Genomic DNA, 253,030 nt, shown 5'->3' on the forward strand with positions numbered 1-253,030 from the left:
CTAACACTCCTCACACCTCACCACAGCTCACCACACCTCACTATAACTCACCATACCACACCTCACCTCAGAACACCTCCCCACGCCTTACCACACCTTACACCCCCCTGGGAGAAGGCAGCCTGCATGCTGAGATGGCACTTGGAAGAGTGACTTCAGCAGCACTCAGGCAAGCCATGGCGTCAGCAGGCAGAAAGGAGTTGAAGCAATCACAGTAAACAGTAGTCAAATGTGGCACAAATTATGCGATTATAGAAAAGATGCAGGACAAAGTGTATACCAGAGGGAAGGACCAAAAAGCAGCATGCGTAAAACGAGAATGGAAGGGGAAAACAGAGAGACAAAGTGAATTTATTAAAAAAAACTCTGTCGTAGGATGAAGAATGCCCTGGAGCTAGTGGCAGGAAATGATGCTGTGAGTTTTTCTCTTAAGGCACCTACCTAAAAGGATAGAGGTAATGCAAGTATGCAATGACTTTAACAAGATCTACATCAAAAAAGTAATCCAAGAGGATAAAACAAGACACAAAGGACTTGAGACTTTAAGTAGTGGAGTCATATATCACAATTAGTTGGATATATTTCATTTAATAAATTGGTTACGATTCTTTCCATGTTATCTTTATTAAATTGTTTTAAAGTCTTCTTTTCCTTTTAAAATTCACCATTTCAGAACACTAACACAGTATTGTTTGATTCTGAAATTTCTGATTCCAGATGGATTCTCCCAACCCTCTGTACAGTCACCAATGTGGTTTCAGATGGAGAGCAGATATCTGAGCGCATCTACGTGTGCTTCTGTAAACCTGGGCAGAGAAAAGAAAGGAGCTGAGAGCTATTGCGTTAAACTCAGAATAGTGATGATTTACAATAGCATCTTCTTTTGTCAAATGGATATTTAGGGGAAAATCTATTTTGTGCTGCCAAACAATTTAGTAATTGAATTAGGAAACCGATTCCAAGTCATTGAGTTTTGATTCCACATTCTTTTCAGTTGATACTAGTTATAATTTTTAGAAGAGGAATCAAGATGAAGCGTGTGCTGTGACAGTCATCTCAGACTTTTAGAGATATATTACTTTAGAGATCTAGTCCCACCTTTTAAAGGAAGCTGAGAAGTGACTTCCCATGGTGGCAGGAGCAAGACCAGACCTGGGTCTCTTGATTTCCTTATATCAGTATTTGATAAATACTGTATAAATGGATCAGTATTTGATATAATGAAATCAGACTCTGAGACAGATTTGCATGCAGGAAATATATTGGGAAGTGCCCTGGGGGTCTATCCCTGTGGAGGAGTAGAGGAGATAGGGTTGGGCAGAAGGAGTGATGTAATTGCAACAAAGTTCAAGTGTTCCCACAGGGTGCTCTGGAGCTGAAAAGGCTCTTCTGAGTTGCCCTGCCTCAAGGCAAGGGCCTGGGGTCTCTAGTACTTCTTCCTAATCATGCAGTCATGGGATGCAGGCTGCTCTCAGTGGGGGAGCATGACCCTAGGGGGGACAGCAGTCTTTGGCTGAGGGCAATTCAAGAGGGACTTCCCTGCAGGCTTTGGGTCACGTCACTCCCAGTAGCTGGAGAAGTGAGAGCCACAGTGCTGCATAAGAACGTGTTACAGCCTCCACCACGATACCGAACACTAGCTTGATAATGGTGCGTTCACATATGTCCACTTGATTTCTCCCACTGGTTAACAAGACCCTTGTTGACAAATCCCTGATTTATATCAGGCTCAAAAGAAGCATAACATGTAGCATATTGCTAAAACGCTATCAAACTCAATAATATTTATTGACAGATAAAAATCAAAGAAATTAATTATAGTATTAACTGTGGTTCAAAGAAGGTAACTTATATAATGACATGTTTTTCCCTGGATTAAAGCTATATATTTTGAAACTAGGAATGTGGTTTATCACGTTAAGTGCATTAAAACATCTTTGCTTTTTGACTGGCTGTTAACCTACATGATTGGGGGGCAGAAAAAGCAATTAGAAACCAACATGGTATGTTAAGATAAAAGAACATGAGGTAAGCCCGCAGATACAACGTTGATGAAGGCCTCCCTGTTGTCCTAATTAATTGCACAGAAGCCAAAGCAGGAAAACCCTGCTAACTTCTAACTTAGCTCGATGTCCTTTTTCATTTGTGTCACCAAGGGGTACCAAGTGAATAAGTCAATATCCTTGCAGCACACACTTAAAAACGCTGAACTTTTTATCTCCCTAATAATTTCTTTTTTCGTTAAGAAATAGGATCAAAGAGAATCTTCATATTTAAAGCAAGATGAAGACAAAGTCAGAAGGCTGTAACACTAAAATGTAAGACATTGTATGTCACTTATTAAACATGTGGGTTTGTGTTGAATACAAACAGGTATTCTCATACTCTGTGCCTCTGTGCGTGTGCACAAAATAGCTTTGATCTACGGAGAAGATATCCCCAAGTTTTAACTAGTACTCCAAACAAGAAGCAACCTTCGAGAATAACAGTAACAACAGAAGAATCCAAACATCACAAATAGCATTGAGAACTGTAATGAAAGGCTTTTTGTGTCGCTAAAGCATCACTTGGCAGGTCCCGCTGCAGCTGTTAACGTTTGGGGAACATTCTAAAAGGGCAGATGCACCAAAGTGTGGCAGTGCCCCTTTTCCTGGGGGCAGGACATCTTGTCTCAGTTATGGGCCTAAAAGAGCCACCTAGAAGCTCTCACCAAGGGGGCGGCCTTGGCTGTCTCAGGGTTAGTGGTATGAAGCGAGAAGCTGTCTCTTATATTTGAATCACAACTTGTCAAAATGCAAAGAATCAACTAGTTGAAGCTTCAGCTGAGATTTAATTTTTAAGAATTTTATATATATATAGCAAAAAATAAATATATTTATTTGGATACATTAAGTCAGAGCTCAAGATAATTTTCATAGAATTTTATAATTTTTTGCTTTCATGAATAGTTTGCTAAACAATTAATGATGCAAAGAAAAGGCGGTGCCTGGTCTCCAGCGTGCCCTCCCAAGCAGCATCTGGGGTCGGGGAGTACACGATGACCTCGAGGGATCTTTGCTGGAATTCCAGAACCAGTGGAATTCCAGAACTGGAATACCATTGCTAGTGGGTGCTCTAGCAATGCCGAAATAAGGCAAATACCCTCACCCCATCTCCCCAAACCACCTTACCCTTGTAATGAGGTCTCATTCCACGTTTTCCTGTTTTCCTTTTCTCGAATGCGACATTCATGTGTCCAGATTGGGTTGCCTTCACTCTAGTCCCCAGTGTCTTTCCTTTATTAGCAGTGTGTCCATATAAAAACAGAACTATTTGTGATTTGTTATCTCACAGACAACAAGAAGTGATTATCTTGTCTACAAGGTATTATGGTGTTATATAGATGAACAGGGCATATCCGGATCCTGACCTTCGTCCCCAAAGAGAACCCTTTAAAAATAAACGAGAAACCTTTTTTGCAAGGGGACTGTTTATTTGGCTTTGACTACTCTGGAAATCTAGATCTCGACTCAAATATATGGCCCATCTTGGCCAGGTATGTATATATTATTAGATATATTAATATATTATAATTACATGTATATATTTTTTAAATTATTATTATTTTGAGGAAGATTAGCTTTGAGCTGACATCTGCTGCCAATCCTCCTCTTTTTTGCTAGGAAGACTGGCCCTGAGCTAACATCCATGCCCATCTTCCTCTGCTTTATATGTGGGACGCCGACCACAGCATGGCTTACCAAATGGTGCCATGTCCACACCCAGGATCCGAACCTGAAAACCCCTGGCCGCCGAAGCAGAATGTGTGAACTTAACCGCTGTGCCACTGGGCCGAGCCTAAAATTATTTTATAATTATGTTTTATTTATATATTTATACATATTTATATATATTTTATAATTATAATATATTATAATATATAACTTATATTCTGTATTAATGTATATTGATAAACATTAATATAATATATAATTATATAAATTATAATAATATAATTATATATTATTACTATATAGAGAGTAATAATTCCAGAGGGGTTTATTAAATTGAAACTTTATAAAAATCACAAACGATTTGTTGACAATGAAGTTACTCTCTGGAATTAGAACTATGTTGCATAGAAACATATAATTTGCTTTGTACTGTTTTTTCCCCAAAACAAATTAAAAGTTTTCTGATATCATTCTCCAGATCTTTCTAGTGAGTTCTTTTAAAATGGTTTAGAAAAGTCTTTTTGCTTTCCAAGCCTCAAATATGTAGTGAAAACCTTCTGGCTTTTTTTTGAGTGGAGGGTGAGAGCATCAATCAAGAGCATCTTAAATAGCCTCAAGCTGTGTTTGGACCAGACCACAGTTCTCTATAACAGACTCCTTCCTCTGCCTACCACAGTCTCAGGGACTTTTCCCATTCTCCACTTCTATTGTATTCTGGTTCTTGCTCTCTCCACCCCTTCGAATCTGATACCTCAGACTATCCCTTTCTCCCCAAGTTCACTATTGCCCAAGTCAGAGATTGTTTCCTTTTTCTGGTACCCCACTGCTAAGGGTCATAGTCCAATGTCCAAGTCCTAACCTCTGTACCCTAACCCAAGTCATACCGGATTCTCCACTTGAAAGAAAGGTATCCCCTTAAACTGTGTGTTAATGACCAGCATTTTACATGACTTTTGATAGTGTAAAGCAATGACTCAATATCTCATGGTGCTCTGGTCTGCGCAATTCTCAACTACTGTCCATAGCATTGAATCCTAGCCAATACTGTGAAATGGGTTTTCAAGAACCCTGAATGGGAGCATATGGACCACATCCCATCTAGCCAAAGGACCTCTGTATAGGGTCAAACAACATGTCATAAGTTTAGGACTAGAAGCTGCTCTCTCCCTATTCAGAGTTAGAGTTTTTCCAGTGTGTCCCAAAGAGCACTGGTTTCTTGCTCTTTTTGGCCTCTAGTCATTATAGTTGACTTCTTCAAGAGGGAGAGAAGTGTGTTTTATCTGCAAAGACCACTGTGTACACATGTGACAGGGTGCTAATTTATCCTGACCCAGCCCCCCCAACAGTCGTGATACCCACTGTTTCTTTGTATTTGTTTCTCTAGTCGTTTGGGGGATGCTGCTTAAATTCATCCAAGTCCACATTTACCCATCTACTATCCTCTATCCTCAGAATATTTACCTCATATTTGAAGAACATTTACATACCTTGACTTGTATCTGGTACATGTCCCTCCCCACAGGATTTGCGTACAATTCCATGTGCCACCTCATTCCATCCAAGCTATGGCTTCTGCTACTGCTGGTCTCCTACGTCCTCAGCACCGAGCTTCTGCACAGAAACTAGGACAAGAAGTCTGTTCTCTTAGTCCGCACTTAATGCTCATACTATCTAGCCTGTCCTTTGTTTTGTGCTAGGTTCTTGCTTCGCACCAACCGCCTTGAACTTGACCATCAAACTGTTTCTTGCTTCTGACATCTGACTGCACCCAGAACTTCATTCACCTTTGCTCTGTGCTCTACGGCCACGTTATACACTTAATGCTCTGGTTACGTACAATTACCTCTTTGCTTTGCATATGCCATTTCCTTTGCCTAGAATAATCCTTCTTTGACACTGCTTTCCTGGAGAATATGAGCATATACAAAATTTCCCTAATCGTCCCCCCCAACCCCTATTAAGTACTGACCTTTTGGGGCTATCTCTATACCTTGAAATTACTTCTATTGATTATCATAATATATAGACATTATTTATTTATATGTCTGTTTCTCCATTGTACTTGGATTTCTTTTTTTTTTTTTTAAAGATTTTATTATTCCTTTTACTCCCCAGAGCCCCCCAGTACATAGTTGTATATTTTTAGTTGTGGGTCCTTCTAGTTGTGGCATGTGGGACACCGCCTCAGCATGGCTTGATGAGCAGTGCCATGTCCGCGCCCAGGATCCGAACCGGCAAAACACTGGGCCAAAGAAGCCAAGTGCACGAACTTAACCACTCAGCCCTGGGGCTGGCCCCTGTACTTGGATTTCTTGACATCAGGGCCTTTGTCATTTTTGATCCTCAATTTCTAGCATAGTGCTTAGAACATAATAGGCCCTCATTCATTCATTCATTCATTCTTTTTTTATTATTGAGGTAACATTGGTTCATAATATTATATAAATTTCAGACGTACATCATTTATATTTCAGTTCTGAGTAGATTATATCATGTTCACTACCCAAAGACTAATTACCATCCATCACCATACACATGTGCCCAATCACCCCTTTCACTCTCCTCTCTCCCCGCTTCCCCTCTGGTAACCACCACTAATCTCTGTATCTGTATGTTTGTTTGTTGCTGTTATTTTTATCTTCTATTTATGAGTGAGATCATATGGCATTTTACTTTCTCTCTCTGACATATTTCACTTAGCAAACTACCCTGAAGCTCCATCCATGTTGTTGCAAACTGCAAGACTTCGTCTTTTTTTATGACTGAGTAGTATTCTATCGTGTATATATACCACATCTTCTTTATCCATTTGTCCCTTGACCGGCACTTCAGTTGTTTCCCAGTCTTGGCTATTGTGAATAATGCCACAATGAAAATACGGGTGCATCTATCTTTATGCATTTGTGTTTTCACGTTCTTTGGATAAATACCCATCAGTGGAATAGCTGGATCGTATGGTAGTTCTACTCTTAATTTTTTGAGGAACCTCCATGCTGTTTTCCATAGTGACTGCACGAGTTTGCATTCCCACCAGCAGTGTATGAGAGTTCCCTTTTCTCCACATCCTCTCCAGTACTTGTTATTTCTTGTCTTGTCAATTATAACCATTCTGGTTGGCGTGAGGTGATATCTCATTGTAGTTTTGCTTTGTATTTCCATAATAATTAGTGGTGTTGAACACCTTTTCATGTGCCTGTTGGCCATCTGTATATATTCTTTGGAAAAATGTCTGTTCTGATCTTTTGCCCATTTTTTAATTGGGTTAATTGTTTTTTTGTTGTTGAGATGCATGAATTCTTTATATATTTTGGATATTAACCCCTTATCAGATATATGGTTTGCAAATTTCTTCTCCCAATTGTTTAGTTGTCTTCTCATTTTGTTGATGGTTTCCCCTTTGCTGTTCAGAAGCTTTTTATTTTGATGTAGTCCCATTTGTTTATTTTTTCTGTTGTTTCCCTTGCCTAGTCAGACATCGTACTTGAAAATAAGCTGCCAAGACTGATGTCAAAGGGTCACTACCTAGTTTTCTTCTAGAATTTTTATGGTTTCAGGTCTTACATTCAAGTCTTTAATCCATTTTGAGTTAATTTTTGTGTATGGTGTAAGATAATGGTCTGCTTTCATTCTTTTGCATGTGGCTATCTGGTTTTCCCAACACCATTTATTGAAGAGATTCTCCTTTCTCTATTGCATGTTCTTGGCTCCCATGTCAGAAAATTAGCTGTCCACACATGTGTGGGTTTATTTCTGGGCTGTTCATTTTGTTTCACTGATCTGTGTTGCCTGTTTTTTGCCAGTACCATGCTGTTTTGATTACTATAGCTTTGTAGCATATTTTGAAATCAAAGAGTGTGATGTCTCCAGCTTTGTTCTTTTTTCTCAGGTTTTCTTTTGTCATTCAGGTCTTTTGTTGTTCCATATAAATTTTAGGATCCTTTGTTCTATTTCTGTGAAAAATGTTGTTGGAACTTTGATAGGGATTGCACTGAATCTGTAGACTGCTTTAGGAAGTATGCACATTTTAACTATGTTAATTCTTCCAATCCAAGAACACGAAATACGTTTACATTTCTTTGTGTCTTTTTCAATTTCTTTCAACAACGTTTTATAGTTTTGGGTGTACAGGTCTTTCACCTCTGTGGTTAAATTTACTCCCAGGTATTTTATGCTTCTTGCTGCAATTGTAAATGGGATTGTATTCTTAATTTATCTTTCTGCTACTTTGTTGTTAGTGTATAGAAATGCAACTGATTTTGGTATGTTGATTTTTGTATCCTGCAACTTTATCATATTCATTTACTATTTCTAAAAGTTTTTTGGTGGAATCTTTAGGATTTTCTATATATAAAATCATGCCATCTGCAAATAGTGACAGTTTCACTTCTTCCTTTCCAATTTGGATCCCTTTTATTTCTTTTTCTTGCCTGATTGCTCTGGCTAAGACTTCCAGTACTATGTTAAGTAAGAGTGGTGAAAATGGGCTTCCTTGTCTGGTTCCTGTTTTTAGAGGGATAGCTTTTGGTTTTTCTCCATTCAGAATGAGATTAGCTGTGGGTTTGTCATATATGGCCTTTATTATGTTGAGGTACTTTCCTTCTATATCCATTTTATTCAGAGGTTTTATCATAAATGGATGCTGCATCTTGTCAGATGCTTTCTCTGCATCTACTGAGATGATCATGTGATTTTTATTCTTCATTTTGTTAATGTGAGGTATCATGTTGATTGATTTGCAGATGTTGAACCATCCCTGCATCCCTGAAGTAAATCCCACTTGATTATGATGTATGATATTTTTAATGTATTGTTGTATTTCCATTTGCTACTGTTTTGTTGAGGATTTTTCCATCAATGTTCATCAGTGATATTGGCCTGTAATTTTCTTTTTTTGTGTTGTCCTTGTCTGGTGTTGGTATCAGGGTAATGTTGACTTCATAGAATGAGTTAGGAAGCTTCTTCTCCTCTTCACTTTTTTGGAAGATTTTGAGAAGGATAGGTATTAAGTCTTCTTTGAAGGCTTGGTAGAATTCACCAGGAAAGCCATCAGGTCCTGAACTTATTTTGGGGGAGGTTTTTGAATTCTGTTTTGATCTCCTTACTGGTGATTGATCTATTCAAATTCTCTATTTCTTCTTGATTCAATTTTGGAAGGTTATATGATTCTAAGAATTTATCTGTTTCTTCTAGATTATCCAATTTGTTTGTGTACACCTTTTTGTAGTGTTCTCTTATAATGTTTTGTATTTCTGGGGTGTCCATTGTAATTTCTCCTCTTTCATTTCTGATTTTCTTTATTTGAGCCACCTTTCTTTTTTTCTTGGTGAGTCTGTCTAAAGGTTTGTCAATTTTGTTTATCTTTTCAAAGAACCAGCTCTTAGTTTCACTGATTTTTTCTATTGTGTTTTTAGCCTCTATTTCATTTATTTCTGCTCTAATTTTTATTATTACCTTCTTTCTACTGACTTTGGGTTTCATTTGTTCGTCTTTTTCCAGTTCCATTAGGAACACTGTTAGATTGTTTATTTGAGATTTTTCTTGTTTGTTGAGGTAGGCTTGTATTGCTATAAACTTCCCTCTTTTTTTTTTTGAGGAAGATTAGCCCTGAGCTAACATCTGCTGCCAATCCTCCTCTTTTTGCTGAGGAAGCCTGGCCCTGAGCTAAAATCCGTGTCCATCTTCCGCTACTTTATATGTGGGACGCCTGCCACAGCATGGCTTGCCAAGTGGTGCCATGTCCACACCTGGGATCTGAACTGGCAAACCCTGGGCTACCAAAGCAGAACGTGCAAGCTTAACCACTGTGCCACCAGGCTGGCCCCTAAACTTTCCTCTTTGAACCACTTTTGTTGTATCCCATAAATTTTGGCAGGTTGTAGTTTCATTTTCATTTGTCTTCCAGGCATTTTTTGATTTCTCCTTTGATTTCTTTGTTGACCCAATAGTTGCTAAGTAGCATTTTGCTTAATCTCCACATATTTGTGGCTTTTCCAGTTTTCTTCCTATAGTCGATTCCTAGTTTCATACCACTGTAGTCAGAAAAGATACTTGATATTATTTCAGGCTTCTTAAATTTATTGAGACTTGTTTTGTGGCCTAATATGTGATTTATCCTGGAGAATGTTCCAGGTGCATTCAAAAAGAACGTGTATTCTGCAGTTTATGGATGGAATGTTCTCTATATATCTACTAAGTCCATCTGGTCTAATGTGTCATTTAAGGCCAATGTTTCCTTATTGATCTTCTGTTTGGATGATCTACCTATCGATGTAAGTCGAGCGTTAAGGCCCGCTACTATTATTGTGTCACTGTCTATTTCTCCTTTTATAATTGCTTTATATATTTAGGTGCTCCTATGTTGAGTGCATAGATATTTAAAGTGTTATATCCTCTTATTGGAATGTCCCCTTTATATTTATGTAGTGCCCTTCTTTCTTGTTACAGTTTTTATTTTAAAGTCTATTTTGTCTGATATAAGTATCTACCCCAACTTTCTTTTCTTTGTCATTTACATGGCGTATCTTTTTCCATCCCTTCACTTTCAGTTTGTGAGTGTCATCAGGTCTGAAGTGTGTCTCTTGTATGCAGCATATACATGGGTCTTGTTTTTTTTTTATCCAATCAGCCACCCTATGTCTTTTGATTGGAAAGTTTAGTCCATTGACATTTAAAGTACCTACTGATAAGTATGTACTTATTGCCTTTTTTTTTTTTACTTTTTTTCTGGGTGTTTTAGCAGTTCTTTTCTGTTCCTTTCTTCTTCTCTTGCTCTCTTCCCTTATGATTTGATGGCTTTCTTTAGTATTATGTTTGTGTTCCTTTCTCTTAATTTTTTTGTGTGTTTATTATAGGTTTCTGGTTTGTGATTAACTTGAGGTTCATCTATAATAATCTATATTCATTCATTCTATAGGCAAATATTAATTGGAGAACTGCTGTGTTCCTACTCTCATAGAGCATAGAGGAAAGTACAGGCAGCAATAGCTATTTGTTTTTGTTTTAAATCAAATTCTATTTCTTTTCATTTTGTGATCCACCATAAATCTTCAAAACATCCTTGTTGGAGTCTTCATTTGAGTTCTGTGGTTCTTGATTCCTGTGTTTGCTTTGACTTTTCTTTTTTTAAAAAATACCTCCAAATGGTCAGTGACAGGCATTTCCATGTGTACCTGAGCATGGTGATGTCTTATTTTATCTTAACTTTTGGTTTTTAGTTAGGAAAAATACTTTAAGTCATAATAATCTAGAATTTTTTAAAAATATTACATTTTTAAAATTAAAGAATGTTTAAGACTGAAGTATATAGTCATTTTTCCTGTGAATTTTGTTTTCACAGGAAATAAAAGTTTAAAGTTCTAAAAAACTTTAAAACTCTTTTAAAAAGTTGTTCTTGGCAGAGCTGGTTTAGAAGGTAGTCAGTGTGGTATGGTTTGTGGGCAAAGGGGCCTCTGGGTTCAAGTACAACTCAATGTGCCACACAACCTCCTTCTCGCCTTCCCCAGCCTTCAGCTTCACCAATCCACCTCTCTTGATCTTGGACCAAAAAGACAGCCACTGTGAAAATGCCTGGTTCCTGCGATGTAAAGGAATCTGGCCAAGTCGGTTTAGACTAGGATGATAACACCAAGAATTATTTTATCATAGTTGCTAATCGGGAGGCAAATGAGGCTGCCTGGGGCTGGGGGGTAGGTGGGGAGGGTTAACTGTAAATGGACATGAGGGATCTTGTCAAGCGTGATGGAAACAATTGAAAACTGATGTATGGTTATGGTTGCACAACTTGATAATTTACTAAAAAGAATCATTGGATTGTACACTTGAACTGGGTGAATCTTATGATATGTAAAATATACATCAATAAAGATATATTAAAAATCAAAGTGTAGAAAAGTGTATTTAATATGCTACCATTTAAATGAAAAAGCAGGAAACCATAAAGAAAGGCAAAGAGGCTGAACCTTAATGAAATGGTATGCAAAATAATTTTTTCCAATGAAAATAGTTACCTTTCTATATAGTTGGGTTTTCACACTTGTTCTATGCTTTAGTCTAGACTTACCATCGAAATGCCAAAAATATGGGCATGGGAGAGGGTTTGTCTAAGGGGAGGAGAGGCGAAGGCGTCTGTGCTGCTGTTCTCCCCTGGCCCTGCACGTCGAGGATTCAGGGGGTTGTCTCCCTCTCAACATGTCCTGAATTGCGCATAGAGCTGTGTGGCAGGCATCTTGATTTCATGTGTGACCCAGCTAAAACTCTATACGCCACATTGAACAGGAACGGGCAGGGATATGCTTGGGTATCAGGTGGGCGGCCTTCAGGTAGAAGGGCAGGCTGGAGGTGCAGGCCCTCAGTAAGGCTAGGCGCTGGGGGGTGAAATGTGCGTTTGTGCGGAGAGGGTATGGAAAAGAGGAACAGCTAGACCAGCAGAGTAGGGTGTGATTTTTGAAGAGGGAATGCACTAAAGTGTGTGTGTGTGTGTAAGAGACAGAGAGAGACATGAGAGAGGAACAGACAGACAGAGAGGGGTGCAGAGCATCCTCATCATCTCCAGACATCACTAGCTCATGGTTGCAAAGCAGCCTCATGTGCTCCATATCTTCTCCAAAAGTGTTCTGTGACTTTATTCTGAGGGGACACAGTCATATAAAAATGTATTAAGACAATGTCATTTGAGGAGCATGGCTGGCCACAGCAAACCCGGCTGGTCAAGGTGGCAGGGCACCACGTGCTCCTTGTTGACCTTCTCTCCTGGGATTTCTTCCTGGACTTTGGTGAACCAGGCCTAGAAGGCACATGGAGGGGAGTAGCAGATGGGTGAGTCTGGGGAAGAGATGTGATGGTTTAAGAATTTGTTTGATTATTATTTTGTGTTTATTTGATCATTATTATTTGTCAAGGTTGAAATTATCTTACATTTTTGTTTCATGGAGCCCAAACGCGTTCCCTTTTAAAAAGTAACCAGGAGAGGATTGGCAGCACTTACCTTACGTTTCTACTGGGCAGAGGCCCTGAGCACAGACCTGCTGGACTGCCTGGCCACTCATTCCAAGAGTCAGGGCTAAAACCATCCTCACTGAAAGTCGTTTTGTGGAAATGCCTTTTTTGTTCTCTAATCGAATGTATATGTTCACGTATTCTTTGGAAAAAATATGTTCACTATTACTTTGTAATCAAAGTTCACTATTACTTTGGGGAAAAAAAACCAGATTAGCCCCTCAGATATGGATTTTGGCCTTCTTATTGATACTTTGTTTTCAGCTGCTTCCATCTTGCTGAGGGATCAGCTCTCATTTCACATGGTGTTTTCCTTCCCATAAACTGCAGAAACGGACCTAAATCTACTATTGATTAAAAAAACAAAGTACTTTTTTCAGATTATGAACCTAAATGCAATATTTTAGTGGTAGGTGTGTGTAGTGAGTTGTATAGTATCCCCCCAAATTCATGTCCATCTGGAACCTGTCAATGTGACTTTATTCGGAAATAGGGTCTTTGCAGACGTAATTGGTTAAGATGAAGTCACACTGGATTAGGGTAGGCCTTAAATCCAACAACTGGTGTCTTTATAAGAAAAAGGAGAGGGAGATTCAGACACAAAGACACAGAAACACACACATGGGAAAAAAGGCCATAGGAAGACGGATGCAGAGGTTGGAGTGAGGTAGCTACAAGCCAAGGAGAGCCAAGGATTGCCACAACCACCAGAAGCCAGGAGAGTGGCATGGAACAGATTTTCCCTCAGAGGCTCCAGAAGAAGCCAACCTGCTGACGTCTTGATTTCAGACTTCTAGTCTCCAGAAACGTGAGAGAATAAATTACTTTTGTTTTAGGCTACCGGCTTGTGGTAATTGGTTACAGCAGCCACCGGAAACCGAAATAGCATGTATTCCATGCTTTTACTCCACAGCAGCACCGCCAACACGGCAGCCTGAGAGATTTTGTTAAAATGTAAAGCAGATCGTGCAGCTGCTCTGCTCAGAGTAGACGGCAGTCAATAGAATGGTCTACAAACTCTGCATGATCTGTACCACTTCCATCTCTCCCACCTCGCTTTATCTCTGCCTTGTCATACTGCCCTTCTTGGTGTTTTTCTCATGCACCACAGGCCCTTTGCCTTTCTGCCATTCCAGAATGTTCTTTTGCTGATATACCCATGGCTCTCTCCCTTATCTCTCTCAGGTCTTTACTCTACTGCCCCCTTCTTGCCCTGACCTCTCCATTGAAAAGCACTGCCTATTCCCTAGCCCCATTGCAGCCTTATTTTATTCCTTAACACTTATCACTGTCTAGTATATCATATATTTTACTTGCTTATTTCATTTATAATCTGTCTTCCCCAAGAGAGGATTGACTCTCTGAGGACACGGACTTTCGTCTGTTCAGTTTACTACTGTATCCCCAGCACATATGTGCCTGACACATAGTTGGTACTCAACAAATATCTGTTGAATGGGGTCATGCGTACATTGGTGTGCCGTTGTGCTTTCAGTTTATATATGAAAGTGCCTAATTTCTGAATACCTTGCATATGAGTAGCTGCCAAAGCTGACAGAACTTACATTATTGTTATTGATTCTGGACCTGCCCCTAAAGCTGGACATGTGGCAGCCAGGGCAGGGAGCACCTGGTGTTCCTGTGTCCATGCTTTGAAGCCTGAAACACTACGTCCACAGAATCCACATGGTTCTTGGAGGTTAGCGTCTTAGTCTGCTCTGGCTGCCATAACAAAATACCGTTGGCTGGTGGCGTATGCAACAGACACTTATTTTCTTACAGTTCTGGAGGCTGCAAGTCCAAGATCGGGGGCCGGCATGGTCACGTTCTGGTGAAAGCCTCTTCCTGGCTTGCAGATGGCTGCCTTCTCGCGGTGTCCTCACATGGCAGAGAGCGAGCTCTGGTGTCTTCCTCTTCCTATAAGCCAGTTCTATGGGATCAGGGCCCCACCCTGATGACCTCATTTAACCTTAATCACCTCTTCAAAGCCAAGACAGTCACGTGGGGGTAAGGGCTGCAATATAGGAATTTAGGGGGACACAATTCACTCCACAGCATCAGTGCAAATCCAGCAAGATGGGGCTAAGTAGGCTTTTATGAATAACGTTCCATAATCTTTTCTTTAACAAAAGTGGATACAGGATTCCAAATATTAAATTCTTTCAAGTAATGTAGACTATCTCTCATTCATATTTTGGCAACTGCCTGGATATAGAAATGTAGCTGATTGATAACGTGTAGACAGACCCTGTGTACACTTATTTAATTCCCACTGGGTATTTTGTGGTGAGTGGTTTGACGTGCAGTCTAGATTAGGTTAGGGTTATAAATAAATCTTGCTTCTCCTTTTATACTCAAAGACCACCTGCTCTTAAGTAGGTGTGTTGTTAACAAGGCTGATTTCAAAGGTTCAGTGTCTCCTGAGCTTCCCTCCCAGCATGACCCAGTCTGAATGCTTTCAGTAAATCACTGCGGATATCTCAGATATGTGTCACCTGTCACAGGGTGGCTGGACAAGAGGGTGCGGATGAATCACTGCCACTCATCCTCAATATTAGAACAACTTAAAGCACGTGCCATACAGACTGTGGGTAGAATGTATGAATTTCCTAATAATAATGAAAAGAAGAATGGACTTTGAGGTGGTGAAGCAGCTTTGCCTGATCAAGTACGTGATCTTGGGTAAATCATTTATCATCTTTGGGCCTTGGTTTTCTCAACTTAAAAATATAAGAATTGGGGCGAGTTCCTTCCAATTCTAACATTCTGAGACAATGCCTCCCCCGCCTTTTTTTCATCTGCTGACAATCCTCCTCTTTTTGCTGAGGAGGGCTGGCCCTGAAGTAACATCTGTGCCCATCTTCCTCCACTTTATTTGTGGGACTCCTGCCACAGCATGGCTTGATGAGCGGTGCCATGTCTGCACCCGGGATCTGAATTGGTGAACCCCAGGCCGCCAATAAGCGGGACGTGTGCACTTAATCGCTTCGCCACCCGACCGCCCTAACAATGCCCCTTTTATGAAACTTACAAATTAAAGGGAAAAGGAAAAGACCACTGGTCAACAAGAGACTGGATTATAAGGTGTTCATTTTGGAGAAAGAAGCAGATGGAGAGGTCTCATCAGGCCAGAATTGAGAGGACCATTTAGGCCGGCTCTGTTCCTCCTGTGCCTCCGGAAATCTCTCCACTAAGGATGCTGTAGGGGATGCCAGAGGCAGCAGAGTTTTACGTGCCTGCAGGGAGCAGCTGAGTGTCTGAAAACTGATAGAAATCAAAATAAAACTTCTTGGACTCCCTAGAGCCCTTTGAACACCATATACAAGTTTAACGAAGAAAGAAATATTTGCCTTCTGGGAAATCCCAGAGAACCTCCAGCAGCCTCCTGCAAGATCACATGGCCGTAGGGGACGTGCCTTGAGGATGTGGTCTGGGTTGGGCTCATCTACCGTCTCTAGGATCTTCCTCCTTTCATTTGGTGTGCTCTGGGGACAGCATGACAGCATGCCTCGGGTTGGAGTAGTGTGAACATATTTGCCACATTTTCATCCATCCCAGGGAATCAAAATTGAAAATAGTCACCTGAATATTGACTTTAATTTGTTTTTTCTTTAAAATGAAGTTTTAAATTTATTTTTTAATGTTAAAAAGGCCATGTTTAAGGCCACTGGTTCTCTGGCATGGTGACGTTAGTGGTTCTGAATCTAGCTGCATCTCAGAATTACCTGGGGTGGGAGGGGGATTTAAAATACCTATGCCCAGGTCCAACTTGCAGAGGTTCAGATTCGGTCACTTTGAGGTGGGGCTCAACATGTGTATATTGGCAACAGCTCTGCATGGTGGAAAACTATGGTAAAATGACACCACAGAGAGAGCCACAGTAGGAAGCTCACAGAGAACACAGAAGGGTCAACTCTATAAAAACTCAGCTTTTATTTGTGATTTATGTGGATATATCCTTATGGTATCCTGTCAATCTTCAACTGAAAAGTTGACGTAAAACAAAACTTGAGACATTTTTATAAGAAGTAAAACAAACTCCTAATTCTTCCAACTGAATGCAATTGTTTTCATTTTTCCATTTCATCTTCTAGTCCTCCACATGTTCATCTGTTTTTCCATATTTATAATCACAATGGAAATGCCATTTAAAAAATACTGTCTTTTAACTTAAGGTTTTTTGAAGATATTTTTGACATTTCTGCAGTTTCACGGTTCTGACTTTTAATCATCACATAACATGACATCATGTTGATGCACTATGCTTTTCTAAGTCACTTTCCTGTTGTAGAAACTCAGGTTGTTTCCAGGTTTTGGCTGTTTAAGATAGCTGTATAATAAAAATCATTGCGCGTCTAGATTTTTGCTTCTGTGGATTCATTCTTTTGGATCAGTTCCCGGGAGTAGGATTGCTAGGTCAAAGGGACAGAACGTCTGTTGACTCTTTCTCCATATTGCAAAGAATGCAATTTAAAAATATTATGAATACAGCTACCATATAATTCAGAAATTCTACTTCTGGGAATATATCCGAAGACAATGAAAACACTGTGTTGAAGAGATATCTGCACCCCCGTGTTTACTGCAGCATTATCTACAATAGCCAAGACATGGAAGCAACCTAAGTGTCCACTGACAGAGGAATGGATAAAGAAGTGTGGTGTATATATATATATATATATATACAAAAGAATATTATTAAGCCATAAAAAGAAAGAAATCCACCATTTGTGACAACATGGATGGACCTTCAGGGCATTATGCTAAGTGAAATATGTCAGGCAGAGACAAATACTGTATGAGCCCACTTATATGTCGAATCCAAAAAGACTCATAGAAAAAGAGGTCAGATTTTTGGTTACCAGAAACGGGATGGGGGGGGCGGATTGGATGAAGGTGGTCAAAAGGTACAATTTTCCAGTTATAATATAAATAAGCACTAGGGATGTAATGTATAACATGATGACTTATAGTTAATACTGCTGTATAGCGTATTTGAAAGTTGTTAAGAGAGTAAATCCTAAGAGTTCTCATCACAAGGAAAAAAGCATTTTTTTCTTTTCTTTTTCTTTTTTTTGTATCTGTATGCGATGATGTATCTATATGAGACGTTAACTAAACTTATTGTGGCAATCATTTCACAATATATGTAAGTAGTCATTACGCAGCACACCTTAAACTTACACACTGGTGTATGTCAATTATATCTCAGTAAAACTGAAAGAAAAAGATGTCAAAAAAGTAAATAAACATAAGATACTATGGATATATATATGTTTATAAGTAAAAAATGGGTCTTATCATAGTATCAGGCTCCCAAGTGCTGGATGCAGGCTGAGTTCGTGCCAACATAAGAAATCTTGGAGACATCTCTGTTTGAAGGCAAATACAGGCAGATATAACTTCTAACAAAGGTGTAGTCAGTTTTTGAACATACAAGTCAGTGGAAAAGATATGATTTCCATGGGACCTTTGGGGGATTCTCACAACTGTTTCATCTCAATCAAACAAGACTGTAAATTTACAGATTCATTTGGATAGTTATTCTCCACACTATAGATCAATGTATTCCTCATGGTTATTTTAAGAAAAGAGAAATAGCTACTTGCTTTTGTGTCATTTGGAATCCAAAACCAAATTACTTTCCTTGCTCATAGTAGGCTCTCAAATAGTTGTTGAATGAATGAATGTGTAATTGTTCTGTTCATTGCCTGTTTTTAATATTTGATATTTGACTCTGATGAAGTTAATAAAAAGGTACAAGATCTTTAGCTTTACAAATCAAATTAAGGAGAATTGAAAAACAAGAAATATCACTTTTAAGAATGAAAATACAATATTATAGTTCATGATCAGTTTACTAAAATTTTCTACTCCTCATTGCTTGATTTAACAATTCAAATATATAATAATTTATATAACATCAATCAAGTCAGTTTAACAACTGCCAAAAAATTTGGAGGATATCTTTCAATCCACTTAAATTTACATCTGTTTCCACAGCCCTCTGTGTGTTACATCATTGGCATTTTTCTCCTACATAGCTTGAACTGTAAACTGATGATGAAAATAGGCTTGCACTGGGCACCAGCTATCATTTCTTTGGGAATTTCGATTTTGGATTTGAGTAGTAATCAAAAATCTGTAATCAATTAAAAAATATAAACCCTTTCAGCTTTTTGAATTTTAAAATGTGCATATTTTTATAATCTCCTGCCTTAAGTCTCACACTCTGGGATCATGAATGCATATTTATTTATAAAGTAAAACGTAGGTTGTAAAGGTATCATCCTACAACACCTAAAGGATAAATAAGTTTTAGACAGAAAAGGGAGGCTTTGTAAAGCAGTGGACAAGACACTGGGAGACCAGGGTCTAATCTGCCTCCATCTTTCATGGCTGGCTCTGACTAGCCCTCTAGACCGCCTCTCTCGACCCACCAATTCACTTTCCCTTCTCCTCCCTTCTCCACCCTTCCGTGTGTATACTCAACTCTTTGGCTTTTATCACCATGCCATGCTTTTGCAAAATATTCTGCTCTTGCTCAAGCTATTCCTTCTACCTGGAATGCCCTTCACTCTCTGCTCTGTGTGGAAAATTGCTGACCACCTTTCACAACTAAGTTTAACTGTCACTTCTACAATTAACTCTTCCCTAACAGCCATCAAACTTTCCCCCTATCTTAGCTACACCGCCTAAACAAACAAACATGGACTAGTCACAGAAGCAAACGCACTCATTTCCTTCTCTAAGAGTACTAGGCACATTGATTCACTTATTCAAATGTATTATTGAATGCCTGTTGTAGATGCTGGGAAAACTGGTGAACAACAAAACCTTCTGAGGGCTTTTGGCCTAATGGGGACAAACAGACAATGAACCAAATAAGTAAATTTATTTATGTACTATATTTAAGGTGCTAAGTGTTTATGGAGGAAAAAGAGTGGGAGGTGTACTACGGAGTGCCTGGGGAGGGAGTGTGTGGATGAGGGATATGCTTACAAATTGAAATTGGGTAATCAGAGGAGAATTCAGTGGGAAGGCAACAGGTGAGCAAAGACTTGAAGGAAGTGAGGGAGTAAGCAATGAGTCTATCTGCTGAAGAGAGTTCCGGGTAGAGAGAATAGCAAGTGCAAAGACCCTGAAGTAGGAGCTTGCCAATAATATTGAGGAACAGCAAGGAACCCCATACAGATGTCTTACTGCCTACAAACATAGGCTGTTTGCCCACCAGACAACAGGGGCCAAATAAAAACTGGAATGCCAGGCTTACAGCAAGGAAAGGGTTTTTATTTTGGGTGATATCAGCTGGGAGATGAGAATGAACCCTCAAATTTGTCTCATTTCCTCCCATCTCCACGAAAGAGGGGAGGCGAGGGGTTTTAAAAGTTTGTCAGGAATGTGGCTGCTTATAGAGAGGTGGGGAGAGTCAGTGGTCTGAGCTTTCCTATCAGCCTGCATTTGGCCTTGGGATGCTGCTTGCTGGGAGGAAGAGGAGATAAGGAATCCAGGTGGTTGTCCTTGGCTGTTTGTCTTCACAGCAGATAGTGGATTTGGGAGCCAGGGAATAAGCAGAGAAAGAGTGCTTTGGTTTTAACCCCACATATGCTGGGTCTAATTTAGGGGAACTGATATCAGGGCCGGCATCAGATGGAACAGAGTGAGCAGAAAGAGCAGTATTAGAGAGTAGATCAGAAGGATAATAAAGTGGAGAGGGGGACCCAGATTTTATTGGATCGTGGAGGCCATTGTGAGGACATTGGCTTTTACTATTAGTGAAATGAGAAGCCGTTGGAGGATTTGATTAGAGAACTGACTTGACATGAGTTACAGTCTTAAAGCTTCCTTTGATTTATAGAATAAGGACTGTTGGAGGACAAGGCAATAAACCAGATGAGAGAAAATGGTGGCTTGGACCAGAATTGCAGACGGGGAGGTGGTAAGAAGTGTTCAGATTCTGGATATATGTTGAGGGTAGAGCCAATAGGATTTTGTGATGGATCAAATGAGAAAAAAAAACAAGTTGAAAATGACTTCAAGATGTTTGGCCTGAGCAACTGGAAAGACAAATTTGGTAATGAATTGAGATGATGAGGGTTGTGGAAGGAGCAGATTTGGAGGGAAGATTAGGAATTTGGTTTTGGATGTGTTGAGTTTGAGATGCTAATTAGCCTTTAAAGGAGAGATGTCAGGTTGTCAGTTGAGTGTATGAGTCTGGAGTTTGGGACTGACATCTGCTGGAGATAAAAATTTTGGAGTCATCAGCATACAATTGATATTTAAAGCCATGACACTGAATGAGATGTGAAGGGAGTGGTTGTAGAGAGAAAGCATAATAGGTCTGAGCCTGAGCCCCAGGGCTCTCCAGTGTTAAGTGGTTAAGCATATGGGTCTGTTAGAGCATGTTCACATTTCATTGTAATTGTTTATGCCTTTCTTACACTTCATTACACTGTCATTTCCTTGATGGAAAGGACTGGATCTTATCCACTTTTTAACAACTTTATCTGAGAGATAATTTACATACTATAACACACACCTGTTTTAAGTACACAGTTCAATGATTCTTAGTTCTTTCTCATTTTATATCTTCAGTGACAAGTGTATGGTAAGCACTTAATAAATGTTTTTAGAAAGAATCTTGAATTTTTAAGTGAATTAATAAATGAATGAATGCATGTCATCTTAGATCAGCCCTTTACATGTCTGGATATCACTTTTCGGTGTACAAAATGAGGGTGCTGACTAAGGATTTTTAATTCTCTTTCAACTTTGAAATTTAAATGTTTCAAATGTTTGTTCCAGGGGCAAGGAATAAATCTCAGTGAGCTGCTCAGGTTTCCCTGTCACTAGCTCTAATAACGGTATAATGGCATGAAATGTTTCAGGAAAGTTTTTACTCTGCTGAGAATTGGTTTTTACTTTGCTGGGTCAGGTTATAACTATTACAACTAAGAGTGCTGTATGAATGGAATACCTCACCACAAATCAGGCATAATAGGGCAGAAAACTTGGGATCCAGTATTATTTGGTTTATAATACAAACAGCTATTATGTACATATATATACAAACTAGCACAAAAAAATGGGTGAAATGTTAAGTGAAATCTAATTGTTACAGGGTTCCTGTATTTCAGTATTAGAGTTAATTCAACATTAACTCTGAGCAGATCATGATAAGTTAAAGATTGTAATCCCTGGGGCAATCACTAAAGAAATAATGCCCAGAGATATAGTGAAAAAGTCAATACAGGAATTAAAATAAAATGCTACAAATAATTGATTAACACAAAAGAAGGTAAGAAAGGAGGAACAGAGGGGGAAAAAGCAGATGAGACAAATAGGAAACAAACAGCAAAATGGTAGACCAAAATCCAATCAAATCAACAATTACATTAAATTTAAATTGACTAAGCACTCCAATCAAAAAGCAGAGACTGTCAGACTGTCAGACTGGATGAAAAAGCAAGACTCAATTATTTGCTGTCTGCAGGAGACACACTTTAAATATAGAGACGTAAATAGTGTAAAAATAGAAATATCAAAAAAGATATGTCTGACAAACTGTAAGCATAAGAAAGCTAGAATGACTATATTAATAAAAGATAAAATAGAATTCAAGAGAAGTTTGATAAGAGGCAGTGAGGGACATTTCATAATGACATATTAAACTCTGTTATGATGCATAATAATCATACATTCAGAGTTTCAAAATATATGAAGCAAAAACTGATAGAACTAAAGGAAGAAATGGACAAACGCATAAGCGTAGTTGGAGATTGTAATATACTTCTCTCGGTAATTAATAGAACAAACAGCCAAAAAATCAGTAAGGATCCAAAAGATCTGTGCAACGTTATCAACCACTATAACCTAATTGACATTTATAGAACAATACACTCAACAACTTCAGACTACACGTTCTTTTCAAGGATGTATGGAATGCTCACCAAGGCCATACTCAGGGCCATAAAATAAGTCTCACTAGATATCAAAAGACTAGAATCTTGCAAAGTACGTTATCTGACTACAATGAAATTAAATGAGAAATAATAACAGGGGCCAGCACTGTGGCCGAGTGGTTAAGTTTGCACGTTCTGCTTCAGTGGCCCAGGGTTTCACTGGTTCGGATCCTGGGCACGGATATAGCCACTGCTCATTAGGCCTTGTTGAGGCGGCATCCCACATGCCACAACTAGAAGGACTCACAACTATACAACTCCGTACTGGGGGGATTTGGGAAGAAAAAGCAGGAAAAAAAAAAGTAGAAATAACAACAGTAAGATAAATAGAAAAGCACCAAATACTTTGAAATTAAATAGCAAATATCTAAATGACCCACAAGTCAAAGCAGAAATCACAGAGGAAATAAAATATTTTGAACTGAATGATAATGAAACCATAACATATCAAAATTTGTTTTGCTAAAGCAGTACTTAGAGTGAAATTTATAGCTTTAAATGTCTATATTAGAAAAAGGGAAAAGGTCTAAAATTGATTATTTAAGTATTGATCTTAAGAAATCAGAAAAAGAAGAGCAAATTAAACTCAAAGTCAGCAGTTAGAAAAAAATAAGAAAGATAAGAGCAGAAATAAATGAAACAGAAACATAGAGAAACAGAGAATATTAATGAAAACAAAAGTTGGTTCTTTGAAAAGTTCAATAAAAAAAGAGAGATGGTACAAGTTACCAATATCAGGGAAAAAAGAGGAAACACAGCTAAACAGCCTACAGCATTAAAGGATAATAAGGAGATATTATAAACAACTTAGGTCAATAGATGGAATAGACAACTTCCTTGAAGGACAAAATTTACCAAACTGACATAAGAAGAGATAGAAAATCCAAATAATCTTAAAGCTACTAAAGAAATTGAATTAGCAATTTAAAACCTTGACACAAAGAAAACCCCAGTCCCAGATGGCTCTACTAGTGAATTCTATCAGTCATTTAAGGAAGAAATAATACAAAGCCTTCAAAAACTATTTCAGAAAACATAGAAGGAAGGAATAATTTCCAACTCATTACATGAAGCCAATATTAACCTGACACCAAAACCGGACATAGATGTTACAAGAAAGTAAAATTACAGACCAATTTTCCTCATGAGCATAGATGTAAAATTCCTAAACAAATTCCTGCAGATGAAATTCAACAAGATATAAAAAGGATAATACGTTATGAACAAGTGATGGTTTATTCCAGGAATGCAAAGGTGGTTAACATTTGAACGTTGATCGATGTAACTCACCATATCGAGAGTGAATTTTGATAAAATCTCTTTTGATAAAATAAACTTGGAATAGAAAGTAACTTTCTCAATTTAATACAGGACATCTACAAAACAAAACAAAACAATACAAAACAAATCTTAAGGCTAACATCATCCTTTATGTTGAAAGACTGAATACTTTTTCCCTAGATTTGGCAACACAGCAAGCTTGTCCATTCTCACCATTTCTATTCAATATTGTGCTAGAGATACTGGCAGGACAATAAAGGGGGAAAAAGGAAAGAGAGAAACAGAAGACACAGAAATTGAAAATGGAAAAATAAACCTGGCTTTATTCACAAATGAAATAATTATATTGATAGAAAATCCTGAAAATCAAGAAAAATGCTACCACAGCTCATAAGCGCCCAAGGTATAAAGTTAGTATAGAAAAGTCAATTGTATTTTGATACAATGAAATTAAAATTAGAAAACGAAATTAAAATTTTGTTTATAACATAAAAAATGTAATACTTCTGGCAAATTAAATATGTACAAAGCCTATACACTGAAAAGTACAAAACACTGCTAAGAGAATTTAAAGGTCTGAATAAATGGTGAAATATGCCATGTTCACAGATTAGAAGGCTTCATGTTGTTAAGATGTCATTTCTCCCCAAATTGATCTATAGATTCAATGCAATTCTAACCAAAATTCCAACAGGCTTTTTTGTAAAAATTGACAAGCTGATTATAAAAGAACCAAGAATAGACAAAATAATTTTGAAAAAAGAAAAAGTTGGAGAAATTACTGATTTACCTGATTTAAAGCCTTACTATAAAGCTAAAATAATCAAGACAGTGTGATTTCTCATAATCACAGACATGTAGACCAACAGAATAGAACAGAGTACAAAAATAGAGATATACATTCACAGTCAATTGATTTTCAACAATGGTACAAAAGTATTTCAATGAGAAAGTATAGTCTTTGAAAAAATGGTGCTGAAACAAGTAGAAATCTGGATAGAAAAAAATGAACCTCAACTCTCACCTCATACTATACACAAAAATAAATCAAAATGGGTCATAGACATAAATACAAAAGTTAAAACTTTAATAAAGCTTCTGGAAAAAAATAGGAGAAAATCTTTGCAACATCAGGGTATGTAAAAAAAAGATGTTTTGATAAGATACAAAAAGCACAATACATAAAAGAAAATGATAAATTAGATTTCACTAAAATAAAAAAATGAGCTCTTCTAACAAAAATATGAGGAATAAATAGTACAAAATAATAATATGAAAATGCAAGCCACTGATTAGAAGAATACATTTGTAACACGTATATCTTACAAAGGAATTGCATTCAGAATATATAAAGAACTTTTACAGCTCAATATTAAAAGGACAGCACAACTCAATTAAAAATAGACAAAAGATTTGAATAAACACCTCACACAAGGAGGGATAGGAAATGGCCAATAATCACATGAAAATTCATCAGGGAAATACAAATTAGTCATCAGGGAAATGCAAATTCAAATCACAATAAATAGTTTCACACCGACTAGAAAGACTAAAATTTAAAAGACTAGTATGATAGTTAATTTTATGTGTCAATTTGACTAGATCAGGGGATGCCCAGGTATTTGGTTACACATTATTTCTGAGTGTGTCTGTAAGGATATTTCCAGATGAGATTAGTATTTGAATTGATGGACTCTGTAAATTGCTCTCCTCAATGTGGGTGGGCATCATCTAATCCATTGAAGGTCTGAAAAGAACAAAAGTGGAAGACGGAGGAATTTCCCCCTTTTCTCTGCCTCATTGCTTCAGGATCTCATCATCTCTGACCCTTGGAGTGGGAATTACATCATAAGCTCCCTTGGTTCTCAGGCCTTAGGACTTGCTCTCCCACTTGCAGATGGCAGGTCATGGACTTAGTCTCCATAATCATATGAGCCAATTCCTTATATTAAATCTCCTTTTATATTTTATTTGTTCTGTTTCTCTGAAGAACCCTGACTAATACGACTGCCAAGCCCAATATTGAGTGAAGATATGAAGTGACTGGTAAATTTTTGCGTGTGTGTGACAAAGATTGGCCCTGAGCTAACATCTGTGCCAATCTTCCTCTATTTTGTATATGGGATGCCGCCACAGCATGGCTTGATAAGTAGGGTGTAGGTCTGTGCCTGGGATCCGAACCTGTGAATCCTAGGCTGCTGAAGCAGAGCACACAAACTTAACCACTGTGCCACCAGGCCAGCCCCAGTGACTGGTAATTTTTTATAAAATGAAATATGTACCTATCCTATGATCCATCAGTTCTACTCATAAGTATTTACCCAAGAAGAATGAAAATATATATTCACAAAAAACCATATACGAGGATGTTCATAGCAGTTTTATTCATAATGGTCAAAACGTGGAAATAGCTCAAATGTCTATCAGCAGAAGAATGGATAAATAAATTGTGATATGTCTTTATAATGAAATACTACTCAATAATAAAAAAGAACACTCTTCCAATATATGCAACAATGTGGATGAATCTCAAAGACATGTGGAGCGAAAGAAGCCAGATACAAAAAGTACAAACTGTATGAATCCATTTTTATGAAATTCTAGGAAAACAATCTATAGTGACAGAAAGCAGATTAGTGGTTGCCTGGGGATAGAGGTGGTGGGGGGTGGGGGGGGTTGGCAGCTGGGATCCAGCTAGTGTTGTGTCACTAATTAGCTGTGTGAGTTTGAGCTGGTCCCCCTCCCTGCTCTTTAGTTTCTTCAAAGGTAGTAGATAACCAAAGAAACCCAGGTCATTTGTGCTGGTTGATCTTCACAGTCCCTGCCAGCACTATATTCTTGGTCTCTTGTGCATCCAGACCCATGGAAGAGTAAAGGAAATGAGTTTGTTAGTGGTATTTTCATTGAATTCCTAAAAATTAGCATAATTGTCATGAAGTATTTTTGTCAGAGAAGGGAATAATTTAGCATAATTTTTTTATTGAAGTATAGTTGACATACAATATTATATTAGTTTCAGGTGTATAGCATAGTGATTCAACATTTATATACATTACAAAATGATCACCATGACAAGTCTAGTGACCACCTGTCACTATAGAAAGTTATTATAATATCATTCACAACATTCCCTATGCTGTATGTCACAGTCTTGTGACTTATTTTACAACTGGAGGTTTGTACTCAATCCCCTTCACCTATTTCATCCATTCCCCCACCTCCCATAAATTTTCTCTGGCAATGTCAGAGAGAATTATGAATTAATAGCAAAATGGGCCAGAAAATCGAAGAAAGAGATTTTACTGCAGGAGCAAGAGGCCTGTGATTTTGATAGGAAGTGCTGAGTAAAGGGTGTGGTAAGTAGCAGAAGGAAGTGAAAGTAAAGAAAGTAGAGAAAAGAAAAAAAGAATAAGCAGCACAACATCCGACAAAGTTCTCACCAACCAAATTACTTTCCTGATACAAATCAGGCAACTGTAAAAGTTATATCCACTTATTTTCTTAGTAAGGCATAGTTCATAAGCTATTATGCACTATTTATAACCATCAAATAGACCCCTAAAATGCAGTTAATAAGGGATCTCACTAGTCTCTTCTCTAAATGAACACATTGCCTGTTCCGCAACAACCTCCTGAGGAAGGTACTCTCCTAGCACTTATCCTCCCCACTTACAGATGGGGAAACTGAGAGGCATTTCATTATATTGCCTTTCTAAAAAACAAGACATTCTGAATTTGGAAGCACAGCTGGCCTCATGACTGGATAAGGGATCATGGGTCGGTAATACCTAACTTGCTCAAGTGTGGTGAGGATTTAATGTACCAATGTTTGTAAATCCCCAGCACATATTCAGTTCTCTATAATGGATAGTTATTACTTGAAGGAACAATTAATTTTAACTGTTAAAATTAGTAAAGTGTCAGGGGCTACCCCAATGGCATAGCAGTCAAGTTCATGTGCTCTGCTTCGGCAGCCCAGGGTTCACCAGTTTGGATCCCGGGCGTGGACATACGCACCACTTATCAAGCCATGCTGTAGCAGACATCCTACACATAAAAAACACGATGGGCACAGATGGTAGCTCAGGGCCAATCTTCCTCAGCAAAAACAGGATTGGCAGTAGACGTTAGTTCAGGGCTAATCTTCCTCAAAAAAAAAGAAAAAAGAAAAAAAAATTAGTAAAGTGTCTTGGAAGATGCAAGCTTAGGAAGAACCCGGTGGCAAGGCTATTGAAGACAAAGGAAAAAACTTCAACCAAGTTAATTGTGTATAGTGGAGGGCATATTCTGAGAATGTGAAACAAGGAGGTGGCATTAGGTTTGGGGATTGTAGAGATGAGGCCAGAAGGTTTGGTTGGGGCTACAATCTGTGCACATGCAACAGCAGGGAGACTTAAGCTTTGGTGTGTAGGGAGAGTGCTGGGGTTTGATGAGACCCTGTGAGGGTTGAGGAAAAGAACTCTAGTGACAGCGTGGAGCACGGGCTGAGGTGGGGGGCAGACATGTGACTGCAGAGAAAATCAAATGTCAGGACACAGTGATAGACTCAAGCAGGATATTAAGTGGGAGGGAGTGAGAGGGAGATGCTGGAGCTGAAACGTTCCTGAGATGTCAAGTCTAAGTCACACCTAGCTCAGTTGTGACTTGTGATCAAGCACTTCAATAAAAAGGACTAGGTTTGTATGGCAGGATGAGTTCAATTCAGGACGTGTTGAGTGTGAGATGTTTACAGAACATCCAGTTGGAAATATGGGCCTGGGGCTTAGGAAATGAGTCAGCTGGAGGCAGATGGAACATCACCCCCTTAAAAGATCACAGCCGAAATTGCCCAAGTGGATGAGATCATTGAGGAAGAACGTGTAGCATGAGACGAATACTATCAATATTAGTAACCATAACAAGAATCTTTCTTTGTGCTTGGGTGATCTTGGCTGATAGGGGAAAGAGCATCAAACAAAATTAAAACATCTGCGTGTAACTCCTGCCTGGGCTCTTACACATATTCTCTTGTTAATTCTTTCAAGAACATTGTGGGGTAGAAAAAAAGAGGAAGGAGAGGGAAATCCTTGTTAAGGTCCCTATTTTCAAGGTTTATGCAGAAGAGGAACTAGAAAAGGGAAGAAAGACCAAAGTTTTAAAAAGTTATATTAAACCTCCAACAGCCAACTTACCATCATCAGACAGAGATCTTGCCTCCAGTATTCCTGGAACCTAGATGAGGATCAGGATGCACACATCAAAAGATGTGGAACAACCTAGGAGGACATTTGGGAAGTGCCAAGTGCATGGGACAACAGGTGCTATTTAACCGTGGATTGGGCTGGAGTGAGCTGGTCCAGGAAGGCTCTGAGAGAAGACATGTGTGCTGGGTCTTGAAGGACAGCAGAGCTCAGAGGAGTGGAGGAGAGAGCAGGGGAACAATGCAGGGTCACGGGGCCCATGGCTTTAAAGGTCAAGCATTTTCTTTTAACTCATGTTTACAACTGAAGTATACCAGAAAGTCTACAAACTCATAATACTCACAGCCTGTCTCCATTTTAACTCTAAATTTTCTACCTACTCCGAATGCTACTGGAACATACTTATCTATTCATCAGGTTTGATAAAACAGTAGTGTTTGATCTTCCTTTTAAACGTCAGCACCTTTTAGCTTTTCTTTCAGTTTCTTGTTTATTTTAGTTCAACCTTTATTTACATACCTGTGATTTTTTTCAATGTTAACTCTCAATGTTAAATAGTGTGACATTCTGCACTATTGACATTACACCTAGAGACCTTTAAATAACAATTAATTTGCCATTACTTCCACATTAATGGTACCCGACCCCCAACTGGAGGAAGGTCATGTCCCAGAATGCAGTGGACATTCGCCTCTCCTTGGCTTCCCAGCACCCATTCACTCTCCTGTTCTTAAGAGCACTCTGAATTCCTTAGGAATTACTGGCTCCTTATTGTGACAGTCCCAGTGGGACTGTCGGTCGAGGAACCCTGCCTTCTTCTTGCCAAAGTAGTCATTAACCTAAGTTGGCCAATCATATTTTATTCCATGACAGTGCATCTTGAGCAAAGTAACTCCAGGACTGTTAAAAAAAAGGAATAGGATTTATTTCAACAGCGATTCTCTGAGGAGATCATTGATAACTTCCTACCACTTGGATAATCTGGAGCTGCCCTGGTCCTGCCCTCAGTGACCCTCATTCTTCAGGTCCCTTTTTGATTCTCTGAGCTCTTTCACATCTTTCTAATAAATTCTCCCTTAACTTAGAGTCAGTTTTATTGTTTAAAAAAAAAAAATAAACAAATAAACTCATTCGCCGACCCTGCTAGAAAATCCAATGTTTTCAATTGTCTGCCAAAGTTACCTCCACTGATGTGGGAAATGAGGAGTGATAAGGATGAGTAGGAAAGTATAATTAAGAGATATTGTGACAAATAATACTTTGTCTATTTTTCTTTCAGTAAATTGAATCACTGTCCACACAGTTGCTCACCGAAGAAACTGGAGACATGCTTGATGGTTCGAGTAGCACACACCAAGAGACTCCTGGGGGAGTCGGGTCCTCCTTCTATCTTGAGAGTGAGGTCTGTGTGTGAGTTTTTCTTAGCTCCCACATCAAGAGGTTGTCTCAGGCTGGCTGTGTCCAGTAGTGTGCTTGTAAATGTTTAACAACTGGCTCTCTGAAAAGAAGAAAAGAAAAAGTTCTGGTTTGTAGTATTCACTAATTTCTGAGGTATAATATCACCACCACAACCTGTGTGGCTACCAATGTTACATCACTGAAGGCCGAGTCGGGAAAAGACATGAACAATCAGCTCCCACATGTCCTAGCATATCGCAGGCAGTGTTTCTCATCAGAATAACACAGCTCCCCTCAAGGTGGGCCTGCTCTCCAAGATTCTCTCTTCAGAGGTCCAGTAACCTCTCCCTCCTCTTCTTGTCCTTTTGGGTGTAGGGTGAAAACAGCTCTACTGCTTCTAGCTCCGGGCACTTGCAGGATTCCTTCGTGGTCTCCCTACTCCTTGCACACACCTTTGTAAATTGTCCCTTTGTAAGAAAACAAACTATTCACAAACACACAATTTCTCAAATTATCCTAATTTGAAAGCCATCTTTTTCATACGGGCACGGTAGTAACCAGCCTCCAATGTGGCCCGTAATGAGCTCTGCCTCCTGATATACATGTCCTTGCGTAGTCCCCTCCCATATCATATCTGACTTGATCTGTGTGAGCAGTAGCATATGGCAGAAGTGATGGTGTGTCACTTCTGAGATTAGATCATAAAAAACACTACAGCTTCCTTCTTGGTCGCTTGCTCTCCCTCTCTCTCTCTGTTTGATCACTTACTCTGGGGGAAGCCAACCTCTGTGTCAAGCATCCCCCATGTGGTAAGGAACCGAGGCCTGCAAACAATCATGTGAGTGAGATTGAAAGCAGATCCTCGAGCCCAGGTCAAAACCTAGAGGACTGGAACACCTGCCAACAGCTTGATTGCAACCTCATGAGAGACTGCGCTAGAACCACCTAGGCAAGCTGCTCCCAGATTCTTGACGTTTAAAGACACTGTGTGAGATAATAAATATTTACTGTTTTAGGTAATTTGTTACACAGCAATAGGTAACTAATCAGGCACACTGACTAACGCACTCCCTCTCTCTTACCCTTCATATTTAGGCAATCACCTCCTAAGTATCTGTTTATTTTGCCCTTTCTCTACTGCCATCCTCCCAGTCCAAGTAGACTACTGCAATAGACTCCTAACTGACCTGCAATCAATGGAAATTTGTTGGTGACATTCTTCTTATGAAAGCCCTTTCCTGGCAAACTATAGTTCTTAGAATCAGGATAAAAATCTTTATATGGTTCACATGATCCTGACCCTCCTTACCTTCTCGTTTTGTCTTAGGCTACCCTCTCCTGCCCTCCATGTTTTAACCTCATTGGTCTACTTTCTATCCCTTCTATTCACCAAGGTTCTTCCCTGAATCAAGCATTTCAGGCAGGCAGCTTAAAACACTCCTTTCCTGCGAGCTTCTCCTACTTCCCAGTCAGCTCAAACCATCCTTTAAGTCTCAGCTTCAATGTCACCTTTGCAGAAAAGCCTTCTTTGTCCTCGACCAAGACTGGGGTAAGTCCACCATTATCTACCTTCATGGCAACCGTATTCAATATTCAACTAATATTTATTGGGTATCTAACACAGGCATTGTCTAGAAGTTTGGACTATATCAAAGAAAATCTTCTTCTGTTTGCTCATGGTGTGCATCACAATCTTAATTCAAATAAACTATTAACATCTATCTATTGCTAGATCATAAATGTCATGCAGACAGAGAGCATTTTCTGCCTTGTTTACCAATGCCTGGCTCAGAGTGGGTGCCCAATTAATACTTGTTGAAGAAATGAAATAAATGACTTTGGAGTCAGACAGACCTAAGTTTGAATGCTTGATCTACTACTTATAAATGGGGTGGCTTGGGCACAGTTTCACCATCTAGCAAATGTGAATAATGACAGTACCTACCTCATAGTGTTGATGTGAGGATTAAATCAGATGGTGCAATGTGCTCCGAACAGTGTCTGATACTTAGTAAGTGCTTATGCAAATGAAACATCTGATTATTAAAAATGATTCTTACATCACATTCATGTCACAGAGCTATCATGTGGAGACCGTCCGTTTATTGCAGTCTTCACTTTCCTAGTCATGCCTTCCTCTCTTCTTCCCCAGAATTATCATCAGGGTGTTGTTGCTCAGCTTAGCTAAATGTACTTGTTTCAGTTCCTTCAGGATTTCTCTTGAACTTGAACTGATGCAGCATTTTTTGTTTGCTATAAATTTCCCCAATTACAGGAAAAATTTTTAACATGCATTTACATTCGGGAAAAAAGGAAAATGATACATACCCTTCAGGAGGATTCTGTGTCAAGGAATTAGCAGTAATAAATACGAGTAGTTGTATGTCAAAGAGCATAGTAGATATAAATCAAAGTGAAAGAAAAATAGGAAGTCACATGGCCACAGCTTTTGGTTATCCTGAACAGGATTATTTATATCAAATCTTGGTGTGCATTTCTGTTGAAGGTACTAAATGCACAGGAGAAATAACTTCCAACATATGCATCAAACTGCCAATGGCTAGGGTAACATGCTCACTTCTAAAGCCTCGAGGTGAGATTGGGAATACCAATAATTATGGGAAGCACGAGCCTGGGGGTAGTAAAAGCCATCTGGGCAACCTATTTCACGGTTTAGAGTCCCTTCCTGGTAGTTTCCTCTTTAGGCAAGGGATCAAGCTTTATCCACCAAATCACTCCGGCCTTCACAACTAAGCCTAGGCTCCACCCAAAGTACATCCCTACTGCAGCTGCAAAATGCTTTTTTAGCAGCATCTGCCAGCCTTATGACTCCTGCTGCAGAACCCTGACAGCAGGACCTGTCACCCCTCAGAGATCTACCACCCCTGGCCCTCTAACACTGAAGGGCTTGGAAGCTTCTCTGGGACAGCTCATTCTCAATGTTTTCTCAGGACCAGGGAAGCTATACTACAAGTCTGACCAGTGACCAAAGAGACACTCAGAGGCCCCAGGAGTCTGCCTTTGTGTGATAAGAAGATGAGGAACAGCTCCATGTTCCCAAAACCCAGTGGTCTTGAAACCTCAGTGCCTGTGCTTATTCACCACTTAGACACATTTCCTCAACTATCAAAGACTACCTCTTTTTCTCCTGAGACCTAAAGCTTATCTTGGTCTGCCATGGCCACAAACCCTGTGCTTAGAAATTCTTCAGCAATTCAAGGACAGATCAAGTTCCAGAAAGGTAACCAGTCTCCCCTTACCCTAGAATTACAGGAGTTTCCCTCAATAATTCTGATCACTAAAATATTTTCACTGAAAAAGAGCATCAAGTCCTGAGTTCGTCTGTTTCCATGATTGATTCAGCCAGATATCTGGAGCTGGATATTCCTGTCCTGGAAGTCTTCTTTAAGCTAGAGAAAATCAGTATAAGATATAGCTGAAAGTCAAGAAGCATCTGAGAAGCTGGGCTACCAACAACAGATAGCTACTGACCTCCTGGGTAGCGCTGTGTTTGTTCCACATGGTCAAGGAGCAGGGAACCTTTTGCACCTTAGAGCATTTGCCTGAGACTGCCAGTAGTGCCCATCTTGAGAGCATTGAGAATCAGGGATGCTTTCCTCTCATCTCTGGGTGTGCTCACTTTCTTCATGAGAGATCAGCATCTTTAGCAGAAAGTGTGGTATTGGTTTTAGGCCTAGGTGTGGCTTAGTTTGATTACCAAAGCTGCTTTTTTGTTGTTTTTTTAAAGATTTGATTTTTCCTTTTTCTCCCCAAAGCCCCCTGGTACATAGTTGTATATTTTTAGTTGTGGGTCCTTCTAGTTGTGGCATGTAGGACGCTGACTCAGTGTGGCTTGACGAGCTGTACCACGTCAGCGCCCTGGATCCGAACCGGTGAAACCCTGGGCCGCTGAAGCAGAGCACATGAACTTAACCACTTGGCCACGGGTCTGGCCCCCAAAGGTGCTTTTTAATCAATTGCACAGCAGGATCTGGGTAGGAGTGCAAGGACTAGGTAGAATTATGGCTGAAATTAAATTTTCCTGTTGATTCCAACAAATAAAAGGAGCTATTGATTGGGGGTAGGACAATGTCAGTGTTCTCAGTCATAGTCCTAGTCAACACTTACTATTCAAATTAGAGTTTAACAGGTATAACAATAAGAATTGCAACAGAAAACAAATGGAACACTCAAATTAGGATAAGTTAGGAAGGTTTATAAGAGGCTAATTACAAACTTCCGGGCAGGGAACCATAAGGAAAAGAAAGAATCAATGTGATAGTAGTTGAGCAGTTACCACTCTTGGGCCTAAGGGGAAGAGAGGAGGGGAAATTATGGAGCTTGTAAGGAGAGAGAATCATGCATAACAGGTGCCTTGAGAGAGGAGCAATGAATGACCTTTGGACAAGGGTCACAGCCAGTCCAAGGCAACCTCTCCCTCTCTTCCCTCCTTTGGGTCTCCTGCCAGACTCCCTTTTGAGTAAACCCATCCCTAAGCCAAAGGCATAGATCCAGACAGGGCAGCCTCTGGGGCTGGGAGCAGAACGGAGAAGGGTGGAGAGGGAATCTGGAGGAGCCAACATAAGTTATCTGGCACCTTGGATTTCCGAAGCATAATAGGATCTCCTTCTCTTTATCCCTCTAATCAACTTATCCATGTCCATGTCTCTTCTTTTCCAGGTTGTTCTTAAACATGGCCATCACCCAAGGCTTCACCCTCAAAGGGCTCCCTTCAGAGTTCCTGCTCCCTTTCTCTTACCTATGGGTTTAACTCTCACCATTATGCATGATTCCTAGGAAGGTAGCCCTAGCTCTAACCTAATCCAACTGTCTGCTGGATAACTTGACCTATATGGCCATTGGTACTATAAAATCAACAGATCCCAGACCCAACCCATAATGTCCCACTACTGCAGCTCCAAAATGGCTCCTTCTCCTAACTTTTACTACTTCTGTTAATAGCACCAATTACTCAATATTGCAGGCTCAGTCATGCTTATCAATACCTTCCTTTTCCCCCCACCTCTATTGGTTGTAAAGTCCTATTCCTTATCCTTCCTGTGTGCTTTCCGGTGTGTGTCCAATCTCATGACTGGCCTAGTTATGGGCCTTTACTTTTTACCCTGACTGTAGTAATAGATTCCTAAATGTTACCTTAGCTCCAGTCCATTCTGTACATATTCCAATGGACAAATATTTAAGTTGGTGGCACCACGTTGCCTCATTGATAACTTTTGCCTCTGTCCTCCTTGAAATAAGACATTTGAGGGGAGGGAACAATCTGTAAGCAAGTCTTCCTAGAGCAGTGCTGTAGCAGCGCATAGAGCACACCCCCCTTGTTTTGCATATGACAACCTGAGGCCCAGAGAAACTGCTTGTCCATATGATCTGCCTCTAAAACCCAGTGCTCTAAAAAGCCTTTGATGACTCCCCCTTCCCTTTGTAGTTAGTAGAGCATCAGCTCTGCGGCTTGCCATTCTAGGCTATTTCCACAATGTGTTCCCAACCCCTCTTTTTAGGCCTTTATCCTGCAGCTACCCTATATATAGCCTCTTCTTTACCTAAAGTCAACATGCTGGAATACAATTTGTGATCATCCCCATTAGTGTTTTTGCACATACTTTCTCTTGCTTGAATTGGCCCTCTTTCCCCAAGTTCTACATGTTGAACATCTGCCCACCTTTCAGAGCATATGCCACAGCACTCTTCCTTCAGATCTTCTTTCACAAAGTCCTTTGCAAAACATTTCTGGATTTTCCCCAACCAAATATGGTCTTTCTCTCCTTTAAATCTCTAAAAAACGTTCAGCATTGTTATTTTGCTGGTCTTCCAAGTGCTTGTATTATCTTCCTCATGGTTTTTGTATACTTGTTTTAGTCCCTTATAATATTATAAGCTTCTTATAAGCATGGCCTATACCATCTTCTTCAATTTTATATTTCCTATAGTATTAATGCAGTGTATTTCACAAAAATATTTTTAATTCCATAAACTAATTTTAAATTAAATACTAGGCACACCTTCTGTCTCGTTGGATATCTTTCTGTTTAAATCCTCCCTCTGCTGCTCCCCAGCTGAAAGGCGCCAGGAAAGGTAGTTACTTTCTCTGAACCTTAGTGTGGATGGACAAGGTCTAAATTTTCAAACTTTTCTGTTAAGCTGAGTAACTCTTTTATCAAGAAAAATCTTACTCGGACACGCACTGGGGAAAACTGATGAAATTAGAGTCAAGAGTAGTTTGGTTGAAAATTGGGGAGGGAGATTTGAGGAACGAAATGTGAAAACCAGTGGACAAGGTGACCTTGAAAGTCTGTTCCACATCTAACTCTCCATTAACCACTTTATCAAAGAATATAGTGAGGTCTAGAAGATTCAAAGTAGTACTGACTGGTAGGGGTTTCTAAAATTCTAATTGATCAAAGACGTGAAAAATGAGAGGCAGATACCACTTCACACCCATCAGGACAGCTATCATAAAAAACAACAAACACAAATATTGGCAGGGATGTGGAGAAACTGGAATGCTTGAGCATTGCTGATGGGAATGAAAAATGGTGCAGCCACTGTGGGAAACGATACGGTGGTTCCTCAAAAAATGTAAAATACACTCCAGCAATTCCACTTATCCATATATACCCAAAAGAACTGAAAGTAGGAGCTTGATCAGTTATTTGTACAACCACACTCACAACAGCAAAAGCTCTATGTAGCCAAAAGACGGAACTCAAGTATCCATCAACAGATGAATGGATAAGAAAACTGTGGTATATACACACAATGGAATATTATTCAGCCTTAAAAAAGGAATGAAATTCTGATACATGCTACAACACGGATGAACCTTGAAGATATTAGGCTAAGTGAAATATGCCAGACACAAAGGATAAATATTGAATAATTCCATACTTCATACTTCTGTGAAGTACCTAGAACAGTCAAATTCACAGGTACAGAAAGTAGAATAGTGATTACCAAGGGCTGAGAGGAGGAAGTAATAGGGATTAATGTTTAATGAGTACAATATTTGAGATTGGGCTGATGAAAAATTTCTGGAGATAGGAGCAATAGTCGCACAGCGTTTAGAATGTACTTAATGTCACTGAATTGTACACTTAAAAATGGTTAAAATAGTACATTTTATGTTATGTATATTTTATCCTAGTAAAAAAAATTTAAAAAATAGAGACAGAAATAGAATACATTTATCAGTTTTGGAATTATTGGAGTATAGAGAAAATCTACATATTACATATGGCAACCAGAATGAATTTCAAGATATTTAATGATAAAGGAGTTCTCCACTTTCATACAGGGCATTTCTTTTTTTTTTTTTAAAGATTGGCATCTGAGCTAACATCCATTACCAATCGTTTTTTTTCCTTCTCCCCAAAGCCCCCCAGTACATAGTTGTATATGCCAGTTGCGCAATGTGGGACGCTGCCTCAGCATGGCTTGATGAGTGGTGCTAGGTCCGCACCCAGGATGTAAACTGGCGAAACCCCGAGCCGCCAAAGCTGGAGCACGTGAACTTAACCACTCAACCACGGGGCCAGCCCGTACAGGGAATTTCTTAAATGCTGGTCTCAGGCTAAAGTTCATACTCACCAGTGAAAGACCTGCACAGCCCCAAATCAATGGTCATTCAGTAGCTTTTAGGACCAGATAAATCATCCTTGTTCACTACGGTGGTCTCTGAAGTCTGTATCCAGTTCTAATTTTCCATAGAAGCCAGGAGACAACCTCAGGAACAAGGCTAAGGACTGTGACCAATGCCACCACACCATCATGCCTGCCTACGAAAGGCTCTAGGAGTCCAGAGTTAGCTCTGATAGCCTTGTGTCAAATCACAGAGGGGAACTCAGTCATGGGACCTCATACTGGGGCAGACTTCAGCAATTGTGGCCATAAAGTAAGGGAGTAATTTTGAGGTCACAACTTGGAGCCAAAGCTGCCACTTCCCAGGGAAAGTACAGATTGGGTCCATAGGTTTAGCCTGTCCTTTATACCTAAGCTATTTCTGAAAAAACTTACTGTTAGATAATTAACAGACTTTTCTATGATCTGCTATATATGAGTTTGGCTGTCCTAACACAAAACAATACTAAAGTGTAAGTTTAGGCAGTTCAAGGCCAATATGGCAGCTCTACAAATGGCAAGGACCGAGGCTTTTGCTATCTTATTGCTCTCCTCTTCTGGGTGTGGTCCTTGTCATCATGATCCAAGATGTCTAATTATATGCAGCAGCAAAATGGAGAAAAGAGGGTGGAAGACATGTTCTTTTCCTTTCAAGTTATAACCCCAAAGCTGCAAACATCACTCTGTTCCCATCCCAAGACCACAGAGCTCTCAGAGGCAAGGGAGATTGGGTGACAGAAGCAATTCTGAGTGTCCAGTTAAAATTCTGGGCTTCACTTACCGAAGGAAGAAGCCTGGCCCTCCCTGACCCGAGCACTCCGTCTACTCGGAATATTGGTGCTGGCCTCCACCCTCTCAAAGTGGGTGGATGCCCTGCATCTTGAGTATTGAGTGCAGTCAGCTTGCTCTGTCTTGGACTGATCTTGTGTGTGTAGGTCTGCCTTCCACACTTATATCCTCATGTGCTCATTGTTAGAATCACAGATTGGTTATGCTCTACAATTCTGTTACCACCTAAGCCTGTAGATCTGTCTTCATTCCTGAGCCTGACAGGACATAAAATGGCTCATTTCATTGCCACACAAGCTTCCCTGGAGATTAGTGGAATTAAGTTCAATTTTCACACTATGCTATGTATTTCACAATGAGCATGTATATTCCCGGGACATTAATTCAATAAGAAAATTATTATCCTCATTTAACCGTGAGGTAATAGAGGCTCAGAGATGTGAAGTAGCTTTCTCTAGGTAACTCAGTGGTGGAAGTGGGATAGCATAATTCCTTGTAGGAAAATTATTGTAACTACAAATCACTGCAATGTAAAGAAGGGTGTTTGAAGAGTTCAAGGAATCCATAGTAAAAAAAATAAACTACTTCTGGCTGGAGTGGTCACAGATTAGGGAGGGGATGGACCATGTGGGACAGGTAAGATTCTGATAGGTTTTGATATGGCTGGTGTATTAAGATTTTCCAGAGAACTTAACCAATAGGATTTGTGTGGAGAGAGAGAGAGACAGACAGATTGTTTTAAGAAATTGACACACATGATTATGGAGGCTGGCAAGTCTGAATTCTGCAGGACAGGCCGGCAGGCTTGAGAATCAGGGAAGAGTTGATGTTGTGGCTCAAGTTTGAAGGCAGTCTGAAGGCAGAATTCCTTCTTCAGTGAGGGACCTCAGTCCTTTTCTCTTAAGATCTTCAACTGATTAGATGAGGCCCACCCACATTATGTAGAGTAATCTGCTTTACTCAAAGTCTACTGATTCAAATGTTAATCTCATCTGAAAAATACCTTCACAGTGACATCAAGACTGATGCTTACCGAATATCTGGGTACTGTGCTAGCCAAGTTGACACATAAAGTTGATCATCACAGATAGGAAGAGGAGAGGCAGACTTGGATGAGCTTTGAATGCTAGATGAATGGTTTGACTTTATTAAATTATAAAATGTGTATAGGGGCCAGCCCAGAGGCATTGTGGTTAAGTTCGTGTGCTCAGCTTTGGTGGCCAGGGGTTCATGGGTTTGGATCCCAGGCATGGACCTACACACCACTCATCAAGCCATGCCATGGTGGCTTCCCACATGTGAAATAGAGGGAGACTGGCACACACGTTAGCTCAGGGACAATTTTCCTCACCAAAAATAAATAAATAAATAAAATTACATGTGTATAATAGCACCTAGGGCATAGTAGGCACTCAAATTGTAATTCCCTTTATCTGCAGGAAGATTTTCAAAGTTGTTGAGTAACTGAATAGCATGATCAAAGCAATACTTACAGAAGATGTTTTTGGTAGTAATGGTATAGTGTATTGAAAAGGAATGAGAGAAGGAGAAGGGATACGAGTTAGAAATCTATTGCCATGGATCATACATATGGGAATAGACTGATCACTTACTATGTTTCAGGTAAGAATACATGCTTCAGACACATTATCTCATTTAACTCATAACCACCCTATGAAGTAGGTACCAACTAACCAATGAAAAACTGAGACTTCCTCCCCATCCCACTCCAAATGAACTTGCCCGAGGTCTTATAACTAGTAAGGGGTTCAGATGGGATGCAAACCCAAGTCTATCTGATTCCAACCTATGCTGTCATAAACGAGGGTGGTGCAGTAGAAATAAAAAAGAGGGGGACAGATTCCAATAACATCATGGAATTGAAAGAATTTGGCAACTGATGAGATGTCCTAGTGACAGACAGAGACAAAGATAACTGCAAAAATATGAGTCTATATGGATTTTTAGCAGGAGAAAAGTGTGGACACTCAGGAAATATAGGGTAGTCCATATTAGAAGCTGGTTTTAGCAGAGTCAGATATGTTTGGATTCATTCAAGAAATATTTATTTAATGATGATTGTGTGCACAGCTTTGTTCTAGGCACTGGGGCTCCAACAGTGGACAAAACAGACTAACATCCCTGTCCCTACACTTTCCAGTGTGGAGAGACCAAAAATAAACAATAAGTAAGTAAATTGCACTTTATGTCAATGATAAGTGTTGTGGAGACAAATAAAATGAGAAAGGGCAATATGGAGCACTCAGCATGGTCAGAAAAGTCCTCGCTGAGAAGTCATTCAAGTAAAGACCTCAAGAATGGGAGGGAGTAGATCTCGCAGGTGTCTGGGGTATGCATTCCAGCCAGAGGGAACAACGAGAAGAGAGAAGGAGGAAAAGAAGAGAAAGAGATGAGGTCAGAGGCTCATTGCATAGACCTTATAGATTATTAAGAAATTTGGCTTTATTTTGAATGAAATGGGATGCCATCGGAGGGTTTTGTGCAGAGTTGTGTCAGGATGTGACTTTTTAAAGCACATTTTAAAAGCACTACTCTGCCTGCTGAGCTCAGAAGAGTGAAGTAGCGTAAGGATGGAAGAATCATGGAGACCAGTGAGCAGGCCACCACATCAATCCAGGAAGAGGTGTTGGCGGCTTGGACCAGGACAGAGGTGGAGAGAAGTGGTCAGAGTCTGGAGGCATTTTGAAAATAGATCAGATTTGTTGATCATTTCGATTGAGATGTAAGGGAGAAATGTGTGAATTTTAGGGTAGAATTTTTATATTTAAGTAGCAATATCTAATAGCTCTTGGAAATCTTAAGACTGAAGCACAAGGGAGGGGCCAATGCTGGAGACAGATTTGAGAAACATTCACAGTAGGGCCAGTAAGATGACTTTAAGAGTCTCTGAGAAGTGGATGTGTGTGCGTTAAGCAAGTGTATAATGGAGAATATTGAACGTTTACAGTGCGAAGGTTCAGTGGGTAGGAGGAGGAACCAAGAGAGACGGGGGAAGAGGATAGTTGCTGTCATCAATTCCAGTTCACCAGATTTTGTACTTGGTGACTCAATCTTTGAAAGAGAATGAATCAACATAGCACTATTACTATGGCTATTTTTGGAAGTTTCCTATTAATGGTGATATTACCCGATTCTATTTGTGATTAAAGCATTTGATCATTTGAATCATCACATAAAACATCTGACAGAACTTTGACTTGAAAAATTGGAAGGGCAGTTGGTATTCTTTACCTTCCTTTTGTTTCAGGTTGCTTAATTTGTACTTATGAAAAATGTGTTACATCCACCTGTGATGAGCTGTTCTACTCTTCCCACAGGCACTAACCTCATTCTTGTTTGGACTCAGCTTTTTTTTTTAATGTATAACACACTAGGATTAATTCAATGTTCACTTTTGGGCTTATAAATCCTTAATAGAAATAAAACTGACTTTCACTGGACTATAGTTAAAAATGAGAGTTACATAAGCAAGGCCCTCTGTGTGCAAACCACAAATCCAAGACTTAGCTGCAGAGTGAGCAGTCTCCTCTTTTACAGAACGAAGCATTTAACCATTCAGAATGTTCCAAGTCTGCACCAATAGGTTCAAGGTTTACAGACCCCATGGAAATACAAAGTGTTCCACGAGGGTCCTCCAACTTGACTGTCGTCTGAAATTGATTTTTCCTCGTGGTCTGGGCCAGTAATAATCTCTTCTTGGTTGCATCTCATCAACTATGATCAGTGCCCTGCAAACGCACGGTTATAATTTGGTCAGACCTCCTCTGCATCCCTTTACTCTGCAAAGTGTCCACCTTACAGTCTTCCTTTTTCACAGCCCACACAAATTTTCTTCAACCTGGGAAGACTTGCCGTTCCCACTCTTAACCTTCTCCTGCTGCTTTGTTGGAACACATTTAGTGACTGAGAGCATGCTTACATTCTGACTGTTCTCATCAAGAAATATTTTCTCACACATAATGGATTCCAGACTGAAGAATTTTAAATTTAGAAGCTTCAGGTTTCAAAAACATATTTGTACATCCTCTCACCAATTCTAATTAATGTAATAAAATGAAGGACTTGAGTGAACTTGCAATAGCAATAGCCAACATTGAGAGCTTGCCCTATTCTAAGAATTTTATATATTTTAACTTGTTTAATACTATACAACAAAATTCTATGAGGCAAAAATTACTAGTATTCCCATGTTACAGATGGGGCAACTGAGTCTTAGATCATTTAATTAAATGGCCAATGTCATACAGCCGGAAACTGGATTTGAACTCAAGCTGTGTGGCTCCACAGTCCACACAGAGCCCTTACACTCCTCTGCCTCTGACTTTTTCACAATGAACACTTCATTTACCTGAAATAGCTAGGTCCCTTGTGTTTCTCAAGGGTGACAGCACCCCTGGCATTTCGGTGGAATAATTCACGGTTGTGCTGGACTTGCAGGATGTTTCATATCCCTAGCTCCCAGTGCTGAAGGCCGGTAGCTCGCTGCCAGCCACCCCCTGCATCACTGAGAAATCAAAGGTGCCCTCATACATTTCCAGATGCTTCCCAACTAAATGTCTCCAGTTGAGAATCACCAGGGAAAAGTTTTCCTAAAAATAAATAAATACATAATTCTCTCTCTATATATCACAACTTTCCTAAAAGTCTCATAAAGTTTTAAATTTATAACTTTTTAAAACTTTTATAACTTTAAAAACAGCAACACAACTGATAGGTAAAGAAAAGGATCCGGTTACGAAAATTAGGTAATTTTTCAGATGTGTTTGTAATGTCCTTCTTTGTTATTTGTGAATAAACAATTTTGCGCTTAAAAGATCTTGGATAGTTTGACACTCATTATCAAGTAAGATAAACTCTACTGTTTAGCCACCTGCCTAGTAAATGCTTTTTCATAGTGCAAAGGTAAACTAGAATTCAGCCTGGGCCGAATCTCAAAGTCTTGCATCTGAAAGTCATGATTTTTTTCCTATGTTGATTTTTGGTTGTCAGACTTCAGACCATTAGGCAAATGCCTGTTGCCCTTTTACTGGAGCCAACCCTTCCTCAAGGAAATCATAACAAGTAAAAAGATTTACCAGAATAAAAATGAATTTGAGTTTTTAAAAATTTTCTAACCTCTTCTAGGTCCACTCTGCTAGACTTTGCCTAATTGGAGCTAAATCTCCAAGGTCATCACACAACTCAGCCACCTTCCAAGGCTGAAATGTGGACTTCAACTCCGTTTTTAAACGACTGCTCTCCCAGGGATGTTATAACAATGCTCTGAGCGATGTATGAGGAGGAATACACTTACTTAAGGAGGAAAAATGGTCAATCATACCATGTTTCCTGAAATAGACACACCTAGAAGTACCCTGCCCCGCACTTCTGGTTCACTTGTTAAAACAGCCTACTAATCTTAAACAAAATATTTTATAATCTTATGCAATATCTTAGGTGCTATCAACAACCAGGTAACAATGTTAGGTTTTCTTCTTACCCTCTGTTGCCTATTATCTATCTCTTCTGCAACATTTTGCCAGAGCTTAAACCACATAGTAGATGAGATAACTCGATGTCCCTGAGGACTTGAAATTTAGGCCTTTTATTATTAGAACTATTTAACGATGATGTAGAGATTTAAAATAAGAATTTCCCTTTGACAGCTGTGAAATGACAGACAAACCTGCATACTCTGGTATAGCACAGTGTTGAAATAACACTATAATTCAGACAAAAGGAAAGCAACTCACAAAAGATGCTTTAGTAGTTTCTTGACAGTCAATGTATTGAAACTTCCTTGAAATATTTTAATACCTGAGAAAATAAGACAGAACATACCTGAAAAAGTAGTTTATCTGTATTATGAGTACACATTTTTCTTTCATTTTTAAAATCTACCATGCCAAACATTTTTACTTACCGTTTCCTTTACTTGAGTAAGAGTTAGAGACCCTTCAGAGAAATAGGGCACTGCTAGCACTTTCCAGGCTCTTTTTGTGAAGGAATGTGGCAATCTTCTGCAACTGAAGGGAGCAAGCCATTGGATCTGAGTAGCTAATAGGTTTCAGAATGTTTATGAAAGGGAAAATGGTAGTCTTCAATGTAAAAAAGGGTTGATGGAGGCATTAGTGAGAAAAATGAAGCAGACTTTAAAGTAAAAATTTTTTATCTGCAAAAGATCCAATGGATTAAAGAGAGACATGCAATTTATTTCAGTTCTTTTCATATTGGCATTGTTATGCCTAAACAAATTCCCCTTCACAACTGAGCTTGACTTCCAGCAGTGAGAATGCTGCCAATGAAATGATAATATTGACACAAGCGTGACAGGTGAGAGCAGGATATGTGCTAAACTGAGGTTGGGGTAAGGGTGGTGGCATGGAGCTGGAAGAGGTGGAATTAGACTAAATGAAATAATTTAAAGAAAGTCAAAGACTTTCTATAAAACAGGCTTAACTATAGATGATGGGATAAATCTAAGCAAGAAAAAATTCAAAAGCAAAAAGCATGTACATGCTTCCTGGTGTAACTATGGTAGTTAAAAACTACACTTTGAAGATACATAGACACACGAATACATGTATAAAATTAACTGGATAACTGAGTCAAGTATTTTGGTAATTATAGAGGAAAAAAAGACAAATCTTGCAGTCAAGGGGAAGTTTGGGTTTGAACTTTATAAATTAGTTAAATTCATCATTTGATTATTCATTTCTTCATATTACATTGCTTGTAATGTCTTGGGTTGCATTTTGTAAAGTAAACCTGAACCAAAATTACATTTCACAAATCTGAAAATTAAAACCACGATACATCATTAACATCAAAGGTCACAAAATTCTTACATGAAGAACTTAGGGGCTAAGTCATATTCATGAGACAATTCCGTGTCTAGGGCATGCAGTAGAGGAACCAACACAGGCTGCAGAGTCCACTCTGCATTTGAATCAGAGCTTTGCAGTCCCTCTTCGGGACACTTAGTCTCTCGCTGTCTCCTCTCCATGTGATTCCTCTTACTGGAGTAGTAAGTACTCTGAGTCATCGTAAAGATTGAGAGATGAAAGTATTTGTAAAGCACTAAGCGTGATGATAGGCTTCTAAAATGGCTTGATTCCATTCCTTTTATTACACACACATACACACACACACACAACCCTCTCACATTTAGTTCATTTTAAAGAAAATATTTAGACAGAGGTTTTTTGTGTTTTTTTAAGGAAGATCAGCCCTGAGCTAACATCTACTGCTAATCCTCCTCTTTTTCTGAGGAAGACTGGCCCTGAGCTAACATCCATGCTCATCTTCCTCTACTTTATATGTGGGAGGCCTACCACAGCATGGCTTGCCAAGTGGTGCCATGTCCACACCTGGGATCTGAATCGGTGAACCCCAGGCCGCCAAAGTGGAATGTGCGAGCTTAACTGCTGTGCCACGGGCCAGCCCCATACTTTTGATTTTTGTACGCAAAAAATGGTTAATTTTCTTCTAAAACACGTTTGTCTTTGGTCTTCTTGTTGCTTCACAAAATCAAGTACTTTACATAAAACTTCTGGTATTGCCATGCTAACAATATAGCAAACTAGAAATTCTTGCAACTGAAATCAGAAACCCAACGATCCCTACAGATACATCTTTTGCAGGTCAAGATCTTTATTTAACAATATATGATCAATACAAATACTTGTGGTAATATTTTAATGATTCAACAGATGTTATTTTTTCAATATGTCACCAATTTGAACATGCTTTAGTTATGATAAATATATTTTTAATGATAATTAAATACAATAAACAAATATTTTCCAACTCATAAAATAGAGAAAAAAGTGATTTATATTTAAAATTTTTGAGACTACAGTGCACATTCATAAACTATTGACCATTGTCCAAAATGATAATCTAGTTAATCAAATGAGTTTTAAAAGTTGCCAGACCAATGTTTTAGTGCCAAATGAAAGTTTAGTAAAAATTTGTTTTTCTGCTAAAATTTATTATATCACTACATTGAATTCTTTACATGTGTAAAAATAGTTCTTCATAATTACTGTGGAAGAAATTTGGAGACATCACCACTAGTTTCATTTTCTTCTAACAAAATAAGAGCTACCAGTTTTTCAGCAGCCACTGGGTGCCAGGCACATGCTAGTTACCACACATCCATTCTTCCCAGTCTTGGCAACAGTCCTGCGGGAAGAGAGACTGCTGGTTGCTCTCCCAACATTGATTCTCTCCTTCTTCCTTTCTAACTGCCTTAGTTTTGTTGGAGGTGGTAATATGCCCAGCCAAAAAAACGACATTTCCCAGCCTCCCTTACAGATGAGAGTGGCCATGTGACACAGTTGGCCAATCAGATCTAAGAGAATTATTAGGAGTGGTTCCAGAAAATCTCTTTTTTAAGGAAGGACAGCTCAGCTGACGCTTTCTTTTCTCCTCCCCTTATTTCTATCAAAGCAAACCTACAATACTTGAGGTGAAATAGCTAGTTACCAGTTGACAAGGACACATTAAGATTGGCTGAACAAGAAAACAGAGAAGGCCTCATGCTTAATGACATTGTAACACTTAGAGTGGACAAATGAGGCCTGGACTGCCTACCACTGACATATGTGGAAATAACAACCCTTGTTTTTCAGGTTTCTTATTCATGGATGAATGCAACTCTCAACTGATTCACCCGCAAAGAAAACGTTGACCTTTCACAGTCAGTGTCTGAGAGGAGGCAACCCAGTCTGTAGAAAACAGAATAATTTGATACATAGGAATCAGAATCATTAATGATTGGATTTAAAAGTGCTTTTGAGATCCTTGGATTAGAATTCTTATATATCATGAGGAAGATACAATGTTAGGGGCTATTTAAACATTTCCCTTAATTTTATTTCAAAAAATTTTTACCTTGGGAACTTGTCTTTAACCCAGTCCTCAGTTTACCGATCTTTAATACAAAAGAACTGCACTAGATTATTTCTAAGATTCCTTAGAGAAAGAACTATTAAAATGCTGCACATATTGACCTCTAAGGAAACAACAACAACCTGGGCCTCAAATGCATAATTCCTGGTAATCTTGTGAATACTAGTGAGCCATAAATGTTCATAGTACAAAATTTAATACATAGAAGTCATACTATTCCTAAGACTTAGAGGAATCGTTTAAACAGACATGTAGTATTATACTCTGTATTGAGGTTTCACATAAAATGCTGAATGGAGTCACTAAGAGAACACGGACTCCAGTCTTGAATTTTGCTTTTCTAGACAGATTGTGCCTTTTTAGAAGAGCAAACAAACGTGCTACACAAGTACAATACAGAGGATAGTAAAAGCTTTCTTATCCAACACTAGGAGGTGATTAGTGGATTGAAAAAGTAAATTAAAGCAGAGAAATTAAAAAAATGATGCTCTACACCTTAAACTTTTAAACTTAAACTACAAATGCATTTCTTGTCAATCTTTTGAAATGCAAAATACTTGTAGACTTTTACTTTTTCTAGGCTTTTGCAGTTTTCCTGCTTACACCTAATCTGACAGCAATTTCCTTAGTGACTTTTGTTTCACATTCCATTGGTTCACATAATATTTAATTAATTAACATAATTACAATAACAAGTTCAACTGGTACAAAGGAGCTTGGGGAAAAGTCACAACTGACTCCACAAGCATGGAACTTGTACTGGGAGCAGAAGTTCACAATTATATTAAAGGGAATTAATTCTACTAGTTTTGAGCATATATCATTTTGTGGGCATGTTTTAAAGAGGGAATGAGGAGCATCAGTTAATCTGGCAAATTAAGTGGATGTCATGAGAGGTCCTATGCGCCCATCATCAACGATAGATATCGCATAATAAGATGTTAAGTTATTTTACTTGCTCTCTTAGAACATGGGTCTTTGGAGGCTAGTGAATTGATATTAAAATTATATTCTCGCTAACATCGTTAGAAGCTCTAACCCCTTTATCCTTTCCATTCTTGTTCTTATGAGCAAATTCCTCCCTTATAAGATATTTTGTTGATTGCTTCTCTGTCATTTTCCTCTGTGCCTGAGTCTCTGCCTTGTTTTCATGCCAGGTATCCTATAGTGCCTGCAGTCTTCACAGGGGTTGGAGCCCTTAGCATGCAGGTTTGTTAGAAGATTAAATGATCATGGGAAGCTCTAGCAGAGTGCTTGGCACAACTAGGCAATGAAATGTTTATTTTCTTCCCATTTCCTTGATGCCAATAACATTTGGTCTTTGCCTGTTACTTCCCATCACATTCCTGGCTCAGAGCTCTGAACGCTGCTTACAGGAATGCTTGTTGAAGCTCCTAGAGGTTGACCATGGCCCACCAGGATCTTTGCCCATTAAGAGCCCAGATGATCTGCTTGCTTGTGCACACTATCCCCCATTAGCCACAAAAGGGATTTTCCTTGAGCACTTAGCTTGGCCCTTGGTCTCACTGGTCAGCTTGGGCGACCATCCATTTCCTATAGCTCCTTCAGCATCCATCCTTGCCACCTCTGACTTTCTCTATAATAGATTTTGTCATTCAAAATATATTAAACATTTACTATACACTGGTGTATTAGTCAGGGTTCCCCAGAGAAACAGAACCAATAAAAACAGAACACAGAGGGGCTGGCCCCGTGGCCGAGTGGTTAAGTTCGCGCGCTCCGCTGCAGGCGGCCCAGTGTTTCGTTGGTTCGAATCCTGGGCGCGGACATGGCACTGCTCATCAGACCACGCTGAGGCAGTGTCTCACATGCCACAACTAGTAGGACCCACAACGAAGAATATACAACTATGTACCGGGGGGCTTTGGGGAGAAAAAGGAAAAAATAAAATCTTTAAAAAAAAAAAAACAGAACACAGAATATATATACATACAGCAACATGTACATATATAACAATATGCATATAACAATATGTGTGTATATATGTGTGTGTGTGTGTGTATACATATAGAGAGAGAGAGAGAAGAGGAGGGGGAGAGAGAGAGAGAGAGACTGATTATAAAAAATTCCCTCACACGATTATGAAGGCTGAGAAGTCCCAAGATCTGCAGTTGGCAAACTGGAGACCCAGGAGAGCTGATGACATAGTTCCAATCTGAAAGCTAACAGGCGCCAGACCCAAGAAGAGCCAGTGTTTCAGTTTGAGTCTGAAGCCAGGAAAAGATGGAAGTCCCAGCTCAACGCAGTCAGGCAGGAGGAGTTCCCTCTCACTGGTGGGAGGGTAAGGCTCTTTGTTCTATTCATGAGGCCTACCCACTTTGGGAAGGGCAATCTGCTTTATTCAGTCTAACCATTCAAAGGTTAATCTCATCCAAAAACACCCTCACAGACACACTCAGAATAATATTTGACCAAATATCTGGGTAACCATGGCCCAGCCAAGTTTAGACATAAAATTAACCATCACATTGCATCGTTCACGCTCTTGTCATTATTTTTGGTCTCAGAAGAAGAAGCCCCTTCTTTCACAACCCACCTACGCTCTTGACCTGTCCTTTTCTGCTCCTGAGACTGGCCATACCTCTCTCACACCTTCAGTCCTTCCCTGCTTTTTATCTACCTAAAAACATGTTTGGGTTTTCCTTCACCCTAAAATAAAGCCTCTCTTTGGTCCTTTGGGCTACCATCCCATCCTCTTTTTTAGTGCAAAAAGAGAAGTTTTTATTCTCTACTTTCAATCATTCACTAAAATCCCTGGTGACCTAATGTACCTTATTTCTTTTGTCTCTATATTCCACTAACAAGACCCTTATAAAAGTCAGCAATGGCTTTCTCAAGTCTAATGGCTTTGTTTGGTCTTCACTGTGTTTGATGTTTTAGTAACTTTTGAAAAAATGTATTCTCCTTTCTGAAATTCTATTTTCTCTTTGCTCTGGCAAGTCGAGTTCCTGACTGTCTATCTTCTTCTCTTGCTAATTTTTTGGTTTCTCTTTCTTGTCCTGTCCTCTTAGGTAAATGTTCCTCATGGCAGTTTGAACTTCTTTTTTGGTACTTATCAAATTCCATTCCACATTTTAGTTATTTCTATAGTCCACATTTACAAGGAAAACACCCAGCCCCACCATTTCTTATTCCTCTTCCATGCTTCATTTTTCTCCAGAGCACTTATCAATCTCTGATATAATATATAGTTTACATATTTATTGTCTATCTTCCCCACATGAGGGCAGGGATTTGGGACAGTTTGTTCACTAATGTATCTCCAACATCCAGAGCAGTAACCAGTGTTCAAATAATAGTTGCTAAATTATTACAAAAATTTACTTACAGGGCTGTTCAAAGCAAAATATCTGCAAATAAAACATAGTTATAAGAGGAAAATAAATAATGGGATTGAATATTATGCATTTATTAAAAGCCATATTTTAAAAATTATTTAATGAAAAATGCTCACATTATTTTAAGTGGAAAAAAAGGCAAGATAGAAAGAATATATAAAAAGACCCTAATTTTATTTAAAATATAAAGGAAGGTGTTATATACTAAAATGTTATCAGTGGCTATGTATGGATAGTGATTAAAAGTGATTTTTGTTTTTCTGTTATTTTTGCATTTTGTGAATTCTTGATGAATTCTTTTAAATAAAAAAAATTAAAGATAGAAGATTGTAAAGCTTTGAAGTAAAAACTGCATCCTCATCAGTTGCTTTATTTTATTCTGCTCTAGTCTGACTGAATTTCACTTCAATTAGAGATACTATTTGCACTTATCTTTTGGCACTGATTATATTCTGTTTATTATATATATATCTTTATTTCCTCTACTAGGCCCTACACTTCCTGAAGTAAGAAATCATGTCTTATTTATAATTTTCAGAGCCTCCAACACCTAACCTTACGTTTAATAACTGTTTGAAAGAAAAAGTATCTGAAATGTTGTACTAGCCAGGAATAATATATACAGTGTTAGTTGCTTAATGAAACCATCAAAGTTTTCCTTTGATGATCTGATACCCTTCATGACTGCCTCAAAAATACTCAAGCTTAAAGCTATATTAGAATGATGGCTATAGTACAAGCATTTTTAGGGTTTGGCTTACATCTCTGTTGCCTTTATTCACATATACTTTATTAGCTGTTGGTAAATTATACAAAAACTTTTGACTCTGGAGTAAATTTGGGCATGACAGATTTCAGGGACTGACACATTAAGTTAGTTACACTAGGCTGGTAAAACAAAGAGACCAGGGTACAAATGGATTCAAAACATATGGCTCAAACACGACAAGTTTATTTCTTGCTCTTAAGGGTGGGTGTTCTTGGTTGTCAGGCAGATTTCCTCCATACGTTGAGAGTCCCTGTGTCTTCCATTTTATGGCTTCCCAGGTTATACAGCATGCCCACGGTATGCAAATTGTATTTACTAATCTCTGCCTCCAGTAGTCAGATTGTAAGCTAAGTGAGGGCATAGAATTGCCAGATTCAGCAAATAAAAATATAGGATGCCCAGTTAAATATGAATTTCAGATAAACAATGCATAATTTTTTAGTCTAAGTATGTTCCATGTACTATTTGGTACATACTCATACTAAAAAATTATGCATTATCTGAAATTCCAACTTAATTGTGAGTCCTGTATTTTGTCTGGCATCTCTATAGGGTAGAGATTAGGTCTGTTTCGTGTAACACTGAATCCCAGGAATCTAAAACAGCACTTGTCAACTTTAAGATAAATAAATCTCTCAATAATATTTTTTTTGGGTTTTTTTTGAGGAAGATTAGTCTTGAGGTAACATCCGTGCCCACCTTCGTCTACTTTATATGGGGGATGCCTGCCACAGTATGGCTTGCCAAGCGGTGCACAGGTCCACAGCCAGGTTTCGAACTGGTGAACCCAGGGTCGCTGAAGCGGAAAGCGAACTTTAACCGCTGCTCCACTGGGCAGGCCCCATAGTATTTAACACATAATTGGTGTTGTGCTTCTCAGGGAGAACCTCTATCAGCAGAGAATACTTATTATTATTAGTTAGAATAATACTGCTATTAATAAGAATATGTATTAAATATCAGCAAAGAACACTTAATACTTATTGTTATGAATAAGAATACATATTAAGTATCAGCAAAGAATACCTACCAACAGATGACTAATATGTATCAGCATTTCAAACCACTATGTTTTACTAAACTTCAGTAAAGTAAATGGATAAAATCTATCTTTCCCTAGATATCTGCACAGCTCTGTCCCTCACTTCTTTCAGGTCTCCACTCAAATATCATTTTCTCAATGATATGTCCTCCATATCTAAAACTCCAACTCTCCTCCCTCTGCGACACTTCATTACCTTTCCCTGCTTTACTTTTCCCCCTTAGCACTTAGGGTGAACACGCCATATAATTTACTTATCTTGTTTATTCTCTACCTCTCCTACTAAAATGTAAACTTCACAAGGACAGGAATTTGCTTCCCTGTTTCATTCACTGCTAAATTCCCAGCTCCTGCACATGCTAGAGATTCAATAAATAACTGTTCAACATTTGCCCCATTGGTTCTTCTTAGAATTTATAGTTACCAGTAGTTTGATGATACTTACATGACACAAGATGGACTCAATCTCACAATATCATGCTTCTGCCTGCATCTACTCAGTTCACCAAGTCCTGTCAATTCTCTCACCTCAGTGTCTTTCATAACCCTCTCTTGACCTTCCCTGTTGCCACTTTCAGTGATTCCTATTTGTTCCCTGGACTAATACAGAAATTGCCTGATCAGTCTCCTTGCCCACTGTCTTCCCATTCTAATCCATCTTCCCAATTGTTACTGAAATTCTTCACAAAATGAGAATCTGATTATATCACTTCCTTACCCAAAATGTTTGTCTCCCTATCATCCAAAGATAAAATTCAAAATATCTTAGTTAGGCACATGAAACCCTTTATGATGTGGCCCAGCCTCAGCTCCTATCACTCTTCCACACACACGTTCCAACCCCATGTGATTTCTGTCTGCTCAACTATCATTTACTTTGTGAGACTAGCTGCTCTATCCTCAGTGGTCATGGAGCTCTTTGTATATTCTAATGACACATATTTTAAGAGCTACCAGCACTAAATGGTATTTTATCGATTCTAAGAGGTACATTTTTCTATTTTAACATCTCTAAAACTGGAATTCAGCTTGGAATAATGGCATCTTACAATCCTGTCACCAGAAGGCAGTTGTGATGTAGCTGTCATAGCCTGTACATGTGCAAACTTCATGGTTATTCCTGGTGGTATGACTAGACAAATGCAAACCCTAGGCATTTCAGGCAACCAACATTTAAAGAAAGGATATAAATCCTGGCTGTGGTCTGAAAACTTTCTAGTTGGATCAAGAAAGCACAGCATCAAAACTCATAGAAGTCAATGGTTTGAAGAAAATACCAAAGACAAAAGCAGAGTATTCTTTTAAAACATGTTATATTACTAATGCTCCTGGCTGGCAGAATTCAGTACTGTGAGGAAAAATTCTAATTGATTAAGAAAGTATTGTTGTAGTTTAACTAGGAGCATTTTTTTTCTTTCAGTGGTTCAAAAATAAGAGCATTTCTTGGAAACCATGGTGTCTTAGAATTGATGAAATATGGTGTGTTACTTCTCATTTTCAAAACAATCCTCTAAGACACATCTCATCATATCACGCCTGGGGTCTGCTGACTTATCATACTGTCAGAATTCTCATTATCTGTTTAGTGTATTTTCATTATCTGTTTGTCTTCTGTCTTTCCATTAGATTATAAACTCTCTATGGCCTACCATAGTGCCTGTGACATGGTAGGTGTGCAATTAATAGTAGTTGAAAGAATTACCCCAGTGTTCATGTTTTTTTGCTAGTGTTCTACTTTGCTAGTTTGCATGTTTTTGCAGTTTTCATGTTTTTGCCACTGTGATTCTAATTCTCAATTTGGATATGGCCATTTTCAGGACTGATCTTGACTTACCTGAGACTTTTTCTGAGCTTTTCTGTGAAATACTGCTCGTTCAAAAGGTCTAATTTCTTTATAATAGTAGTCTTTAATAGCATTTTTTTCTGAGGATTGACATTATATAATATTAGGATAACCAAAATTAAATTCCCTTATATACGTACTACTTGAATGCATTCTGCTGCATAGTTTCACACCTAATTTTTTATGCTTATTACTTCACGTTTTTTTTGATGTTCTCAACTTCTCAACATCATTGACTATTGTGATCTCAAAGAGTAAAGCAGAGCTGAGGAAATGGTAAGACAGCCATAAGAAACTTTGTTAGGTTACAAATGAACAACACTAGCTTCATCTGATTTATTCTGTTCAGATAGCACATGCAGATACCATAAGCCAAGTCACTGGCACATTATTTTTAAACCGTGTTGCTCTGCTTAATTGGTTTAAAATAATTTGAAAGGGCTCTGGTTGGCTCCTACAAATGAATCTAATCCATCAGTTCTTAATTCTGTTAGAATAGCTCCATTTAAACAATTTAGGCTATTGTTTAAGCCAGAGTCACCATTCTTTCAGAGGGTTTCCTATAATTTTTTCATTCCCTTTTAAATTGGCGGCATAGCATTTGGGCAGCATTCCTTTAAAAACAGCAGTAAAGGGCAGGTGGTTTTCTCCCACATACCTCTTCTGACCAATGCCTCCCAGAAGAATCTTCCCTAACCCCCTAGACTGCAACAAATCGGGTTCAGCACACACTACTCCTACTAGTTTTCCCTTGAGCACTGCAAGAGCTGTTTCTTGAGCTGAGTCTGATGAAATAGTTGGCTTGCATGTTTTAGAAAAATCAGCCTGAATATAACCAGAATCTTTCCAGAATCACATTCTAGAATCACACAGATCGAGTGAAGAAGAGATTCGTGTTTCACATTTCATGCTTACTCCAAGGCCTAAGCTCACTGAGGGGAACAGTGGGAATCTCCGGCACTATTTAGTTCTTTTTATTTTTTGTCAAATGTAGTTGAATCCAAGTAATTTAAATACACATATGAATCAAATTCACTGTTATCTATATTGGTGTCACATTTATAGTTTTTTTTCCTTTTAGTTTGCAGATTTGTTTTAGGAGTTCTTTTAAGAAACGTAGTAACTCTAAGAGTGTGTGAATTTTATTGAGTACTATTAGATGCTAGACACATACATTATTCTTATATTTTAAGCATATAGTTCTTAATTATTATTTATGATTCACTTGAAGAGCTTTTTTAAAAATGAGATGACCAGGACCCATCCCAACTCTATTGAATCACTTTCCTTTGGGTATGGGGATTTGGTACATTTATTATTAAGTATTATTATTATTATTTTGTTTTTGGTGAGGAATATTGGCCATGAGCTAAAATCTGTTGCCAATCTTTCCCTTTTTTTCCCTCTTCCCAAAGCCCCAGTACATAGTTGTATATCCTAGTTGTAAGTCATTCTAGTTACTCTATGTGGGATGCCGCCAAAGCATGACTTGATGAGTGGTGATAGGTCTGTGCTCTGGGCCACCAAAGTGGAGCGCACGAACTTAACCACTCAGCCATGGGGCCGGCTCCATGGTACACTTATTAAGTTCTGCGGGTGATACTGATGTGCATCTCCTGGCCCAGAACCACTGCTTTAAGCCATCATCAAACCAATAGATTAATTGTCAACCAGAGTCACTAACAATAACCTTGGCCTACTTCACAATTTTATCTAGGGACCACTGTCAATGCTTCCTAGTTTCTGATGGCCTCTTGATTTGCTCCCTATGTGTGTCCTGATTTCTTTCCTATTGTGCCTCAGGGCCTTGCCTTCCAGCACTTCTGGGCTTCTGAATTGGAAACTTGCCCTTTGATCTTAGGTGCCATCAGAAGCATAGGTTCTGGTTATATGCTCCGCGCTGGCTCATTGGACTTGGCTCTCCTGATCTTTGCATCTAATCCTGGCTCTCCTAGACCCTAGCATGACAATCTGCCAATTCCACTGATTCAGGGAAGAAAAATCCAGGATGGCTCCGTTGGAAACGATTTCAAATAACTGTAATAGGTAATATACGCTCATCTACTTCAGTAGTCTAGTTTGATTCCCTTCAAACACTGCTTTGTACTCAGCACCCCAACTAAAACTCTAATTTATACAGAAAAAAGTCCTTAGCCTGGAATAAAGACCCTGTACTGTCTAGACTTGATCTACTTTCCTGGATCTTACACTATTCTTTGTGCAGCTAGTGGACCAGCCCAGCTGAACTTCACTGTTCCCCAACAAGCACTGGCAATACTGTGCTTTCTTTCTTCACTACACTTTCAATGCCTAGGTCTTTTTCACCAGCAGTTTCCTCTTCCTTTACCCACATTTCCATATCCTACCAATCCTTTAAAGCAGTGTTTCTCACATCCGAATAATGTGAAAGAAATTCTTATGATTCTAGAGAATACATTTTTGGACAGGCAGGGGTCTATAGAACACAGTTTGAAAAGCACTCATATAGAAAACTGAAGATTCTATGAAAATCTCTTTCAGATGCAAATTACCAATTTGAAAGAAAAATTCTGTCGTTATAACTGGTAAAGGGATTTGTATATTGTCATCAAAATGACAAGAAACATCTTAAAGTATTAAAGAACTCTGAATCCTATCTCCAGGTCTAGGATCTCAGTTTGAGAAACACTGCTTTAACACACAGTTTAAACACACTGACCCTGGAAAATGTTCTTTCATCACCCTAGGGTAATAAATTTTTCTCTTTTCTGAACTATTTACTATCTAACCACTTTCTGCCTCGTAGTAGCTAATAATGTACGTGTAATATTTTTCTAGAAAAACCATAAGCTCTTCTAAGGCAGGGACCATATTTTAATCATTTTTTAACTCCACTGGTCCTCAGTAAATATTGGATGTAGGACCTGTATTTATCTTATTTCTAATCCAAATCTCTTAAAAACATCGCATTCTTCTATGGTACATACTCACAGAACAGCTTATTCCTGAAGTAGCCCTACTATAAATTAACAAAAAGTTCAGAGGTTGTCTTAAATAGGAAAAGTCCAAGTTACGAAGCAAGATTTTAAAAAAGTGCCACAAAGCAGGACTCTTCTGTGACAATGTTAAAAGGACCAATTTCTTTAAATGGTGAGTAGGCAAATAATTAAGGATTTCAGGATAAAGAATAGAAAAATCGAAATGCAAGGCCAGTAGAAGCCGTCCTATAAACACCCACATGGTCTTCTAAGGGTTCTATGTCCTTAATTCAACTTGCATCTCAGGCAATGTCTTCAGTTTTTCAACGAGTATATTTGAGGAAACTGTTTTCCTGGGACCTTTAGGAGAGGACTCACTACTTCCGGCACGATGACAGGGGCTTGTTTCCACAACCGAGGGTGTCTTCCCTCAGAGTACTTGGAACGACGCTGAGAGACGGCATATGGTGAAAGGAAAGAGCGCTGGCACGACAACGGGGAACCCGTCTGTGTCACCTGGGCAACCCGAAGTCAGCTTTTCCATTTAAAAATAGGAGTAATGGGTTATGATTTGCTAAGGTCCCTTTTAGCTCTGAAATTGATCTTATATGGCCCTGGGGAAACACGGCTCGAGAAAGGTATTTCTTCGGGTAACACCGGTTATTTTTCCCTGAGACGGGTAACAGCCTGTTTATGGATACTGGAGTCTTCCCCCAGGCCCTTTTAGGGCTGCGTTAGGAAAACGGTGGGTGTCCTTTCTCGTGGGTCCGCCATCGACAGGGCTCCTGGTCTGCTCCGGGCCCAGCCCTCACCCCTGGTCGCTCCCCCAAGGCCGAGCAAGACTGCGGGCAAGGTTTGCCCCTGGTCCCCACTCCCCAGCGGGAGCGGTGTGACCCGCGGAGATTAGTCCCTGGTCATAAACAACCTCTCACTTCCCCTCCCCCGCCCCGGGCCCGCCCGCGCTGGGGCCGGCCCTCCGCGGCCCGAGGAACCTCCTCCCGCGGCCGCAGGCTCGGAGCCCTCCTCGGGAGGGCGACCGAGGGCTTGCCTCCTTCTCCTAACTGGGTGTTTGATCTCTTTACTTATCTCCTCCTCACTCGCCCCCGGGGGAAGGGGTTGGCTACAGAGAAGTCGGAAGGGGAACCGAGGCCAGCCTCCATTTCCCTTCCCCCGACCCCTATCACCTCCAACAGCCAAGGCGAGGCCGGCGGCCCTGACGCGCAGACTCACAGGCGAGGCCACCCTGCGCGCGCCGACGCGGCCCCCGCCCCCAACCCGCGGTCCTTCCGCGCCCCGCCCCGCCCCGCCCCGCCCCTTCCCGGAGCCCGCCTCCGCGTCTGCCGGCCCGCCCGCTCGCCCCTCGCGCTCGCTCTCGCGCGCACCCGACGCCCCGCCTCCGCGCGTGCTCAATAACTGTTCCCGGAGCCGGCCTACAAGCTTCCCCCGCCCCTCAGCTGTTTGAATATGCTAATAAGAGGGTAGGGACTGGCCAATAGAATAGCGGGGCGGTACGTCACATGGCTCAAGGACGTGTCAGGAGGCGGAGCCTCTGCAGCCCCTGCCCGAGTTAAAACCGGAGTGTGAGAGAGAAAAGCGCTTCAGTAGCGAGAGGGGCTGAGAAAGTGGTGACACCGCCGGGGTGCGGAGGGAGTCCCTGAAACTTCTCCCAACAGCCCCAGGGCCAATCTCCCCTCAGCCCACTCCCCTCTTCGCCAGCTCCCAGGTCCCCACTCCCTGCACCGGGGGTGGGGTGGGGAGCCAGGCCCGTCTCCCGCTGGGACACACACAGGGGCCGGGAGCGGGGACGGGACCCCCGAGGCGGGGGGGGACGGACCGACAGACAGACGGCCGGGCGCCCACCCCAGCGGGCAGGCAGGCAGGAGGAGGCGGAGGCGGGGGTACGACGGGGAGGACTGGGTCTGGGGAGTTTCCTCTCAACTATCGGGGGAGAAACTCCCCGCAGCCAGAGGAAAGACCCAGACGGTGTTTTCCTCCCGGGGGCCGCGCTCCCCCGCCCCGCGTAGCGGCGGTCGCCGCCGCCGCCACCGGCGCCTCCACCTCTACCATCTCCTCTTTCTCCACCACCTCGGGCCCCGGTGTCCCCGGCCAGCACTATGCCCATCTTACTGTTCCTGATAGACACGTCTGCCTCTATGAACCAGCGCAGCCATCTGGGCACCACCTACCTGGACACGGCCAAAGGCGCGGTAGAGACCTTCATGAAGGTACCGACTGACCGAGCCCGGGCGGCGACCCCGGCCCGGCAGCCGCGGGCGGCAGGGGTGGGGGGAGGGAGGCCGGGGGCGGCGAGGCGGAGGTGTCGGGGACCTGACTGCGGGAGCTGCCGGGCTCGGGGACCCCCTCCCCCACCGCGCGGGCGGCGGGCGGGCGAGCGGGCGCTGCGAGCCGGGCTCGGCCCGGGCCCGGGCTCCGGCCCCGGGCGGTGTGCGGGGGCCGATCTGTGTGCGGGGGGCGGCGTGGAGGGGTGGCCGCTGCGTGTGCGGTACTGTGGGGGGCGGCGGGGCCGCCGGGCGCCCCTTCTCCGCCTCGTAACCTCGCCTCTGTGCTTCCCTCTCGCCCGCCCTGTTCCTCCTCCCGTCCCCCACCCGCTCTCCCGCAGCTCCGTGCCCGGGACCCTGCCAGCCGAGGAGACAGGTATATGCTGGTCACTTTCGAAGAGCCGCCCTATGCTATCAAGGTAACAGCCCTCGCCCTCCCCCTCCCTTCCCTTCCCTGTTCCTGCCTCGCTCGCCCTCCCCGCCCCCCCATTCACCCTTCATTATGCTCCCCTCCCCCACCCGCTGTGCTCCAGGCGCTGAGGTCTTTCCCCCTGCGGGCGCCCACCCCCTCCCCCCGCTCCGGAGCGTCCTGGCGCGGCGCAGAGTCGCCGGGCCACCGCCGTCCCCTCCCCAGCCCGGCCCGGCGGCGGCGGCGGCGGCGGCGGCGGCGCTGCGATCAACATGGCCGACATTTCCCCTCCGCGGCGTGAGCGGCAGCAATGAACTGTGGGGGATATTTATTCAAGTTCGCCCGAGTGACAGCCGGGCCCGGCCGCGCCGAGCCCCGGTTTGCATTAAAGGGGCATCGGCCCGGGGCTCGGCCGCGCTCGCCCGGGCTGGCGGGCCGGCGAGCGGGGTGGGGGGCTGCGGGGCCGGGTCTTCGGATCCGTCCCGAGAGGGCCGCGGGACAGCTCTGTGGGTTAACTTGCGAGGTCCTGCTCACTTCTGCTTTCCGCTAGTACCTTTGCATCCCCAGATTTTGGGTATTAGGTTAGGGAGTCAGTTTCCCAGGGAAGCTCTGAAGTATTAAGGCTGTTAGCTACCGAAAACTGTAGAGCCAGCAGATTTATTCTTGGCCACCTTTGGAAGAGAGTTTCCTCAGCAGTGATCCGGTATTGACACGTTAACCAAACCATACTGTAAAGTGAAGCAGCTGCTTGGTGAACGGCAGATTGTTAACGGCTGTCCGTGTATACAGGGCTTTAAAAGATGAAAAAAAAATTCTTACATTTTTCTTTTCAGGCCGGATGGAAAGAAAACCATGCAACGTTTATGAATGAACTGAAAAACCTTCAGGCTGAAGGACTTACGACTCTTGGCCAATCCCTAAGGACAGCTTTTGATTTATTAAATTTAAATAGATTAGTAACTGGCATAGACAACTATGGGCAGGTAGGTTGACTATTAAGGTGGAAAAACAGTTAACTTTTCTTTTTGGGGAAAAACACAGTCCGGCCCAAAAACTATATAACATGAAATACAAGTATAAAGCATTTCAGATTAAAACACAATGTGCACATAATACAAAAGTGAAACCCTGACCATACTGTATATGGTTTTATAGCCCTCACTTTTTACAGAGGTATTTGTATTCAGAATTAGAATCTGAATTCTTTGCTATAAAGTTGACATGAATTTGGTTTTAATCCCTTAAAGTTCACTCAGGACATAAAAGGGAAAACATCCTGTCTCACCATACACAGTTCCTCTGATATACTCACAGGCAGTTTTGCAACTATTGCAATGACTTGCAGACACTAGTTGATCAGTGGTCCTCATTTCTTTATTGGTATAGAATATGGAAATGCTAGAGGAAATTATTTGTTATGTCAGGGTTTAATTTAACCATATTGTGTAACTACTCTGAAAGGTGAGAAGGTTTTCATTGGAGTGCAATAACTGGCTGAGTACAGTAAGATTCCACAGCTTTATGAAGCATATACAATAAGCAACTATCCAGGAAGAATTCTGAATTCATTCCTGAATTAAATGGCAGGTCCAGAGTATAATACTTGCGTTTATTTATTGGAAGGTGAGACAAGAGCTTTAAATCAAATGATGGTTCACTGTAGAATAACGCAAGGTGGTCCGTTATAACTTTTTTTGAGATTGCTGACCTGGAAAATAAAAGATACTGAAGAGTGTGTAATGTTAACACATAACAAAGGAAGATTAAACCCAAAAAGTTCAATTTTTATGTTGTGCAAAGCACTATTACCACAGTGATATATTTAGGTATACGTTATGTTCTTTCCCCAAGTTGCATGAGCCACAATTTTCATGAGTTTCATGGAAATTCTTCCTGTGACTACAACTTTTGGTTGCTTTGTATGGCAAGAAACAGAATTGTTCCCTTGTTTTAGAAATGTTTATGCTTTACTCCTTGGGGGTAACTGTTCAGCGCCTAAACATCTTTGGAAATGGTTGAGTATAGTCCTATAGCATTTAAAGTATGCGTTGCAATTCAGAGTCACTTTGTTTCTATTTTTACGAAATTGCACTTCCATTAATTAAGTAAATGTGTGTTTTCTTACCATGTTATCCTTTTTATGTTTTCTCTCCGTGCTGCTTTATTTTGCAGTTCTTAGTAATTTGGGCAGATTTGCCGTAAACTTTTTCAGTTTGTTTCTGTAAAATAATGGATTTCTTTCCCTTTCATGTTCCTTTGCTATATATAATGCTATATAGTCTTTTATTGCTTAAGGTTTTGATGTAAACTTCTTTGAGTTCAAAGACAAATTTGAAACTTACTGTTATTTGGTTATCCTTATTTGGTTGTCAGGTGTTAGTGTATAGCAGAACTATTAATTTCCTGTTTTGTGCATCACATTTCATAAATGGGACAGGCATTTAGACACATTTACATTCTACCACCTATTAAAAATGTTTCTTAGGGTGCTTCCTTAGAAAAACTTATCGTCATGGAGAGGTTGAGGAAATTTGTAATTTAAACCTGTATCTTCATTTTCCCAGTTGCCATCTTCCACCAGAGAACACTTAAGTTCTTGTCTGTAGGGCTTACGGAAAATTTGAGGTTGAAGGTAGTCCTGCTGTGCTGTTACCACTTTGACGGAGAGAAGAGCCTAGAGATTAGGATGTTTGTGCATGTTAGGATTTGTTAATTCAACAAGGGAGAGGGGTAACACTTCTCAGTTATTTTGATGAATAAGCAAGGATGCAAGGAGTCATGTTAATGCTTCTGTCCTGAATTGGCACATAAAAATGACACTAGCATTAAAATAATTTAGGAAGTCACAATTTCCAAGTGAAAAATGAAAATGATTGAGTAAAGTGTTTAATTAGAAGAAAACATCTTTCCAGAAGATATTTTTCCTCGTAAGACTTTCTCTTGCTGATTTAAATGTTATACATTTTCCCTTCAAAAAAGGATAATTTATCAAGCATTTTGGTTGTCTCAAACTTTGAATACTAAATATGGTTCTTGTATTTTCTTCTTTGTAAAGGTACTTTGTATCTGTCTGTTTTCTGTGGAATACCTTTATTCTGTCACCTCAGTGTTTTCACATGAGTACTTCCCCTATCATGCTCTATATTAGGATCTGTGGAGCCCACAGTACTAAATACTTGTATATAATCTCGGTACATAGTTAAAGGAAATGAGAAAAGATGAGCTAGATGAAAGATCATATTAATTCAATAGAGCATCTAAAAACCTTTATATGGGTTTCTGAATAATTTTCTTAAATATCTTAATGTGGGTATATATATGTATGTATTTATATAGCTACTCTCACACCTGCTCCCCCTGACATACATGAACATATGTGATTTTCCGTAACCAATTCCAAGAGTATTTTTTTGTGAGGAAGATTCTCCCTGAGCTAACATCTGTTGCCAATCCTCCTCTTTTTTTTTGTTGAAGAAGATTACCCCTGAGCTAACATCTGTGCCAGTCTTCCTCTACTTTGTATGTGGGATGCCTCCACAGCATGGCTGATGAGTGGAGTAGGTCCGCACCTGGGATCCAAACCTGTGAACCCCGGGCTGCTGAAGCAGAGCTCGTGGAACATTAACCACTCGGCCATGGGGCCGGTCCCCCAAGGGTCTTTTTTTTTTAAGGTATGGTGTTTTTTTTTCTTTCTTTCTTTTTTTGGGGTGAGGAAGATTGGCCCTGAGTCAACATCTGTTGCCAATCTTCCTCTTTGTTTTTTTTCTCCCCAAAGTCCCAGGACATAGTTGTGTATCCTAGTTGTAAGTCATTCTAGTTCTTCTGTGTGGGATGCCGCCTCAGCATGGCCTGATGAGCAGTGCATAGGTCCATGCCCAGGATCTGAACTGGTGAACCCCGGGCCACTGAAGCAGTGTGTGCGAACTTAACCACTTGGCCATGGGGCTGGCCCCAGTATTTTTAAGACCTATATTGCATCTGTTAATTTGCTTAGCATGTTTACAAATAAATTATCTTTGAGATACTAGCTAGGATAGTAACAGAGTTTGCAGGGTATCAGTAAGGTTATAGTGGCTGAGAAAAAAGAATGAATCTTGATGAATGTTTTCCTCAAGCACTTTGAATATCCCACTAAAAAATTTCCACTTTGAATAGCCACTGAAAGACTCCTTGCCTGTGGACGCAATCCTTATAAATATTTTATTTTAATAATCAGTACCATTTGCTGATATTTCATTAAACAATGTGTAGCTTCTAATCAGTCTTTTCCTTAACAGGAGCACCTTATTAAAGTGCTTATCATTGCAGCTAAATTTGATACATGATTTTTCATGTGTGTTCACCAGAGTTTCAAATAATGCTGATCTTTTGAGAACCACTGAAAATCTGAACCAGCCTTAATATCTAGAGTGAGGACATGTATAAAGTTTTAGAGGTCTGATTAAAGTTTTATATGTAGATCAGTTTATTTTTCATATTGTTCCAAATTGTTCTGTTTTCTATCACTGTTTTCAGTGTTATCTTTTTTGATGTTGTTTGGTTCCGGTTAGGTTTAGCTGCTAAATATTAGTCCGGCCTGCAATTCATCATTTTTGTCACTGAACTAATTCCACACTCCTGCTAGCCAACATAATAGTACTGATTTGATTGTTCCAGGGCTGAGGATGGGACCTGTCCTACTACTGTGTGCCCTCCTTGACCAAGACAATCCTTGACAAATACCCTAAAAGGAGGTACAATATGTACTTAGTTTTTTGAGGATTTTCAGTGCCAAGTGTTTACCTCATTGAAAAATGGTGGCTTTTAGACAAGATCAAATTGAATGAATCTTAGGGGGAATAATTTTAACCAATTTTATTCTTCAGCATAAAGAACCATTGTGAACTTAGCAGATGATTCAGGTAGTTTTAATAATACTACTTTTTTCCCTTTACCCAAGCAGTACCCGTTTAGTACTCAGGTCATACAAAATACAGGTTTCTCTTTTAATGTTAGTAGGTGAAGTAATGAAAACTTAATTCCCATTTGGGTTTTTGGTTTCCCTTAGGCTCTCAACAAATATATTTACAATAGTTTGGTCTTACTGACCTATGGACATCTTTTCAAAAAGGGTGGTTATACTTGAACATAGTACTGTGCTGAATATGAACTTGAAACATAATGGTGAATGGTATTTTATAAATTTTTTAAGTCCCTGATGTTTTTTTTTCTAATTTTTAATTTGTGATGAAAAACACGTAACATCATATTTATCATTTTAACTATTTTTAAGTGTCCTTGAGTAGTGTTCAGCATATTCACATTGTTGTGCAGCCAGTTTCCAGAACTTTTTTATTGTTCAAAACTGAAACTCTATGCCCATTAAACAATAACTCATTTTCCCCTCCCCCACCCCCTGGTAACCACCGTTCTACTTTCTTTCTCTATGAATTTGACTACTTGAGAGATAGCTCATATAAGTGGAATCATAGAGTATTTGTCTTTTTGTGACTGGCTTATTTCACTTAACATAATGGCCTCAAGATCCATCTTGTAGAAGATTTCATTCCTTTTTAAGGCTGAATACTATTTCCTTGTATGTATATACCACATTTTGCTTATGCATTTGTCTGCCTATGGATACTTGGGTTGCTTCCATCTCTTGACTATTGTGAGGAATGCTGCTATGAACATGGTGTGCCTGTGTTTTGAGATCCTGCTTTCAATTCTTTTGGATATATACCTGAAGTGGAGTTGCTGGATCATGTGGTAATCCTATTTTTAAATTTTTGAGGAACGCCATATTTTCCCTAGCGGTTGCACTATTTTATATTCCCACTAACAGTGTGCAAGCATGCCAGTTTCTCCACATCCTCACTGACGCTTAACTATTTTCTGTTTTTCTGATACTGGCCATCCTAATGAGTATGAGATGATATCTCATTGGTTTATTTGCATTTACCCAATTATTATTTATGTTGAGCCTCTCGTCATATCCTGGTTGGCTATTTGTATATTGGCTTTGGAGAAATGTGTATTCAAGTCCTTTGCTTTTGTAAAATTGAGTTAAATTTCCTTTGAGTTCTGGATATTAACCCCTTATCAGATACGCGATTTACAAATATTTTCTCCCATTCCATGGGTTGCCTTTTCACTCTTTTGATTGTGTCCTTTGATGCACAAAAGTTTTAATTTTTGATGTATTCCAGTTTATCTTCCCAAGAAATCATTGCTGAATCCGACATTGAAGCTTTTCCCCTATATTTTCTTTTAGGAGTTTTAGGTCTTACTTACCTTTAAGTTATTAATCCATTTTGAGTTAATTTTTGTATCTAGTGTATGCTAAGGGTCCAGCTTCATTCTTTCGCATGGATAGCCACTGTTCCCAACACCGTTTGTTGAAGAAACTGTCCATTCCCCATTGAAAGGTTTTGTCTGGTCCCTGAACTTTTAAGCCTCCTAAAATTATTTTCAATAATTATTATTAGCAGATAGAAGATTCTACAGCTAAACTTGCTTAAATGTTTTTTTCTGCATCTTTATTGTGTGAAAGAACAGCACTGGCCAGGAATGTGAAAATTGGAATCTCAGTCCTGACCTTGACATTGAATTGCTGTGTAACATTGGGCAGTCATTTTACTGCCCTGTGCCTCCGCTTCTTCGTATTTTAAGTTGCCAATAATGAGCCATTGTACCCTTATTATAGAATCGATGAGAGGTTTAAATGGGATGGTGTATTAAAATGTACTTTAAAAATTAGGAAGTACCCAATAGACACGATGCATACTATTTTTCCTTAGTAGATTAGTTTATCTCTAGTTTTCTATTATTTTTCAGCTTTAAATTTGAAATTACAATTATAAAAACCTAGTGATATTTAAAACTGATTTTTATACATGCTTTGAAATCTACAAGTAGCATATTAAGTGTATATATTGCCTTGGGCTTTGTATTGCCTCCTGGTGAAACAGTGTGAAAAGTAAATACTATAGCTTGGCCAAAGTTGTGTTAATGGTAGTTGATAAACATGGGTTAAAGTACAAGGATGGTGTTTAAAAAAAAAATGTTAAATGAAAACTGGATATAAACAGTTAAGCAGACAAGTCAGAAAGTCATTCTTTCATGGGATATGTTAGAAAAGGAATCTTTATGAGACAAAAGCACATGCTTTAGGATTCTTTCAAATAGGGAGCTCCCCCTAGTGCATTTAAGATGAGATTTACACAAGTTTGATTTGCAAGGAAGCTTTGAGGAGCACATCTGTTGGGTAAATCAAGGGATAATTTAATTAGAATTTGAGCTCAAAGTAGCATAAAATGGATATGATTTATTTTCTATGGAGCATTAATTTTAAAGGCGGTAATTTAAATGAAAAATTTCAAGACCCAGGTTCTGTTTTCTTTGAAAACACTTGCTATGATTTTTCTTTATAATTTTACACTCTAAATTTCCATTTTCTGAAGGATCAAAAAACTACCCTGTTGTGATCTTTCAAAAGAAAATGAAAAAGAATGTCCTAAGGACATCATTGCATTCTTAATTGGAAATTATTGGAAAGAAAGCAAAGGACAAAAGGCAAAAATAATAAGTTCTACTTCAAAGAGAATTTTATTTTCCCCTCGTGAAAGAAAATGTCAATAATTATGTATTAAAGTATGCATAACTGAAAATTAAAAGGCCGGGAACAAATTAATATTTGAATGAAAGAATTCCATTTATTCAAGTATTTTGAACTGATTTAAGGTCATTTGTGGTCAGAATTAGCTAAAAGGATTGTTTAGCTATGTTCATGTCATGGATTTCTTCAGAGATTGTGCAGTATTTTATAACTTGAAATTTTCTTAAATATTTAAAATTATTTTTAGCCATCGTAATCCTTCACTCAAATTTATGATCTATGAATAAAATCATCTTGGTGGGCTTTCCTTCTTTGACTGATCAATTCTTACATATACCAGCCCTGTTTTCTTCCATTTTAAAAAAGTAATTTTCTTGTATAAACCAATTTTTGTTTAGTCTTATTATTAGTCTATTTAAGCGTGGTTGCCAGACCATAAACAAAATACTGAAGTGTTTTTGGTTTTATTTTAGTTTATCTTTATTCCTTGATCCTTTTTTTGCCCCCAACCTTTTTATTGAGGTATAACTTAAATACACAAATCCTAAGCGTGAAGCTTACTGAATTTTTATATACACTTTTGAAAAAAAGAATGGAACATTTGCATCTATTGAGAGAACTTTTCATTGGACTTTCCATAAGTATTTTATTATGATTATTGTTTCATGGGCTTTAGAATTGAAAGTGATGTTAGAAGTGTGCTCCATCTTCCTCATTTTATAGGTGAAGAAAGGAAGGCCCAGAAAAGTTAAAATCTTTCATTTCTTCACATTTATGAAATATTTTAAAAACTTGCAATTGGTTATGAAACAGTTATGCAGATTTTGTTAGAGATTTTTATATTATTTAAGAAGGAATTTTATGTAAAGTTATAATCAGTAGATCTGAGTCCTTTTTTGGGGGGGTATGTCTGTAGTTCTCTAATGTAATGTTCATTCTTTCCATTCCTCTGTGAAAACCAGACATTTCATTTTGTCAGTGTGTTACATTTAGCTTTTCTTGTAACATCCTATTAAAATACTGTTTGTTACATTCAGTTGGATTTCCTTCCCACTCCCTTGTTTGGAAAAAAATAAGAATATGAATGTGGAGGATAGTTGACAGGATTTTATACCCTTATTTTAAGACCTAGATGCTAATATGTGTATTTATTTAATGGTACTTTTTGATTTTGTATTTCATCGTTTAAATTTCTGATATGGTTAGTTAATATAGAGCTATAATTAGTCGACTTTTCCAGTGTAGTATGCCAGCCAGTATTAGAAGTATAACTTTTTACCTGGACAGTTTTCTAATTAGTTAACTATCCTGTTTCCTTTGATGTAAGGTAATTTTGAATATCTCTATTCGTTGCGTTTTAAGATTCAGAAAGATCTGATGGGCTCTGTGAATTCCCACTCCACCCATGAGTTGCTGGCAAGTCATGTAACCTCTCAGCCTCAGTTTCCCTATTAGGGAAATGAGATGAAAGGATCTATCTTGAGGATGGTGGTAAAGATTAAGTAATATACAACATACTTTATTATTGTAACACACCTGTTACCATTTTTGTGAATTTCCTTTTATTTGAATTTTAAAAATTGGAGTTGTTGGTACGTAGGGTATTTTATCCAGCTTTTTTCAGAACAAGCAGTGTGGTGATATGGAAAGAACTGCTTCGTTAGAACTGGCTGTGCCTGGCTCTGCCACTTTCCAGCTTATGTTGTATTGACAAGTACCTTCATGTCACTGAGCTTGAAATTTCTCATCCACAAAATGATGATAATACCAATCTTAAACATTTTAGTAAGGATTAGAAATAACGTTTGTTAATTATCCAGCTAAGTGTCTGCTTGCACACGGTTGGAACTGAGGCGATGATGATGATGATGATCATCCCCAATATTATGGTAAACCCTTAACAGGATAAAACCTTTCTAATCTGAAACCTTTGAGAAGAAACATAATAAAAATTGTTCGTAACCCAACATATGTCCATCACCAGAAGCTGGAATTAACTCTCCAGTAGTTCCAGCTAAAGTAAAATTTCCTGCCATGGTGAACATAAATGGTTTTTGGCTTTGGATTAAAGCTTATAGATTGCTCCAAAAATACTTTCCCCTTGGTGTTACAAAAGTCTTTTCCCCCAAATCTCTATTTCTTGTTCAAAAACAGTTTGATAACAATAAGTAGTTAAAAAAACAGACAAACTAGGTTTTGATTTTCAAAGCAAGAAACGTTTTAAGCTTCTTTGAGGAAATTTAGGTCGGAGTCCAATTCCAGGGCTTTGTAACAGTAAATTAAATTTAGAGTTTAAGTTGGTGATGGTTGGGATAGGGGTGGAGGGAGGATGTGCTTGTCCAGAAGAAAGGTCACATGTAAAATGTATGATCTGTTTATTGTTTGTAATGTAGATTTATGTGAAAAAAACATAATAGGATAAGCCTAGGAAGATTTTTTTTATGTGATGATATTTCTTTTTTAGGGCATATGTAATGTGAAATTTGCTTATTGGTATATTGAGAGGGAGTTGCACATAAAAAATATTTTAACTTAAAAATCTTATAACCAAAGGACAAATTTATATCACCCTAGTGATAGCTCATCAAAATTTATTCCAGACCCTAGGTACCCTTGCCTTTTTTTTTTTTAAAATCTGTGCCTTAAAAGGGTATGACATTTTTAATATTTTCCATCCATTATTTTTGCCCAGATAAGCTGTGGAACTTGTGGCAAAGGTCCTTGGAAGAATTATATCATCTAAAAAACTTTATTATAGAAAAGAAAATAGTTCTGAATGTGTGAGAAAAAGTAATTGTAGCATTAGCTACTAGGTAATACAATTTATAACTAGTGTTAAAGGAAAACTTTCCTTTTGTCAAAGCTGGTGAGCCTAGTTAGATATTAGGAAGCACGAACAAAGTCTTGAGGTTATTCTAGAGTTTAATACGGGAAGCATCCAAACAATTATTCTGAGAGGATTAAAAGTAATACAAGAATTGAAGATGAGTGAGTATGCAGTGTTCTCTGAAAGGTTAGGCTGCAAACCACAGCGGGTGACGTTACAGGGGCTCCATCCACGAGATAAATGAGAGGGTATAGTACTTTTGGATTATCAGGAATAAGCAAAACGGTGTCTTTGGGGCCTCTGGTAATGCCTGAGTTGTGTTGGTTCCTGATCATTTCTATACTTTGGCAGGTAATAACTAATATAAAATTTTGACTTTTGTTGTGCAATTTTGGTTGTCAATCCTATTTCTCAAACCAGGATAGTTAGAAAAACCATGAAATTGCCCCCAGAAAATTGGGCCTGAATCAGGTAATAGGAAGACTAAAAGGTCTGTATATCTAAATTTTATTGTTAATCCAGAGTGGATAATGTCTAATGCCAAACGAGATTATATTCAGTGTAAATCCTAATGTAAAAAAGAGTTATCTTGTTATGTTCTTAGAGCTTCCATTGGAGTGAGCTATAGCCACAATCTAAAACATGTAAAAATCTTGTGCAGTCATTCGTATGTGACATCTGCTTTTTCATGAGGTTCATTTCTAAGGTAAAACCTTGGTGGATTTGTATATCTAGTTAGAGAGGTTTATAAAAAAATTTTTTTTAAGCAGTAGAGGTAAATGTTATGCGGTTTTTTGTTTCCCAAAATGTCGTCTATTTTGAAAATTTAAAATCTAATAAATATTTGGGGAGGTATTTAGCACAAGCATCAATAAATGTTTGAATCGGAATCTAGCAAAAATGAATTTCTAGAAACTATTTGCTCAAGTACATATACCTATATAATTGCTTTGGAGAAATTTAAATTTTTCCTCCTAAAAAAATCTTACTGAAATTGGACCAATTCTTTCCTAGAAAAACAAAAATCCGTATTTTTTACAAAGCAGGCCCCCTTAAAACTAATCTAGTATTATGATTTATCCAATTAAAGTCCTTTAGCCGTAGCATATGGGAAACAATAGACTGTCAGTTTTTTCCTTTATTAGATTTGGTGCTTTGTTGCTAACTCTTCTGCTATCCAATGTTTGCTAGGCAGTTCCTCTTTAGTTTCAGCTGTAGTCTTGAAGATACTTATGTAGAATGCAATGGTCAAATTCCATTTTTTCTATAGGACAGCTATTGTGTGTGTGAATGATTCTTTTGAGAGCATATTCATACTGTGGATGTTTAGAAGGAACTAGCCATAATGGTCAAAGATGTGATTTAACCAGATTTCTGCAAGGGTAATATCTGTAGATTTGGTGGTGATCAGCAGCCCAAGGAGACGATTAATCTTGATGGAATAGGGAGATCTTTATGATTTATTGAGGTCAAGTTAATCTTCAGCATTATTGCTATATAACTTCAGCTGTTTTTGAAAATATGTTTTTATCTTGGCTTTTATTTTTTTGCTTTTTGTGCCGTGATCTAGCATGTTTATTATTAATATGCTTTGCTGGAATAATTTTTTTGCAAATTAATATTTTGCAATCTATTTACTAAGATGGATGTATAGATTGTTAGTATTTCTTTGGCTGCAGAGTCCATGTTTTGTTTTTTTTTTTTTGCTAAGGAAGATTGGCCCTGAACTAACATCTGTTGCCAATCTTCCTCTTTTTTTTTTCCCCCTCCCCGAAGCCCCAGTACATGATTGTATATCCTAGTTGTAAGTCATTCTAGTTCTATGTGGCGTGCTGCCAGAGCATGGCTTGATGAGTGGTGCTAGGTCTGTGCCCAGGATCTGAACTGGTGAACACTGGGCCACCAAAGCGGAGTATGTGAACTTAACCACTTGGCCATGGGGCTGGCCCCCAGAATGTTAGTATTTCTTAATAGTTATATTTCTGATACCCTCATTCCTTTTTTTATGCCAGTATAAGCACTGTTTACCTGCTACTGCTTTTTAAATATTTTCAAAACCAATTATTTATTTTTTAGAGTAGTCTTATTCAAACTTTAGATTTCAGTTCAAATGTAAAACTCAAGTTTTGTGAAATTATTAAATATTTAATATTTTGGATATATTGAATTTATATTACTGTCCTCTGATGCGGTAATGCTTAGCCCTATCAATTATCTAGTTTCCTTAACATTAATTTTTTTCCCACAAAGTCAAGCTAGTAATTCTGTAGTTCTTTTTTTTTTTTAAGATTGGCACCTGAGCTAACATCTGTTGTGAATCTTCTCTTTTTTCCCCCCTTCTTCTTCTCCCAAAAGCCCCCCAGTATACAGTTGTATATTCTAAGTGTAGGTCCTTCTGATTATGCCATATGGGATGCCGCCTCACCATTGAGCAGTGCCATGTCCCTGCCTAGGATCTGAACTGATGAAACCCTGGGCTACCGAAGCAGAGTGCACGGACTTAACCGTTTGGCCACGGGGCCGGCCCCTCTTTAGTTCTTACATTACTGTTATTTGGTTTATTACTTAAATCAAATTTCAGGCTGTTGCTCTTTAGTCATAGTAAAATAAATATGTGGGATTCCTTCCTACTTTTGCTTGTCTTATTATTCCATCTATTTTTAATGCTGTTATATTTTTAAGGTAAAGAATTATATGGTTCGATAAAGGAACTGTGTTAGTACACACTTCTATAATGGAATTACTTGAAACTAAAATATATTTCTTTTAATGTGGAATTTTAACGTTTTTCTGTAGTTATATTCCTTAATGTATTCTAAGATACTAGGTTTTTATACACTAGCAGGTTTTTACAAAGTTTTGTTTTTGGATACTGAACACGTTTTAATTTTGAAGAGTACTTGTTTTGAATATATGGAATAAATGTGCATGATTAAAAAGTTCAAGCATTATAGAACATTATACTGTTGCTCACTTCAGTTCTTCAGAGGTAACTGTGCTTAATCAGTTTGTAACGTATCCTTCAGAGATCTTTTGTATGTAGTTAAAGGTACTATTTTAAAAGCACTAATTTCTTAAGATGAATATTTCGGAGTTTCTGTATCAAAAGATCTCATTTATGCCACACCACTTGAGATTATAAAAGTACTAATCTTGCTGAGTTCTAAAACAAACATAAAACTTATAATTCTGGCCTTGGAATATTGATTTAAATGAAGCCTGTCAGGCTTTTATTTAAATAATTATTATATTTTGTTTGGAATGTGTACTTAACCAGTTGTGTATTCATCCTCATAATATAATGAACCTTCCCACCCTTAAAAAAATATAGCTAACAGTATTAATGACAGTGAATTATTGATTAGAAAATAGCATTAGTACGCCAAAACTATGATTTCATAGATATTATTGTTTGAGACTAAAATCAAAAAATGGAACTGATTTAAAGGAAAATATTAAGTAAATATTAGTGGAGATAATAAGCAGATATTGAAGCAATTCTGGTTGTGGCATACAAATGTCTGAATTTTGAGCAATATTGAATTAAAGAGTGTTATTCTAGTTGATTTGTGTTGCAAAGTATGTATTAAAAGCTCATCTTAGTTCTATATAGTTGTAATAGTGTTTATTATCAGTATTATGACTAATAAGTCTTTGGATGTGGATTGCATCTTAAAATGCTTTTCTTTTAGAGAGAAGCTTAAAGTAGAAGACTGTTGTGTTTAATATTAATGTTTCTGTTTTATATTTTCTTTATAAAGTCAAAATTCTGACAAATTATATAGGGAAGTTCAGAAAGTTTCTAAGTGATGATGAGGTGATTTGTCATATTTAAGAGGAACATATATTGTTGCCTTTTTATTATCTATGGTAATAGAGGAAAATAGTAGGATAGACAATGCAGGCTTCATTTCATGTTTTTACTATTTATGTAGATTCTGCAAGGATGTAAATAAAGGAAACCTAAAGGTCTAGTCCAGCAACTTAACTGTTAGAAAATTTTTAACAGCAATCCTACTTAGCACTTGTCCAGTATGTGCATCAGAACCTTTGGTGAGAGAGTACTTATTTCTCAAGGCAGCCTTTTCCATCTTTTTAACATTTTTGTTATCGCTGTTATTTACTTGAAAAGGATGTTTTAGATTGGAAAAAGCACAGGCTATTTCTGGGAGTTTTTGATTTTCTTATTAGATGATGTGCTTTTAGCCTAGATGTATAAGATGTTATACATCTTAACATCTCTTTTGTTGATTTCTATTGGCCCTAGCTTTCCTGGCATATAGCAAAATAGCTAGATAGTAGTAGATGTAGATTAGCTGAAGATGCTGTCGCAGGAGAGCCAGAGCTGACCTTTGGTGCACATCTTCCCTTCAATAGAAGCCTTAAGTCAGGGAAAAGTGTTTCACAGACAGGCACTTGGCTGTCTTTATAGGATTGTTCAGAGGACTGGTAACATGGTTGAGCATGGTGCCACCAAAAGAAAACTTGAGCCATTTGGTCCTACAGCAAAGGTAGCTGCTAAAAGTTTTACTGACTGCCCAGGGCTGCCTTCCTTTTGCTTCAGGTTATACTAGTTAAGACCTGTTTAAGGGTACAGTAAAATTCCTGTGCCCCTACCCCCACTACATTTTAAATTTCTTTGGTCAAACTAAAAATTGTGATTCTGAGAACCAAGTTAGTTTATATTTGGGGGAAATTAGCCTTATTTTTATATTTTCAAAATGATTTTCTTTGCAAAATAACTAGTTTTAACATTTTCAAAAGCATTTTCTTTGCAAAAAGGAAATAGGTTCTAGTGAATAAGGTCTACTTTTTAAAATTTTTTAATTTTTAAAAAATTTTTTCTTGGGGCCGGCCCGGTGGCGCAGCGGTTAAGTTCGCACGCTCCGCTTCTCGGCGGCCCGGGGTTCGCTGGTTTGGATCCCGGGTGCGGACATGGCACTGCTTGGCAGCCATGCTGTGGTAGGTGTCCCACGTATAAACTAGAGGAAGATGGGCACGGATGTTAGCTCAGAGCCAGGCTTCCTCAGCAAAAAGAGGAGGACTGGCAGTAGTTAGCTGAGGGCTAATCTTTCTCCAAAAAAAAAAAAACCAAAAAAAAAAAATTTTTTTTTTCTTTTTCTCCCCGAAGGGCCTGGTACATAGTTGTATATTTTTAGTTGTGGCATGTGGGATGCTCCCTCAGGATGGCTTGGTGAGTGGTGCCATGTCCGTACCCAGGATTCGAACTGGCAAAATCCTGGGCTGCCGAAGTGGAGCGTGCGAACTTAACCACTCAGCTACGGGGCTGGCCCCAGATCTACTTATTTTAATTCTTGAAATTTTCTTACTGAGATTTTTATGCCTTAATTTAATTAACCATCATACTGTTACATTACTGAGAGAACTTAAGCAAAGTGAAAATATTTATATTATCTTTAGCAAAACTCTTTACCTGAGGCTTTTGACCAGTATTAAAATCAAATTTTCTAAATGACAGGATTTCCATTAGAAAACAGCTCTAGAGGTAGAACATTGTACTGTGCATTGTATTTTCTAGTGACATGTCTAGATTTCTTCATGCCAAGAGCCACTGCTTTGAGAGTAAAACATCTGAGGTTAATTCTGCTAATGGCAAAAGTAAACTTTTAGTCCCTCTACTGGCTGCCTTTGTCGTAGCACAGCTTAGTATATATTTTTTGGAGATATTTATAACTAAGGTAAAGGCTATTTATAACTTTATGTCCAAGATGAATATTGAGGGAAATTCTCATATGAACTGTCCCCAAATTGAGTGACTTCATAAACATGCTTACTAAGAATGAAAATGTAAAATAGTTACTCTTAAACTACAGAGGCTTGGCACCAAATAACATTGTATTGCAGTGATTAAATCACAACTTTAATTTAGACTTTTGAAATGTTAAATTATTTTTTGGAAAACCTCAAAAGAAAGTCTTGTGAATGCTGATAGACAACCCAAACCATGTTTGAATTTCTTGTGTAAAAGGTAATGCTGTCAGAGAAAGATGCCAATTATTTATTATGCTTTTGCCAACAATAAATGTACTACAAGAGGTGGGGAAGGAACAGTGAAACTATGTGAGAAAGCTTTATTGGAGCGACATGGTCTGGTCATTTTCTGAAGAGGATTTAGAAATTTATGCTTAAATAAATTTGTTAATTCAAACGTTTATATATAAAGGTAGGGATAATTTTTTTCCTGAAGCAATAGAAAACCCTTTTATGTATAAATTGATATTCATTAAATTATTGTAATTTTTGACATAACTAATGCTGTTGCTTTTTCTAGTGTGATTCTTGACAAAACTCTTTAATCTTAGAGAGGAAGGGATCTTAGGCATGGTAGAGTTAAATAATTAAATAGCTGAAATGAGGATGGTCATATTTTTCTGTACTTTTTTCTGCCTTTGATCTTTATCTGAGTTTTCCAAAATTTAAAGCCATTATAGAACTTGCTGTTAGCTTGTGTTCGTATACATAGTCTCTGAAAGTTGGTTGAAGTTAACATAGTTTTCACAAGTAAGCATTGATATATATATTGTTTTGTTTCATTGTGTTTTTGTTGGGAGAAGATATGTTGATTTATATATAGAAAAATTGGTGGGTAAGGAAATCACAGAGCAATAGGAAACCAAGTTAAAAGAATAGGCCTATTGTAGTTAATTTCCATGCATATAGAATATAGTAAATAAAACCAAATTGATTGTAACATCATTCGTTGTTGGGTGAATATGGCATAATCCATGTTGGTGTAGAATTGTATCGAAGTGAATTTAGCTGCTACCAACAGGATCTTCAGATGCTGCAGAAAGACCCTGTGATTTAGGGTTGGAATAAGGTTCTAGCTTTTCCAGTTACCAACTGAGTGACTTTGAGTTATATCATTTAATCTCCCTGAACACTTTACCTCACCTAGTTTTTAGGGTCAAATGAGGTAATATAGGTGCTTTATTATTATTACCAAGTACCTGGTTATTACAGTAATTTCAGGCATAACTCCACTCTGTGGGGAGAGTGTTATGTTAGTACTACTTAGTGCTTAGTAGTAGTATTATGCTGGTAAAATTCAACTAAAAGCTGTGTTTTGTTGTCAAGGAAAAAGTAACTTTGATTTTAGTGTTTGAATTTAGCTTAAATTTGAATAACTTGAGACTTTTTGCTAAATTTTAATACATTTTAGCTCGATTTTTAGACATTATGGTTCTTGAGTATGTATTAGTTTTTGGATGGACATCATGATAAAGTTCTGAGGACACGATAGATCATTGTTCTTTAGTTATAAATATGACAGTTTTCTGGCCTCTGGAGGGTAATTCTCAAAGTACTTTTACAGGAATAAGAATGCATGGATGTCAAACTTTTAGTCAGAAAATATGATTTTGACTTAGGTTAAAATGTAGAGGCGATATAGAGACACTCCCACAAGTATTTGCTCCATGCCATGGTGGCTTTAAGACATTTTCTGATTTGTTTTTGAAAGGCAACAAGTCAAAGTAGTTTCAGTTTAAGGGTGGAAGCAAGATACAGTAGTTTTGACGATATTAGGATATTTGGTTTTCTTTATCTCCCTTTGCTAATTTTTGAGCTAAAATGGTATTTGTAGAGACCAGGAGAGGAGAGTCTTTGTTATATGTACACGGGTGCCTACATTTACTATTTGTGAGAGTAGAGATTATTTATCATGTCCTTAACAATGTCGAATGCTTGGTAGCCACGTAGTAAATGTTTGAATGACAAACATGAATGAATGGACAGTGGATGGCTGGTCAGATATAGGAGGGAGGTATTATACCCTTGTAGCCTAGCAAATTCTTGAATTGTTATGTGTTAAGTTTGGGAAGCATTCATTTATATTGAGGTAAAGGTAACATATCTGTATTTTTTGAAGGTTGTTGAAGTTTGAGTAATTTTAAATGGCTCTGTGAGCTTGGACAAATTTGTATTAGGCTGTAATCAGTGAATCAATGAATATTTAAATACCCAATGATTAAATATTTTGTGCCCAGTGCTGAGGAAGAAATATGGCATGATCCTTGCCTTCACTGTATTCAAACACATGAAATAATAGCAAACAATACAAATTGTAGCATTGGCACATAGCAAAATTTACCATCTTTACCATTTTTAAGTGTGGATTCAGTAGTGTTAAGTATATTCACATTGTTGTGCAAGGTGTTATATATTTACATTAAAAATAATTTGAGAAGGAGAGAGGATAAATTCTGTAGGGAAGTGGTATTCAAAATGTATTCCTTGAAACCACTCCAAGTCCAGTTTTATTCTGTTTATCTGTATTTTTATTTATTTAATTTAAATTTGACAACTACCACTATTAGAATTTGGAGAGGGAGAGGGGTAATTGTTCAAGACCAGAGTAATCATGGAAGATTTCATGGAAGAAGAGGAAGACTTAAACTGGGACTTAATGATCAGGAATTGGATGAGTTGTGAGCAGGGAAAAGGAAAAGTCTTCTAGTTGAGGGAACCAATCCAAGTTTAGAGGTGGAAATGAACATTGCCTGTTTCTAGATCCGTGAGAAAACCTGCATTATTAGAATTTATTATTTATGTTGGGAGTGAATGTTGTGAGAAGCAATACACTATAACGTAACGTTTCCCAAAATGTGTTCCATTTACCATGATTGTTGTAGAGGAGGAAGGGGAGATAATTTCATATTTTCTTCCTGCAGGTCTCCTGTAACATTTGAATGCTACTATGCATTAGAAATCTTCTAGAGGTTATATCCAACATATTTTAATTTCATTTGACCAGAGGAAGCTTTCTCCTTTTGGAACTATTGTTTCTAGGACACCAGTTTGAAAAATATATATGCCACTTAAAAGTTGTGTGATTTGATCAAGAAATTTAGTCTACCAGATCCTCCCTTCCCCACTTTATGATGATTAAGTTATAATCACAGTTACTGTATGTGAAAGATGTTTATAAATTCATTCAACAAATATTGAGGCTGTACTGTAATATGCTAGCAAGTGAGAGTTATATAAAGGTAAGGGAAAGGTTAGAACTGTGGAATATTACATGAATATGACATTTCTACATCCTTGCTATTCTAAGTATGATCTGTGGACATTAGCATCTCCTAGCCTGCAATCTTGTTAGAAATGCGGAACCTTAGTCTTCATCCCAGACCTACTGAATCAGAACTTGCATTTTCTCAAGATCTCCAGTGATTCATAGGCACATTAAAATTTGTCATAGACTTTTCTACATCATATCCAACAAAACTTCATTCTGCTGTTTCTTGAACACTGTTAGTAGCAGGGAATTTGATATACTTTTGATTTCAAACAAAAGGTTTGCCCTCTTGAAACTTCTACCCTTTGGTCATAGTTTTGTCTTAAAGAGTTGTACAGAATGTCCTTAATATCTCAAATGAAAGCCATTTATATCTACAAGATAAGCTTATGTTTATCTGAGTCCCTCACAAAATGTGTCACCTAGAATTGATCGTAGTACTGATAGAGTGACTTGGCCAGAGATTTGAATGGAAGTTATTGAAGTTATTTCACCATATGTATAGAACGTTTGAGAGCTCTGTGTCACTGTGGTCTCTTGCCTCTGCTACTGCTGATTTGTACTCCTCTCACTGAGCGATTTCTTTTAACTATCCTTAATTTTACTTTTTCATATTGGACTACTGTTAAATTTTGCTAAGCTTGGAGTAGCCCTATTGTTTCCATGGAACCAGCTCTTAGAGTCCTTCCATCCATATACCCCGTCACTTGGTTGGACACTTTGATTACAGGCGTAGATTATATTATGTGGTAAAGTTCACCTACTATTTTGCCTTCCTCTTTAGTAAGTTTCTCAGAAAATAATCGTCTTTCTATTGCTTTAGTTTGTAATGTCTAAATATGTCAGATTATTAGAACTGAACTATAGGATCCCTTTTAAGAAATTAAATACATTTAGTTACACAAATATAAATGCTCACTCTAAAAAAAAAATACAAGAATGTAGAAAGAAGTGAAAAATCCACCTTTTTTTCTGCTTAATCCCGCTCCTTCAAGGTTAACCTCTATTCATTTATGTTTCCTTCTGAGCCTTTTTTTAATGTTTGAAAGGTATATACTATACATAAAATTTAGCAACAAGAAAGGGGGATTTATACACTATTCTGAGAATTAATTTTTCTCAGAAAAATTAAGCTAAAGTTTAGACCTTAATATGATCAATGTGTTTTTTTGACTTTAGGGAAGAAACCCTTTTTTTTTGGAGCCAGCAATAATTATTACAATTACTGATGGGAGCAAGTTGACTACTACCAGTGGAGTCCAGGATGAGGTAAGTTATATTTATATTAGCATGGATTATGCAGATGCAGTTGAAAAATCTTTACTTGTATATGCACTGTAAGATATTGAACACCTTTAAATAGGTTTTCTCTAATTATTTGATGCACTCTAGAGTCATCTGTCTACTAGAACCCATCTACCTTCTCAGTTCTTTGTAGCAATGGTCTCCAAATTTTCTTGAATTGGAACCCCTTTCGTGGAAAATTTTTGAGCCTACCCCCATCCCAATTATATGTGTATTTTTGAGTTTATGTGAGGGTGACAATGTCAGTTCGTGTAGTAAATTTAGTAAACTAAATTCTTATTTTCAGGTTAAAAAAATTTGAGACAGCATTCTATAATTTCTTCCCATATTTCAGTAGATTATCATGTGAACTCTACTCTGGAGACTCTTAGACTAGCGTACAGCAAAGCCAAGAGGAGATGAAGACTAGGAAAAGTGAAGATTTGGGTGATTTTTATTCTAAGTCAGTATAGTATTAATAATTTTTAGCTAACTTCGCCTATTCTCTACTAGCATTGCATTATGCAGAGTTGGTGTGTGCAGTGTAGTAGGGTGAATACACTAGATTTATTTTAAGGTTAAGCTGTTTTTATTGTAGTATTTGAACTGCTCTTGAACATTATATTTGGTTTTTAAAATATGTTGATATAGAAAGGAGATGGTTTAGACTATTTACTGTTTTCATTTGCTTTAGAATCTTAATTTTAATTCTCATTGTATCTACAAAGGGTTTGGTTAAGTAAGAAAAGTGTGGTTTTTAAGTTCAGTAATTTTTAGAAATACTTTCATTTGTGTGACATAATAGAATGCAAATTGGACATGGAGTCAGGACACGTGGGTTCTAGTCTTTGTTCAACTACTTTCCAGCAGTGAGCTTTGTCCCAATTAACTGACTTCCCTAAATCTCTATCCTTGTCCATGAAAAAAGATGATAATTCTTGCCTTACCTCATAGGGTTGTTGGAAGACTGAAATGAAATAATGTAAGTGAAAGTGCTTGATAGGCTGTAAAGAAAAGAAAATAGTGCTGTTCTGTGATGAAGGATTGGAACCAGTAAAGAACTGTGATTACCTGACCTTAATTTGGGGAGAAGAGAGCCAGAATTGTTTTGTTTGAGCAGTTGATATTAAAGAGAATTTAGGATATAATTGATGGAGGTAGAGCTGAAAAATTTAGGTAGATTAAAATTCAAAATTAGATAATTTATAGTTTATATGTAATTGGTAGCCTTAGCATGCCCCATAGCTGAACTTAATGGGTTTTTGGGCTTTCTTGAATTTAGTTGATATATGTAGCCAGTAATGTCCTGTCATTATCAGGAATAGGTAGACATTGATTACATACATGAACAAGCAATAGAAATGTTGCTTAACTTTAAATTGGAAACTCTCAAATTGATATTTCTCACTTTGTTTCCTTTTGAAAAATTTGAGAGAAAGATTGAGGTACCAATAGTCAGGTCAGAAATACTATTAATAGAACCCATAATAATTCACTTCTTTATTCAATTTTATTTTGTATAAATTAGAATTCTTTTGATGGTTTTGTTTTGTTTTTATCCTTAATGATTTTGATATGTAGTTGTGATTTCTATTTTTTTATTGTGAAATATTCATAGGTGTGAGAGTATCCATTCAAGGTGCTCTGTCTTACTGGTTTGTAGAAATGCCCTTTGGGATACACTGTATTCTCTTCCCATATATCTGGATGTTTTGTTTGTATTATTTGTTTTGTAGGACCTTTTCTAGCTTTTAAAAATGTTTTGAAATATATATGGATATTGGAATTGCTCACCTTTCTTCCTAGGTCCTAAGGAAGGATATTGGAGAAATGGGGCTATGTGTTTACAATATTCTAAAACTACCTTGCTAGAAAGGTTGGAAAGATTATCCTGTGTGCAGGGGTCTTAGGTTTTAGTTCTCTTATATCTTCTATGATATTTAGCATAGTACTGAGAGTAGAGCTTATGTTAAAAAAATATTAATTATAATTGTATTGAGTCTGGTAGTCATCAAGATATAAATTGATTACTACTACTACTTCTTATCTGAGATGGAAGATTCATTTGTTTTAAGGCAAAGCTTTATTTTGGTTATGTAGTTGGAACATAAGTCTCTGAGTTGTTTTGGCTTTTCAAGTTGCATGTCTTTGATCCTTTGCATGTTTGGTTCTTAGTGTCCCAACAAGACTCATCTCGTGGGGCAGAGAGAGAATGTACCCCACATGTGCATATTGTTGAAGCTTAATTTTTGCTAAAATATTGTGAAATATTGATCTATTCTAGCCCGAAAAATTAAATTATGCGATTCATTTTAAGGAGCCTTTCAGTTCATAAAAAGCATACACATGCATTTTGTTTTGCTCTTGTGCGTATGTGTTTGCACATATGTGTTACATATGATCTATATTGTCATAATTTGTAGTAGGGAATACCAAACATAATTTTGCTTTTATGTCTCTTTCTCTTCAGATCTCTTAACCTTTGCTTTTTGCAAAACTTGATTATTTTTTAGACTTATTGAATGAGTGAAGGTGTCAGTAAAATTTCCACATTAGGTATGTGTGTATATAATTCTTGATTGGCTGTGACTGCTATTGATGTGATGTGTTACTGTTTATGGAGTTGTGCACCCCACCTGTATGATATCCTTTGCTCAAGAGTTATGTTATCTCACATGGTGTATTTATTATATCTGTTTTGTTAGTGCTGTTTTTCAGGAATGAGTGTTCTTGCTGCTTTAAAATCATCCTGATAGCATTTAAGGAAATACAGAGCTCATCTAGTCTCACTCTTTATTTTATAAATGAGGAAATTGAGATCCAGGGAAGCAGAGTGACTAGCTCAAGATTATAACATTTGGTATTGCCAAAATCTGGATTAGAATTGGCCTAAATTCCAAAGACATCCCAGTCCCTCCAGACCATTCCTTTTTTCCCTGATGTATATACTGCCTCTCTGTTCTGTTTTTATGTGTTCTTAAAATTTACCTGATTTCCTGTTTGTCTACTTCAGCTTTCTATACAATTGTGACGTAGCTATTATGTTTTTATTTACTCAGTGTTCCTTGAATGACTATTGTGACCAGGGCATTTCTAGGCAGTGAGGATAACGAAGATGAATAGGATGGGTTTCTGATTCTTAAGTTCACAGTCATATAGGGGAGATCAGGTCTTAAATGGTTTTATGAGTGATAAACTAGAGATACATACTAAGTGTGTGGGAGCACTAAAGGGGGGGGGGGAAGGTTAATATTACCTATCTTGTATGTGTGTCAAATCCTGTGTAATGTGAATTTTTATAGTCCTTTTAATTTTGATTAAATTCAAGGATCTTGTGGATGATTTTGTATGGGATGTTGCTCATATCTTATATCTGTGAAATTTATAAAGAAGCCTGATATAAAGTTGTTTTGATCCTAGAAAATGTTTAATGGAAAAACTGGTGCCATATTGTCTCTTGACCTGGCTAAGTATGTACAGGCCAGAATGACCCAATTTCTTATAACTTGTTTGTCAAAATAATATAGGGATACTATTTTCACTTACAGGTCATCACTTAGCAGTGTGTTAGGCATTAGAAGAGTAACAGCTTTGTATTACAGATAAAAATCTTGAGCTATATATGATCATTTTACCTTAATTCATGACTTGAATTATCTTCTTTGGCCTCATTTAATAGAAGTCCAGGCCATTGTCTGAGGTGTCATGAGTGTCTTTCTCATGTAGTATTTTTGGATAACTCTCAAGGACTTTTGATGACCGAAAGTATTGTATTGGAAGAGTGCATATTTTTAGCCTTTTTTTTCTTTTTAAATGCAGCTATTTGATAAAACTGGTTGTTTGCAATATTTTCACTTATGAGGAGTGAGTTAGATGGGACTTTGAATTCTGATACACAAGAAAACTATATTGCTTACTCCTGTAGTAGTAATCTTTGATGTTGATAAGCACACTTGTGGGCAAATATTCATAGGTATCATTCATCTGGTTGTATTACTGTTATATCAAATGTTTTGGTAGAATCACCACATTATAAGTAGAATTACGGAAAAAATTTCTTTTTCTGTTTTTTATTCCTGCAAAGATCCTCTCTAGTACTGTTTTGCAATGGGAAAACTGTTCTGTACTATGATTCCAGGAACACGTGGCTAACTATATTGCTCAATAAAGTAGCAAGAAGAAATCCTGCCAGTACTTTCTTGGTGATGAATGACATTCCAGGGTAGTGTAGCAGTTATTTTTCTCTTCCTTGAAAGTGCTAATAGTAGTATTATCTTTCAAATATTGAGATTTCTATATGCTGAAGAATCTTTCTGCATCTGTTTGTCAGTGTTATGATTGCCCTGGAGGCTAGCATTTTAGAGAAGGTATTTGTAGTCAGAAAACTCTTTGCTTTTGACATTAAAAGTTTTGCCATCTTATGAGTTTTCCCAGTTTTTTAAGACAAACTAGGACAACTACTTTCATAACTTCTTGGCAGATGTTCAGAAAGGGCATGTGTTTGTAGAAAGAGAATGTCTGAGTAATCTCAGCTATGCGTTCAAGTGGCTATAGATTGGGGTCTTATCTTTCAACTTGTCAGTTCTTAAAAGTTGTTGCAGAAGTCCTGTCAGTCTTTGAGATGTGGGATTGGTATTAGTGATTTTTCTGGATCATTCTGGGCAGGGTAGATGGTGTTACTTGTACAAGGATAATCTATAATTATAGTTTGTATTTAACTCTTCATGATCTGTGCTGATTAAAACATAATCTAGAAGTTTTTGAATTCTGTTTCTAGTATCTGAAATAATTCAGAAACCATACCCTCTTCCCCCATAAAATGTTTTCATTTCACTAAAATCATTAAAAATATGTGCCAAAAGCTGTCAAAATTATTTTAATGGTGTCAGCAAAGATTTTTAAACATATATTTAACATAGTTGTTTTTTCCTAGTACACTTACAATTTTGGGGAACTTTTTCTTTTTTAAGAAGACTGCTAAAGGAATCTTGAAGGGTGTCATTTTAGTATGATAGAATGTATCAACCAGATCTGTGTATAAATGTGTTCCTGCGTTTTCATGTTTACTCCTTAGTACTGGTGCCTCTTCATATTGATATTACTAGAGGCTCAGTAGCAATATTAAAGATTGGCTCCTCTCTTACTGGTTTGTGATTCAAATGTTCTAAACGTGTAAAACATTACTATATATGTTAGTCTCTATGAATTCAACTTTCTAAGAACATTTAAAAGAATTTTTTGGATGCAGATCATTTACATTTTTTTTAATCCATATTTTTTGGCCCTGTTCTCTCAAACCCTATATTTATTACTGTGGTGTGCTATAGAAATGTATACAGCTGCAATTAGTATATTGAAAATGTGTAATTATAATAAAAATGCATAATTAAAAGTTGATGAAATATTTTAATTTAATACCTATAGTGAATTTTCAGCAATTCATATTTGCAGTACTCTTATTGAATATACCTTTTTTTCCCCAGCTATAACATATCTGTTATTTTATTTATTTATTTATGCTTTTGCTCACTGGCCTTTTTTTTTAATTGCAGTAACATTGGATTATAACATTATATAGCTTTCAGATGTACATCATAATATATTTCGAATCCTGTGTAGATTACATCCTGTTCACCACCCAGAAACTAATTAGAGTCCATCACCAGACATGTGAGCCTAATCACTCCTTTTGCCCTCCCCCTCCTCCCAGAATATACCTTTTCTCAAGTTCATGTGGAAAGAACTCTTAAGGATTGCCTCTAGACAAATACTATAGTAGAATAATTAAAAAGAAATGCTGGCTGATGATTCTTCAATTAAGCTGTATAGCTAGAATAACTAATCTATTATCTAGAATTCTGTGGTAGAATATATCAAAATAGTTTTTATTCAGAGGGTGAAGCAACTTCACTCTGCATTTATTAGCCTGTCAGAACCAATAAACCATGAGACACTTCACATGTAAGGAAAATTTCATTTAGAGGCATTTTTATTATTCTTCTGATTCTAACTCTTCCATATATAAACTCTTGTGATATTTAGAATGTTAGTTTTCAAATGGCTTCATCAGAATCACCCAGAGTGTTTTATAAAATATACGTGCCGCAGCTCTTAATTCTGGAAATTTTGATTTAGTTGATCTGGGCAGGGACCTGGGAATCTATATTTTTTGAAAGTGTCCTAATTTATTCTGATGCACAGTTAGATTTGGAAACCACAGTTTTAGAACACAATATAACTACAAATATATATTTTTTAAAACTTCAGAGAACACGTGAAAATGAACACCTTCAACAAAACAAGTTAAAACTATTTTTTCTTTTTTGAGGAAGATTAGCCCTGAGCTAACATCTGCTGCCAATCCTCCTCTTTCTGCTGAGGAAGACTGGCCCTGAGCTAACATCTGTGCCCATCTTCTTCTACTTTATATGTGGGATGCCTACCACAGCATGGCTTGCCAAGCGGTGCCATGTCTGCACCCAGGATGCGAACTGGCGAACTCCAGGCTGCCGAAGTGGAACGTGTGTGCTTAACCGCTGTGCTGCTGTGCTGGCCCAAAACAATTTTTGACTTAGAAGGCCAGCAAAATTTATTTAAGATAAAAATTAATTTTTGACCTTTAGAATTGTTAAACTTGGGATTGGGTTTCGAAGGGATATGGAATAGGTCTTCTGTGAATATTTTTTAAGATGTTTGATATGATATGTTTAGAATTGATTGTTGGATAGCCCTGAAATGTTAACTTCTGTGCCGGCTACAGTCACTCTGTAGTTACTGCTTATAGTGTGCTGTATTGAGGAGAATGCTTAGACCCTGAGTATGACATGGGGTAGAGGAAGAGAGGGTGAGAAAAGGGGAGTAATTGTTTCATATTATCTGTCATGTGCTTGCTATCCCTGGCTTAGGGCTTTTTATCCAACGGACTATATCGTATTCTATTATCCTTATTATGCTTTAATTCCTGGTTTGGATGTTCATAACTAGCATTATTTAAAAAAATATATGGTTGTATATATGTATTTGTGTGTATGTATACTTGACTCAGATGAGGGCAATTTATAAAGAATTGGTGATAGTTACACTTAATTTTTGCTTTCTAGAGAGTTGCTGCTAAAATAGTGTACAATTGTAAATTGTTCCAATTTTGAATTCTTAAAGTATATTTCAGATTAATTCAATAGTAACTTTTCTTGTGATGCATAGTAACTTTGGTTGTGTATAAGAATAGTGGTGCACCATACGTTTATAGTTAATACTACTATGTTCTAGGTACTGGGGACACAAGATAGAATTAAGCAAAGGCTCTTGCCACTAGAAAACGTATTGTCTTTGAAGATAGACAAGTAAATAAGCCTTTGTAATACTCTGAGATAAATCTCATGGCAGAAGTAACCAGAAGGTTCTGATAGAACATAAAGAGAGGAGCTAAATTTTGAGAGATGAGTAGGGAGTTGAGCTATGACATTGTAGGAAGAGAGTACAGTGTGCAAAAGTATGAAGGCATGAAAACAGTGTGTTGGGAGACTATAAACTAGTGGAGTATGGAAAGTGTAGGTGGGAGGAGTGGATGCTTGAAATGTAACTAGAGGCCAGATGATACCACCTTAAGGAGACTGGACATCATTTGTTAACATTTGCAGAGGAGGTATTGAAGATGTTAAGCAGGTGAGTCACAGGATCAGATTTGCATTTTAATGAGCTTGCTCTGCTAGCAAGGTGAAAGAAGATAGATTGATTGAAGCATGGTAAGCTGGGAAGAATTAGCAAACTACAGCAACAACCCAGGAAAAACATGGAGTGTGCTAAAACTAAGCCAGTGCTAGATAGGAAGGCAGAAATCTGAGAGATTAGCTAGCTATTCTAGTCAGGTCTTCAAAGATGGTAAGGGAGGAGAAAAAAAGCAGTGTTTGACCAAGGGTTCTGAACTCAGGGTCCAGGTTTGAGCTTCAGAGGTTTCTGTGAATTCTCTGAAAGCTTATCCAGACATTGTCTATCTGTGTGTATATACATTTTTCTGGAGGACAGAGGTCTATAGCTTTAATTATATTCTCAAACAAGTGAAAAAACACTAGTAGTATTTTGAGGTTTCCAACTTGGGAATCTATGTGGATGTTGGTAGTTTAACTGAAATGGGGATGTTGGATAAGTAATAGAAAGAAATATAAAATAATTGTTTGTTAGGGTATGAATGTATTAAAGGAATTATGAGCCAACTTTTAAAACAATAAGCTCAAAGACTTTTTCTTGCCTTTTAACGTTATGTCTTAGGAAAAGTATTTTATATTTAAAACAGAAATAAGCAGAATTTTATCTCTGGATTCTAATGGTTAAAATTTTTATTTTGAAGCAGATTAAATGTCTTAAGTCATCTTATTATTTATTTCTTGGATCTTTGAGTTTTTTAATCTAAGGCCATAGTGATGTGAACATTTAAAATGGCTTATTTCAAACAAGCATGAACATTGAAATTCAGAATGCTAGGACAAGAGCATTGTGGGTGTGGCGTACACCTTGTGCTAGTGTCAAGTGAGTTAAAGAGTATGCAAGCGGGATTCCTCTTCTGTTCATCAGTATGTAATTTAAGAATAGTAGTAGGTTGGCTTTAACTGCATTGGCAGTTTTCTGCTAAACTCAGTTAAAGTCAGCCTCTTAGGTGTATTTCATACTTCTCTAAGTCAGGTTACAATTTGAGAGCATGAAAAAATTGGGAGTTCTTGGGTTTCTTGATGAGGCACAGTAACATAAGCCTTAGGCTGCTAGTTGTTTATAGATACCTTCATATAACTATACTTATAGTTATTTTATGTAACTTCCACTTTAAATTGTTCTTTTCAAATGTAATACATATATTTTAAATTTTTTAGATTTGTATAATAGGAATACACTTTGTGCAGTGACTGGAACGATATTGAAACTATGATCTTTACATCAAGGCAAGGCTACAATTTGATCTAGACAAGGCTATTTTGGTATATTTTTCCCCACGCTCTGTCTTTTCAGGTTGAATTACTGATTTTTTCCCCCTTTGTTTTGTTTGTTGTGGTTTTGATGTTTTTTTTCCTTTCAGCTAAAGGAGCAGCCCAGTGGTTTTCAAGAAGTGCCAAAGTGCACTGATCTCATGATGACTGGTGCCTCAGGGAGGGTCATGATTCCTGGATACAGGATCGACCTGATCCTGGATGTCACTTCAAGCAGTCAGATCGTGGGGAAAAGCCTTGTCTAATGGCTAGCCTTCCTCAAAAGTCTGATGCTAGTCATCTCGGAAGGCCTCAGAAAAAGCCTTAAAGGTGAGCAGAGTAGAGTGTAGTTCTCTCTGGGGGCTGTGACTATTTGTTGGAGAATATGATTCAATATAGAATAATAACCCTATCCTGACAAATCCAGGTTGAACTGGTAAATTAACTTTAGTTTATAAACTTGTTGATGATGATGATCAGACCCCAACTTTGAGTTATTAGAAATTAGCCTCCTAACTTTAAGATCTGTAAAGGGAGGAATTTGCTATTTCCTGGCTCTTCAGAACCTTAGGTTAGTCTGTTGTCTTAAATGGAAACAGCCTACTATCACAGCTAAGAAACACCTTGGTTACAAAATTGCATTATGTTGTTAATAATGGATTAAAAAAAATTAGTGAAGTATTCTTTCAGTTTATATATTTATCATCTATCGATTGTATTTCAGGCAGTTGGGCTTCAGAATTTGGAAGGACAAATTTGCATTTGATTTGTCTGTTACAATTTTTAAAAACCATAGCCACCTTTGAAGCAGTTTGGATTTATGCTCATATTTTATTGCATTAAACTTGAAGAATATTAGTACTACCTGTATCATTCGAATAACATTTTTAGCCTCACAAAAAGATTCTTTAGAGATGTTTTGAGCTTTTTGGTTTGGGAAAAGTTTAATTTTAGGTCTGTTTTTCTGTGCTTTGAAGCACTTACAGAACCCAATATTCATATAATAGCCTGATAATAACCATGATGGCTAAATTTTGAAGTAAATTCTAAAACTTGACCTAAGAGGGGCCGGCCTTGTGGTGCAGCAGTTAAGTGTGCACGTTCGGCTTCAACGGCCTGGGGTTTGCCGGTTCGGATCCCAGGTGGGGACATGGCACCACTCATCGAGCCATCTTGTGGCAGGTGCCCCGCATAGAAAGTAGAGAAAGATGGGCACAGATGTTAGCTCAGGGCTAGTTTTCCTCAGCAAAAACAGGAGGATTGGCAGCAGATGTTAGCTCAGGGCTGATCTTCCTCAAAAAAAAAAAAAAAAAACAAACAGAAAAAACACCTTGTCCTAAGACTTACTAGGATTTTTTTTATTGTCACCTATATTATGTATACATATTATATAAAAATATATAAATTATAAAAAATATATATTATATAAAAATAATATGGGTATGTGCCATCCCCAATGTATGTACATTTTTACATTTAGAAATTATATATATCAGTGCTATACTAGTGTTAGAAAATGTATATAAAATAGAAATATAAATTTTAAAAGATGAGATGAAAAAACTTAATACAAAGGAAGTTCTGATATTTTGTTTCCCACACCGTGCATCATGATGTATACCAGGGGTTGGCAAACTTTTTTTAAAGGGCCAGATAGTAAATATTTTAGACTTTTCAGCCCATATGGTCTCTCTTGGAACTACTCAGTTTCACTAGTGTAGGGCAAAAGCAGCTGTTGACACTATGTTAAATGAACGAATCTGGCTGTCTTCAATAAAATTTTATTTACCAAAACAAGCTGTGGGCTAGATTTGACTGGTGGGCCATAGTTTTCTGTACCCTGGAGTTATACCGTTTTGTAGACCACTGCCTTAGGCCTTGAAATTGTGTTGTATGACTTCTGTTAGGTACTTTTCACGATTAGTTTTAGAGTGCAGTTGATCTTCCTTAATGAAGTGAGCAGAAGAATACTAGTAGTTAGAATGTATTCAGTTCAATTGAACAAATACTTATTGAACACCAATGATGTTCAGACACAAGGTTATGTGCTGGGATCATGACTTTGGTAAGAGAGAGAGGTACACTGCTGTGGCATGGCATAAGAAATAAAATGGTTACAGCACAGCTGCTGAGAAAGTGAGTCTGGCACTGGGAATTGATGTCTCAAGTTGGACTTGGAAAGATTAATTCAAGATTGCAAAGTTGGTAGGTGCAAAGTCATAAAGGTGATAGGAGAGAGCATAGGGGAACCATATGTGCCTCAGTACTGATAGTTGGCAGTGTTCGAGAAAGAAGCAGCAGGAAACGAGATGGGACAGAATGGCGTCGCCCATTGTGTATTCTCTGCCAAGGAAATTGGACTTTGCCTTATAGGTGGATGGTAAGCACTGAAGAGATTTTAATAGAGGAGAAAGTGATCAGATTTGGATTTTAGAAAGATGCTGGCAGTAGTGTAGAATATAGAGGAGTCAATATTTTTGGCAACTCTTTTTTTTTTTTTAACCTCCTTGTAAAAGAGGACACAATTGTTTTTGGGTTGGGTTGTTTTATACCAGAAAAATAAAGATGTGCTACATGCATGAACCTCCAAAACTTTATGGTAGATGCAAAAGACCACATATTGTATGATTCTATTTTTATGGAATATCCATAAAATAGATTAGTGGTGGCCTTGGTGTAGACTGGGGACTGACTGCAAATATGCATGAGGGATCTTTTTGAGTGTTGGAAATGTTCTGTAACTGAATTGTGGTGATGGTTGTTAGAATTCTGTAAAATTTAAATAATTGAATTGGACACTCAAAATGGGTGAATTTTATGGTAGGTAATTATACCTAATAAAGTTGTTAAAAAATTAGAAAGACCTAAACTTTGACGTTTGTTGCAGTAAAACTTTGTTAAAGAAATTATTTCTATATTGCTGATTGCCAAGTAATTGCTCTTTCCTCTAAACAAATAATTGATCTTGAATGACTAGAACCAAAAAAAGGTGTTTTTTTAATAACTTAAAAGGTATACATTGTAACTATAAAGTGTAACAGTAGGAACTACCAGCTAAATAAATCAGATTGTTAACTCAATTTTATAAAATTCACTTTGGCTTTAATAATTTTTTAGTTTTACTTTCCTTATTAAATATCATATGAGGAAAATCATCTTAAATGCTTATATTGGATAATATTAATAAAAAGCTAGAAATAGCCTGAGGGAAATATATTTGATTTTTTTTTTTCAAGGAAATAACTTGGTAAAGAAAGAACCTGAAATACGATGATTTTAAATTTATAAGGTGTTTCCCTATAATCTTGAGAGTCATAAAAAATGATAAAAAGAATAGAAAACAATTAGAAAATGCTTAGTTTCATTCAATAAATATTTATTAAGGGCCTACTAGATACTAGGCACTGTTTCTTAGAAACAGATTGTAAAAGATTCTTACTGTGTTACTTCCTTTTGTTCCCGGCTGTCAAAATAGTTTATGAGGTTGAGCAGTAATCATTAAGAAAATATGTATAAAACTTAATCATATTACTTTTTATTGTTTACAAGGAAACTTCAAATCTTAACTATTCCCAATTCTGTAAGAGTGAGGAAAATGTGTCTAGTATAGCTGATTCCCAAGTTAGAGACAGAGCTGGGACTTGACCATTTTTTCTTTTTACTTCACATCTGTTGCTCTTTACATTCTAGAGTGAGATTTAAAAACAAAAACAAAAAACAGTACTGCATAAGGATAGACATACAGATGAATGGATAAAATTGAGAGTTCAGAAACAAACCCATACATTTATGGTCAATTGATTTTCAACAAGGGAGCCAAGATAGTTTAATGGGGAAAGAATAATCTTTTCAACAAATGGTACTGGACAACTGAATATCCACACTTGGGAGAGTGAAGTTGAGCCCCTGCTTGACACCATATACAAAAATGAAATAAAAATGGACGGGCAACCTAAATGTGACAGCTAAAAACTCTTAGAAGAAAAAACATAGATGTAAATATTCATGATTCGGATTAGGCAGCAGTTTCCTAGATGTGACCCCAGAAGCACACCCATAGAAGAAGTAGATAAATTTGAGTTCAACAAATGAAAAACGTTTGTGCTTCAAAGGATACTGTCAAGAAAAGACAGTAACAAAATAGGAGAATATATTTGCAAATCATATATCTGATAAAGTCCTAGTATCCAGACTATAAAAAGAACTATTACAACACAAAAATGAAAAGACAAGCCAATTAAGAAATGGGCAAAGGATTTGAAAAGATGTTTCTCCAACAAAATATACAGTGGCCATGAAAAGATGTTCACCATTATTAGTCATTAGGGGAATGCCAATTGAAACCATAATGTGATACCACTTCACACCTACTATAATGGCTATAATAAGGAAGATGGATAATAACAAATGTTAGTGAGACTGTAGATAAAGTAGAACCCTCATACGTTGCAGGTGGGAATGTGAAATCATACAGCTGCTCTTGAAAAAAGTTTGGCAGTTCTTTAAGAAGTTCAACACAGAGTTATCCTATGACCCCAAAGTTCCACTCCTCAGTATGTACCCAAGAGAAATGAAAGCATGTCCATATAAAATGTCATATCAGCATTATTTATCATAGCCCAAAAGTAGAAACAACCCAATGTCCATCAACTGATGAATGGATAAACAAAATGTGGTATATCTATACAATGGAATATCATTCAGCCTTAAAAACGAATGAAATTCTGACACTACTACATGGATGAACCTTGAAAATATGCTAAATGAAAGAAGCTAGACACAAAAGGCCACTTACTGCATGATTCTATTTATATGAAATGTCCAGAATAGAAAATTCCATAGAAACAGAAATAATGGCTGCTAGGTGTTGGGGGTAAGTGGAGATGTTAATGGGTATGGGGTTTTTTTTGGGGGTGATGAAAATGTTCTGAAATTAGATAGTGGTGATAGTTGTATAGCTCTGCCTCCCTGGTTTAACCATTCTAAAGAAATGAAATAGCACAAATGGAAAAACTCATATCTTTACCCACCCCATACCCCATTTCCCTCTCTAGTGACTTTCTTAATTTTCTTATTTCTTTTGGCAGCAAAATTGAAGATCATTTCTGATGTCTCCTTGACTTCCCTACCTCCTTTTTACTCCTTAATGTATTACAATCTGGCTTCTGATTCTACCATTCTTAATAAGGTCACTAATGACTTCCTCGTATTCCAAATCCAATCATTGGTTTCTAATTTTTCTCTTTTCCTGAAGTATTGCCAGCACTATTGAACACTCTTTCTTAAAGTTTCTCTTCGCTTCTGGGAGTACACTCTCCTGGCTTTCCTTTGGCTTTCTCTTCTGTTTTAATCCTTGATGTTAGTTTATTGGCCTGTCCCTTAACACTTGTTACTGGTTTAATCTTGGATTTTTTTTCTTCCCTTTTTATTTGACACACTCCTCTTGGGCATTTCATTCATACCCACAGCTTCATCCATCAGTATGTATGGATTCCCATCTATAAACAGATTCCCAAGATTTGTTTTGCTAGGCTTTATCTCTTTTTTTTAAACTTTTCTTATTTTTAATTTTTGATATGATAAACATCACTAGCTGGATATAACCCATGTAAACAAAAACTTATGGGCCTGCAATAATTTTTAAGCGTACAAATAGTGTCAAAGTATAAACTGTACTGCTGCTCTTGGGGGTGTATATATATATATATTTTTTTAATTGAGGTATAATTGACATATAACCTTAAATTTGTTTTGGGTATACTACATAATGATTTGATATTTGAATATATTGCAAAACAATTACCACAATAAGTCTAGTTAACATAGATCACCATACATAGAAAAAATTTTTTTTTCTTGTGATGAGAGCTTTTAAGATCTACCCTCAGCAAATTTCAAATATATAATACAGTGTTATTAACTATAGTCACCATGCTGTACATGACATCCCCATGACTTATTTATTTTATAACTGGAAGTTTGTACCTTTTGACCACTTTTGCCCATTTTGCCCACTCCCACCTGCCTTTATCTTTGTTTTTGGTTTTTTTCCCTAAGATTTTATTTTTTCTTTTTTCTCCCTAAAGCCCCCCGGTACATAGTTGTATATTTTTAGTTGTGGGTCCATCCAGTTGTGGCATGTGGGATGCTGCCTCAGCATGGCTTGATGAGCGGTGCCATGTCTGGGCCCAGGATTCGAACTGACGAATTTCGGTCAATTCGTCGACCGAATTTCCTGGGTTGCTGAAGAGGAATGCACGAACTTAACCACTAGGCCACGGGACCGGCCCCATCTAACTGAGCTTTGATGCTGTTTAGGCATTCTCCCTTTTCCCCTTATTTTCTACCTTGGGATATCTGTACTCTCTAACTGGGTATAAAAGACCTTTATGATTTGATTACAAAATTTCCCAGAATGGTTTATTTGGTTTATACTGTCTCTAAGTGCTTCACCAACACTGAACTGTCCCCATTGTTCCTTAAGTACATCGCACTCTTTTATTTATCAGTACCTGTTCCATAATTCTGGAATGCTTCCTATCTCTTCCCACCTTTCTCTCCCCCAAACCTACTCAGTATTTGTTGAGACGCTGGTTAAATGCTACCTTCTGTGAAACTTTTAGGCATTTAGTTGCACTTTCTTCTCTGCACTTCTGGGCTTAGTTCTTGTCACTGTTACCCAGTTTGTATTCATTATGTTACTTGTTTACTTATCTTAATGCCACTAGACTTTGTGCTGGGCTGCTGGCAGGCCTTTTCAGTTTGGAAACTCATATCCTTAAAGTTTCAGAAATGTTATTATTTCTTTGGCAATTTTTTTTCTCTTCTGTGTCTCTATTCTTTCTGGCTATCAGACATCTGACTTGATCCGTTATCATCATCATCATATCATCATGATTATTTATCTTTTCTCTCCTACTTCCATCTTTATCTTTGTTGTTATTTCTTGGAGTTTTCCTTAACTGGGTTGGTCAAGGGGGCCTGGCTTTTGCCAAGGTTTGTATATTTGTTTATTGAGGTGAAAATTAATAACATAAAATTAATCATTAAAAGTGAACAGTCAGTGGCATTTAGTACATCCCTTCCTTGTTAATAAAACTCCTCATACTAGGCAGAAATATAAAGGTGCTGTAACAGAGTGCATTGGTTCTTCTCTAATCCCAAGCAGCAAATTCTAGGATAGGCAGATTTCTTTCATAGACCTTTTCTTGACCAGATAATTTCGGTTTGGGTATCCTTGGATTTTAAACTGTTGTTCTTGGAAATAATCAGAAAAATAACTGAGGATTATGATTGCTGAAGGGTAAAACCTTAGGGAGAGAAAGGAAGTTGAAGGACTAAATCTTGAGTCTTAGAACTATTTCTATGTCTGTTCGGAAGGAGAAAACTGAATCTATAAGGGCCTTTATATGGGTGTGGGTTTTTTTTTTTGTTATTATTTGTTAGGAGTAAGAGCTAAGGCTATATTTTATTTTAGGAAGGAGTTTAAGAAATACTCAGTTTCACTGAAAATGTTAAAATTTTACTTCAAGCTTTTTTCCATCTATGTTATCCAAGCAAATCTGAGTAATTGGGACTAGTCTGGGGCTTGGTCCTGGAGGTGCCAGCTTTCTATTTATTAAATCACAAAGGCGTTTAGCATTAGTTTGATTAGAATGTCTGCTTCCCTGCCTTTAATGCACATACTGTGCTCTTTGAATGCATATTTTCTGCAACAAAGCAAAACAAATTGACAAGCATCTAGTTGAACCTTCAAAGATCCTGAAAAGCTTCTGGCAAGGTATATTTTTTAGGATATTGGTGCAGCTGCTGTAATTGGGACACAGGTTAATAGTGGCTTAAAAAGATACAAAGCTTCTTTTTCTCTCACATCAAAGATGGAACTGGTTAGTGGTCTGGGAAGTAGGCTGGTTCTGCTCCATGCTATTGTCTAGGCCCCCAGATTCCTTCTACTTTGTTGCTCTGTGTTTGCTTCTATCTGAATGGTTGATACTAGTTTTACAACACATCCTAGTTCAGCGCTGTAACTGAATTTCAGCCTGTGGGAACAAGTAAAGAGTGTGGAAAGCAGGCAGCTTCCTAATATGAGCAAGACCTAAAACTTGTATATGGCTGTTGCAGTCAGAGTCCATCAGCCAGAACTTGGCCACACTTACTGCAAGGCAGAGTGGAAAATGTAATCTCTGCTTGGGTGGCCATGTGTCCAGCTAAGATTTAGGAGTTTTGATTAGGAGGAAAGAGAGATTAGATTTTGAGGGGCTTTTATCAGTTTCTGAAAAAGAGACGGTAAAGAAATTATACCTTAAAAGCTTTGGAAACTTCTTTACTTTCTAGTATGACAGCTTGTTCTAAGTTTATCTTGTGCATTTTTGCTCCAGACCTGGAATCATATGAGGTATTAGGAAATGTTATATGATACCATAACCTGGGTGATCGTTGCTGTTGAGTTGGCCATTGTTTTGGGGCCTTTTTAGTGGACACAATTAGGATTTTTTTTTTTCTGAAAGAGAAGATAGGTCATAAATTCGCACTAGTATTTCCAGTTGAAATTTAAGGTAGGTATTTAAAATGTACTGGCTACAGAATGTGTTCGTGTCATAAAGACCTAGGTTTAATTCCTGGCTTTGCAACTAATTAGAGATGTAACCTAATTATCTCTTGTTCTAAGCTTCAGTTTCCTCATCTTTAAAAAGGGGATAATAATTGTATCTCATGGTTCTTGTAAGATTAAATGAGATAATAAGTGCTTAAGAAATTTTACTGTTTTTATTATTCTCTATCATAGTACAAAAAGGAGAGACTCCTAATTCTTCTTGTAGGGGTCAGAGAAGACTTGCCCATGAAGGTAATGCTGGTGCTAAGGAAAGATTGGGTCATAATGGGATGTAGAGGTTTCATTAGAAAAATATCAGGGACCTGGACTCACTGGGGGGTGTGATGTGCATTAGCCAAGACTGGGTCAGAGGTTTCTGTTTTGACGTTTGAAAAGAAAAGCAAACCTTGTTCCCTTAATGCATTTAGCATAGTGTATTAATAATTGCGTAGTAATTTGTGTGCTTATTTGGTTAACGTCAGCCTGCCTTCCAGCTAGCTCCACAAGGGTGAGGACTGTCCTGTCTTCCCTTTGCTTACCATTGTAACCCCAGTGCCTGGCACAGAGTAGTCACTCAGTTGATATTCATATCCTGAGTGAACTTTTACAGAATTTACAAATACCACAAAATTTAGCATTTGATTATATATATTATTCTGCAGTTATTTCATAATTGTTACCTTATCCCTATCTCTACTAACTGACCTTCTTTAAAATCAGTAACTTTTAATACTATGCAGATTTTTGCCATTTATCCATGAACTGACAGCGTTCTTTGTAAGTTTTTATTGAAAGAGTGAATTAATGAGTGAATTTGCTGGTGCTCTATTCTGGATCCAGTTCTCAGCCACGTTGTGAAATATGTGCCAAGTAATTTATTGTTAAGAGCTTAAAGTACTTCAAATTTCCCTTATCATGGAGCCACTCTGATGCTTCCATCTTGATATATTGCCTTAAGTGGGAGAGAGCAGAGTACATAGTTAGATTATCCTCCGAAGAATTAATTCTAGTACTCCCATGGTAGTGTGTGTGTGTGCGCACCTGTGCATGTGCATGCATATCTTTGGTGTCCCAAGATATGGCAAAGATTGATAATGAGTATTCTCACCTGGATCTTTAGAGAGGCTCTCTTAGAAGGAGGCAGCATGGTATAATAAAGGCACCAGACTCCAAATTAAATGGTACATGTGTTCTAGAGCCTTTGCTTTTCTCTTTTCTTTTTTGCCACTAAATATATGGTACTCAAAATTTGCATTTGCATTTATTTCCTTTGTTGTTTTTATCCCCTTTGTTTAGCTATAATTTATATGCAATAAAATATAGCAATTTCAAGTATAAAATTTGATGAGTTTTGACAAATGTAAACATTGTGTTATTAATAGTACAATAACCATATAAAACAAATCCATCAGTTCAAAAAAGTTATCTTATATTCCTTTGCAGTTACTTTCTATCACCGTCCCCTGAAAACCACTGATCTGCTTTCTGTCAGTGTATATGTATAGTTTTGCCTTTTCTAGGATTTCACATAAGTGGAATCATACAGTGTATAGTCTGTTGTATCTGGCTTTTTTCACTTAGCGTAATGCTTTTGAGATTCATACTGTTGTTGCATGTATTAGTAGTTTAATCCTTTTTATTGTTGAGTAGTATTCCATTGTATGACTATACTACAATTTGCTTATCCATTTACCAGATACAATATTTGGTTTTTTTCCTTTTTTTTTTTGACCGTTATGAATAAAGCTATTGTGTACACTGGCGTACAAGTCCTTTTTTAGACATGTTTTCGTTTCTCTTGGATATATACTTGGGAGTGCAGTTGGTGGGTCGTATGGTAAGTGTATATCTAACTTTATAGGAGACTGTCAAACTGTTTACTAAGGTGGCAGTACTCTTTTGCATTTCCACCAGCAATGTATGAGAGTTGTAGTAGCTCTGTACCCTTCCAACACTTTTTTTAGTCTTTTAAATTTTAGACAATATGTAGGTGTGCAGTGCTATCTCATTTTGGTTTTAGTTTGCATTCCCTAATGACTGATGACATTGAACATCTTTTCATGTGCTTATGTACCATCTTTATATCTTCTTTGATGAAGTGAATGTTCTGATTTCTTGCCCATTTTTTACTGGTTGGTTGTTTTGCTATTATTGAGTTATAAGTCTTTTACATTTTCTGGATACAAGTCCTTTATTGGATGCACGTTTTTAAATATTTTCTTTCAGTCTGTGGCTTTCCTTTTCATTTTTCATAGTGTATTTTGAAGAGCAAGTTTTTTTTTTTACAAATGTAGATTTTAAAGATTTGATTTGATTTTTTTATTTTTCCTTCTTCTCCCTGAAGCTCCACAGTACGTAGTTGTATATTTTAGTTGTGGGTCCTTCTAGTTGTGGCATGTGGGATACTGCCCCAGCATGGCTTGATGAGTGGAGCTAGGTCCAAGGCCGGGATCCGAACTGGCGAAACCCTTGGCCGCCAAAGCAGTGTGCAAACTTAGCCACTCAGCCATGGGGCCCACCCCAAAGAACAAATGTTTTAAATTTATTTTTTTCTTTTGTAGTTTGTGCTGTCTGTGTCCTATTTCAGAAATCTTTGCCAAACCCAATGTTACTAAGATTTTTCCCCTATATTTTCTTCAAGGAGTTTTATAGTGTGAATTTTTACTTTTAGGGTCATGATTCTTTTAGAATTTTTATGTATGATGGGAGGAAAGTGTTGAGGTTCATTTTTTTTCACCATCACTAACTAATTGTATCAGTACCATTTGTTGAAAAGATAATCCTTTCCCCCACTGAATTGCCGTGGCATCTTTGTCGAAAGTCAGTTGGCCACATATTTGTGTGTCCATTTCTGGACTTTCTGTTCTTTTGCTCTCTATGTCTGTCTTTTGCCTATACAACACTCGGCTAGTGTAGCTTTAAGTCTTGAAGTCGGTTAAAGTCTCCAACATTTTACTTTTCAAAATTGCTTTGTCAATTCTAGGTCCTTTGTATTTCTGTATAAATTTAGAATCAGCTTGTTAATTTTTATGTGAAAGCCTACTGCACCTTTGATTGGAGTTGAATTGAATCTTTAAATTAATTTGGGGGAAATCAACATTTTATATTATTGGTTATTCTGATCCATGAGCATGGTATATCTCTCAGATTTTTTAAGTGATTTTTTTCAGCAGTTTGTAGTTTTCATTATAAAAGTTTTGCACATATATTTTGATGCTATTGTAAAAAGTTTTTTTTAACATTCAATTTCTGATTATTTGTTGCTGGTACATAGAAATACAGTTGATTTTTGTATGTTGACCTCGCATTCTTTAGCCTTCCTAAATTCATTTATTATCTAGTAGCTTTTTCTATATTTCTTGGAAGTTTTTGCGTACAAAATCATGTTGTCTGTGACTATAGATAGTTTTACATCTTTGTTTCCAATAGCTGTCTGCCTTTTGTTTCTTTTTCTTGCCTTCATGTACTGGTAGAAGTGGTGAGAACAGACATCTTTGCCTTCTTCCTGATCTTGGGAGATGGGGTGGGGAGTGAAACCTTTCACCATATAAGTGTGATGTTAACTGTAGGTTTTTTGTATATTCTTTTTATCAGGTTGTGGAAGTTCTCCTTTGTTCGCAGTTTGCTGAGGGTTTTTTTTAAAAATCATGAATGGGTATTGAATTTTGTCAGATGTTTTATGCATATGTGAAGATGATCATGTGATTTTTCTTTTTTAATGTTGTTAATGTAGTGAATTACACTGATTAATTTTTAATGTTAAACCTTGTATGTGTTTGTGTGTGTGTGTGCATCTTCCTGTTATATATTTTATAGATGAGGAAACTAATGCACAAAAGTGGTGATTTAAGTAATTAGATATAGGAACCCAGAAAGCAGCAATCTGAAATTATATACTGTAAGGTCCAGCAGAAAAACACATTTTAGTAGGATGACAGTATATGGCACAGTGTAAACCTTAGGTGGGAATCCAGTTATGTAACAAAGATGTAGCAAAGTGGGAGAATGTGGGTTTATTTTATTTTATTTCTTTTTAAAGATTGGCATCTGAGCTAACACCTATTGCCAATCTTCTTTTTTTTCTGCTTTTTCTCCCCAAATCCCCCAAGTACATAGTTGTATATTTTAGCTGTGGGTCCTTCCAGTTGTGGTATGTGGGACGCCACCTCAACGTGGGCTAATGAGCAGTGCCATGTCCACGCCCAGGATCCAAACTTGTGAAACTGGGCTGCCGAAGCCGAGCTTGCAAATTTAACCACTTGGCCACAGGGCCGGCCCCCGCGAATGTGGGTTTAAATCTCGGTTTTTCTAGAACCTGCAGTAGCTTGGACAAATATATCAGTCTCTTTGCATCAAGGTTTCCTTATCCTCCTCCCACCCCCAAATGATAATTCTGTATTTCTTTGATGCTAAGAAATATTATCTACCCATTCCCTACCTACTTCAGCATTTCTTTTTTTTTAAAAATTTTTTCTTAATTTTAACTTTAATTTTTTTCCTTCTTCTCCCCAAAGCTCCCCAGTATGTAGTTGTACATTTTAGTTGTGGGTCCCTCCAGTTGCGGCATGCAGGACACTGCCTCGGCGTGGCCCGATTAGCGGTGCCAGGTCAGCGCCCAGGATCTGAACTGGCGAAACCCGGACCGCCAAAGCAGAGCGTGCAAACTCAACCACTCTGCCACAGGGCCATCCCCTCCTTTCAGCATTTCTGAAATTAGGAGAAGTTTCTTAGCTTTCAGCTGCGAAGTTACCTTTGATGGACTTTTATCTGGTACTGCCTGTGTGGGTGCATATTTAGGCATGGGCGTGGGTCATTTAGCTCTCACTTGGGCTGAATGATTTGCTTTGCTAGCACTTCATGTTAGATGAAATTTTCGTATTTTATTTAAAAGAGTTGAAATATTTCAGTTTAAGTAACATGAACATTTGGCTAATAATTAGTTTACAGGAGAGCTAGTAATAAAAGCAAGACTTCTTATTCTCATTTTTCTTTCCACGGAAGCTTTTAATTGCTTGCGTATGTGATTTGTTGTGTTGGTTACTCATATATGTCCAATTTTTAAAAACTTTTAGGGGACAGCCCTGCGGCTGAGTGGTTAAGTTTGCACATTCTGCCTCGGTGGCCCAGGGTTTTGCCAGTTCAGATTCTGGGTGCAGACATGGCACCGCTCATGAGGTCATGTTGAGGCAGCATCCCACATAGCACCGCCAGAGCCACTCACAACTAGAATATACAACTATGTACTGGGGAGCTTTGGGGAGAAGGCAAAAAAAAAAAAAGAAAAGATTGACAACAGATGTTAGCCCAGGTGCCAATCTTAAAAAAAAAAACCCTTTTACTGTGGAACTTTCAAACATGCACAAAAGTAGGGAAAATAAAATAATAAACCTCAAGAGCCCTTACCCAGCTTCAATAATGATCCACATTTTGCTGGTCTTGTTTTATCTGTTCTGCCCCTACCCCGATACATGCTTTTTGGGGAATATTTTATAGTAAATTCCAGACACTGTATCATGTCCTCTATAAATACTTCCATATGCATCTTTAACATATAAGGACATCTAAATATATATATCTACATCAGCAATGTTTTATAGCCTAACAAAATTTTAACTTATTTTAATAAATTTTACTAAATTTAAATATTATCAATTTTAACTAAATTTATCTTTATAGCTTAATGACAATTTTAAGAGGTCCAATAAATAATATAATATCCAATCTATAGCTCAGTTTTCCCACTTGTCTCAGAAATGTCAACATTTTGTTTGAATCAGAATCCAAACATGGTTCACGTATTATATCTGATTGTTATATGTTTTTAACCAGAAGTCTCGTAGAGGTTTAACATAAATTTGGATTCATAATTTTTCCTTAAAATTTTTTTTTAAAGATTTAAATTTTTTTCTTTTCTTCCCCAAAGACCCCTGGTACATAGTTGTATATATTTTTTTTAGTTTTAGGTCCTTCTAGTTGTGGCATGTGGGATGCCGCCTCAGCACTGCTTGATGAGCGGTGCCATGTCCATGCCCAGGATCCAAACTGGTGGAACCCTGGGCTGCTGAAGCAGAGCACGCTAACTTAACTGCTCAGCCATGGGGCCGGCCCCCCTTAAAAATTTTTTAAGGAAATTATTACCTTATGGTGAGTTAGTATTGAGACAGAAAAAATATGATACATATAATAAATCAGCTCACATACAACAGGCAGTTGCAAATAGAGGCAGTTGAAATTGCCAAATTTCTGAGATGAGAGGTAAAACTTTAAAAGCTATGAGATGGTATTATGACTGTTTTACTGATTATGAAGATTACTGAGGAATCAAACATCTGTCCAAAGCCAGCTTTTTAAAGAGAAGCACTATATCACCAAGTAATTTATGATTGACATAAAGAGAATACATACAAAAATATTCTAAGACTAATACTAGTAGACTTTGATATACCTTGAAATTACACTATTCAAACTAAAGGTGCTCAAGAGGTCAAGATCATAAGCACAGGCTGTAAAATATGACTCTGATGTTCTGCTTAACTTCTAATGGCCGAAAGGGATTCAGAAGAACTTCTAGACCCAGCGTGGAGACTTAGACTCAAACTCTGTGGTACTCAAACTCTATGAAGCTCTGTGATATGGAAGAAGAAAGGGATATGCACTTGTGTGGATAATTATGTGCTATTGTTGGAAAAGTTTTTATGTATGTTTAATGTTAAATTTTGGGGAAGTGAAGAAATGTATTAAATCGATGATACATTTTAGAGTCTGAGTTATAGGTAATTGGTATGTTGGAGGATTAAATGAGATGATTCAAGCAGGATATCTAATTGAAACCTTGTTACAGAGTTCAGTCAGTGATGGAATTGCCAGTCTGTTAATTTGCTGTGTGATTTTGGGTAATATTTGGTGTGAACAAGAGTTCTTTAAGTCTTTTTATCTCCCTACTTCTTTGAATTAGGGAAATATTATTGTTATTTTTAGGAGGCACAGTCTGTTTCCAGAAGTTAGGGACATATATAATTTACTGTTGAAAGTTTGTTGATAAGTTTTTTTGCTTGAAGCATTTAGTGCTTTCAGTTACCTACAAAATAATGGCCCACAAAATGATTCACAGAGCTTTCACTGTATTATTATGTTTTAAGTTTCTTTATCAAGGTGCTTTAACTTAACCTTCTGATCTGTTTATAATTTATTCCAGTTTAAATGTTTTATGTTAGATGCTGAATAATTTGAAATATTATTTAATGGTTATGTGTAGTTATACATTGGAGTTGATAACACTATTGTACATCTTTTGAGAAAAATACTCTTTTCTGCTGTGTGTGTATGTATTTGGAACTGAGTTTTATAGTTTTTTAAAAAAATTACGGCTCATATATTACAGTACTGTGTTATTATTTTGAACATGTTCAAATGTTTGAACATGAATCATCACTATAATAGAGGTAGAGAAAGCATCAGGGCATTAGGACATATCATATTCTATATTTTTTTTCCTCTGTAATTGTCTTTGGTATCAGTCCCTTGCTTTTTGCTTTCATTAATCTGTTTCTTCCTTTCATTCCTATTCTTTTTGCTATCAATCACCTTAGTACTTTCCTTAAACTATTACAGTAGCTCCTTAACTTGTCTTGGTTCCCTTCAATCTGTCATACTATGGCAATCATTATTCTAAAGCACACTACTCAAGTGTATTATTCTACAGTTCAAAATGTTTCATTGCTTTCCATTGTCCACTAGATTCTCAATATCCTTCACTAAGTTGTATACCCTTCACTAAGTTGCCAGTTACCTTATTTATTCATCTATCCATTTATTCATTAAGCCATATTTACTGTGTCTCTTCTGTGAGCCAGACACTGAGCTAGGCTCTGAGGATCAAATGGTGAGTGAAAACAAGCAGGTGCTCTGCCCCCATGGGTCAAGATGAAAAGACAAACATTAGTAACAATATCACGTAGATAAAAGTGGAATTGCAATTATTATATATCACGCAAAAAGGAGGAATATATGCTATGAGAGCCTACAATAAGGGTGCACTAGATCTAGTCAATGTTGTCATGGAAAGCTAAGATCTGAAGAGATGAGTAGGATTTATTACACAACAAGTGGGAAGGATGGTCATACTGGGCAGAGGGACTGTACGAAGGCTCTTTCCCAAAGGGAGTATGTTTTAAGAACAAGGGACTGGAAGAAGGCTTATGTGACTTGGAGCATAAAAGAAGAGGTATCATTGTACAAAATGGAAAAGAAGGTTGGGTTTGACCACACAAGGGGCTTTGAGGCCATCCTAAGTAATGTTGTTATTTACATAAAAGCAATAGGAAGCCGTCCAAGAGTTTTATTTGGAAGTCAGGGGCAGGGGAGGGGAAGATAAGTGGATGTTGGAAGATCAGTTAGGCATTGTTGCATTAGTCCTGACAAGAGCTTGGCCAAGGAGATTCGTGATGGTAGAAGAGACAGAAAGAAGCAACAATATCAAGAGATATTTAGAAGGTTAAATTGACTAGATTTGCTGACATTATTGCATTTGGGGGTAGAAGGAGGAAGGAGATGGTTTCTTGCAAAACTGGATAGATTATGGTGCCATTCACTGAGCTAGGAAATGTTGAAAGAGTCCCATTTTGGGTGGAGAAAAATCATGAGTTCAGTTTTGAACATGTTGAGTTTGAGGTACTTTGAGCCATTCATGAGGGAATGTTAAGTAGGCAAAAGAATATTTGGTGCTCCGAAGAAAGATCTAGGCTGGATGTATAAAATTTTTAAATATTATCTGAGTATAAATAGTAATTGAAGCTCCGGGTAGGTGGGTTGAGGGTCTAGAGTATAAATTGGCCAGCGCTTAAGACTGATCCTTGATGATCTACAGCATTTAATGGCTAGGTTATTGGAGGTTGAATCTGGAGTGGAACACAGAAGAGCAGCCAGAGAAGAGGAAGAAAAACATGAGAATATTTCAGTGTGAAAGCCAAAGGAAGAGTGTCTAGAAGAGTGGTAAATAGTTTTGAATACTGCTGGGAAGCCAAATCTGAAAAATCTCCACTAGATTTAATGACTCCTTTAGTTATCTATTTCTGTGTAACAAATCATCCTAAATCTTAGTGGCTTAAAACAGCAACAGTTTATTATTTCTTAAGATTCTGTAGGTTGGCTTCCTTCAACTAGGGGCTTAGCTGGAGCTGGAACATCCAAGATGGCCACATTTATATGTCTGGGGCTTTGATGCACTGTTGCCTGGGCATCTTGCTTCTTGTCCCTGTGGCTTCTGTCTCTCCATGTGATCTCTTATCAATCAGTAGTCTGGTTCAAGCTTCTTCACACGGCAGCCGGCTCCCAAGGGGGTAACAACGAAGCTGTGAGGCCTGTTAAGGCTTAGGCCTGGAACACTTTCACCACACTCATCTACCACAAGGACCAAAAGAAGATCATTAATGTCTTAGAGTGGGAGTTGTTTTAGTAGAGTGAAAAGACTAGGAAATGACTAGCAGATGAAGAAAAATTCCTTATCATTTCTCTATATTTTCTCTAAGCTTGATCCTTTGGATTAGGCTACTAATTTCCTGAATGCTTCCTATTATGTTCCTTGCATGCTGCCTTTCCTTGAATGTTATTCCTCTGTCTCCCACAGATTAAAACCTTACCCATTCTTAAAATCTTCAATTTCTCTCCTTCTCTGTACCTTACTCTCTAGTAGTTTTGAATTTTAATTTAGTTTTTTATCCCAGTATTTTTTATTTCTTACCTCCTAGGTTTTTGATCATAGTCTTTACTCTGTATATGCCTTCTAATCTGCAAACGGTTCTAGATTCTCAGTAAACTTCGTTCTTCAAACTTACTCAGATGCTACATCCTCTGTGAGCCTTCCCTGGTTCATCCCCCAGATGATCACTTATTCCTCTGTACATCATGCATACTTTTACTATTGTACATGTCATAACATATTACAGTTATTTATTTACATGTTCTCGAAGGTAGGAAATTACAATGTCTAATGTGTTGCCTTTCATTAAATAATTTCTTGAGTTATGGCTTGATTTTTTGATCCCCATTCTTATTTTTTTAAAAAGGCCTCACATGATAACAATTAAAAATTGTCTATTAATAATGACCTAATTACTTCTTTGATACTGTGCCAAGTTCATTGGTACTAGCCCAATGCATTAAACTATAAAGAAAAGTCATGGTTTGGTTTGCGAGGTAAGAAAACTTGGCAAGAAATAATACATGGTCATGTTCTTTGTATCTCTGAATAAGCCAAGAATTTATGAGGTTATATTGTGTGGGCCTCAGTGGAAGTATGTCCATATGTAACTTCTCATGAGTATTATACACTGATCTAGATGGGGTAGTTGTTATGGCTCAACATATGGAATCGTTTCTCCATCCCTGCTCTAGGTGTCAGGCAGGTTTTTCAGCTTATGTCTTTGTATCCTCATGTATGGACACATACAAGAGTCATAGGATTAGCTACTTACGTTAGGAGAGGATAACGCTCGCAGCTCTTGGAAATAAGACTGTAGCTTGGTTCTCTGACCTACAGACATTACCATGGAAGCTGTGTTTGTGTGTTTGTATCCACATCTTTATGTGTGGTGGTGGGAGGGGAGCACAAATCTTGTTGGCAGGACACTAAGAGGTGGTTGTCTCTGATTGCACCCCTCACGCTGCCCCTCTTACTCTTGTACTGTTCTTAGGCTGTCGGAATGAGAGGGACCTCCTTTATTCTTTCCTTTGACAAGTACTATGGGGGAACACAGAAAAGAGTCAAATCCCTCTCCTTGCACTCTCTCCAACTGGTAAGATAGGCAGCCAAGTAAATAGGTCATTAAAACTTAAGGTGGGAAGGTGCCAGCCCTACGGCCAAGTGGTTAAGTTCGTGCGCTCTGCTTCGACAGCCCAGGTTTCACCGGTTCAGATCCTGGGTGCAGACCTAGCACCACTTATCAGGCCATGCTGAGGCGGCATCCCACATAACACAATTAGAAGGACCTACAACTACGTGCTGGGGGGCTTTAAGGAGGAGAAGAGAAGAAAAAAAAAAAGATTGGCAACAGATGTTAGCTCAGGTACCAATCTTTAAAAAAAAACAAACAACTTAAGGTGGGAAGTACAATTATTAAAGGATGTATAATTTGAATTACTTCAGTAATAGAACCAGTTGGTAGAATATCCAAGTGCAAGGGGAAACCTCCTAAGTGTTGGTACAAATCGTTCAACCTTGACTCTCATAGTAGGCTCTGGTGTGATCATCATCCAGGAGCCAGTTAGATTGTATGCCAGGAGAAATCTGTTTGGTTCCTGTATTAAAGATGTTTTAAAAATAAATTTATCTTCTTTCACTGTTTGCTGACTTTTATTTATTTTTACATTCTACAAATTATGAGAATCCTGGTCATCTGAGATTTTACAATAGTTTCTCTTAACATGAGCTAGCTAAAACATTATCTCAGATCTTCTTTATTTGGCTTGGTATATTCCTTACTAGATCCTGAAATAATGCCATGCTTATGGTAGGTGTTCAGTGAATAAGTAAATAATTAAAATTTGAGCTTTAGTTCAGTGTTAGCTGAGTCCCAAATCAGGTTTAAGTGTAAGTGGTAAAATAATAAATCTTTTAGAAGAAAGCGTAGAACATTTTCATGATCTTTGAGGACACAAAAAGTACTAACCATGAAAGGAAAAAATATATTAAGATAACAAATTCTATTTATTAAAATATACCACTAAAACAGTGAAAGAGATCACAAAGTGGGAGAAGATATTCGTAATACCTACATCCAATAAAGGACTCATCTGGAATATATTAATAATCCTTCAGATCAATAAGAAAAAGACTAGGAACTCAATTTTTTAAAAAGCAAGCAGAAGACTAACAGGCACTTCACAAAAGAGCACAGCAAAAATGGCCAAGAAATGTGTGAAAGGTATTCAGCTTCCGTAGATGTCAGGGAAATTAAAACCCCACCAAGACACCACTACACACACACCAAAATGGCTAAAATGAAAAAGACAGCCAATACTAAGTGTTGATGAAGGAGATATGGAGCAGCTGGTATTCTCATGCACTGCTGGTTGGAGTATAAATTGGTCCAACCACTTGGGAAAACTGGCAGTACCCGATAAAAGTAAATATATTCATACTTTATGACCCAACAATTCTGCTAGTAGGTGTGAACCCAACAGAAATGCATAAATATGTTTCCCGTAAAGACATGTACTATAATTTTATAGTTGTGCATATTCATTATATGCCCAAACTAGAAACAACCCAAATGCCTGTCAAGAAAAAATTGGATAAATAAATTATAGTATATTCTCTCACTCTCTCACACACACATGCTATATGGCAATGGGAATTAATGATCTACACTTAAATATGCAACAGTATGGATGAATCTCACCCCCATAATATTGAATGAAACAAACCATAGACCAGAGAGACCATACTCTATAATTCCACTTATATCAAGTTCAAAATCAGGCAAAACTAAGCAATTAGAGAGGAGGTAGTGGCTGGAGGGGACATAAATTTAAAAGATTCTGTTTCTTGATATAAGTGTTAGTTACACAAGGGCATTCAATTTGTGAAAATTCATCAATGTATGCATGCACGAATGTATGTATGTTATGCTATCCAAAAAATATTGCTTTGAGATCTATCCATGTTGGATCTTAGAGATCTAGTTTATTAATTTCAACTCTGGTTTATGAGCAGATCAGTTTATTTATCGATTCCCTTATTGGACTTCTAGGTGGTTTCCAATTTTCCTCTGTTTTAAATAATGTTGTAGACAGTATTCTTTTTATGTGATTTCTTGTGAAACTATGTGAGAGTTTCTCTAAGATGTATAACTAGAGGTGGTGTTGCTGGTCCTAGGGTATACTCTTCTTCGGCTTAACAGATATTATCAAATTGTTCTCCACAATGGTTGTATGTAGGAATGATGGAGGGTTCCCATTGCTTTATATAGTTGTCATCACTTGATATTGTCAAACTTTTAAATGTTGCTAATGTGATGGGTGTGAAATGGTATTTCACTGATATTTTAATTTGTCTTGTTTGATTATTAGTATATTTGAGCATCTTTCCACATACTTGTAGGCCTTATGGATTTCCTGGGTTTTTTTTTTTTTAACCTGTTTTTTACTTTTGGGAATTATCTGTTCATATTTATTGCACATTTTAATGGTTAATTTTATATTTTTCTTGATTTCTGTGCACTTTGCCTTGATTCTCAAAGTCCATATATTCAGAAAGACCTCACTTTGTGATTTTAAGATGTTGCTAGAATTTCGGCTGTAGACTTCAGAGTAATTCAATTCTCTTAAGAATCTTTTTCCTTCAGACTTTTTGCCTTTTGCCTGCCTTGCTCCTTCCTATTTTACTAGTACATTTCAGCTATAGGGGATTTTCCCCCTCCTCTTTGGTGATGAGAGTGGGTGGTAGTGATATGGGAAAGTGGAAATAATCAGAAATAGAAAAGTGAATAAAAATTTGACAAGTTTATAAAACTGATATAGCTATGTGTAAAATATGCCTGTGACCCTTCTTGGTTTTTTTGTTTGTTTTACTTGAAATACATTCTAAATCTAGCAGTTTACAGCCGAAGGCCAATTATTTCATTATGTATTGTCTCCCTTGTAGATGCTCATCATTATCTGACTAGTTTTGTGTGTGTATGTGATTATTATCTCATTAGTTTTGTGGTGTGTGTGTGTATGTGATTATTATCTGATTAGTTGTGTGTGTATGTGTGTATATGTACATAGTTTGGGGTGTCCTGTCCACCACTTATATATTATTATATATATATTATTGGGGTCTGTGCAGTACTGTTATCTACTAGATTCTTGAGACAGTTCCACGTATCCATTACTTCCCAGAGCAACTGCATTAACAGTTGAAACCCTCTTCTGCCAGTGTCACTGATGCTTTGATGGTTCTATGATCTTGGAGAGAAAATGACCAAGCACTTGGTAGTTGTGCTTCCCAAGTACAAAGTGGTTGGTTTGGAGTAACAGGAGATGATGGAAACAGTATTTTCTTATTTTCTGACAGGGTGTGGTAATAGCAGCAAGGGCTTGGAGTTCCTGAGCGGTTTTGCAGTGTCACAGAGCCTTTGCAGTTAGAAAACCTTCCTCAGAGAACATCCTGGCCCAGATTTCTTCAGCATTCCTTCCTTATTGCAACTCTGACTTCTGCCTTAAGTAGGATTAGTGCCAGAGGAAGAGCTCAGGACTCCTGGCCGTGGCCATAAAACCTTGGCTGATCTTGATAAAGTCTTGCAGCACATTCTCTTGTCATGAATCTTTTGGAGAGAGGTGCCAGTTTAGAAGAGCTTCAGTACGAACTCTTAGAATAGAGTCTGATCTTTTTTTTTAATGGTTTGGTATAAGTCAATGAAGAAGCTTGAGTCTTAAGTCAGTATAGAATGACTTCAATCCCTAGATTTATCAAGCTCGGAAATCTTTGAGGTGAGAAATAGAAAGACTGTAAGCAATACAATCATGTCTTGCTTTATGACTAAAGTAGTATAAACTCTAGCAATTAATTTGGAAGTGATAATTTTAAAGTGTGTTCTATATTTTAAAGAAAACTCCAATATTTATATAAATAAGTCCCTGAGTATGCTGATCCTGGGCTTTATTTTTAGTTTTTAAAATTTCATAAGTGATACGATTTTTGTGTTTCTGAGTACCATGTCATTATTACACTTAAAATATTAATAATTCCAGGAAGATATATGTCAGATTTTTTCCCATTGTCTCAAAAATCTTTGCTTTTGATTGTTTTGTCTCTTATTCTATAACAGTTCCAGCAACCCTCCCCACGCTTTGCTTTTTCATGCCATTGATTTATTGGAGAAACTAGGTCATCTGTCCTGTGGAATGTCCCACATTCTGAATTTGACTGATTGCTCCCTTGTGGTGGTGTTTAACTTGATCCTGTATCCCCAGTAGTCCCTGTAAAATGGTAGTTAGAACTAAAGGCTTGATTAGATTCATATTCAGTCTTTCCTTCTCTTTCTCTTTTTCTTTCCTTTCAATGTTGTGTACTTCTGTTACATCACATCATAAGATGCATGCTGTCTGGTCGTCCCCATTGAGTTATGCTGAGCTTGATGTGTGGACTCTGTTAGTACTCTGTTACTCTGTTGGTACAGAGGTGCCCCTTAGAAACATCACTTTAAAGCTTTTTAAGATTCTTAAAAATCTCAGTTTTTGATTTAGCAGCTTTGATGGGGATGGGGAGAGACATCTATTAAGAAACACTTGAAAAAACTCCCAAACCCTCTACCTTTACTCATACGTGGTAAGAATCATTACCTTTGATATATTTAACGTGTAATTAGAATGACAAAATTACTTTTATGCAAACACTTTGGGAATGTATGTTTTGTATAAAATGAAGCATTTTTGAAATTATTAACTGTGGAGGTACTTGAGGCTGCTGTGGTATAACAGAAGGACTGACTTGGACCCGGGAGGCTAAATCATTTATTCTCTGAGACCCATTCTCTTAAATCTAGAAAATGGGAATAATAAGGTATCTATCATAGGGTTGTTTTAATGATTAAATGAAATTTATTTGGAAGCAGTTTAGCACCTGGTGGTTACTTGAATTGAAATCTGAAAAGCATTACAGTAATAGATTTTTATCAATTGAGGTCTTCAGAGTAAAGGTTAAGAAAACTGAAGTAACAATATCTCATGTGCTATTTTAGTTATATCTGTATAAGCTTTTGTTTTTGAGCTTATTTTTTAAGTCATAGGAGACTCATGATTAATGTGTCCTTTTGGGAAAAATAGCATGTGGAAATCTTATTGTTTTTTTCCTCCCCTTACTTTCAGCTCCATTTACCTCTTAATTCTCCTTTGCCTGGAAGTGAATTGACCAAGGAACCTTTTCGCTGGGATCAGAGACTCTTTGCATTAGTGTTGCGGTTGCCTGGCACCATGTCAGTAGAATCAGAACAATTGACAGGTGTGCCTTTAGATGACTCTGCAATCACACCAATGTGTGAAGTGACAGGCGGTAAGTTTTTTGCTGGCAGTAATTCAGTGACTTAAAGTAGAGTTTTCTGATGTTTTAAAATGTACATTTCAAAAACTTCATGTTTATTTTTGTTTAACAAGTTAATACTAGGAATTAGTAGACATATGGTTTTAAAACTACATTGATGAAGATCTATGATCTGATTTAAATAGGATATGAATACCATTGGATCTGATAATGAATGGTAATTTTTTTCTACCCATATAGAAAATGCTGGTATTTGGAGTTAAGTTTTTTTTATCCACAAAGACTGCCAATGATTTACAAATGCTGTAGAATTATTTTCTGTGAAAAATGTTTTGCGAATCATCTCATTATCCATGTAATGATTAATGTCTGGTTAAGTGCAGTTTTCCCCAGAGGCAAAGAGGAAGCTAAATTAGAGGTGAGAGGAAACAGGTAGTGCAGTCTTAGCCAGCTAGTCCAACTAGTCTAGCCATGCTAAGTGAATGATACTCTTGAAACAAAATGTGTAATAGACTCAGCACTTCTATAATGTGGAATTGGTTAATAGGTAGGTTAAATTCATATGCAAATGTGTTGAGTGCCTACTGTGTACCAAGCACTGTTCCATGCTTTAGGATGTCAGTAGTGAATATGACAGACACGGTATTCTTGCTTTCATGGAACATTTTAGTTCTCACCTCAGGAATTTGATACTAAAATGTCCAAGTCTTACATATCACTTTTTCACCTATGTCAGGGGTCTGTGACATAGTCTCCAAACATAGTCGGTGCTTTATTGAGAGTCCATCATAGCCAGCTACATAAGTTAAAGGAAAACATAAAATCTAATTAATATTTTAGGTGCCTTTCTTCTAAAATTCTGTGGGTTTTAGAAATCTGCAAAATTCACAAACGAAAAGGGTATCCTACACAAGTATGTGAAGGGGATAACTTAGGAAGTGGTTAGTCACACTATTAAATGTTTCTATTTTATAGAAGTACTTTTTGGTTAACTCTTGTAATACCTCACAATTTGATTTATAATAGGAAAAAGGTATAGGAATATATTTTTTTTAAGGGAAAACTTATCTAAATTTGAAAACTCACTGCTAACAATTCCCTCTGCATGGATATATTTTTCAGTGATAGTCATAATTGTTTCTATAGGTAGAAGCACATTTGTATTCAGGGAATTTTAGTGTTCAGCCTTGAACTGGCCCACTTGCAAAAATCCTGATTTTTTGGGGTGTTTTTCCTTAACTCTAGGATTTTTATTTAACAAATTGATGAAGGGCTCTGAGGCTATAATTTAAACGTTCTCCCATTGGAAATTCCTTCTATACTTTACTTACTTTGAACTTAGAGTTATGATAAAGTTAGAGGACTGTATGTACTATAACTTTTGTCTTCTAGGATCAAAAATATTCAGAGTGTGAAATGAAGTGAGTAGTATAATCACAGAGGGTCTAAAAAGAACCTGAGACATCATGTAGTAGTTAATATCCTTGCCTTTGGGCAGTAATGTACTAAAGTTATTTTGTTTATTCTTTGAAAGGAACATCTCCAGAGGAGAAGTTTCTGAAGTCTCCCTTGGTAATATCTTCCAATGACCCACAAACCTTAGTTGGTCAAGAAATTAGGAAGCTTTCCGCAAATATACATCCCAAATCTCCCCTGATGTAGTGGTTTATTTGTCTCTGTTCGTGCTCTTGCTAGCAGTAATGGGAAGCTGCTCAAATGCCACTCATCTTTTCATATCTCTGAACAATGTTTTTTTTTTAATTTTAAAAGAATTCACTAAAGAAAGTTCTGAGGATAAAACACTAGAAAAGTAGAAAGAACAGAAAAGCTAATATCCACTGGTATTGCACTATCCAAATATGTAATTCCTGCTAATAAATTCCCTTGCACTTTTTTAACTTGATAAGAGTAGTGTGTGTACATTTATTTTCCTCATTATAGAATAATTCATGTTCACTAGGTAAGAATTGGAAAGAAATTTGCCTGTGTTGCCAAAATAATTGATTAATATTTTGTTATTTTTTGTGTATGTTTTTTAAAAAATTGCAGAATTGTCATTGTAAGCATTTTTCTTTTATTGTCAGGTAATTAATGAATACCCACTCTATGCCGGATAACTGTTCTTGATGCTGAGACTATAGCAGGAACAATAGACAGAAAGCTTACATTTTTGGACTGTGACAAAAATCAGTTAAAATGAATACATAATATTTTAGGGAGTGCTACTTACTAGGAAGAAAAAACTAGGGTAAAGGTGTAGAGAGTAACTTGAGGTAGAGAATGAATATTCTTGAGAAGTCTTCTGAGCAGGTGACTTTTGTTTTGTTAACCTAAAGGATACACTTACCCCAGTTTGAATCAGTTTAAAATGTTGTTTATCCTTGGAGATACTTGTTGTCTAAAGAAGTAAATAAAACAACCATTATTCTTTTATAAATTGCATTTGCATATCTCTAACCTTGAAGTTTAAGCCACTTGTTTGAATAGGGATTAAATCAGCCCTGGTTGTATCTTAAAAATATTAATCCCTCTAAAATTATTGTTACAGCATGTTCATCGACCCTCTTTTTTTTCCATTTTTTAATTAAGGTATAGTTGACATACAACATTGTATTGGTTTCAGGTGTACAACATAATTATCCAATATTTGTATATATTACGAAAGGATCACCAGAATAAGTCTAGTTAAGGTTTGAGCAGAGATCTGAATAATGAAGTAAACCATATGAAGATTTAGGCAGAGGAAATATTAAGGGAAGTAACATGCTCTATATTTTTGGGAGCAGCAGGAAGGCTGCTGTGGCTGGAGCTTACATAGGGAGGAGTAGAAAGTTAACAGGTGAGTTTAGAAAGGTAGGCAATAGCCTTTTAGGCCATAATAAATATTTTTCATTTTCCAAGTGTGATGAGAAGCCATTGGAGGACTTTTGTGTTTTTTAGAAGATTTTATTTTTCCTTTTTCTCCCAAAGCCCCCTGGTATATAGTTGTGTATTTTTTTTAGTTGTGGGTCCTTCTAGTTGTGGCAAGTGGGATGCCGCCACGGCATGGCTTGATGAGTGGTACCATGTCCGCACCCAGGATTTGAACTGGTGAAACCCTGGGCCCCCGAAGCAGAGCTCATGAACTTAACCACTCGGCCACGGGGCCAGCCCCTGGAGAACTTTTTTATGGGAGGTGACATCTGGTTTCTATTTCTGAAAGGTAACTTCAGCTGCTAGATGAGAATATACAGTAACGTAGTAAGAATGGAAGCAGATAGACTAGTAGGAGATAATAGTACTTTGGTCTAAAGTGTTAGGTTTAGAGGTGGTAAGAGGTGGTCTGATGCAAAGGAGAACAAAGGATGAGGACAATGAGGGAAGAAAGAATCAAGGATGATTCCTAGATGATTCAGTTAGCTGATGACTGGAGGGTGAATGGCTATCCATGGACCTAGATGAGTACACTGGGGAAAAGCAGGTTTAGGGGAGGTGCAGGCATGATATCAGATCAAAAAATGCCCAGCAGACGTGTTTTTTGGTGGGAGTATTGAGGATAAAAAGCATTTTATAAAAATTAGGAGACTTTTCCAGATTAAATAAATTTCACTTTCTTAGCCTCTGTAAGGGTTGTTGTTCAATTTAGAAATGTTCTTTTTGTCTCTTTTGTTTTACTAAAATGCTAATCTAGTAGACTTCTGTGGGAGTTTTCTTTTTAACTTTACTGCCTTCAGACTCAGTATATTTAGCTTGATTTTTTTTTTGTGGACTCTACATAACCATGAGTGAGACAGCTTCTTGACTTGAAGGTGTGTGCCTTTCTCACAAACATAATTAGTGATCCTAGAAACTTTGTGCTTCAATACAAAGTATCATACATTCCAAGGGCTGAGTTTTGACACAGAGAAGAGAAACATCACATAGGATACAGGCTCATTTTGTAAAGATAGCAATATTTGCTATTTCCTCTTTAATTTCCAAAAGAATTAATAGATTTTATTTTCCAAGTGATTCAGGTTTATTCACTTTTTCTCTAATTTTCATAAAATATTTTTGTTAGTTATTTTATTTCATGCTAAGAACGTAACTCATTTACTTATCTTTTCCTAATCAATTAATTCATGGTGACACAGGTTAGGAGAGTACAGAGAATTGCTGTAATTTTACACTTAACATTTTGGGAATATGCTAAAGTCTTATGAAGTAAGATATTCAACCTTTGTATAGTCTTCGAAATACTTTGTATGTTAAGATGGTCAGCCTTTTTATGTATTGTTTTATGTATGTGTTTATCTTGGAAGTTGTTTTTTTTTTTTTTTTTTTTCTTAAGATTAGCACCTGAGCTAACATCTATTGCCAATCTTTTTCTTTTTTTCCTTTTCTTCTTATCTCCAAAGTCCCCCTCCCAGTACATAGTTATATATTCCAGTTGTAGGTCCTTCTGGTTGTGCTTTGTGGGATGCCGCTTCAGCCTGGCCTGATGAGCAGTGCCAGGTCCGCACCCAGGATCCAAACCAGTGAAATTCTGGGCTGCTGAAGCGGAGCACACAAACTTAACCACTCGGCCATAAGGCTGGCCCTGGAAAAAATATTTTTAATTTACTAATTCTTTCACATAACTTTGACTCCATATAGACATTCTGTTTTAAATATTGATTTCAAATTAACATCATGATTTCCAAGGAACAAAGCATACCCAGATTAAAGTTTCTAATACCCTGTAAGGATTTGAATCTTGGCTGTACTACTTTATTAACTTGGATAAACTAAACAACCTCTACATGCTTTAGTTTTCTCATTTGTAAAATGAAGAAAATCCATATGGTTGTTGCTAGGATTAAATAAATTAATATGGTAAAGTGATTAGAATAGTGCCAGACATATAGACACTCAGTAATTGATCAGTGTTTTTCTGATTATGACTAACGTTATCATATACAGGTAATACAGGTAAGTTGTTTGTTATGTATAGGATACTTATTTTTCTAAATAAAGCTGACTGAGGATTTGAATCACACTACTGCCTAATGTTCTCTTTTCCAAGTAACCTTTAGCAAATCATGTTAAGTATAAATCAATATGAGTAATGTGATATGTCACATATGATTATAGCCATGTGCAGAAATCATTGGTTAAATTTATAAAAGAGTAGGACTTTTCCATATTGAGCTTATTGCAAATAACTTTGTAAGGTGTTGGATTAAAGATTGAATTTTAGTTGTCAAGGTTTTCAGCATTGGTCTAGATCAGCACACATAATAGAAATATGATGCAAGTCACATATGTGATTATAAATTTTATGGTAGTCACATTAAAAAGAAATGGTGAAATTAATTTCAATAATACCTTTTATTTAAATCAATATATGCGAAATATTTCAACATGAACTTAATATTTAAAAATTGAGATTTTATATTTTTTTCATATTAAGTCTACACAATCAGGTTTATATTTTATATTTACTGTACATCTCAATTTGGACTAGCCATATTTCAAGTTTTCAATAGCCATATGTCGCCATTGACTATAGTATGGGACAAAACAAGTCCAGATATATTTATTGAAAATCTCTGAGATCTTTTCACGTAATCACTTAATCACTAAAATCGCATTTTAATACTTCTGAACTAAAAATCCTATAGGTTAAAATATACAAAATATACAAAAGGGAAATTCATTTAAGATAGGTAATTCCCAAGTATATAAGCTAAATGAAATTCAGAAAAGCACATGCTACTATCTGTATATTAAAGTGCAAATATTTAAAATATGCAATAACTGCCAGCAATTAAATAATTAAATGATTGAGAATCTATTAATATATAATATATATACTTTAAATCACCTGTAATATATATATAATACAATAAATATAATGTGGATCTTTTTCACTGTGGTTTGTTCAGACCAAGATTACTATTTTCTGTATACCTATAATTAGAAAAAAACTCTCACAAATGAAATTGTTGGTTGATTGAAAATAACTGTATTTGTTCATTCTTCCGTAAGATAATGAAATAAGTCAAAATTTACCATTGAACTTTGTTAATCAACAGTGTCAGAAACCCCATTATGGTTCTTTCTTGCTAAAGGTAGGAATTTCTGCAACTAACTAGTTCACTATTCCTTTTATCTCAGGCCGCTCATATTCTGTATGTTCTCCAAGAATGCTGAATCAGTGTCTGGAGTCCTTGGTGCAGAAAGTGCAAAGTGGGGTAGTGATAAACTTTGAAAAAGCAGGACCAGATCCTTCCCCTGTAGAAGGTATTATTGCACTTTTCTTATAGACATTCTAAACTTGCTTTATCAATTATTCAGCTAGAAATGAAAAATTACTCTAATTTGGCCTTAAGATTGACAAGGCCAAACAGTTAAGATGACAAAACGGCTCTTGGTAAAGAGGGAAGATTAAATAGGAAAGTCAAGGTAAACTGATAGTGGTTCAGTAGCGTCATTTTTTTATATTGATTGTTCATAGCCTGAAATTTTCTAAGAGCCAAAAACCGTTTTAAGCATTTACAGATTAGCAACCTCATGTTTCCTTTCTAGTGTTTTAACGTTGCCTGTCTCTAGTATATGTGCTTCTCCTATGTCCCTTAATTCACAAGGGTGTTCAACCCTAGGTGTTTATTTAATTCAAATAACTATATTTTTTCTAAGGATCAAACTGGTCAGCGCAAAATAGTTTGTGTGGTTCCAAAAATGAGGAACCAGTCTTTGCCATTAAGCTTGATTCTTTTAACTCTAGCTAAGCTCCATGTGGCTTTATTCTAAGTTCTGTGATCAGGAGCTATTTATATTAGCCATATGGTGTAAGGAGTTAAACTAGAACCAATGGACAGCTTGTATCTGGGACCTTCTGCATTGTACAATGTAGCTTATAACAACAATTAGAAAGTCATAATGACACTTGGCAGAGGTGTTCCACTAGAGTGGGCAATTGGGAGGAGAGAAAGGTCATAGAGACAAAAAAAATGGGTACTCTCAGAGGGGATTACAGGGAAGGAGCAGAAGATGGTAAGATTATATAAATTGTATCACTGTGTCTGGTTTAAAAAAACAAACTTTTTATTGTAATTGAATGTTAGACATGGAATGTATTTTTAAATTATTTTTGTACTTGGCTTAGAGTTAGGCACTAAGTACATGTTTACTGAACTGTTGAAGAGAGTTGCTGTTTTGCTAGAATACTTTTGTATTAAAAGCAGATGCTTTGGATCTGGATTTGCATGTTAAGCTTTTTTTAATCATTAGGCTTTAGTTAAAATGATTTTAAAGAAATATTCATTTAGCAATACTTACCTCGTATTTACTAAGCTACTGTGGTAGGCGTCCCAAATATAAAGTAGAGGAAGATGGGCATGGATGTTAGCTCAGGGCCAGTCTTCCTCAGCAAAAAGAGGAGGATTGGCAGCAGTTAGCTCAGAGCTGATCTTCCTCAAAAAAAGAAAGAAAGATAGAAAGAAATTGGGCATTTGCTCTCATCATCTGGTGGGGAAAACATATCATCTGTTAGACAAGTATTTACCATAAAGTATGGTTTACATATCTTTACTGGGCAAGCAAAGGGTGCTATGGGACCTATCAACTGTTGAACTCAGAGTGGGAATTTGCAGAGTCCGTGCTTTAGTGAATTTTAATCTAATCTAAATGTTAACCAGTCATGATAGTATTCTACCATATAAGAAAAATGGGAAAATCCAGAATTGACCAAGGATGAGGGGACATTTTAATTAAGTTAAATGCTAATGGATATAATTTAATCTTTCATGTTTTTTTCCCTTAATGATATATGCTTTCTTTGTCTTAACTTCTTTGCTATAGATGGGCAGCCAGATATATCAAGGCCTTTTGGATCTCAGCCTTGGCATAGCTGTCACAAACTCATTTATGTCAGACCAAATCCTAAAACGGGGGTTCCTATAGGTCATTGGCCTGTTCCAGAATCTTTTTGGCCAGATCAGAATTCTCCAACACTAGTAAGTACTAGAGAGACTGTGACTTTGTAATAGTACTATTTAACTGCTTTCAGTTTAAAGTTCTGCTGTCAGTTAAAGGGGTGGCTAATTTACAGGAATTACATGTCCAAAATGCTATGATATGCTGTCACTTGCTTTAGTATACTCTATTGTACATTATGGGTAATAGAAAAAAGGCATTTTTTCCTTCCAATACTACACTTATGTTTTTATTATTGGCATCTGTGTACAGAATCAGAGGTGTAACGAGTTTCTCTTTGGACTCTAAACATCGCGTAACATGAGGATTTGTCTCTGGGACACAATTTAGAATTTAAATGAAGACTTAGAAAACAGTTCTGATTGTTTGCCTGCAATCTTTTAGGACTTAGTCTTGGAAATTCATGTTGACTTGCATGGTTATAGTTATATTCAGTGTTTTCATTCTGGAGGTTTAAGGTAGAAAAGATTTTCTGGTCTTGTTTACATGAATTTTTTTGGAAATCATGATGAATTATCAGAATTCACTATATGGTTCTTATAATGGGTAAATTTATATAAATTAATATCTATTCAATCTTGTTAATACACTGTTTTTTTCAGATTAGTATTTTTTCCAGTATCTCAGGACATCACAGGATATTTTGTGGGAGAGAATGACAGTGGTCCTTTTAATATTACCCTTAGAAGACAAGAATTGTATTTCAAAGATCGTTAAGCAGTCTTTAATAATGTTCATGTACCTATCATTTATGAATGAAACTGAACCCTTTTGGAAACCTTTTATACTTAAAATCTATATCAACTCTTCAGGATAATTTTTACTTTTACTTTATACAAGGTCTGTAAAGTAGTATTCCCTTTATTTGTTAGAGATTCAATGAAGTAGTACATGAAATTAAGGTTTTGTAAATTTCACTGAGGTTTTTTATATATTCCTTTCCTTTTTTTCTGATTGAGCCAGCATAGTTTTTTAGTCTGGCCTTATAGAGAGGTTCTCAATTTCTGTGGTCATTTTACTTTCTCTTCTGAAGTCCTTTCAACTCTTACAGAACAGATATTATATTTGTATGAAGTATTGTCTGTTGGTTCTTCATTCTATTGTATTTATTTAACACCTACAGTAGTATGAGTGATACTTGTTAAGTCCTAATAGAAAGAAATCCAAAACCCATAATCAAAAGCATCGCCTGTTAATATTGCTCTAGTGGTCTATTGAAAATTGTTACAGGCCAGGGAGAGTTTCGAAGTGTGGGTAGGATTTCAGTTGGAGGAGGAAACTGTGAGAAAAAAGTATTGAAGTGAAAAAGAACAAGGTGTTTAGAGGAATGAAAAGGAGCTAGTAAAGGTGAGTTGTGACATGTATGCAGGACATTGAGAGTACTTTAAATAAACCAATTGCTCATGATGTTAAATGCAAGGTTAAGGAATTTGGACTTTTTTCAGTGGGCTCCATAGAACAACTGAAGACATTTTTAATGGAGTGCTGCTTTAGGAAAATTAATCTAGTTGGTGGTTATATGCAGCAAAATTAGAAGCAGATGAGTTGGAAGGTAAGCAGGTTACCTGGAGGACTATAACTAAGGTTCATGTAAGAGATTTTTAAGAGTTTGAATTAAGATGATGGAAGGGAAAGTCATAGAAAACAGATAATATTGGAAAGAACTGGCAAAATTTAGTAACTGAAGGATATTAGAGGGGAAATGAAACTTTTGTAAGTAATAGTATTTCAAATAAGAAGTATTGATACTGAAATTAAATGGGATTCATTAGAGACTGGTTCAGAATTTGAATCATAGCGCTACCAGTTATTAACTATGTGCCTTTGGTTAATTATCTTCTCTAAGCCTCAACTTCCCATCTCTTAAATGGAGATAATAGCTCCTCTCTCATAGGATTGGATGAAATAATGAACGCAAAATGTTCTTTACCAAGTTCTGGAGGATTACCCCCCCCCCCCATTTTTCCTCTTGGATCTTAAGATTTTCATCCCCCCCAAAAAAAAGTGAGTTTTGCTTTTTTGTAGCTATGTGTCAGGTGCATGTTAGGCACAGGAGCACAAGATGAGTAAAACATGGTGCGTCCTCTCTGGAAACTGACCATCCATAGGAAGGTCAGCCCTGTAAACATAACAGAGTACAGTGTGCTAACTGTAACAGAGGGGCAGAGGATGTGGTGCCTAACTGCTTGGTGTGTGTTTGGAGTACGTGGCGAGAAAGAGTTTCGGGGAAGAAGTCTCTTAGAGGCTGGCACTTGCCAGTTCAGACTTCAAAACTTTGTTTGTTTGCAGTATGCAAGGGAGAAAATAATAAAGCAGCCAGGGATAACATGTGACACACAGGAGCAAGAAAGATGATGATCTCTGTGGGTAACTGCAAGTAGTTTGGGCTGGCTGGAGCACAGGGTATATACATGGTGTGGTGGTTGAAAGGCAGACAGGGACCAGATCATTAAGGATCTTTGTATAGGATACTAACAGAAAAGCGTCTGGGCCCTATTTTTAGGTGATTAACTGCTACTTTTACCAAGTAAACTTCAGATAAGGAAAATTATATGATCATATTTATATTTCATGGCCATAGGATTGGTTGGAGGGGACTAAGTAATTAGGGAGACTAATTAAAAATAAGCAGTTGGACTAGCCTAGTCTAAGAAAGATGAAGGCATGCATTAGAATGGTAAGAAATAGAAGATCAATTTCTAGAGAGAGGAGAATTTAGTATTGACAGAGGACAGTAACTAAATACTGAGCATCTGCCATGTTTCTGTGTTCTGTTAAGTGGCTTAGAATTTGTGGTATCATTTTGTCTAGGCCTTTGTGACAGTTAAATATGGAGGGTGTGGGGAAGATATTAAGGACAACATCTAGGTTTTTAGAACAGGTTTTGTGGTTTGAGGGAGAAATAACGAATTGGGTAATAATGTGCCTGAGGGACCTATAGAAGATTCAGTTTATGTCCAGTAGGCAGTTGGATACATAAGAGAAATAAGAGAGATCTAGTCCCAAACTGTAGATGTTGGAGCCATCAGTGCATAGGTAGTAACTGAGGCTAATGAGTCCTTTATAGTTATGAAATTTCGAATTATTTCCTTATAGCTCATATTTTCTTCAACAGTCTTCAATTGGTGAGATTTTTAGGAAGGGGAGACTATTAAGGGGGGAAATAGTGTAAGATGCCTTATTTTTTTTTTCTTTAAAGTATTTTGTTTTGTGTACCTCTAGAACAGGGTCTCCAAAGTAGGGTGTATGTACCACAGGGATAACTAAAACAGTCTACTGGAATAGGGAAGGAAAACATTGGAACTTCTATTTGTTTATTTTTTTCTCCTACTTTTAACATTATTTTGGTATGTATTTTATTATGTACCTATAAGTTAATAATTTACAAATTATAAATAAATGTGTATATGTCCTAATGTATTATATATTCAAAAAATTTTACTGATCAAGGTGTATGATCAGTTAGGAAGCCACTACTCTATGCAAGTAATTAAATTGCTACAATTGAGAACTTAATGAAAGTTTCTATATACATTAGTTGTTTCTTGGATGTAAAAATTAATTAGTACTTGCTAAATTCCAAAATTTTGCATTTAACGTATCTATTTGATTTTAAGACCTAAAAACACTTTTATTCTGTATAGATTTTGAAGTGTTTTATCTTTTTCTTATGAATATTGTATAATTTAAGCATTACATTTTTAAGTATTTTCTTTCAGCTTAATGGTGCTTTCAGTAGTAAATTAAACTCTCCCTAGCAAAACTGAGGAACTGAGTAAATTTTGCTAGTGAATGATACTGAAAATGAGTTTGTTTCTGATATTTTCTGTAAATAGTAATAATAAGATTTTCCCCTCTAGCCACCTCGTACATCTCACCCTGTGGTGAAGTTTTCCTGTACAGACTGTGAACCGATGGTTATTGACAAATTGCCTTTTGACAAATACGAGTTAGAACCTTCACCACTAACTCAATTTATCTTGGAAAGGAAATCTCCTCAAACATGTTGGCAGGTGAGCTGAATAACTATAGTGATTTAAAAACTTAAGTGAAATGTTTCTTAAAAGTTAAGTTGAATCAATGGTTTATATAACATTCTGTAAAGGTTATTAAATATGAAGTTTTAACCACTCCTTTTTAACAGGTGTATGTGAGCAATAGTGCAAAATATAGTGAACTTGGTCATCCCTTTGGTTACTTAAAAGCCAGTACAGCACTGAACTGTGTCAACTTATTTGTGATGCCTTATAATTACCCAGTCCTCCTCCCCCTTTTAGGTAAGTCATTCTTGTCACATCCTCTGTGGCTCAGCATGCATACAAATTTTCCTAAAAACAAACTTTGGGAACATCTGTAAGTTTTCTTGTCTTGTAGAAATTAATGAAAGTGTTTTAATACTCTAAAATACTGAACCTATCTAAGGTTGTTTTGTAGCAAACTATGCATTTTTGTGGTAAATTGAAAGTCACTGTCAAAACACCTTTGATTCTACAAACTATTGAAGATATTATATTTAAAAATTTTAAATTAAATATTCTAAGTTCTCTGCAAGTTAGATTTCGTACATAGTTAGAATTGGTGGTGCAGGCTTTGTATTTGGTAGATAAGACATTTTGTAGAAGTATATTATATTTATAAGATCTGAGTGTATTTTCTTTCTAAGAATTTATCTGTACTTTAATTTTCATTTGGCAAATATTTTTTTAAAGAACGAATTTGTTCCAAAATAATATGATAAAAGCCTAAAAAGTTAGTTTCTGGGGACCGTCTGGCTATAATTTTTTGAGGAGTACTGTCGGAGATGTTTTTCCCTCCATGGAATCACATGAGATTTAAACGTTATAGTTATAATATTAGTATGTATATTTTCTAGAAAACATTGTGTAAAATTTGTTTCTGTTCTCAAATCTGGTTCATGTCTTGGTCTAGATAGGAGAGAGATTTCCCTTGTGTATTTTCTGATTCTACTTTATTATTACATGTAATTTTTGACTAATTGGCACCTTTTCATTTTTAAAATGATATTACTACTCAAAGATGCCAGAACCATAAATTTTACTGCTTTCAATTTTGTTAAAAACTTGTCAGATGTTACTGTCTTTCTTACAAATAAGAAAGGAGATTTTAAAAATGAAACTTATTGGACTTGATTTTCGTGTGTGAAAACAATGAATGATGATAATTTGTTCACATTGTACATTTATAGATGACTTGTTTAAAGTACATAAAGCAAAACCAACATTGAAGTGGAGACAGTCATTCGAAAATTATTTGAAGACAATGCCTCCCTACTATCTTGGGGTAAGAATATTATTGTTAAAAATGGAACTTGCTATAAATTTTATATTATGCTTATAGTTTACTATAGGTATTAAAACTCTTATTTATTGCTGTTATAGATTAAACATCATGAAAATTGAGTGTACAAGTGACCAATACAGATATAATAGGAAAGAAATGTTTCAGTGATTTGCAGAATAATGATGATGATCATGAGAATATATATATATATAATGCTTAGCTAGGCCTGATACCATCCTAAGCACTTTACATGTGTTAACCTCATTTCATTTATATAGTAACCATACAAAATAGAAATCATTGTTCCTATTTCACAGATAAGGAAACTAAGGCACTAAAAGATTTAGGAATTCACCCAAGGCTACATAACTAATATATAGGAGACTGAAATTCAGTCCCAGGTAACCTGGCTTTAGAATTTAGCCTCTTAACCTTAATTGTTATACTCCCTTTTTAAATTGCAGTTTTATAATTATTTCTCTTTAAGGGTTCAAAATGGTTTTTGTTGCGTTATTCCCTAAATCTCCAGAAACATGTTTTTAGGTAGATAAGTATATATTCTCATAGAACATGTATTTTTAGAACCATGAGTTTTCTGATTACTTAAAAGCTAGTGTGTCATAGTGGATAAGATCAATAATGTATTTATTATAAATACATTATTTATTTTATGAAAAGTAACTTCTTAACAAAAACACCTACACTAAAAGCACTTTTAAACATTACTTCTGCTTTTAATGCAGGAATATTATAGCATTTGACTGTAACTAATCTTTCTAAATGATCCCTAATAAGAACGTTAATTTCTTGAGCTTTGAAAATCATATTTTATAGTTAGATAAATTGTGTGAGTGTCTAGCACATAGTGCCTGCCATGTAAGAGAGTGAAAAGGAAAAAGCACTTAGAATATGAACTGTTCCATATGTTGAATCATTTATGTTTCATAGCAACCCAGAGGGCTTAGCCAGAGCTACATGGATAGTAAATATCAGAGCTGGGATTTGATTCCAGTTTGACACCAGTGCTTACACACTTTCTAATATGTTAATGAATAGTTATCTTTTTTCTGACTTTGTCCCATTTATATATGTGAGACAGTCCTGTTAGTGATACTTTTCATTGCACAAAGTGGTTCTCAATTGGTCTCTCCTTACAATTGAACATTATTTCACTATACCACATCCATAGTAAATATTAGACTGTTTTTTCCTCCTCTTTATTTTTCCTTCAGAGCTTATTCCTGTTTTTTCAGCTCAGCTAATGATAATAGCGGTAATGTTTAACACCCACTGAATGCTTTCTGTGTGCCAGATGCTTTTATATGTGCTTTACATGTGTTAATTCATTTAATCCCATGACAACCCTATGAAGTAGATACTATTATTATCATTTTACACATGAGAAACTTAAGGCACAGAGAGGTTATATTTCTGGTCCAGGGTCACAAAGCTACTGAGTGGTCCAGCTACAACCCATCCAGTTACCCAGGTAGAAATCTTCTCTTTTCCTTAACTCCTTTTTACTTACTCCCCAAGTTCTATCAAATCTACCTCTGCAATGTGTCTCCTGCCCATTTCTTCCAAACTTGGTATCTCCAGTGATACTAAGTGTCCAGGCCTTCACACTCTCTTGTCCCGGGTGTTATTGTTATAGCCTATAATCCTTTTTAAGTATTTCAAACTGCCTTTCATACTGCTGACAAACATTTTACTGAAATACAAATATGATTCTGTTACTCTCTTATTGAAGAAAGGAAGGAGAAACGTTTTTTGGAGAAATTTTCAAAACTGATAATACATCTAGCCATAAATTTTGACAAGCTTAGGATTGAGTGGTGTTTTCTTTTCTCCTGCAGCCTTTGAAGAAAGCTGTTAGAATGATGGGAGCACCTAACCTAATAGCAGACAGTATGGAATATGGACTTAGTTACAGTGTCATTTCATACCTCAAAAAATTGAGTCAACAGGTAATGTTAAAAATTAGGGAGAGCCATTAAGTATTTTGAATGGTTTTGGCTAAGATGGTTAAAAGGCCAGATGTTAGTTTTTGATGGTCCTTATGGAACTAAGAATATTATTATATTTGAAAACCACATAAATCATATATTAACATAATTCTGTTAGGTACATGATATGCTATATTTTGAAATGTGAATTTTGAATAATTCCTAGTTTATGAAAATGGCTTCATTAATGTGGTCCTAGACTTCCTGTATGTGAATAATCTTTGTTTTCTTTTGAGAAATTTATGTTAGAAAGTTGTTTTTCTTACACAAAAAAATCAGTTTCTTTTGATTTATGTTATGAAACCTGTAGTTTTTTCTTTCAAAATGGGAATATATTAGAAATGTTTGTAAAAATACTGAATTTTGTTATTTGGGGCATAAATCACATTACTAAATACTATGGTAGTAGAGCAGTATACAGTTTGACTGCCAGGTTATTAATGTATAAAATACATTATTTTCCCAGTATTTTTACCATCTCTACTTTAACTGCTAATTGAAATGTATGTTGGAAAGACTCAAAATACTGCTATTTGCTTTCCAGTGAAACCTTATACCACCATTTGCTATATCTATGAACATTGGGTTATGTGCTGATAACAGGGTCTTTAAGTAAATATTGATGAGATTATTTTTTCTAATTTCATATCACCTCTGAATTGGAAATATATATTTTCATTTAGGGTGCATTTACGTTTAATGGTTTAAGTGTGTAGTGGATATTAATGAAATAAATTGAAGTTGTATTTGTTTGCTCTGCTCCAAAAGATTAGAATTGTAATGATTTAAAATCATAAGATGTTGTTGTTTAAACTATGTTTAGCTTATCAAGTACTTGACATAAACTATGCTACTTGAGTTTTTAACTTCTTATATCCTTTTTTAATATAATAAATATTTAATTTATAGAAGACCAAAACTATTAGTATTCAGTTTATCAATTTAGACTATGTAAAACAACTGTTGTTTATTTTTACTTTAGGCCAAAATAGAATCTGATCGAGTCATCGGATCTGTAGGCAAAAAAGTAGTACAGGAAACTGGAATTAAAGTCCGAAGCCGATCACATGGTTTATCAATGGCTTATAGGAAAGATTTTCAACAGCTGCTTCAAGGAATTTCAGAGGATGTTCCTCACCGACTGCTAGACCTTAATATGAAAGAATACACTGGGTTCCAAGTTGCTTTGCTCAATAAGGTAATAATTATATGAATTTAGTATCGCTCTAGTTATTTTCTGTTGTATTGTTGAATAAATCAAATTTTCTGTTAAGTGATATTCAGTCTGTCTGAACTTTAAGAAGTACTTCTGTAACTCTGTAGAATAATGATCATTTATACAATTATTGAATCATGGAATTTTAGAATTAAAACAAACATTGTACATGGTTAGTGGGTGAATGGATGAATTAATGAAGAGTAAACCAACTCATTTATTTTATAGATGAGAAAACAGAGGCTTATAGATTGCCTAACATTACATAGCTAATGGTAGAGTTCACTGTAGTTTGGTACTTAGACTAATGACGTTGGGCACACAGCATGATCCTAAAATGCTTTATCGGTACTCATTATTGAAAAGATCTTCATCTTGGTAGCCTTTGTAGAAACAGACAAACTGATTCTAAAATTTATATGTAAAAGGTCCTAGAATAGCTAAAACGATTTTGGAAAAGAAAAAACTTGCACTATCTGATTTTAAAAGTTACTGTAAAGCTACAGTGATCAACGTGTTGTATTGTTGGCATGAGGATAAACAGATCAATGGAGCATAGAGTCTAGAAGTAGGCTGTCACACATATAGTCAATTAATTTTTAACAAAGGTGCCAAAATAATTCTGTGGGTAAGGAGATAGTCTCTTCAACAATTGGTATTGGAACAGTTGAATATCCATATTCAAAATAATGAACTTGATCTTTACCTTACATTAACGGAAGTGATCATGGTCTTGCAACTAAAAGTCTCATATATTGTTAATGGAAGATGGTTTGCAGTTTCTTAAGAAGGTAAATATATACTTGCTGTATAACCAGCAGTTCTACTTGTAGGTATCTACCTAAGAGAAATGAAAATATATGTTCATGTAAAGGCTTTGTATGCAAATATGCATAGCAGCATTATTCATAATAGCCAAAAACTGAAAACAATCCAAGTGTTTATCAACTGGTGAATGGATAAAGAAATGGTTTATCCATATAATGGAACAGTACCCTGCAGTAAAAAGGAACAGACTACTGACACATGAACAACATGGATAAATCTCAAAAACATCATGCCAAGGGAAAAAAGCCAGAAGGAAAAGATTAGATATTGCAAGATTCCATTGATAAAATGGAAAATAGAGAGACAGAAAACAGATCAGTGGTTGCCTGGGGATAGGAATAGGGGTTGACTACAGATGGGCACAAGGAACTTTCTAGGATGATGTAAGTGTTCTAAAACTGGATTGTAGTGATGGTTTCGCAACTATAAATTCACTGACACTTGCGAAACTGTATACCTAAAACGCGTGATTTTTTGGTATGTAAATTAAATATCAAAGCTGGTTTTCTAAACCTTCAAAGTCTTTAGAATTTGGAAATTCATTTTATAAGATATTTACTTCTCTTAGCCAGAATATATGGTAAAATCTTGAGAGATGTGAATTTGAGATTATGTGGTTGAGCTCATTACCAATTTTTTATCTTTTGGTTTGCAAAACAGTACATTATTAAGATTGTATCATAACTCTCTGTTCTTTTTTTAAGCTAATTAGTTAACTTGTATATCTTATTTCCAAACCTATGCTTCAGGCTAGAGATTTTAGTCTAATTCTGTGTTTGAAAATAAATTTTGTCTTTGAATGTCTTTCAATAGGATTTGAAGCCACAGACATTTAGAAACGCGTATGACATACCAAGACGGAATCTTTTGGATCACTTAACAAGAATGAGATCTAATCTTTTGAAGAGCACCCGTAGATTTCTTAAAGGACAGGATGAAGGTTAGATGGTGATTTTAATATTGGTATTTCTTTTGTAAATTTCTTTCTCTATATTGAAAAAACATAGTATGGTAATGTAACTTTTAAAGAATTGTTATAGTAGTATCACATTCTCATTGTAAATTCAAACAAATGAAGTAAAAAGTGAGTCATCTCTGATTCTGTATATCTCTTCCTACCATCTCTGTTGCCCCAAATTCTGTTCCACAGAGGTAACAGCCTTTGTTAATAGCTTAGTTTTCTTTTTGGCTTTCTTCATACATTCACACACACAGACAGACACACAAAATCATTTTCTCATGATATGCTAGTATCTGATGGTTTAACTCTTGATGGTCAATAAGTGTTACGTTCTGGTATTTCCTTCAGCTATATCCATGGCACCTACTACAAATCAAATAGACGAGAATTTAACCCTTTGCCATCTCTGATGTAAGCATTCCAACTATAGCCTTATGTAAAAAGGGTTATCTGTGTGATACCTCTTTTCTGTAAATCCTACTATAATTAAATTCTGCTTATTTGGAATAGAGTAGAAGAGACATTCCTTCTCATGGTAAGGTTACACATATGTATTGCTTATTCTGTGCACTGAAATTAACTCAAATATTTTTGTTTTGTTTAGAAGATAAAATCAATTATTTTAAATGCTATTTAAGAAATCTCAGAGACTTTATGTCACAATATTTATAATGGCAACAAATTAATTTAGAATATGTGGTAAGGGAAGACTGCCTAGAATAACACCAGGTAGCATTCATATATAAGAAGACATTATTTGATAACTAGATAGAGTGTAGTTTTAATGAGGTTAACTTTTATTATTGCTCTCTTCTGTCTGAAAAGATCAAGTACACAGTGTTCCTATAGCACAAATGGGGAATTACCAGGAATACCTCAAGCAAGTACCTTCTCCACTAAGAGAACTTGATCCTGATCAGCCTCGAAGGTTGCATACATTTGGCAACCCCTTTAAGCTGGACAAAAAGGTAAATTTGAAATGTTTCATTATATAATTCATTTGTGCTAGGCACTGTGGATTTAACACTTCTTAATTTAACTGAAGTAACCTGAAGCTGTTTTCTTGGTAGAATATTTAATAAATGCCAACATAGTTATAATATAGTTGTTTTAATGGGAATTGAAATTAGTTATGCCATTTAAAAACTATGTCTAAATTCAGAGAAATTATATTCTTTTTTGTTATAGGGTATGATGATAGATGAAGCCGATGAATTTGTGGCTGGACCTCAAAATAAACATAAACGACCTGGAGAACCAAATATGCAAGGGATTCCTAAAAGACGTCGCTGTATGTCTCCACTGCTAAGAGGCAGACAACAGAATCCAGTTGTGAACAATCATATTGGAGGAAAAGGACCACCTGTACCTGTGACTCAAGCACAGCCAGATCTTATTAAACCCCTTCCTCTTCATAAAAGTAAGAGAGATTTTTAAACATTATTTGCTGCTTTTTGGTTCTTTAGGAAAGAGATTTTTGTAATAGACTGTAGAAAAAATTGTTAAAGTCCAAGAATCTCTAGAGAAGATTTTTGTTTATTCTAAATTAGCAGGTAATCATTTTTGTATGTCTTTATAATGAACCTTTGAACATTTCATATGTTCATTATGCATTATTATCTATCATGATCTAAAATACCATTTGCAAATCTTAAGTATTTCAAAATAACAGTTTTTAAAGGGGCATTATCAGTACCCACAGAAAGATGGTTTTTAATTTCAGTTTAATTCAACAACTGGTTATTAAATACATATGCTCTTTTAGACAGTGCTAGTCATTGAGGTATAGCAGTGAACAAGACAGTAGTGATCTCTGCCTTTATTTATAATGAGTGAGGGAAAAGGGAAGGGAAGTCAAGTATGCTGTAGAAGCATTTGACAAGAGAATTTAACTTAGACTGTGGGGTCAAGATGCTTTACTGAGGAAGTTATGTTTAAGCCAATACTTGAAGGATGAATGGGAATTAGTTAACGAAGGCTCTGCATTTGCCTGTGCTACAGTGGTAGTCTAAGAAGAGTATGTGCAGAGGCATAGAGTAAAGAGAAGGGGATTAAGGGAACTGAAAGAATTCTAGTATAACAAGGGTGTTGGGAATGAGGTAAGGTGAGAAATAAAAGACAGGCAGAGGCCAGATCATGGAGCACCTTGGAAGCCTGTAAAGATTCTAGACTTTATTCTAAGGACAATGAGAATCCATTGAAAGGTTTAGAGAGGTAGTTACATGATTTGATTAGCATTTTATAAAGATCAGGTTGGCTGTACTGTGTGCAGTATTATCAGGGAATAACAAGAATGGATGTAGGGAACCCTTAATGAATTAATGGATTTAATTATAGGTAGTGATCATTCATGGCTTATAACATCTTAAATGGAGAGAAGCCAAATATTGTATACCTCCTGATGAAATTATACAGTACTACCACTGAAGTAGTCTTGCAAAAAAAAAAAAAAAAATTGAACATCAATCTGATCAAGCCCCTAGATCTAACTACCAATTTATAGGAAATATAAAGGACAGAGAAACATATTAAATGACAAAAGAGGCATACAAGTAGCAAAATCCAGATTGTGGAAAACTCTATGGGACAGAGAATCTGGGGTTGTGTGTGTGTATGTTTCCAGAAAAAAAAGTGCATAGAAAAAAGAGAGGTACAGGAGGATATTATAGATTAAAAGGTAGTTATGAGACATATAAACCAATTGCCATGTACAGGACTGATTTGGACCCTGAATCACACAAAATCAAACTTTTCCACAAACAAAATATATAAGGTAATTGGAGATTGTGGACACTGACTTTATATTTGATGTTGTTAAATAATTATTATGGATGCACAGGAACTAGTTAGGAAACCCAGGGAAGAGCTAATGGTGATCTGGCAGTGGGGTTGCAAGAAGAATATTATTGAGAAATACTTAGATATATCAGCAAAGGACTTGGTGATGACTGATTAGATGTTGGAACCAGGGCAAGGGAGGAGTCAGGCTTTTGTCTTGAGAGACACTGAGTAGCTCACGGTGTCAGGAGTGGAGTGTAAAAGAGATGATGAATGAATTTAGTTTAGAAGTGCCTGTTAGATAGCCAAGCGGACATCCTAAGTTAGAAGATGGATGTTTGAGTTTGGAACTCAGAAGAAGAGGATTGGGCTAGAGAGGTAGGTATGAGAGGCAGCTTAAACCTCATTGGAGTGAATAAAATCTCACCAAAGGAAACAGTGAGAAGGATAAAAAAAGAGCCTAGAACAGGACCTCGAAAGTGCCAAAGTTAAGAGGAGATAATAAGGTTCAGAAAAGGAGATTGAGACGGAAGACTCCAAGAAATAGAAAATAGGGAAAGCATTTAGAATCATGGAAACTAACGGGAAAGAGAATTGAGTGGTTAATGGTCTCAAATACATCTTAAACAGATCAGTTGGAAGGATTGGAAGGGTTCTGTTAGTCTTTGGTTATCTTAGCAAGAGTAATTTTGGTGGAGTAAAGGCGACAGAAGGCTAAAGAAGTAGGTTGAGGAGTGAGAGATGAGAAAATGTAAACAGTATAAACAACCAGTTTAAGAAGTCTAGCAGTGAAGAGAGGGTGGGAAAAAAGAGTGGTAGCTGGAAGAAGTCATGGGGTTAAAAATGGTGATTTTGCTTTGTTTTTAAGGTGACAGAGAATTAAGCATGTTTACCTGATGGTGTGATGGAGTTAGTTTAGAGGGAGAGGTTGAAAATGGTGATGAGAGAAAACAAAATCAGCACAAGATCACTGGGAAGGCAGAAAGGAATGGTTCAGAGCCCAGATGAAAGAACACTTCTTTCAGTGAAGCAGAATGGGTGTGGGTACAAGTTTAATGGTGGGAAGTAGAGGAAGTTCCTGTCCCACGGATTTGCTTCCTTTCCTCTGTGAAATAGCGGGTGGTGGATACTGCTGAGAGGGAAGAAGAGTTTAGGAAAATCAGAGATGTGAAGATAGTGGAGATTTGAATGATCTTTTGTGGGAGAGGGAGAAAAGGTTGTAATAAGATTGGTAGGCAGTGACAAGGTCCAAGTGCAGATGGTGATTGTGACCACTCTGCAGAGCTGGGCCGTATTTCTCTAATAGTGCTTATCATTGCAACTACAGATCTGGAACAAGCAGATAGATAGAGTCATCAAATTCAGGGTTTTGCCTGGCAGGTGTCATGGCAGGACAATAGTATGAGAATTTAGGACATGGGTAAAAAGTGATACATGGGATTTTAGTTAGGTAAGAAAGTGGATATTTAGAAGGGGTCTGATTAATAGGGAGAAAGTGGAGGAGATGCTCAAGTAAAAGTCTGGCTGAGTTAAAGAGCAGTAATAACAGGAGTACCGCAAAGATAAGCGTATTCCTCCATCCCTGAATTTGTGTTTGACTTGAGAGGCAAACGTGTAGGTGGAAAAGTTCTTCAGAGACAAGAAATTGAGCAACAGGGAGGCTATGTTCTTGGCAGGTGATCTGCTTAGATATTGAAGTCACATACTGCAGCACTTCTCAAACTTTAATGTGTATATGGATCACCTGAGGGTCTAGTTAAACTACAGATTCTAATTCATTGTTTGCAATAGGGCTTAAGATGACCTTTTTAGCAAGCTCTCTGATGGTGCTAATGCTCCTTGTTCACAGACCACACTTTGAGGAGTAAGGACCTACGATGACGTCGTGAGGGACATGGGGGTGGGAGGAAGTCTGTGAACCAGGTGCCAGAGACATCCGTGACCACAGAGGTGTGCCCTGGAGATCAATACAGATAGTGATGAGGAGAGAAAGGATGAGAGGAGTGGCATAGTCAAGCCTCAAAAGAGCAAGAGTTTTTAATAGTGTGCATGGAGAAATGATCTTGAAGTGCCACTGGGAAGTGAAGGAATCACTGACTCCACATTCTTATTTTAAGTCCATGGAGAGTGTTTGAGAGAAAGCGATTTGTACTTCAGGTCTGAAAAAGAGAGCAGTTTCTTTGCGGGAGAGCTGGGTTTCAGTTAAAGCAGAAGTTGTACAGAATATTCAGTGAAGTTTGCAAATCATGGAATAGGATTTAGGAGGGAGTCAGAAGTTCAAGGGATTTTTGTGGGGGGATAAGTTTACATTCTGGACAGTAAATGAGAGAAGTTGAGATGAATTCAGCTGGTGTCTTGGAGGTTTGGTGAGCAGTCAGGGAACTTAGAATTCTGCTTTCTCTGGGCAGCAAGTGTGGTAATCTAATGCTAAATGGCAAGCTTGCAAGCTTTTAAGTCCAGTAGTCTAATGAGCTGAAGTGGGCACAGGTTGTTCTGCATTGCTCAAGTAATGAAGGCTAGATGGATGATTATAAGAAAAGGGTGTAGTGTGAGATGACCTGTTTGGTGGTATGTTCTCAGCAGCATGTTGAACAGTTTAAACTCCTTATGCTTACTTTGCCTAAATGATAATAGATGTATAAGTCTAAAATGTATATAATAAGATGTATAAGAGGTAGGTTAGAATGAGCTAGGGCTAAGGAAAAAATGACCATGATAATCTTGATCATATATATTTCCCTAAAGCATTAAAAACCTACTCGTTCAATAAAATTGCCATAGAATAGGGTCTGGCCTGGTGGCACAGTGGTTAAGTTTGTGTGCTCTGCTTTGGCGGCCCGGGGGTTGTCAGTTCGTATCCCAGGTGCAGACCTACCCACTGCTTATCAAGCCATGCTGTGGCAGGTGTCCTACATATGAAATGGAGGAAGATAGGCACACATGTTAGCTCAGGGCCAATTGTTAATTTGCCTTATCAAGGAGATCAGCTGTGATTTGCTATCTGATGTTTCTGTGTAGCTTTCTTTACTATGTGCTTTGAAATTAGCTCTCATTATTTTTTTTCCGTATCTTTGTTTTTAGTTTCAGAAGCCAATAATGATTCGGCAATAGATGATGTGGTTGAAAATCATGTTGCAGACCAACTTTCATCAGATACTGCACCAAATGCTATGGATACTGAATTTTCAACATCTTCTCCATCCAATTTACTAGAACGACCAACCAATCATACAGAGGCTCTTGGTCATGATCATTTAGGAACTAATGACCTAGCTGTTGGTGGATTTTTAGAAAATCATGAGGAGCCAAGAGACAAAGAACAATGTCCTGAAGAGAATATGCCAGCATCTTCACTCAACAAAGGAAAGAAATTGATGCATTGTAGAAGCCATGAAGAGGTCAACACTGAACTCAAAGCACAAATAATGAAAGAAATCCGGAAGCCAGGAAGAAGTATGTATAATTAGAGACAAACCTCAGATTTGATTTCTGCGTGTGCGCAACAAAAAAAGTCAAATTAACTAAAAGCGTAGATCTGATTCTAGATCAGTCTTGAACAACGTATGAGCTATACAAGATTTGATTCTTTATTCAGCTGACAAACCCTGAATATTTGCTATATCCAAAGTACTATGCTTAGGTATGGTGAGCAGGGGAAGAAAACACAGATAAATCATGCATAGTTCCTATCATGACAGGAATCCATAGTCTTGAGTATTCTAACCAGCAACTAGAATTTTAACATAGCAGCAAACCCCAAAAAGATGTAGGGAATATTAGATGACTTCTTGTCTGTAAAGTTCTCAGCATAGTGTCTACCACTGTGTTTAAGATTTAAACTATGATAGTGACCAGAGGTGTATTTAGGCCAAAAACTAAAGTTATGAAAGCTATCTGTTGTATGCATACAAAAGAACTTTGTGGGATAAAATTTCAATATTACTAGCATTCATTCAGAAGATGTTGACAGATCACCTGCTGTGATGGTACAGTGACCCATGGGTGGTCCAGAAGTGGGTAAGACTCAGTCCTGCCATTTAGGAGCTCATAGTCCTTGGCAGAGTTTTATGTGAAAATTTGAAACTGCGGTAACACTCTTAACCTGTTTTATTTTTTTCCTCCACCGCCCCCCGCGCCACCCCCCCCGAAGTCTTGTTAGCTGTAGGTTAGAACTTAAATTATAAGCGTGGATATTTGTGAAGGCCACTTGCTTCTTATTTTTCAGTGGCACTACCAAAAAGCTATTTATTCATCCTTCTAAGCTTTATGTTTGATACCTTAATGGGAACTTTTACCAGAAAACAGTGTTTGACAAAGTTATTTTATCTTTGTTAATGTATGATGAAATATATGTGTTATAAAATCTCTGAGCGGTGAAAATTTTATATAGAATGTTCTTGTCTTAGTATATCTTGATATAGTAAACTACAATAGAAAAATATTGAATAAGAGTGCAAAGGAAAGCCACTTAATTTTTCTTTTTGCTTCTCTTGTTTTAAGAATATGAAAGAATCTTCACTTTACTGAAGCATGTGCAAGGCAGTTTACAGACAAGACTAATATTTTTACAAAATGTCATTAAAGAAGCATCAAGGTAAATAATCTGTTGCACATTATGAAATGATGAATTGAGTCCCCAGGTTATATAGTCAGTATTTTAACAGTATTTATTTTGTACTTCTGTTGTTATGCATGTATATGACACACACGTGCATAGAAGTACTTCTTTTTTTTAGTTTATTGGAAGAAGTTCACTTAAAAAATAGCCAAATTCTTCAGAAATTATGGAACCTTTCTTCTTACAAATTACTATATACTTGCATAATTCTCATTGATCCTACTCTCTGGCTTTTTGGTGTCTTTATATTTTATAGCCTTTAATTTTTCTCCTTTGTATATTTGGACTACAGTTAATATTAATCAGTGATTAGAAATAACCTGGAAAGGCAATATTTGAATGCAGTTCATTTGTACGTGGGAAAACATGTAATTAAGGGGACCAGAGTTGGACAAATGGGCCTTATTCTGATTGCTTCAGTAGCCCAGGATTATGTACTTTAGTACAAGGAATGTGGATCAAGATTATAAGGTAACTACGAAGTGCGATGAACTGGAAAGCATAGTTGTATGAGTTTAGTGAATACAGAAAGCATTATTTTATTTTTCTTTCAAGACCTTTAGAATTTTCGTATTTAAGTTTAGGAAAACTTAGGGTTTAATATTCCCACCCTTTAATTAGTCTCCCAGTTTCTTCCATGCTACATGTAAAGGTTTTTTTGAGATAGCGCAGTTAATTTTTTTTGTTTTTGAAGTGGCTAGAGCCTAGGCCACTTTGAAGATTCAGGATAAGGCCATAACTTTTCATATTATTCATTTTGAGTATTTAACCTATTCTGCTTTTTATGTAACATTCTGTCAGCTCAAACTTCATTATGGATTTAGCTATATTCCTGGTGCCTGCACTCTGCTTCTGCCACCTTTTAGAGAGTTGTGTAATACTGTGTTGGCCATTTAAGTTTACAGGTAGAGAGGAAGAAGGTATAGATTGGGCAGTGTTTTTGGATATTGTAAAAAGCATGGAGAGTATGAATACGTATGTAGACGAATGCAATTTTAGTCTACTATATTTATTACTGAAAATTTTTCAAGGATTACCACTTAAACTGTTTGCTATATCATGTATTACAGATGTCTAATTATCCTGGATTTGCTAGCTTTCGAATTGTGATAGTAGAACACCATGGTTTTTAAACGCTACTGCCCAACTTTCATTTCTTCCTGTTTTGTGGGGGATTATGTTCATGCTTTGTTCACATTCCTTTCAACATTCAACTTCCAAGGAGCATAAGGAGAAGCTATTGGAGTCATTGCTTTGGGAGGCCAAATTTTGCTGGAATATTTGTGACCCTTGTGTGTATATTAGGTTTCTTTTCCTTTTTCTTTTCGTTGTGGAAGGAATCACCTCTTTCCCATTGTGCCTTGGCCTGGATTGTTTGTTTTAGGAACAAACTGTAATACTGTACTGATAAAATAATTTGCTAATCTTCCAACAGATTTTATATATCATAAAGTTGATTTTTCATTTCACTTTGAAAAACTTCCCAAGGCAGTTTCTCTTTCTAAAGACACAGTATACTGATATATAACTGTTCGTTAAAAAGAAATTGAGAGTGCTATTATTTCTTTATACAGGTTTAAAAAACGAATGCTAATAGAACAACTGGAGAACTTCTTGGATGAAATTCATCGAAGAGCCAATCAGATCAACCATATTAATAGCAATTAAAAGAAAACAGAATGTGGCCACTTATTTCACTGTCTTCTCCAAATACAAAGTAAATACAAGACTGTTGTGATCTTGCATTCATTTTTTGACATGCATTGTTGGCTATTTGAAATACTAAGAGCAAGTCTACAGATCCTTTTTCCATCATTTTACAGTGACCTTTTCTTCATTTGGTTTATTTTTGTAATGTGAAAAATATCACTCTAAAAAACATTTTTATTTAACAAACTAAAAATATTCCTCCAAATCTCCTGCTTGTTATTGACTCTTGCGTGTCAATTTCCCTCAGGTTCTATTTTCTTAAACCAACCTTTAAAATTGTCACCTCTGTTAAGGTTGAACTTTGCCAAAAAAATAAAAAAGAAGTTACTTTGTAATTTTTGGGGAAAAAAGCACATACATTAAAACTAGGTAATGTTTTGTATATACAGTTATTTTGGATATATTATTGTAAGTTGTACAAATGTATTTTGAAGAATATTTAAGAAAAGCACTTTTGTTATTCCATCAATAAATGCTCTATTTTACTCTTGTGTGGTTTAGGAAATAATCACATTTAAAGTAATCATTTAAAACCATCTTAAGATAATGGAATTTTAAAGGCCTTGCTTTTTAGCATTGGAAAAATACACCACTTGAAGTTCTTATTTGTTAAACCTAACTGTAATTACGTGTTACATGAGCTGCATTGTCTTTTTACTATATGTTCTTAGTTTTTGTTGGCCACACCAACATACTCCCATTTCTGCCTAGATAATGCAAACGACGATATCTGTGGCAGATAGGCAGACGCTTTAGAAGCTGTTTAAAAAACAGACATTTTTGGACATTATTGGTTTCCTTACTTCCCTTCACCGCCTTTTCCTTTCTCACTAGGATTGTAGATGGCAGTGAGTTGAAGCTGTTAGTTAGAGGGTGGTAAGTTTGGGGTACGCCACATAACTCTGAAATGTCTAGCCTTTAGCAGCTTTTGCCATGCTTACAAAAGGCCCACAACAAATTGGGGGTTCAAAGGGGATCTCTTTGTTCTGCTCTGCTAGTATCACACTTAAACTCTCCATTTTATTTAGAAGTGAAATGGAAAGGAAACACATTTAAGATGGCTTTGCTCATTTTGCATTCTCCCTGAGTTACCCAGGAAAAGGAAAACCCCACATTATTCATGGTCCACCCTCAGTCCAAAATGGCCTCGTATGTCCTTACTGAGGATGTGACCCTATTACCTGACTCAATCACCATTCATAGATCACTGCTGTGCCTTGTAGTGCTTTTGGGGTAACCAAGAGAAAAGAAAGTTAAAATAAATTTAGATTAAGAGAGGGCAAAATAAATTTATTAAATTATAGTAAAATTGAAGTATTTTTAGGTTCATAATATTTGAAAATCACATACCCTTATCTTTTTACACTTTAGCAGAACATTTTTTAAATTTCAAGGGTATAGCAAAATGAAATTGTAACTTTTTATGAAGAAAAGCATACATGAAAGTGGAGAACATGCTTGACATCTGTTAATTTAGTCTAGGGGATTTGACACTCTCCCAATGCTGAAGACAAACCCTGTCAAGAAAAAGAAACATTTAGTGTAATGTTATATAGTATTTTCATATGCAATTCTTTAAACCTTTTTTTACCTCTACAAAATACCTTTAAGTAAAGCAGAATATCATTTAATAGATGGAATTGTTAAGGTAATTACCTGCAGCCACATTGCTAAATTCAGTAAGAGCTACACAAAATCCAGAATATACTGTCTGGTCTTAAATTATGTATATTTAGATTCTGAGATTAAAAGAAGGGATTACAAGTCATTCAGATGAAAGTTCATACTTTATAAGAATATTTAGGAAAGGGATTCAGTCTATTCCAATATTTAGCAGCTTGCTTTATCAGAAAATTCTTATTTCCATTCCACAGTTGGCTTGTGAGGTAATAATCCTTTTGAGCCTTCTCCTTTAATACATTTTTGGGGATGAACCCTGGGGGGAAGTTGGGAAGAAGCGGTTTGTTCAGTCTCCTCTTTTTGTCCATAATCTCTCTGCCACTGTACTCTACACCCTCACCCAAAAACCTAGTTATTAAGTTTGAAACCCATCGAAACTCAAGCTTAATATCCCATCTCTTGCAGGTTTTTATGTAGAAGTCTTCTTGTAAGCAAAGGGGCGGGGGTATATCTGAGGGAACCATGTCTCTTTAGGCCCTTTAGTTCACTGGATGACTTTAGGCTGGACAAATGATATTCTCTAACAGTTTATTCTTGAGGTTAAGATCCTTCTTCTTCCTATATGTGCCCTGTTTGTCACTTGATTGAGTCTGTATATGCCTGTATAAGATTTATCAGTTTGGTAGATTGAAGGCTGAGACTCACTTCTGTCTCTTCAATATCCCTGTCACCAGAAGAGTAGCCCCATCCTTTGTGTGATAGAGGTGAGTACCTCCCAGAAAGAGAGGTAAAGGAATTCACAAGGACTGTATTTAGATGTGCGGCGGATTATGGAACTGGCTTTGGATTAGCCTTGTATTTTCTTTCTGTTTTCTAAGGCAGTTCTGAAAACTCATCATTGAAATAGTGGTGTGTCCTTTACTAGTTCAGAGATTTTACGTCATTTTTTTGCAGTTGAATTCCCAAAGAGAAATCATTCTCTTTTAACTGTCATCGATCTTTATTGGCTATCAGCTTTTGGCAATGACCTTTCTGTTCAAGTTTAATCCTGTCTCTTTTCTTGAAGGAGTAGAACTTGTCATTTTTTTCATCTTTCATTTTTTGACATGTATCCTTTCTGAGAGAGAATTCTTTGTTGCCTGTTCTGAATGATAAGTGACGTTTTCATCTAATAGATAGGGGGTTGGGATGACCATGGTAAAATACTAGGAGGATATAGTCTGTTGATGAACTTTTTCTTCCCAAATAATTCCAAAATTATTTCCTAGTGAATGATTATCTTCATCCTTTTTGTCACAAAAGTGTTCCTTTGATTTCTAGCACAAGTTTCAGCAGTATGCAAATGATTCTCAGATAAAATGATGTTGACAGTATTTTCTTAACAATTTGTGTAAAACCTATGCGTAATTTTCATTATTCTAACTTTTGACTTTTTTCCTCTCCATAAATAAAAATAATGCCTGATGTTTATAGTTAAAGTAGATCCACTTTTGCTTGATTTTGTTAGTCTTGTTCCATTCTATTTCTTTTTTAACACATTGTTTAGACTTGCCAACAACTCTTTACTGAGAATCTCTTTTCCTTCCTAGGCTGATAAATAATTGTCAGAGAGCCAGGGCCGGGGAACATTGAGAGAGATAATTTGAATACGTTATTCAATGTTGATGCTTAAAGGACTTCTTGTCCCACCGATGTGCCAAGGCTTTGCCTGTGCAATGCCATCATTGGATTAAGATTGAGGTTGAACTATAGTGGGACTTAAAAGACTAGGGCAAACATTTTATTTTTGTGTAATTTCAGCTTGAGAAAAGCTTGAGAAAGGTCGACAGAAAAGCTATAGAAATCCAGGTGCATTCACTAGCATACTAGGGTTGCTGAGAGTCAGAGGACTACTCGGATACTCTATTGGCCTGAAGGAACTATCTTCTGTCCTACAGTGGCGAGAAAGCTAAGCAACAGCTGGGGAAAAAAGTGAAGATTTATCATTTAGTTTACTTTCATGATTTTTCTAAGTCTCCCCAGAAGTAGAAACCTGAATTAAAAAAAAAAAAAAAAATCTACATCAACTATAAATGAGCTGAGAGAAAGAGAGGGCAAAAAACCCCGCAGAGGATGTTAGTTTCCTTTGTAGTTATGAAATATTCCTCCTTTTCAGGACTCTTGACACAGCAATTGGGAAGCTTCTGAAGCACCATAGAAACCAGCTAGAAGGAATGCTTTTAGGCTACAGTGGACAAATGAGCCTTGTTGCTAGAGAGACAGTGATAAATATTTAATTTATATGAATTCTATCAAAAAATACTGTAATACCTGTGTTGGGTTCTCTCAGGAAAAAGATGAATGGCCGATCTGCTTTAAAAATAGGAATCCGAGACCTTTTCAGTAACAACAGAGCTGCAGGAAAGATAAAGAAGAATCCCGTTGCATTTTCTATTCATTTGCTGAAAGTCACTATTAAAATCGGATACAAAGTCCATTACATCCCTTGATTTTTGAAGAAATAAAAGCATCCTAATGATATTCATTGTTTAGTGTTATTATGGGGTGCAAATGGGAAAATTAAAGAGAAAAGCTACCACTTAGCCAATCCTGTGTCCTATTTTCAAAATATTCCGTGAAATAAATTCCTTACTGAAGCTAATTTTCAGAATGACTCTCTTCGTTGTTTATGGGGATGATGGTACAAATCCTTTTCAAAATGGATACCTTTTTTCTCCCATCATTTTTGAAAAACTGCTCTCTGTTAAAATTTATTTGTTAAAAATGATGAATAGCACATCTAGACTTGGGGGTTGTTAGTGGGAAGGTTTAGAAGTATGAATGTTGATAAATCTAACAAAGGTAGATTTGACTGAGTGTCGCTGACTTCCCCTTGTGAACATACCTGTGGCTGCAGATGTCTTGGTGCCTTCCTCTGAAACCTCAACCTTGGCTTTGTGGATTGCTTCAGAAACATAAAAACCATCTTGCCCTAACCCCAGGAAATAAAAATATGAATTGCTTATTTGCATTTTTGATGCATTTAGTTTAAGGATTTGAGTACATTTTTAAAGAATGTACTTAGTTTGAGTCTCTCATGCTGCTTACTGTGTAGCTGGGGAGAGATTTATTTGGAAAATTCTTAAAGTTCAATATTTTATGCAATGTTCAAAACCTTAAATTTGGTAAGTTATCTAATTAATGTTCATAGCTGTGCCCAGTTTTTAGTAGTTAACTTTCAAAGATAATTTCCAGTTAATATTTAAATTTTTCCTTCAGTCAGTATTTCTAAAACTTCAGTGGTCATAAGAATTACCAAGGTATGTGTTAAAATGTAGATTCTGGAGCCCAGGAACCTGCATTTTCAGCAAGTTTCTGAGATGATTTCCCTTGAATGCTGCTTTGAACTGTGTTTTAAGAGCTACTTTTGAATGACAAAGTCACAGGTTTGTACTCTGGGCTTTAAAAGGCATAAAACAGTATTAAAAATGTCTGTAGTACTCCCTGACTGCATTCTGTAGACTGAGGTATATCAGTTATGCAATTGACTTGTCCCATAGGCTAGAATCTGCAAAGAAAATGAGAGGTTAGAACTATGATTGTTCCATGCTAACCGTTTCAAAAATACAAGCTTAGCAAAGAGGAATATGAGTGGTAAGTTAGAGGAGTTGACAGATCTTTGTAATTTAACCATTAATCATTTTTAAACAAATTTCCACAATGAAATGGTACTTGATGGCACACTCAAGAGTGAAAGTAAGTATCTTTAGAACTAGAGAATCTTTGGAAATCATTCAGTCTAACCCTTTCATTTTAAAGTGAGCTGATAAGTCACTGAGGCCGCACATGTGCTAAGAGTTCGGAATATGGAGGCTTTCTGACAGTGCAGTGCTCGTTTCCACCCGGCCCCTCCGGACAAACAGTACCAGCTTTAGAAAGTATATTCTAGTCAACTCTAGCTTGCTACTGCGAAGGGGTCTGTGGCATGTCTTAAACATTTTGATGTACATGTTGTATTTTGAGGGAGCTAATTTGTTTCATCTTAGACTAAAATTTAAATTGTTTTGCATTTTTCTTGCACGTACAGGGAGATGACGAATTTGTGAGAGAATAAAACCAACCCAGAGTCTAGAATATTTAGCATTTCATGCATCTTGTAAATAAGTATACCCAGGAAATTGTGAGTTGGCTGTATTCACTGTAAGGAAGAGTTATTTTCCAGCGTCAGTGAAGTGGACCAGAGAAGAGCCAAAGGAAGGGAAAAATTAATGGAAACATTTACCTAGCGTCACTTGTCCTAAAACCAGTGAAGAATCTTATTTATTTTAGCAGCTGGTCATTTTCTGCAGGATATTTTAGAAAAGAAAACAAATTTCTCTATAATTAATAATTAGGTCCTCTCACTAGCTGATTGAGCAAGCTGAAATGCAGTGCCAAAATTAGAAAGAATTTTGGGGCTAAAGAATGGTTCTTTGATGGTCATGATAATGTTCTACTAATCTGTGACTTCATTGCTATCTAGTATGGGTCTTAACAGTTTATATAAATGTAGATGAAATGAGGAGGAGTCCACCCTGAAACCCTTTGTCAGCTCAAATAGAGTAAATGTGCTTGTATTAAGAGTCCAAGCACCTTGGCACAGTGTGAGAAATGGGACTGATTGGTATGAATGAGTCTTTGGTTAGACGGGCTTGGCTATTTCACTTTCTTGAAACTGCAACTGAAGAGTTTCATTTAAATAATTTTTCTCCCTCAGACTACAGGAGTTATCCAAAAATTGGCATTTGCATGTTTGCACAGACATAAGCCAAGATCCATGGCCTGTCATGTCCCAGTATTTGCATCTCTTAAATTCTATCTCTGGTGAGAGTTAATATTTCAGAAGACCAACTTTGTGATCAAAATAAGAATTCAGGAGTTATCTGTGGGTTTTTGTTTTTCTTCTTGCTTGATCTTGTATTACAGATCCCAATTTACTTACTTTTAAGTAGCTATTGAAATGTTATGCAACTAACAAAATCAACCTAGAAAAGGTCAAGCACAAAGGGATTCTCCTGGCTTTGGGCTTGTCCTCTCCTGCAGTGTTGGTAGCTGCTGAGTGTCATTGACGGTCATACAACCCGTTTTCCCACAATTTGTTCCTAAGATTGTTTATAGGTGCTATTGTGTAGAAAAGGTTCCGTGATTAATTAAAATGGGAGGTGCAGATTGAATAGTTTTGTGCTTCTGTTTTTAGTAGTGGACTTCTTAAAGCTGCTGTTTTGCTAATGTTCGCAGTGAAGCTCTACAGGAGGACTATAACGTGTAATTTTTAACCATGGAACTACCCACACCATCCCCTGTCTCCAAATTGACCAGACTAGCATTCTGGGGAACATACTGTGGGAAACTAGCCCACCATAAACCCATTTGCTCCATATCGCATTTTAATATCCAAAGCAAAGGGGTAAGATTCATCTTACCCTCCCTCCTGGCATACTCTCCGCTCTTCCATAACATCTTGTACAAGTGTTTGCATATCAACCTTCCTTTTTAGATTGTTGGCTCCTATAAGGCAAAAGCTGTCTTATTCATTATAAATATTTTTTTACTTTCTTTAGCTTAATAATGCTTAGTACATGTGTGTGTTCAGTCAATGTTGGATAAATGAATGATAGACACTCCTCACACTTTATATTTGTTTCTTTTACCTGCAAAAACAGCTGCCTTAATGTTCTTTAATCTGATTTCCCTTAGAGGGAAATGTCAGTTGGTGTCTGTAGACCTATGGGGGCACAGCACAGAATAGGTCTTCGGCAAGTCTCATTCAAATGATTGTTTCAATGCCCCCTTCTCCTTTGTTAGTGGAGATCATCACTCTTTGTGTGTGGTTGGTCATACTCTCAACGATTAAGAGTTACATGTCATGGTGAACACAGGATTTGCAAAATGTGAATCAATGTCCCTACATTTGATCCTCAGCTTCTCAGAAGGCAGGATAAACATATCATTTGCTGTGTCCTTTGTCTTTCCAATTATTATTTCTTACTATTGGCAAAGTTAGTGGCTTTTAAAAAGTTATTGCCAGAATTTGCTTCTGGCTTATCTTTCTCATCTTCTTATCACTTAAAAGATAGAAAGAGTGTGTCATAGCACCCAGCCCAGGATGTGTAGTATGCTAAAAAGAATCTGAAAAGCCCTCTGAAACCAGGCTGTGGTTAGTTGCATTCTCCATTCTTCTCCTCTAGTCCACTCCTCACACCTTTCTTTCCCTGCCCTCCCAGGCTTTCTGAGATGCAATTGACCTATAACATTTTGTTAGTTTAAGGTGTACAATGTGATGATTTGATATATCTATACAGCCATGTCACTTAATGCCAGGGAAACACTCTGAGAAATGCGTTGTTAGGTAATTTCATCATTGTGCGAACATCATAGAGTGTACTTACACAAACCTAGATGGTAGAGCCTACTACCTAGGTTATATGGTACTAATCTTATGGAGCCACTGTCATATATGAGGTTCGTCATTGACCAAAATGTCATTATGCGGTGCATGACTGTATATTGCAAAATGATTACCACAATAAGATTAGTTAACACATCCATCACCTCACAGATACAAATTTTTTGTGTATTGAGAACTTTTTAAAGATTTACTCTCTTAGTGAGTTTCTAATATATAATACAGTATTATTAACTATAGTCACCATGCTGTACATTACATCCCCAGAACTTATAACTGGAAGTTTGTAACCTTTGACCACCTTCACTCATTCCCCCCAGGCCCCTGCCCCTCGCAACCACCAGTCTACTCTCTTGTTTCTATGAGTTTGGTTTTTTAAGATTCCACATATAAGTGAGATCGCTTTGTCTTGCTCTGTCCAACTTATTTTGTTTAGCATAATGCCCTCAAGGTTTTTCTATGTTGCTGTAGATGGCAGGATTTCCTTCTTTTTATGGCTAATATTTTATTGTAGCTGTCTATCTATCGATCTAGCTATCTAATCTATCTCCACACTACATTTTCTTTATCCATTCATCCGTTAATGGACACTTAGTTTTTTTTCCATGTCTTGGCTATTGTAAATAATGCTGCAATAAACATGAGGGTGCAGATATCTCTTTGAGATAATGATTTCATTTCCTTTGGATATATACCCAGGAGTAGAATTGCTGGATCATATGGTAGTTCTATTTTTAATTTTTTGAGGAGCCTCCATACTGTTTTCCATAGTGACTACCAATTTACATTCCCACCAACAGTGCACAAGGGTTCCCCTTTCCCCACGTCCTCACTAGCATTTGTTATCTCTTGTCTTTTTGATAATAGCCATTCTAACAGGTGTGAGGTGATATCTCATTGTGGTTTTGACTTCCATTTCCCTGATGGATGAGAGATGTTGAGCACCTTTTCATGTACCTGTTGGCTATTTGAATATTATCTTTAGAAAAATGTCTGTTTGGATCCTCTCCTTTTTTAGTTGGCTTATTATTATTTGCTATGGAGTTGTATGTGTTCCTTAAATATTATGGATATTAACCCCTTAACAGATACATGGTTTGCAAATATTTTCTCCCATTCTGTAGGTTGCCTTTCATTTTGTTGATTGTTTCTTTTGCTGTGAAGAAGCTTTTAGTTTGATGTAGCCTCATTTATTTTTGTTGTTGTTGCTTTTGCTTTTGTTGTCAGATCCAAAAAAATCATGTCAAGGAGATATTCCCTATGTTTTCTTCTAGGGTTTTAGGATTTCAGGTCTTATATTTAAGTCTTTAATCCATTTCAAGTTAACTTTTGAGTGGTGTAAGATAGGGGTCCAGTTTTCCCAACCATTTATTGAAGAGACTATCTTTCCTCATTGAGTATTCTTCGCTTGCTTGTCAAATATTAGTTGACTGTATTTACATGGGTTTATTTCTGGTGTCTTGATTCTGTCCCATTGGTCTACGTCTGTTTTTATGCCAGTACCATACTGTTTTGATTACTATAGCTTTGTAATATAGTTTGAAATCAGGAAGTATGATGCCTCCAGCTTTATTCTTTTTCCTCAGGACTGATTTGGCTATTTGGAGTCTTTTGTGGTTCCATACAAATTTTAGGATTGTTTTTCCCATTTCTGTGAAAAATGCCATTAGAATCTTGCTAGGGATTGCACTGAATCTATGGATGGCTTTGGGTAGTGTGGACATTTTAACAATATTAATTCTTCCACTCCATGAAGACAGGATATCTTTCCGTTTATTTGTGATTTCTTCAATTTCTTTCATCAAGGTCTTGTAGTTTTCAGTGTGCAGATCTTTCATCTCCTTGGTTAAATTTATTCCTAAGTATTTCATTGTTTTTGATGCTATTCTAAATGGGATTGTTTTCTTTATTTCTTTTTCAGATAGTTTGTTATTAATGTATAGTAACACAACTGACTTTTGTATGTTGATTTTGTATTCTGCAAGTTTACTGAATTCATAGATTAGTTCTAACTAATTGTGCACCATTACAATATTAGAAAATCTCATTTTGACTATATATTTACCATTACCAGCGACTTTTACACATCTATATGTTTTTATAATGTTAATTAGCATCATTTTTTTCAGCTTAAGAATATCCTTTAGCATATCTTGTGAGGCAGGTCTAGAGGTGATAAACTCCCTCAGTTTGTTTGTTTAGGAAAGTCTTTATATCTCCTTCATTTCTGAAGGACAGCTTTGCTTGTTACAGTGTTCTTGGTTGACAGTTTTTTTCTTTCAATGTTTTGAACATATCCCACTGTCTCCTGGGGTGCAGAGTTGCTGTTGAGAAATCTGCTGATAAACTTATGGGGGTTCCCTTGAATGTGACAAGTCACTTTTCTCTTGCTGCTTTCAAAATTCTCTGTGTTTGGACTTTTGAAAATTATGCTGTGTCTCGGTAGCCCTTTTTGAGTATTTGGGGTCCTTTGGGCCTCATGAATCTGGATGCCCATTTCTCGCTCCACGTTGGGGAAGTTTTCAGCCATTATTGCTTTAAATAGACTTTCTGTCCTATTCTCTTTCTCGTCTTCTGGAATTCCCATAATGTGTATATTGTTTCTCTTGATGGATGTCACCAACTCCCATAGGCTTTCTTCACTCCTTTTTTCTTTTTGCTTCTCTGGCTGGATAATTTCAAATAACCTATCTTCCAGCTCACCGATTCTTTCCTCTGCTTAGTTGAGTCTGCTGTTGACGCCTTCTATTGAATTCTTCAATGTAGTCCCTGTTTTCCTCAGCTTTAGGATTTCTGTTTCCTTTTTTTATGGTTTCTGTTTCTTTGTGGAACTTTGTATTTTGTTCATGCATTGTGTTCGTAATTTTGTTTAGTTGTCTGTGTGTTCTTGTAGTCTACTTAACTTCGTTAAGAGAATTATTTGGTGAATCCTTTGTCAGACAATTAGTTCATGGATCTTTCGTTAGGGTCAATTACTGAAGATTTATTAGGTTCTTTTGGTAGTGTCATGTTCGCCTGATTCTTCATGATCTTTGATTCTCTGCATTGATGTCTGCACATTTAGGTAAGTGTTCTCCTCTTCCAGACTTTACAGGTTCACTTCACAGGGAAAGACCTTCACCAGTCAGCTGGTAGCATCTGTGGATAGGTGGGACTTGCTTCGAGGTCTATATTTGGGCAAGGCCACTGCACATGCTCTGAGGTTGTGGGTGCTGCTACTAGCTGGGTTCTGTGGTTGGGTGGGCCTGCTGGCTAGGCTCTGCATTCAAGCGAGGCCATTCAGTGAGCTACCTGTTCTGGTGGGACTTCTGACTATCACAAGGGGCCCTAGTTGGGCTCTGCGATCACCTCTGGTTGGCGAGGTTGCAAGCTGTGTTCCCTGGCAGGGTAGTGCCACTGGTTGGACTCTATGATTGCGCTGGGCTCCACATGGCTCCTGCTTAGGTGGGATCTCAAGTTATGCTTCCTGATTGGATGGTATCACTGGCTGGACTCCACATTCAGGCAGGGCAACAGGCTGTGCCCTGAGTTGGGTGGGGCTGCAGTCTGGGCTCTGCTGCTGGTTAGTTTTGTAGGCAGGGCTCTGTGGTGTGGTGGTACCATAGGCTGGGCTCCAAGGCTGCCCAGGGTTACTGTTTAGGCTCCCTGGTTAGGCAGGGCCAGGGGCTATGTTCAACAGTGGGTAGGGCTGCTGGCTTGGCTCCCTGCCCAAGCAGGGCTGTAGGATGGGCTTTGTGGCTATCCAGGTTCTCCAGCCAGGCTTCCTGGATAGGCAAGACTGGAAACTGTGCTCAGCAGTTAGGTGAGGCTATGAATTTGCTTCCCTGCCTAGGTGGGATGGTAGAACAGGCGCCACTGCTGGTATGGCCTATTGACTGGGGACCCAAATCAGACAGAACTGCCAACTGAGCTCTCTGGCCACATGGGCCACCAGCATGGCTCTGCAGACGGACATTGCTGTTGGCTGGTGTCTCTGCTTGGGTACCACTGAAAGCAGGAACACAGTCTGCCAAGGTATGAGCGCTGGTTGCTATAAGCCTCACCTTCCTTCTCCATCTCTATCTGATCCCCAGTGATTCCCATGAGGCAAGGACCTAGTGGACCTCCAGAACATCCTGCAATACAGGTGAGCTGGATGTTCATCTTGAGCTCTTTTTTCCCACTGGAGAAACTGTAGGCTCGGGGGGGGTCCCTCTTGGTGTAGTGCTGTGCCAGCCTGAAAGAGGGGTGACGTGATTAGATGGTGACCATTCCTCTTACCTTTCTAATGTGGTCCTTCTCAGTCTCTGTGGTTCGGGGGATGCTTCAGCCTTACCCCTGGGTGCTGAGATTTTTACACTGGTGTCTTATCTGTGGATAGTTGCTAGTTGGTCTTCTTGGGAGGGGGACTAAAGTTGGGAACAACCTATGTCACCATCTTGACGACCAGCTGCAGCTCTGACCAGCCATCTGGTGTAGTATAAGTTAACTTCAGTACACAACCAAACAACTATGGCTGGTTTGCTTGTTTAAGTCATAGTAACAGGGAGCTTGTATTCTTACTGAACAGACATTGGAAGCTAATTACTCACTTATAAAAGTCAAGGGTAAGATAGTTTCTTCAGAGTTTCAAGTTTGTGCACAAGGAGTATTTCTTGGATTAGGAGGCAAGGGTTTGTATCAAAACCTGCTGATCCTATAGAAAGTGGGATTTCTCAAGAAGAGATATTTCTAGCTGGTATCTTTAGTGTAAGTGAAACTGGAATTACTCTTAAAAGCTTCATAGCATGTAGTGTGAAGGATGTCTGGGGAGAAAAATTACACCCTGGGCTCCGTTGGGCCTTGAAATGATATTGAACCAGTTCTTCGGGCAGCAAAATACAATTTGATGCCATGAGGGAAGAGAAAAGTAACTTATAAATGGGGAAGGAGTAAAATGATTCTGGGCTAGGGTTGGCAAACATATCTGTAAAAGGCCAGATATTAAATATTTTAGCCATTGTGGGCCATATGGTGTCGGTTGCAACTACTCAGTTCTGCTGTTGTAGCAGAAAAGCAGCCATAGATGATTTGTAAATGAATGGGAGTGGCTGCTTATTATTTATAAATAAAGTTTTATTGAAACTTTAATAGTTTTCAATAAAACTTTATTTATAAGAACAGGTGGTGGGCCGTCATTTGGTAACCCCTATGTTAGAGGAACAAAACTTTATGGGAAAAGATCATAAGGCTGTTTTATTTTATCAGTAGGAAACATAATGCAAGGTTCACACTTGGCACATGGTACTTCCTTGATAATTATTTAGCAAGCAAGATCCATGAGCCTATAGTTCTTCTGATTTGAACAAATATAAATACACTTGAAATGCATGATAAAAAAAGAGGTTAGGTGTCAAAAAGATACTTTTTAAACTAGGTTGCTTGTTAGATCTTATCAAAGGAGCTTATAGGCCTCGGAAGTCTTTATCAATAGAGCAGCTGTGTGATGTGGGTTAAGCTCAGTCCTATTTGAGGACACAGAATTGATGACATTTTAAGGTAAACTTCTAGGACATAAAGGGAGAGAGATTGAAGAGCTACAAAGGAGCAATAAGTAAGTCATAGTGATTAATTGAATGCAGTGGTGTGGAAGAAAAGGTTAAGAATGGCCCCAAAGTTTTGAACTAGGATGTTTAAAAGAAGAATGATATCACCATCAACAACAGGGATGCCATGGCTGAACTCCAGAGTCACAAGAAGACACTGTGATTGGATTTTGTACATTATTAAAGATAGAGTGCACTCAAGTTCTTCATCCTTTTTCCTTCCTTGCACTTTGTTCCTTTCACTCTAGTCTTCCTCGTTTCCCTACAGTGTCAGATTACACCTGTGTCACTAGGGAAAATTTATGGTCAAGTCATTCAATCAAGTCAACAATATTTGTTGGATATCCAAGCATTTTGGGGGGCACTGCATCCAAACTTGATTATTAGTTTGCTTATCTCTTTGCATGCTTAGTCATGCAGAGTTGGTGAATTTTACATTCTCTAGAAAGATCCCTCCTCCTGTGTTTTATTTGATAAGGAACTTTGCCAGTTAGTCTGTCTGGTCACATCTAAAGTCCAAGCCAAGACTTCTCTTGTGAACCAAATTCCCATTTTTTCTGTGATTGCTTAAGAAAGAAGATTCTGAGTGGAGCTTTAGAAAACTTCTCTGTGCTATGAGGTTCTAGCATTCAAAATAGAGATTCTCAAGCTCATTGTGTTACACAAGGAAAATGTCAAGACCAATGAAAACACCTGCTACAGTGCCATCTGCATACAGATAATTTACTACTATCTAGAGCGAAAACAAACCTGAGCCTTTGGAGTTGGCAATAGTTTAGCCAATGGTCTCCTGAGAGGATTCTGGAAAATAAGGTTCTGGCATTCCACTCTCTTTTAATATTTGATCTAAGTTCCCTGTCAGATCATAGGCAAACACAACTCCTATTGATTAGTGGTAGCATGTCTACTATGGGCAGAGATATTCAATATGGACTCTGGGAAGGATAACATTTTAGGGCAAAGTTATAGGTGCATGGGTAATTTGAAAAAAAAGTTAGATGGAAGAGGGAGAGGAGATACTGGGAAGGAGGGAGGGAGAGAAGACAGAAGCAAAGGGTGACTGTGAGGCTGGCATGACAGCGGGAGATGAGAAAAAAGAGCTCTGTTGTTGCACCAATGTCTCTGGCATGCCCCTGATCACGATGGGCAGACAGAGGGTGAGTTGTATTGTGTCCTGTAGCCATTGACCTCACCCTGAAGGTGGTCTCTGAAAATGGTGCTTAGAGGTCTCAAGAAATACCCCTCCCTGACAAAGTCCAAAGCAAAACTCTTTCTTTTATTCTTTTAAATAATGTTAACACTGGCTGTTTACCACTAAAAGCTCTGTAGAAACAATGAGAATCCCTTCATCAAAGCCTGATAAAACTACCCCAAACACAATGCCAAAAAGTTTGGAAGAAGAACTGTTGTTACCTGAAATTCCTTTCAAGTTAGCTTTGAGTGGATCAAAAAGATCGGTGACTCCCCAAGAATTTAAAATGCTTTTTAAGTTGAAATGATTTTGTATCCGAAATCTAAAAAACAAAAACAAACCATCAACTTTCACTTAAAATTCTCACTCAATATACTTTCATACACACTATGTGCCGTCCAAACTCTCTGACTTGGAAGTCAGGGATCTCCAGACTCATTTCCAGCTTTATCTTTTATCGCTCCTTCCCGTAAACTCTACCCACTGATGCGTCTGACCGCACAGGGCTCTCTCCCACCTCTGTACCTTTGCTCCTGCTGTGTTTTCCAGGTCTCTCCCATCTCTCTTGATTGCCTTTGAATTACTCTTTCCTCTAAGCCCACTTCAATTTTTATCTCCTCCACTTCTTTCCAGCTGTTTTGTGACCTTAGGTTCTTGAAGTCCCATTAATACTTTGTTCTACTCTTTTGATGTATAGAACATTCTTCTTCCTACTACTGTTATTTATGTTGTTGTAAACTACTTGAGGAGAGGCTATCCCAGCCAATCTTTTATTTCCTATTTATAATGAATTTTTACTGCGTGCTTACCATGCGCGGGGCACTCTGCTAAGTATTTTATGTGGATTATTTCATTTCATGTTCACATAACTGTTATTATTATCCTCATTTTTTACAGATGAGAAAACTGAGGCTTAAAGAGTTTAAGAAACTTGCCCAAGAGGACCTAACGAGTGTGTGGTGGAGCTCAACTCAAATTGAGGCTGAGTGCATAGCCTTCGCTCTTGTTGTCTACACTTTGCTACCTCCCATCTCGTGTGGCATCTCACACATAGTAGGTGCAGAAAAGAAGTTGTTGACTATCTGACAATCAATAGAGTGTCTCATTTGATAAGACGTATTTTCATGACTGCTGTGGGCAATGTGTGCCTTTGACACCCAGCGGGGGAGGAAGTCAGGTGAAAGCTTTGCTTTTCCTAGTAAGTCCTGAGGGTGGGAAGAATCAACATACCTTGAACTCTGCAACATTTCCCCAAGGGCAAGGTATTTAACATTTTACTATTGAAGCATCCTTTAAAAGAATTACTGACATTATTTTTCTTTGAAAATAAAAAAGTTCAAAATGGAATTTAGATGGCCTTTTTCTATAAACCACACAAAACTTGTAGGAGAGTAAAAATACTGGATAAAACCATTTAATATCAAAGGTCTCCATTGCTGTACAAGACAATGTGACCAATATTTTAACCAAAAGCATCCAATTTTCTCCTAGATGTATGTTTTGGATCTTCAGAATAGTTTCCAAAAAAGGTATGTGCTTTCTCCAAGCATGCTGATGTTTCTCAAAAAAGTTTTGGGTCACCTCTTCTGAAATGTTCTTAAATACCTAAAACACATACTATGAAAACTCCTACTGCTGAAACATAGCAGTGAAGAGCATGAATTTGGGAATCCAGTGCCGGGGTTTGAATCCTGGTCCAGCCTCTTATTAGCTGAGGGATGTGGGGCAAGTTACTTTACCTCTATTTGCGCCAGTTTCCTCATTTGTAAAATAAGCTTAATAGTAGTGCTTAGTTCTTACTGTTGTGAAGATTAGGTGAAATAATCCTTGTAAAGTGCTCAGAACAATGCCCACTATAGCTCATGTACTATACTGTTACCACTGTGGTTTTATTGTTTCTCAATGATATTGAGAAAGAGCTAAGGGATGTTTGAAGCCAAGTGTGGTGATTATGGTGAGTGATAAAATTGGGTAGTATCATTTTCAGTAAATTAAAAACAATAGTAAAAGTGAGGTATGACTATAAAAGGTGAGAGTGATTTTTTTTGGTATGGCTATGAAGGCCAGTCCAGAAGAAATGCTACAAAACTCTCTTGAATAAAAAACAACGGTCTTTACCAAAATCAGACAAGGACATCACAAAAAGGAAAACTATCTATAGACCAATATCCCTTATGAATATAGATGCAAAAAACCTCGACAAAATACTAGCATCTTGAATCCAACGGCATATAAATTCTACCATGACCAAGCAAGATTTATTCCGGGAATGCAAAGTGGGTTCAACATATGAAAATCAATCAATGTAAAACACCATATAAATAGAATAAAAGACAAAGGCCATGTGATTATCTCAATAGATACAGAAAGAGCATTTGACAAAATTCAATACCCTTTCATAAAAGCAAAAACAAAACTACTCAACAAACTTGGGATAGAAGGGAACTTCTTTAACCTGAAAAAGGGCATCTACAAAAACCCACAGCTAGCATGATACTTAATGGTGAAAGGCCAAATGCTCTCCCCCTAAGATCAGGAACAAGACAAGGATGTCCACCACTTCTATTTAACTTTGTACTGAAGGGTACGCAGGGAAATTACACAAGAGAAAGAAATAAAATGCATCTAGATTAGAAAAAAAGAAGTAAATCTATCTCTGTTGACAGATGACTTGGTTTTGTATATAGAAAATCCTAAGGAATCTATACACACACACACAAACTGTTAAAGCTAATAAATGAGTTCATCAAGGTGGCAAAGTATAAGATCAAGATACAAAAATCATCTGTGTTTCTTTATACTAGCAATGACCAATCTGAAAATAAAATCCCATCTACAATGTACCAAAAGGAATAAAACATTTACAAATACTTAGAAATAAATTTAACAAAAGAAGTGTAAAACTTGTATACTGAAAACTACAAAACATTGTTGAAAGAAACTAAAGAAAACCTAAATAAAATGAAAGATATTCCATGTTTGTGGATTGGAATACTTAATATTGTTAGAAAGCAACGTTCCCCAAATTAATCTACAGATTCAACACAATCCTTATCAAAATCCCAGCTGCCTTTTTGGCAAAAACTGAGAAGCTGATCCTAAAATTATATGGAAATGCAAGGGACCCAGAACGGCCCAAACAATCTTGAAAAAGAACAAAGTTGAAAGACTGAACACTTCCTGATTTCTAAACAAAGTAAAAAGTACAGTAACCAAGACTGTGTCAGACTGGCAGCAGTATAGACATTTATGCCTATAGAATGGCATTGAAAATCCAGAAATAAACCCATACATTTATAGTCAATTGATTTCAACAAGGGTGCCAAGAAAGTTTAATGAGAGAAAGAACAGTCTTTTCAATAAATGGTGCTGAAACAGTTGAATAGCCACATGCAAAGAATGAAGTGGAACCTCTACCTCATACCGTACACAAAAATCAATTCAACATGCGTTGATGACCTACAGACAAGAGCTAAAACTATAAATCTCTTAGAAGAAACATAGACATAGATCTTTGTGGCCTTGGTTAAGCAATGGTTTCTTAGATATGACCTCAAAAATAAAGTACAAGAAACAAAAGAAAAAATAGATTAATTGAACTTCATCAAAATTAAAAATGCTTGTGCTTGAAAGGACACCATTAAGGAAACGAAGAGACAAACCACAAAATGGGAAAAAATATTTACAAATCATTTGTTTGATAAGTGACCAGTATCTAGAATATGTGAGGAAATATTACAACAATAAAAAGACACCCAATTTAAAAATGGCCAAATAATTCAAATAGATATTTCTCCAAAAAAAGATACATAAATGGCCAACAAGTACATGAAAAGATGCTTGACATCATTAGTCTTTAGGGAAATGTAAATGAAAGTCACAATGAGATACCACTTCATACTACCTATAATCAAAAACATGGGGGCTTTCTCCTACAGTTGTTGTTATACACACTTGTGAGGTCAGACGGGCTGCAGCCATCTTGCCTCCAGCCTGAGGAGGAAGGCAAAGCATAGAGGAGGACATTGCTGGGGGACAGAGGAGGTGAATTTGTCCTAACTAATACAACTAAAAATAACTATACAGTTCCTGAACGAAAACTTTACAACATCCCTACTTTTTAATCCATGTTTTGGGAAGGCAGTCTTTGTCCTCTCCCTACCTTCCTTCCTCCATGAAGAGGGGCTTTTTTAGAAAAATTGTGGTAAATACACACAACATAAAATTTGCCATTTTAATTATGTTAGGTGTATAAATCAGTGGCATTAAGTACATTCACATTGTTGTCCAACTATTACCATTGTCTACTCCAGAACTTTTTCATCAACCCAAACTGAAACTCCGTAACCATTAAACACGAGGAGGGACTTAAGAAAAAAAAGGACAATAGCAAGTGTTGACGAGGATATGGAGAAATTGGAATTCTCATACATTGCTAGTAGGAATGTAAAACAGTGCAGCCACTTGGAAAACCGACAGTTCCTCAAAATGTAAAATACAGAGTTAACACATGACCCAATAATTCCATTCCTAGGTATATACCCAAGATAATTGAAAACATATATCCACACAAAAATGTTTGTAGTAGTCAAAAAGTGGAAAAGTGCCAAAACACTTTCTGGGGGGAGGGGGAATGCAACTGACTGCTAGTGAGTATGGAGTTTCTTTTTGAAGTGATGAAAATGTTCTGAAATTAGATAGTGGTGATGTTCATACAACTCTGCAAATATACTGAAACCCTCTAAATTGTACACTTTAAAAGAATGGATTTCGAGCTAGCCCTGATGGCCTAATGGTTAAAGATCTGCGCGCTCTGCTTCAGTGGCCCAGGTTCAGTTCCTGGGCGCAGAACCACACCACTCATCTGTCAGTAGCCATGCTGTGGCAGCTCACATAGAAGAAATAGAAAAATTTACAACTAGAATATACAACCATGTACCGGGGCTTTGGGGAGGGGGGAAAAAAAGGAGAGAGAGGAAGATTGGCAATAGATGTCAGCTCAGAGTGAATCTTTCCCAGCAAAAAGAAGAAAAATAAAGAATGGATTTATGATATGTGAATTATAGCTCAGTTTCCAAAAAAAGGAAAGAAAAAACCCTTAGAAAAGCATAAACCCTGCATGACAATGATCAGCACCTCCTTGAAGGAAGGGCAAAACTCATTTTGGATATGAGAGATCTGGTGGACTTTAAAAATACATATATCACTTCTGATATTAGGAAAAAAATGCTCATGCTTAGCTTCCTACTTTGTTGACCTAAAAACTAAATGTGTTATTCATTAAACAAGTATATATTTGACGTTATTAGTCTTTCTTGTAGGGCATTACGGCATTATGGATATAAGTGACCCCTGTTACCACTCGTTGATTTTCTTGATTATTCTTTTGGGATGATAATGTACCTAAAGAAGACTAATAGTCCCTATACTTTTTATTTTATTTCTTTATAAATAAATAAAAGTTTACTTTGGAAGCTAGACATCATAATTCATCCAGAATTTACTTGCTTAATGATGTTTTGCCACACAAGTTTCGCGTTGCTACCCATGGTATGCACAAGGTTTTGCTCTTGCTAAATGAAAAATTCAGGCTGACTACAGAACAAGTCATATGAAATGATGAATGATTTGTGGAACTAGAGCTAAATGCTTACCCAAAAGCTGACCTGTGTCTACTATGGTCCAAAGTTTTGTACCCAAATCTAGACCTAAAATAGTTTTAGCTTCTTTCTCTATTTATTCCCTGAAGGGTTTAAAGCTAGGTTTTCGTTTTTTGTTTTTTGTTTTTTTTACTTGGTTCATTTGGCTTGTGAAATAGCCTTATTTCCCTAAACACTTCTCTCCTTCTCAGACAGCAGGTTTGATAGTCTTAGCGAAATAAAAAAAATTTATCAGGATGAGGTCAAATGTTAACTACTACTTGTGTTACTATCATCTCTGCCTTCCCGTCCCTTCCCTGTCCTCCAGTGTTTTTCAGGATCATTCCTCAGGGGATTGCAAGTTCTAAAGGCAGAATCAGTGACAGTGGAGGGTCCTCAGTGGAGCAGGCACCTCCCTGGGCTGTCTTCCAGGAGGAGGCCGGCATCTGTCTCCTAAACTCAAAGACTGTGGCAAATTCCTGCACTAGGCTGCACTTTCTCTCTGCTTTTAGCAGTGACAGCTCCTCTTCCTTCTCTGAGCTTCTATCAAATGTAACAGAAAGATTAAGGTTGCTTCTGCTCCTTGCTAGAGAGACCTGTTGAAATATCCAGGCTCTGTGCTTTGATTTGGGGTCCAAATATTTGGCTTGGAGAGACAGGATTTATGTTAGAGTTGAGTTCTCTTTCTGCCCTGGCTATGCCAGATCCCACTTTAGCCCTTGGCCCTTAACTCACTAGGGTTCTCCTTGTGTGTTTTTATTCCACTGCTTGAATTTATTTTTAACTCCTTTAGGGAGCATTGCCAGGGCCTCTGGCTCAGCACTGCTGAGAGCCTGGTGAGTGGAGAAGGCCAGGATGGCCAGCGGGGAGGAGCATGAAGAAGCCACACGCTGAACATGAGCCCTCGGACAACATTCTTGGCTCAATGCTGGTCTACAGATTAATTCTAAATTCACTCTGATTTCAAGTGTACCAAAAAAACTTATCATTTAAGGAAGTTCAATGAGGAGTCCTTTTGTAAAGTAGTGACTTTTGCAGATAGGTTTTGCCTTGGAAAAGCAAAATCAAGTGCCATCATTTAACTTTTTGACAATTTGTATTGGTACCTGTTGGGTTTTCTTAAAGAAGGGGTCACCTCTATTTAGAAAGAAGGAGAATCTTTAGCACAGAGACTTAAAGTCTTGAATTTTTATGCCTTAATTCTGATCAGAATTACATCTCTATTTGCTCAGTTATATTAGCTATCTTGCCTTTTTGGTTCTGGAAAAATGACAGTTGTGTACTCTAAGGATATGATAAGGCTTGGGGCACATTCCTCCAAGGGAACTGACTGCTCTTCTTTCCCTGCCCAGAGAACTGGCTGTGGCGTGAAGCTGGAGTGGGTGCCTGGGGGCTCCAGCCTGACCCAGTGAAGGCAGAGCATCTCCTCTTAAGAAGACCCCAGGAAATTAGTTCCTTTCAGTCAGTGTCATGAGTTAATGAGCAGTGACTCTCAATGGACCTGAACTCTAGGCTAGCTCCACTTTGGCCAAACCTCTAGGGGTACATTAGGTGAGTCAGCCGAGTGGTTAAGGAGGGACTTGAGTCAGACCGCCTATGTTCTAATCCAGGCCTGGTCGGCTGGATTAGGCTGCAGAGCAACCTGTAAGGAGGACACAGCTGCTCACCTGGGCAGGAACACGTCCATCCTGGCTCTCCTCAGGCTGGAGGTCCAGATGTGGATGATGCTGGGTGTAAGGTGTGGCTCAATGTGGGCCAGTGGGGTGTCTTTGTCACGGGGCAGCACCAGGAGCAGACTCGCTGTGCTTCCCAGGTAAGGCAGCTCCAGTACCCCCACCTGATGGCCCGCTGGGTCCCGGAACTGGCCTGGAGGTTCAGTGGATGGGGGGTTAGTTTTGTCCCAGGAGCTAGGGGAACCAAACAGTGCCAGGCCCTGGAAGGACCAGCTCACAGAACTGGAAACAATGCATTTTGTTAACAAGGTGTCCACCTCACCCTCAGGAAGCAGTTTGAGGCCAAAGACTGCTGGGTGCTCTGGTCACCTTTCTGATCCTAAGGCCTACAATCTCTAAGATACCCTAACAAGGCTTGAGTCCCAGGGCCTGCAGTGGCTGGGCACAGTGGCGATGATGGCACATGGGAGAACAATACACCCTGTCTTACAGAGGCAGTCACTCCAGTCCTGGCCTAGTGTGGTCATGTGGGGACCCAGGCTCTTTGTGCTAGATCTTCCTATCTTTCAACCAAAGCTCTAAACCCAGACGTTCAATGAAATTTCCCAATTTTTAAAACACTGCGTAGGCCTAACAAAGCATGAATCCAGGCTGGATTTGATCTGGGGGCTGATAATTTGTAACCAGTGACCTAAACAAATATGTCACAGGATGGGCACCTGGCAGCTTGTGGGCAATGGCAATGGCTGAGTGAGGACAAGTCCAGCCCATTGGGCAGAGCATGATTTTGGAGGCATGTGATGATGGTCCAGGTGGCAGCAGACACAGATGGCCAGAGACGGGGCGCCCCAGTGAGGCTTGCTGGTGAATGCAGAGGCAGTGGCTGGACCTAGTGATGGGAAAGGAGGACAAGGAATATGGAGCAATCCAGGTGGGCTGGGGAGAACTGGCGGCCTGGGGCAGCTCCAGCCTCGGGTGGAGCTCCAGACAGATCCCTTCCCGGGGAGGACAGCAAGGCTGGCCCTAGCATTGTGGGATGGCAGACCTGACTGGCTGCTGAAGCAAAAATCTTAGGCTTAGTGGGGAAAGATAGGGGCATGGTTCCTACTCCTTACTTTATCTATTCAATAAATATTTGCTCAGCATCCATTAAGTGCCAGCTACTGTGCACTGCACGCTGGGTGTTAAGAGAAGAACAAGAGTGTCATAGAGCCCCCCTGCCACTATGTAGCTGACAGTCAGATGAACCAGCCTGGGTCACAGAGGCAACAGGAAAGTATTAGGAACAAGAACTACAATACATCTTAAAGGGATGATTACTTATCCAATAGACGTTCTTCTCTTCTCATCTTACTTGACCTCAATTAAGAATTATTGGTTGAATAAACAAATGAATAAATTCACTGAGCACTCTGTGAGTCCTGCGTGGAATCAGAACAGGATGACCAGCAAGTTTTCTAAATGCCAAAGTTCCTGAAACACTGATTTAAGTCTCACTAGCTTTTTCCTGAATAGGAAACTAATTAGTCCTACAAGCTGGAGGGGGCTGCACCTGCAAACGAGGGCTGCCAGGTGAGACTGAGAAAGGAGGTGTGTAGGGGCAGGGTGCTGGGGTCCCACTGAGGTACACACACCACACACCAGTCTGCCGGGATGGGGGCTGCCAGGTGCTCACTGGTGCACCCCCACTCTGACCAGGATGAGTGACCATCAGGCAGAACAATGGTATTTTAGGACCGGTGGCACTTTCAGTGTGGTCATACTCCTGAGAGCCTTTTAGACTGGACTCTCAATTTCCCATCTTTTCTCAGCACCAAAGGTGAAGCGGGTGTTCATTTTATGGAGGTGCCTCCCAAGGGAGGGGTTTGGTCCAAACGTCTTTGGTTTGACACTAACTCCTCCCTTTACTAAGTGAGGAGGGAAATGTCAAGCATGAAATTGGGTTTCTCTTTCACATCTGCTTCCTTACCTTCCTCAGAGTCTCCCGGCTCCCTGGTCTTTCCTTACGCCACACCCACCATATGGCAGAGAGAACCACAGAGAAACTCAGCCTGATCCTTTGAGAGCAGAGACCTGGCCTCCTCTCCCCGCCCGCATTCCTCTCACCCTCGTGTTCCTCTCACTAGGCAGCACGGCTGTGGGGAAGAAGCTCACCGTAGTTGACCTCGGCCATTTGGTACATCGTGGGGACCCGGAGAACACGGCCCTGGGCGCAGGTGAAAGGCAGGAGCTGAGTGTCCGTGGAGGAGAATCTCTGCCGCCAAGTGCTTCGGAAGGACATGGTGCTCACCAGCGCCAGCTGAGCAAGTGCTGCGTTGCCGCGCTCCCTCATCGAGCCACCTGGGCCCTCACCTGCAGGTGGAGAGGGACTGTGTTGCGGACACCTGTGCATTCTCTGGGGGGTGCTGAAGCGTCCCTGAAGTGGGCTTTGTAGCCTGCTTGTTACTATCTATGAGTTGTGGAATTGTAGTGTTTGTAACTAGCTGCAGCTGAAGACCATGCTTGTATTCTTTTCTGAACAGGTTGGGATGCTCTGCTGGTTCCAGCAGGTTCCAGCTGGTGCAGTTTCCCAGGAGGCATCAGGTGTGCACCCCTGAGGCAGACCCCTGGGAGGGCCTGGGTGCTGTGATGGGAGATGCTGCACGATGTTATCCCCACCCCATCGCCCTGGCTGCCAAGCCTCATTCCTGGCAGGGCCTCTGCTCAGACAACTTTCATGGTGGGGTCATTGCGATTCCATGTGTCACCAGAGAGAGCAGCAGCCTGAGTGCCCCTCAAGGGACAGCTTTTGTCCCAGCCCTTTATTTATTTAATAAACACCTACTTTGTGCCGGTCTCTGTTTAAAGGCTTTACAAGCCCTCACTGACTTCTCCCAACAGTCGTTTTGTTATTCCCAGTTCTACAGATGGGGTCACCAAGGCTCAGAGAGGTTGTGCAAGGTCATGTACTTGTGAGGGGAAAAGCCACTATCTTACCAGTTGACCAAGATAGAAACCTAGGATTTGAACCCAAGCAACCTGGCCCCAGACTCCAGGCCTTTCAGGGCCACACCGATTGCCCCTCTTTCTTAGAGGACAATCTGCCCTGGGGGTTGAGAGCAGCTAACTGTGGCCTTGGGTCCCTGGCAGCACAACCAGAGGAGACAGGGAATTAAAACATTTTAAAATAAATTGAAAAGATACTGTGAAAGAGAGAAAGAGGAGGAAAGCTTCTTATCAATAAAGATCTTCATGTTTGCATTTTAACTCTGCGCACCTTGTCCATGCATACTTTGTTCTCAGTTCAATCATAAAGTTCATATCACCTTCTGTTCTGCGTTTTAAACAACACTGGGTTTTGAACGTTCTCCCTATTTCCAGTGACCTTTGTAATTATCAAAGATGCTGGAGACAGACTACCTGGATTAGAATCCTGGCTCTGCGGTCCCTGGATGGGAGACCCAATCTCTGTGTCCCAGTTTCTCCGTTTGCAAAATGAGGATTTTCCCTCCTAGGATTACTGTGAGGGTGAACTGGGATAATAAACGTGGAGGAGTTAGAAGAGTGCTAAATAAATAAACTGAGCACTCAGCAAACGTTGATAATTTTCATTGTCTTTAATAACAATTACAACCGCATCATACACAGGTGCTGTAATTCACTGAATCATCCCTAATTGCTGGACAGTTAGGTTGTTTGTAAATCTTTTTCTTTGATAACACTGGGCTGAGCATCTTATCATATAGCTTTTTCTTCTCTTGAATTATTTCCTTAAGCTAAATTCCCAAGAAACCACTTTTTTGGGCTCCTACTGCATTTTGCTGTCACAGGGGGGTTAACTGTAGGTGACAGTAGAGCTCGGAGGGACTCACTTCCGGGACAGTTGCATGGGTCAAAGCCTGCAGGGTTCCCTGGAGGTGGGACACTCTGAAGAGTCCTTTCTGTGTGAGTGGGTGTGCGCACGTGTGAGTGTGAATGACTGGGTTGGGGGGGAGAGGTAGAAGGGGGCCAAGGGTCAGTTTGCTTGCTGCATAGAGGACGTCATTCAATGTAGGCTCCCCCAAGAGGACAAACTTCTGTTGCAATAGAGAGTGGCCTGAGTACCCATCCTCATGGCTTCTGGTGAATCTGTCTTTATAGCCCTCTGACTTTAGCCTCACTGAGGCGGATGGTTTTCTTTTACCTGCAGTCTGCCTGGAGGCCCATTCATCCTCCTGGATGGCGCTGATGGGCTCACTGAGGTTGGCTGGCTCCAGGCTGCTGTTGGCCCAGCGGGAGACCTGCTCCACAAAGCAGGGGGAGAGCGTCGTTCCCACCTGCACAAAAAGGGTACAGGCCAGCTCCATCCTGGCGCCTTGGCTGGAGTTGGGTAGTGTGGCATAAACGGCGTGCAAGAACTCTTTCACCCTTTGGTCTGTGAAAAAGGTGTTGGGATAAATTGACACTGGTGAGTGTGAGTAGGGAGTTAGCACAACTCTGTTTGCACATTGCATTGAAATGGGGCCTCAGCACCCCCACTCTGCTTTCATAGGGTTCCTCCACCATGTACAGTCAATCTGGAAAAGTCATAGCTAAATCGCTCAGGAATTAGCCTGTATCCACAGATTAGAAGTTCGGGGAAAAACCCATGCCAGATCTAGAAGAAATCAGGCTGTGATTAAGTCAAATAGAAAAACACTACCAACATCCCAGAGGCTATTCTTTCCTAACTTTCAGAGTCAAAAATGTTGACCAGTGCTAGAATAGAGAAAGCTGGGAAAACCGCAGGTCTGGTATGCAGGGTGATGGGGCTTCGAATAATGACGAAGTCAACCGATTTTGGGGAACCTCACAAGTAACAATGATGCACGGTGGCCGGGTTGTTGAATTGTCAATATATCTTGTGCAGCTCCTTAAATCCATTCCCAAGACTGCATGTCATAAGCCTGAGTGACAATTGAATGCAGCCTCTTTTAGAACTATGCCTTCAATTTGAGAAACACAGAGGACAGGTAAGAACGCTTCTCATTCCCCATCTCTCTAAGACCCAGCAGGCAGCTCGTGTTATTAATGTCAGCGAGAACCTGAAAGAATGTTGAGGAAATAATAAGCAATTGAGAGAGTCGATAGTTTCCGCCTTCTTCATGGCAGCTGACCTTCTATTTACTTACTACTTACACAGGAGATTGCTTCCTTCCCTCCATAATCAATAGCGGATTTTTTTTTCCACACTGTTACTCACAAGCTGCAGCTCCCATCCTCCCCTAGGCATCCGTAACCGGAGTGAGGCCTCTCACACATGGTAAATGAGGATACAGCTGAATATCCCAAGCTCCTTGCTCCTGATACCTGCAAGCTGGGCATTTCCAGGCATCAGGTGCCCTTCCTGTGCAGGCTGCTCTGGAATGTGGCCGCCCCCTTGTCCTCTGGGCCTCTCCTTCCTCTTAGTCTCAGCCCTGTGGCTCTCCATGAATCTCCCCTGTGAGATGCATGCTTGGTACCCTCTTCCTGCACCACCTTGCCCCATCTGGCTCTTCCAGGGCTCCTGTTGAGATGAATCTCTGATTGGTTTGGGGTCCATCCACTCTGACACCCTTCATGTCCCAGAGGCCAGGCCAGGAGGCAGCAGCAGATCCCCGACTTGCCTGGCCAAAGTCCTCTGGGGTGGGTAGGACGAGGCATGGGCACCCAGAATACACCCTGGCCAGGGCCCCCCGCCACCAGGCTGCAGACCACAGTTGCAGACAGATTTCACTCGACCACAAAACTTTCACTACCAAAGCAGCTGCTTAGAATCTGCAACTGTAAAAAAGGGACCCAGAACATAAATCTCATGAATTACAGCCTACCTCCAGTGCTTGCTTTTTATTTTAACAAAAGAAATAAATGAAAAAATACTTATGATCAGATTTTCCTCTACTGAGGAAGGTCATATGTATTTATAGAACCGTGTCTTTGTAGAATGTTCACTGTCTCTGCAAGAACAAAGTGAGACATTTCTCTGGTCCATAGTGTACTGTGACCTTGGGAAATGGTCACAGAGCTCTCCCCTCTGTCCTCTCACCTGATCTGGGACCAGTGTTCCTTTAGCCAGACACACACATTAAAGTAGCAGAGTAAATTGAGAAATCTTTTCTCCATCCGAGAAATGTGCCTGCCCGTTTGCACACAGGAAGAGCTTTTCTGGGCGCTGCCAGAATATACATCACTAGCATAAAAAATACTGAAGGTTGACGGTGTTCACAGACTCTGTGCTAAACACTCTACATTCACGATCACATTTAATCCTTTCAGCAACCCTGTGAATTAAGTGCTGTTATGATCCCCATTTATAGGAGAGGGAGCTGGGACTTAGACAAATTAATAAACTTGTGCAGGGCCATGGGTTGTGGGAGGTGGTGCTTTACTGCCTTCCCACAGACGGGTGAAGGACAGGTAAGCTGGGAAAGCCTCTTGCTCTTGGAGCACAAAGCCCAAAGCCTCCTATTTTGCTGTATGTAATGTCATGAGTTTCCCAGGTCCCTGTTCGTGATGGGGCAAAAGGGACTGATGACAAACTGCCCCTCCCTCACACCCGGAAAGAGCATCCTGTCACTGCTGGCTTAATTCCTCTCCACCTCCCCCGCCTCCTGCCCACCACCCCCTTCCCCCCCAACCCCCAGGAAGCCATCATTCTTGCAGGAGAGGGGCTAGGTGGCTCTAACAGAATGCTGAGCAGGGAAGGAGGCAGAAGGAAGGAAAAACACGGGGGCTGCAGGAGATCAGGAATGTGGTGGGGGAGGTGTGGAGGGTTTGAGGAGAGGGTCCCTGGGATGGGCAGAGAGTGGGAGGAAAGTGCTGGAAGGAGAAGTGATATTTTCATGAGTCTTGCTGCAGACAGCCCAGCCTCCTAACTGCTTTGCAAGACCAGCAAAGAGCGCCTTCCTTTTTAATGCATTTGCTGAACTGGACTTCTCGAATCTGACACTGAATCTGGTGGGTCCGGACTTTGTAATGTTAATGTATAGGAAATTCTCAAACTACAAGAAACATCTTGGTGATGCTGATGTTTTAATTGCCAGAGAATTAAAAGAGGGTTACGTTTTAGGGTGATGTCTGTAGAGTCTGGTTGTGCTGAGAGATTAATGAGAATAGTCCTGGTGAAAAATAGAGAAGGTAAAGTCCTAATGTATTCATGCAACTGCTCAGTGGCTCAGACCGGAGCTAAGGGAGTGTGGAAAGAACACAGGATTTGGAGTCAGAAAATCTGGAACTCGAATCCTGCCTCCGCTGACTTGCCTGTTGAGTGAGCTGAGTCTTGCCAAATCGTTAACCTCTGGTCTCACTTGTAAAATGGGGCTTATTAATGGCAGCCTATAGATTGTATGTGGTTTCTATGAAGGTCAAATGACATAATGACTCTAAAAGTGAAATCCATATGCAACATCAAACAGAATTCTTTCCCAAGGGCCAGGCCACCTCCATCTCTGAGGCCTCTGCTCCTAGCTTCCATCTTCTGTTTAAGCGAGAGAGCTCTGTTCATTTACCTGGAAAAACAATGGAAATCCCAAGAACTTGGAACATTGGGAAATCATGCGTTGCATGTGGTGAAAACAAGGGTACTCTTTGGAGACACCACTGGTGTCTGTTCTGAATCTCATGCTGTGCTCCTATGACCAGCAGGGGGGAGTCCTGGCAAAGCTCCTGGTTGTCCCATACTGGCTGGGTACTCAGTGGGAAGACACTGCTGATGTGCCCACTGCAAACCTGAAGAGATCTTTCTGTAGATTGAACAGGAGCAATGCCCCAAGACCCTGGGATGTGCTTTGCTGCTGCTTTTTGCAAGTATTTTTGGTCAGTATTGACTTTTAAAAGAAAGACTGGGCCAGAGCAGGTGGTGGGTTCTAGCCTGTTGGATTAAGCAGCACACACATAATTTTCTGAGCTATCTTGGGGCAAACCAAAGTACAGCGTATTCTATTAACTAGAGCTCTGTAAGCACCACATTCCTGTTCATAATAATTAACCATGGCTCCATGAGATAATGAGGCAGTTTATGGCTAAGAAAACAAAAGGTGGGATAATGTTCCACGGAGTTTGACTGTTAAGCATTCTTGACATTTGGTAATTCTTGAATGGGCTCTATGGAAACGCTCTTAATCATGTTTGGTTGGGCAGGTACCCCAACTATATGTGACAACAGAGAACTGACTGTGATCAGTTCCCTTTCTCTGCAGGATAGTGACGCTTACATTTCTCATTTCCCCCAATCCTGAATTCTGTGAGTGTTTTAAGGCTGAAATGCTTGCCCCTCTTCATTTTCCTATTGATTCTTCATAACCTATCTCAGGTGTCCTGTCTTCTGGGGAGCCTTCCTGATCTGCCAGTGGAATAAATCATTCCCTCCTCTGTACTAACTTATTTCAAAGAAATTCACTTACCGCACTGCGTTAGAGTGTATTGCCATGCGCATCATTCCTATGAGACTGAGCGGCTTCCTTATATATCTGGAGGCTGAGTTCCTGGCACGGCACCAGCCCGTGCAGCAGGAGCTCAAGAGAACTTGATGAATTGCATTGCCCTGAATCTAGTGTGGCTGAAGAATAACTCCAGGGACACGTGCATTTCCGTGATACACTTGCTGAGAAAAATTAAGCTCGATAACTTACGTCTGTCTTCAAATAGCCTCAGACAGAAAACATATTTGTCTGTTGGCCACGAGAACTGTTTTGCCAGGGGACAGGGTGTGGATGGAGGGAGATGGGAAGCTCAGCTGGTGCCTTGTGGCCTGACATCTTGAGAGCTAACCTTTACTTGCAACTCAAGATTCTGGCTCCAAAGGAAGCTGTCACCAAGATCATGTTGGTATTAGTTCCTGTACTTTCTAAAAAATATTAATTTACACAACTGTCACTCCCATCCTTTTTTATTGACATCTTATTCTAAGATAGAGAAAAAGAACTTACGTCTGTGAGTGTCTGTGTTAGTGTGGAGTGGGTGGGTTGGTATGAGGTCAGCCACTAAGCCAGAGACCCTGAATCCTGGCCGGGTGTGGCTGACCTGGCATTCATGGGACTCTTACTGCTGTAGGCAGAGCTGTTCTAAAATGCATAAGCACAGCATTATGTTGTTACATATGGCACTGGCTAGAGGTCACAGATTTATGAAAGCAGGTTGGTTAAGAGCATAGGCTCTGGAGCCAGATAGCCTAGGCTGGAATCCCAGCTCTGCCACATACTAGCTGTGTGAACTTGGGCATGTTGCTTAAACTCTCTGTGCCTATATGTTCTTCTATAAAATAGGGATGATAATATGATTACCTACCTCAATAGTGTTGTTATGACAAATAATTGAGTTAATATTTGCAAGATGCTCTGAACACTGCCTGGCACCTTGTAAGCATTATCAAAGAGCTTGAGAAATAAAACTGAAAAATTGCCGTGGAACCTGAGCTTAGAAGGGGACCTTAAAAATCCTCAAGGGTAACCACGATCCAAAGTTTAAGTGCATTCTGCTACATTCCTGCCAAGTGGTCATTATTCTCTGTGTGCCCGCCCTGGTAGCTGGGAGCTCTCCCCTCCGGAGGCAGCCCGAGCGTGTGAGTGAGGAGCACAGTGAGTGTGAGTGTGAGAAGGAGTAGGAGAGAGTGTGAGCATGAGCGTGAGCAGCAGAGTGAGCAGGAGAGCAAGCAGCCCTCTTACCACGGACCGTGTAACCCAGGGCCTCTGCCAGCTGCCGGCCTGTGTTCCCTTGGGCTCCAAATTGCAGGATCTCTAGAGGGATGGACACGCCGACAGGCGAAATGACGAGGTTGTCTCCACTTCTCTCTGCTGCCACGCTCCGGTAGAGGCGAAGTGCGTGCTCAGTCTTCAGAAACATCAGGTCCTCCCGGAGATCGCTGATTCCTCCCGGGAGGCAGGAGTGAAGGAGGAAGAGAGCCAACAGGAGAGGCCCCATGGAGGCAGGAAGAGTTCCTGCAGTTCAGAGGGAGGAGAGGCAGGGTGAGGTGAGAGTGGCAGTCACATCCTGCAGAGATCTGTGCCATCCTGGCTCTGAGTTCAGGGGCTGGGAATGGCCAAGGGAGACGTTCAGTCAGCCGTCTTGGTTACCCACCTCCAGGCTCACCCTGCACCCGGCTGCGTTACTGCATCCTGTTGTGTCTGCATTGGAAATACTCACTGTGAAACCAAACTGTGAGTTGGAAGACATGGATTTTAGGTCTGCTTCTGTCACTTACCAGGTGTGTGATCTTGGGCAAGGCCCTAGTCAGACCAGAAGGAAACCATTATGTTGGAAAAGAAATGTAACAAGTACGTCCTACTCATTTTTCTTGGTATTCAGCCAGCTTATAGCTGTGCCATGTCTGCCGTTAATAATAATAATAATAATAAATATACTGTGTTAAAAGGACTTTATATTTTCTCAGTTAATCATCACAACAACCTTAACAGGTAGCTGCTATTATATTTCAAATACAGAGATGATGCGGTTTAGAGAGCTCGGTGAATCATTTAAGAAAACACATGGGGAAAGAAACAGGCCTGTGACTCAAGTCCTAGTCTTCCATGAGTGTATATAAAACATTGAGATATAAATGCACATTAAAATATTGATACATGAGCTGATTGTACCTAGAATATCAGCATTCTTGTGATGTGAATTATTCTTACAAAAAAGAACACTTTGACGGAGAGCAGAATGATACAAATATAGCTCCTACCACAAAACGTACCCCTCAAAGGAAGAGAGAGTATTAGCTGGCAGTTAATGCAAAGAAGAGAAAAGCAGAGCAAAAAGTGTTGTCAGTGACTCTGCCACACACGCAGCCTGCAGCAATGTTTGCCAAGTGTTCTAACTTTGCTATCATACAGGATTGGTGTGAGCCAGGCCCAGTGCAAAGTCACTTCCTATGAGAAGCTTACAAGTAAACCCACTGGACTCAACCATGTTTACTCCAGATACAGGCCCACAATGGAAAAGCATCCTCTTTTCCCCAACTCTTCCTTCCTGTAGCCAAGCACAAATGCAGCGCTTGGATGACTTGGCATCGTAGGGGTGGGCATGTGCGTGTGTGTGGGTGTCTTTCTGTGTGTGTGTTTGGCGGAAGCAGATCTCAGCCTAGAGTCATTTGTGAAATGAGCCAGTCCCGGTACTCTGGCAGCAGCTATAACCTCCCACAAGGACACTCAACGATCAGACCTTCATGCCCCTGGGCTCCCCATGACCAAATCCCCACCATGGTTCACTGTGGAGGAGCTGCTTACTCACGGACTCTCGTGTGGCACTGTTGTGTTTCCTTGCTTGATTCTGTTCTTGTGGGTCTCCAGCATTAACATGCTCCCCTTTTAAAAAAGTGGAGCCGAATCTGCTTTGAATCACAAGACAGCACAGGGAGGAAGCTGGCAATTGCCGTCTCTGTCGGCGATGTCTCTGCCACTCCGTCCAAATTCCTGGAGCCTGAGGTCCTGCAGAGAGCCAGGGGAAGGAGCACAGCAAAGCCCTGATCGGAAACAGAGCGGGCCTTGGGGAGGGAGCCAGCCACACCCGTCAAGCCTTCTTAGGCTTGTGACCTGGTTGTACCAGCAAGGAACCCCTCATCTAGCCCTTTGTCACTTTGAGGAATTCCACTGATAACTCTGCCGTTAGGGCTTTTGCTGGGTACCAGGTACCTAATGCTTCTCCCCTCCTCCTGTGAAGGAAACAATAGATCAGTCATTGGGCACTTGAAACTTTTAGCAAATGAAATTCTGCAAAAGAGAAAGAAAGCAATGCAAGATGTGGCACAATCAGATTGGGACAGGGTGACTTGCCTTATTTATTATTAATAAAAGTGAATGTACTCATTTATTTATATGTAATATAAGCACTATTAATGATCTTGTTCTTCTCAGATACCACAGTTAATAAATTCAATGACTTAATTTGAGGAGGAGACCATGTCATTAATGAGTAAATGCATGTTTTGGGAAAGTATAAACAGATTCTGTCAAGGGTCTGTCCTTGTGACCAATTCAGCATTACATACATTTCTGTTAAGGTCTTAGGTGTTGCATTAAGTTCAAAATAGATGAAAGGTTATATATTGTTAAAGATTTAAAAAAAGAAGAAGAAGACATTTGGAAATGAATTCAATTCTTAGTAATTATCTCTCAGACACCTGTTAGTGTTAAAAATGAATGAGACTGTTTTTCATCTGACCACTAGTCACTTTAGTAATTCACTTTAAAGCAGAGTTTTATTGCTGACACTCAAGCCTGGGATAGTTTACAGGTCTTAGGATGGTTACAGCTCTATAACTGTTTCACATGAGATCTCCCCAAATCTTTAATTTAGATCTAAGTGCAGTATTGCGTTCCTTGGACTCAGTATGATGAGAGGATAAATATATACAGCTTATTCTATAGCTCCTAGCGAGGACATTCCATCCATCCATCCATCCATCCATCTATCCATCCATCCATCCGTCCATCCATCCATCAAATATCTCTTGCTTGCTTCTTAGGTTCCAAGGTGCTATGCTGGGTCCTGTGGACGTGGCAATGAACCAGCAACCTCAGCCCAGTTCTTATGGGACCTAGAGTCTTGTCCACTGACAGCTGACTTTTGATGTTTATGCTGACGGTTCTTTTTTATCATGAAGATTCGCCCTGAGCTATCTTGTATGTGGGGCATGCTACAGCATGGCTTGATGAGTGGCACATAAGTCCGCTCTGGATCCGACTCGGAGAACCCCGGGTCACAGAAGCGGAGCATGAGAACTTAACCTCTATGCCACTGGGCTGGCCCCTGTGCTGACAGTTTTAAGAAAAAGAGCCGACCGTGAGGAGGACCGTGGTAACTTCCAGAGGCTGTCTCCCAATATTGTGAGTCCCCTGTGACTGCCATTATCTGAGCAGAAGCTGATTTACTGTTTGCCAGTGGTGGGGTTGGGAAGATGCTTGTAAAAAGATTCCCAAATTGGAAAAAGTTCAGGCTATGTGACTTCTAGGAACATTCCTTCCTAACTCTAAGAATTGATCATTCTAAATTGCTTTTAAAAGCCATTCTCAAGATAAAATATGCTAGAGAAACTTAACATACAAAACCATTTCCTGTATAGGTTAAACATTTCAAAGTGTGAATGAATGAAAGATGAACTACAGCTAATTTTCTTTGGTGTGCTCAGCTGTGCACCTAGGTCAGTCAGTGTGTTCTCTGACTGTGTAGGCAGAGATGAATATGCTTGTTTCTACCTTGCTGGGATGTTGGTTACACTGCTAAGGGAGCCTCCATTCTTGGAGGTATTTATTCGTAATTATAACAAGAAAATAGGGAACATTATGACCACTGACTTTGTTCCAGGTACTGTGTTATATACTTTCCATTCACAATTGCAATGAATCCTCACAACAACCCTATGAGGAATGGATTATTATACCCATTTTGCAGATGATAAAACTAAGGCTTGATGAGCTTAAGGTACTTGCCCAAGTTCCAGGTTTGAACCTAGGGCCACCTTGACTCCAAGGCTTGTGCTCCTTGCCACAGTCTTGGTGATGTCTGTCAGAAGCCATGGGGCTCTTGAAATCCTTCTTGCCTGTGGGACTCTAAGACATTTGGTGGCCAGCCCAGACTATTGGTTCAGAATGTGCGTCCACTCTGCCTGCATTCTCCAGGGATGCTGTGTTGAATCACCTGGAGACAGACTGCTCAGAGGTGCAGCACCTTTTTAATCATGACCTTTAATTTGTCACAACCTGATTTCTTACAGGCACAAACAAATCACTTTCAAACCCAGAGGACTACCAAACTAATGTGATAGATAGAAGCACTGCATTTTAATTAGGTTGGAACCTAAGTAAGACACAGACAGCTCCTCTTTGCTGTGTGGGCTGCTTGTCTGGGGTTGTGTGGAGAGAGTCCCCACCGTCTCTGCCCTTGAGGAGTTGGCCGTGGAAAGAGAGCACACTGACCGATAGAGACATGGAAACCAAGGAAAGAAGCTGCAGGGCCCCACTAGACCAAGCCAGAGAGTGTGCAAGGGACCCCAGCACACGATGCTGCGGAACCCAATGAAACTGGCGAGTCCTTCAGGGGAAACTGTGCCCACCCATCCTTCCAGGGGGAGAAGATGGAGGGGGCCACCTCTGGGCTTCTTGCTGCCACAGCTGATGCCTACAACCTGGCCCTTAAGTCTTCCTGGGTGCCCAGTGCAGGGACTCAAAATGAGCAGCTAGACCTTCCTGCCTTTCAGTATGGCATAGTGGAGATAGCACAAAGGCCTGGCTTCAATCACTGCTTCTTACTAACTGTGGACTTTGGGTAAGTCACTGAACTGCCCTGAGCTTTAGTTAGCACATCTGTGAAGTGGGCATTATAATACCTACCTCTCACTGTGAAGCTTAGATGAGACGGCTTCTATGAAGCACCTAGCCTGGTACCTGATAAGGAGGAAAGGCTAAAAATGGCTTGTTCTTTGGATTATGCCCCAATCCCTCCCTTTTATCTGAAGAAAGCACCACTGAGGTCACTTTCACGCTCGCACAGGAAGGGGCTCTGAGAGTCACCATGTAAATGGCTAGGATGTGAATCTGTGCTGTTTTATCCAAAAGTGTCTTTTTGGATGTCTTGTAAGAAAAAGGTTAGACAAGGGGCACTGGACTTGAATTCAGAGCTAATTTTTATCTAACTTGTGAAAAATAAGTCATTCAGTGTTGTCGTGACCTCAGGTGCAGAGGGTTGAGCTAACCCTTCTCAGTTCATGCTAAATCATTGCACCAGCCCACGCAAGACCCCTCCTCGTCTCTTTTAGGAATGTGCTCTTGAAAAATGTGTATTGTTGTTTTGTGTGCATGCATTTTAGACTTACATACATGATTTTATGTTCTACATTTCATGTTCCCTAACGCTTCTCAATAAACACTGCATTTTTAAGATCCATCCATGTGGTGCTATGAATACATCCATTCCTTGCTTCCAACTGCTGGGTGATTCTCCATGGGGTGCAGCTACCACGTTATCTTTATCCATTCTTCGGGCGATGAATGTCCAGGTTGCCTCTAACTCCTTGCCAAAACAAACAGCTCTTGGACATCTTTGTACATGCTGTCTTGTGGACTGTGTGGGAATTTTCTGGATAACATCCCCAGGAAGAGAATTTAGGGATCGTAAGATATATGGCTGCAGACTAAGTTCTGGAAGATCAACGTTCATCTATACTCCAAAACACACCCATCCCCGCCAATACTCGGTACTTCCCAGCTGGCTTATTTTTCTGGTAATAGGTGCAAAACTGTATTGCCTTGTGTTGCTTTGCATGTGGATGATCGGTAGTGATTCTGAGCATCTCGTTGTATGCTTTTTATTTTTGTTTCCTCTTGTGAAATTACCTATTCCTATCCTTTGTCCATTTTTCCATATTGTGGTTGGGATTCTTTCTTGTCGATTTGCAGTCCGTATATAGCATAAATCCTTTGTCAATTGTAGATATTGCAAATATCTTCTCCCTTTCTGCCCATTATCCATTAACTATCATCATGATGTCTTTTGTTGAAAAGAAATCCTCAATTCTGATGTATTTAATTTATTCTTTCCCATTTATTTGAAGTGCCCCTTTTCTCGGATGTTAAGTCCCCATATACACAGGGGTATGTCTCTGAGATCTCTGCTACCTTCCATTGACTGATTTGTCTTTATCAAACTGTTTTCATTATTATGGCTTTAAAATATATCTAATTACATGATAGGGCAAGTCCCTCCTCTTTACTATTCTTTTTAAAGGTTTATTCAGCTTTCCATAGACTTTTATCCCTCCAAGTCAATATTAGAGTAAGTTTATTAAGTACCTCAAAAATCCAACTAAAATTTGATTATGATGGCATGGAATATATAGATTAATCTGGAAAGAATTAATGTCTTAATAATATTAAATCATCTCATCTAAGACTATAGAATGTCTTCTCATTTATTAAAATCATCTTTTATAATAGACTATTTTAAGAAAATGTTAAAGTTTTAAAAATAGAGCACTTGTATGTACTCTTGATTAAATTCATGTGTTTTATACTTTATTGTCATTTAAGAAAATTAATCAACTATTTTTAAAAGTAGGTTTAGGTTTCTGGAAAAATTAAGCGTGCAATACAGAGAGTTCCCAAAAAACCCTTCATCAAACAATCCCCCCCACCAAGCTCCCCAATTACTAATATGTTTCATTGCTGTGATACATTTGTTATACTTGATACATTATTAACTGAAGTCCATAGTTTACATTAAGGGTCATTCTATGTGTTGTATAGTTCTATGGCTTTTTTTTGTGTGTGTGAGGAAGATTGGCCCTGGGCTAACATCTGTTGCCAATCTTCCTCTTTTTGCTTGAGGTGTATTGTCGCTGAGCTAACATCTGTGCTCATCTTCCTGTATTTTATGTGGGATGTCGCCATAGCGGGGCTTGACCAGCAGTGCTAGGTCTGTGCCCAGGATCTGAACCTTCGAACTCTAGGCTGCCGAAGCAGAGTGTGTGAACTTAACCACTACACCACTGGGCCGGCCCAAAGTTCTATGGCTTTTGTCAGACGTATAATATTGTGTATCCACCATTATGGTAACATATGGAATAGTTTCATTGCCCTAAAAATCCTCTGTGCTTTACCTAGTCATCCTTCCCCATTGCCAACCTCCAACTCTGGCAACCACTGACCTTTTCACTGTCTCTATAGTTTTACCAGACATTTTACAGAATGTCATACAGTTGGAATCATGCAGTATGTAGCCTTTTCAGATTGGGTTCTTTCACTTTGTAATATGCATTTCAGATTCCTCCCTGTCTTTTTGTGGACATTGTATGGATGCACCACCGTTTATTTATTCATTAACCTATTGAAGGACATCTTGATTGCTCCTAGTTTTTGGCAATTGTGAATAAAGTTGCTTATGAATTTGTGTGCGGTTTTTGTACGGACATAAGTTTTCAACTGCACTGAGTAAATACTTAGGAGCATGAATGCTGGATCGTATGGTAAGAGAATGTTTAATTTTGTAAGAAACTGCCAAACTGTCTTTCAAAGTGGCTGTACCATTTTGGATTCCCACCAGCAATGAATAAGAGTTGCTATTGCTCCACATCCTCACCAGCATTTGCTGTTGTCAGTGTGTCTGTTTGTTTTCTTATTTTTGAATTTAAAGCATTCTTTGTGTATTTGGGTTACACTCCTTTATTAGATGTGTTTTTCAAATATTTTCTCCCAGTTTGTGACTTGTCTTTTCAACTCTCCATCCTTTTTTTCTATGTCAAATTTACAGAATGCACAATGGTAAATGTTTGCAAGAGTCAAAGGGAAGTAGGTGATTGACCAACACATGGTTGCCATGTCTCGAAGGTTCTAACGGAGGGTGGATGTCATGAATAGAAGCAGTGCTGGGCAGATGCTAGAGGGATTAATGGTGATTTTTTTCCCCCTCTTATTTTTGTTCTGATTGGGAAGAGTGATATTTGTGGCTGTGAGAAGCTTAAAGTGTAGATATGGTGCGAGAAGCCACGTGCCATGAATTAGAAGGAAGAGACTAAGTGCTAAGGCAAAGAGATGGAAGGGGCTTGGGGACAATCCAAATGCTGGGCCATATGCTCAGAGCAAGTCATGGATTTGTGCATACTGATGAGCTCCAATGCTCAGCCCAGGGCTCTGTAGTCCAGTTGGTACCAGAATCAGTGTGAACAGTAATTCTTCCTCAAAGCTGGCTCCAAATAAGGGTTTGGGATAAGCTAAAAGCAATTACTACTTAGCCTGGAGAATAATCCTGAAAACGGAGCAAATTAAGCAGAGAGTAACTAAGGTTGAAAATAGAAAAAAGGCACCAAGTTGTATTTGAATGTTCTGGTTCTTTATATGTTGCTTTCAGTGTTACTTTCTCATATATTTCTGAATAATTAGCATTTTGGCCATTTTTATACAATTGGATTTAAAAAATGAAAAACAGCGGCTGGTCCCATGGCCTACTGGTTAAGTTTGGTGTGCTCCACTTCAGTGGCCTGGATGCGATTCCCGGGCTCAGACCTATACCACTTGTCAGCAGCCATGCTGTGGTGGTGACCCATATACAAAATAGAGAAAAATTGGCACAGATGTTAGCTCAGGGCAAATCTTCCTCAGCAAAAAAAGAAAAAGAAAAAGAAGAAGAGAAGAGAGAGCTGGGACTATCCCACGTTTTCTTCTCCAGCATTCAGGCTGGGAAAACTAGATAGGAGAGGCTATATTCCTCTCTAAGCCAGCATCACTGTGAGAATTGGCAGGTGTAATTATTAGGAAAAATTAACCCAGGAGCTGCAAGCCCAGGACATGTGCCTTTTTCCCTCACCCATGGAGCTGTGGGCATCACTGACTTATTACAACAGTGTTTCCTGCGAGCTTGGCCTTGACCTACAAGGCTTCTCAGAGTGGGACTTGAGGGGGCCACTTCTAATTTATCATAGTTGGTCCATGTCTCAGTCAGTTCAAGCTGCTACAAGAGAATACCACAGACTGGGGGCTTAGACGACAGAAATTTATCTCTCACTGTTCTGGAGGCTGGAAGTCCAAGATCAAGTCGCCAGCAAATCGGGTGTCTGGTGAGAGCCCACTTCCTGCTTTGCAGATGGCTGCCTTCTCCTGGTGTCCTCACACAGCAGAGGAAGGGAGAGCATCCCTCTGGTGTCTCTTGTCATAAAGGCACTAATACCATTCATGAGAGCTTCACTCTCGTGACCTAATTACCTCCCAAAGTCTCCACCTCCTAATACCATCAGAGTGGGGATTTAGGCTTCAATACATGAATTTGGGGAGGGGGATGAACATTCAGTCCACAGTAGACTATGGGAGGAAGTGTATTTGCCATCCCTGAAGTAGCGTGAACTGTCTCAAAGGAACCTTCTGGCTCAGCGCTGAAAACTCCAATGGCCTCCGGTGAACCCACCAAGTGCAGGACGCTGCTGGCTGCCAGATGACACAGCTGGACAGCCATGTGGGCACGCTGCCCAAATCAATTAACATGCACTGAGGAGACTGATGGATCATGCACACACCCAGGTGGCCCTGAGAGCTGAGCTCCCAGCTGATGCCACTGGGCTGAGTCTGGCCCTTGCTGTGGCTGTGATTCCACTGGAGGCCACACGGCTGTGTTCTCTTCATTTCTCACACCGTCCTGGTGGCTCAAGCCAACCACGAATGCCTGGTGCTGGTCACATGGAGGCCACAATCTGAGAAAAAGTCATGAGCCACTAAGAAGCTGAGCGGAGGTTTGTGACTGGGAGCAAGGACGGGGATGCTGGCAAATCTTTAAGTGGCGGCTTTAGGCAAGTTCTGCTAGAAGGAGGGCTTGGCGCTTGGGGAGAGGGGTATGTGGTTCCTGGGCAGACCCTGAGGACTCCAGGGAACAGCCTGTGAGCAGGATGCCACGTGGATAACTCAACGCAATCAATTCTCATTCTATGTTCAAATTGTACATTAAAGCAAATTATCACTTATTTTCTTTTGGCAGGGAGAGGAGGGGGAAGAGGGAGGGGGTGGGAGATGGAGAGAGCAACAATTAAAACAAGTTTAAAGCATTTTGTGAAAGCTCTGACACCGAAAAGCCGCCCTGTAGTGTGTGGGGTTCATGTCCTGCCCTCGGGGAGCCAGCTCTCAGAGCAGCCCCAAGTGGGTACCAGGGAGGCCGAACCCCCATCTTTGAGTCTGCTGCTGAGACATGGCAGCGAGGCCCCGAAGTGACATTATAAGGAGGATGTTACAAAAGCAGAGGCAGATTTCCCAAAACGCTCTTTCTGTGAACATTCCCCTACAGGAGATCAGGAGGTGAGAGGAGGTGGGCGTGTGTGGGAGTGAGATTTTGAAACTTTAGTATTTCTATTTTCAACACAATAGTGATAGTGGTTGAGATAATGATGCGGTTGGTTGGCAGTGGAGCGGAGGAGGAGAGAGTCTGTGAGTGCTGGGAACCCGGCAGCGCAAAGAAACCTCACACGCTAGCACTGTTCTGGACTTTCTGGATGCACAAGCCATAGATAAAATGTCTGTGTGACCTGCAATGACAAAAAAGCACCAATTCAGTGCCCCAGTGTTCCGAACCCAGCAAGCCAACTGGGAAGAGGGGTGTGGCGCTGGGCTGCAGACAGGCAGATCTGGGGAGGCCTCCAAGGGAGGCTGGAGGGCTGGCCTCTTGGATGATGGAGGCCTCTTAGCTGAGGGTGTGGTGTGGGGAGATCTGGGTGGACAGGTCAGGGCCTATCACAAAGTTTGCTCCTTGGGGAAGATATCACACCTTAGAGGCCCACTGAATCTCCCCTTGGAGCTGCCTCACTCCAACAGTGCTGGAACGTGGTTGCTCGTGAAGAAATGGGGGAATTTCATGCCTGGTGGGCTCTCCTCAGACTCCCCTCAGATTCCCCTCAGCTTGGCGGTGCATATGATGATGATTTATTCTGAGGAATTACACCTCAAATCAAAGCATGATCCCAGGTTCAAGATATGAAGGCATAGGAACCACCTGGCACAAACACCACTTAGCCTAATCAGGGTTCAGGCCTTTATTTCCTTCCTTGTGGGCCAGCAAGAGAGGGTGGGGCTGGAAGCCACGCCCACCTGCCCAGCACTGGCCAAGAACCCTCATTCACTGAGGGCTTTGGCCACCACTAGTCTCAGCCGCCTTCTCTAGGGTCTCTCCTGGCAGAGGTCTTGGTCTCCATCTTCCCCGGAGGCAGGAGTTCCTTATAGTCAGCATGTGGTGGACCTTAACCTTCTCAGGACATGCTGGAAGAGGCAGGGAGTTGTCAGTGCTCACGTGGTCTGGCAGCTGGGACTATATGCCAACTGGGGAGCCGGGGCACTGTGAGTTCCCCTCACGGTCTACTGGTTTGCAGTTACATCCGCCATATTGGTTGTACCCCAAATTACATAAGCCATGACATCATTGGCTGTATAAGTTCTTTGTAAGTTGCCTCAACTTACCATATACTCTGTAATTTTTCTGTACCATCCAAAACATGTTTATGACTCTGCGGTACAGCAGATGTTAACCTCCTTGGATGGAGGTAGCCATATGCTAATCGGTAATGGAGTAAATGTGTTTACAACTCTAACTACTTTTGAGAAAAACATGTTTACGAACAAAGGAAGTTTTTGGTGGAAAATCCTGTTTATCAGTTTTAAGCACAGCAAACAGGTTTTTCTTCACGCCTGGTAAAATGTAGGACGAGGCATCCTTTACAAAAACCCATTTCTCCTATCACAGACTGGACAGCGGGTCTCCCCCACCACCAATTGCGTGCCTCCATATGTATTTAGGTTCTTTCGCATTTTCCAGTACACTCGGCTTCTCATCCTGGGAGCAGGGCAGTGCCACCATCATTTGGGAGCATTTCGTTGAAGAAAATGCTACCAGAAGTTCTTAGGAGAATAATGGTGAGCTGACTGTGTTGGGCGCTGGTAGTCTGGCTTTGGATTTTCTGGACACTGTACTCCTTTGGGATGGGGGAAGTTTTTTCTTGTTCACAACTGTATTTCCAATTCTGAGAAAAAAGAATGAATGAATGAATGAATGAAAAGACGAATAACTCTTTTAATGGACGCCTTGTCACCCCTCCTGCCCAATGTCAAGGAGTTCAAATTACTACATAGGTCTTTTTATTCAAGAACTTCTTCCCTAGGAGGTATTTTAGCCATTATACAAATAAGGAAAAAGACATACTTTAAAAGCTTTGCCCTCGGTTTCCCAGGTGGCTCCTTGGTAAGGTGGGGTCTCCTGGCTCCTCATCACAGGCTGCAGGAAGCTGGTCCATGCAGCCAGGTGGGGAAGCTGTGAGCTGTGGCCTGCCTGGCAGAGGCAGCTTCCTTCCCCGCCCCCAGCCCTGGGGTTCCGTGTCCTGCCAGTCACATGGGGGAAACCAGCCTCCCTTCTCCTCCTGTCAGGCCTGTGGCTTGTCCTGGTTCCACAGAGGGAGAGGGGCTTGCGGGGGTCAGGGACTGATGCCTGGTTTCTAGACTCAGGAGTTAACCAGGAGTCCAGGGTCAGGAATAAGGGCCAGGTAATGCTGGACTTCATTCTCAGAGACATGCAGGGAGCTATCTGTGAGGCCCAGGGCCACGAAAGGGACAGGAGCTGAGGTCCTGTGAGCAGGAGTTTTGCGCTGTGGCCCCTTGTGGTGAGTCCATGAGCTGGATAACAGTCATGGCCCCACCACTTAATCCCGGCTCAGCCAGTCTGCCACTCAGTACATCACCAGGGTCCAATCTTTTCAATGGCTTTGAGCCTCAGTTTTCTAATCTGTAAGGCAGGAATAATAAATCCACCTCAAGTGAGTTGTGAGTATCTAAATGAAACAAAGCATATGACAGTAGTCTGTAAATCATGAAATTCTATAAAAATACATCACTGCTTTTACTTAGACCTTTTCATGAGAGCCAGCTTTTACTGACAGGTGCTGTGCGAAGCCTTTTATGAGCATTATCTCATTTAATCTTCGTAACCTTCCTGTCAGGTAAATGCTTCTCTTGGTCATGGCAGAAATACTTTAATGAAATAGAAAAATATAAAGAAAACTAAAAATACCTGTGATTCCACTGATCCAGTGATCCTAGTTGGTTATTTCAATTTGGTTTCACTCCTTTGGAATACTGATGCTGGCTGAGGTGAGGAAGAAGAATTGGGGAGAGGTATGTGTGTGCAAGGCGTGTACCCAGGTCTGCGCCCCGGCCACTGACTCTTGTGGCAGTTGGGATGGGGTGGCAGGAGCTAGTAGCCATCATGCCATCTACTCTGAGGTTTGCCAGGCTCAGCTTCCTGGCAGTCAAAACAGAAAAAGGGTCGAGACGGACTTAGCATGCTCCAAGCTCGGGGGTGGGGGGAGGGTATAAAAAACCCTGGTGGTTCCCATTTGTTGAGCCCTCCCTGTGTTCTAGGCACTGAGCTAAGAGCCTTACCCATGTCTCACTACCTCACAATACCTGGAAGGCAGACGTAAGCTATGGCTCCCGTTTTATAGAACAGAGATGGAGGCATAGAGAGACACTTCTAGGAAGGATCAGTGCCCAGATTTGACCACGGATAGACTAGTTCCAAGCCCTTGAAGCCCCTGGGTCTTCCAAGAAGTGCGGGGCCTGTTGAGCATCTGTTTTTGCCACCAGTCTGCTGGGATTTCTATTCTTCAAAAAGAGTCCCAGTCTGGAGGGGATTGTCCCCACACAAATGGAAAGAGGAGGTCCCTGACACCACTGATAGATTGCTAGTCTCTGGGCAGCCAATGGGAGGCAACTAAACACACAAATGATAAATAATGTATATTTGCTTATCTGCCTGCTGTGCCGGCCCAGGCAGTACCTAATTAGTTGGCTTACGTGGTTTTAGGTAGTTTTGTCCAAAAGGGGGTGGATTTTAGAAGTCAGCTTCTTTGAGGGCTGAATGAACACCCACAGCAGGCTCAGGACCCTGGGCTACATGGCCAGTGGCAGCCAGTGGCCTCTATGGCTCTTCCTTCCATCTCATTCCAGTCTACAAGCCAAAAAGTGCAGACAGTCCTACAGGATGCTGCTGAGGAAGGAAGTCAACAACTGCATGGATATTGTGGAAATTTGGGAGATGGGGTGTGGGATATACGTACTGGAGTCAGCAAACCTGAACTCCGATCTTGGACAAATTACTCACCTTGCAAAACCTTAGTTTCCTCAATCTGTAAAATGGGGGTGATGATAATGTTACCCATTTCCCAGCTGGGCAGGAGGAATAAGTGGAGGACTAAGTGATGTCACGTACATCTAGTGCTTAGTACATAGAATGTGCTCAGTAAAGGTTAGTTGTAATATTAACAATTACTATTATTCTGAGATACAGACAAACCATCAACCCACCCGCCCTGCCATATACACGCTCAAAAAATTATCACCAACGTTGTATTAGTTTCCTATAGCTGGTGTAATAAAAAGTACCACAAATTGGATAGCTTAGAACAACAGAAACGTATAGTCTCACAGTTCTCGAGGCTGGAAGCCAAAAATCGAGCAGTTGGCAAATTTGGTTCCTTCTAAAGGCTCTCAGGGAGAATCCGTTCCACGCCTCTCTCCAGCTTCTGGTAGTTGACGGCAGTCCTTGGCTTGTACCCCCATCATGCCAAGCTCTGCCTCTGTCATCACATGGCCGTCTTATGAAGACACCAGTCATACTGGATTCAGGGCCCACCCTGATTGAGTCCGACCTCATCTTAACTTGATTACATCTGCAAAGACCCCTTTTCCAAACAAGGTCACATCGACAGTCCCTGGGATTAGGACTTCAACATATCGTTTTGGGGGACACAATCCACAAAACCCACTTACTTCACTTTTGCTAGAGAGTCTGCGATTTTCAGTTTATTCTTGTTTGTCGCCATCCTCTGTCTAAGAATTAGTTATTTAATTCTCCCAGAAGCTCAGGTGAGTTACTCTCTGTGGCCGAACTGCCAGGTCTTTGGTTGAGATAGGAATGTTCCAGGTAGAAGGAGCGTGCTGTCTTATCCGTGGTTTTCACTTCGGTGTGAAAGAGTTCAGTCATTGAGGCAACAAGTGAATCCCGAGGTCCTGCTACATGGTCCTGGGAGACAGAGTCAGATAAGACACAGTCCCTGCCCTCAAGCAGCTGGGCCTGGTGGCAGAGAGACAGGTAAAGAAACAGATTTTAAATATTGTGATACTGCGGGGCCTATGCAGGAGACCAGAGAGGGAAAAGGTCCCCGGGGGAGGAACACACCTGGCTGGGGAGTGAAGGGTGGCCTGGGGAGAGGCCCCTCCTCTGGGGCTCACAGAAACAGAGAAGGACCTTCCCAGCAGGGCGCCCAACATGGCAGAGGACAGCAAGATGTTGTGTGTGTCTGGAGTGGAGGGCAGAGGGTGAGAAGTGGCAGGAGGAAGGCTGCAAAGGTTGAGGCTAGAAGACCCTCTCCAGAGAACAGGCACGGGACAGGAGGGGGAGAAGCATGGGGACGTGGACACTGGGATTCTGGGTGGTGTAGACGGCCCCGGGGAGAGGAGCCAGTGCAGAAGGGCAGGATGGAAGGCCTGAGTCTGTTGTCCTCAGTCTACACTATGTTGTCCTTGGCAGGTGCATTAGTCAGTGTTCCCAGAGAAACAGGACCAATAGGATGAATTTATATATGCGATTTATTATAAGGAAGTGGCTCACAAAACCCAGGAGGGCCAGAGCAGTTCCACTCTGAGCCTGAAGGCCTGAGAACCAGAAGAGCTGATGGTGTAAGTCCCAGCCTGAAGGCCGGCAGGCTCTAGACCCAAGAAGAGCCAATGTTTCAGTTTTAGTCTGAAGGCCAGAAAAGACCAGTGTGCCAACTCAAGCAGTCAAGCAGGAGGGGCTCCCTCCCACTCAGTCCTTTTGTTCTATTCAGGCCTTCAACTGATTGGATGAGGCCCACCCACATTGGGGATAGCAATCTGCTTTACTCAGGCTACCCATTCAAATGCTAATCTCATCCAAAAATACCCTGACGGACACACCCAGAATAAAGTTTGACCAAATATCTGGGTACTCCACGGCCCAGTCAAGTTGATACATAAAATTAACATCACAGCAAGATATGGTACCAGCAAGATAAGTACCAGAATCTTAATTTCTGAAACTTCTGGATCCTTCCTCATGCTTGGGAGGCCTAGGGGACCAAATGACTCTGCTGTTAGTTATTGTAAGAGCTGGGAATGCAAACTGGTTTGAACATGGGCAAAATCTGCCATCCATAGGAAGGTAAGTCTACTGGAGAAAAATCTCCCATTGGAGATGCTTGGGAGCTCTCCACCTGTTAGGGGCAGCCTTGGCCACAGCTCTGGGGTCCGGGCTGAGTGGGCTGAGCTCCAGAGGTGGTGACCAGGACCCTCTGGTCTGAAGTGTGTGGAGGAAAATAAGACCAACCAAGCCCACCACATAAGGGAGCTTTGACCACACAATGCCCTTGAGAGGGAGGACCTTCTCTGTCTGGGATACAAATTTATGAAAAATAGCAGATACGCCCATGAGTCCTGGCACTCTTTTCCCACCACAAGAGCAACACTGTTGACTCCTCACCGGTCTCTCGCGTTTGTTTCTCCCTCTTGCTTGCCCCTGCAGCCCTGGGCATTGCCATTCAGTCTTATTAAGGGAGGCAGCTGGGACGGCACAGAACCGGCTGTGGGTGGATGTCTGGGCTGGCTGCCTCCGCCAGGGTGCCCTCTGGGAAGTGCACGGTGGGCCTCAGCACACCTGGGAGACAGGAGGCACACCGGCGGGTGTTAAACGCTCACTGTGTGCCAGACACCAGTGGGCTGAGGGCAGGCACTACACAGGGAAAGAAACAGCCGCTGCCCTGGAGAAGCACACAGTTGAGGGGTGACAGACATGCAAATGCACATCCACGGTAAGTTCTTAACAGTACTGGGTACAAAGGCCACCGGAAGACAAACGGAGCAAATAGTTTATTTAATCATCACTACAACCTTGGGAGATAGGGATTATTGGCCCTGTGAGGAAACTGAGGTCAGAGGAATTTCCTTGCTTCTTGCCTGCCTTCTCTCTGTCTCTGTCTCTGTCTCCAGCCATGTCTCTCTCCTCCTCACTCCCCGTTACACCTTTCTTTCTTTCCTCCCTTTTTAATTTCTTTCATTAAACAAATATTTTCCGAGCACCTCCTATATGCCAAGTGTGGTGCTGGGTGCTGGAGGTGAGCAGTGAGATGCACACTGTCCGGGTCCGCGTAGGGATTTACAAAAGTGCAGCCAGTACAGTAGCGCACGAAGAGCATCGAAAGCAATGTGATCACTATTACAGTAGGGAAAGGTTAGGGCACATAGGGGCACTAACTACGGGGCTCCCTCCTAGTCTGGTGTTGACCAGGGTCACACAGCTGGTAAGAATCAAGGCCTCTGTTACCTGACTTGAGTCTTGGGTCTTGCCTGCTATGCGGTGAGGAAGGGGATATTTAACCTTTCCTGGGTAAGTTGTGATCAGGTACTGGCAGACAACAATTTCCTGGACCTATGACTATGACCTTAGGAAAAATCCCCAGCTGAACAGCAGCGGAATTTTAATACTAGAGAGTAGGCTGCTTCTAACCAGTGTTAGCCAAAGGTCTCCAAGCCCAGACGCAGTCCTCAAGAACACAAGCCACGTACGCACCAGTCTCACAAGTGTCCTTTCACCTAATGTGATCGAGTGCTCCAGGGCTGCAGGCACAACAAACGGAATGTGCGGAGACACCAGCCCAGGGATGGGCACGCCGAGCTCCCTCAGCCCCTGGAAGCTGACAATGAGCTTGACTAGGATATCATCTCTGATCGTAAAAACAGAATTTTTGCGGAGAAGAGAGACTTGAAATTAGTTAACTATAACAAAAATTCACCCATTCATATATTAATTAACCCAAAAATATTGTCTTTTGAGCATTGCCTTTGGGCTAAGGCACAAGGCGAGGTGCTGGAGAGAAAAAAAAATCAAGGTATGGTCCTTCCCTTCGAGTCTGAGGGTGAGGGAGACAGTGCATACGTTCTTTCCCAACCTGTGGCGAATGAGAGCTGTGCCCAGGCTACAGAGGCAGAGAGCAGGGGTGCAGAGCGTCAGGCAGGACAGGTTCTGGGAGGAGAGGTGAGGTTAGACAAGGCTGGGAGCTGTTTGGACAGGGGTCCTGTTTCCTTCCAGCAGAAGGGTGTTTCATCCCTGCTGTGTCCAGGCAGCAGAATGGCCTGGTCAGACCTGCACGTGAGATGGGTGCTGTGGAAGCTGAGTGGAGGATGGTTTTGAGAGAGTCTGCAGAAGACCGTCCAGGAGGCTGATCCAGGGCTGCGCTTAGTGCTCAACAGGGGCAGGAGTGAGAGGCGCCCTGGGAGCCCGCAGGAGGCATGCTTGGTTCTGACTCGGAGGAATGGGGTCCGTTTTTACCCAGGAGTGGCTGGGTCCGAGGTGTGGGCACACATCATGCAGAGGGGAACTCCCATGTGACCAAGGGCATGAACACATATGGCACTTTGACTTGGCTTTGGCTTCCCACACCCCTGCTGGCCAGCAGACAGCTGTGGGGGTAGCTGCAGAGTGCCCTCCATGGCCTGACCAGTTCCATGGGTGGGACCCTGGTAGCCAGGCCTGAACCATGTGACACAGTAACCCTGGCCCAGGTAATGGGTGGACACCTGGCCCACCCTGGCCTATCGGCTTCTCTCTCTTGATATTAGGACTGAGAGCCTCAGAGGCTGCAGGTGGGAGCTGAGCCCCGTTTCGGGCAGGACGGCAGAGTGAAGTTCCCACACCTCCGGCTATGGGGCCCTCAAGCTATCATGGGTCTCTTTTCTGAACCTCAGTTATTCAACTCTCCTTAGAATTCTCTGCGATTATCCTCCCCCAAAATTCCTCTTTTTTTTTCTAAAGTGGGTTTTTGTAATTTATAACCAAAATAATATTAACTAATACTCACTGGCCAGGTGAATTTGTAAAGCAAAAATAATACATATACTTTTCAAAGCCAAGTTCAAATACCCTCATCTAAAAGTTGGATCAGCCAAATTATGTCTTAATTTCTGGTCTTATAAAATGTGCACTTCTTCCAAGATCACCTGCTAACCTCAGCCTGGATGGGAGGCTAGCTTTCCTCATGGGCCGGGCTGGCAGCTGCCTCTGGGACACAATGGAAGGAGAGCAAAGAGGCCTCTGCCACCCACCCCTTCTGACTGGGGCCTGGTGTCCTGGCCTCAGCATCAGTGGGGCCTAGTTATTCCCAGGGTGTGGTAGGAGCCTGCCCAGCCAGTGGGTGGGTGGAAGGTGTAAAGGAGAAAGAAGCAGGCAGGGGTAGGCTTGCTCCTCTCCAGGGTGACCAACCCTCAGCAAGTGTGACCTAGACTCTGCCATTAAGACCTGAATTTGAATGTCCTGGATGCTCAGGCCCAGTAACAAAGATCCAGTTGCATGCTTGTCTTTCCCGCTCTGCTGCTAAAACACATTTCAGAATGCATTTTGGAAATTCCTATTGGTCAGAGGGCAATGTAGGCCTCTACTATGGAACTCAGCAGGAAGCTAGAGCAGCATGCATTCTGGGTGCATTATAAATTTAATTAATTTCCCTGAGAGTATTTCAGTTGCTTTCTCCCTCATATGAATGAAATCCACATGATTTCCAATCTGTTTCTATGGTTTCCTTCCTCTGTTCAGATACATTAATTAGCTTGTCAGTTCATTATGGATGACAGTGCCTCTTTTTCCCTTCAAATTTGAGTCCATATTAATTTGGGTTTGATTTTAACCGTGTTTAAAAATAGAGCCAAATCATTTTGACTAGCATACAATCAGGCCTGTAGGTGTTTAAGGAGTTTGTCACAGTAATCTAGAGTTTCGCTGCTTTTCTCTTTCCTGAGCTGAAGATGTGGCTGTGATCTCCTGTTTTACCTTGTAGCAAGGTGAGTCAGCCTCAATTTTGTCTATAATATTCAGTTTCACTTAAAACCCTTGGCACTTCAGCCTGCCACGCAATTGCGTGCTCTAAAAATCATCAGGACTCTCCTTAGGGTAGGCCTAGGCAAATGTATCTTCATGAGGAGAAAGATTAGTTATGCCTTTTTTATTTGGTTTTTGAAAAGCACGACAACCCTGACTCCCACCTCCTGAGGCACCGGAGGCCATCATTTAGTGCTGCTCCTGAGAGCTGATGTTTTCAATCCAAGTGCTTGCCTGGTTGCTCAGCCACTCCCCAGCATGCCAGTGGTGGGCACACTGCTCCTGCCAGCAAAGCTGCCTCGGGGCCCGCCCGGGCACAGGAGGGCCCTGGTGTCTCTGGCTCCCTGCCTTTTTTAACTCCCAGGACAGAAGTGCTCAAACCGGTCATGCTTTTGGACCACCTGGGGGAAATTGTAGAATATGCAGATGCTGGGGCCCCAGCCTAGCCCAAGTGAATCAGAATCTCTGGGGTGGGGTCCAGATGTTGGTATTTTTTAACATCTAATGGGAAGCTGGGTTCGAAGAGAACTGACTCCTGGAAGGCCTGGTATAAAGGGGTGTAATGGTTTGAATTGCGTCCCCCCAAAAGATATATTGAAGTCCTAATCCCCAGCACCTCAGAATGAGACCTTATTTGGAGACAGAGTCTTTGCAGATGAAGTCAAGTAAAGACGACCTCATTAGCGTGGGCCCCAATCCAAGATGGCTGGTGTCCTTATAGAAAGGGGAAATTTAGGGACAGCACACACAGGGAGAAGGCCACGTGAAGATGAAGGCAGAGGTCGGGGGGATGTTCCTACAAGCCAAGGATTGTAGGCAAACCACCAGAAGCTGGGAGAGAGGCATGGACAGGTTCTCCCCCTCACAGCTCTCAGAAGGAACCCATCCTGCGCACACCTTGATCTCAGTCTTTTGGCCTCCAGAACCTTGGGACAATACATCTCCGTGGTTGTAAGCCCCCCAGTTTGTGATACCTTGTTATGGGAGTCCCAGGAGTCTAATACAAGGGATCATCACCCATGTTTGGAGGTGCCCAACCCAGCTGGGAGTCCCACAGTGCTGCTTGGAATCACATTTGGATGTGTCTGAGACCGGGGGCATCCTGCACAGACCCCCTTCGCCCAAGCCCTGGGCCTCATCTGTGAACATTGCAGGCTCGCTGTAAGAGGCCCAGCCTCTGGCCACTGTTTTAGGCACACCCGGCTCTCTCAGTTCACTGCATTCGCTGCTGCCAACCCTCTGTTTTGCCTCTGGAGTTAGCCTTCACCCACTCCTTAGGAAGTTAGGCTTTGAGACTTTCCATGCTCCCTGCTCTGGCTGTTGACTCCAGCAACCCTCTGGGCTGGCCCTACCCACACCCACACTCTTTCCTTGTTCCTGAAACCCCAGCAGGGGTTGAGCCCTCATTTCCCACGTGCTGGAGGTTGGGCAGGCCCCCAAATGCCTGGGGCTCTCCCTCTGGTACCAAAGGTAGGGATTGGGTCTGGTGCCTGGAACATCCTCAAATCCACCACGTTGGTGTTCTCTGCTGTCCCCTGGCTGAAAGTCCATTTCAGTTTGTTTCATGGATCTGAACATAACGACCTTCTTCCTTATGAAATAAACATTTCTAGTGACTGGTACTGCAAGGTGCGTCCTCTGGCTATTTTTTCTAGGTAAGACTCTTCATGAAATCTATATGGATGACATGCTGGATGAAACATAAGCCATTTCTACTCAGGACTTACCATATTCTTTAAGAATGGCCAGAATGCCTATGAAGCATCAGAATATCATTTTAGAAAATTCCTGAGTACGAGAAAAATAAGATAATCTATAATCTGTCAAAACTAGAAAGTAGAAAACTCAGTTTTCCATCCAAATGTTTATTTTCTATATTTGGAATAGAAGAAATGGAGGCCCTGAATTTTTCACTTCTTATCTGTTTGTGCTGTTAGCTCTTAACCCCTGCCTCCCCCACCCCTCCTCAGCTGGAATAACTGAGGCCAGGCACCTGTGAACTCAGCCTCACCTGGCTCTCAAGCCAGTGCTGACCAGGCCAGTAAATACAGGAAGGTCTTTCTCCCTGAGAGGACGAGGCTCGGAGTTCATCTTGCTACTGGGAGCCTGACGGTGTGGCCGGCATGAGCCCTCATTTACTGAAAACCGAGGGGCTTTACCTCTAGGCAGTGAGGTGTAAAGTTAAAGATAGGAACCTTGGAGTCAGACCTGGGCTAGGTTGCTGCTCTCTGCCTGCTGGCTATGAGATTTGGGCTCCTGCTTTAGCTCGCCCAGCCTCTGATTCCTCATCTGTAAAGTGAGGGTAGCGAAGGACTACCCCTTAAGGTTGTTTGAGGCTCACGTGAGGTGCTACACTGAGGGCACTTGGCACAGAATACGTCCTGGACTAAGGGTGGCTCCTGAATCTGTAAGACCTCGCCTCTTCCTGTTATGTGCCCCCTGTGCTACGACTCCTGGTCCAGGTCCCTCTGAGACCAGCGCTCCTCCCTGAATCTTGCCTCTGCCTGGTCTGAGGGATGACCCCTTATCTCTTATCTGCTTGGGTCCCTCCCTGAACTCAGGCAGACCACCAAGAACTGCATTACCCCCACCTGACTTTAAGTATTTCCTCTGCCCACACAGACCCTCCAGAAGAATGACAGTGGCAAATGGAACCCAATTCTCCACCTGCTTTGGTTAGTGCAGCCAGGTGTCTGCTCAGACTCCAGCTCAGCCTTGTTCAGACCCACCTTCCTCATCCCCCAGGTCAGCTGCTGGGGCCTCGATAGGCTGTATCAGCAAACTGCCTGCCTCAGGACATTGGCATATAACAAACATCAAGACTTTAGGGAACAACAGACTACATATCTGTAACTGTTTTATATTTTGAATCATCATAGACATTCATCTTCTCATTTTCTGTAGAAGAGGAAATAGAAAGCAAAAACCCATCACATTGCAGAAACCCGAAAATGGATGCAAATCTATGTGGGTCCCTTGGTGCCATTATAAACAAAACATTGGATTGCAAAGACAGTGAGAACTTCAATAAACTCTTTTGTGTGTGTGTGTGTGTGTGTCAAAATGACACCTGGCTTGATAGCATCAGTGACTGGCCGGATGAGTCGGTGTTACAGGAGCTCAGCCTCCCCGGCCCCAGGTGAGAGTGCCCTCGCACCTGCTTCGTACCTGTCTGGTTATGGCTTGTTCACCTGTCGGCTGCCGGCTGAGTGGGAACGTCTTGTGGAGCTGGTCTGGAGCTGGGCTTCTAGTACATAGTGGGGGCTCAGTAAATACGGGACAAATGTAAGAACAAGGTCCCACCACATTAGTTTCCTGTGAGCATCCTTCACTCGCTGCTGATGCAAGCATGGCCTCCATTTGATTTCCTCTTTTTAGAAAGACGTGCTGGGTGCTTAGTTGAACACTATTTATAGATCCTGTTCAGTTTCATTCTCACAAGAATCCTGTGATTCTTATACGCCCCTTTGGCACAGGGAGCCCTGAGACTCGGGTGGAAGAGCTAACTGGAGACGGCATCAGCAATCAGTTCTGGTCTTTGCTTAGTTACTCAGCTCTTTTATTTTTACTTAACCTTTGAAGCTCTTAAACCACATCAATCCCAACTGTATAGTCACTGTCAAGGGTAGGAACCTAGGGAATCTTTCTTTGAAATGCCCACAGTGCCGCGAGTAAGTGATAGATAACTGTTGATTGATCCCATAAAAGGCCTTGCTGTCAGACAGCTGACCAGTCTTATGACCAGCCTTTCTCTTTGAGAAACTTCAGATCCATGAGTTGGCTCCAGGACACAGAGATGAAAGCAAGTATTATGTGTGAGGACAGGGTCGGGCATCAAGTCTGTAACCCTGGAAACCTGCTTTACCAGTAACAGCAAGAATGAGTCAAGTTCCTGGTTAAGGTTCTTAATACTTTTTAACCTTCCGTGCCCTGTGTACACAGAGACAGGCAGTCAGCATGGATTAAAGGAGCTCTGATTAACCCCTAACTCTTCATAGCTGGTCATTGCACAGAAGTGGGCTGCCAGGTACTGAAGATTAACTGGTCTGGATTATCGTGGGCAGATTAGCTGGCCCCAGCTGGAGCAGCTGAGTGTCCGTATGCTGAGTGGAGCTAGCCGTAGGTCAGGGCAACGGAAAGTGCTGTGCCAGGCAGAAGTCTTGAGAGAATTCCGTTCTATGTTGTGTTACGTGAGTGTCTTAGTCTAATCGGGCTGCCGTTACAAAGTACCACAGCCTGGTGGCTTCAACAACAGACACTTATTTTTCTCACACTTCTGGTGGCTGGAAGTCTGAGATGAAGGTGTTGGCAGGGTTGAGTCCTCCTTGGGCGTCTCTCTTTGGCTTGTAGTTGGCTGTCTTCTTCCCGTGATCATTTTTCCTCTCAATGCGTCTGTGTCCTACTCTCCTCTTCTTATCAGGAGCCCAGTCATGTTGGATTAGGCCCACCCTAATGGCCTCATTTTAACTTCATCGCCTCTCTAAAGACCCCACCTCCAAAAACAGTCACATTCTGAGGTACCGGGGGCTGGGGCTTCAGCATTTGCATTTTTGGGGGACACAACTGAGCCCATAACAGTGAGATTGTTGGTATGGTTACCAAAAAAGGCTTATCATAAATGTACCCCCAGCAGTTGCCATGACATTCGGTGTTGTACAAGGAGCTTGTTTCTCATTGTGGCTGGGTGGGCTGTAAGATGGCGGCCTCTTAATCAACTTTGACTTGGGGGCCTGGAATCAAAGTTATGCCCTGGGACTCAATAAGTAGGATGTTCTTATCTTCCAAATCAGAGAGTTTTTGAGAGTGAAAGAGAAAGCTACTGAAATTACACGGGGTCAACAAAGATAGACTAGGATTATCTGGCAAACTGGACTAATTGGTCTTCTTAATAAATCATGTTACCATACTTTTCTGCTCTGCAAAATCCTACATTGAGTTATGTCAATGTATCACTTGTGTTGAACACACAAGAACTTCTGATTTGTTTGTTACTGACCTTAAGATATGGTTAGCCATATTGGAATTCTTAGTTGCAGCAACAGAAACCAATTCCAGCTGCTTTGAGCAGAAATAGAATTTATATAAAGGATATTGGTGGCTCACAAATTCTCTGAGAGGGCCAGAAAACCAGGCTGTGGGACAGAGCCAGGAGCAATGCCCTGAGTCCCTCCACAGAACTGTCCAGTGAAGGCCTCACCGGATGCACGTGGCAGCCTGTGCTATTGATAACACACATGCTAGAGCCTGGACACTGCCTCTGGACTGGACAATTCTGCTGTCACTCTGCTTCCTCCCTTGCTCCTTTATATTCCATTCTCTGCACAGCAGCCAGAGTGATCTTTAAAAGGTACAAATCACATCCCATCTCTCCTCCTGTGGCTTCCCATTACGTGTGGATGAGTTAGCCCCTCCCTGCTCCCTGACCTTGTCCTCTTTGCATCTGTCGATACCACCTGTTCCCACCTTGGTGCCTTTGCACATGTTGCTGGTCCCTCTGCCTGGGACTCTGTGCCCCAGGGTGGCCGGTTTCTTCTTAAAATTCAGGTTTCTTCTCAAGTGTCACATTCTCAGAAAAGAGGCCTTTTCTGACCATCAATCCACAGAAACTCTCCCCTCCAAAGGACTCTAGTCGCTATGACACACTCTGTGTTATTGTACCTGCAGCACTTCTCTGAAATGCTCATTTATTTGTTCATACTTTAGTGTCTCTCTCGCTCTAGAATCAGTTTTCTGTGAGCACACCTGCTAGTTCCCTGCTGTCTCCTTAGCCCCAGAATGCTGCCTGACCCAGGTAAGTCATCGGTGAACGGTAGAATTCTTCTTCCACAAATGTTTGCTGAATGAATAAATGAAGGGGCAGCATTTATCCGAGAGGAGAGGAGGGGACTTTTTGTGTCCCACGGCAAGGATGAGGGATTGAACACTCCTGTCTTTCTCCACTCCATGGGAGTGGGAATGAGTAAGCTGAGTTTGAGAGTCCAGGACTTACGTTTCTTCCTAGAGGGAAGGATGACTGTGTCTGCCTTGCAGAACAGCAGAAAGGACAGGCCCTCCTGCTACCGCCCCCCCCCCCCCCCCCCCCCGGCTCTCAGGCAGGGGCTCCCTTTGGCCCGCCAGCCGCAGAGTGCAGCACGCAGCCTGGAAAAGTGGCCTCCCAGGCCTGTGGGCTCAAAAAAAAAAATACCCATGTCTGCCCCGCCTCCCCCAGGTTCAGGGTTAATTGGTCTAGGGTGGGCCCTGGGCGTAACCCAGTGGTGAGAACAGTTCCCCTGGTGGTTCTCAGATGAGGCCAGGCTTGAGAAGATGGCAGAGATCAAACTTCAGCACGCCTGTGAATCCCCGGGCTTGCGTGTTGGACGGCAGATTCTGACTCAGCAGTGCAGGTGGGGCCTGTAATTCTGCATTTCAGCAGAGCTCGCAGGGAATAAGGCCGGCTCTTGGACCTGTCTTTGAGTGTCCAGGGTCTAGATCTGCCCAAAAGTATAATTTGACAGGGGAGTAGGAGGCTTCAATTTGGCCTTAAGTTCCCAAAGCAGTTCCTTCTAGAAGGCCCTGCATTTCAAAGGTACGGGTACTTGCCCAGACATTAGTGAGATTTTCGTTCCAATATTGCTAACGTAATGTGTGTGCCTTTTCTCTAACGGCTAGAATCTCCTAGTCCAGGAGGAGCAGCTGTGGGGCGTCCCTCGGCTTAGCTGATTCCCTAAGATGCAATCCAGTGGTAAGATATCACAACTTCACCTCTAACCCCCAACATGCAGTTTCTCAGACTTCCAAACCCAGTCTGCTTGGCACGCCCAATCAAGCTTGTTTCCTTTCCCAGGTTTGTATACAGGCCTTCGAATGCATCTGCTCCTGCATTTAACATCTCAGCTTTGCTGGGACCACAGTACATGCTCTGAGGCCTGGGTGACACCAGGCAGCTCCTCTCAGCTCTGACTCCTTCTCTGGACTGAATGGGGTCTTGTTCCCCTTCTTCTCTGTGTCCTTCTGATGTTCACAGTCCCACGCCTCTGCCTTCTTCTCCAGGACCCTTACCTGGAAAATTTTCAGCAACTTAGACTGACACTGTAAATTCCATCCATAAAGAAATTGCGTCCCAGTCATCATAATGTCCCCAGCACTTAACACAGTACCCATCATAGAGTCTTCTCCCAGTAAAGAATTGAAGGAGTGAATGCTCTCCCACCCTCTGGTCTCCAGTTTTGACTCTAAGCACAGTCTCCTTTAACATGGTTATTTGGAGTAAGAGATATGCTTCCATTTCACCCATACGTGAATATGCTATGTGGTACTAGACTTTAGTTCAATAAAGAGACACAGCATGGCTCTTGGAAAAACCTGCTCAGTGATTGCAGGTTAGACATCTGCAACAATTGTAAATTTTGGTTGAATTTACCAGCCGTGCTCTCAATTAGTGCTTCTCAATGTTGGCTGTACTTTAAAATCACCTGAGAAGATTTATAACTATAGATGTTGGGTTCCCATGCAAATCACTGGAAACATGATCTCTGGGGTTTGGGCATCTCTACAGGTAATTCGGCAGCCCCCTGAAGGCTGAGAGTCACCAATGTAAATAAAAGCAAGGTTGACAGGACCTGATGTGTTGGTCACTCTAGGAGCAGCTTACTGAAATGCTTAGGAGTGGTTGGGTTGCTCCTAGCAGGCTGTGGGGATGCAAATGACCTGATGCCTTGGAACAGTGGTTCTTAGAATGGGGTCCCAGGACCAGGAGCCTCAGCATAACCTGGAAACCTGTTGGAAATGCAAATTCCCAGCCCTAGTCCAGAGCTACTGGAGCAGGAGCTCTGGGGACAACACCCAGCAATCTGCGTTATAACAAGCCCTCCAGGTGATTCTAATGCAGGCTCAAGTGTGAGAACCGCCACTCTGGGCCAAAGGGCACATCCATGGCACCTGCAGGAAGTCTGCACTGTGGTGTCTGCTCCCCTCCTCCACCTATACTGTCTTGACTGGCTTCATTATCAGACCCAAAACCGTCCATGCAACCTATGTTAATCAGTCCTCTACTATGGCTAGGTATTATTCTAGGCTCCAGCGACACAAAAGTGACCAAATCAGACAAGGTCCCTGTCCTTTATGGAACTCACAGCCTATTGGGGAGGACAGATATTATTTCAAAATGATAGCTTAGCACGTAATAAGCAGTGACACCTACTGTGCAGGAAAAGAGTAGCTAATGATAGGGGACTTGACCTAATCTGAGAGGATAGCCTTCTCCAAGGAAGTGACATTTAAGCTGAGACCTTAAGGATTAGCATGAGTTAGTAGGTGAAGGATGATTATGGGAGGAGAGAGAGATTCAGGTGTGGGAAGGGCATGTACTGAGGCTGTGCAGTGGGCAACAGCATGACACGGTCAGGTACTGAAAGAGGCCAGTGTGTGATGGGAGCAGGGAGGCTGAACACTGAACAGATGGGCAGTAGAACCGGGGTAGCTATAGTGGTGGCTATAGTGGCCATAGTGTATGTGTGTCTATATACACATGCACTCTATATATAGTATACTTATAGTAGTATGTACAGTGGCTGTAGTATATATATATTCCATATATATACACATATATACCCTATATATAGTATATATTTAGTAGTGCATATTGTGGCTATAGTATATATATTACATATGTGTGCGTATTATATATATATATATATACACACACACACATATATTTGTTGCATATATACAGTGGCTATAGTAGTACGGCCACCAGCTCTCTGTGGCTACCTTCTTCTTGGATCACAACCCCTCATTTTGCCCTAGACATGATTTTGCATCCCTGCCAACTCCACAGCCTTGTAGTTGCCTTGCAGCTTTTCATCTACCAAGTTCACCTCCTTTTGCAGTAATGACAGCCCCCAGGAAAAGCACAGATTGGATTAGCACATAGTACTGTTATTTCGGCACCCTGGGGATTCACAGCTGTGATTCACAGCTGTGAAAAGCTGGCTCAGCCCCACTCACTTTCTTTAAATCAGCAGGGACCTGCGCACACTATCCCCGATGGTCAGGAAATTTAGCTGGAATCAGTGCTCTTAAAACTGAAAGGCACCGGACAAGAATGAAAAGTCTGTGGTTCTCAAAAGCCAAAGCTGAACCCAGAATTCGGTGATTTGTCCATGTAGCCCTCTAGAGCTCAAATTTCTCAAAGAAATTGCTATTCAAAATTGTTTAAATGCAAATGTTATAGTATTTCAGTCTCCCTAGGGAACTTCACTTTATCGTGAGACTAAGTTTGTGGCTCTATTCCTCACCCAACATTTTCAAATCAAACTTCAAAGCTATGCATCTTTGAGCTCCTAAGAGCAGTAGGGTGCAATGTGAAATTCCTAAGGAATTCTTTAAGGAAGTCAGACGGTAACACAGAAGTCACATGTTTGCAGCAGCCCATGAAAGCCATGCACAGAAGCCGCTGAATGACATAGGATGTCAGCATGTGGGAGGGAGAGATTAATTCTGATACACGTGTGGAGTGATAGACGAAGCATCATTTGCTTCTGGAGAGAATAGGGAACTGGGTCTTCTCAGACTTTGTTTCTTCCATTACTTTGAGTAGCCCTTTGGACAGAGAGATTACTGAGGATAGGAGAGGTGAGTACAGCACGAGGACACACTATGCCCATGTACTTGAGACAATTGATAATGTAGGCAAGAACAAAACCTAGTCAGGTGAAGCTACATAAAGACAGTAAAACAAAAAGGACCTGGGGACTAGATAAGGCAGGGATCACCTGTGGTCAGGTTGGTTTGAGAGGGCTTCGCTGCAGAGACTCATGACATGTGTAAGGCAAATGGGTGGAAACGCTGGCCAAAACTCATTGTTTGAAACAACACATTGGTTAAAGTGGTGAGCTGGTAAAAATGAGCATCACCCTTTTTGTTTTCAGATATCAATGATTTTATTTTGCCAAAGGGGCAGTTCAGCAATATGCTGTGTGTTATTAAGCATTTCTGCTCATTTTCTAGAGTACTGAAGATTTTTTTTATTGAGGTATAATTGACATAACATATTAGTTTCAAGTGTAAAATACAATGACTTGATATTTGTATATATTGTGAAATGATCACCATAGTAGGTCTAATTACTATCCGTCACCACACATAGTTACAAAAAAATATTTTTTTCTTGGATGAGGACTTTAAAGATCCACTCTCTTAGCAACTTTCAAATATGCAATACGGTATGATTAACTATAGTCCCCAAGCTGCACGTGACATCCCCATGACTTAATTATTTTATAACTGGAAGTTTGTACCTTTTGACCCCCTTTACCCATTTCTCCCATGCCCCAAACCCCCCACCTCTGGCAACCAGCAATCTGTTCCCTATGTCTATGAGCTTTTTTTTTTTTTTTAAATTCTACGCTAAGTGAGATCACATGATATTTGTCCTTCTCTGTCTGACTTATTTCACCTAGCATAATGCCCTTAAGGTCCATCCATGTTGTCACAAATGGCAACATTTCATTCTTTCTTATGACTGAATAGTATTCCGTTGTATTTCATACCACTTTTTTTTATCCATTCATCCATCAATGGACACTTAGGTTGTTTCCATATCTTGGCTATTGAAAATAGTGAACATGGGGGTGCATATATCTTTTCGAATTAGTGTTCTCATTTTCTTCAGATAAATACCCAGAAGTGGAATTGCTGGATTATGTGGTGGATCTTTTTTTTTTTTTTTTGAACAACCTCTATACTATTACCATAGGGGCTGCACCAATTTATAATCCCACCAACAGTGCACAAGGGTTCCCTTTTCTCCAAATCCTTACCGATACATGTTATTTCTTGTCTTTTTGGTAATAGCCATTCAAACAGATGTAGGGTAATATCTCATTGTGGTTTTGATTTCCATTTTCCTGATGATAAGTGATGTTGAGCATCTTTTCATGTACCTGTTGGCCATCTGTATGTCTTCTTTGGAAAAATGTCTATTCAGATTCTTTGTCTATTTTTAAATTGGATTGTTGTTTTGCTATTGAGTTGTTTGAGTTCTTTATATATTTTGAATATTAACTCCTTATCAGGTATATGATTTACAAATATTTTCTCCCATCCAGTAGATTGCCCTTTCATTTTGTTGATCATTTCCTTTGCTGTGCAGAAACTTTTTAGTTTGATTTAGTCCCACTTGTTGATTTTTGCTTTCCTTGCCTTTATTTTTAGAATCAGATTCGAAAAATCATCAGCAAGACCAGTGTCAAGAAGCTTACTGCCTATGTTTTCTTCTAGAAGTTTTGTAGCTTTAGGTCTTACATTCAAGTCTTCAATCCATTTTGAGTTAATTTTTGTATATGGTGTAAGATAGTAGTCTAGTTTCACTCTTTTGTATGTGGCTATCCAGTTTCCTCAATATCATTTATTGAAGAGGCTGTCTTTTGCCCATTGTATATTCTTGGCTCCTTTGTCGTAAATTAACTTCAATAGATGCATTTTTTTTTCCTGTGCTCTCTATTCTGTTCCATTGATCGTTGTGTCTGTTTTTATGCCAATACCACACTATTTTGGTTACTATAGCTTTGCAGTATGGTTTGAAATCAGGGAATGTGAGGCCTCCAGCTTTGTTCTTCTTTCTCAAAATTGATATGGCTATTCGAGGTCTTTTTGATTCCATACAAATTTAGGATTTTTTATTCTATTTCTGTGAAAAATGATGTTGGAATTCTGATAGAGATTACATTGAATCTGTAGATTGCCCTGGGTAATATGACATTTTAAATATATTAATTCTTCCAATCCATGAACATGGAATAGCTTTCCATTTATTTGCATCTTCTCAATTTCTTTCATCAATGTCTTATAGTTTTCAGTGTACAGGTCTTTCACCTCCTTGGTTAAATTTACTCCCTAGGTATTTCATTCTTTTTGATGTGATTATAAATGGGATTGTTTTCGTAATTTTTCTTTCTGATAGTTCTTTATTAGTGTATAGAAATGCAACAGATTTTTTTTTTAAAGCAATGTACATTTCTTTCTTTTCTCTTTTAGGAAGATTAGCCCTGAGCTAACATTTGTTGCCAATGTTCCTCTTTTTTTTTTCTCCTGAAAGCCCCAGTACATAGTTGTAAATCCTAGTTGTAAGACCTTTTAGTTCTTCTATGTGGAACACCGCTTCAGCATGGCTTGAAGAGCAGTGCTAGGTCCATGCCCAGGATCCGAACCAGGGAACCCTGGGCCACCAAAGTGGAGTGCACGAACTTAATCACTATGCCACTGGGCTGGCCCCACAGCAGATTTTTGTGTATTGATTTTGTATCCTGCAACTTTGCTAAGTTCATTTATTAGTTCTAACAGTTTTTTGGTGGAGTCTTCAGGGTTTTCTCTACATAATATCATGTCATCTGCAAATGGTCCCAGTTTTATTTCTTCCTTTCCAATTTGGGTGCCTTTTATTTCTTTTTCCTGCCTAATTGGTTTGGCTAGGACTTCCAATATTATGTTGAATAGGAAAACACTGCCCTCCCACTTTTATTTTATTTATTGACAAAATTCAACATCCATTCATGATCAAAACTCTCAACATACTGGGTATAGAGGGAACGTACCTCAACATAATAAAGGCCATAGATGACAAGACCACAGCTAACATCATTCTCAATGGTGAAAAGCGGAATTTTGTCAAATGCTTTTTCTGCAACTATTGAGACAATCACGATTTTTATCCTTTATTTTGTTAATGTGGTGTATCACCTTGATTGATTTGCAGATGTTGAACCATCCTCGCATTCCTAGAATAAATCTCACTTGATCATGGTGTATGATCTTTTTAATGTACTGTTGAATTCAGTTTGCTAACATTTTGGTGAGCATTTTTGCATCTCTATTCATCAGGGATATTGGCCTTTTGTTTTCCTGTGGTGTCCTTGTTTGGTTTTGGTATCAGGGTAATGCCGGCCTCATAAAATGAGTTTGGGAGTATTCCTTCCTCTTCTAGTTTTTGGAAGAGTTTAGGAAGGATTGTTATTAATCCTTTGAATGTTTGGTAGAATTCACCAGTGAAAACATCTGGTTCTGGCCTTTTGGTTGTCTGTAGGTTTTTGATTACTGATTCAGTCTGCTTACTAGTAATTGCTCTATTCAGATTTTCTATTTCTTCATGATTAAGCCTTGGTAAGTTGTATTTTTCTAGGAACTTACCTGTTTCCTCTAGGTTGTCCAATTGTTGGTGTATGATTTTTCCTAGAGTTCTCTTGTGATCCTCTGTATTTCTTTGGTATCACTTGTAATTTCTCCTCTTTCATTTCTGATTTTATTTATTTGAGCCCTTTATCTTTTTTTCTTGGTGGGTCTAGCTAAAGGTTTGTCAATTTTGTTTATATTTTCAAAGAACCAACTCTTAGTTTCATTGATCTTTTCTAATGTCCTTCTAGTCTTTATTTCATTTATTTCTGCTCTGATCTTTGTTATTTCCTTCCTTCTACTAACTTTGGATTTCGCTTTTTCTTATTTATTTATTTTTTTTTACTTTCTTGAGGTGTAAAGTTAGGTTGCTTATTTGAGATTTTTCTTATTTCTTGAGGTAGGCTTTTATTGCTGTGAAGTTCCCTCTTAGAACTGCTTTTGCTGCATCCCATAAATTTTGGGTTGTATTTCCTTCTTCATTTGTCTCAAGGTATTTTTTTTTTTATTTTAAAGATTGGCACCTGAGCTAACAACTGTTGCCAATCTGTTTTTTTTTTTTTTTTTCTGCTTTATCTTCCCAAACCCCCCGTACATAGTTGTATATCTTAGTTGCAGGTCCTTCTAGTTTTGGGATGTTGGATGCCACCTCAACGTGGCCTGATGAGCGGCGCCATGTCTGTGCCCAGGATCCGAACCTGGGCCACTGCAGCGGAGCACACAAACATAACCACTCAGCCACGGAGCCAGCCCCTCAAGGTATTTTTTGATTTCTCTTTTGATTTCTTCTTTGACTCATTGGTTCTTCAGTACCATGTTGTATAATCTCCACATATCTGTGAATTTTCCAATTTTCTTCTTGTAATTGATTTCTAGTTTCATACCATTGTGTTTGGAAAAGATGCTTGATATGCTTTCAAACTTCTGAAATTTAAGACTTGTTTTGTGGTCTAACATATGATCTATCCTGAAGAATGTTCACTATTACTTGAGAAGAATGTGCATTCTGTTGATGCTGGATGGAATGCTTTGTATATATCTATTAATTCCATATGGTCTAACATGTGATTTAAGGCCAATGTTTTCTTATTAATTTTCTGTCTGGATGATCTATCCGTTGATGAAAGTGAGGTATTAAAGTCCTCAACTATTATTGTATTGCTATCTATTTCTCCCTCTAGATCTGTTAATATTGCTTTATATATTTAGATGCTCCTATGCTGGTTGCATAAATATTTACAAATGTTATATCTTCTTGTTGAATTGATCCCTTTATTGTATGTAATACTCTTGTTATAGTCTTTGTTTTAAAGTCTATTTTGTTTGATATAAGTGTAGCTACCACAAATTTCTTTTGGTTTCCATTTACATGGAACATCTTGTTCCATCCCTGCATTTTCAGTCTGTATGTGTCCTTACATCTGAAGTCAGTAGAATATTGAAGATTTTTAATAGTGTTGGATTTTATTGTTTTTATAATATTTTATTTCCAATTTGCTTTCAGGCATTAGTGACTATTAATTGCTGGTCAACGTTTTCATGAATTCTTAAAAATTTGCGTTTAGTTGTTAATGAATTCTCCATCTGAAAAAAAAATTAGTTTAAAACTAATGCTTCTAATTAACTGCTCAGGTTTTCATACCTCTATAAAACTCTTGAATGCACATAAAAGCAATTTTGTCCATTTTCTAAGTTGTTATTATTTAAAGTTGCTAATTCATTTTCCATTAGTAGGGTGACAGCTGTTGCAGTTTGCCTGGGATTTTCAGTGCTAAAACTAGGAGAGTCCCAGGCAAACTAAGATGCTAGCCACCCTAGATAGCAACGTTTGCTGAAGCAGAGATGGCCAGCTGTCCCCTAAACATTAACATTTTCCTTTCATACTGTCACATTTTTCCCAGTCAGTGACACCTTTTCCAGCCTCCATTGCATCCAGATGTGGCCATGTGCCTGTGTCTCTCAATGACTATAATGTGAGCAGAAGTGATGCAGAACCAGATGCTTCTCTAATTTCTCCTCCTGTATTACCTGGACATTGACACGAAAGGAAACCTTGGAAATGCCATGAGCTGAAGATGGCAGAGCTACTGTTGACCTGGGTTAGTGATTGACTGCACATGGCCAAGGACCACCACCATCCACCTTGCCACTGCTGTTATGGGGCTTTGTGCAAGCAAGAAACAAGCTTATATTGGGTTAAGCCAGTGAGGTATCAAGGTTCCAGCAGCTGGAGCTATTATAATTAATATAGCTCTCCAACCTTTTTTTTTCCTTGCTGAGGAAGATTCACCCTGAGCTAACATCCATTGCCAATCTTCCTCTTTTTTTTGCTTGAGGAAGACCAGCCCTGAGCCAATATCCATGCCACTCTTCCTCTATTTTGTACATGAGACACCTCCACAGCATGGCCAGTGAGTGGAGCAGGCCACACCTAGGATCTGAACCCATGAACACAAGCTGCCAAAGCAGAGTGCATGGAACTTTAACCACTTGGCCACAGGGCTGGGCCCCCTCCAACCTTGTTTAAGCTATATATATATATGTGTGTGTGTGTGTGTGTGTGTGTATTTTACCATTTTGATTGTATGTTCTTTTCAAAATGAAAAGGCTAGGGCGTTGTGACATATTTTTTTGGTAACCATTCCATGATATTCTATAGTTACCATTTGATATGATTTCTGCTGTCAGGTTTGAAGGTTCAACCCAGACTTTGGCAGACAATTCTTAGAACAAGAGGGGTGGACATATCAATGAGGGAAAGGCCTGCTGGCAGATTTATTGTGTAAGACGGGCTGGGGTGAAGGAAGGATGTGAGACACTGAAGATAATATTCTTTGTTCCAATCAACCTATCACATAAGGCGTTTATTATCCCCTACCATAGGGTCGTGAGAGTTAGTCAAGATGAATTGCATCTTGACTCCAAATCTAGAATTTCCCTGGAGAGCTAAGCAGAGCTGGGAGTTCTATAAATACTGAGGGCAACAGTAGTCACTTTGCTAACCAGAATTTCACTTAGATATTTTAAAATCTGGGAATAATAGTGATTACCTTTATGAATTAGATGACACAATGTATTTAAAAATATCTAGTAATACCTGATATTTAGTAGATGCCCTGTAAATCTTATTTTCCTTCTTTCTTTGCAAAAACAAAACTGGCATTCATTTTTTTGCCCTTTTACTCACATGCTTCAAATGTTCTAGGGTAGTGTATCGGTCTGAGTCCTTGAGAAGCAGATGCTAAGAGGAGATTAGATGCGCAGGAGGTTCTTTAGGGGGAAGTACCTCCGAAGAATAAAGGAGGGAGAGAGCAGGAGGTGGGAGAGGCTTCGACTGTGATGCTGGTCCAACACCTGGGAGAGGAGAGAGAGAAGGAGGGAGGGTTGGGTAGGAAGAGCTTGAGGGTTTGGTGCAGCTTCTAAGCAAGTCTTGGCCAGGCAACCGGGAGCTCCAGAGCAAAGATTGCCCAACAGGGGATCCTGCGATGGAGAGGAGCGGCCTGGCTCTAGCACTCCCATACACCCAGGCTTGGTTGGGAGCAGCCCAGGGGGAGCGTGACTTCCTGTGAGCTGCTTTGCATCCTGAAGGTGCAGCAGCCGACAGCAGATTACATCGCCTGCAGCAGCTTCTGTCTGGAAGGGAGAATTGAATGGTGCATTCCCATAATTGTCAGTCACACAGAGGAAATGTTTCCCCCCAAATGCACAGGAAAAAACATCCAACCGAAAAACCTCTATTGATTTTGTGGGATTTTATTGATCTCATAGATTTTGTGTTATAGCTAAAACCAAACCTTCACTAGCTGAACAGAACACACTGGTGAAATGTCCTGCTACGAAAGATTGGGTTTCACGTAAGAGCCGTAGGTGGAAAAGCCTCTCATGTAACAAAATTTAAATCAGCGCAGCAGCCTGCGAATTCGGGACTGCCTGGCACAAACTGGGTTAACGTCGAGTCCTACGGATGACACTGCAAAGTGTGTCACTTGGCGGAGGGTCTGTCACTGAGAGAATTGTCTTATAATTAATTCCCCACTTTAAGATCGGAAATGAGAAGTGCGCTGATGCCTTGAGCATATTGGGAGAGTGATGACACTTGAGGATTAGGAGACTGAGGCAGCAGCGGATTTGGAGGGAAAGCCTAGTTTTGTTTTCCACGCTCTGAAGAGACAAAGGTTTAGAAGAGAGTTCATGAGGGACGTAGAGCCCTGGGCCTTGATTCCAGCATTTTCACTGGTTCAAGTTCCGTGACGGATCTGGATGTCGGAGTCTTTAGTATAAAAACGAGAGTTGGCCTGTGCCGCTAGGTCTTGTCGCCCCTTGGGAGATGGGCAAATTCAAATTTAAACTGATTGTAAAGACCGGATGTGAGTCCAAGTTTTCTGGGGCCTAAAGCTGACATAATTTGTGGGAACCCCTTTTAGAAAAAGGATAGGAAATATTTAAAATAAATTAGGAAAGAAAATGAATACCTCCTTAGAGTAAAGGACGGAATCACAACAGATTACAAATTGCAAATATCTGACAAATAGCACAAATCACAAAATCCAGAAAAATAACCTAACATTTTAATGAACTAAGTCCCTGACACACCTCTATAATACTTTTTCTCTGTATTTTTTGGCTGCATACTTTTTGTCCACCTCTTCCTGCATAGGTGATTTTGTAATATTATACTAAATTATATTTTTAATATTATAATAATTAAATAATAATTAATGATTAATTTTTTAATATTATACTAAATTGTATTATCTTTCTATAGAGGAACTAGAAAGATCAAAAATTTTTTCCAGTTTTATCTAGGTATAATTGACATATAAGATCAAAAATTTTAATGGATAGTTGGGATGCATACAACATGCGACTTCACGTACTGAAGTACGAAGTATTTGTGTTATTGCCGTAGGTTTGTGTGTTATGCACACAGGAATTCTAATGAATTGTGTTTCATGTCATTCCCACAGGGAAAAAAGCGTGTGGCATGTTCATAAGTATGTATATTGTATTATTGAGTATATTTCTGATAGGAGAGAACTTCTCTTTTGACTAGGCATTCTATGGGGACTGAATTCTCTGCCCACAGTTTACATGTCTGGGGGTCGGAAGGATTTTCCCCAGACAAGCTTCTGGCTTGGGACATTTCAAACCTGTTTCTCCCCTACTACGCAAGTATTTGTAATGCCAGGTGCCGAAGACGACAGGTTCTGATGCCAACGTGACCCCTGACCCCGTGGGCTGATAGGGGCCTTCCTGGAAGCCATCCTACCACTGTGACAGCAGCCTTGACTTAACTATACGTGGAAGAGACTGTAAAACAGCATGTAAGTGTATCCCACCAGACCCAAATGAAGTGTATCCCCAGCTTAACTCCCCAAATGAAATGTATCTCCAAAATGCTTATAGCCGCTTCAGTTGCCCAATGGAGGGAATGAATGAAGGGGAAAATTGCGGTTGAAAGAGACATCCCTGTCTACCACTTGTGGTTAAAATAGCTTACTTTGCAAATATACCCCAGTGTCTGACCACATGAGCATGTTGTCAGGAAAGAGCCCTCGCAAAGGAGGGGCCCTTCTCAGTAAACCCACCTCTGGGGAGGGCTGAAGGGAAATTTCTCTGTAAATGCGGAAGTGCCTGTATTTTGAAATGAGATTAAAATCTCAGAAACTAATGTGCAGACAGTTCTCTCTTCACACAAAATGTTCCTGAAAATTTGCTAAAAAGTGGAGTGTGAGAAAATTAAATAGGAAGTGTATGAGATTTATGGGTGAAGGAGGCATTCTGATTTTAGATGGCTCAAAAATAATAAAATCTCAAGTTATACATTCTCTTTTTAGGCAAAAATCTTTAATTTATATTGTATTTTTAGAAAAGTTACTACATTCATAAGGTTGCAAAATTAAAGAGGGACAAAAGAGTATACATTGAAAATATTTTCTCTCATTCCTGCGTCCCCAACACCCAGGTGTGCTCTCTTGAGGCAACCAATAGTACTGGTCTCTTGTGTTTCAGTTCTATTCATGCCAAAAATTATGTATATTTATAATCATATTAGTATTTGCATCTAAATTTTGTACTGTATATGTATGTGTGTTATACTCTTTTTTCCTTTATTAAAAAATATATGCAAGCATACTACAGGCATTATCCTGCTCCTTGCTTTTCTCATTTAATAATATATCTCAGAAATTATTCCATATCAGTAAAGATATTCCTTTTTTTCCACAGTGTAATATTCCACTGTCAGAATTCATTTAACCAGTACTCTATTAATGGACATTTGGTTCATTTGTGATTTTTCCTATTATAAGCAATGCTTCAGTGCATACATTATTTCTCTATGTGCAAGAAAGTCTATAGGATAAATTCTTTGAATTAGAATTGCTACTTAATAGCATTAAATGTGTCTGACTTTTATTAGATATTCCCAAACTGTCATCCATAAGATTGTACAATAGCCTCTTGCCTGCAGTATATGATGATGCCTCTTCTCTCGCATCATTGCTAACAGTTTGTCTTAAAACCTTTTGATCTTTTCCAATCTGATAGATAAAAAGTGGTATCTAAGTATAGTTTTTCATGTGCTTCTCTTTTATTATGAATGTGCCTTTCTGACCCTGTTTCTGTTGTCACCTCTCTTTCTCTGACTCTCCTCTGCCTCCTTCTTCCACTTTTAAGGATGCTTGTGGTTAGTTGGGCCCACCCCAACTTTAAGGTCAGCTGATTAGCAACATTAATTCCATCTTCATTTGGGCCCTTTTCATATGTTTCACTGTGTTCTTTTGCTCTGGTGATTTTTGTTATTGATATGTAGGGGTTCTTTGTATATTAGGAAAATTAGCCCTTTGTTTGAGATGTGAATTGCAAGTGGTTCCTGGCCCTCCCCACAGTTCGTCATTGGGGTTTGACTTTGCTTATGATGATTCTTGTCTTGAAAAATCGTAAATTTTATATAATAGAATTTATCTGCTTTTCCATTTTGGCTTTGGGTTTTCGTGACATCCTTGGGCCTTCCTTGCTCTGAGATTATAAAAGAATTCTCCTGTGATTTCTTCTGCTTTGATGATTTTGTTTTTTTACATTTAAATATTTTAGCCATGTGGAATTTATTTTGGTGTAAGGTATAATACATAGTTCCAACTTTCTTTTTGCAGATGACCACCCAGTTAATTCACTGTTACCTTTTCCAAATGGGTTAGAAGTTCTTTTGTATTATTATATAATAACTTCCTCTGTGTATCTGGACTCCTCTCGGTTCAGTGTCTTCGATCTGTGTGGTTCTTTATGCACTAGTACCACAGTGTAGCTTTATGTTTAAATGGGATAGGGATGGTTCCCCTTCGTGATTTTCTTGGTTATTCTTATTTGTTTGTTTTTCTGTATGAACTTTAGAATTGACTTGTCCATTTCAAAAGTCCTGTTGCTGTTCAATTTGAATCATGTAAAATGCATGGACTAACATAGGGAGAACTGATGGTATCTTCACGATATAGAGACTTCCTATCCAAGAACACAGTAGGCTTTTCCATCTCTCCAAGTCTTCCTTTCCGACCCTAACGAGTGATTTAAAGTTTTCTTTATATATATCTTGTACTTTTTAAAAGTTTATTGCTAGGGAATTTTATTGTTGCTGTTGGAAATAAGATATTTCTTCCATTTTTCTCTCTAATGGTTGTTTGTATACATGAAGGCTATTGCCTCAGTTCCCCACCGCCCCCCACCACACCCCTTTCTGGCAACCACTAATCTGATCTCTGTTTCCATGAGTTTGTTTTTTTTAGATTCCACATATAAATGAGATCATATAGTATTTTTTTCTCTGATTGACTTATTTCACTTAGCATAATGGCCTCGAGGTCCATCCATGTTATGATAAATGGCAGGATTTCCTTTTTTCTCATAGCTAAATAATATTACATTGTGTATGCATGTATGTGTGTGTATATATATATAAAACTGAGATTTTTCCTGTGTTTTGTCTGTTGTAAATACTGCTATAATGAACATGAAGGTACAGATTTCTTTGAGAGAGTGATTCCATTTCCTTTAGATATATACCCAGAAGTGGAATTGATGGATCATAGAATAATTCTTTTTTTTTTTTAAAGCTCTTCCCTTTATTTATTGATTGATTTTAAAGATTGGCACCTGGGCTAACAACTGTTGCAAATCTTCCTTTTTTTTTTTTCTGCTTTGTCTCCCCAACACACCCCCCCCCCCCCCCCCCCCCCGTACACAGTTGTATATCTTAGTTGCATGTCCTTATAGTTGTGGGATGTGGGACGCCGTCTCAACGTGGCCTGACGAGCGGTTCCATGTCCGCGCCCAGGGTCCGAATCCTGGGCCGCCGCAGCGGAGCACACGAACTTAACCACTCGGCCACGGAGCCGGCCCTAGAATAATTCTATTTTTAATTTTTTGAGGAAGCACCAAATTATTCTCATAGCAGCTGCACCAATTTATATGCCCACCAACAGTGCACGAGGCTTCCCTTTCTCTCACATCCTCACCAGCACCTATTATCTCTTGTCTTTTTGGTAACAGCCATTCTAATAAGTGTGAGGTGATATCTCATTGTGTTTTTTTCCAGTTTTATTGAGATAATTAACATACAGCACTGTATTAGTTTAAAGTGTACAGCATAATGATTTGACTTACATATATCTTGAAATGATTACCACAATAATTTTAGTTAACATCCATAATCTCATATAGATACAAATTAAAGAAAAAGAAAAAAAATTTTCCCTTTGTCATGAGAACTCTTAGGATTCCCCCCTCCCCATCCTCCACCTCTGGTAACAACAAATCTGATCTCTTTATGAGTTTGGTTTGTAAAAATTTTAGATTCTGCATTTAAGTGAGATCATATAGCATTTGTCTTTGTCTGGCTTATTTAACTCAGCATAATGCCCTCAAGTTCCATCTATGTTGTTGCAAATGGCAGGATTTCCTCATTTTTTATGACAATAGTATTCCACTGTGTGCGTATGTGTGTATATGTATATATGTGTGTGTGTGTGTACACAACTTCTTTATCCATTCATCCATCAGTGAACACTTAGGCTGTTTCCATGTCTTTGCTCCTGTAAATAATGCTGCTACGAACATGGGAACACAGTTATCTCTTTGACTTAGTGTTTTCATTTCCTTCAGATATATTCCCATTACTGCAATTGTTGGATCATATGATCTGTTTCTAATGTTTTGAGGAACCTGTATAGTGTTTTCCATAGTGGCTGCACCAATTTACATTCCCACCAATGGTGCACAAGGGTTCCCTTTTCTCCACATCCTCACCAGCATTTGTTATTTCTTGTCTTTTTGATCATAGCCTCTCTAACAGGCATGAGGTGATATCTCATGTGGTTTTTATTTGCATTTCCCTGATGATTAGTGATGCTGAGCATCTTTTCATATACCTGTTGGCCATTTGTATTTCTTCTTTGGACAAATGTCTATTCAGGTCCTTTACCCATTTTTAATTGCATCTTTTGTTCTTTTGCTATTGAGTTACATGAGTTCCCTGTATATTTTAAATATTAACCTCTTATCAGATAAATGGTTTGCAAATATTTTTTCCCATTCCATAGGTTGTCTTTTCATTTTGTTGATTGTTTCTTTTGCTGTGCAGAAGCTTTTTAGTTTGATATAGTCCCACTTTATTTCTGATTTTTTGCCTGTGCTTTAGGTGTCATATCTGAAAAATCATTGCCAAGACCCGTGTCAAGGAGCTTTTTTCCCTGCTTTATTCCAGGAGTTTAAAGTTTCCAGTCTTACATTCAAGTTTTTAATCCATTTTGAGTTCATTTTTGTGAGCAGTATAAGATATGGGTCTAGTTTCATTCTTTTACGTGAGGATATCCAATTTTTCCAACGTTTATTGAAGAGACTATCTTTTTCTGAGTATTCTTGGCTCCCTTGTCAAATATTAGATGACCATATATGCTTGGGTTAATTTCTGGGCTTCAATTTTCTTCCATTGGTCTATGCATGTGCTTTTATGCCAGTAACATGCTGTTTTGATTTCTATGGCTTAATATTATAGCTGAAAACCAGGTAGTGTGATGCCTCCCACTTTGTCCTTCTTTCTCAGGATTGCTTTTGCTATTTGAGGTATTTTGGGGTTCCATATATATATTAGAATCATTTTTCTACTTCTGTAAAAGATTCCATTGAAAAATTGGTAAGGATTGCATTGAATTTATAAACGGCTTTTGGTAGTATTGACATTTCAACAATTTTAATTTTTCCAATCCATGAACATTGGATGTCTTTTCATTTGTTTGTGTCTTCTTCAATTTCTGTCATCAGCATCTTGTAGTTTTTGGTGTAGTAATCTTTCACTTCCTTGGTTAAATTTGTTCCTAAATATTTTATGGTTTTCAATGCGATTATAGTGGGATCATTTTCTTTATTTCTTTTTCAGATAATTTGTTGTTAGTGTATAGACATGCAACTAATTTTTGTATGCTAATTTTGTATCCTGCAACTTTACTGAATTTGTTGATTAGAACTAACAGTTTTTTTGATGGAGTTTTTAGGGTTTTCTACACATAGAATCATGTCATCTGCAAACAAAGACAAATTTATTTCTTCCTTTCCAGTTCTGATTCCTTCTATTTCTTTTTATTGCCCAGTTGCTCTGGCAAGGACTTCCATTACTATGTTGAATAAAAGTGGCAGGAGTCTGCATCCTTGTCTTGTTCCTGATTTTAGAGGAAAAGCTTTTCACTTTTCACCATTGAGTATGATGTTAGCTGTGGGCTTGCCACAAATGGCCTGTATTATGTTGAGGTACCTTCCCTCTATATGTAGTTTGTTAAGAGTTTTGATCATGAATGGATGTGGAATTTTGTTGAATGCTTTTCTGAATCTATTGAAGTTATCATATGATTTCTTTTTTTCTTTTTTTTGGTGAGGAAGATTGACTCTGAGTTAACATCCATTGCCAATCTTCCTCTTTTTGCTGAGGAAGATTAGCCTTGAGCTAACATCAGTGCCCATCTTCCTCTATTTCGTATATGAGATGCTACTGCAGCGGGGCTTGATGAGTGGTGCATAGGTCTGCGCCTGGGATCTAAACCTGCGAACCCTGGGCAGCCAAAGTGGAGCATGTGAACTTAACCACTATACCACTTGGCTTGCCTCCAGATTATCACATGATTTTGATCTTCATTCTATTAATGTGATGTATCACATTGATCGATTTGTGGGTGTTGAGCCACCCTGGCATCCCTGGAATAAATCCCACTTGATTGTGGTGTATGATCCTTTTAATGTATTGTTTTATTTGATTTGCTAATATTTTGTTGAGGATGTTTACACTGATGTTCATCAGAGATATTGGCCTGTAATTTTCTTTTCTTATAGTGTCCTTGTCTGGTTTAAGTATCAGGGTAGTGCTGCCCTCATAAAATGAGTTTGGACGTATTCCCTTCTCTTCTATTTTTTGGAAGAGTTTGAGAAAGATTGGTATTAATTCCTCTTTGAATCTTGGTAGAATTCACCAGCAAAACCAAAAGTCCTGGACTTTTGATTGCTGAGAGGTTTTTGATTACTGATCCAATCTCCTTACTAGTAATCGGTCTGTTCAGATTTTCTATTTCTTCCTGATTCAGGTTTTATGTTTCTTGGTAGGTTGTATGTTTCTAGGAATTTATCTATTTCCTGTAGGTTGTCCAATTTGTTGGTGTATAGTTTTTCCTAGTAGTCTCTTATGATCCTATATCTTTCCATGGTATCTGTTTTAATGTCTTCTCTTTCAGTTCTGATTTTATTTGTTTGAGTCCTCTCTTTTTTTCTTAGTGAGTCTAGCAAAGGTTTGTCAATTTTGTTTATCTTTTCAAAGTACCATCTCTTAGTTTCATTGGTTTTTTTCTATTGTCTTTTTAGCCCCTACTTCATTTATTTCTGCTCTGGTTTTTGTTATTTCCTTCCTTCTGCTAATTTTGGTGTTAATTTGTTCTTGTTTTTCTAGTTCCTTGAGGTGTAAACTTAGGTTGTTTATTTGAGCTCTTCCTTTTTCCTTGATGTAAGTGTTTATCGCTCTGAACCTCTCTCTTAGAACTGATTTTGCTGCCTTTATAAGTTTTGCAAATGGAAATAACGTTGTATTTCCATTTTCATTTGTGTCAAGGTATTTTTTGATTTCCTGTTTGATTTCTTCTTTGATTCATTGGTCGCTCAGTAACATGTTGTTTAATCTCTCTATATTGAATTTTCCAATTTTATTCTTGTAATTGATTTCTAGTTTCATCCCTTTGTGGTTGGAAAAGATGCTTTATATGATTTCAATCTTCTTAAATTTATTAAGACTTGTTTTGTGGCCTAACATATGATTTATCCTGGAGAATGCTCCATGTGCGCTTGAAAAGAATGTGTATTCTGTTGCTATTGGGTGGAACGTTCTGTATGTATCTGTTAAGTCTATCTGGTCTAACATGTTGATTAAGACCAGTGTTTTCTTATTGATTTTCTGCCTGGATGATCTATCCGTTGTTGAAAGTGGGATATTAAAGTCTCCTACTACTGTTGTATTGTTGTCTATTTCTCCTTTCTGGCCTGTTACTATTTGCTTTATATATTTAGGTGTTCCTCTGTTGGGTGAATAAATATTTACAAATGTTATTCTCTTATTGCATTGACCTCTTTATCGTTATATAATGACCTTTTGTCTCTTGTTACAGTCTTTGTCTTAAAGTCTATTTTGTCTGGAATAAGTGTACCCACCCCTGATTTCTTTTGGTTTCCATGTGCATGGAATATCTTTTTGCACCCCTTCACTTGTCTGTGTGTGTCTTAAAGCTGAAGTGAGTGTCTTACAGGAAACATATATTCAGCTCTTGTTTTTGGTTTTTTTGGCCAGTCTGATAAAAAAAAGACTTTTATAATGTGTTTTGTTTGGAGAATTTAGTCTATTTACATTTAAAGTAATTATTGATAGATGTGGACTTACTTTTGCCTTTTTGGTAATTGTTTTCTGGCTGTTTTGTAATTCCTTTGTTCCTTTTCTATTCTCTTTGTCTCTTCCTTTGTGATTTGATGTTTTTCTGTGATATGCTTAGCTTCCTTTCTCTTTCTCTTTGTGAATCTATTGTAGGTTTTTGCTTTGTGGTTACCATGAGGCTTATATAAACATTTTATATTTATAATTGTCTATTTTAAGATGATAACACCTTAAGTTCAAATGCATACTAAAACTTTTATATTTACTCTCTTCCCCCATGTTTTATGTTTTTGCTGTCACAATTTATATCTTTTTAGCTTGTGTATTCTTTAATTATTGTGGTTTAACTTATTTTAACTACTCTTGTCTTTTAACTTTCATACCAGATTTATAAGTGATTTACTCACCACCATTACAACATTAGTGTATTCTGAATCTAACTATATATTTACCTTTATTAGTGAGAATTATACTTTCATGTGTTTTTCCTGTTATTAATCAGCATTCTTTCAATTTAGCTTGAAGAAATCCCTTTAACTTTTCTTGTCAGGCTGGTCTAATGGTGATGAACTCCGTCAGCTTATGCTTGTCTTGAAAACTCTCTCTCTCCTTCAATTCTGATGGACAGCTTTGCTGGCTGGAGTATCCTTGGCTGGCAGTTTTTTTCTTTTGGCACTTTGAATATATCGTGCCACTCCCTTCTGGCCTGTAAAGTTTCTGCTGAAAAATCTGCTGATAGCCTTATGGAGGTTCCCTTGTATATAACAAGTTGTTTTTCTCTTGCTGCTTGTAAGATTCTTTTCTTGTCTTTAATTTTTGCCAGTTTAATGTGTCTTGTGTGATTTTCTTTGGCTTCATCTTGTTTAGAACTTTCTGGCCTTTCTGGGTCTGGCTGTCTATTTATTACCCCAGGTTAGGGATGTTTTCAGTCATTATTTCTTCAAATAAGTTTTCTGCTCCTTTCTCTTTCTCTCCTCCTTCTAGAGCCCTTATTATGAGAATAATGGTCAACTTCATGGTGTCCCGAAAGTCCCTTAAGCTATCTTCACTCTTTTTCATTCTTTCTTTTTCTCCTTTGTGTGGATTCCACTGCCCTGTCATCAAATTCACTGATCCTTTCTTTCACTTGATCTAGTCTGGTATTGAACCCCTCTATTGAATTTTTTAGTTCAGTTATTTTATTTTTCACCTCTTTATTTTCTGTTGGGTAGTTTTTTTTTTTTTACAATTTCTGTCTCCTTGTTGAAATTCCCACTTTGTTCATTCATTGTTCTCCTGACCTCACTGAGCATCTTTATGGCCATAATTTTGAACTCTGTCAGACAAATCACTTATCTCCATTTCATTAAGGTCTGTTTCTTGAGTTTTATCTTGTTCTTTTGTTTGTGACATATTCCTCTGTTTCTTCGTTGTTCTTGATTCTCTCCGTTGGTCTCTGTGCATTGATAAAACAGCCACCTTCCCCAGTCGTGATGGAGTGGTCTTGTGTAGGAGATGCACCTTATTATTCAGCCTGGCCCTGGCTCTTGGTTTTCTCTCAAACCCTTGTAGTTGTACAAGCTCCCATCTTTTCTCCTAGTGGCTCCCAGCTGAGGATATGCCAAGACTTATCAGTGTCCCAAACAGGAAGATCTCAGTTAGCACCTAGATGCAAGTTTATTGGAAGCTGGACCATCAAGCAGCAACTTTTAAAGTATAACAAGTAGGCTTCTTTCCAGGAAGGGCAGAGGCTGGGCATTTCTGTCTTCTCCGTCTGTGCTGAGCACTGGAGGACAGCTGGTTAAGAAGTATTTCTTTGTTTGCCACAATTCTGTTGGACCTGGAACTCGGGTCCCTCTGGCCGCCGAAGCCACTCTATAAAAGGGTGTGTCCTCTGGGCAGCAGCTACAAGAGGTAGGCCAGCAGATGTGTCTACAAGTTTCTTTCAGCAAGACACTGGTGACCTAGAATTGGGCTGAGAGAGAGCACAAAGATGGTGCCTGCTGGCCTTCTCAGTCTCCAGGGAGGATCATAGTCTGTTCCTTGATGTGTGCCTGACCCTCAGGCAGCAGCTTTTAAAGTATGCAAATAGACCTCTTTCTGGGAAATATTGGGAGATGGATGCTTCTGTCTGCTGTCTCTGCACTGAGCCCTGGGAGGTAGCCATGCTGAGTCCTCACAAGCCTGTTAATAATTCTTTCTCTGTTTGTTATATAGTCTCACAAGTCTTGTAGATGCAAGCTGTGTTGACTTTCAGAGCTAGGTGTTTTGGGGACTTGTTCCTCAGGTAGGAGTTTTAGAAGGTGGGATGCTAAATGTTGAGTCCAAACCTTTCATTCAATGAGAAGCTGGGAGTTGTAAGTTCCCTCCCCATTGTGTGTCACTGTGCCGGCAGTGGGGTTTATGTCAAGAGTGTGTCTCAACCTTTCCTACTTGTGTCAATGTGGGTTTTTTTCTCATTCACCCAATGAGGAGTCACTCAGCTAGTTTCTGGATTTCTTTCAGAGGGAATTGTTCAATGTGTAGCTACAGATTTGATGTGTCCATGGGAGGAGGTGAGTTAAGGAGCCTCTTGTGTTACCATCTGGGACTGGAACCTTTGAATTCTTTTTGTTTATAATAGTTTTGGTTCTCTTAGCTTTTTCATGTGAACAATTTTATAGTCTGCAAATAGTTCTAATTTTATCTTTTCCGTCCAAATTTTTATACCTCCAAATTTTTCTACTGGTTGATTGCATTGACTAGTACCCAAGAACAATGTTATATAAATAATTAGGGTGATAGTGGGTGATCTTGTCATCTTGATTCTGACCTTCATGAGAATGCTCCTAGTATTTCCTCATTAAGCTGGCTTTTGGGCTGAGAGAGAGATTTATTTTATTATCTTAAGCTAAGCATTCATCTATTTCTTTAAGTAATTAAGATTTTATATTAATAACAAGTGTTGATGAAATACGCAGCCTGTCTATGTATTCAATTGAGTAAGCTTTTGATTGAGCACATGATTTGAAGTGAAACTTCATTTGCCAGTTTTGGCATGGCAAATCTTCCAAGTATATAAAACTTATGATGTCTGTATCTCATATCTCAAGAGAACCAAGAGAATCCATTGAAGTGTTACTCATTGTGCCTTGACTACCTCTCCCGCCCAGTTGATGAGAAGCATGCATATCACTCAGAAGGATTATTATCAAAGGAGAGCAAAGGGAAAGAAATGGTTGAGTCACGGTGTATTTCTTTCCTATTGCTGCTGTAACAAATAACCACAATTTAGTGCCTTGCAACAACACAAATGTATTATCTTACGATTCTGTGATTCAGAAGTCTGAAATGGGTCTCACGGGGCCAAAATCAAGGTGTTGACAGAGCTGTGTTCCTGGAGGCTCTAGGGGAGAATCTGTTTTCTGCCTTTCCAGCTTTTAGATACTGTCTCCATTTTTTGACTCATGGCTCCCTTCCTCCATCTCCAAAGCCGGTGCCACAGCATATCTCTGACCCTTCTTCCGTTGTTAGTTTTTTCTCTGATTCTCTTCTTCTGCCTTCTCCTTCTACTTGTAAGGACCATTGTGACTCCATTGTGCCCACTCCAATGTTTAGTTCAGTTGGTTTGCAACGTTAATTCCACCTGCAACCTTAATTCCCCTATGCATGTAACCTAACATATTCAGAGGGTCCAGGGGTTAACACATCTTTGGGGGTCGGTTTTCTGCCTACCACAGGTGGCATAAATTTAGGGAGAGTCTGTGGTATCTGAAAGGAGGGGACCAAACTTAAGGGAACCATGTGAAGAGGAGAGGAGTTGGCCAGCACTGGGGGATGGCTGAGCCCTGGCGCATTGTGCACACCAGGGAGCCACCTGGCAAGCCAAGCCAATGCTAATAGACCACCACTGTCTTTTTAAAAAGTTAATAACTTTTATTTCTTTAGAGCATCTTAACTTAACAGCAAAATTGAAAAGAAAGTACAGAGAGTGCACATATACCCCCATCCCGCCACACGCACAGCCTCCACTGTCTTTTGAGGGAGCCCTGCATGTTCCCTGTGCTGAGGAAGTGGTAAAAGTTGTTCTTCCCATCAATATTTGGGGTGTTGTGGAGTGATGTCTGCTCTCGCCCTGAGACCCAGGTCCTATCTGGGCTTCCATATGTGACCATTCCTTTTCTAATGGCCTAGGACACTTGTCAGGGGCCCTAAACAGAAGATAGGATCCTGGATGACTAGGGTGGGTGGAGGCAGAGATGCTGAAGAAAAAGTCCTCAACATAGGTATTGGTGAAGATCATTCTTATGGCACTAATATCAACACTTAAATTCTTACTTTCCAGTAATGTGTATAAGACAAAGGCAGAATGCACGTGAAAGGCAGAACATACATGTTAAATAATTGTACCGTCTAATGAGCCAAGGTGGCATCCTGGCTGAACCGAATAGTTGTGGCTTGGAACTGCTGATACAAGCTCTAAGGATGACTCAAAGGCCAAGTCAGGCCTGGGAAGAGGGTTTAGCAGTCTCAGCGTAGAATGTGAGAGACTTTGAGCTGGACAACACTCAAACATATAGAAATTGAGGGCCTGGCAGGGTCTTAGCGATCCCAGATGAAGCCCCAGGAGGGCAGACCCTCTGGCTATTAGGCCCTGTGTAGTCAGACAACATGAGGGGCAAGCTGGCTTCAGTGAACCTCCCAAGGCAGCTGCCTTTGTGGAGTCCTTGAAAACCAGCGTGCAATAGTGAAGCGAAGTAGAATTCAGGGTCAAGAGCTGTCCTAGCAAACTCTCAGGGGTGGTTTGTAGTCTTGGTTGCACCTGAACTTGATTGCATTTATTATTGCTTGACATGGATAGACTGCTGGCTGGGGTTGATCTTGTTTTGCTACTTGGAGATTTTTATCATGATCGTTTTTGTAGAAGAGATGTCAACAGCGAGGCTTTGAACCTATACTGCTCTTCTCATCTCAGTATCTCTCACTTCGGAGACGGTCTGATGACAGTGTGCTTTAAGGGCTTTATAACATGTATTCTAGACTTTTTCCTTCTCTCTTTTTTTTTATTTCACAGCTTTGGTGGTGGGGGAGGGGGTCCCTGGACATGGCATGGAAAGAAACAATGAAAGTCAGTAGGTTGTCAAATTTGATAATCTTGGATTGTTCAATTTCCCTTTGATCTCCAGGACTCTACAAGATACGAAGTGCTTTATTAATTGTTCATTTAAATTCGGGGTAAATGTAATACCCCATTAAACAGAGAGCAAGGAAAGTCTTACTATCCTTTCCTTCGGCCTGTCAGAGCATAAAAAGGAACAAATCATAGCTTCTCAGGCTAGTTTTAAGAGTCTTATTTATCAAAATGGTGAAAGATCCTTGTTTGCATCAGGCTCTCAGAGTCCTTTCTCCGTGGATGGTGGCTTTCATGGGTACGTCTGTCTGTCCCTTTCTCGTGCAGTGCTTCTGACGGGCAGGTGCCCAATGCAGGATATACTGCCTTTCTTGATTTAAAACAAAATCAAATAAAATACTACCAGCTTGTTACGTGTGTGTTGGGTTTAGCATTTACAAAGCACCATTGTATATAATATCTCATAAAGACCCGTCAAGTGGAGGAAACTAGTACTCGGTGCTCCTGGGGAATATTAATACACATTAATATGTATGTGGAATGTGTGCATACATCCCTATAGCATTTGCATGATGATTTATAATTTACAAAACACTCTTACAAATATATCCTCTCAAGGAGAGGAAACTACTTAGCCCTCCTGCTCCTTTGGGTATAAATAAATATTAAATGGTGCTTAATAGCACCAGGACTGCTTCCGCTGTTAAATTAGATCCTTTACTTAAAGCTTGGACACTAGCAGACTTGTAGCTTCACTGAGGACCACTGATTTGTGCCGGGAAGGACGGCATTATTCTGTTATTACGAGACAATTCATCAGCTCTTTCGAAGTTTTCCCTTGATGTGCTCATGATTTCTTGCAGCTGGGAGAATGGAAGTTGCCGTGATAGCCCTTTAGCAACCTGTCATTGCTCTTCCTGGACTTCCTGCTCAAATTTCTCATTCTTTTTCCATTTTTTAAGCCTCAGGTAAGTGGCCATTTCCTTCAGACACCAGTGAGCACTTGGTGGGTCAGACGCCCGGTGGAGGAACAGGCTTGCCGTGGGCTATCTCACACTCACGGCCACCGTTTCTGAATTCAACTATATTTTGGAAACTCAGTTTTCTTGAGTTGTAAGTTATGTCTTTTCCTGGCATTTCTTTTCTATGTCATTATGGTTTGAAATGAATTAAAATCCCCATCAGATGCTGGGTCTGCTCACATTCCTTGCCCTCCTCCACTGCTTATTAAGGGTGGCGACCCTGCACCAGGTTCTGTCTTTGTCTGCCTGCCACCTGCTCTACATTCAGAGGCCAATTAAATCTGTATGTCATTGAATCAGTGATAATAGTAATTATTCAATGAAGTGAGAATTATTTCAAATATATACCTTTCAGAGTCTTATATCATCTGTTCTACTGTCAAAAGGATTGACTGATTTTAAGCAAATCTGATGCCCAATGTCAAGAAGCACCTTGAACTATACTTGTGGATAGTCTTAAAACAAAATTTCCTCTGAGATCCATTTGCCTTCTTCTTTTTAGTAATAATGCTATGTGAGTTTTAGCTAGGCACATGGCTTCCGGCTCTAAACTACAATTCCTAGCCTCCTTTGCAGCTATGTATGGCTATGTGACCAAGTGTGGGTAAATGGGATGTGAATGGGAGTGATATGTGCAACTTCTGGGTTTCTACTTAAAGATCCTCACCCTGGCTTCTCTCTTTCCTCTTTTTATCACCTTGGAAAAAGGCAAAGACTGGAGTAACTTTGCAAGCCACATGTTGAAGGCTGTGGAGCTGGCCCTCATGTCTCCTTCCACTTCCCCCAGACCACTCACCTGTGGACGATAGTGTTTGGCACAGCAGCTTGACCTGTTCTTTAACTAATAAAAATGTTAAAAATGAGTATTCCTGTAAGAGAATGCACTCAATGTTAGTGAAAGCTCTGTCTGTGAAGGTAGGGGTTATAATGACTAGTGTTTGTAACTGGTCCCTGCCTTCCTTCTCTCCTTTCTCCAATCCATTCTCCAAGTGGTTGTCAAAGAGAGGCTACTCTGCTGCTAAAAATCTTACAATTGTTCACTGACTCCCCAGCTAACTAAAATCCTAAACCCTTAGCGTAACCTAGAGGCTATATCAGGATTTGTTTTGGCTGAAAACAATAGAAAATAATTTAAAGCATAAAATAATTTAAAATGTTGTTTCAAAGAATGATTTAAAACATTAAAAATAATTTAAACATTAAAGCTTTGGTCTTCTCTCATAATAAGAGGGAGGTGTTTCCAGGGTTGGTTGAGCATGTCAATGGTGTCAGAACTCTGGCTTGCTTTTGCTTCAGTTCTTTTGGCTTTTTCCTCATGATTAGAAGATGGCTGCAGTGGCTCCAGGCTTCACACCCTTTCACCTGTCCAAATGCAGGAAGGGAAAAGTTGCTTTTCTTTTTCTTTTCATCAGGGAGGAAAATCTTTCCCCCAACCCCCTGGCAAACTTCCTTCAGGTCCCTTTGGCCAGACTGAATCACATGCCTATACCTTAACTATAAGTTGGCTGAGAAGTGAGAGTCTATCATGGAAGGGAAACTGCTTATGATCCACAAGGGGAGCAGGCTTGGCTGCAGGGCAGACAGTTGAATGTGTGCTCCAAGAGCCTCACATGCTTACCTGAAGCAAAAAATATGACTGTGAGCTTAAATATAAAAAGTTTATTTTATGTGACCATAAGGTCTGTTACAAACGTTTCTTTTGGATTGCTATTGTTATGATTTATTGGTCAGAACACAACAGATCAAAATAACATATAGTAAAAATTTTGATAAATAATGAAAGAAAACAAATAAATTTGATTTTATTAGCAATATATTTCTTAATGCTATTAAAACACATACAGCGGAAGAATATTGTTTGTTGCTAGAATAGGGTAGGGTTTAGCTTCAGTCGCATTCTAAGTTTCATGTTGGTGGATTTCGATGTTGAGTAACCTTGCTCAGAAAAATAGGTTGATGGAAAAAGAAGGCATTTTATAATTGCAAGTTTGATTAGTTCTTTGGCTCCTTCTGAGTTATGTGCTAAAGTACACATGGTGATCTATAATAAGCATTAAGTATAAGGTTCAGGATGGGGAGAAGCATGCCTTCCTCTTGCAAAGTGGGAGAAGGGGAGATGCCAAAGGGGATCCTCGTAACACCTCCCACAGGGCCTGCTCAGCACATCAGTTGTTGGAAGAGGGCAGAGGAAAGTTGAGAGCTGAAAACTGATTCCCTCAAAACCATCCATGCTCAGGATTCCTCTTAGAAAGTCTTTGGAGACCCCCACTGATACATGTACCCCAGCTTAAAGACGACTGGTTGTGAAGATCAAATGAGATACATGAAAGCCTTTTGCATGCTGTAAAGAACGTCATTAAAAGGGATGTTTTCCCTACTGCATGCTTTGTTTTTCCGAAATCGTGACTGGAACCACAAAGAAAAAAAGGTTCTAAAAGTCCGGAAAGCTGCTCACTGCCAGGTGAGCCAGCTCCCCACTGGGCTTGCTGAGAACACACCACTGCCCGCCCCCAGTGTAGAAGACAGGGGAAGAAAGGGCGGGAGAGGTCACCCTGTCTGGGGAGAGTTGGGAGGCGTTGGGGAAGGCGTGGTAGAGGTTGAGGCAGGTGCATGGGAGAGGGTGTCCTTTTGTCTCCTGGCTGGATGTCTGCTTTTCCATGGCATTTGCTGACCAGGTCTCATATATGTGAAAGGAGGGGAAAAGTCACTATTACCCCCTTGAGGTCCTCATTCTAGGACATAGAGAAGATGTAATCTGCCCAGATGTTCAGGCTCAGGAAACCAGACAAGACGGGTTTGCAGGCTTGCCAGGCTGCAGAGTGGGGCATAGGGGCTCGCCTGATGGTGTGAAGTTGCTAAGTAGAGGCGGCCAGGCCGCAGGGTCACTGTCAATGGCTGGGAGAGCTGCCTAGGGCTGTGTTCTCTGCCAGCAGTGCTGGGGGACCACAAGTTAGGTTGGCGATAATGGTCAATAAAGGGGGAAGGTGACCTCAGTGAGGCTACCAAGTGATTGCCGAGGTTGGAAAGTCCTTTGGCTCTCTTACCCTTCTCTCTGCCCCAACACCAGGAAAGGCGATGGGAACCCAGACCACACACATTCCTCTGTCTGCTCCACACATTGCTGTTCAGGTATTATCAGCTTGCAGCAACTCCAGGTTCCGTGACATCACCTTGGTAGCTTGAAATCCACCTGGTGGGGCTATTTACATCCCAAGAAGCAGCCAAAGCTACAAGTCAGTGCTGCCCTGCTCCCTTCCAAGTTGAGAAGGGTGTTAGGGTGTCTGACATCTACCAGCATGGCACTGACTCCAAGTCTCTGGGACCAGGAACCTAGCATGTGGTGGTGGCAAAGAACGTGAGTCAAACATGAGATTGAGATTAGACAATGGACAAGGCTAAGGCTGAGTAACCAAAACGTGATGATGTTGATAGTAGAAAGTGATTGAAAAGCTGTTAAATGGGACTAAAATGTCCTTAAGGGAAGCTACTACCCAGCAGAAGAGTACAGTTTGGCAAAGCATAATAGTATGTTAGAAAAGTAATCTGTGTTACGTCTATATTTCATAAATTGAACCTCCTCAATCAAATTGCATATTTCAACACAACTGCAGGTATTGATAAGGGTCCACTTTGATAGAGAGCTGCTGAACATGATAAAGCGTGGGAGTCTTGAAGAATTGTTCCCCAATGTAATCCAGTTGGCCTCGAGCCTTTTCCTCCTCTTGGATGTGAGCCGCTGTGGCCTCTTGACCACAGAGCGCTGCTGATCTGGTTAGCAGCCTCGTCTTGTCTCCAGCTAGGGGTGCACTCCTGCCTTGGCCAAGCTGCTTCTGGCTTCAGAAGCAGATTCTGCAGAAGTATCAGGATCACCCTCCCTCTGGTACTTAGGCCGTTTCTAAGGATGAGCAGCTGTGCAGAGAATTAGTTCTTTCGCAGAACAGAATCCTTTAACGAGACTAATTGTTTTTATAATAGGACTTTCACAGGAAAAGAAAAAAGCCTCTCTCATAAAAGCAAATGGATTCTCTGCTCAGAATGCACATCTTCTGCCCAGCAGGTACTGAATTGCAGATGGTGTTTTTGCATTCCCAACTGGGTGTTTAATGAGGAGGGAGAAGGGTCTAGCTCTCCTCTCCTCTCCCCGCCACGAACACTGGCAATGCACTTTCCCTATTCCTTAGTTTCACTCTGAAGGGGGAAAATCTATTTTAAACAAAGGTAAAAGATTCGAGATTTAGATAGAATCTAAATCAAATCAGAAAAAAAAAAAAAGGGAACGCGCATACTTGTCTCCAGGCTGACAATATTTTAAGAACCAAGCCTGTTGTCCATAAACTGCCAATTTCAGGTGATTTTGGGAACATTGAGCCTTCTGAACCAGTTAGGACTGAGCTTTGCTGAAATAGTAGCATAAAGAAAATGGGATCTCTTTTTCTCATGTAACAAAAAGTCTGGTTTGGGCAGTCCAGGGCTGGTGTATCTACCTAACGAAGCTACTGTGCACCCAGGTTCTCTCTAGCTTCCAGCTCCTTCCTCAGCATGGAGCACCTCTGCTTGGAGTGGCAGGATGGCTGCCCTAACTCTGGGCAGTGCCCAAGTTGCAGGCAGGAAGAAAGGCAACAGGCAAAGTGCAAGAGTGATGGGCCACCGTCCAGGATTCGTGCTTCTTGGTATTTACCCAAGTGAGTTGAAAACGTATATCCACACAAAAACTTGCACACAGATTTTTGTGGCAGCTTTATTCATAATTGCCAATTGGAAGCAACCAAGCTGTCCTTCAGCAGGTGAATGGATAAATAAACTGTGGTACATCCAGACAATGGAATATTATTCAGTGCTAAAAAAGAAGTGAACTATTAAGCCATGAAAAGATGTGAAGGAAACTTAAATGCATATTACTAAGTGAAAGAAGACAGAGTGAGAAGGCTGTGCACTGTATGATTCCAACTTTCTGACACTCTCGAAGAGGCAAAATTATGGAGATAGTAAAAATGTCGGTGGTTTCCAGGGGCTAGAGGAGAGGAAGGGATGAACAGGCAGAGCAAGAGGATTTTTAGGGCAGTGAAAAGTATTCTGTATGATACTGTAATGGTGGAAACATGTCATTATACATTTGCCAAAATCCATAGAGCATACAACACCAAGAATGAGCCCTGATGTGAACTAGACTTCAGGTGATCATGGCGTGTCGATGCAGGCTCATCAGTTGTAACAAATGTACTCCTCTGGGCAGGATGTGTGCATGTGCCGGGGCAGAGGGTATATGGGAACTCTGTACTTTCTGCTTAATGTTCTTGTGAACCTAAAATTGCTCTAAAAAGTAAAATCTATTTTTTAAAGAAGTGATGAGCCAGTTGAGTCTGTCCCTTTTCATCAACGACATAACAGCTTCTCTAGAAATCCCATGCAGTAGCCTTCTGGTTGTACCTCACTGACCCAAACTGGGTCATATGACCACTCCTGGCTGCAAGGGAGTGACTATTTTCATTATTTACTTAGGGTTTTTTGTTTCTTCCAGTTTCATTGAGATATAATTGACATACAGCTCTGCGTAAGTTTAAGGTGTACTGCCTAATGACTTAACATACATATATTATGAATGATTACCACATTATGTTTAGTTGACATCCATCTCCTCATATAGTTACAAAAAATTTTCTTTCCTTGTGATGAGAACTTTTAGGATTTACTCTCCTAGCAACTTTCAAATGTACCGTACAGCAGTGCTAACCATAGTCATCAGGTTGTATATTACACCCTCTGTACTTATTTATCTTATAACTGGAAGTTTGTACCATTTGACCACCTCCATCCAATTCCATGACCTCCACCTGCCCTGCCTCTGGTAACCACAAATCTGATCTCTTTTTCTATGAGTTTGTTTGTTTTAAGATTCTAAATATAAGTGAGATCATGAAATATTTTTCTTTGTCTGACTTGTTTCATCTAGCATAATGCCCTTGAGGTCCATCTATGTTGTCACAAATGGCAGAATTTCCTTCTTTTTTATAGCTGAATAGTATTCCATTGTATATATAGCACTTTTTCTTTATCCATTCATCTCTTGATGGACACTTAGGTTGTTTCCATGTCTTGGTTATTGTAAATAATCCTGCTATGAATATGGGGGTGCAGGTATCTCTTTGACATAGTGATTTATTTCCTTCAGATATATACCCAGAAGTGGAATTGCTGGGTCATATGGTAGTTCTATTTTTAATTTTTTGAGGAACCTCCATACTGTTTTCCATAGCGGTTGCACCAATTTACAGTCCCACCAACAGTGCACAAGGGTTTCACCAACATTTATCTCTTGTCTTTTTGATGATAGCCATTCCAAGAAGTGTGAGATGATATCTCATTGTGGTTTTGATTTGCATTTCTCTAAATGATTAGTGATGTTGAGTACCGTTTCATGTACCTGTTGGACGCTTGAATATCTTCTTTGGAAAAACACCTATTCAGGTCCATCGCCCATTTTTTAATTGCATTATTTATTTATTTATTTGCTATTAAATTGTATGAATTCTTTATATATTTGGTTATTAACCCCTTATCAGACATATGATTTGCAAATATTTTCTTCCATTCCATAGGTTTCCTTTTCATTTTGTTGATCATTTCTTCTTGTGTATAAGGTTTTCAGTTTGATGTAATTCTACTTGCTGACTTTTGATTTTGTTTCTTGTGCTTTAGGTGTCATATCCAAAAAATTGTTACCAAGATGCATGTGAAGGAGCTCTTTTTCTATCTTTTCTTCTAGGAGTTTTATGATTTCAGGTCTTATATTTAAATCTTTAACCCCTTTCAAGTTAATTTTTGTGAGTGGTATAAGATTGAGGTCTAGTTTCATTCTTTTAAATACAAATATCCAATTTCCCCAGCATCATTTATTGAAGAGATAATCTTTTGTCCGTTGAGTATTCTTGGCTCCCTTGTCGAATATTAGTTGACTGTATATGCATGAATTTATTTCTGGGCTTCTTGAGTCTGTTCCATTGGTCTATGTGTCTGTTTTTATTCTAGTATCATATTGTTTTGAATACTATTCACAGAAAAATTAATCTTTATAATATGGTTTGAAATAAGGAAGTGTAATGCCTCCAGGTTTGTTCTTTCTCAAGACTGCTTTGGCTATTTGGGGTCTTTCTTGGCTCCACACAAATCTTAGGATTGTTTATTCTACTGCTGTAAAAATGCCATTGGAATCTTGATAGGGATTGCATTGAATCTATAGATGACTTTGGGTAATGTGGACATTTTAGCAATATTAATTCTTACAATCCATAAGCATGGGCTATCTTTCCATTTATTTGTGTCTTCTACAATTTCTTTCATCAATGTCTTGTAGCTTTCACTGTGCAGATTTTTCACCTCCTTGGTTAAATTTATTCCTAAATATTTTATTGTTTTTGGTGCTATTGTAAATGGGGTCATTTTCTTTATTTCTTTTTCAGATAATTTGTTATTGGCAGTGACTATTTTTAAATAGCACTTTGCTGTCCCCTTCCCTCTGGCTAGAGTAGTTCACACTGTCACTCTCCATACTCCCCACCTACCTCCGTTGTTTACCCTGAGGACTGTCACGCACAGGGAAAATATCCTAATGGGTGAGGAGGCCCTAGACACATAAAAACAACAGTAGATGCCAAAGGCCTGCTCTTGCACATGGGCATTGACGAGAAGACAGGCAAATGCACTGAAATGCTCTCATTCCCATGAATGCCATGTGAAACTCTGTGACCAACAGAGAAGAGGCGTTCTGGTCAAGCCCATATTCCAAGCAGTCAGAAAAACTAACCAAGTAGTCATCAAAAAGGACAATTCCTAAGGGAATCCCTAGTTCCAGCTGCCAAAAAGATAGCCAAGGATGTCACGAGGGAATTCCTCTAGGACTCCAAGTGCCCTCTCTAGAAGGTATAGGCCAAACTTGAGGCTCCAGGGGCCTGGAGGGGGCAGGAGGGGAAAGGCGAGGCCTGCTCCGAGAAATAGCATCTGTGCAGGGCACAGGACGGAGCCTGGAAAGGGCTGCTGAAGACTGCACTCAAACGCAGACCATGGACCCAGTCCCAACATCCCCTCTAAAGAGCAGAGCTTTGGGTCACCTGGCCCGGGCCTGGCTTCTGGGTGGGCCACACATGGATGCAAGCTCTGGAGAGGGAAGACTGTCTATTTCCAGGCAGACTAAGAAGAAATTGGGTCGAGACAACATATAAAGATGTAAAGAAAACGAGAAAATGCTTCATTCTTGAGTTTGAAAATACTGAATTGGTCTGTGTAAATGTGTGTAGGTATGTGCATGTGCGTGTTTATGTATGTGGATGTGTGTGTGTCTGTATAGCATGTCCCATAAGTCTTGGTGAAGCTTTTCTAACTTCAGAAATGTAAATGCTACTAACATAAAACACATCATTTGGAGGTATAATCATTCATATTTTTATTATACTGAATTTAAATGATAAATCATTAGTTTGAATTTTTCCGTCAGCCATTCTGAGTGAAGATGAAGAGGTTAATGGAAAGAATAACAACTTAAATATTCAAAATTAAAGAAGGAGAAAACAGGGTTCAACTTCTGAATTGACGACACTAAAGAACTTATGTGCAAAAACGGAATTGAGATTTGCACAACATGGATAAAGCTGGAGGAGATTATGCTCAATGAAAGAGGCCAGACAGAGACAGACAAATACTGCATGACATCACTCATATGTGAAATCTAACAGCAACACAAAGAGGTCAGCCTCATAGAAACACAGATTAGAAAAGTGGTGGCCAGGAGCTGGGGAGTGGGGGATGTAGGGAGAGGCTGGTAAAAGGCTACAAACTTTCAGCCCGGAGACGCATAAGGTCTGAAGATCTATGGTATGGTGACTGCAGTTGATAACACTGAAATGAGCCATTGAAATTGGTAAGAGACAAGCAGTGAAATGTTCTCACACACATATACAAAGTCAAGATGGGAGGTGAAAACTACAATGGGACTCAAGGACAGAGGAGATCGTGAGAGGAGAAATCCCTGGGCAATACCCAAATTCCTGGGAGAACTCGGACTTTTGAGGCTAAGGAATTGGTGGGTTCAAACCAAGATCTCCAAGAGACCCAGGGAACCAGACGATACCTGGCTTCTGGGGGGAAGGAATAGAAAATCGATTAAGGTCTAGAAGGCTCAGGACGGAGGCCTGGAGTTGTAGGCTGGATGGTGGGGGAGGGGCTGTGGTCCAGCCTGCTCCCCTTTGGTCCCCTCCCCAGCCCTCAGGAGCCCTTTGTGACAGGGACACAGGTCTGTCATGGGGGCCTGGGGTAATTGTCTCCGGGCCACTCCCAGAGCTCAGTTGCTTCAGGGCAGCACTGCATTTCAGACATGGAGAATCCTCTCCGGTTTCTGAAAAGCGTTCTTGCCACCTGGCTGAGCTCCACTTCCACTTCCTGGGCGATGGATCCCATCCTCGCCTTCTTGTGTGGACTGGGGCTCTTCCTCGTGCTCCTTCCCTCCCTCCACAGGAATCCATCCTTACGACCCCCGGTGAAACGGAGAAACGTCAGGAAGGTAAGAAAGCCTTGGCTGAGACCTAACAGAAGATGATTCTTCTTCTGTACTAGGATTCTCACTTTTCTGAATGAACTCGAGGAACTCTGGGAATGGGAAAGAATAGAATAGCATCCTTCTAGGGACGAGCTGGGCTGGGCAGGGAGGGGTTAGAGCAGGCAGAAGAATGTCCATCCCAAGGTCTCAGAGCAGGAGTCCAGGTGTGGTAGAGGGCTCCAGGGCACAGGCCCCAATGCAGCGACGGCAGGCAGAGGACTGAACACTGGGTTGGATCTTTGTGGGAGCACAGGCCCTGAGGACTGCTTCCCCAGCCACCTTCCCCTGGAGGAGGTCACGGGTGAGCCATCTTCTGTCGGGGCGGATGTGAGGGTGGTGCTGAGCCCCGAGAGTCTCCGGGCAGGGGCTGGAGTGGGGCTCTGGCCTCGGGCAGCAGAGTCCTCCCTGAGGAAGCTCAGAGGCATGTGTAGGTCAGACAGCGTGCGTGTTCTTGAACAGAGGAACAGTGGTGGGAGCAATCCATGGTGGGGTCTCACCTAGAACATCCTTCTTGATGTTCCTCAAAGAAGGAAGACACAAAAATACCCAATTTAGGTTCAATTATCCACTTTCAAAAGGAGTCGAAAGAAAGAACCACCACAGAGCTCCAGGAGTTCAAGGTAGAAAGTCACCTTGCTCCTGAATGCTGAGCTTCTGCCCCTGGTCTAGAGAGAGGACAGGGAGCCTTGGCTCTGAGCCCCTGGAGTTGTTTGCTTGTTCTCGCCTCTCAGCCTCAAGTGGAGCCGAGGGGGAGGAGCAGCAGGAGTCGGAAGAAAAGTGGAGCTCTGCAAAGTAAGCTTCTGACGTTGGGTCCTGTGTCTCGAGAGCTGGCCGTCATCTCTCCTGTCCCTGGTCACCCAGCTCCATGGCCTCCGAGGATGCCAGAGGCAGAGCGTGTCCCTCAGGAAGTAGAGCCCTCTGGGAGGCTCCCAGGAAGGAGATGAGAACCTAGATCCTTGCCAGAGTCTGTGCCAGGAAGGAAGCCCCAAGCCCGGAGGGGCCAGGAAATGGGTGATGAGTAGCAGGGGCCTGTGGGCTATAGTGGATGTGGAGGCACATTGTCAATGACAAACCTCAACCCGTCATGTGCCTTGCCATCCCCCTTGGGGACCACGTAGCCTTGGACTATGCTGCTTGGGCTCCAGAGTTGGCCTTCCCTATGGTCTCCGCTAAAGGGACATTGCAGGCAGCCTCGGGTAAGAGCCTCAGGACCCTGCCTTCAGCGCCATGATCCAGTCTCCTGGTTTCTAGCTTATAGAGAAGGCAGAAAGAAAGAATGGATATTGGGTAGCAATCTGAAGAGTTTGCCACAGCCTCCCCTCTCACCAACCAGAAAATATTTGCCCCACTGGCTGCCTGATACCAAAAATTGGCCAATTATTAAGTTATCCCTTTTACTTAAAGCATTGTTTTCTATTAAAATACAGAATCCCTGGGAAGGTAGCCTATGAGCATTGTTGGTCATTTATACTCAGGATGAGTAAATTTATTACAGATTTTCAGTTTTCCTCAAGGTCCAATTGCCCAGAAGAGTCTGGGACCCTTGAGGCTTTCTCTGCGGCTGTAGGAGATGTTGCCTCCCGGTAAGGAGACATAAATCCAAGTCCTGTGTCACTTGCCCTAAGCTGATACAAGAGGTCAGCTCACACTGTGCTTCTGTCATGGATATTTGTTATGAATGTGGCCACCCAGATCCTTGAACAATATTCTCACAATGTTTGTCTGCTTCCCCAAGGGAGAAAGCAGAACTTGTTTCCCCAGGCTTCCCCTGAATCTAGGGCACGAGCGTGTGATAAAGGCACCAACAGAGAGATGCTCCTATACCAGAGCAATGTGAGGAAGATGGCACTTGTGGAATCCATTTTCTGGGAAGGATGGCAGCCTGGCTTTGGGGGCAGCTCTGTAAAGTTTGAGGGGCTGTGAGGCTGTCTCCTCAGCAGCAGCAGCAGAGGGTCTTTGCTGAAGTTGTCCCAGGTGGGAATCTGGGCTTGGCTCCTGTCTGCATAACCCCCAACCTGACCCTTTGGCCCTCCCAGAGATTCGGTGAGCCAGCCAATTTCTTTCACAAATCCTGGCTCTTTAAAGAAGCTAGGGTGAGTCCTGTTGTTTGTAATTCATCACCCTGCCGGGTACAATCTTACAACATGTCCTCCTTAGGCCACGGTGCAGAATGCAGGTCGCTTTGGACATCTGTCCTCTTCTATGCTCTCATGATCACAGTGCTCTCTGCTTTCTTTCCCTGTCAGTAGCCTCCTTCTCCCCTCACTGCCCACCTTCACTGATTCCCGAAGAAACTCCACTCCATGGTAAGTAAGTTCCTGCACCCTTGGGCTCTCCATCTGGCTGGAGTGGAATCCTAAATCCCCCTGGCCTGTGCAGATGATGTGGCTATTCTTTCCCGCCCCCTCTACCTTGAGGCCAGGTTGGGGAGAGGGCCAGCATTTCCACCCCTTTCTCTTCTACCTTTGTGGATGCCATCTACACCTCTCAAGTTCAAATCATCTCATCATATCTTTTCATCTGTTACATCTTGATGTCCCAGTTTACAGAGATTGTACGTGACTCTCTGACTGCTTATTTGGCGCCTCCATAGGTGGCTGTCTTGGGTAGTTGGTCACTTACTTTATTCAATACGATTACATTTCCTCCAAGGACCAGATCTTGGACCACATTTCCTCATACTTGAAAGCCTTGAGTCTAGCACCTTGCTCTGCACATAGCAGGCCCTCAGTAAATGGTTATTTAATACTATTTTAGGGGACCTACATTTTTTTGTTCACCCTCTCCTTATTTTCATTGTTTCCGTATTGTGATTCTTGCCTTCCCAAGAAAAACACCCGCAAACTACATCTCCCAGACTCCCTTGCCCACTAGGTACAGACATGTGATTCAAAGTCTGCTAATTAGAAGCACTTGCATAAGACATGAATGGAAAGTGAGCAATGACAGGCAACAGACCTGATCTCCTGGCAAGCGTGGTGGCAGAGGCCTGTGGCTCTTCTGGGGCAGTTTTATTGGAGAGTCTGATGTCCAATCCCAGGCATGATCTGTGCCAAAGATGTGTCAGAGCAGCAGTGCTGTTCCTGCTGGAACTCCACCGAGCAGTTGGGTATCCTTCCTGGCTGCATTATTTCTGGCTGCGTGGCAGTCAAGCCTGGGTCCCTGTCCGTTGCAGAGACTCTGGGATCTGCCCGGCATCCTTCAACAAATTTCTTTTGAGTTTCAACAAGGAGACTGGATTCTATATTTACAGCTAAGAACTATTTCCAACCAAGTGGTGGGGAGGCAGCACACTGTAGTGTTCAAGAGCGTGGTCTTTGGAATCAGATAGACGTGGATCTGAAACTTGACCCGGCTGTTCACTAGCCGTATGCCATTGGACAGCTTACTTAATCTCACCAAATCTCAGTTTTCTTGTGGATAAAATAAATAAAATAAAACCTATCACATTGGGTTGTTCTGAGGATTAAAAAGAGAATGTTTGTAAAGCATTTAGCACAAAGCTTGGCATACAGTTGATGCTCAGTAAATGAAAGGGCAGCTATTCTAGCGACCCATGCATGTATTTCCTCTTTTAACCTATTTGGTTATTTTAGAATTTGTTTCTGCGTAAAGATGAAAAATAAAAGATTGGAAATGGCTAGAAGTAAAAGCTCCTCCTTCCTTCTCATGTAGAGGTAGTTTTCTCACCTGTCCTCTTCCATGGGACTTTGGAATCCTCTGGAAGCCAGCAAAGGGGTCAAGTGCTGTCTTTCCAGAATATGGCGTGGTCTTTATACACTGGACATTGGCTTTGTCAGTGGCTCTAATTAGGGAGTGCTACGGTGACCCTGAAGACAGTAATTTGGATAGGACAGAGGTGGAAGAATAAAAAAAAAAATCAGTATCAGCCATAACTTCAGCAAGACTTTTGCAAAGATATCATTTTATTCCATGTAACACAAAAACGGCTTCTGCTTAATTCGTATGTCTTTGTTCCTTCATCATACATTTTTCCTTAGTGTTTAAATGTTTCATCCTGCCCTCCCTTTCCATGTGGTCCAAATCTCCTCTTCGGGTATTTCTGGTTCATCTGTTTAGAACATGCTGATTTATGGCGCCTTGCTAGAGATACGTGGTAGGGAGTGAGCTGCAAATGCAGTGGAGACATTTGCATTTCAGCAGAATGGTCTTAACTATGGTGCCATCTTTATGCTGTCTAGAGGTGATAGGACGCAGGAGGGAATCTCAGGCAGTGTGATGAAATGAGCAGACAGAACTCCAGGCAGGCAGGGTGGTTGCTTCAAAGACCCTATATTTGTTATATAAAAATCAAAGACGCACATTCCCAAATTGATTGTACTTAGCTGGGGAACAGCTGGACAAACTCTGATGACTTAAGAGAACTCAGTGACAAGATCTGACTGTGCAAATGGCCCTCATTCAAGAGTGAAATCCATGTGTGGGGCCAGGGCCTCGTTTGCCTGCATGCTACAGATGCCTCATCATTATAGCTTCATTAGTTCTGACGACCCCTGGGCTCAACCTCATCCTCCCAGCCCTCTACTCCACTCCTACTCCTTGTCTCTCCCTAATTCTAGAAGTAACATTATAACATCTCAAACAGGGCAAATGAATATTAATTTTGTTTTGAAAATTTTACAGCAACCTTTGACCTTGTTGAAAATGTCACAGATCTGACTTTTATAAACTGTCTGATCTTGCATATGTTATTATTCCTTTCTGTGCCTGATTGCCCTTGTTTGTGATACGAGTTTTAAAACGTCATCCTTCACGGCCTCCATGGGGTCCTGTGGAGATTTAATTTCCCCTCCCCCCTTTAAACCTAAGAGGATGCAAAGAGCCTTATCGGAGCTGAAGGCACAGGCTTGAGTCAAGGCCTCCCGGGAACATTGGGGCACCCCATCGAGGCTTCACCCCCACCCTCTGGGGGCCACAGCAGTGAGGAGCTCTGTGGGAGCTGGCGATTCCTTCCATCCTTCCTGCTCTTCTTACCCTGTGGTTATTTCCCCTTCTTCTTTCCTTCTGCTCCTGACATCCCAGTGGTGAGACGAATTTGGCTCTCGACTGGGGCTGGAGGCTCATTCCCTCCCCAGGCCTCCCTGGTTGCAGAGGGAAAAGCTGGTCTCCTTGTCAAATCATGCGTGTGACAAAGACACTTCAAATGGGACTCTATGGTCCTAAGTGCACTGACCATGGATGGGCCTGAAGTTTTGTATGTTTGACTTTCACAGAACCAGGTCTTTCGTATGTTGTACATGGATGCTCCTGACTGCCTTCCAAAGGCAGAGTCAGACTCTCAGCCAGGCACACTCGCGCATCCATCTGATACAAGCAGAACTTTCCTATTTAAAAGGAGACTGTCTTCTCTACAGTTAGTCTTGGGGAATGACCATAATTAAGTCATGGGGGTCAAATTTTAATAGAATCTGCTTATAACTTCTGAAACCTGAATTCAGTCCCAAACAACTATGTATTCCTCCTACCAGATTTTTACCATCAGATTCATTTAGCTGTTGTGTCTGAGAAGAACAGTGCTGTGAATTGTGCTTGTGATAAAATATTGGAATATGTAAATAAAATGCATTAATATTTTATTAACAAAATAATAAATGATTAATAATAACTTATGCTATACTAGCTGCTGCTGGTTTAATTATTCCTGTTTCGGGGAAGCTCGACTTAAGAACTGTTTCTGCTGGAAAGGACTTCCTCACACTTTCTTCTTAAAATTTTACCCCTCTTCAAAACCCAGCTCAGTTGTTACTTGCTGTCACGGGAGTGATTCCTCACTTTTCTACAAGAACACAGTGCTCGTGTCCCTCATCTCACACCTCACTCTTCCTTCTAGATACCTGGGGGCTGTTTTACTTTGTCTGCTATATTGTAGACTCCTAGAGGAGAATTCATTATATATAACTTTACATGTTCTGATGCAATTTAGCAATACTCAGCATATTTATTTAAAAGGAAAAATGAGTGAAAGGTGACAGTCTACTGTTTGCTAGTTGAGTGATCTTGGGCAACTTCCTATCATCTCTGTGCTTGTTTCCTTGTATGTAAAACTGCAACCTCAGACATTGAAGATTAAATGAGATCATGTATATAAAGTACTTAGCACAAGACCCAGCACATTGAGTTCTCAAGAAATGTCCACTGTTTATTTTATCATTATTAACATGGAGTGTATTTTTCAGTGGGTACCTTGAGGTAGGCTGGTTTCTTGGCTGACCAAGGGCATAGTGGTAAATGAAGGATAGATATGATCAACAGGATCTCATAAAAGCAAAGTAACAGCAATAAAGCTAGAGTCGTTTCAACTGGTTAAATGATGATTCAGTTCTATAAACAACAATGGGCAGATTTCCAGAAGGATCTGATGAACTCTCAAGCATACATTCAGCACAAAAAAAGACAACTCCAACTCATCATAAATTTGATCTACGGCCAAGGTAATTGTGTCCATTATCAAGTGAACGCACATTGTGTTGGACTCCCTGTGGTACAGCCTGTCTTTGGTGGTACTTTGGGTAGTTTCTCTTTTAAAAGGACTCTCTAAGGAAGGTTAAATTAATGCCTTATTTCTCTCTGTATTCATTTTCCTATAGCAAGGAGAGACCTTGGCAATCATTCTGTGACCCTCAGGTCAACAGCCAAAGTAGGTTTGGTCAATATCTGTTGACAATGATGTTGAGGCCGTTTCTGTCACTAGAGATTCTTTTTTCACACTAAGAGCTGGATCCGGACTCTCTCCATTTGTGTGCTCCAACTTTTCCAACTTCACCAAGGCTACTCTGTATCCCTTTTCTCCAGCATGATGAACTTTCATTCATCTGCTCACACCAAGCACAAGCATTCATTTCCTCCAGGATGCTTTTCCTAGTTCTCAAGGAAGAGCGGGAACACCTCCCTCCTCTGGACAATCTGGAATGGTTCTTATTTGTGTCATTGCCTTTATCTTGTTGTAGGGCGGGTGTGTTTTAAAGGTTTTTTCTACTGGTAGACTGTGAACCTCTAAAAGGTATGGATGTGCTTTGATCATTTTTATGTCTCTATGCTATAACAGGAAGGTTTGAGAACAGTGGGACGGACAGTTGTGAGGTTTCTTTGAGCCTGCCTGGGCCACAGTGCCTGTCACACTCAAGACCAGAGTTAGACTCCGGTAGCCACAATGGCCACCACCATGGACCAGCCCCAGTTCCTCCCTGGTTTCCCAGTACGGCATATGCCTGCATTATTATGTGGTCCTTGGAGAGGGTGTGGGTCCCCCAGTGTTCCCTATGGGAACCACAGGTGGGTGCTTTGGGAGATAACATTTAACTGCAGAAGCAAAGGAATTTGATAGATCATGTACCCTCGAGTTGTGGACTAAAATCATACAAATATCTGATAAATGCTCATCATTTGTGCAGGCATTTATTCATTTCATCCCTTCAACAAATATTTATTGAGCACCTTTCAAATGCCAGACCCTGAAGCACAATGACATATAAGTTAGAGGCAGCGTCTGCCATCATGGAAGGTGTTCTAGTCAGGGTGCCAGATAAAAAACAATGCAATACACAGATATAGACACTTATAAATTGTGATCAATATCACAAAGGAAAAAAGGCCAGAGGCTGAGATGGAGAATAAAAGGAATGGAGGGAAAGAAATGCATGTGTGTGTGATGGATTGGTAGATAGGTAGATAGACAGAGACAGATGGTCAAGAGGGCCTTTTAGCAGAGATAGCATTTAAACCGAAACCAAAAGAACAAGAAGGAGATGTGGGTGCAAAGAGCAGGGAGACCAGCATCCCAGGCAGAGGGGACTACATGTGCAAAGACTGTGAGGAGTGTTAGTGAACTGCAAGAAGTCTGATGGGTTTGCAGCACCGTGAGCGTGGCAGAGGGGAGATGGAGACAAGGTTGGCTAGAGAGGGAGGGGTCAGATCATGCAGGGCTTTGTGGCCCGGGGATAGGCAATTGAAGTTTTAGTCCAAAGGCAATGGGAAGCTACTGAAAGACTTTAAGTGGGACAGTGACATGATCCAATGAATGGGTTCCATCACTTTCTCCTCTTCCTTTTTTTTTCTGCCCTGGGCTGTGAATGCAAAGCCAGCTCCTGCAGTGTCTGTCGTGTTGTAAGGGTTTTTCACTGCACACTTTCAGGTGGCCTCAATGTCCTGCCTGTGCTGAGAGGAAAGAGCTGAGCTCTTTGAGCTCAGAGAGGTAGCAGTGCCCCTTGAAACAGGCCAGCTGCCCCCTCTTCCTCCATCATCCTTTGGCCCCAGTGCTGGGTTATTGCGCCACATTGCCTGGTAACCTAGTGTTGGAGAGTCTTCTAGTTTTCCATTTGATTTTAAAAATGAGTGAGTAAGTGCACAGTCAGTATGCAGATAGGGTGAGGGTGCAAAGCGAGTGACAGGGTTTGGGAACCACCGCTCCGGGGAGCGGCTGCAGCTCCGAGAGAGTCTCGGGGCACAGCCCCATCCGAGAGCCCCCTCATTTGCTGTTTGGTGTTATCCTCGTGTTTTTGGAGGTGCAGCCCTGAGGGAAATTTGGGACGGCAACGATGGAAGTGATTTTGGACCTGCAGAGAGGCAGGTCCAGTCCCTGCACTCCTGGCCCCGCCTCGAGGGGCTCCAGTTCCGACCTGACAAACGCGAAAGAGAGAGCAAAGAAGCGCCTTCGTGCCATCTTCATATTCCTTTCCAAACATGTGGATTTAAGCCAGTTGGGTTTAGAATCCGTTCAGTTTGTGTTTTTGCCAAGAGTTTTGTGGGTGTAAAGTTTAAAAATAGCTATGCACACATAGGACTTCTGTAGGGAAATGTGGGTAAATTCTAGGTTGGAAAAAGGTTCTGTGAGCAGGTCCCCGAATGTTTGTAAAGACAGGAAATATCTTAGAGGACAGAGTAGCAACCGCGACTCACTCTGGGTCCAAATCAGGGTGCGCGGGGATCCAAATGTGGGTGTGGATGGGGTGACTCAGAGATACATAAAGGGGGAATTGAAGGCCCAGAAAAAAATAATTAAAATTTTAAAAGAGGTGAGGGAGGAAGAGGGAGAGAAAAGCCCATATGGGCAGGCTAGAAAAGTCAAAGTTTCTTCAGTCTGGAAGCACTCAGGCGACGGCACTGAAGCCGAAAGGAAAGGAAGTGGCTCAGGTTCAGGCGAATGTGGACTTGCGCAGGACGGCCTCGTGAATTGCCCCCCCCCCCCCCCCGGCCCCCGCACACAACTTCTCCCTCTCAACCCTCCAGGACATTTGGATTTGGATTAAATAATCTTCAAATGAGCAGTCTGATCGGGGCAGGGTCCTCTGCCTGGGAATGTGAAAAATGGGGATTTATCATGAAAGGAGCACCAGCTAGGCCCACTGAGGGGCTGTGCCACAAGCAAGTACGTCACTCATTCAGATCTTAGTTATTGAGGTACTGCTTTGGACCAAGGACTAGTTTATGATTTGCTTGGGTAGATAAGACTTGTACCTAAACAACTATGAGACTAAGTGTCCTGTGATCTGTCCGGAGTCAGGGACAACTGCATCTGAGCACATTACGGCAGTGGGATGAGTGTTTCAGCAGTGAGAACCAGCCAGCCATCCTGGAGGAGACAGTGTTGGCACTGGGCTTTGGCGGATGGTAGGATTTTGATGGGCAGAGAGTTGGGGGAACAACCTGAGCTTTGGCACGTGGGTGGGAAAGCACAAGGTGTATTTAGTGGAGAGTTAAGAGCCTGTCTGGCTGGAGTGTAGGAGAGTAAGTGCTAAGATGGAAAAGATGATGAGGCCAGGTGGTGAAGACCTTGACAGTGTGTCTGGGGAGAGGGCACTTTTGCTTGGTGGGCAAGAGGGAGCCATGGGAGGGTTTTGAGCAGGAGGGTGTGCAAAGCATTTTTTTTTTTAAATTGGCAGTTGTATGTAGATGGACAAGAGTGGGCAGCTGTTGGAGCCATGCAGATCAGCTGCGAGTCTATAGCCATAGCCCAGGAGAGTGATGACACAGTTCATAACACGCTGGGTAGTGGGCAGACTCCCAGGAGACAAACTCAAGGGTGCAAAAATATTTCTTCATTTTCTTTAAATGAAACTAATTCTGACTCAAAACTATCATCTTGTGTTCTTCTGGGAAATTCCACTGTAATTATAACTGAGGGCTGCTCTCCCCCCACTAGACATACTAGAGTGTAGGAGGATTATATGGTATGTGACATGGGGAAGGGGTCTCTTGTGGCCCTGCTCCATCCTTGCTCTTCAGTCCCGCAGTGTCCACGAGGCCAGTTTCTGCACCATGAACACAAATACCCGGAGAGGCGAAGTGAGTATTTGAATGCCCTCACTTTATGGATGAGGAAACTGAGTCACAGAAGGTATGGAACTTGTCCAGGGCTTCATAGCTGGTAAGGAAGGAGCCAGGATTAGAAGCTCTAATCACTAGTCTGCACCACCTGTGTAGCTAGGGTTGCAGGGAAAGGAAGGAACAGAAGCATCTAGAACCTGGAGAGGATGGATAAGTAGGAGGGGACAGATATGATGTGAAGTTGGAGAACACCCAAAGGTGGCTGGGATTTCCTAGTTTCATTATCTTTATTTTTTAATTATAAAATTAATAAGTGTTTATCATAGAAAATACGTCAAGTGCAAAAAGGAAAATGAAACAGGAAAATGCCACCCATGATTCCACAACCTAGAAGCAAAAACTATTATACTTTGACACAATTCTTTACAATGTGTTTTTCTCTGCATTGTTTTACATATTTGAGGCTAATATATATATACACACACACAGTCAGGCTTCCCCCCAACGGTTTGCTATTATAAAATATCTGGGGACAAACAGCTGCCGAAGTCTTTACCTCTGTTTTGGATAGTTTCCTTGAGATGGAGTTCTGAAAAATGAATTATAAGGCATAAACATTTTTTTTTTTTAATGAAATGCTTCATTTAAAGATTTTTTATTTTTTCCTTTTTCTCCCCAAAGCCCCCTGGTACACAGTTGTGTATTCTTCGTTGTGGGTTCTTCTAGTTGTGGTATGTGGGACGCTGCCTCAGCGTGGTTTGATGAGCAGTGCCATGTCCGCGCCCAGGATTTGAACCAACAAAACACTGGGCCGCCTGCAGCGGAGCGCGCAAACTTAACCACTCGGCCACAGGGCCAGCCCCAAGGCATAAACATTTTTAAGGCTACTGATATATCTATTGCCACGTTCTTTCCAAAAACGTTGTACCAATTACTGCTAAAAGCCACGAGTAAACATAAACTGAGTATTATTTCAAAAACTCTTGTTAGTTTGAAAGGTGGAAAGGACCTCTTGCTGTCGAGGCTTTGCCCCTGGATCTCATTTATTTTTCCGAAGGACCCTGTGAAGGAGGCCTGGTTCCTTATAATGTTATTAATCCTGCTGAGATTTTGGTGCCCTCTTATATTTTGCCCTTGAGGTGAGTGCCTCACTTGCCTCACCCTAGACCCAGCTCTGACTCGCTCCACTTTGCAAATGAGGAAATCAAGGATGACAAATGAGGTATCTTGATTAGGGTCACACAGCCAGGAAGTCTCAGTGATGACATTCAGATCCGGGCATGTGTTGACTCTAAAACCCTGTTTCTTTCTACTGTAACTGGTGCTTCACTCCTGGTTTACGGATGTGAATGATGAGGAGAGAGAAGAAATCGTTCACAGAGCTGAGAAATCCTGGAGGAGACTGAGCTGGTCCTTTCCAGTGTGTAAGTGTGTGGTGGTACTTTGGTGTGGGTCACACTGATTTGGGGGCACAGGGAAAGCAGACCTGTACACTGTGGGGTATGTAGCAGGAAGGAGCATGACCAGGTGTGAGAGAGGCAGGGCTCCGCATGTGGGGCAGGAGCGGAAGGCTGGGGCACGCCTGATCGAAAGCTCCAGCGTTTATCAAATCTGAGAGCAAAGGTGAGCTGGACCCGGAACAGAACTGTGACAAGGCAGAGTTCCTGGGGATGGTCACACGTGGGTGGGTCACAATCCGGAGCCTGCTGCCAGGTGCCCAGGAGTGCCCACTTCTGTAGCTGCAGCCAGTTAACCACGTCCAGCAAGGACAAAGCTGATAGGGAAACACTCCTGGGAAGGCAGGGGCAGGGCTGTGAGCTCCCGACACTGACCAAAGGAGCAAGGGGTCACTGCAGGTCTGCAGGGCTGGCTTAGGTGATGAGCACGGGCCCAGACTGCCCCTGAGCTTTATGGACAGCCACTGGCACAGGGTGATTTACTTGAATTGGGCACAGGAGGTTCTGTTTGCAGGAAGTAGAACATAAATGCTTGGGGTGGAAATGGGAGGAGGAGTCTTCCTGCCTCACACCTCAGTGTCCTCTGTTGTGCCAGGCTGCATTTTCAGTCTTTAGACCACTTCCAAGGGCAGAGGACCTGGCAGTAGAGCCATTCTACTCATTAGTCTCTTGCTTCTTATCTCATTAGACTCAGACTCATCTAATGTGATAAGAAGGGAGCCTGAGGGGATAACGGACAATTCTGGCCCTGGTTGAATAGAGAACAAGGTGAGCTTCTGAGAGTAGGGCAAACCAAGGCAGGTTAGGGGGCATTTGAGATGTCGGAACAGGTTCGGTCAACTGAAGCCTGTAAGAGTTGATTGAAGGTTGGCCAAGTAGCCGTGGATGGGTCGGGTGAATGGGAGTGACTCAGCACAGTGTGGTCTGGCAGCTGTGGGGTGGGAACAGAGCAACCAGCAGGACGGCTGGGTGCCTGGCCAATGAGGCAACAGGACGGGGAGGGGGTGGGGAAAGAGGTGCAGATGCTACAGAGAGCAGTGGTGAAAGGGTCAGCCATGGGCTCCAGGTGGGGCGGGCAGGTCTGGAAAGCAGAAGGAGAGAGGAGAGGGGAGTAGATAGGCAGGAGGATGGTCAAGACAAGGGAGAACAGGGTTCATAGGCTTGAGGGATTGGTGGTGGAGGGAGCAAGAGGGAAGTGGTTAAGGGAGGGAAGCTCAGAGCTGCAGATCTGGGAGAAGGAGCAGCACGCAGCGGTTTCAAACACCAAGGTCTGGCTTTGCTGGCAGTGGCTTGACTGGAGGAAAGAGAAAAGCCAGGGAGGTTGAGGGTGTGAAGATGGAAAGATGATTTCCTGTCGGGTGGAATTCTGTCCAGAGAGACGGTTGAGAGGGGATGGTAGAACTGCTGATTGTAAGGAGAACTTGAAGCCAGAACTTGTCTGCCCTCCCCTGCACCGGGGAGTCTGTGAAGGGGACTGGAGCCTGCTGGGCAGGACATGTGGCCATTCTGTCGCCTGAGGAAGGGAAAAGAACATCAACCTTAATTAATATCTGCTATGTTTATATAATTTAATTCTCTTCATGACTCTCCAAGGTAGGTATTGTTGTGTAAAACACAGATGATGAAACCAAGGCAGAGAGAAGCAGAATAACTTGCCCAGGTTTCACACAGTAAGTGGGGGAGGGTGGTCAGAATTGGAAGCAGGTCCATTGATGTCAACGTCTGAGGCTCCACAGGTAACTGGGGCAGAGGTTAATTCCATTAGGAGGACTATAAAATCTACAGGTAAACGGTAACTAGTACTGATGGCAGTAGGAGGTTAGTTCCGTGATGGAGCGATGATGTCTGTCCCATTCAATCCTGGGTGCCCAGCACCTAGCCCCCTGCCTGACACATAGTGGGCCTCAGTAAATGCTTGTTGAATGAATAAGCAAGTCCACTCAGAGTAATGAAGAAAGAGGTGCAGGGATCCAAATTCCTACCAATTTCCAGGAGTCTCAGGGAGGGGATTTATAACTCATCTGGAAGGGCTTTAAGGTGCCAGATGCCTCTTTTAACCAGGGAGGTCAGAGAATTGGAGTTGACTGAAACCACAGAGCATGGATGAGGGTGGGAAGGGGGCTCCAGTAGAGATGGACTCTATCCACACAGGCTAGAACCATGGGTAGGAGCCTCCAGTTTCTCAGTGGGATGTCAGCCTCACTACCTGCCCTCCACTTGCCCAACTACAGATTTGGCCTCAGGAGACTGGAGGAAGCCAGGCTCCAGACTTTCTGCCGAGGGCCAAATTTCTCTCTCCCCATGGTGCCGCTGGAGATGTCTGGGGAGGCTCGTCCAAAGCTGAGGCTGTGCTTCCTCCTCCAGGTCTTGTAAATTCCATCCTCCAGTCAAGAAAGCTATCAATTTGGACCAAATTAGTAACCCTACAGAGAAAATCCCTGATGAAAATTCCCTTCTGAGAAAGTGATTTTAGAAATCTGTGCTGAGAAAAACTTGGTTTCTGTTGAAGAATGATATTTGAGGCAACGTAAATCACAATGATATGAGACAGTGTTGCTAGATTCTCTGACCATAAACGAGAACTCCTAAGCTACTCATGTTTTCCTTTTTGCTTTGGCTTCTAGGAAATTCACCCCCAGCAGTTATATTTTTCTTTAGGTTGGCATATTCATAGACTCTTTTCTTCTTAGCCCTGATTTTCTATTTACATCGTCTTACGTGGTTTTAATTTCAGTTGCCTCAATATCTTGTAGAAGTGAAATAAATAAATGCAGAAGAATAAAAGTTAAGTGAGTGTCTTCCTCCTGTTCATCCCTGTGGAGTCTTCTTCAATGAAAAGGGCAGTTGCTGACCCTCCTGGGCAAGGCAGCCGCCTGGTGGCACCAAAGCTTTCCCACAGTTGTCTTTAGAGAGGTGATTTGGCCTGAAAGTTTCTGTCCTGCTGGCCATTTCTTGGACTGTGCCACACACATTGCTCCTGTCCAAAATGCTATGGGTTTAGTTCTAGCGACTGGGCAGAGCTGACCTAAGGGAGCCTGGCTGGCTTCTTTCAGATGCTCAACTTAAAAGATCAAAGTTTCAAAAGGGGTGGGGCAACTCTCAACCAGACCAGGCCAGTTGGGGGCTGTGCCTCGTCTATGGAGGCAGCTGCATTTTCCTACCCCATCCAAGGCAACTGCAGGCGGGACCCTCATCACAAATGCAGAGTTTAGGGAGCATGTCACAGGGGCACGGGAAAGGGGCCTTTTCAGCTTCATCCAATGTTCTGGTGACTTCCATGTGAAATGAACATATTGCTCCTGATATTGGGCACATCACTGGACAATGGTCATCATACCTCTAAAATAGAAACCGAATATTAAAAAGACCCAAGAATGCCAATGTTATCATTCACCTTTGCCTCCATTATGCATTTAGAGAAATTATGTCATTTAAAGCCATTTTGCATCTAGACCTCTATGCCTGAGATTAGTAAAAAGCCATCAGTAGAAGTTGGAAGAATGTAATTATATAAAATCTTTAAATTCAGGCTCTTGACCCCTCATGGATCCATTTGTTATAATAATTAAGCGTGACAGATGTCTCCTTTGAGAATCCATTTTTAGTCACGTCAATTTCTCATGCTATTTTCTCAAGCCTCTGCAGCATCCGATCACCCGTATTTCCAGAGAAGAAAAGAGAAGTGGAATCCTACAAATCATAAGGGGTATTTATGTCCAGACCAGGTGACTATTCAGCTATTCGGACTTGGGATCACTGGCCAGAACTGGTCATTGACATCGTTCTGAGGGTATGAGGATGGAGATGCTCGCCACAGTTAGCTTCATTTGCCCTTAAACATCTCTTCCAGGAATTCTATGTGTCTCCTCAGGTGCCTCTTACCTGTGGATTGGAGACTTCGCTCATCTGTAGAAACCCAAGGAGGGGGATGAGAAGATCCCTGCATTTCTTGTGACTTCCTTGGGGCTGAAGATATCAGCCACGGGCTCAAGGGTCTTCCTGATAAAGGTAAACATTTGGTCTCCTTGGGACGCACTAAACAGTGCAGTCTGACAGACTTCCATGTGACTGTTCCTCCTGCCTCCAGGCTTCAGGGCTCAAGAAGCACCCTGCACTACAGTCCATTTTGTCCAACAACACAGTAGCCTTCCCACCATCACAAAAGTTTCTTCAGTGGCTCACCACCCCACATCCACAGGTGACCCAACTGAGGTGACCCAAAATGATTTCTGTAGGGCTCAGCAAGTCAGTTAGGGATGGACTGAGAAACACTTGATCTTTAAAGCAGATACTAGGTGGTATTTAGGGTAGGCCACAGTGGGACTATGAATGGTAATCTGGGGAGTCTTATTTGGAAAAGAGGCAAAGAAGGGATGGGCTGTGAACTAGACCAGGCCACTTACCAACAGGTCAGTGCCAGGGGGAAGTGCAAGGTCAAGGAGACAAGAGGCTGGGTTTCATTAAATGACAAAAAACTAGGGCTAAAATCTAGATTTCCTACATCACAGAGCTGAATCTAGGAGGGAAATAATTTATGAGACAACCTCAGTGTTTTTTAGTTGGACAAATTTATTGAGCACCTGTAGTATGTCAGCATCTATCACAACAATAATAATCCAAAAGAGTTGAGATTCACCAGTGGGTGTCAGGAGCCCTCTTGGATGAGGAAAATGCTAGGGTATGGCCAGAAATGGAAGCTAGTGCTTTATCAGTAGTGTCTCTGTGACTCCTTCTCCACAGAGTGACTGCCATTTTTGACCATAGCATGAGAGCAGAGGGGAGGACCTGAATGTGGTCTGTAGTGGGCTTCCTTCCCTTCTCCTCTTGTGTTATGGGAGCATCTTGCATTTTCTGCTCTTGAATGGTGTTGCTGACATCCTTGGGTTCAATCAGTTTGGTAGACTGGACTGTGCCAAGGTGGGTTGCTGAGAAAGAGTGGGACCAGAGAGCATTAGAGTTGAGCTCTAAAGCAATCCTGGGGGTGCATGCAAGTACACTAAACTAAGGGTACTGATTAAGGGTAAAGGCAGGAGGAGCCATCACTTGGCAGTTGGTCCACTTGTTTGTGCCTCATTGACTTTCGCTACTCGTGAGCTTGCCCATTCCTTGGAGGCTGCATCATCACCTCTGAATTTTCTCCTTTTCCCTAATGTTAGCACGCTGCTTTTCATCATCAGCTGTTGACTGCGTGTCACATTTCCAGGCAGGAGGTGGACACCTAGTGGCTTTCTAGGAGTCATCCCTGCAGAAAGAAGCCTCTCACTGTTCTAAGCCCTGTAGTTCTGGAGTCATTGGCGTGACCTCAGGAGCCCACTTTTTGGCCTCTTGCACCACAGCAATTGAGAGCTGCAGACTTAGATTCTCTATTGTTGACTGTGACTGAGATCTTGAATCCACCTCAGTCTAGCAGAAGGACTGGCAAACTATGACCTTGGGCCAACTCTGGCCTTCCACCTGTTCTTGAAAATAAAGTTTTATTGGAATTCAGCCACTCCCATTCATTCACATATTGCCCATGCTGCTCTCATGCTGTAACAGCAGAGCTGAGTAGTTGCAACAGAAACCATATGGCTGGCAAAGCCTAAAATATTTATTATCTAGCCTTTTTCAGAAAAAGTTTGCTCAATCCTGGTCTAGAATTATAAGAGACCATATTTTTATTTACTTAATTTAGAGCAGAAGATTATAATTCAGAGTCCTGGAATATCCAGGATATTTGGGGCAGGATCTAAGGCTTTCATTACAGGGATGGGAAAGACTTGAGGCTTCAGCTCAAGTCTGATGATTGGTAACGGCTGCCTAGCGGGCTGTTGA

At 39.8% G+C, this 253,030-nt stretch overlaps 2 protein-coding genes and 3 long non-coding RNA genes across 8 annotated transcripts; 3 read left to right on the forward strand and 2 right to left on the reverse strand.

Annotated features, from left to right (window-relative positions):
• Window positions 1-572: 572 nt before the first annotated feature.
• On the reverse strand, window positions 573-60,199 carry LOC103557260 (uncharacterized). 2 transcript variants are annotated; one of them, XR_011528054.1, is made up of 5 exons: window positions 60,025-60,199; window positions 30,442-30,628; window positions 5,201-5,335; window positions 3,171-3,275; window positions 573-806 (listed from the first exon to the last, which is right to left on the reverse strand). It is a non-coding gene; the product is annotated as an uncharacterized lncRNA (long non-coding RNA). The 2 variants fall into 2 exon arrangements; XR_011528055.1 differs by lacking the exons at window positions 573-806; window positions 3,171-3,275; window positions 5,201-5,335 and adding an exon at window positions 26,310-28,093 and having other exon boundaries at window positions 60,025-60,197.
• INTS6 (integrator complex subunit 6) lies at window positions 59,338-145,299 on the forward strand. 3 transcript variants are annotated; one of them, XM_070578810.1, is made up of 19 exons: window positions 59,338-59,477; window positions 59,978-60,063; window positions 60,459-60,536; window positions 61,360-61,509; window positions 81,170-81,259; window positions 114,674-114,857; window positions 120,963-121,088; window positions 122,649-122,803; window positions 126,644-126,796; window positions 126,928-127,060; window positions 127,990-128,084; window positions 129,941-130,051; window positions 131,073-131,288; window positions 132,948-133,074; window positions 133,921-134,063; window positions 134,284-134,515; window positions 138,955-139,326; window positions 140,374-140,467; window positions 142,066-145,299. In XM_070578810.1, the coding sequence occupies exons 2-19, from the start codon at window positions 59,992-59,994 to the stop codon at window positions 142,157-142,159; spliced, it is 2,625 nt and encodes an 874-aa protein (XP_070434911.1). In that variant the 5' UTR covers window positions 59,338-59,477; window positions 59,978-59,991; the 3' UTR covers window positions 142,160-145,299. The 3 variants fall into 3 exon arrangements, with proteins under 3 accessions (XP_070434911.1, XP_070434910.1, XP_070434912.1); XM_070578809.1 differs by having other exon boundaries at window positions 59,434-60,063; XM_070578811.1 differs by lacking the exons at window positions 59,338-59,477; window positions 59,978-60,063; window positions 60,459-60,536; window positions 61,360-61,509; window positions 81,170-81,259 and adding an exon at window positions 90,342-90,561.
• Window positions 143,468-174,298, reverse strand: SERPINE3 (serpin family E member 3). The gene is made up of 8 exons (XM_008529672.2): window positions 173,952-174,298; window positions 168,476-168,706; window positions 166,468-166,665; window positions 164,308-164,506; window positions 157,223-157,323; window positions 146,706-146,792; window positions 146,132-146,215; window positions 143,468-143,718 (listed from the first exon to the last, which is right to left on the reverse strand). The coding sequence occupies exons 1-8, from the start codon at window positions 174,205-174,207 to the stop codon at window positions 143,675-143,677; spliced, it is 1,200 nt and encodes a 399-aa protein (XP_008527894.2). The 5' UTR covers window positions 174,208-174,298; the 3' UTR covers window positions 143,468-143,674.
• On the forward strand, window positions 157,899-167,564 carry LOC103557261 (uncharacterized). The gene is made up of 2 exons (XR_011528056.1): window positions 157,899-158,054; window positions 166,440-167,564. It is a non-coding gene; the product is annotated as an uncharacterized lncRNA (long non-coding RNA).
• A 70,090-nt stretch (window positions 174,299-244,388) lies between the features above and the next one.
• On the forward strand, window positions 244,389-252,703 carry LOC139076440 (uncharacterized). Its single transcript, XR_011528057.1, has 4 exons — window positions 244,389-247,183; window positions 250,853-251,006; window positions 251,088-251,224; window positions 252,373-252,703. It is a non-coding gene; the product is annotated as an uncharacterized lncRNA (long non-coding RNA).
• Window positions 252,704-253,030: the final 327 nt, after the last annotated feature.

Source organism: Equus przewalskii, chromosome 16 (genome assembly GCF_037783145.1).
Source record: "Equus przewalskii isolate Varuska chromosome 16, EquPr2, whole genome shotgun sequence".
NCBI classification, from domain to species: domain Eukaryota; kingdom Metazoa; phylum Chordata; class Mammalia; order Perissodactyla; family Equidae; genus Equus; species Equus przewalskii.

Coding starts and splice junctions, on each gene's coding strand:
- INTS6 (XM_070578809.1), top strand. CDS start 59,953: ATGCCCATCTTACTGTTCCTGATAGACACGTCTGCCTCTATGAACCAG. Junction 60,537..61,359: donor AGCCGCCCTATGCTATCAAG/GTAACAGCCCTC, acceptor TTTTCTTTTCAG/GCCGGATGGAAAGAAAACCA. Junction 81,260..114,673: donor CCAGTGGAGTCCAGGATGAG/GTAAGTTATATT, acceptor CCTTACTTTCAG/CTCCATTTACCTCTTAATTC.
- SERPINE3 (XM_008529672.2), bottom strand. CDS start 174,207: ATGGGGCCTCTCCTGTTGGCTCTCTTCCTCCTTCACTCCTGCCTCCCG. Junction 168,707..173,951: donor CCTGGGTTACACGGTCCGTG/GTAAGAGGGCTG, acceptor CCTTTTTCACAG/ACCAAAGGGTGAAAGAGTTC. Junction 143,719..146,131: donor CCTGAGAGAACCCAACACAG/GTATTACAGTAT, acceptor TTTTCTTGACAG/GGTTTGTCTTCAGCATTGGG.